This window comes from Trematomus bernacchii, unplaced genomic scaffold (assembly GCF_902827165.1).
Source record: "Trematomus bernacchii unplaced genomic scaffold, fTreBer1.1, whole genome shotgun sequence".
Classification (NCBI taxonomy): Eukaryota; Metazoa; Chordata; class Actinopteri; order Perciformes; family Nototheniidae; genus Trematomus; species Trematomus bernacchii.
The window spans coordinates 2,341,186-2,566,518 of record NW_022987698.1 but is presented as its reverse complement, the minus strand read 5'-3'; the positions used below and the strand labels follow the sequence as shown (position 1 = coordinate 2,566,518).

Sequence of the window (225,333 nt, the reverse complement as noted above, 5' to 3'; positions counted from 1 at the left end):
GCTACCACTGTACTCTGCATCACTCAAATAAACCCTTTATTTAACATAAGTAATAATCAGTATCACACCACTTAAAGTAAATGCAACATCTAAATCCATCTAAATGTTGCACTAGGCAGGGCTAAAATGATTATAATAATTGTTTTTTATATATATATATATATGGTATTTCTTCACTGCAAGATGATCAGCAGTCTATTTACCAGCTGGATGTGTGTTTATTCCCCAACCTGGGTTATGGCAAAACTGTGGGATTAAAATCAACCATTCTCCAAAGGGGACCAAACATATCCCATCATTCTATTATTCTATTATTATTATTATTATTATTATTGTTATTATTATAATAATTATTATCAATTTTGTTTTAACTTGCATTGACTACTCCGTTTGACTGTCAAGTGATGCATTACAATTTCTAATTTCAAGGTACAACTTGTATCATCCAGGAAATGCTCAACAATATACCATCTGTGTTTTCATTTGAACCTAGAAGTTAAGAATCATTTCCCTCTCTGGTCAAATCACATCTCATTGACAATTATCATCGGCCCTTGAGAAGCTACTTTATTGTCCCTGTCATAAATGACTGGTTTTCCAAGATATGCGTGCGGTAAACTCAGGCTTACTTGTGACTCGTTGAAGCTAACTTGTCTGTTGACGTGCTGATTGAAACTGCCTTGTCTGGAGAGTTGGGGACCGAAACCCTCGTCCGGATGCTCGAAGCTGCTCGCACTGTACAGACGCTGCCTCATTTCACTGTGGCGTTTCCCAGAAGCACTCCTGGTTGGATATCTCTGACCTGTCTTGTACCAGCCTGTCTCTTTGAAGACGAACCAAATATTGCCAACCCAGAGGACGACATTTACGAAACCAAAAACCTGGAGGAAGAAGGGACTGAAGTGAGTTTCTTATTTGACCCTTTTGTATGTTTCAGTGCACAATTAGATGACTGAACACCCACCACAGATGTGTTAGGTCGTGACCAGAGAGGCTCCTGGGTGGCCGTGCATTTGTTCTCATGAGCTCTGCAGGCTGAGATGAGCAGAAGCACCTGTGTTGGGTTTGTGGCTGTCTTAATATCAGAAAGAGATTTGGCCCAACAGCAACTGCTCACGAGCCACATGAAGGAGAAGATGGATGTAACAACGAAATCCTGCTCAGGAGTGGATAGAAAACATGAATGAATAGGATGGTAAATGTAATGTCTTTCATGTTATACAAACACAACAGTATCACACTATAACTTATATCTAATTCAGGTATTATTATATGAATGTTTGTTAAAGATATCAGCTCACTGACCACAAGCGGGCCTCTGTTGTTCTTCAGGTAGTTGTTTTGGTAGAAGACGTAGACAATGGTTGCCAGCAGAGAGTACAGGAAAGCAAAAACACCCACAGTCAGGAAAAACTGAGAGGCGGAGGAAAAGTCGCCATCCAGGAAAATAATCTCTTCCCTCTTTGCCTCACACAAGGGAGCCTTAAAATGCACATCTATTAATCTGCAAGACAGAAAGGAGGTTTACAGTTAATGATACAAACATGTGAGGAGATTCAGTCGGTGGGAAAGGCATCACTTTGGCCTTCACTGGCACTCTGAGAACTCTTTCTTTAGCAAATGTGTGGCTAGAAAAGGAAGGTTCAGGCTAAATATACACAAGTGAGAAACTATTTGATGTGGCATACAAAGGGACACGATATTCATGAAAACGCTGCCTGGGAGAAAAGCAGTTATTTTCTATGTGACAAAAGGAAGTATAGCAACATCCTAAAGTTGTACAGTTTCCAAATTCACTTTCAAAATGGAGATACATTCACATTTTATGAAAAGCTTTGCGGACCATTCAAATAAATGTGTTTAAATATTTATTTTTGGAAACTGCTGCACAACAATTTCCCTCTGGATACATACAGTTCTGTGTTATCTTGTTTTATAAATAAATGAGAAAAACACAAAGATGTAAGTAAACAAAACAATATAATGTGGCAAAGGAGATTTGTTTGCTGTTTCTTAAGCAAAGATTGTACTGTACTCATATTTAGCATCTTTCTAGTGTACAGGCAGAGTCCAAATGAAGTCTTATTCAGATTTGTGCCTACTGAAAACATGAAAACCTCTTTCAGAAATAGCATAACATTTCAAAGACATTTCTAAAATTCTGTAGCAGTTAGAGTTACTGTTACATTTATACATGACAGTGAACTAACACACAGACACCAGTGTCAAGTCAGCTGAGCTGTTAATGAGACGACTAATTAACAGTTCTGTTGGCCATCACTGAAGAAGCATGGAGTTAGGGGTCGGTCCACCACAAGGCATGAGAGTTCACATCCACAGACCCACCATCCAATCATCAAATGAAATGTTAATGGTGGCCAGTCGCTCTCAAGACATGCTGAAGTCATTCAATTAACAAAATGGCTTCATAGTTTACTCAAAATAACAATGAGGATGACAAATTCAACTCTTTGTGGTGTTGAAACAAGCAGATGTCCCAAAAAATCCCACCTGAGGTTAAGTCTTAGCTGAGATTTTTTTTAATGCTGCAGTGAAAAATGTTGGACCTAAATTGGGCCAGTTTCCTGTTTTTAAATTGGCCGACCTTTAAGATGGGTCAGGTCCCCTCTGCCGAGCCTGACTACATGATGGATTGAAGGATTTTTCTTTTGTCTGGATGACCATTCTTCTGAAATAGACGATTGTCTGGCCATGTCCGGTAAGTCTGAATGCATCTATTTGAGCATCCAGTAAAATTAACTTGTTAATTAGTCGGTCAATTGACAATTTGATTTACAGCACAACATGTTAATAGATTAATTGTCAAATATCAAATGATTGAACTAAATAGAAAAACCGGAAAGTACGACAAGAAATATGGGTCTTTGTGTATTCATAGATGAATCACCTAATTAGATGAAAATACTTTTGGAAAGGAACATAATCAACCACTTTACCTGAAAGGATATCCAAAATCAATGTCGATGCTGAGGTTACTCGGCCTCCTGCCTGCACAGTCCACTTTAACCTGGAGATGCCCATAGTATCCTCCACATGTTGCAAAAGCACAGATGGCAAAAATCTGGGGAAACAAAAGTAAAGCCATAAAATGTTCACCATTTGTTGATAATAATTCAGACATTTCATTCATTCAATATCAGATCTGAGTGCAGCACACTGCATAATGTACACACATCAATAAATTACTGATTATGAAGATTTATAATTGGTTTGAAAACACTACCTGCATAATTTAAAGGTCGGAAGACAACTCACAGAGCTGCTTACTGTGCGCTGGAGGGTGGCCACAGCAGTACAGTACAGATTTTATTTTAGGTCTGACATCTCTGATACATTTGATCTTTAGAGTTCATACGCAGCATACTCATATTAAGATTGAGAAATGAACGTTGGGTAAACTACTTTGAATAGATTTTTCTCTGTTTCTACGCGACACGTCACATCGACAAAAAGCACCGACCTGACAATATGACAGATTTTTCACCAATCAGCTAATCAATAAATCAAGATCACACTTGACAATATCAGTCATATAATGTTTCAAGCAGTGAATTGAAACAGATTGAACTTTAACCAAAAACTACAAAATAACAAGACAAGAGAGCTTAAACTTACCGGAGCAAATATAACCATACACATTTATAAATCACAGATCTCCAGTACGACGCGTGTCGATAGCTTTTGTCATCAGGGTTGAAACGCCACTGATGGAGAGAGGGAAAGAGAGAGTGACTCTTCCAGCGGAGAGGAGGGCTGACAGGAGCTATCTCCCCCAGGGAGGAGTCTGAGATGTTACTGTTCCTCCACAATTTGTTCACAAACACTGCAATAAACTATAAATACCTTTATTGAGTGAATTTGTGCGAATAGAGGGCTTGTGTTTTTTGTAAGACCATAAGGGCAATGCTCTCAAAATATCTTTTTCTAAATAAAGCATCATCAGACATTTCTCCTGCATCACTTTGTTCTTTCAATGAAAACCTAATAGGTGTATCTCCACATGTATTCATTTAGAAGTATTCAGGTAAAAAGACAACAGTTACTCATGCTTGATCAATTATATGTATTAATGAAAACCATTAGATGATCAGAAAAAGACACTATAGCTGAATCAGGCATGTTTGGTTTTGAAGTAACATGAGACAGCAAAGGTTTAAGCATGTTTAGTTTTTTCCTGTACTTGGACTTTTGTTACATTCTCACCATTTATATCAGATGGGAGCTTAGATTATTTTGATCATTGGCATTCTTATTTAAAAATAAGATAACACATAACTATCTGGTTAAAGACATGCTCTCATATACCTGTACCTCATACAATTGGTAGATATTAGCTGCGTCACTATAAACTAAAAAATATACTTGTGACTTATTTAAAGGTCCGATGAATAATCAGACTGCCGTGTTTCAAACTTTGCTTGTGTTGGAATATAATAATAGGTAACAATATCTCTAATGTATATGGCATTGAGTGACATTGAAATTGATCTGTTGACTTGCCTAATGTAATCTTTATTTTCTATTTTCAACCAACCATGAATGATTGAATGGGCTATTTTCATTGTAATAAAAAGGATTCTGCTGACCTCTTTTGGCGACACACGCGTATTACAGGATGAATTTAGAACTGTGCACATAAGTGAGTGAAATGAATAATGTACTTCAATGCAACCTGGATTTATATAATAGGATATATCAAGTGTTATCTCAAACTGGGCACTGCAAAATAATCCTTACTTTATGATTAGTGATATACATTTTTCAGAGTGGCTTTCTCAATTCAGGGGTAACATATATTTGAAGTCTCAGAAACTCCACATTTGAGATCCAATGTATTTCTTATTTACAAAACACACTACCAAACACGTAGGCATTTCAGAAACTAATTAATGCCCAGAACATGATTGCCACAGAAGAAAATGAATAATCGAGGACCGAGGATAATCTAACTTTAATTCAGTCAGACAACTCACGTGTTTCTTTAACATGTTTATTAGAAGCAGCATATAGTTGAGTTTGGCGTCTAGGCTCGGGCCTCATCACTCCACAGATATACATAGCACGATGAGTGATGATTAAATAACTAACCCCCCGAGCCTACAGGTGGAAGCTGGGGTGGAAGCTGGGGTGGTGGTGGGGCAGGCAAGCAGCAGCGACGTGGAGGGGTAGCTGCAGCAATAGCAGCAGCAGCAAGCAATGCATAGAGAGATATCTGGCAGGTTAAATAGAGCGGCATATTAAGGAGACTCTGTTTGGTTGGTTGTAGAGTGGCAAGGGGCGTTATGTATGAATGCAGCATAAGTGCTCGAGTTGACTGCCTGAACTAGCTTCGCAGGCTTCGCCCCATTTCTTTGAGCTAAACTTTTTGTATCTTGATTTTGGACTGGAATATTGTCTCCATTGTTTGGAGAAGTCACCTGATTTCCTCAAACTATTTTAACTTCTGCAACCACTAAACCCACAGTTGTTACCACACTAAAAGGAACACACATTACAATGATAGACATTGTCATAGAGAATTTATTTAAAAAAACAAGTGCTTTAAAAGACAAAGTAAAGCACGTACTCTAAAGACGTAACGGGGCTAATGATACCGGAAACTATACTTGTTAAAACATTCATAATAAAATAACAGGATAGTGGAGTTAGGTGAACGAGAAAAAAAGGTCTAACTTCCCAAAACTTTTTTAACAAACATTATGTATCCATGTAAGACCGTTCGATTTCAAACTACGGTGGATTTGACATTGAAATAAGTTATTGAAGTAAATGGGCCACTGGAGTCTTGAAAGTAATACAACCACAGCGGTAGCAGGATTAAAAACAAGATTGACAACAATGGAAAGTCATTAGCAGTATGCTTTGAGAGGTAATGTTTGTTTGATCATGTGACTTTGATTAACTAATTCCCTCAGGCAGGTTTTGTGATGTTTTTGGCAAAATGACTGGGGACATGTTCAGTCTACGTTGAAAAAAAGCCACAAGAATTTGGTAATAATGAATGACTTTCTGCTTTTTGGTTAATTTGAGGTGAAGGGATTGAAAGGCAGTAAAATGCCAGACTTAACACTGGATTAAGTAATCAATTCTGAAAGTGATAAATACCCGGTGCTGGAGGGTAAAGGCAGAAAAGTATTTTAAAACTCATTTCACAAGCTGGAGGCTGACAGGAACTTCAAACTGGGGTAAAAATAGGTTGATGCAGAGAACAGATGAAAAGCTAGCTGTCCAACTTGATCAGAGATAAACATTGTTTGATTTATCTAGTTCTCATCTGAAGGAAACAGGAGGACTACATTATAATTACAAAGTTATGTGAATGAGGTTGGTGGAACTGTGGAGATGCATGTGGATTCATTTTCAAATGTTCAGTGATGTTGTTGTTATTGACAGATTTTGCGTATATCATCCATCAAATCCAGTCGGGTTTGGATTTCCATCCCAAAAATAAACAAAATAAATGTAACATGTCTGAACTTTGCAAAGATTTTTTTACACTTTACTATACCTTTGTGTCCTGTAGTATGAAAGATGTTTTTGGTAAATGTTACATTTTGTGCACATGACTTGTAGAGAGGCGCTGTTTCAAAATCTAATTTAAAGAGCTATATATACAGAGTAAAACTACAAAGACAATCCTCCATTCAGTATCTTCCCTTTGTGAAAGCAACAGTTCAAGCATCAAAATATACTTACTAAAAGAAAACATATGATGGAGAATGGCCCATTTCAGAATAATGTATGTTATATATTTGGGGCTGAAATGATTGATGTATTAATAAAGTTACAACTTTATAGCCTAAAGGTCAGTAACCATAACATCATAATTAAAAAAAGCCTTATTTCACTCAGAAAACTTTGTACCTGACCTTTTATCTGAGTACATTTCACAGAATTCAACAGTAAAGTACTTTTACTTTAACTTCCGTAACACTTCTTTAAAGTAATGGCAATTTTTCTTGAGCAATTCTTTTCTCCATCCCTGCCCAACAGATAATATTTGTATTTGTTCAAATGGTAATTCCAGTCAACACACACACCAGATGAAACTAAGTGCTCTTTGACTATTTAGCCAACAGAGGGCAATACTTAGCTATACTGATTTAGAGGGAATCTGTGAAGCTGCAGTGATGATCTTTTCTGACTTTCTCATTGCATCTGATCTTTGTCCTCTGTCAAAAACACAGCTGACGATTGTGTCGATATGCACAAAAGGTTACAAACATCTGCCTCTTTCCCTGTTGTGTGCACAGATAGATAGATGAGAGGATTGAGCCGGAGCTATAGGGTTTTTCCGTCATGTTAAAGTGGTGAGGCTCTAGCTTCTCGCTGCATTATTAATGAGTCTTTTTCTGGCATCATCTCCCGTTCTCTCTACCCTGAGAACGGTGTGAGGAAAAGGCGAGCATTCATCTGGTGATCTTTATGAGGCCTCCACACCTGGAACTGTGCTGTCCAACACAATGATATAGTGCTTCTTCTTTCTCTCAGGGAGGACTACCTTTGGCCCGGAGCTAATCTGCAAAGATTTATCCCATTTCAAACCCAAATGTAATTGAATATAAAAAAAACATGATTCTAATTTAGTCGGAAAATATAAAAAAAGGAACCTTAAACAGTAAAAATAATCCATTAAATGAACTCATGTGCATTTTTTGCAGTAAGGACATTGTGCAAGGAAAACAAATAGTGTACAATACAGTTATACAGACAAGGAAGATACAACGATAAATGTAAGAAACTAAAACATATATTTTTATTTTTTCTAGACCTGCTTGGATGCCATTACAAATGCACTGCAAATGAATTACTCAGAGCAAACATGGAAATATCAGAATTCCCGTTCCTATTTTGCATTTGGGGGAAACAAACTGAAAACATGAAAGAGTGTGTTACGTAAAAGGCTTTATACAGTACCGATTGGTTGGGAATTTCTTCAGACACGGGCTTCTCCTTACTCCTGAAGTCCAATCACTACCCATCGCCACTACATTTCGCATTTTACTCCTCTGCAATCCATCACTTCAAAATTAAAAAAATCTAATAAACATAAAACCCATCTGTTAACTCACGCATATCTTAACATGCCAGTTCCCAGGATGTCCACACATTCTTGGTGAAAATGACAAGCTCCATCATACAGCATTTGCTGGGTGTGAAGCTCTCTATGAGACGGCTAAAGTAGCTGCATGCTGACACTGACCCTATTCCATCAATCTCACATTAAAACCGCTTCCAGCATTTAAATATTTCAAAAAGCTCCTCAGCTAACTCCAGAGAAGCTCTGAGCCTCTGTGTATGTGTGAAGATGTGTGTGTGTGCGTGTGCGTGTGTGTGTGTGTGTATAAGTCAGTCAATGTATCGCTTACAAACCTTTTTTTAAACAGATCTTCAGAGCTTAAAAGCGGTGACTATAGTCGTTTAATAGGAGAACAGATCTCAATGATACAAGCGTGGACTATATGAATTCTTTTTCTGCAAAAATTATCACAGTTTACACATCCTCTCATACACTCTGACACTCTTTCAGAATACATGCTGTGTACATGTAAAGTATAGGATGTTACGATATATAAATGATGAGAAGTGAGGGAGGGAAGTTATTAATATATCATTGTGCTGTTATTCTGCCATGTGTCACTGTGTGCCTCCTGTGTGTGTCAATTCTCCATAGACACACACATGACAGCGTGCAAAAGACACATGCAGTAACACACTCACAAATAAACACAAACCTTGTTGTTGTTTTCATTATGGTTTTGAATGAATGTTAAAGAACAACTGTTCAGATCATAGAGAAGATGTGAGAAGACAGTGAGGCTGGTTTCTTTAAAGCATGACTTTAATCAATAATTCATTTCTGATGAAGGGTCAACAGAGGTTCAGATATGATTCATCTCATGGAGTTAGATACGTATATACATGTCTTTTTTCTCCAGGTTGAACCTATTCAACAGAGATATGGCTTCTTCTTTTGGGTTCATTTTTAGTAGAATGTTGATATGTCTGAATGCACATGGCGTTGCTTTCGAGAGGTCATGTGACCACATATCAAATGACCCTTTTATTAAAGGGACATCACCATATTTAATGAACACAACAGTTCATTTTAATGTTGTATTGAGAACATAATGTCACCACAATGTATCCTTTAAAGGCTGACCTGGAGACAACACTCATACTATTTCACATAGATTGTTCCTATTTGTCATTTAATTGTATATATTCATATCTTTCACTCAAATCTGGAGAGCATTTTATTGTCTTTCAGCAGAAACAGCCCCTAGCTGGTAAACAGTAATGGGGACTTTAGCAGCTGAAGAGCCACATATCTTCCCTCAGGAGTTGGTGAAGACCAAACAGAGTGTAAAAAGAGTGAATATTGGGTTTATGTTTGTTTGGTGGACACAAACATGCCTCCAAATAAACGCTCATGGTGCTCCGTAGGTGCTGGCCTGGCTGTAAAAAGAGAACTGTTTAGTCCACAACTTCTTCCTACTGCTCTTAAGGGGCAAACAATCTGTAATTGCAGGTTTTAGAACCACTTTACTACGTTTAAATAAAAGCTATTTATTGACCTATGAAACAGCAGTGGATCTTCTTACAAAGTCTATTAAAAGCTGTCCTGGAGCATTTGAACATGTCACATGACCTCCATCTTAATCATCATGTGGAGATGAGTGATAAACAGCTGTTAACTGGACATGGTGGTGAGATTGTCTTCTTAACTTCCTGAACACTAGTCTGATGATGGACATTTACTACAGTGTAAATCCTCTCCTTAAAACACAAACAAACACAATTCCAGCTGCAAAGTTAAATGTATATATTTTTCCACACTGGCCTTTTTTGTTGTACTACCTTGAAGGACATCAACATTTAATGTGTACACACTCTGGTTGGAGTAGAAGAGCGGAGAACTTCAGTCAATTATTAATGTTTAAAAGGTTTGGAGAGTAACATTGCATGAGGTTAGTGCTAGACCTCTCCGAGGGATCTCAAGAGTGTGCAGTGCCACAAAACTGAGGGGTCTCACCCGTCAGGAGCTGGCAGTGGCCTGCTGGGAACCCAATGAGCTAAGTACTATGGGGAACAAAGGCAAACCTCATGCTGAGAATCCACACGGGCAAACTGTGTGAGTAAAAACCAAAACAGGACTTTTGAATGCAGAGTCAGGGCAACAGGAGATACTCTAAAGCAAAGCTGGAGATGGGAGTCCTTGAAAGCATAGTAACAGACAGGGAATTGTGGGTCAGACGCATAAAGAACATCTGGAATAGCAGCTAGTCAGTCCAACTGTCAGATTGCATTTAATCTCGTAGTTGAAGCTTATCGTGTGTGCATGCTGAGTTTACAGTCTAAAGGCTGACATGGGATTGCTAGGACTGTAAGTACCAGGGGGGGGGGGGGGGGGGGGGGGGGGGGGGGGGGGGGGGTGGGGGAGGAGAACACAATGAGGGTCAGAGGAATTACTAGATGGCTTTACCTCTAAAAAACAAATCAAAGATAATATAATATGTGGGGGGAATATATATATATATTGATTGAACAGCTCCCAACTGTTGAACATATGCGACCCCTAACAAAGAGTCATAAGCAAATATTGCTTTCATTTTAAAAGTTGATAAACCAAAAAGGTATAAAAGGAAAGGAGATAGTAGAGTAGAGGTAAATCCAGTCAGAGGCAGGACCGGGCGATCAGAGCAGCTCCAAAAGCTCTCACTTAAACAATCTCATCAGCAGGGGGAGATAATCATCAACAGATTAACTCCAGTGTGTGGCTTTAGTCCTTTTTTATAATGTGTCATTATTATGAAAATGTGGTTTTCAAGGTGAAACTGTTAGGGGATCGCTTAGATGATCATTTCTATCCCTATACAAATAATAACAGTATTTGTTTAGTAGAAACATCTGTCGTAGTGTCTCTCATAATTCATAGACCAACCGTGATTTGTGTTGGTTTAATTATGGGAATATGGCCCCTGGTTAGGTGTCCCACAGTAACTGCTGTGCTAATGTGTCATATTATTTTCTTTAAAAAAAGAGCTGTTGTCTTTGAATCAAAATGTCAAAATAGTCTGCATTTTCTCTTTCATGCTGACGAATGCTATCTCTATCTGCCACCTCGGTGCTTTGGAAAGTGATGTCAACGCATAAAAAAACCATGCCAGGTTATTTTACATGTATTAAGGGCCAAGGTAAAAATACTGGTCATCAAAGCGTTCCTTGTTCTTTAAAGAAATTGAAAAGAGTGAAACCAGTTGCCAGCATTTGTCTTCAAAAGCTTATCCACAAAATGAGTATTGCAAACCATGTGTGAATGTAGTCAGTTTGCCCCTGTAGCATTGTAGTGTTGGAAGGCCATGAATGTGACGTGATGACTTGATTACACAGTGCGTCAAATCACACTTTGTTATCATAAAGTATTGCAAAACTGTCATATAGTTTCATAGTGTATCTTTACATATAATATAATTCAACCAAGTCACAGACTTTGCTTTTAGATATTACTTTAGTAAATATTAACACTGTAAATTGAATATCTGTATTTGGTCAGAAACTATGAGATTAAGTTGAACACCTGATTTCTCTACCTTCAACCATACATCTCTGAACGCATGTGACTGCAGCGTAATTCAAGAAATGCCTACCAACGCACACTGCAACAATCAATTTCTCCATCAGAAGCCAACAGACATAGAGCATGGAGGTTCAGCCTTCATGGCTACCCCACCCTTCACCAGCACACGGCATGGGACGGCTCAGGAGGAGACACGTTTTACACCAACTGCTCTGCACATACACTGAATTATGTTCCCCATTTCAGTGACAATATCAGAGAAATCCTGTGGCAGCCATCTTAGGTGTAGCACTGCAGAGCGTTAGGATGGGATTAAGGACGAGTCGCGCATCCTTCACTCTCTGTTCTTATTATTCTGTGTTCAGGACCACGGACAGCTCCCCGCGCCTGCGTCCCCGCCTGGCAGGCAGGGAGAGGCCATCGCCCGCTTTCACCGAGAAAAAAAAAAGCCGCTCTCCTTTCCCTCAGCTGTACACTACACTCTCCCTGCCCCTCCCCTCCGCTCCCTTCTCACCTCCCCCTCTCACATCCGCAGCAGTGACTGGCCAATAAAATACAGAAAATACGTAAGCATCGACGAGTGCTCGGCGCAGGCGGAGAAAGCTGAGTGTGGAGCAGAGTCGACCTCCTCCAGCTCCACTCGTACTGCTGACATCCCTCAGCGCGCGAGTACAATCCGGGCCTATCCCTGTCTTGACTCCGGGCATATTCTTCATGAAATATCAGCACGGATAAGACAACGGCACAGACATCATCTGAAGGATATCGAAACACCTTATTTAGTAGGTTAGGATATCTGTAGGGACTCATCACCTCTAGAGCAAGATGTTAGATCCGTCGTCCAGCGAGGAGGAATCTGATGGGATAGTGGAGGAGGAAAGCAAAGAGGCGATGGCACCCCAGGCCGGATCCCGCATCTCTCCAAGCAGGACAAGCGAGAGCGCGGGCGGGCTGGCTCCCAGCAGCAGCCGCAGCAGCAGCAGTGCCCGTCCGACCAGCCCGAGCCCGTCCGCCGCCAGCGAGGAGAAAGAGGATCTGGAGAAGATGCATAGGGAAGAAGAAGACCGTAAAAAGAAGCTGCAGTTGTATGTTTTTGTGATGCGATGCGTCGCTTACCCCTTCAATGCAAAACAGCCCACAGATATGGCAAGGCGACAGCAGAAGGTAAGGGCCCTCGGTGCAAAGGCATCATTTATAACCACATGCTGACGAAATGCCTGCTTTCACATCGCAGATGTTGTCATTGATGACCTACATAAGGTAGAGAACAGAGGGGTTTTTGGCCACTAGGCCTATCCGGTAGCGCACGGATGAAGCACAGTCCCAGTGAAGCCACTGTTTGTTATTTTGACGCAAAATCTTGAAATCCTCGGAGCATAACAAGAGCACAAGCGCTCCGAGCTCCGGATAGTGAAAGGACACATGGTACTGCATAGCTGCTGACTGAGTGCAGTTCCTCCTTACACAAGCTCATAAGTGAGATCAATCTCAGAGCCCATTCATTGAAAGGGCGTTCAAGAGATGGTGGGTGGCTATTAAAAACGTGATTTACCTTGTTATACTAAATCTCACTGGAATCCTTATTTCCTTTACATATGCAGCTGTATGTATCTCTATGTCCTGCCTTCCTGGCGGATGCCCAATTTCACCCCGTTTGCGCCATACTTATCCCGTCAATTTGGCCTCCCAAGGTGACTTTTAGGCACAGACCTCTTGAGGGGGTTTGCCTATAAGCCTTTCTCCTCTGAAGATGAGCGTGGCTCCTCTTGATGGGTTGAAGTTAATTAATTTCATTATACAAAATTAAGGTCCATGCATTTATTAAAAAAATAAAAAAATAAAAAATTCTACAGGAGGTCCAGTCCATGACATTTATAATAGTTACTGGAAGGGACCAGGCCCATATCCTGGTTTCACATTGCTGCTGTGAGGCTCCATTCATGTTGGAGGCAGTTTTGGGTCATGGTGTCCTTACTGTCAAAGTCACCATGCACAGGCTCTACTGTACTAAAGGAAGGTTGAACTGATTGTTAATCAGGACAATGGCCCCCGTTTATTGTCCTTGATTTCTGCATTTATCTGTCACACCAGAAATAGGCCACCTGCTGTTTGTACTCCAAGGCTCTAATTTCAATTTGATTTAATGTAAAAATGCAATTATGAATGCAGGTGATCAACACATTTGTGGTGCATTGTGAAAACACTGACAATCACATGGCTCTACACCACTGTATTAGTTTCTTGCAGCTTTCCTCACCAGGCAGAAGATTCCTTCAGCTCAGTTAATCTATGGCTGATCATGCATCACTCATACAACTAAACTCTGTAAACAGTATTATGGAAATTAAGCTTCTGTCTGTTGTTTTTGTTTAACCTGCAACAATTCCTCTTCTTTTGGACACAGTTTAAGCCATATGGTCTGAATTATTTTCTGCTGACTCATGCACAAGTGCATGTGGGAGGCATAAACCAGAATGTCCCCATCTATTTGTTTGTTTGGAGTCTCGCTCAGCGTAGGTTACTGATAGTCTAATGCATGCTTATGCACTTTCATATCTGGGAGCTTAGACCGCCACAATCATTTTGCAGTGGGTGAATGAATATCAAACAAACAATCCAATGCCTGCTGTCAGAGCAGGAACTCAAAGTTTGTCTGTCTGCCTACAGTCTGTCTAGATGTTGATCTGGTCCAAATTTGCTTTGGTTTAAAACAATCACCTCAGAAGAACTATAGAGCTTATGCAGAATGAAATGACTCTCTATAGTCTTTTCTTTAACACATTTAATTGGTTTGATGTGAATGACCCTGAAAGGCGAAAATTAATTATGCAGAAACATTAGACAAGACAGAGCAAGTCTGAAAGTTATGTGGATATACGGTGTCATGGCTTTGTTTATTAGTCATTTCTCTATCATTTAAATATAGTTCTGCGGTTATTAAGACTATAGTTCTCATGAAATACACTACCAAAGAAAGAAGATACAACAATATTTTCTTCACAGATTTCATTACCATGCACCTCTCTTGAATGTGGGTTAACAATAGTTTATTACGGAAAATCTTTAAGGCGTTGGCCAATCTAATATGTAGCCACATACAATTTAAGGCTATTATAGATTAGTCACAGAAATGTGATGAAACAATTTCTCTAATGAAAAGACTTAAAGGCCTCAGCGAAACATGTGGAGCAGCTCCATGATAATCCGTTATTAGAAGCTCTGGCACACAAACAGTGATGGGCTATCACAGAGAAACAGGCCAGGTTGCAGAGGCTGCAAGCTCCACTGCTTCTTAAAATGCATTGCTCTAACCTTCTGAAAGGGTAACAGAGTAGTTATTTTGAGGGGCGAGGGAAACATTTTCTCTCTCGGTCTGAAAGATATCTTAAGGCAACATTGTGAAGGCTGTTGTCTTATTGTCGGGTGAATGTATCAGCATTGGCTTTCGACACACGTGGTTCGCATGCAAGTCTTTTTCTCCTCAGAAGAAATGACACTGTTGCCTCCTCCTTGTATGTATATTATTGATGTTATTGCAGATATACATTTTATTGGTGTAATTCATGAAATGATAGCTTAATTGTTCATTGTCCTGGGGCAAAATCGTTCGTTGCAATACGATGCCGGGCCTGGAGGAATAACAACATAAAGAATCATTAAGAAGGCAAGGGCATGATTTGTGATATGACAAAGCACGCGTGTGATTAAAGGGTTCCGTTATAGGGCATTTATTAATTTAACAATATTTTGTTACATTTTTCTATCGATGTAATGACCATCTGCGTATTGTTTTCGGTCGGTGTGTTGGTCATAGGTCATATAGAAAAGCATCCCATCAAGTTGTAGAAGAGCACCATGAAAACAAAGTTTAATGAGCGGCAGTTGGAAAATGATACCAAAGTTAATTTAGATAGTGGTCAATAACAACTATTCAGTAGACAAGAAAAACACATAGTTCATACTTGTTTAAAACTCAAAACTATAAGTTTAGAACTTGATGTGGGACTTTTCAGTCTTGACTTGCTACAAAGACTTGATAATGCATGGACTTACAAAATAATGAATTGTGCAACCTCTGACTTAAGTATAGCCTTACAAAGTAGCTTAAGTGGATTTAGACTCAGTCTTTTTAGGTATGAGTACAGATGAACACAATACTGAAGAAGCTCTGATGTTTCTGTTTAATGCAGACTTCTATCATAGAGGATATTCGACATTAGTAATATATACTGAATACGAAATCTGACAAATCAAACCCATATGCCTCTGTAGATCACAATCAATGTGTATTTTAGAATGGAAAAATCTCCTGGGCTCAAGATTTTTCAATTAGAAAGTGTGATGCCCAGACGCTTATCTGACCCAATCAACTCATCTGCCAGCAGGACTTTAATAGAGTGCCTCTTGGCTCAGCAGTTTACTATACAGTATGTCCGTTGATACTACTGAGAGAGACGAGCTATGAATTGTGCAGCAGGCTCTGTGATATGAATGTGAAATAGACTGAGATGCAAATCAGTGATACTTGGATTATGTTTTTTACTTTGGTGTTTAGTTCTGAGCCATTGTGGATTGGACACCTTTACACCATGCCTTCCAAATGCGGTTGTTCTTACTGACAACACACTGTATAAGAAACACACCATAACAATACAGCTCCTATAAGATTTGAGTAGGCTAGAACCACTAACAAAGTCTTCAAGGACACATGGTGGTAGGAGAAGGATATAAGTATAAATTGTAAATATACATCTAGATATAATTACAAGTGTATGTTTAAGTTATCATAAGTCCTGAAAGCTTTCTGTGCGTTATTTAAGACCAGGAAAGGAGATACACTAACAAATATATTTCCATAGCCTATCACAGTGTGGCATAATAATCATATGGACATAGTTATTACATTTTTCCTGACCTTTCTACAAATGTATTTACTGAACGAACATGGTGATGCAATATATGAAATTAAGATATGAGGACGAAACTAGAAGATACTGATAGGTGGATTTATCTGACATCATTAGAAGAGGCATGGTTAGAATTAGAAAAAAATATAACATGAACAAGAATTCGCTCAAAGGGGGTGAACAAACTGTAAGGTTTTTTCACCAGCGGTTATCATTTAAAGTGGACCTATCATGCTATATTTGAATAATATAGTGTAGGACCATACGGCATATTTATACTTTTTTTTTTTCAAAATACCAAACAGATCATGCATTTTAGCCATGCCTCATTTCGCTCAAATTGCACTTTTTTACCCCTGTTTTTGCAAGGGCTGATTCTGTGAGAACAGCACCATCTAGAGGCCTGGCATATGTACTACAGCGTCTCAGGCGCTCCTGACGTCAGGACAGTGTTCAAATCTGGATCAGTTTTTATCAGATCCGTTGCAGCCCCTTTTTTAGAGATTTGGGTATGGAGGAAAATAGAGAGGGTTGTGTTTTCTGACACTTGGTGAGTTCCCTGGAACACCGGGGACACATATTCATGTATAAAAGACGTACACAAGTGCATTTTGCATGATAGGTCCCCTTTAAGTGCACTGAATGGTTTTAAAAATGATAATGTGTATACAGTAGACGGCATCTCTTAGGTCGCATCACTGTCTCCCTACAAAGCCAGAGATCATTTCATGCAAGGTTATACGTGAACAACGGACATACAAATACTGATAGCTCAAGTGAAAGAGCCTGAGCTCATTATGCTCACCAAACATAGAGTCGTGTTGACAAAAAGAGTGCGGCAGTAAATGGGGGGCTCAAGTAGGCCATTGAAATCATTTGCATTATTATATAAGATCTCAAAATCGTGTTCTGCCTGAAAAACAGCACCATCCTTTCACCATTAAAAGAAGCTCTGCAGCGAGGGTCAAAGTCAAGCTTTGAGTGAACATGTCAATCATAAAGCTGCTGATAAAGAACGTTAGTCTTTCCTGTTAAGTAGCTGCGGTTTGAATGTGTTCATGCAACACTATAAAGTAACTAATATGTCCATCAACGCTGGAATGAAAGCAGATTCAAAAAGGGTGACAGCTGAAAAGCAGCAGGCGAAATACCCCCTCACCTACAATGTGTGCAGCCACGTGTAACAAATCACAGCTTCTCAAATTAAACATTCCCTCTCTCTGCATATAACCAGGAGGGAAGGCTACAATCTTATCTGTTCAAATACTGACGTCTTTTCCCAACGGTGTGTCTACTTTGAAGGCAGCACTGTCAGCATCAAACCGACTCATCTTTGCCTTGTGCCTGAAATAATCCGCACGTGTGACCTGATGTTTGTACACAGAGCAATCATGTACTGACAAAATAGCTGCAAAAAAATGCAAATGTTACGCCACAGAGGGTTTGCACACGGCATCATGTAAGGCATTACTCCATAGGAGTCGAACATGTATCTTTCCTCTGGCTTGATTATATTCTCTTTTTTTAGAATATAGTGTACTTTTAGAATGTAATCGTAATCTATTTGCCCTATGTTCATGTGTCTGGTGTCCAAAGTGGCATCTTATTTTACGTAGACAAATGTTTATCTTTGCTCAACCTTAACCTTAAAGTGGACCTATCATGCTATATTTGAATAATATAGTGTAGGACCATACCTATATAAGGCATATTTATACTTTTTTTTTTTCAAAATACCAAACAGATCATGCATTTTAGCCATGCCTCATTTCGCTCAAATTGCACTTTTTTACCCCTGTTTTTGCAAGGGCTGATTCTGTGAGAACAGCACCACCTACAGGCCTGGCATATTTACTACAGCGTCTCCAGCGCTCCTGACGTCAGGACAGTGTTCAAATCTGGATCAGTTTTTATCAGATCCGTTGCAGCCCCTTTTTTAGAGATTTGGGTATGGAGGAAAATAGAGAGGGTTGTGTTTTCTGACACTTGGTGAGTTCCCTGGAACACCGGGGACACATATTCATGTATAAAAGACGTACAAAAGTGCATTTTGCATGATAGGTCCCCTTTAAGGTGGTACCTCACACAAACCATGTTTTTTAAGGAAAAAGACCCTGGAAATGTTTGAGAGTTGTTCATATGTCCTCGTGTTGTATGCATGGGTTGAGACAAATTAATCTACAGGGCTCTTGTCAATCTTTCATCGTTGCTAGATAATCCCTGCACATTAATCCCACCCTGGTGAAAAGTCGGAAAATGAAAGCTGGTTTTAAAAATGGACAGTGGACATCAGCAGCCCTGGTTGGCCATGCAACTGAGAGACACATCTATATTTAACAGATCCTTTAATACGAGTTTGATCCAAATTAAAATCAGCTAGTCTTCATGTTCCTGTTTTCTCAAACTGTTTTAATCACATACCTTTTCCTTCAGTGTAATTGTGAATCTTTCTTCCCCATAATGATGAGATAGAATCTCATAATTACAACAATACTAAGTCATAATTATGAAGGATGCAAGTTATAATCACTGCACATAAAAACTTCTGTGACATTCTTTTTGATGAACACAATGAGCGGCAGTGCATCATCACACTGTGGGACGTTAGGCTTGCAAGTGAAATAGAGGCAGGTGGCTGTTGGTGGTCGGATGTGTTTGTGCAACTGTGAGCTGTTATATGTTGGACCGTATTAAGCGTTGTTTCATAGGGAGATTACTTTGACTGGAATAAGATGAAGAGCAGCGAGATGGAGCGAGAGATTAGAGAAGGCTTTCCACATTAAAGTAAGGAGATGGAGTTAAGAGCTGCAGCTTCATTACTGCAGTCCTCTCTTCCCCTCTTATGACTCTCATGCATGCATCACATACACAAACAGCAGCCTAGAGCAGCCATGATGCTGTATGTCAGGTAGACACTCACACTAGGTTTATTTCCTGTGTTTTTATGAGTGTCATATTTTCTTGCCTCAACGTCTTTCATTTCCCTTCTGAATATTATTCTATAAAGCATTGCTTCAACAGCTGTCACTAATTTAAAATGACAGAAGCATTATCTATACACCAATAAAAGACAACATTAGTAATCACAATAGATTCATGTGTCAACAAAGGAAAACTAAATGGATCAACCTCATTAGAAACCTTTCCTTTCTGTCTACAAGCTTTAAAAGTGTTACTGACCTCTCAGGTAAAGACTATGGTTGAGAAAAATGTGATCGATGTAATACGTATGATGTATTTGTGCTACATCTTGAAGCGTTTGCCATTGAAGAATACTATCTATGCAAACCGTACCGAGCATCTCATAAGAACAACAGATTGGTACAAAGGAAACGATATCGGAGATAAAAGCGTAAGAGCGAGGGAGATTTACTATACAGAGACGAGAGGGAAAAAGACAGTAAGTGATTTGTGATGGGAGGGTGGAAGGAAAGGATTTATGTCTTAGGTTTGAAGAGAGTATTGCACCAGCATAAGAGATACCAACCCACGGTTAGCTTTGTATTCTACAACATAATATAGTGTTGTCACACCGTAATATCGCATGACTGAGATAATAGCAAAAATAAATAACTAAAACTGAATCAAAAGAAATCCTCTTATTATAAGACATACATTTTGATCAGATTATAACAGAGCTATTCAGAAGCGTGGCCTTGTAGCGGTTTGAACGTTTTAACCTCCAGACAGTAAAAGGCTTCTCTGTGCTAATACAACGCGATAGCATTTCAAACATAATATATATTTTTGTCGATTTTGAGAGATAAATAAATAATGTTACTGCTTTGTACCAGATCTGCAATGAACACTTCTTTTATAATAGATTCATATTTTGATAATTTTTCTGTCAATGAATGATATATTTTAAGAAAACTCAGCAAATAGTGAAATGTCTATCACAAGCTGTGAGGGAAAAGCTGAAGTGGTGTAAATCCAGCAGTACAAAATGCTCTGCTGGATTCTGTATGAGCACAAATAGCATTTAGGGTAACACTATATAAAATAGGTCCTTGTCAAGTGTAATCGTAAACATCGATTCATCTATTTATAAGTCGCCGAGTCAATATAATCAAAATCAGGCAGAACAAATAACTCCTACCTCAGTTTTTCAGTAAGTGAACCATATGACGCCTGGAATGCAATGGGATAAAAAGACAATTGATTTTACTGGTTGGGCCAAATTAATGCAAATTGTCTTATTGATTCTATCCCCTCTATATGGACGTTAAGGCGTCCATACCATTTATGTTAGATTAGGCTAAGGGCTTATCTTCTGCTCCTTCACTGAACGGACATAATAAGGAACCAGCGGCGCTGTGCGGCTGCTGCCAGTGATGGTGTTGGTGGTGTGATACTCGATGACTGACTGTTACAAGAAGGGGCTTATAGCGGGTTGGGAACACTGTGTTCTCCTGTATATATCAGTAGTGCTGCAGCTGAATATGACAACAGTGTGGAGACTGGTAAAACAGAGCCAGAGCTCCCTGTTTCGTCCCTGTTTGCCGTGTGTCAAGCTCTGTCTGACCCTGCAGAGTATACACCTGGCTGTTGACTAACCCAGCAGAGTGGTATTTACTCACACAATGCTGCGTGTGTGTGTGTGTGTGTGTGTGTGTGTGTGTGTGTGTGTGTGTGTGTGCCTTAACAACAAATCTACGAGAGCATGTCTGGTTGGAGATAATAGTTTGTGCATCTGTCTTTGTATAATTGTAGTTTGTGACCACAGTCACACAATGCTGGTGTTCTTTGTTTGATGTGGCCGGTTGCTGGTAGATTTCGTGCAGCTGTCATGCAGTGCTCGCTCCCGTACTCGTGTTTGCTGTTTACTCAGATGTGGGCTGGGGGTGTCATCTGCAACATGACGGAAATATTCTTTGTCTGGCAAGAGGATTCAATATGCCCCGTTTGCTAAAACCCAACAGCGTTATTGGTTGGCAGCTCTTCCCTGAGCAAACAGATATAAACTCAATAAAAACATCTAGTTTGACATCCTTTAATCATCCGTTTGCTGTTTTGATCTCATGAAAGGAAAGTTATTCCTCATTTCTAGGTAGACCTTTACATTTTGATGTTTGGAATCTATTTAATAGGATTTTTGCATGTTTAGCTTGAGCTTGTTGGCCTTTTCCTTAACATTACATGTCACTTGTTAGACGCTTTTTTCCAAAGCGACTTACATACATTCAGTACTGTGGACAATCCCCACAGGAGCAATTTGGGGTCTTGCCCAGGGACACAACGACATGCTGACTGCAGTGGGACTCGAACTTGCTACCCCCTGATTCGAAGACCAGCACTCTATCCACTGAGCCACAGCCGACCCTTAACATTAAAATGCATCTTTTAGGAGTTATTTTTATAAACCAAACTTGTATGATTTTGTTATACCTTTTATGACTCAATTACTGCTGTAGCGGGCCACCCTCTGAAAACTACCCAGCTACTATATTCTGGAGCCATTTCATTTTGGAAACCACCTTAATTTAACGTAATGTAACTTCTAAAGACGCTAAAGAGTGAGTCAGATTTATGATGCTGAACGAGCTACAGTATATACTGTGTACTGCATTCAATTAGCTAATTACTTCACTTATCACAGTACTGCAAGGGCAGGGATGCAGTATGTTGTAAACCTTCCAAGACAGGTTGAATGAAAAACTCAAAGAAATAGCATACTAAATAAAAATAGAATCTGATTCATTAAATATAATTACAGTACAATATTACAGTTGTTATTCAACTGCTATTATTATGCTTTATTTACACATTTTAGCTACCTGATACTTCTGTCATGTTGAATATGACTGCAATACTAAAAATACTCCACAGATATTGACAAAGCAGTAAGTTGAAATATCCTTTCTCGGTTCTCTGAAGAATCACCAAAGACAGCTTTCTACAGATTTCTACAAGATATTTGCCTGAGGGGGCTTCAAACTATGAACCAGATTTAGGGCTCAATGGCCTTACATATTCTATACATACTTAAAATTATGTTTATTTGTGACTTTATGTATATGCTGTGATACATGGAAAATTACCATTTTGAGTAGTTATGTAAACATGTAAGGACCTCAACTACAAAACAAATTCATAATTAAAAAATCGAACTAGTTTTTAATTAATTAAATTAATTCAATCGTTTATTTGAACCGGGACAATGCACATTAATGAACATTTTAAACAAAATAATGCTTTCAAATGTAAATGAGCCGGATTTTAGCTTTGAGTTTCCATCCGCAGTCCCGTCACATACAACATTTATGAACATAACATTTATATACATGGCAAACAGAAATACATGATATGCAGAAAGAGCATGAGCAGCATAGCATTTACCACAAGGCAGTGCAATGTAGCAGCAACGACATATAAAGTGCAGGAGGAGATAAAAGAGCTACATAAAGTGCAAAAAAAGAGCTACCTAAAGTGCAAGAGGAGATACCCCTGTATCAAAGTGCATTTAGCGGTGATTGCACGTCTGTTTGTTGCTCAACCATTCTTTGAGTTGACCTTTGAAGCTATTGAGAGTGGGACAATCCCGTAACTCAGTTGGGAGGCTATTCCAGAATGAGCTGCCTTTAATGGAGAGGACATTTTGTCCAACAGTGGTCCGTCTGCGGTGGACTTCACAGTCTCCTCTGGTTTATGACCTAGTGCAGCGTCCAGTGTGCTTTCTGTGGATGAATTCCCCTAAGGGAGGGGGGGCCAGTCCATGTAAACATTTATAAATAAAACACATACTTTTAAAAGACTTAAAATTGTCAAAACTCAAGAAATTGTGTTTTTCAAGGATGGTACAGTGGTGGTATGAATAAGGCTTTCTGTCAAACACCTTGACCATAAATTAAAAGTTATTTTGTCGTTAAATGTTTGAAAGTGACTCAGATATCGAATCAGCCACAACTGTAGTGTATCGACCAATAAACTCAAATCCATAGTCATTCTGAACTGTAATAAAGTTACCGTACATCAAGCCAATGCAACGTGCATATCCCCTCTATTGATATGTGAAGGGTGATTAATGTCACTGCCCACTTCATTGGAAGCCAATGAATCACAATGCAACCCTGCAATCTTGATAAGAGCCACAGAGAGAGAATCAATAAGTGCAAAGCAGGAAAAGTATGTCTTGAGAGTCTGGAAATACTGATGAAAATGGAGGCATTTTCTCTCACCCATCAATTTGGTTACTATTCAGCACAGTTCTCCAATCAGCAATGAAATAAAGAGTATGCTGATCTGAAAGTCATAAATACTTTATGCGACTGAGCTATTCTTTCAGTGGAGTGGACACATTCTGCTTACTGCTGTCTACTTCGGTGTCTCACACACACGCACGCACACACGCACCCACCCACGCACGCACACACACAGCTTGCTGGGTTGTCACATAAAGTCGGATCGGCCGAGAGAAACTGTCAGCAGAAGCAAAAGTATTATTAGCTTTGACCTTTTGTGGTAAAATGTTCAGGTACAACACAAATGTGTTCTGCCGGTGTTTGGCTGACTGCCAATACCCAATCTCCTAGTTTATTATAATATCTTTGTAATACTTCTATAGCTTTATGTGAAAAGGGAATGAGAAGTTAATGTGTGAGGTTAATACAGGCCACTTGGATTACGGTCAGGGCTGCAACAAAGGATACTTTTTATTGCCGATTAATGTGGAAGTTATTTTCTAGATAAAACATTTAATCTAAAATAGTGAAAACATTTCCAAAGAAATGTCCCAGATCTCATGAAAGTTTCTTCAAAGTATGCGTTTCATTCTCAAAACCCAAAGATAATTAGAATAGTCAAATCCTCACCTTTAATTGAAATGGCTGATCAATTATCAAAATAATGACAAATGATTGTCTGTCAATCATCAACAGAGTCTAATTAGAGCTCCTAACAAAATGCAATACAACCTATCAATGATTTAGTATGAACAGCATATAGTCCGATTGCTTTTGGGGGGTTTAAACAGCAATGCTGTCGGTATATGTACCAGAGTGTGTGTTCAAGAAAGCTACAATGACCTCAGGTTCAGAAGTGGAAGTGCTAGCATCGCTCTAAAACATTTCAGTCCGTTTGGTTCAATTCTGCTGTTGTACCTTCACCTCGAAGCCCAGCAGCTCGTAAACAGAACCATCTCATGTCATACCTTAGCATACAGCACAATCCATTTGTTTACAATGCTTTCTTGGTGTAGCCTTCCCTGTTGGTGAATTAATCATCACTTAGCAAACCTACAATTCAGCCTGAGCATGTATGCATATATCTTTTCCTTTTATTTAAAATGTTTAACCTAAAAGGACTCCTGCTGAGAAAACCGTAGCCCTATTTCTCGCCGTCCAGGGAGTCCCTCCTCAGCTGCTTTTCTTTAAAAAAGTGTTTTCATTATCCAAAGTAAAGGTTTAAGAATAGAGAGTGCCGTACACTTTGCAGATATTAAGCCCCTTCAGGCTTTTATTTGATTGGGCTTTATAAATACAATGTACCTGACTTCTTCGGAATTAATAGGAAACATGTTCTTAAAAGAAAAGAAAAGGAAAGTATTGTTAGTGCATTATTCTCATCATTCTATCAGTATAATGAACATTATGAGGAAAGGCCATACACAGTCAAAACGGTGGTGTATTTATCTTTACCCTTTCACTATTTTAAAACGGACAAGAAACCAAGGACAGGTATATAGACTTCAGCCTCGGAGAGTCTCCACAGACTGAACTGATTTGCATACTGGTGTTATTATTAACATTTCTTGCCTCAAGCTGTTCCTGGAACACCTTGCTCTATTAAAACATGACAGGGATGGTCCACTGTTTGTTTTTTATCTCACATCTACAGAAGCTATATTGCAAAGATGAATACACCCGAAACCTTAAAGCAGAAGCACGAGTATTGATCTCTGATGTTGTTGACGTGCTGTTAAGTGCATCTTTTACATTTGGACATTAAGTGGTATATCATCCTGAGATCCACTCTTCTGCAGCTATCGTAAATTGGATCAAGTAGGAGTGGAGGTTTTTGTGAAATGATTTGTGAGGCTCTCCGTTTTTTTTTTTATAGGCAGTGATGGAGAGGTCATGTCCTTGAAAACCTGCAGTGTTTGATATTATTATATGTGTTTATTTGTTTATAGGCACCTTTGTAAATCTTTCCTATAGGCTGAGGGTTAACTTTGGCTTTGCTTATGTTACATGATACGCATGTTCTGAACATTACTTAAGGGGGGGGGGTTGGATGGTGAGATGGACACGCAGATGGTGTTGAGATTGCCTCAAAGGCATGATACAGTATGTGGTACTTTTCCATCTCACTCCTACACCAAAGTCTGTCACTCGCAATGTGCGGCTGAATGCATGCAAACACGTTAGCGGGTCCTTGTTTGATACACATCAACTGTAGACTGGAAGCATTTGTCAGGAGGAGAATGTCAGTCTATTGATGGTTAGGTCAGTGACTCAGGAACTATGTGTGAGATGTATTCAAGGACATCTAGACCCGAGGGAGGAATCGAAAGAAAGAGAAAGAGGATAGATGGAGAAAACATCATAACATGTGCAACATAATGCATGCATTAATAATCGTTTTATATTTAGTAGGTTAAATATGATCTTACCCATAAACTAAAGCTGAGCCTAATCGGACTGTGACTTTACGTTTTTGATTATGAACCACATTTTTGGACAAACTAAAAATGTAACCGGATGATTACGCTAGATGAAAAATCTGAATTTTGCGAAGGTTCTGAGGGGGACGTGAATGCCTGTGCCAGATTCAATGTCAATCCATCCAATAGATGTGGAGACTAAACAAACACAAACGTGGACCTCATGGTGGCTCTAAAGACATAAAAATGAGGGGATGATCAAAGCCAGTAGGATTCCTTCTCTGGGGGCCGTGCATGTTGTGCCAAAGTATGGATCAATTGCAGCTCAGTGTGATGCAGTCATGTTTGGTGGATTGCTCTTGTCAGGTTAGGAAGCGGGAATATCTTAGTAAAAGTATTCCGGTATCTTTGGGTTTCATTCATGAGCGATGGAAAAAAAGGATACTAAGATTAGCTTTTAACCATTGTTTGAGGGCACTGGCTGCAGCACTGTAGGCTTGGTATCACACTGTAAGTAGTAATAATAGATTTGTATTTGAGATGCAGCTCCTTTACTGTGACAGGAGACAGTTAATGTTGTTTGCGGCACTTGGTCAGGGCATAATTGTGTGAAAAAGAATCAGAGGAACATATGGAAAGCTACAGGGAATAGATGTCCTAAAGTGGCCTGGGAGTGCTTAGTGTTCCCCAGGAGTTTGGAGAAGCATCCTGGGAAAAGGATGTTTTTGCTGCTCTGCTTGCACAGAATCGGTCGGTCAAAAATAGATAAAGAAATATTTTGTTTCAGCTGGAAATTAAATAAACTATTGTCGGTTTGTTTTAATACATTTCCGTATGGCTTTAACACGGACATGTCCTCTGTTTGCCCTTGCTCCCACAGATAACCGAGCAGCAGCTTCGGCAGACCAAGGACCGTTTCCAGGCCTTCCTCAACGGAGACACACAGATTGTGGCTGATGAGGCATTCATCAACGCTGTGCAGAGCTACAATGAGGTACCAACACACAACAGCCCTAGCATTACTTTCACATTGAAAAAACAATTTGTTTTCCAAATGCAGGGATTTGATGCCTTGAAATGAAGGCCTAATTTTTCAAATGTAAAAATCCAGCTGACTTTTTATTATCTTTTCTACATTTGAAACAATCTTTGACATATGTGATGAACAATATGTGTTATTGTATGTGCGTCACATCCTCTGGATTGCTTTAGCAGCAAATTTAAAACCAGAAATGACCAGCTTTCAGTCTAAATGTGTCGAAAAAGCACAGTCCTCCTGTTATTTCATGTCAAAATGCTTGCATTCAGACGGCTGAGTGGTAAAATGGTGGCTGAAGCTTTTCAGCGCACAGATTATGAGTCAGAGCACGTGGCTTACCATTCATACAGTACACAAGGCATTACAGATAGTGGGAAATGTTAAAGACCAAATCCATAAAAGGAAAAACAAGCATTAGCCATTATGAAAAAATAAATGATGTGGTGGGAACCATCCGAAAACATATAGACTGCCATGGAGGTTAATTACAGGACGACCTGTGGGTGACAGCTTTTTTTAAATATATTTTATTTATATATATATTTAAGGTTAATGGGAAAGAGACTATATTGTATAGCTTAATACCAACAATGATTATGGGTTAAAGCTTGAAAAGGTTCCAAATTAGAATTGCAATCCCTTGTTGTTTAAAGATGATTTTTTACTCTGCTTTTGGAAAGCATAATAGTGTAAATACAGTATAAGTATTAGTTTTTTCGCTCTGGTTATTTGTGGCAGTAAGCCGTTTTTTTTTACTTTATTTATTTTAATTAACTCATCATCTTTAAGTGGCATCGTTATCGTACTGTAGCAACCAGGGATACTAATTACTTAAATGATGAGGATCACAGGTTGCTGTGTGTTCTGTCTATGGCAAATATATGCTCCCTAATGCTCTGGTCTGCAAAACTAGAAGCCAACATCCTATTTATATCACCCTTCAAACCTTTATTATACCCTACATACACCAAATGACAAGCGTAATGGATAACTGTACTGTAATCTCTCAGTACAGTTGTTGCTGTTTTTCGCCATAAAGGATTCTGAGAACAAAATGTGACTGTCAAGAGTGACAAAGCAGTCAGCTCTGTTGGTTACTTCGCTTGATGCTGTGACAATATAGCCTCGCCTGTCTCTGTCCCTGTTAGGCTGTCATGAGCAGGAGACAGAATGTAGCTTTGGCCGTGTTGAGTCACAGCTTTACATACATGCCTCTGATTTTTCAATTCTAATGTAATAGGAACAGTTTCCTTTGGCTGATGAAGACAGACATTTTGTGTTTGAGACAGAAAAGAATGTGACAGGAAAGCTATGCCATGTTCTCTACTATAAAGGGAGTGTTGGATGTCTTGCAAATGATAATAAATCATTTGAAATAAAAACACTTCTGTTTACCTCTTACAAAACTGCATTTAATGACATCTGGTCTCTCACGATGTAGGTGTTCCTAAAGAGTGACCGTGTGGCTAAGATGGTCCAGAGCGGCGGCTTCTCGGCCAATGATTTCAGGGAAGTGTTCAAGAGGCACATCGAGAAGCGCGTACGCAGCCTTCCAGAGATCGACGGTCTGAGCAAGGAGACCGTGCTCAGCTCCTGGATGGCCAAGTTCGACACCATCTACCGCGGTGACGAGGATCCACGCAAGGCGCAGCAACGCATGACTGCCAGCGCGGCCTCTGAGCTGATCCTCAGCAAGGACCAGCTGTACGAGATGTTCCAGAATATCCTCGGCATCAAAAAGTTTGAGCACCAGCTTCTCTATCAAGCCTGTCAGGTAAGATCTGAGTGCTGGTTCAGAAGTGTTTGAGTTTTTTTTAAATATGGTGGTTGGTGAAAGGAGGAAACATTATCATCATTATTTGCAAAGTAAATAAAATGGTTCTTAGCTGAAAATGACAGTACACATCATAATTTCTCTTGCAAATATCTATCTCAAAACAGCCTCCTCCTCTCTGTCACAAATGAGACAGTAATGGTTTAGTTCAGGTAGTAAGTGGATGGGTTACGAGCTAAAATGATTAGTCGATGAATCACTTAATCGTTCAACAGATAATTATTCTTTATAACAATTTTGATAGTGAATTAGTCATTTAACATGTTTAATTAAAGCAAACATTTTCATAAATGTCTAGCTCAAGCTATTTGGAGGAAAAGGTGTGTTGCTTTTTTTCTCTTTTTTATATAATAGCAATTTGAATATCTATAAGTCTTGGGCTGCTTGTCAGAAAAGACAAAGACATGAGCTCCCAAGACCAATCTTTGAGTTGGACAACAAATGCACCAGATTATTGTGAAAATGTATTTCTCTTTCTAAAATAATCCCCCATATGAAAAACACAATATTTGGTCTATATGAATAAAACAACTGTGTGATGTCAGGATAATTGACATATAATCACCAGATAAGAAAAATATGTCAAAGTAATCCATGGAATTTGAGATTTAAAGGTGGGGTAGGTCATTTTGGAGAAACCAGCTCGAGTGCGCTAGAATTTGAAAATACACAGCCGGAACAAATCTGCCACTTCCTTACAGAGCCCCTCCTCCAACACACACAAACGCGGACATGACCAATGAGGGCACGAGGTAAGTTTGTGCACAGATGGAAGGCTGACAGGCAGGTAGGCCATCCAGTTATTTTAGCCGGGCCGGCTCAGATGATTGGTCGTGCTTTTTACAGTACTACGGCTTCCACAGATGACATTTTTTTATGGATTTTTTGTCAAAGCACTTAAAGCTCCCATGTCATGCTTTTCCGGTTATTACCCGTCCTCTTGTGTGTTATGAAGGTTTTTATGCATGTAAACGGTGTGCAGAGTCAAAACCCTCAAAGTACACCCTGTAGCGAGTAAAACTCTAACACAGAAAATACCTCCACAAAACGCCTCGTTGGAGATACGTCACTGCCCATTTGAGTCTTCCATTTCGTTCCGGGTACGGCATGATGTCAAGCGGTACCCGGAACGAAATGGACCAATCCCGAAGAGCCGTTACATTACGTCCGCGGAGCCGTTACGTTAAGCCCCCGCTGATTGGTCCAAATTGACCGATCCACGGACTTCCTCACACACACATCTGTGTGCAGGGAGCAGGCAGCTCAGCTGATTTCTCCTCCCTGGCTGCAGGCTGATAACAGACAGTTGGAATCGCGGCAAAATTCTCTCTGCAGACCCATTCTCACAGCGTTTATCAACCTTTTTCTTACTCAATATCAAGCCACACTTATTGTTTTTACTTTGGCTGTGAGTTTGTGTGTGCTCAGGATGAATTTGGCTGTGTTTCGCTATGTATCGCTAACAAGGAAACAACACCTCCACGGAGCTCAGCGCGATTCACAACGTCCCGACCAATCAGAGCACACTGTGCTCACAGGGAGGGTGGGGGCTGGAGCTTTTGGAGCTACAACGAGCCGTTAAAGGCAGATAGTGAAATTCAGTGAATACAAGTAGTTTACAGAGATGCTGTATGAGAAACCAATGTGAGTTTGGAAAAATGCACCGTATAAATCTATTTTAGTAGACCTCAACAATGGAATTATGATCAGTGGAAATGGCCATGACACCTCTCCTTTAAGATATTCATTGCTAACGGGATGTTAAGAGCATTCCATGGAATATAACAAAAAGTGTATCTCGAGCCGGTTTCTCAAACTTACCTACCTCACCTTTAACCAAAATGCTTTTCAATAATCATCCTTTTCTTATTTAGTTTAATGATTAGATTTCTGAAAAAAATGTTTTATTGACTCTGGATGCATGTTTATTTATTGTTTTTTGCCGTGGACATCATGTTGTTGTTGTGTCGTTGAATAGGCATTGCTTAATAGTTAGATATATCTTGTGATACCAGAAGCCAGCAATACTTCATTGTAGTGGAGATATGTTGAGATTGCAGGTGGATAATAGTGGCCACTGGGGGCTTGAGCCAGACATAACTCTCCTTCCCTGGCTGTCTTTACTGCTTTACAGCTCTCTAAGGGAATGCTGAAAGCAGCACCGATGTATTCTTTCTACAGAAGCTTGATTAAAAGTCTCAACACGACAGGCTTTGGAGGAGGACGCTGACACATTTACATCTGCTCATAATTTAATGCATAAAAAGACATAGCTCTCCATTTCATTAAGATCTAATGGACCCACCTCTTGGAAGCCAGTGAGTTTTAAAATGCTGAATATCTTTGGACCGGGTGTCATCCCTCTTCAACAGTTGCAAGTGTATTGGCACAGATGGCATGAGGTGCTGTTAAACAAATTAGATTGTTGTATTCTTCAAATGTCTCTGGGAAAGATCAATAGGGTCTCTGCAGAGTGTTCATTTGTTAGATGCTTCTAAAGCTGAGGTGCAATACATCGCCATAGCTTCCAAATCCACTGTGCATTTTTCTTCCCAAGCCTTTGAAGATGCTTAACCTAGTTTTTCTTAATGTGCTGCCAGCAGAGCTGTAAGATCTGGTCAGAAATCTGCATGCAGAACAAAATACCATTTCCCTGAACAGATCCCACTCTGAACAATACTGAGCTACTGGAGAACATTCAACGATTCACGAACATAGCGTATGCTGCAGAAATGCTTGTGTGCACAGCTTCGTACTGCCATGAAATACTGCTATCTGACAGTTATGGATAGGTAGAAATGGCACATTTACGCAGGACATTGATGTGCAAAGGGAGAGATTGGTTTTAAATTGATCATACCTGCATGAAAGCAAAGAGTATCTCATTAGCAAAACATCAATTTAAAATATCTGTTTTAGTCCAGCTGCTTTCCCTTTTTGGAATGTTTTGCCATTCATTTGCTCTTATCATGAATACATCTGACTGTACTGATGTTGACTTTGAGCATCTTGTCAGTAAGTCCCAGCAGCCTTTTATTGCACTCTAAAACATGATATCACCAAAAACGATATGCAGCAATCTAGTCAGCATGGGCTCTGGCTGCTGGGAGTTGATGAAAGGTTTTCATGAGATTCAGCCAATTTAGATGGACTACGACTATAGTCTTCTCTCAATTACGCATTATTCTCTCTTGGCCAAAAGGGGGCAGAAGTACTCCATAAACAAGATAGAGTTGAAAAAAAACAGCGGCCAGCTTGCTAGACGAGTTTGCGTAATGCCCTAATCATTCCGAGGAGACAAGGAGCAACATCAACATTTATTTAAAGTCAAACGCATGGCTATCTGAAGAATGTAAGTCCGATATTAACTATTCTTTAACCTCTGCTTTGGTCTCCAGCAACTGCGAGAAAAACACTTGCGTAACGTTATCTGCATACGTAATTCGGTTAGACAGCGTACTCTACGCAAACCTTTGGGAAAACAATACACGCTAGAGTTTTTTTTACCTGGGGGGGGGGTCCACAATCGCATAGCATCTTCGACTGTATTTTGAGTTCTCACAGATGTTTACTGTCTGCTCGGCACTACATTGTTTGCCCGGGGCAAAACGGGCGAAGCCGACGTTCAAATCAAACATTTCCACAGTATTCCGTGCGCCGCCCGCGCTTCACCGGAAATGCTGTACTCTATTCCTGGGCAGGCACACTGTCATCTGGATCACAATAACGCTACTTTAACTAAGGCCTGCTGCAGAAAAACGGATTAAAATACGTCACGTTTTATTTCCTCTCAAAGATTTGCAAATGTTTCCTTATGACGCAACGTATTGAGTTCACTGCTCCAGTTCCGGTTTCCTGATGTTTGGAGAATGAATGTACTTGTTTGGTTGATAAGAGGGGTTCAGTGCAGTAAGTAAAAACAAAACAATTACCTTAAGAAGCTAAGAAGCTTTGCAGGACTGCATTTGTGGAGCAAGTTCTTTTGCAATATGACTATGAGCTAGCATTAACTTTTCATATTCAGTCCAGTGTGTGTTCATATCAATTTGTTATAGAAAATGCAAATGTCAGAAGGGAAGTTGCCAAATATAGCAGTCCATAACTCAAATATACCCAAGTTATTATGGATAACAAAGAACAAACATCTCATTCTTAAAAAAAACATGTGAATGTTTGGTGTTGTTGCTTACAAAATAACAGAAACAATTATTATCAACTAGTTTATTTTCTGTCTATAGCCTATGCTTATCTGTGTCTGCTGAAGTTAAGTTTATTGCTGGAGGTGTTTTAATCATTGATATTTATTCACACCAGTGGATTTACAATTTTTCACTAATCTCAAATGGATGATTAAATTACTAAAGCCTTAGAGGCAAAAGCACATGAGAATTCCCACCCCTATGATCTATAAATCATGCACTCCCCCTAACTAACAGACTTTTCTTCTTTAAATGTCTCGTCAGCAACTGTTATTTGGGAATTGAGTCCTGAGCTCTTCCTGGTTCAGCCTGGCTGTAGCTGATATAATTGCGTAATGGAACACATGGACGCACCCACATGGACTTGGTTTGAAAGACAATGATTTCTGTAAGGTAAAATGAAAAGATTAGATTTTTCCCTATGAGTGACTCCTTCACCTTACACCTGCTAATCTAATTGATCAATACGATCAAAGGACCAAATAAACCAAATCTCTCCACTAGACTGAAGACATTTTCTCTGAGTAGATTAAGATGTTAGATGCCACGTTGGAAAATGATTGACAATGTCCACTCATTAGCACATTTCCTAATTAGCATGCCTATACAAGAAAAGCTTTCTTTCCCACTGCACACTTTTTCACACGCATACAGACACATAGTCACACACAGCAAGTCTAAATATAGACCAGCTGCTTCAACTCCTCCACGTCCCATCCAGCTCCAATGTAGCCCTGTCCGCCCAGCCTTTGTTCTCTACAAGAAACCGCCCCCTGGCTGGTTGTGCTATCTGCTGCTAATATCCCAGCATCCACCTGGGGATCTGTCATCAGCTGGGCTGTTAACTACCCGCCTGCTTCTGCTCCGTCACCTTTGAACTTCTGTCAGTTTGGCTAACACTGAGGCGTTGTCACCTTTATTTAGCTGCCGTACTGCTGTCAGCTTCAGTAACATAGAGAGAAACTTACCTTTTAGCCAGCCTCATTTTATATGGGATTGCCTGTCCACCTATATCGAGCCTGTGGGCCATTGACAACAGTGACCTTTCAGTAGTTGTAGGCTTGATAAGATTGGGGTGCTGAGGGGCTCAGTAGGGGGTGGCTTTTGGTTCACACAGACACTGACCTCCAGCTCTACTTCCTCCCACTGCCAAGGCTGTCTTTGCCTTTCACTGCTGCAAAGAGAGATGGGACTAACAGAAGAAACTGGCCCCATCCCCCCCTTCACATTACATGCTTCAGAGTGACTCCTCTCATGTTAGCCGACATTTTGCAGACAAGCTCGAATCGACACATAGTCACAATGACCAATATGATCTGCTGCTGCAGTAGTATGCAGGTTTTGCAGTGTGTAACATTGCCTGGACATATGGATTTAGGCCCGTTGTGTTTTGTGGGATGGCGAGGCTCAACGATGAGACAATACAAATGCAGTGTCAAACACAGACAAGCCAAGCTGCTGGATTTCCAGGCATGGCAGTGACAGTTCTTTTGGGATTGCGCAAGTCAGATGTCGCTGGCACCGCAGTCCGAATAGTGCCCAGAGCTGTTGAGTGTTTTGACAGGCTGCACAGATCGCCAGCAGCAGGGGGGAAAGGTTATGCTCAGGCACGGCTCAGGCAGGAAGGAAGGCAATCTGTACCAGTCACAGTAATGGATGCGGGTGAATCTGGTTTCTGCTGTTTGGACATGGCAATGAAAAGGGGAAACCTTGTGCGTGTGAGACTTCCTACAGCAGGATGCTTACCACTGTTTAAGTGTCCCTGTGTGGCAGAATAGTACTGACTACTACTGTGCTGCAAGTGCAGACATTCTGCTGCAGCTGGTGGCAAGTCTGATTATGTGCTCTACTAAACAGGAACTCTGGGTTATGTACTGTAGCAGGGTGGCTGTTTAGTGGCTAGCACTGGTAACTACTAGACTTGACGGTTCACACTGGCTGTCCTCTAGTTAAGAGGCCATGTGGGTGACATCATTTCATAATGTACACCTCAGTGAGCAAAATCAATTACAGACATATGTAAGGCAGGACAAATCCATACCAGCAAATCATCTAGATTTACAAAAGCTAAGCATTCTGCATGAAGAAAATGCTCTACCACGTGCATGACCTAGATGCCCATAGTACTGTTTTGAAGTGTGTTTTCACCACTCTGTGTGGTTATTTATTTTTATCATCCATGTTTTGTGTGTTAGTTGATCTCAGTCGTAGCTGTGCTTTTAACGGCTCCACCATGACTTCGGCTCATTCCCTCTTTAAAAGGATTGCATGACGGGGCAGATAATCAATATAGTAAAGCCTGAAAGACACGGCCTGTTAACGTAATAATAGTGGGTGAAATATCATAAGGCACCAAGAGGTGAGCTCTGGCATGCGTGCAGAAGGAGACTAGAAGAGTTTAAGGCATTGTATCACAAAGACCAGGGATACCGTTGGAGTGGAGAAACCATACAGCTGTGCAGGGATGACTCTCTCACATTATGCTCATTCTTAGAAGTCTTTTGGCTAGCTCTCCTTCGTTGGGGTAATATCTCATGTTGTTTCTTTGTAAAAGTTGATCTCTTATTTGACTTGCACAGTACTATTAATACTAAATGTACAAAACTAAAAGGTTTCAGGTAGTTGTTTTGCCAAAAAACTATGGTAACTCCTTGTGTGAAGACAGACATTTATAAAAAAGATATACATTTTTATGGAAAACAACCCTTTTCTCCTGAAAATGTAACATTTACCTGTTGCATTGAGTCAACAGTGTGTTTTGCTCACATTGAAACTCACCCTGGTTCCGCTCCTTGCTGTTTGGAATTTTTTCTGATTAAGAAAAGTTATAGAATTGAAGCAGATATAAACTCATAAATAATAAAAAGTGGATGACTTTTCTAAGTAAAATTGTCAAACAGATTAAGGCTCATGTTGCCATATTTCTACTGCACATTTTCACTTTTTCATGCGTCCACTATAAAAAACCCAACTGGAATATATCCTTTATGAAAACTAAAGCAATATATTTTTTCCCCCAGTGTTAAAATACATGTTGTGTGTAAACTTCATGGATTTTGCAATGTATTATCACCCGAGTGAGAGCACATTTTCATTTTTCACTCAAAACTTTCACAACAACCCTGTGTGGAAAGGTTTGTGACTCCCAAGGTACAACTGTGCTGCAGATACTCTGTCTCAATTAGGCTCCTGTCCTCAGAGGAAATGGTGGTGACTAGTGAGTCACAACATCACATTTGACAAGAATGAGCCATTTTGGCTGAGAGAATAACTGGAGACGTGAAGCATATAGAAGCAGAGAGCAGGAGAGAGATGTCAACCCTCTCTTTCATTTCCTTGTGTCAGCTAATATAAAACTCTCGTTCATTATTGATGTGAGAGAGCTGTGAATTTCTCTGCATTTCATTACTCCAGGGCAAAAACTAGGCTAACAGATGTCAGACATCTTCGCCCAGTTATTGTCCAATGAAGGCCGTTTTTCAAACATTTTCAAGAAATTACATTACCACTGGTTTTGTCTCAAAAGTGCCAACACAGTGTGGAATGACTCATTCAAGTCAAAGCTCTTCCTTAGCCCCGAGAACACATTTAATTTGTATAAATTCTTTCACTGCCCCTCTCTCAGATCGACCTTTTCAGAAGGTTAACATTTCTTCTTCTGATTAAAATCAAGATGGAAATGAAACATTTCCAAACACTTTTTTTAAATACCTCTCTGCAAGCAGTGTTCCATTCAGGGTCTCTATGGTGATGGCAGCAGCATGGTTCCTATGAGTGATTGATGAATTACCTTTTGATTTTGCTCTATTCATGTGTGCTGCCACACCATGCTGCTATGATTGCAGCCCACTATACCATTATTCATCTATACCAAATAAAAGGATCACCAATGGTCACATGTTAGCTTATATACTGTACAGGTAATTCAAATACTGCTTTAGTTCACAGGAAGTATTAATGGGGAACTTTATGGATTTTACACTTGACTACTTCACATTTATAAAGCTATGTGTGGCTCCAGAGTGAGCCAAGCTAAGTCTGATCATGTGCCTCATATGATGTCCATTGAGGCGACATCAATTGAGGCTATAGGTGTGAAGTTAGAATAAATGAGCTTTTAAAACCTCTGAACCCGGCTCCTTTTCTCTGCCCAAGGTAATTGGTTGGCTATTGTCACTTGATTGCACACCTTCCTGAAAACATTGCGCTATAGAGGCTCCAGCTGTCAGTAACTTCACAGGGGGGATCTTGATTCAATATGTATGCAACACATTTCTTTGTGTCCACCACTCGCTTTTTTAACATCTTGCTGTTAAAGCAGAAACCTATGATTCCACGTATGTCTCTTAAGCGGAACATGTCCACAACAAACATGAGTTGACAAATGTTGTGATACTTGGTAATGGAGGTAACTAGTCATCACAATGTGCATCGTTCCATTATTTAGATTTAAGCTATACAGGCTCATTTATGTGCAGGTCACAAGAGGCAGTTATCTCAGCATCCACTGAGTGAATTATCAGGAAATCATTTAATTTTATAATTAAATTGCATTAATAAAATACATACTCAAAAACCCTGAACATGCATTGTCTCATGTTATCAGTTGTGTATGTACATTGCATTATGTGTTTTAATTGAGGATTTCTTGAAGGTTTCATCTGTCATGGTCAGATAATGAAGCTGGGAGCTGTTGACCTTTGACACTGACCCTTGTTTGGTACTTAAGTATATCTTGGCCCTTGATGCGACCTCATTGACCTGCTTCTCTCTTTGTATCAATAGTTGGACAACCTGGATGAGCAGGCTGCCCAGATCAGAAGAGAGCTGGATGGTCGTCTTCAGATGGCAGACCAGATTGCCAGGGTGAGTCAGACTCTACGGGGGACTGTTTAATATGCTTTGTTATATAGTTAACATGTCAACACTGTGGTGTAAACATCACTGTGGGAGCTTCCACCAACAGCTTCAAAGATTGTACATTTTCAAAGAATGCATATTTGCAAATTGTACTATACTTCTGTCATACGAGGAAGGGAGACACCTACTGTGATGTTTTCAGCATTTTGGATTCTCCTATGTTTACCTAATTGTTAATTGTCATCAAGAGTGTGATTTGTATTCCTGAGCGTTTTTCTGTTTTTTTTCCCAACAGGGTGGAAAGTTCCCCAAATTTGTGTCTAAAGAAATGGAAGCCATGTTCATTGAGGAGCTTAAGTCCTCAGTGAACCAGCTGATGGCTAATCTGGAGAGCATGCCAGTGTCCAAGGGAGGGGAGTTCAAACTCCAGAAGACGAAACGGGGACACAATACCTCCATCATCGACATGGGCCAGGAGGACGAGAACACACTGTCCAAGTCTGATGTGGTTCTGTCCTTCACTTTGGAGGTAAAGTGCATTGGGAATCTGTCTAGAATGTCAAGTGAAATGTGAAAAGTTGCAAAGTTTTGATAATTATGACGTAGTATTTCTAAATATAGCAAGATAGAGCAAACATTATTTCATCAGAATATCTAAACTTAATGAAACTACAGCTGGCTATACAAGATCTCATAAATCAGAGCTGTCATCGACTACTTGTCTGCTCGAGACTAAGTATAGAAACAGACAGCAGACCTGTTCGAAGGGCGGAACAGACGCTATGTGAAGAACAAACTCACACACACACACACACACACACACACACACACACACACACACACACACACACACACACACACACACACACACACACACACACACACACACACACACACACACACACACACAAACCCTTTTACCTGCTCCTTAATGAGGAATGTGAGTCATCTTGTTATCAGCTTGTCTGAGATGAGCTAACACAGAACGGGGAGCAGTCGCACCTCATTTCTTATGATGCATTGCTATTTCAGATTCAGTCAGTATTTCATGTGCAAATAATGTGACACCGTTTTTTCTGTTCTATCACACATTAGTGGGCACACATTATATAAATATATATAAATGCTGAAATTATTTGCACAATATAGCGGCAATTTGCTATTAGTGAGATGTGATAGTTTTTCCTTTTAAATAGGTAAATAGCTATTTCTCAAGTCTGTTTATTTTGTAATCGGTTCAGCTACAACTTGGACTTTTTTTGAGAACCACGTTGAAATAATCTCGAGTACAGTCTTTAAGCCCCCATAAAACAGACAGACACAGTCAGACAGAGATTCCTCGCCTTATAATTTGATGTATTGGCAACCAGACAAAGACATTAGTGGATGTGGTGGATGTTTTGATTCAAAGTGGATGCCTTTCTCTGACAGCACATATTTCTGCCTTTGGGTTTCCCACTTAGAATGTACTGCTACAATATGAGAGTGACCCCTGGCACTGTTAGTATTATATTGTATTCAATGAGCGATTAAAGACGTGTAAGAGTATGCCCACAAGCAGATTGAGCATTGAGACTCGTTTCTACAGAAGGGACGGCCATAATTCTTATGGGCTGTTCCAGTAGAAAGTCGGCTAAAATCTACATTTTATTAATATCAGGGCAATGGCAGAAAGTGTAAATTGTAATTGTGGCTGGCAAAGTATTTCTTACATTTCTGTCAAACGGAAGGATTTGCCGCCTTCACATCCTTTGTCGACTTGTTGCTCTATGGCCTGTTTCAAAAGATGAGTCATTCTCGTCTGCAAACTTCACTGAGGTGTTTTTGGTGTTTTCTAGGTGGTGATCATGGAAGTGGTGGGGCTGAAGTCTCTGGCTCCGAACAGGATTGTCTACTGCACCATGGAGGTGGAGGGAGGCGAGAAACTCCAGACCGACCAGGCAGAGGCATCCAAGCCAACGTAAGGCCCTGAACAATTTTGTTTTATAAAAATATAAAAATCAAAAGAATCAGATGATGCTGAGTCTGCTTTCCCCATATAGATAGCTAATAGCTGTTTCAGTTATTGTGGTGAGGAATATGTAGATATAGATTCTCACTGAAAACTTCAGAGAAACACCTCCCAAATGTATCCAGCACATTGTTTGATGGTGAGTTTATCCATTTATGTTTTCATTTGGCAGCCAAAGCTAAACACGTGAGCCAGTTAAGACTCCAAATAATTATGCCAGAATAAAATAAATAGGGCTTTTTTATTTGTACAAATGGTAAATATGGTATAATAGGAAAACAGGCATTATCAACCGAGTGTTTCCATCAGCACTGCTTCAGTTGAGTCTCTGGTATCAGGTAGGAGTTTTTAATTATTTTTTGCAGCCACAATTTGACCTTTTGAGTGTCAGAATATTTTTGTATATATTTTTACATTTCCTAATTATTTCATTTCCTAACCTTCTTTCATTTCTTTCATCTTATCCACATTCAGTTATTCCACTACTGCCGGTAATTTACAGGCTTTTTTTGATTATTAATTTCATCCAAAGGGACATTTTTATTTTTATGAATAATTGTTAATATCCCTCCATATTTTAAAACTGTTTATTTAAAACATGCACTGATAAGAGTTTGCACCATTCATTTAATGATCCTTTGTGCCTCCTGTGAAAACCTTCAAATGCCCTTGCTGAAATCCATTTGCAAGAAAATAGTGTTAACCTATACCAAACTGCATCTCAGTGGGTTTTTGATTGTGGTGCTCACATTGGTTTCTCTGATGCGTCATTCACTCTCAAAGGCACTTTTCTTTTGATGCACTGTATTTAAAGATAAATGGGACTGTGCAGCCGTGCTAAACATACATTTTCCTTTTTTCCAATTTTTCTATTTCAAACATATTTATTATTGGGACCAGAGTTCTTGCAGTTAGAATACACCTAACTTGTATCTGCACTTCATCTAAAATCTAGTTTTAATACAGACTTTGTGTAGTACTATGATTGGCCCTGATCACAGACCCTATACTGTACCTGTGGGAAAGCAAAAACCTTTCCTATCTCTGTTTTCCTTGACACATTCATGATACACAGCTGAAACCAAAACCCTTTTTTTTACTGAATAATTTCAATTTCAGCTGACCAAGTTGTGATAATTCATGTGTAATCCCACAGTATGTCGAGCATGAAAGGGAATAACATAGTTTGTAAATTCCCTTCGTTTCTTTGAGAGTCCCAGCAGTTTCCACATATCCTAAAATACTTCACTCCCTGTTATTCTAGACTAAATCCATAACAATGATGGTGTCCTGGTGTGGTCGAATATAACTTCTGCTAAATATATCTACCTTTTTTCCTCATCTAATTAATCAGTATTGCATAGCACAAGATACAAGAGAAGAGGTCCATGAAACATTCATGCAAATACAAGCTATTTTAAGGACCAAACGTCTTCCTCTGATCTCCTTCATTCAAGAGCCATTTTATGAAGAGAGTATGAGAGAGAGGGAAGGACATGAATGCGAGAGAGGATTAGAGGAGAACAAGGCGAGAGTAATATGTATGTGTGTGGGTACGTACACACAGTCAAAACACACAGAAACACACATGAAATACATGTATTGATGTACATACTACCACAGGTTTTTTGCATACCATAAATGCTTATGCTCTCTAACTCTGTGCTCAGACATTACACTTACTGTTGTGATTTTATACTTAACTTTAATAAATGAATAAAGGGGTTGTTTTTCTTGACATCGCCTCAATAATTATTACCTCTTATTCTTTTGTGATTCTGACTTTCATTTTCTTATTTGACCCAGTTGAGCACACAGAGAGCTTCATGTATTTGAACAGTTGTAGGAGCACAACACTGTTACATCCATTAATAGACCTCAGATTGATCCACAAGGTCACCTTCATGCCAGGACAATGCTTCCATTAAAAATGAACACAGCGCACTACCAGCTCCTCGCTGACAGTCAGCAGCTTCTCTGCTCTGCACATGTCAGAACTGCAGTCTCTTTGAGTGCATTAAGTAGCAATTAATTATAAATGTTTGAAACGGTTACAAGAAAAACAGCTTTCCAAGGCTGGAAATTGACACCACGTCTTCCATACATCACTATAGAAAAGGAATTCAGACGTTTATATTATGTTTGCTTCGGCTGCAAAAGGCAGAATGTTGGTCGTCCCAAATGGCAGCCTGAAGAAAAGAGAGCCAATATATGTTGTGTAACATTACAGTAAACAGCATTTACTGGCGTTTTTGGTGAGATTGACATTGAGTATGTATTAACGGTTTGCTCTTAAAAGATAGGGTCACCTTTTTTTTTTTAAATCAATCATAAACCAAAGACTGTGACACAGATATATACATGTAAGTAGATATGTGAAAAGTAAAAAGGGATCCTATCCTTTCAGCTTGACTCCTCTTGGGGTCATGCTGACCTCTATTTCTTAGCTGCCTGTGGCAATGAATTACACAATGCAACCTAATCACTTTGTTCACGTTATGACACTTGATAATGCATTACAAATATTCTCAGTTTATTTTAACTTGATTTACCTCTGTGTATAACATATGTTCTACTCAGCGTCTTGCTTTTGAGGCAAGTCTCGGATACAGGGTTAAAATACAATACACTTGACAGCAGAAGTTAATTTGAGCTCGTCTGTGGCATCTCTCTTTTGCAGACGCACAAAGTCATGCTGGCTGATAACGCGGGCATTTTGTTATATAAATATATTGCCAAGTGCAGCTTTAAAGATGTCTGGTATATAAATAACAGGAATGCATTTCAACCAAGTGTGAAAGCAAGACGGAAGAGAGAGAGAGTGTGTGTGTGTGTGTGTGTGTGTGTGTGTGTGTGTGTGTGTGTGTGTGTGTGTGTGTGTGTGTGTGTGTGTGTGGTGTGTGTGTGTGTGTGTGTGTGTGTGTGTGTGTGTGTGTGTGTGTGTGTGTGTGTGTGTGTGTGTGTGTGTGTGTGTGTGTGTGTGTGTGTGTGTGTGTGTGTGTGTGTGTGTGTGTGTGTGTGTGTGTGTGTGTGTGTGTGTGTGTGTGTGGGTGGGTGGGTTCTTCTTCTGTGGTTTTGTCCAGACTTCATTATACTGTAACTCAGTGTTTCTCTTTTATTTCCAGTCTGTCACTTATATCACCTTTCTTCTGTGATAAAACATATACTGTGGTTTGTGCGTCTGTGCGTCTGTGTGTGTATAAACAATGTAATGCTCCCTCTGTTGTAGACTGCAATCCCTGTGGTTGGAAAACTGTCAACCGCTATTTTGTGGATTTGTTTTGTTGTCAAAACTGAGATTTTATTTCTTTGATTATTATTTGTTTTGTTTACTGACTGTTTTAATGGTATTTCAGTTGAATAACTAACTCACACTTTTATGACGAGTAAAAGAGATTTGATGATTGCAGGAGATGAAGTCATTGTGTTTGTGAACTCTGTGCTACCACGCTGCCATGGAAGCTAACCTCTGGAGTGTCTTTGTTGTGTGTTTCAGCTGGGGCACCCAAGGGGACTTCACCACCACACACCCTCTGCCTGGTGTCAAGGTGAAACTGTTTACCGAGAGCACCGGGGTGCTGGCATTGGAGGACAAAGAATTGGGAAGGGTAACACATCTATTTGTTTCGTTTTACTCACACAAAAAATACTCTGATTTCCACACAGTCCCAACAATGCTGTATTAAGACTCACATGTCAAATACATTAACACCACACTAAGCAATTAAACCTCTTTGCTTTTAAAAATACATAAACAATCAATCTCACAAGCATTATATCCACAAAGCTATGTCAAAAAAAGTCAGGTTGAAGCCATTATAATTCTATAACAGAGGGAACAAAATGCTCTGGTTTGTTTATTTTTCTTAAAACCAATCAATATCATCTGCTAGTGCCCTTGCCAAATAAATAGCGCAGGCAGCGATTATGAGGAGAGTGGAAAAAGGCGGCCAATGGCAGGCTACATCAGTCTACATCACACTGTATAGCGTTCAGACAAAATGAATTGACATTCGGATATTAATAAGCTCACCTTAGTCTCCAGTGTACTAACACTTGAATCTGATTCAGACATAACCTTTCATATTTAATATTTTTGCATGTTCAATAAGAGGTTGTCAAAATGTATTTTGCAAAAAAAAAACAACAGAGCTCTAGTCCCGGGGCATTTTATCAGTTTTGATTTCTTGCGAGTACTGTCAGATGGAGCAACACATTCTGGTGTGCTTGTGCTTCCAACAAACACTTCTGATTCACTTTTTGATTCTTTCACATAACGCTTGTGTTGGAATGATGTGAGAGAACGATGCAGCAGAACTTCTCTAATGAGAAAAGAAGAAGCCTGAACAAATGTTTTTAATATCATGTTTACGATCTTAGAGTTATTAAATCTTTTGCTCCTCCAACTCAGAGAGAGCATAAACAGTTCTTCACGCACACTTCCCTGAGGTGTGAATATGTAAGGTTACTGTGATAAATGGTTAAGGATGGTGGTTTTGCTGGTTTGGGCAGAAACGCCTCAGACGTCCCTGTAGTGGCAGTGACCTTGGCTGTGACAAGGCTCTTTGATCTCCCACTGCATTAGCGTTGGCAGGCAAGCAGGCTTCCTCAAAGCTCTTTAACTCGGCAAAGAGAGATTAGGCCCCCTCTTCGGGGAGCCAGAGCAAAGTGCTGTTCTGTTTCTTTACCCTGACTCGCTTTTGTCTTTCTCTTAAAAAAAAAAGAAAAGAAACATAATCACATGCCCTTGCACACACACTGACCAAAGATTCACCTCCTAGATACAGTATGAATGTTCTGGATTATGGAGTCTCACTTAATCCTGTCCATTTCATTTGAGTGCAGGTCGTCCTCCACCCGACTCCTAACAGCCCTAAGCAGTCAGAGCTCCACAAGATGACTGTGACCAAGGCATGCCCCGACCAAGATCTGAGGATCAAACTGGCCATACGTATGGACAAACCTCAGAACATGAAACACTGCGGGTAAGAGATGCGCTGCCAAGTAAGCTTTGTAGTGACGTTCCTGTGTGCCTTTTATTTTCCATGTTTTTCTTAAGAACTCCAGCCCCTCTCAGCTCCTTGGCCTCATTTCTAGTCACGTACCATGGAAAAATACTGTGAAGTGCACTACTCCCCCTGGTGGATGCCAGTGTGTAGTTTCAATATTTCTTTTAAATGAGAGGTGGCTGAAAGAAACTTAAAATATTCAAGACAACATTAATCATATTTAATTCATGAAGCTTTTTCATATAAATAATTTGGTTTAACTTTTTCTCTTTTCTTTAGCAAAGTGTCTGTGCCCTAGTTATGCCGAAAAATTACCTTAATTTTTGTTGTGACATGCAGACTGCGTTGTGTCTCCTTGTTTGTGCACAATGTGTTGACAGGTATCTTTGGGCTTTTGGAAAGAATGTTTGGAAGCGCTGGAAGAAGCGTTTCTTTGTCCTTGTGCAGGTGGGTACAAAATAAGAGTGGTTAGTGTTGAGGTTGTTTCTGTTCTTCCTTGTTGCATACTTAGTAACCATTTTGAATGTATGAAATTAATACATTTATGTACTGCCTGACCTGGTACTGTTTATATTATACTATGCAGGATATGCAAAAGGCATCTATTGAAATGTGTTGATTTTGAAATGTTTTGACAATTTTCTAGTACATCTTCATGAATCTTCATTCAATCATACGTTACTGCAGTACATAACAGCTTTTCCATGGCTGGTTGAATTGATCACTAATCCTTTGGGTTGTAGGTGAGTCAGTACACGTTTGCCATGTGCAGCTACAGAGAGAAAAAGTCAGAACCCCAAGAGTTGCTCCAGCTGGACGGGTATACTGTGGACTACAGTGACCCCCAGCCAGGTAAGACAGGACACCTAGACTTGCTGTTACTATACGTCCATGTACACACACATACTGTGAAACGCTAACTACTTGCTCTTTATTATCCTGTTGTCTCAGGCTTGGATGGTGGCAGGGCTTTCTTCAATGCAGTGAAGGAAGGCGACACTGTGATCTTCGCCAGCGACGATGAGCAGGACCGCATCCTGTGGGTCCAGGCCATGTACCGAGCCACCGGCCAGTCCCACAAGCCTGTCCCACCCACTCAGGTCCAGAAACTTAACTCCAAAGGGGGTGCCTCGGCCCAAATGGATGCTCCCATTTCTCAGTTCTGTGAGTAGCCCGTAACACAAAACGGTCACTTTGGCAAGAGCAGTTTTCATCCACAATGCAGTATAAGCTCTAACCCATAAATGTCTCACGCCATGCTCTCCACACTGCAGTCACAAAACGTGCTGGTAGAACTAACACACAAGCACGCACACACATGCCTTGGTCTCTCACAGATCCCTCCAGCATCTTATGGACTTCCACTCATTGTCACCACTCTCACACTGTTTAAAGGTGCAATCCCATGCTATTCCATCAGTCTGTTCACAAGGAACGAACAAGCCGAAAAATACTCGTGCAGCAGCAGGATATGGCGTGCAAACTTTGTATAAACTAAATAGGTCACCACACATAAGATTTGAACATTCAAGCCTGCTGGGGTTGAATTCAGACTGACAGTGCCAGGGAGTGCTGCTCTTGTCCTAACCATAGGCCTGTTTTAATCCAGTCGTAGCTGTAGAGGGCAGCGGTGAAGACAGTCGGGATTCTGAGACAGTTTCTCAGATGGTCCCCCTGTCACTGAATGACGTCCAAGCCAGACAACATGTCTGAAGTTTTAACCAATCTGTCACTGTACTTGCACCAGAGTTCAGGTAGCAAAGTGAAGGTAAGACTGTCTGCAGTAGTGTTGCATCTGTACCAACTTTTGTTGCAACCGTCTGTTGTGTCCCCCCTCATTAAAGGAGGGTTAAATGTTTTACTTTGTAAGTATCACCATAGAAACGGCCAGCACCATTTTTTTTTCTCACACAATCTATACAATACTCGAGTTGGGTATGACCTTTGCTGGTAGTAATTTTCTTATTTTTTCAGAAATTTGAATATTGTTGCCCTTAACAACACTAACATAGACCTTTCTGGCCTACTGCCTTAAGTCACATACTATTTACACAAAAATAGATCCTGCTATTCAGAAACAAGCATGACTGTGTGCATCTTTTGATTCCATAGTTTAAGAATGATTTATTCACCAGCTCTAAAGAGCAAGATTTGTATTTTTTCTTAGATGAACCGAGAAAAAAGAAATTGGCATTACTCATTAATACTAAATATGGAAATCCAGGGTTATAATGATAGTTTTATAATACTTTTCAAAAGCCCCACGTTTATTTTACTCTTTGTAAATACTTTAATTGGAGTAAAACTATAAAGACATGAATTGGATCAGTACTCAGAATCTTATCACATGAATTCTATGTTGTTTCTCCATTGGTTTCTTTGTCCAGTATGTGATCGTTCTTGTGGTTAGTTGACTCCTCTGATGCCAGCTGTTGCCATTCAAAGCCTCCTCACAGTGGCACAGACTTCCTACCCCCTCCCTGAAACATTGTGGCACACCACGCGTACATGTTTCACCCCCTAGTGGTCTTGAATGGCACTGGGACCATAACATACACAGCCCTCCTGACTCTGCTGCAGTGGACTGATCAGAGACGAGAGTCCTATGAAGGTTCTGAGCGGCGTACACACATTCTCTTTTCTTCCCAATTGACATGCTAGTGGCTTAGTGAACGTCACATTTTTTGAGTAGAATATACTGTACAGAAAGAACAAAACATGTATATCATATATGAGGAGTTCATAGACAGCTTAAAGGGGTACTCCAACAATTACATTTGCAATTATATAATATTAGAGTACATGTGAGAGACATACTTAATATTTAAGAGGGTGATTTATCCTGTCTTTCAGGCCCCTAGAATGGGTACAAGCAAAAAACGTATAATCCTAAAAGCACCGACATATACAAAATGCCACACCTGTAGTTAGCGTAGCACACTATCTATTTAAACATGGTCGTATTCAAACAGTTGACCCTGATGACATCACAATGACGTCATCAGGGTTATTTTCTAAATGTTCTTCATCAAGGTTTCAAAAGACAATACACTAGTACATGAAGCTGACCTTGCTACACAGAATTGGATTAGCATTTAAGGTGTTTTTCTGTTGATATATTGGTTCTCAAATAGCTTCATGCGTTAACACATTTAGATCAGTTTAACTAACACAATTTGGTCTAATTTCACGCTGAGCTGATTAAAGCCATAAAAGAAAACATCCAGTCTAACGGAGTTCCCTCTCTCTGCAAAATGCATTATGCTGTTCTCACAGGTTCTACTAACCATGACCAGTAGAAGGATCTTTTCCAAAAGCAGTGGAGTGCCCCTTCCAAGCATGTTCAATTGTACTGCTGAAATAAGTGGCAATGTTTAATCTCTTGCAAACAGTAATATGGTCACAACCTTTTCAGGACCTTCATAGTCTCTTTCCTTTAAAAAAGACACAGGCAGCTTTTGCACATCAAACTGACTTTTCTTCATCTTGGTAGGTGTATGTGTTTGCCAATGTCTCCTTTTAAAAGTAAGCCTTATGTTTGATCTCCAGTCTTTACGAGTGACAGTACTTAATGTGTAGCTCTTAAGTACTCGTCCATAAACCAGAAAAAAAAACTGCAGTAGAGTGATGAGGATCGTACAGTCTTCTCTTCCTCCCTCTATTTCTGACACAATCTTTTTCTCTACCTCTCTCTCAGTCTCCATCTTTTTCTGACTCTGTCTCTCTGCCTCTCTCTTTCTCTCTAATGTGCCTCAACATCTGTTGTCAAGTTCACATGTACTCACATGTACTCACACACCACCGCCCACACACTCTCATGTTGGTATGGGTTGTTGTTTTTCAGTTGTGTTTTCTTCTTCATGCTTTGCCTGTACCCTTCTTGAGTATTGCAGCTGCTAGGTCAGGGTCTCGTGATTGCTCTCCTCCAGCCTTGTTGCTAGTCTTTATGTTATTCTGGTTTGTCCCTTCTTACCCTGCTGTCTTCTAGCTGGACTCAAGGGTAAGTGCTTCCCTGTAGCCGGCACAGCTCAGATAATCCCCGCCGATTATCTGACAAATGCAACGTTCTTTCTCTCTTCTTTCCCTCTTCTCCTTTTTTCACGTCTCGCCTCATGTCTTAGATATTAGTTGATAATTTTTTTTTTTTTTTTGACGACCTCAACTTGAGGATCAAAGTATAAGCATCCATTCGTGCCAATATAGGATGCATGTATTTTATTCTAAGAACTTTTTATTTGACTCAGCAATGGTTAGTTGATATTATAGTTGTTGCATAATTGCCTTCTCTCTTTATTCTTATTGGTGACTGGATCCCTCCGAGTAAAGCAATATGATGACAAAATGTGACATACTAGAAAACAAATAGAAAATTACATGTGACATGAGAAAGATTTAATCTTTACATTTATTATCGATAAATGTGAAGATCTGAAAACAAGCTAGTGATTATTTTATTACAGTTAGATAAAACCTCAGATGTTAAATATGAACAATTGTAAATTAAGTGTGAATGATGATGGCAGTCTGTGATGCAGTTCTTTTTTTAAATTATATTTCATGCATGATTGAAATTTAGTTTTGACACTTTAACGTGTTGATCATGCTTTACTTCAGAGGGCTCAAATGCTTTTAGTTATTTTCCTTGGAACTTTTTCTCCATGAGAGTTGGCAAATATGTATGCGGAGTATTCTGAATGCCAAAGAAAAGGAGTAGCTAATGCCGCCCCTTCTTACGATAAAATACTCCAGACCCCCCCCTCCTCCAGTAGATGGGCCTGTAGATAGAAGCTAGACCCGTGCTAAACCTCCAGAAAGAAAATATTCATTTTGATTTATTTTGACTGCCCTTTTTTTGCCTGAATAGGAGAACACCTGTGTCATGTGTCCATACTTCTGTACAAATACAGGAGTTTTCATTCATTTCCCCCATCTCCCAGAGAATGACACAGTTTTGCCTCTGTCGGCTTCATGCTATTTACCCATGTACTTGCACCAAATTGTATTGCTACCCTATTAGAGTTCTCCGGTAGTGGTATGCCTGTTAGTGTGCTCTGTAGAAATCATGAATACACTGCAACATATTCAAGTATTGTCAACTTGCAAATGCGTAGAGAAAAAAAAAGGAATGCCAAAAAAATATAAAAATGCAAATTTGAAAGTGGGTCTGCAAATGTGCATGACATTTAAAATCTCAATGAAAGGTCACACTGTTATCCAGCATGTGATAATTTATATATGTATGCAAAAGTACCCGCCTATTCACTTTGGGTATTTGGTCATTTTATTGATGGTTGAAGTCATTATCATTATTGTAAGTTATGATAATGTTACTGGAGTATTGAGTGTATCCTGCACTTACACTTCCTCATTTACTCAAAGCAGACAAAGCCCACTCACTGTCTGTCAGCCCCAGGCACCTTCTCTTCACTCTTTGGATGTAACTTGAGAGAACCTTCTTGCGGTCATCAATTTCATTAAGCACCTGTCCCATCACTGTCTTATTGTCCCATTAAAATGTTGATTTACCCACAAAATCTTTTTACATCCTGTCTCGTCATCCAGCCTTTGGGCCTCTCTGTAGCCATTACCCGTCTTCTCTCCGTGTTTCAAAGCCTCACATGTTAACCGTTCTACTCTTTTTACATTATTGACCTACATTACCTGTCTTGTCCCTCGTCCTCAAACACTCTGTTATTTCCATCATTTACATTTTACTTGTTGTCTCACAGGTTTACCTTCTAAGATTGGAGTACAAAAGCAAATTTCTTGAACTGTAACCCTTTGTTAGGCTCTTTTTTCTTATAGAACATTTCAATGAATGTTTAGCACCAGTATCACACTCTTTTCCCTTCCCTCTCACTGACCTGGTGGTTGACAGATGTCAGTTCTGCCCTATACGTTGCTCCGGCTCTGCCCAGCTAAGATCAGGCCTCCACACCTCCCACCCACACTCCCAAATCATCATCAATCATGTCAGTGTCTCATGGACATGACACCTGTCACTCACACTGAGGACTGCATCTCTTATCTATTTCGAATGGTCCTCATCCCCATCATTTTGTCTCTGACAGATATGATTTAAAGAGCCAGTTTAGTTAGTAGATGTTTTCTTCTGTGGTTTAGAGAATTAAATAAACATTTTCCACCGTGTTTTCATCCCCCATTGCATTATTTTTTTTACACAGTTTGATGTTACTAATGTTCTTTCCTTTATTGAATTTCACAGCTCAATTTAGGGTTTAAAAGTCTGATAGTCCTCTTGATGGCAAAAGTTATGAAGCAAGACAAACAATAACAATTCTGAAAGGATATGACTTCCGAGGATCCATAACGGGAGAAAAATCTACAAAACTCAGTTTGATTTTTACAACATTTCCCCTAAATAAGCACTTTAAACTGTATCTCTACAGTGTGTTCTGGTAAATTATTATTTTGCCATATTTCTGTCTTTTTTTTATTAGCACACATCCCAATATTTGTCAGGACCAGAGTGACATTCAACAATCGAGAATGGCAGAATCTATTGAATACATTAAGAAGAATGCATCTAATTCGATCTAACCAGCACTTTTTCAAACATGGTTTGGATCTCTCCTGCTCTCATCAGGGAAAGTGACATACAGATGCCTGCATGCACATACAATAGAAGCACCCTTGCCTCTGAGCTTCACTTCAGATCAATAGAATCTCATCCACCAATACATAAAATATCTTTACGCTGCGTGATACAATGCAAGTTGACAATGTACGCTGTAAGTGTTTATAATTTGCCCTTAGAAGTAGCAAAAAAAACAATCCCTGTTGTTTCTGTGTTTAAAAAAACAATAGCTTTTTGCCTGTTCCTCACTGATGTGTTCTCCTCTGAACCGTGTTCTCTCCCCTGTGCCGTTGGCTGGATAGATGCTGACAGAGCTCAGAAACATGGCATGGATGAGTTTATCTCCGCTAACCCCTGTAGCTTTGACCACGCCTCGCTTTTCGAGATGGTGCAGCGGCTCACGTTGGACCACAGGCTCAATGACACCTTCTGCTGCTTGGTGGGTGACCCTCTGCCTGTTATAACATCACCACATGATACATTTATGGCAGTGGGCTGCTTTTGTTAGCCGATACACAGTAATACAATCCCCATCTGTGTTTGTTTTGTGCAGGGTTGGTTTAGTCCAGGCCAGGTGTTTGTCTTGGACGAGTACTGTGCCAGGAATGGAGTTCGAGGTTGTCACAGACATCTGTGTTACCTGCGTGATCTACTGGAAAGAGCAGAGAGTGGGGCTATTATTGACCCCACTCTTCTTCACTACAGCTTCGCTTTTTGTGCCTCTCATGTCCATGGGAACAGGTGTGCCCTTATCTCTTTCTTAAAATATTGTGCTTTGGAAGTGACATTGCTAAACAGGATTTGAAAGCCCATCCAATATAAATGTTATTTCTTTAGTCGATCTGAAAGCAGGTGAGCACACTAGATTTCCATAAACATTGCACTACAACAGAATAGAGAAGTCAGCTGCAAACAACCTAGGCATTTTTTGTCTTCCATTTATTTAATTTTGCCATGTTTATTTATTTTTTGTTTGTTAAATTTGTTCTGCTTTTTGTGTTACATGTTGCATTATGTTGTTAATCAATTGTATATCTCCACATATTTCTTTGTTTTCTACCATTTTTCTTTGCTTTCCTTTCTCTCTGTCCTTTATTACCATAGTCTCTTACTGTCCATATTATTCATCCTCCCATGCGTGCGTTAAAGTCAGAGAGGGCAGCAATTACTGGGGGCCGCTGGGCTATGAGACCCACATGTCACCAAAGAGCTCCCAGAGCCCAGATCCTCCCACTGTCTCTAAACAAGCACGCATATTCAAGTTTAGAAAGAGAAAGGATTCCAAAATACCACTCTTTCAAGGGCAAAAAAGGTGAGACATTGTCATTTTTTTTGTATGTGTAACGAACTCTGATCTTGAACAAATCTTACACATTTTGTAGTCAGTACCTTGGGAGTACTACGCTTTCTGCCAGCATTTTTTATATTCTTGCTCCTGTCAGACTCAGATGAGTGGTTGCATAACGTGAACCACTGCAGGGTTTCAGCTGGGTAAAAGTGTGTGGGTGTGATCCTCATAGGCCGGACGGGCTGACCACAGTGAAAGTGGACGAGAAGGAGCGCTTTGAAGACATCAAGGAGCGGTTGCGTGTGATTTTGGAAAACCAGATTGTAAATTTCAGGTGACAGCCGACTCCCCAGTTTCAAAACATTTAGCCTATGTATACTTTTCCACTGAAATGACATTTTCTGTATATATCTTCCATTGCAGATATTGCTTCCCCTTCGGCCGTCCAGAGGGAGCACTGAAGGCCACATTATCTCTGCTGGAGAGGGTTTGTTCATATATTTGAAAAAGTATTTAATACTTTAAGATACGACAACTGTAATGAATACAACTTACATACATTGTCTTAAATGTTGCCTCTAGGTCCTGATGAAGGACATTGTGACCCCAGTCCCACCAGAAGAAGTCAAAGGAGTGATCCGCAAATGTTTGGAGCAGGCCGCTCAGCTCAACTACGAGCGGATTCAAGAATATGCTACAATCGAAGGTAACCAGAAACACACAAGCCAACATGACATAATGAATCTGGAGCGAATGTGTTAATGATTTAATTTTTTTAAGAAAATCCTATACCATAACGGTCATTATAATGTGTGCAATGCAGTCATATCATTTAACATGTATGGTTTCAGATTGAAATGCTCAGCGAGTGGTTGTGTGTGGAATAAAATAGGAAAAGACTACACATTTTTTCTCAGATGTCCTTTTTCTTATTCCAGTATGAGATTAATCTTGTCATTGTTATTTATTTACACATGGTGAATTCACTTGGTATATGGTATATTTGTGTCCATATCCCAAATGATCTGTGGCATCCCCGATTATTTGTGACAGTTTGTCGGTCACTTTCTGTCTCAGTCCAATAACTCTCTCCTTTGTTTCAGGCCTGCATTAGCTCTGTGCTGTTCTGTAGGTCAAGTTGGCTTTTGTGTAGAGGTGTGTGAGTAAAAATGCATTCAAATCCAAAGCCCTGAAATCTGTTGATGTGCTGATCTCTCATTATGCCTTGACTATTCAAGCTGTGTATAGTAGCCCGGCCTCTGACATTTAATGATTGGACTGTGAGTTCAGCTTAACTGAATGTCCTCTCTGACTCCCTCTTACCTCCTCCAGCTGACTCTGCCCGCCCCCCTTTACTCCCCTGCCTTGAAATACCAGCAGCTCTCTTTCACCTCTATCTTCTTGCTGAAGACCACTATCTTCCTCTCCCTTCCTGCTCTCTGCTCTGCTTCTTTATCTTTCCCCACAGTTGTGGGCTTTGTCACCATTATCACTTTATTAGACCACTTGGACTAAGTGATAACTGGCTTTTGACCAAAGGGATGCTGGGATTGAACACCTACAAACCAGCATCAGCCACCTGCATGTGCTTTGAGACATAACAACATGGCCTTTCTTTATTGGCATGGATTACAGACCAAAAATGACATCAGTGACAAGACATTTTATAATGTCTTTCTCTCCTGCTTCGTCCTCTCTACCTGTACACCCATTAATAGCATTGAATGATGTTGTGTATGCCTTGAAATAAATCTCCCAGGGTGCTAAAGATACTAAGGAATCAAACCTTACTATCTTGCCATGCTGTTTGAATTTACTTTCCACTGTCCTTGTGAGGCGCCTGTCTTAAAATCAATCAAACATTTGACTTTGCCTCCTGGCTAACAGAATGTCGTTTTCACCTGGACAGCCCTCTTCCCATCAACCTTAACCTTTAGCATTCCCACCTCTGACCCCATCCTCTTGCATGCACCAATCCTTTTTTGTAGGAAAAAAGAGGGAAATGTTTGAGCACCCTGTCTTCTGCTTGGCGTCTCAAGTGATGGATTTAACCATCCGTGAGTACCTTCATCATCCTCTCCCCAGTCTCTCTCCTATTCCCTCTTTTTATCACCTCACCCTCCCTTCTGCTGCTTCTCTTCCTTCAGGTGTGTTGCTCCTGCCATGTTTGCTTTTATCTGTGCCTTTTGTCTGTGAGAGTGAGTGGGGAGCGCACCAGTCGAGCGATCTGAGCAGCATCGCACTGAAACAGTCGGGGTCCGTTTTTTAGTACCATCTGTTTGTGATGGACATGAATGAGCCGTCTGGTCTGTAAGCTTCTTTCTTTTGGTTGGATTCCTTTGACTTGAATGCATTTTTACATTGCTTACATTGTTATCTCCTCCAGTCATTTGGTCTGATCATGTGTCAGTGGTGTGCTGTGCCGAGCAGGTAGGCTTTCCTTTCACCGCGACACCACAGTTAGTGAAGGAGCACAACCACAGAGCTACGTATGGGGAGGACAGAGCAGGGTGTAGGGCGTACGGATTTACCAGCTCCTGTCTGTGTATCAAGTCACTCAGTGTGTCCTGTCTATGATCCTGCCAGCTATTTGTGTGTCTTACCTGTTTACGATAGTCTGAGCTTTGTCTGTTTGTTAACAAACATCTTGTCACTCTTTTTAATTTCCAGTTTTCCACAGGCTAATATTTCCGTTTGTCTCTTTTTTATTGTATGTCTGTGATGTTTGTCTGTTGCCAAGAAACCTCACTCATTGGAGCTGAAATTGTCCCAGCAGATTCTTTGAAAGGGTCACATGGTGAAGAATAACAACTCTGAGCTTCCCCCCCCCCCTGTAACGTGAAAATAACCCAAGAACCGTGCTAATTCTAAACAACTCCTCTCTTATCTCTTCTCTCCCTTTTTCTCGCTGAAGTTGAGAAAGGTCAAAAGGATCAAAAGGATCCAGGTGAACCCATGTTTAGCTTGTGGTTTAGCCACAGTGCACACACACACACACACACACACACACACACACACACCACACACACACACACACACACACACACACACACACACACACACACACACACACACACACACACAACCACACACACACACACACACACACACACACACACACACACACACACAGACCTAACCCCCCCAACCCTCCACACACATGTATTTTGTGAAAAGATGCAGAACATATGCATGTATGCACATAACTTGTACCTGTAGCACATCTTCCATACAGTATATTACACACCCTTGTAATAGACATTTGAAAACTCATTCAAGTTTTCAAATGTCTTGGCATGTTTTAAGCATCTCTTTATAAAGTAAATACTTGGAGATTGTAATACTTTATATCATTTCAGATGTGGCTCAAGACTGTATACTCTGTTCTGGGAGTTTTTCTTTCCATTACATTTAGCTTATATATATGTTCAGTTATGTGGTAAGGAGGTTGTACATAGGGAGCTGAAAAACACATTATTCCCACATTGTTGTACAAAGTATTGTAGAGTAATACAATCTCTTACAAAAACCAATATGTCACATATTTACATAAATGTTAAAGTCAGAGGGAAAAGAAGAACAAAAGCAACATTGCATAACACACATGAGCAAATGTTCCTCTAAATATTATAATTGTTATAATGGGATTGTATATATTACCTTATGATCATACATTTAAATCAAATTTCGTAATCTTTTCTAGATACAAAAAGTCAAACAAAAATGTGTCCTGCATTTTGTTGTATACCCATGCCGATAGTTTTGATTCAAACTTACACTTCAACTGCATCTTAACTTTATTGTCATTAAAGGGAATTTGTCTTGCAGTAGGAATGAAACATAGAACACACACAGATATTAGCATATATTACATAAGTCAACATATTTGACAACATAGTGAACATACCATATTTGTCTTAACGATTTGAATGCATTCACGATGCCGATGAAGCCATAAAGCTCACTTAGCTTTTCTTTTAGACCAAACAGAGATAAAAGCTTCTTTTCAGATCTGCTCCCACCGCTCCCCTCCACATTACAGATAGATATATAGTTACTGATATACAAATCCATGTCACCCAAACCTATTAGTGTCAACCTTAATGCCCCTAAAGACAATGACTGAATTATTATCTCAGCTTTTGATCTCAGATTTCCCTACCATGATAACATTTGCATGACAATTAAACTGACAGATTAGTGTTTCTTGTTACTACTTTCCAACCGAAACCAGAAAATAGATAAATGTTTGGCTTTTGCAGAAATATCTGAGGAATATTTCTTAAAATAATGCGAACTCATAAAATAGTAGTGTAAGCAATAAAGGACCCCCAGTGTAAAGACCACTGCTGTTCAATGTAGAGTTTTGTTTCAATGTGCTTTTGATTTGTGTAGCCCTTCAGTTCCATGTTCAAATGATGCACATATCATCCAACATAGTCTTACAGTTTAAACAATCCCATTTCATTATGTTTATCTGTTTTACGCATTATTCTGTAAGCAAAGGTACAAGCAAGTGATTTGGAGCTTTTGCAACTTATAAACCAACGATGATGTGTGAAAGACGGCCAAAATCAGTGTTTAGTGCTCAAAACGTGAGTTGATGGCTCATCCAACAGCGTCATACTGTGGAAATATTTAGTAAAACAAAACTGAAGTCATTAATTCAAAAGATTTGTTATCAGTTTTTTTATTAACTATTGAGATAATAGCTGATTTTATAGAGAAGCACAATCCAAAAACCAATGAACCAAAAACCAATGAACCAAAAACCAATGAACCAAAAACATGACGCATTTTCCTGTGTTTTGAGTGTCTTGAAACACTCTCTATAACCTGCTTCAAGAAAGTAATTTTGTTTGTTAATAGATTCAATTAAATGTAATTTACAAATGCATAACAAATGGTTTAAAGTATTACATTTCTTAAAAATGGCCTTAAATTAAAGTAAAATACATGTATACATGTGTTTGCTTAAACATATATAAATATATGCACAGGCATTGATACAATTATTAGTTTATTTTCCTCCGACCGCTATAGCATCACAAGTACTGAGTAAAGTAATAAGCTTGATTCTAGCCTGTAAGATAGTATTAGACCTGTATTTGATATAAAATATTTGTATTTAGGAAGCTAAAATCTGAAAGTTATTTAATAAAACATTTACACTGAATGAACAAATACTTTTTTACAATAGGCCTATGTTCTCATTGAGTGTTTTCTTTATTTTAACCATGTGACAGCTCCTTACACAGATGGGTTATTCAGTAGCGCTTCACAATAAGCATGTTCTTGATGCCACATTGCACCTCCATCCCAACGCCACTGTTCTCGTGCCTGATACTCTTTCCAACATACGTCTGTCTTTCCTACAAACACCTTAGTTATATGTCATGCAGCCCAAAATGCATATAAATAAGAACACATTTAACTTGTTATGCTAGATAAAATATCACAGTGTAAGCGCTGTGTGTAGTCTTATATTAAATGGTCCAAACATATAGAAAGGAAACAAAATCTTCATAAAATCCCCCTGGAGTCCTCTTTGCTTGACTAACCACTCATCCCTCATCCTCATCCTTTTGTCTCAGAGAACGTAGGCCGCTTAGTCACGCCTGCCAAAAAGCTGGAGGAAACAATTCGCCTGGCGGAGTTAGTCATAGAGGTCCTCCAGCAGAACCAGGAACACCATGCGGAGGTGAGTGAGAACCCTCTCCTCCTCAAAACACTTTTCCTCTTTACTCTCACTCTTATCTCACTCCGCCCCTCAGCAGGGAGTTAGTCTTATTATCAGCCTTCTATAAATAAAGCTGCTTTCATCTACGGGTAACTAAGAAAAAAAAGATATTTCAAAGATGAATTTAATTCAGGAGAGCTCTAATTGCTGTTCAGCAGACCATGACTACATGGAATCAGAGCGGCGTGTTTGAGCAGAGACTATAAATTAGACATAAAATGATATCATGTGTGCAGTTTTTTCCTCTGATCATAGTAGCTCTCCGTTGCAATGTTACATAAGCCTTTGATCTATTTTCAGAATTTACAAGCAGAAACATTTCAAACCACCTGTTTAATCTATAAGACTATATTGTATTGGATAAACTTATCATAGGCTCCGACTGTATTACAACTTTATCTGAAAAGTTACTGTAGCCCCATGTAATGCAGTAGGGGTTATATATTCCCCTCTGAATGTAGTGTAGTAATATATACCAGTATTTCCACCACTGAAAATAGTTAATTTATTGCACCCTGTATGCTGCTATAAACACTGAGCTTGTAGGAAAGCATGTTGAACATGTTGTGTAGTTCTGAAGCTGATCCAATGTGATCGTAGAATATACAGTTAAAGCAGATTTATTGTATCTCTCTGAATATGCTTGACAGGCGGCAGTCACAAGTTCTGGAGATCAATCGGTACAGTATTTTTATTTATTTTTCCTCTTCAGTCCCCATCACGACCTCCCTGTATGGCATGTGCGCCACTATGGCAAGAGGCACCTTTTTAGGCAGAGAATGATCTCATAGACACTGTAGCAATGGGTGGGTTTTTAGGCATAAAAGTGGAGCAAACATGTTTGAAAATGAAAAGGCACTGTAGCTTGCACAACATAATTGTGATCATAAAGCATGTTCATCGGGCCATACAAAGGTTTCCTTCCTTTCCAAGCATGCTGAACCAGTACAATTCCCAAAGTATGCTCCATGTTAACCTTTTGAAGTTTGATCCACCATAAACATTTGTTTCCCCTCCATCCAACAATTAATTTCACAGTCCGCACTTTTGCAAGCATTACTTCCCCAGCTTCTCCTCTTCCATCCTTCTCTGCTTTCTATACTTAGTTAAAAAGAAAAAAATACTTCTAAAGGCAAATGCCTCAAGAAAACGTTATTGTCCTGTACATCTTACTGTGTTCTCACTGTTATGTGATTGGTGACTGTCCCTGCAGGGAAAAGAGGTATGTAGTCAATTTGAATGAGAAACACCCATAATGCTTTGTGCATGTCCAGTAGATGATGCCACGTTTCCTTCCCCCTCAGCATTAGTACACTCCCTCAAAATTGATCCCTTACACAGTTGCATTGTGACAGCACTAGAGTCTGTCTGGCTGAACACTGGGTCTGCCTCAGAGCTTTCAGGGTCCTGAATGTGTCCCTTTGCCTCGATCAAAGGTTGGAAGCCAACCTTTGAGTGTTGTCCCTTCCTCCATCTGTTTACATTACGTTTACAGTCCTCCCCTTTGATCCCTCCCTGTACGCAATAAGAGTATCTCTCCTTGAATGTGATGGAGAACAGCTTTGTTTGCTGCTTGTTGCTCTATCTCTAGAACTGTTGAGAATATTTTAAATGTTTGGACGTGGGCAGGTAAGTAGCCAGGTAAGTCAGGTTATGACTGCCACTAAAGCCAAACGGAAAATAACGAAACTAATTAGTAAACAAAAAAAGAAAGCATGCAGCATTAAGTTTGCACTTAATTTATTGAACTTGGCAACATGTTGGTTTGAATGAAGCCAAGCCAAGACTGCCAGCAAAGCAACTAATGTACTCCTGCTATCAAAGGGCAAGGAAATCCTGACTGTGCTAGAAATCGGTCAGCTGAATCTCGGAGACGTACTTTACTAATTGGAACGGACACACTCCAACACTAGAGATGCTGTGTGCTGCAGTCTTTGGTATGCCTACTCCAAGATGTGCATGAGTCACATTCGCATCTAGCGCTATGGGTTTGTCAGTGATGTGAATGGTGGACCCCCTCATCTCTTAGCTTGAGAGAAAAGCATGCAGAGAGCTCCACATTTGCATGAGAAAAAGCACCTTTTCCTCAAATGTATAGATGCTGTCATAAATATAACAAGGCACGACGATGAAACTCTACTGTGTGATACTTTTGCAAACACATAAACTTAGGTAATTACAATGAATCCACCTTTAAGTCCTTATCAATATAAGCAGTGGATCTCATATGTCTATCTATCTCGTATGTGATTGGAAACAACTACACACACACAAACACACACACTCAGGAAAACTGTAGAGACAGTTACTCAGTGTTCATGAACATAATGTAATATAATGCATAATTCAATTACCAATTTTGACACTTTAAGATAAACACACTTTAGATAAGAGCTAGATGAGAAGATAAATACAAATGTTATCTATTAGTTATACAAAAAGCAGTAACCTATAGCCAAAAAACTGGTCAGCTCAACGGAAAGACTGGGAGCAAGGGGAACCTGCTGGCTCTCTCTTAAAGGAAAACAAATCCACATAAAAGCACCACTAAAGCTCACTACTTACGTTATTTCGGGTCTGTTTATTGTTATGCTAGCTTATTGGTTAGACCGTTTCGTGGACGTCCTGGCTAAATGGTGACTCACCAAAGTCAGTCAGCATGTAACCCTTCATAAAACCACAATGTGTTATTTCACCCATTGGTTTTTAACAGGTTTAAAACTATGACCTGATTTTTAATGAGCTTAAGAGGTAGGGATAGGTGGACTCTTTCCAAACTTAGGTGGAAACAGCTAGCCTGGCTGTGAGCTGTTTTAAATTGTAATGCTAAGCTAAGCTAATCAGGGGTAGTTTGCCGCTTTCAGTTCCTCAGAGGGAAAATAACTTTAAGCGCATTCTACAACATTAAGGACCTACTGATTTACTCTTTCCAAATGTAAGTCAACGGGAAAAGTTTATCTGGGCCCAATAAAATCAAGGACAGACAGAGAATTTGTAGTACCACCATTTAGCCACTACAAAAATGTGCTTTCACATCCGACTCACTTCCTGGTGGAATTTAACAGGAGAGAGTTATAACTATTGACACCTAACTCTTGGAAAGGTAGCAAATAAACATGATTCCCAAAATGTTGAACTAGTCCTTTGACATACATTAAAACACATACAAAAATAATTCCTTTCAAGAACTGATGAGCTCCAGTTGTGTGTAGTGTTCCCTTCTTCCCTGTTATTTTTCTGTTAACTGGAGCCATTGTTCACCTCTTCGCTTCCCCTCCTGCTGTGTCTCTAGGCGTTTGCATGGTGGACAGACCTCATGGTGGAGCATGCAGAAAACTTCCTGGCCCTCTATGCCATTGATATGGATGCCGCTCTGGAGATCCAGTCCCCTGAGAGCTGGGACAGCTTCCCCCTCTTCCAACTGCTCAACGACTTCCTCCGGAATGATTGTAAGCTCCCACATTTCTTTTATAGACCCTTCAAGTATTTTTATACTCAAACAAAGACGCTAACGTTTTTCTGTCACTGCCTCTATTTTTTACACAGATCATCTGTGCAATGGAAAGTTCCACAAACACCTCCAGGATCTGTATGCTCCTCTGGTGGTTAGATATGTGGATCTGATGGAGTCCTCCATTGCACAGTCAATTCACAAGGGATTTGACCGAGAGTCCTGGGAGCCTGTTAAGTAAGGAACCTCCGTATTTAGCTAGACTGTAGGATGGCTGGAGATGCAAGGCTTTTATATTCAGATGACAGACTGACTACATGGACGCTCAACAATCTTGGAGGGCAGCTATAATGGTCACCCAGACCTCCTGAGGGTTCACTTTAAAGAATGAGCCAAGAGTGGGCTGAATAACCCATTTATTCTCTGGAAAAATCGGTTATAAGTCTTTGACTTATTTATGTCTTTCTATTTCTATTCTCCGACACAATAAGGTCAGGGCAACATGTCTCTGTTGTTTTGTTTTGTGAACTAACCTCCATAATGTGTGCTTTGACATGTTGCCAGAAACAAAAGGCATTCACTCTGTTATGTTGCTGTTATAATTTATATGTTGTGGCTTTCACACTTTTGCTTTTGTATTGAAAATATCATATTTAAGATTTGTAAGGTAAAACGTTATTAGTTTTTATTGTTATCAGTATTATTAAGTTGCTTTTCCTTGTCATTGCATTTAATACAGTATATATGTGCATCATGAGCTCTCTTTACTCTGTAGGTCTTTGTATAATGTGCATCTTTGACAATTACTGTTGGTCTTGTTTATGTGTGCAACTCTACGTTCCTGTCTTCACCTAATTTGAGATTTTACGTTACTTTTATGATGAGTGTTACATGGCTTTCTGCAGCTTCCACATCACTGTTATAGATTCTTTTTTTCTTTTTGTCTGTCTTTTCTGCAGGAGTTTAACAAGTAATCTGCCCAATGTGAATCTACCAAATGTGAACCTCCAAATTCCCAAAGTACCAAATCTGCCAGTGCCAGTAGCAGGACTATCAGTTAACCTTCCACAAATGCCTAGCTTTTCTACCCCGTCATGGATGGCTGCTATATATGACTCTGAGTGTGTATTCAATTAGTTTACTTAAACATATTAAACAACCTGAGACTGCCTTGGTATGAAGATGTCCTCAGCAAAAAACAATCAAATTCTTTGTTCTTTGAAGTACAGCAAAAATATTTTCTAGATATCTCTAACTGGAGATTCAATGTTAAACAAAAATCAATTGTATTTGGTTTTTCCCTTGTGTGAATATTCCATTACGATTTCCATGTTCATGCCAAGAGCTCTCTGAAAGGTGTTAGAGGAGATGGGGTTCTGCTTTCTAAAATGAGACACGCTCTCATTTGTCTCAACATGCATGCTGTTGAGCTGAGGTGTGGAGATACAGGCCAAAAGCAATGAAATACTACATGTATATATTAATACAATATATCGCTCCAAGGCTATTTGGAACCATTTGCAAGTCAAGTTATCTATTCCACAAAAAATGTATCTCCCCAGAGTTGTTTTCCACAGACATTTGCTTTAGTGATTTCTAGTGCACTGTAGATCGTAAGTGGCCTCAGATTCATCTCTGACCTTGAGCACCTGCCAGTGGTCTGATTGGAAGGGCTTGGATTGGAGATGATAGCGTGGGGAGGCTGGGTAGCTCCCTGTCCGTTTTATCACCTTTCCTTGAGACTCCACATCTTCCCTGCAGCACTTTTCCAATGAGCTCTACTCAGGATGCCCTTAAAGGTCTGCATGATTTGTTCAGTAATTATTCCAGGGGCTCCACCAGCCTGGGGGCATGGATGTTGAGAGAGGGCCTGTGATGAAGGGAAATCAATTTGCACAGTTTTTGGGTGGAAACAGACTCAGTCCGTACATCCCATTCTTACATGCCCTCTCTCACTTCCCCATTCTCCACTCTTTTGTCTTGACACAATTTGATTAGCTGCCGTATCTGCAGTGACTTTACCTGCATGTGGCCACTTCACATCCCAGTCAATAATCATACTCTACAGCAAGGGTGTCAAACTCAATTTCATCGCGGGCCACATTAGCATTATGGTTGCACTCAAAGGGCCGGTTGTAACTATATAAATATATAATATATATATAAAATAATGTATTATATTACATCATTGCCTCTGAATTTGATTATTATCGGATATGGGTAATAATTAACTACGTCTGAAAGCAGAAGTCCAGGGCAAATAATTGCAAGTCTCTTCAGTGCGCATGTCACAAAACGAGATGCATTGTGGGACATCTAGTTTATGGGCAACCTGCTTCTGTAAAGTGGCATGTAACCGTATAATAAACGTATTATATTCTTTGCAAGCTCTTGCGGGCCACATGAAATGAAGTTGCGGGCCGGATTTGGCCCCCAGGCCTTGAGTTTGAAACCCCTGCTCTACAGCATGGTTATTGATTTGTTACAGTAAACCCTGCTCGCTCCTTTTCTCCCATACACTGACTGTTCAGAAACACTGATATTGAGACAGACATTCGGATGAACCAGTCAGTATATGGTCAGAGTATAATTTGACTGTCTTTAGGTGTGGAGGAACAGCATCCTCCTCTGCACCTGCCACAACCCCCACTCCCCAACCCCCTCTCTGCAGCAGGTGACCGCCCGCTGTCTTCTAACATGTGTGTGTGTGTTTGGGTCAATGGCAGTAATGGCTCCGGGACGTCGGAGGATCTCTTCTGGAAGCTGGATGCCCTGCAGACCTTCATCAGGGACCTGCACTGGCCTGAGGATGAGTTTGCCAAACACCTCGAGAGTCGCATCCAGCTCATGTCGAGCAACATGATCGAGAACTGTGTCAAGCGGTGCGTGTGTGGTCGCATGAGAAGAGAGACTGACAGAAACTGCACACACTTAGGGGCACCAAATGTTGAGATTCAACAAACTGAAAGTTATGTTATAGTGCATTAAAATATTTCACTTTCATTGCAGCACTAAGATGGCATTTGAGTCCAAGCTGACAAAGAGCAGCAAGTCCACAGATTTCCGCATTTCTCCAACATTATGCACCATGTTCAACGTGATGGTGGATGCCAAGGACCAATCAGCTAAATTGTGTGCAATGGAGATGGGCCAAGAGGTAACTTCCACCTCACAGGGACTGCATGTTGATCATTGACACTTAGTTTAGGTAGTTTTCTTTTTTGTTATCTGTTGAGTTGATGTTTTGTTAAAAACTTCTAACCTTTTTTTTGCAGAAACAGTACCACACCACAATAGACGAGCTGATTGAGGAAAGTGTGAAAGATATGATCCTGTTTCTGGTTGCAAAGGTGAGACTATATCAATTTTCACAATATAACAATATATCATTTGTTATTATTTATTCATTCTTAATACTGATGATACATTTTAATTTTCATAAAGTTCTTATTTATTCTGTAAAATAACAAAACATTTACTGGACATGGCACTTAATTGTGTACATATATTCAAGGTTTACAAATGATGAATCCTCTTATTTATCCTCTCAGGATACATTGCAATCAGGCTGAAGACTTTTCTTTTTGCCGCTGATTTTAATTGAGCTATTCATATCTTAAACTGCACTGTAACTTTTATTCATGTCTTTTTTATTTTAATGTTTATTTTACTATCTTTGCTTTTTAAAGACTGTTTTTAAATAAAAAATGTTCTTAATGTTTTTCATTTTTTGTGAAGCACTTTGAATTACCCTGTGTTGAAAGGTGCTATATAAATAAACTTGCCTTGCCTAATCACTTTATGTTCCTCACTTTTCATCTGGTGCCATCATCAGGTCAAAATAAAAAAATCTCAAATATTTTTAGTTTATTCCTAAATACATGCAAAACTAATGACATTCTCAGCTGTAATTTAAGTTAGTTGCAAAAAGCAGATTCTTAATTTAAGGTATTTAAAGGTAGGGTAGGTAAGTTTGAGAAACCGGCTCAAGATACACTTTTTGCTATATTCCATGGAATGCTCTTAACATCCCGATAGCAATGAATATCTTAAGTGCTTTGACAAAAAATCCATAACAAAATGTCATCTGTGGAAGCCGTAGTACTGTAAAAAGCACGACCAATCATTTTAGCCGGGCCGGCTAAAATGACTGGATGGCCTACCTGCCTGTCAGCCTTCCATCTGTGCACACACTTATCTCGTGCCCTCATTGGTCATGTGCGCGTTCGTGTGTGTTGGAGGAGGGGCTCTATAAGGAAGTGGCAGATTTTCTCCGGTTGTGTATTTTCAAATTCTAGCGATCTCGAGCCGGTTTCTCCAAAATTACCTACCCTACCTTTAACATGGTAAACACAATATTCCTGCTTAATATCAGCATGTTAGCACTGTAACACTTAATGCTGTTTCTCTCTTGTTTCGCAGTTTGTTGCCATTCTGGAGGGCGTGTTGGCCAAGATTTCCAGATACGATGAAGGCACTCTCTTCTCTTCATTCCTCTCATTCACGGTGAGATGAAGTTTCTTTATTTAGATCCTCACTCAATGGGCACATTAGTCATATTTAGGGCTGGTTATCGAACCTCAATACTCTTTATGACCTAAAGCTTGGATTAAATGCTTGCCTTAGCTCTGTGCTTGTCTATCCTTTCAACTGATCAGTGATCTGTTTATCTTGAAATATTCTCAATTTTGATTGTATTATACTTTTAAAAAGGGATCTATAGGAAAAAAAACATGTTGTATCTGTCAAAGTAAGCTATTGTCAAATTATTGCTTTGGAGTCAAAACTCAAGAAACATATTTGCAATACAATGGAAACATGTAAAATGATACCCAGCCCTAAAGGTACAGTAATGATAGAAATTCAAATGTTTTTCAATAAACTTTCAGCCTGTGTTTGACAATTTTGTTTTCTGATTTCAGGTGAAAGCTGCCTCTAAATATGTGGATGTACCTGTAAGTGCAATAACGCCCTACCACTTCACCACTGTGTGTTCGTTGTTTGTTTTAACCTGATGCAGCTGAGCAAGCTTAATTTAGTTTTTTATCATCAACAGTGTTTCTCCTGTGTTTGCTTATTCTTCTCCTGAGCCCCGACCCTGCTCTGTTTCTGTTTTACAGAAGCCTGGGATGGACGTGGCCGACGGCTACGTGACCTTTGTGCGCCATTCTCAGGATATGCTCCGTGATAAGGTCAATGAGGAGGTGTATATAGAAAGGTTATTTGATGTAAGTAAGATGCCGTCTCCTCCTCACAAAAAGGGAGGGGCCTACCAAAATGTGGCAAAACAACAGGGCAGGGAGGGATAAGTCCCATTTTGAGAGCAGCAAATGTATTTTAGCCTGGCAGAAAAGGTTTTTCTGATCCTCTACCCTTCTAGACTTTTCTCTTTCTTTCTGTCTCTCTTCTCTTAAAGCCTTAGCAGCTGCCCTCTGCATTCTGGTGTGCATTGCCACACTGCTTTTGGGTCTTTGTGTATTAAAAAAAAGAAACTTTTATTTACAAAGAGTCCATAAAAGCATCCTCAAAAAAGGATTATTTGAAGCAGTGCTCTCTGGAAAGAACATAAACCAGCACACCACCAACTTGTACTTTTGTTTAGCTCACCACTGTGCTTTTGGATACTTTCCACATAAAGCATGTCAGCCTTCTGAATAAATGGCACTCAGCACTCTTGGCCTCAGTCCACAGTGTAGCACCCACACGTTTCTCTGAGCTGAACATGCTGGGTGAAGGATGCACTGCTGGATGGGCCAGGGTCAAAATGATGTCAAACTCTGAGGCTGACATGTCGAATACCCTTGGTCTGTTAGAGCGGTGGTTCCCAACCTGAAGGTCAAGACCCTTCTAACATAAATCTGAAAGGTCATGTGATGACTTACAGGATAGGAAAATAATAAAAACATTTCTGTTGCTATAAATAATGTGAATAGCTTCTGACTTCCCCTTAAATTTGAGCTATATATTGTAAAATATTTTCAGCAACCTGTGTCACCAGGTCAAAAATAACTGCTACACTGTAACTCAATAGATTAGTACTAAACGTTCTACTTTGTATAGTTGCACCATCTGAACGTACAGTAGTGTAACCATAATGAACGTATTCTAGCAGATATGGATGTATTATTATTATTATAGGGAATCTATCTGATAAAATGGAAGAGAGATGAATAAGTAGTGGCAGAACATAGGAGACCAAAACCAGATAAGAGAATAAGGTAAATGTGTGAATTTGCATTATATATGATACATATTTTAAGTACATCTTTCCAATTAACAATTTAAAAAAAAAAGGAAAAATCCCCTTCAAAACAAAATAATCCTTCAGTACTAATCAAAGAGCGACACACCAGCTCGGGGGAAGGTCATATTTTCCTCAAAGTTCTATATCTTTGGTGCTAAATAAAATAAAATAAAATAAAAATAAATTATGCTAGGTTATCAATAGACATGACATGGCTATAAAAGGTTGGGAACCAGTGTGACAGGGTGAAGAGAGCACTGTCTTACAAAAGCATAATCCTAATGGGATACATTGACAGAATGTGTCCTCCATGTGTGATTTGAACAACACATATTTCTGTGATGTGTGTGCTTCATGTCATTCAGAAACTATTTGTACAGACCTGCGTCTCTACAGGTGTTGATGGCTTTGTGTGTTTGACAAATTCCCAGTTCTGTGAGACAGTGACGTAACGTTTTATTTGTCTGAGAGATCCTCAGAATGCTCCCTTTGGTTTCCTAATGGATGTGTTTGGCTGTAGAAGCAGGAGTCTCGTGCCAAATAACTATGATTTATTGTATTTGTTTGTTTGTTTTGGAGTGAGGAGTGATGCTGTTGTGAAGTGGGTCTGCTTTTGTCTTTGAGGTTCACACTAGCTCCCTCGTCTCCGTCTGTGTTCTGTCACTTTTTTCTAGTGTGGAGTTTTACCCCTCGTGTCCTCTGTGTGGCCCCAAAGTGCACCAAAATCCTACTCAGCACTGTCATGATAAACCCTTCTGAAGATTTCACAAGCTGTGAATCTTTCAGTTATTAGCATTTTAAACTCTGCTTTAGTTCAAGGATGTATATGTTTTTCTCTTTCATCTGAATGCATTTCCATCCATCCATTTGCATGCATGTGAAAAAACCTAGATGTTGCTTAGGCTCTACTTTATCTCTCTTTCTTTCACTAATTAATTTCAATCCTTTTTATCTCCTCTTTTCTGATTAACACCATTCCTGCTGCCTCCTCTATTCAAAAAGTGGCACTTATCTCTGGTGTTGCGTTGCGTTGTTTTATCACATTATGTTGGTTGGCATGATTTTAGAGTCAAATAATCTTCCTGTGTACATCTTCTAGCATGACCCTCCTCCTCAGAGTTCTGCCTCATTTGCACATAGAGCAGTTTTCCTTAGCACGTAATCTGCCACCCACCCACCTGCGAGGTCTGCATGCACTGCACGCTCAACTCGACTGTGAAGTGGACAGGCATCTGCATATCGAGCCACAAGTTCAAACCTTTCAACCATTCACCTAATCTTGTTGAAAACTAAACCAAGGCTCAAACGTAACTCAACAACCAAGCAATTATATTATCCCACTTCTAATTGAAGCTTTTGTTTCTGCGTTCCTGCCTACTCACATGTTCCAAGTTGACTTCTATTTTTTGAAGTTGCAGGTCTGAAAGCTGTTTCTATTAGACTTGGGTGCTGTTCTCTTGTCACTTTTAACTTTATACAGTCTGGGACACCGATACCCAAAGTAAAGTAGCGACAAGGTACAAGACAATAGCACCGCTGCTCCCTGCCTGCTAACCATTTACTCACTCTCATTCTATTTTTCATTTGCTAATGAATTGCGTCAAAACTTTAATTTAAACTCCCTATACAGTAGTCATTTTCTATACTCCGTATATTTAAATGCAGCTCGGCATCTACTCGAATACATTATTAATAAAGGCTAAGCAATTGCCTTCAATAATTAATGGGCCATGCAGCTTAAATATTGACTCAGAGAATAATTTGTAGTTATTAAAAGGTAATTACAGTTTGAGACTGATACATCTGTCAATGGTTGATGATGTAGCAGTTGTATCAATGCTTCGGGTTTTACTTTAAATTGCACCTTTCAGTGCTAAAAATGCAGTCTGTGTGTGGATGTCACATTGTGTGTGTGTGTGTGTGTGTATGGGGGTTCTGTTGTGCGTGTGGGTGTGCATGTGTCTTTGTGTGTGTCTTGGCAACACATAAACACACACACACATTTTGAGTTTAGTCTCCTCAATCTGCTTGTTACTATGATGCGGCATACATTTAGAAATAGTTTGACATTTTGGGAAAGATGGACACCCATCTCATGTCTGCTCAAAATGAAAGCTTGAACCGGGAGCAGCTAGCTGTCCTTAACACAAAGACTGGAAAACACCTAGCCTGATGTCCAATTGTAACCTATTCTACCAGCATCTCTAAAGTTGACTTTTTAAGATATTAGATCTTGTTTCTTTAATTTATACAAAATATGATGTGCTGCAGTATACAGTATACCTGGGTGCAGTACGTTCATGGACTCTCATACCCTAGTTTGTACAAATTAACCAAACAAGTTGAGTGCAAATCGGCTATCTTTGGAGGTGCTTGTTGGCAGAGAGAGAAAAGAGCCAGGCTATCAGTTTCATATTCTTCCAGGTTTTATGCTCAACTAAGCAAACTGGTGAAAAAGTGTATTTCCCAAAATAACAAACTTTTTTAGTTTTCTTGTTTGTTTGTTTGTAGCCTTTATTTAATCAGGTGAAAAATCCCATTGAGATCAACGATCTCTTTTTCAAGGGAGACCTGCGGTACATTGGTTACACATAAGTACATTGGTTACACATAACTGCATAACCTAGAACAAGATATTGCTGTATTTTAAAACACCCACTTATAACTTGGTAACTTATAACCAACTTAAATGAGTGTCTAAAGATCCCGAAGGATTTGGGTTTTCTAAGCTTTTGAATTTGGCAAGTCATTTATATTTAAAGTTATACAAACAGAGTTTTCAGGGGCTTTACATATTCTATGAGGACAGAAGGCAATGAAAGTAAAGAACGTTCTTTTTTACCTTAGATTTGAAATACATGACACAAAGAAACAAACCCACTTTACTGTAGCTTCTTATTCTTTGTAGCTTTTATGATTTGTTTATTTTGAACATTACTTTAATCTTACATTAACGTGCAATGTTTGCGGATTCTGAGTAGAGAACAGCAGGGATGTCTTTCTTGTGAAGTGGGATGGAGACTCCACCTTAATCCTCACTAACTTGATACACTGTGCACCTGGGTGAAAGGAAAAGTATCCTCACGTGTCTTCTAGCTTCTAGCCGGTTTTATTGAAGTGATGCTACACACACGAGGATGCTTGAAAGTTCATGTTATTGTCGTACTCTGTGTTTAGATGTTCTTTATGTGCGTCATAAAAGGTTAGTTTTATGTTACAATGTCTTGAGTATGTGTGTGAGTGTGTGTTTTGCTGGAGAGTGTTGTGTTTATGTGTTTCAGCAATGGTACACTGCCACCATGAACCTGCTGGGGACCTGGCTCACTGAACGCATGGAGCAGCAGCTCCACGTCTACCAGCTGAAAATCCTCATCAGGATCACAAAGGTAATAATAATAATAATAATAATAAAGCTTTATTTATATAGCACTTTTCATTCAACTCATGCAGCTCAAAGTGCTTTACAAAATGACACAAGTTAAAAACAAACTAAGAAATTCCCCTCAGATTATTTGTTAAGAACTTTAAAAGGTACATGCAGCAAAATGTAACACTTTATCAGATAGACACAAGGAGGTAAAAGGTATGATAATAAAACATCTCTCAGATAAGACACAAGACAACTGAGTCGATGCAACAATATCAATGATAAAACCCCATAAAACAAAGTGAACATTTAGGTACAACAGAAATACAAATAATAAGATTAAGAGCTATAGGTAGCACAGGAACCACTCGTCAGGTTCAGTACACTTCCCAAATACACAGTGCTGATTTACCTCTGTCCTTCTGTAGAAAAAGTACCGGGACTTCCGCCTGCAGGGGGTCCTCGACTCCACCCTGAACAGTAAGATGTACGACACGGTGCGCAACAGGCTGACGCTGGAGGAGGCCACGGCTTCAGTGAGGGAAGGAGGCATGCAGGGCATCTCCATGAAGGACAGCGATGAGGAGGACGAAGACGATGACTAGAGCCTGTACACTGACACTCCCGCCATCTCCCCTGAGCCCCCTCACCCCGACCCCCTTTCACACTTTTGACTTTAGCCTGGTTACCGATGCATGTACCAACTCAGATAGCCACTCTAGGACCTCTTTGTCAGCTCGAAATGCCTATGAAGGAACTATTAACTATAAAAATAGTACTTATACTGAGGAAAATACAAATAAAAATGTAAAAAAAATAACCATGATTGGCAGTTTAGCTGTGTCATGATAAAGATAGCACCTATCTTTGATTCATTCGTTTCAAAATTCATTTCTATGTGTTACTAAGCAATATGGAGAACCATTTGTTTGACGATGTTGAGTGAGATTATTAGGTGTGTCCCTGTCCAATGCAAACCTATATGGCGCTTCTTTGTCGTATTCTACATTCATTAATGGTACATTGTCGTGATGATGAGTGTGTGAACCCTTTTATTTGTCTTGTCTGTTTTTAAGTGAATGCCAACTGCTTCAAACTGAAAAATAAACCTCTGTATTTGTTTACGGCTGTTACAGATACATTGTTGTCTACTCACTGTTATTAACATCAACAGTTTATCTAGACCTGCATTTCTATCATGTGTCAATGCTATGTGATCTTATCTCAATTACTAATTAGACACGATTCAACAGGAATCATGAACTTCAACGAGTGGGTATTCTAGAGATGCAATATTCTCATAGCTCCATTTTGATAACTTGGGAGATTCTATTTTTATTTCAACATTAAAAGGCCTTGAAACAGGTTCTATTTTAATTGAGTTGCACTTTTACAGTACAGAGAAAAGAGCAGAAATATTTTTTTTTTATTAAAAAAGAAAAGTTGGTCCGTCTTTGTTCTGTAATTGTGTAGAATGAGATGTCTGGCATTTGTTTGGGTCTCACTGTTGTTTTGTATATATTATATAAATATATATATAAATATAAAATGCTGTACATTGCATTCTGAGCCATCGCTGCATGCCTGTGGGTTCCCACCCTCCCCAAACGCTTTCTGTTTTCTGTGTGAATTAGCTGGTGGATTCATTTTGCTTTTGCCTTATGAAAGCCAACAGTTGTAATATGCAAGAGCTGTGGCTTCTAAATAAAAATTACTGTACATGTGCATCTGCTGTCATGTTTACTGGGTGCATTTACACCGGAGACACAATTATAGGTACACTGAGCTGTGTAAGTGGTGGTATGGCGGTGTTGGAAAGGAACATTAACTCAAATAGGCGACTGTACTTCAGCTACTTCCTCTCTGAGTCTCATTCAGACAGACATGATGGGAATATTTTTAGATACACTATCACCATACACTTTGTAAGGATATTCCATTTTGAAGAAAGTAAAATGATATGATGCTCTTATAACACCAAAACTTGCATAATATTGTCACATTTGAGGTTTTCTCCAGTATTAACTTAATCCATGAGTAGTGGTCAGTTCAACCTGTGATAGATTGCAACAGGAACTGCTAATAGCTATTTCAGTACTACATTGTGTCAAGTTCCCAAAGAGCCGACATATAGGCCTTAAAAAAGAGGCTCAGGTTGTAGCCCACAGCTAGTGTAACTCAACTCATGTTAGTCTTACATTTCCTGCCACCATATACTACAATGTTATTGTACTTTTTAATTCCCTACATTTATTTAATATCCAGTTTCTACAATACAGATTACGATTTATAGACTACAACACCTGTGGTCATATACTGTATAATGTATACACTTAAATGCTATATGATAGAATAGTGTATTAAATAATGTGAAATAGCTCCACCTTAACAAGCTACATTATTATCATGCTGCCTATAAGTCCATTTTGATGCTAATACTTCTAGTTAGTTACATTTTTGAGTATGTTGTATCGGAGCAAAGCATCTTCCACCACTGTTGTTTGGTGACAGACTGCCAGCAGGGGGCGACAGTATAACAAGGTTGCTTATTTGCTTTTTCATGCCATTAAACTCCTCCATCTGTAGTTCCATGTACAAGGATGCTGTGCACCCAAACCCAAACTTTATTTCATAAATAGCAATACAATGTACCTATTAAATGACACTATTACACTATAATATGGTATATGACAGCATCATAGAAATATATGGCTATGACACATCATATAAACATGTGATATGATGGACAAAACCATTTTATTCGAATTTAACGTTACAAAATAGACGTCACTACCAACCTAGGAGAACTATACTGAACTCACACACTGGATCCCTGGACCGTTCAGCAAATGTCAGGAAATATCTGCTTCAAATATCAGCGTGGACCTCGAAGGGGCCGGTATGACTGCGGGGGGTTTTCTGTGGAGATTTGGATAATACATTTCCCACAAAACTGTTTCATGGCCACTATACAAACCAAATATTTGTATGAAAATATAAACCTCTATGATCACAAAGATTATATAAGACATTTTTTTTCCTTTTTTTTTTAGTTAATGTGTTTTGCCACAGTACACATCAAGCGTAGAAATATCAAACAGAGAGGCGATTGGTATTCATAAGAAACATCTAGGATATGTTTTGTTGCAGTTAAGTGATCAGCAATCTGGACTTTTCTCCAAATGTTGGAGAGTTTGAACTGATTTTAGCAATCTCCCCTTTGTCAGAGAAGAGGGTGTTATTAAATAGTAAAACGATACACATAAATCAATCAAGAGAGAGGGAGGTTCAGGGTTTAAAAGGGCTTATAATTAGGTCACAAAATAGTGCCTTGACACAATATCGACCCAAATAAAATACGTTTTACAGTCTCAATTTAAAAATATTGTACTCTGAGGTTTACTGTAAGATAAGTTCCCAAGGCTGGAACAGAAACATGCTTAACCTCTGACAACGATAATCTGCACTTCAAGGTTCAACAATCTTGATATTAAATGGACTAAATAGATCTCAGGACAAAACCACCTACATGTTGCAAACTGGAACCACATCTTTGGTTACAAATAAGCCCCCCACCCTCCCTTACAAGAATATACAGTGACTTTTAACACATATTCACCTCCTTTGGATCTTTTCACGTTTTATTTATTTACAAGTTTGTATCACAGTGGATGTAATAAGGATAATTTTTACACTTGTAAAAGAAAAAGTCTCAATTGATTCACAGTTGTAAATTAGGTAAATGTAAAATAAAACTCATATTCACCCTCACTATGAGATTGAATATCTCACCGGTGCAGCCAGTTTGTTTCAAGTCGAATAGAGACTGCTGAGTGTAATCACGCTGTGACACATTTTCTTAGGTTAAATATTTCTGGAAACCATAGCTATTAAGTACATTTCCAGGCAAAAACTGCACCATGAAAACAAACATATACTTAAAGAAAATAGGTTTACAGATGTAATCAATTAGGGGGAAGGAATAACAATTCCAAGGCACTGGAGATTCCACATACAATTATAGAAAATTAAAAAGCAGTATGGCCCAGCTCTTAAAAATTAATTGTGGTGAAATGAAGGGCAAGATCATTAGCGAGCCTTTTTGTGAGCCAAACACATCGGCTAAAACATACCGTCCTCATCAGGAGGCCTGTTAAGGATACTTCTCTGCAACAGGCCCCTTCAAGGCTTAAGAAGAAGTAGACGGTAATATTGATGCAGTAAAATATAAAGAAGTCCTGGAGGAAACTCTGGTTCTTTACGTGGGAAACTGCAGAATTAATTTTTTCATCAAACCAAGGACAGCAAATATGAAGCCACAGCTAAACAGCAATGTCGTCTCTTAAGAACCTGTTAAAGTCTGTCAGTGGCCAGGTCAGAACCTCAATTCAGTCCAGGATCAGTGGCAGGATTAGAAATGTTGCTATCGCTTTGTAAAATGGAGTTTGACAGGGCAACGTGATAAGCTGCAAACGTGTCAAGATGTCCAAAGCTATCCACATACTCTTTTTGCAATGAAATAAGATCAAACATGTGTTGACTTTTGTTTTCACTTGACATAGTTTTGTCTACTGATTTTCATCCACTGTGATTTGATGTTGTAAAACAATAAAACATGGAAGTTCGTGTGGGGTGAATACTTCTTGTAGACCTTGTACTGTTTCAATACAGATACCCATTACATGTGTTAACTGTTGAGTTTTGACAGTTGTGGGTAAAGAAGCTGTGAAAAATGATGAAAAAAATTGAGCTTTGTAGATTATTCATGGCAGTCTCATAAAAACATGAATCTACATCAAGGCCAGTCAACAAATAGGCAAAAGCACTAAAAAAAAGAAAAACATTGGTTGGCTATTAAGGATATAATATATATATATATATATATATTACAAAACAATATAACAATATAAATCCCTGTAAAAAGCAATACATGTTCACATTAGATGTTGTAACACAATTTAACAAAATAAGCCGTAAGTACATTATACAAGACAGCAGTGAGATACTTGGACAATATATGAATATTAAGCAGGTAATAGTCTCTTAATATGTGATAAAGAGTTTCAACCAGATGGAGCGGAGCCTCAAAACGGTTCGAGGTGACAAAGTGACATAATGCGTGCTGGGCTACTTTGTGTTGTAATGTTTTGTTTGGAGACATTTTTAGAAGCAGATCGCATTAATTCATCCTGGCCTTCACGCTTCAGGTTTGTCTTATGTGATCCAAAGATCCTGGTCATGTGATGATGCCAGGATTTAACTGTTAAACGTCTTCATTCACTTGATTTAGGCAGTAACACTGATAGTATAGTGCAAACTGGACAGAGCTGCTTTTCCCTCACGTCAACTTAAACAGGTGCAAACGCTCAGCAGGATAACATTTAAGACAAGAAAAAAAGGACGAAAACATAAATATCAAAAGACTTTTATCAGTATAAAAAGTAATAAGATTATTCATTTAATCAATAGTCTGGCAAAAAAGGCCTCCGAAAAGTTCTCGAGTTTTTACAAATTAAGTGCCTGTGAGGACGTCCTCAGACGAGCGACTCCATGCTCTCCGCGGGGTCCGACTCGTCTGCGATCACCACCACCCCATTAGTGTCCATGTGCATGGGGCTCAGGCCGTCCTCTCTGTTACCCACCAGGCTGAGCATGGCTTTGTAAAGGTACTCGTACTGCTCCTGTGCACATGAACACAAACACACAACACTTAAGATCACATCTTACAATATGCTACAGAGCTATGCATTTAAGCTCTTCCCACCAACTCCTGAAGGTAAAAATCCATCTTGTTAGCTACTAAATGTTCATCCCCTTTCTACAGCTAGTTGCTAACTGGGTCTGTCTGAAGGTATTTCAATATTATGTTTCAAATTTGAAACTGCTGACCAGAGAAATCCCTCTGGTTTGTATTTGACATAAAAGTGAACTTACTATATCTGTGAAGACGCCTGGTCTCATGATGTTGATCATCTTCGCCACCTGATAGATGTCGACGACGCCCTCGTTCTCCAGCTGTTGGGACAGTGTGGTGAGGGCGCAGAGCATGCCCGCTGACACGGCTCCATACCTATGAGGAAATGTTCAAAATCAGCTATACTCAGTCTAAATCAGTCTGGACTTACTGTCCAGGTGCTCTTAAACAATGTTACATTACACTTCATAAATCCTTAGTTAAACTCCATTATAAAATGACAATGTCTTGGGCTGTAATGTGTCGTGTGTGAGTCGTGTGTGAAATGTAATTGTTTAGATCTCATCACCATTAACTTCTTCACACATCGGCAGTTACTTGTTTGCAGAGAATATAATGTTAATAACTTGCCAGTCTGCAGTTAAGCAACTAAGTCCTTACAGATTGTTAGCAATTAGCATCCCATCACATTAGCCTCTGGTGTAAGTAGTCGGGGAGACGGAGTGGCCTGAAGTCTGAGACAACAACAGCTACAGCTTTAGGTAAATGAGGGATGAAGTGTGATTAATTATCAGGACCTTCGGTGGCGGAGAGTATTCAATTAGCTGATGTTTTCACTAACAGCAGCCGAGGTGCTGAAGGCACAAAGGTCTGTCGGAAAGACATCAGCTGGGAACTGTTGTGAAAGTTGTTATGGTTGCCTGGTTACTGAGAGACTTCAGAATGGCACTTTTGTTTATCTTGGTAGTCGCCTGTAGATTGTCAGCGCTAGCATTAACAAGAGGACACTCAAACCCCGAGCTATGGAGAGCACTTCACATTTAGTGGCTTGTATTTCATCCTTGTAGTGCAAGTACTACAGTTTAATAAGGACAAGTAAAAGGCAATTAAACATCAAGGGATTCATGGACCACGTCTGAACTGTCTGAGTCCAAGTTCAACAGTGTGTATTACAAATATAATTAATATTAATTAATCTATAGAGTCCTGGATTATTCTATCACTGAATCTTAGGTAGACGTGTACTGTCCCTGTGCTGACTGAAAACAACTTGGAGGTAAACGTACTCATCGTGCACGATGGTAGGGCCATCTCTAGTCATGGCCTCCTCCTTGATGACATTGATGAGCTCGAAGGTGCTGCTGAGAGGAGCATCAGGGTTGGGCCATTTAGGGCACTGAAAGTGTCTCACCTCCAGAACGTAGTCATCCTGTCCACAGAAAAGCAATGTCACTCGTAGGACACACATGACAGAAGATGATGTGATATTTAATTGGGACTCTACAAATGAAGTCATCAAACACAGAGAATCACATTCATCTAAGGACGGTGCATGTGGGCCCCGGGTACCTGAGTGGCCTCCAGGATGAAGTCATGGATGATGATCTGCTCCTCGTTGGAGAGGCACAGTCTGTCCTTACTGATGAGTGTGACAGTGAAGGCGATGCAGTTCATGGACTCCTCCCGACTCGGCCAATAAACAAATTCATCCTCAGCCTGCAGAGAAACAACATAGCAACCTTCATTTATTCGCTATTTGTTTTTATTTTGGTTAAGCTGTCATTATGCTTTCTGTTGGTTTGCAGACTAGATTTCAGTGTTTCCTTATATGAGAATTATAGCTATATAAGGCAAATCAAACAACAGATTAAGACCATTATTGTGTTACTTACCAGGCCATGGTTGTCAGGCAACATGACAATTATTTGAGCGTTGTGGTCCCAAATCATCCTCCAGAAGTCTGTGGTGGTGTGGGGCAAGGGATGCTGGGTAACGATGAACTCATTACTCCTGAAGTAACCCTGAAGTGACAGATGGGAGCTGTTAGCCTTTCAGAAGCTCACAGCACTCAAACTGATGGATGTCTTTGACAGACTGCTGATCATTTTCTCAGAAACTGTCATCCAAACTGTCAGACCTGTCAATAAATGTCCACACACACACAGTGAGCAGTGAAAGAGAAGCTGGGCTAACACACTGTACCATTACGTAGGATGCATTAATGTAATCTGTTCCTTTCATTCCAGGCAGAGTGGCGAGTCCGACCCTTGCTCGCTCCGCTGAAGAGAGGAGAAAAAAGAAAAGTATTAAATTGCAGGTCTCTATATTACACTGGCTGATAATGCACACATTCATTACATGCCCTAGCTGTTACTATAGCAACAAGTAAGTCATTTTCCCTGCCAGGGTGCAGAGAAAGCATAGAAAGATTCATTTATAGCATTATGGAAATATAATCTAATTTTGGAGCAGAATTGTCTTTAATAATTTACGGAGTGGAAAACAGGAAAATGTAGAAAACTACGAGACTGAGTAGTATTTTATTCCATTTCTGAAATGAAAGAGGCACTCTTATGCTTTTTGGGGTCTTCTTGTTCCTGTAGTATGTTATACAGTATAGGCTTTTTGCGTGTCAAAGGTCTGCAAAGGCTAAAAATGTCTCTCCCAAACCCCTTCAAATGTAACCATATCGTTGCAACCACTATACCTTACTTGTAAACCCACTATCACCAGATCTGAGTGCAGATTCCTGAAGCTTTACTCTACATGTTAGACATGACCTTGGTTCTCCAAAACCTCAGCTCTATCACAAGTGTGCTGTGGTATTACAGATAAGATACTTACAGGGAACCACTGAGGAGTTGCGGTTCTTCTCCTTGTTGCAATCTTTGTGGGCACTGAAGCACTCCACAAAGCGCGCGTTGCACTGAGTCAACAGCTGGTGAGACAGAACCAAAAGACCACAAGTTACAAAAAGTCAGCTTTTCAGAGTCACTGTGCCATGGAATCATACATTTAAAAAAAAAAAACATTAATAACGTGCATCTGGAGCCCTGGAGGAAGGGACATTATTGGCGAGCAATTCGTTTCCCTCTACTGATGTTGACTGAGCAGGAGCTTGATGAAACATTCATCAAGCTTTGCATAAGGCAGCAGGGGTGACAGACATGACTTTATTGCAGCTACATCAGAGACGCCTTCAATCTATTCCTGTCTGGGAGTGGAAAGCCACCGTGCACGTTGCTAACAAGCTTCTGATCCAAAAACAGCCTTGATTTCAGCTGACGGTGCCTCTGCAGACGGTGACAGCTCGTCTAAACGGACCAGTCAGACTCGGATAAACTTTACTCACCCTAAACTGCTTCTCCAGCATGGTGCGGCCTGCCGAGTTGGGGGTGAGGATGCTATTGACGTAACTGTGCAGCTGCCAGGCAGGCACCTCTGTGTCTCTGCTCATAATGAGCTCCATCAGAGCGTCGTGGATGAAAACATACTGCTCCTAAAGGGGAGAGCAAAAGAGCACAAAACTATGAAATAGATCAATATTATAACGATGTGAAAGAATGTTGAATGTACCAAAAGTTACAACTCATTTCAGAATCATATATATTATATAAATGAATAACAACTCTGGATGCCTTAATGTGTACGCATTACTTTAATACTGAAGCTGGTAAAAGGACAGGGCCATCTTGTAATACTTTATATACTTATATGTTGATCATTATGTATTAGTGAATTATATTCTGTATTAATCATTTGAACCTGCAAACATAAGTCCTCACTTGTATCTGATTTAACAGATAACCAAGAATAAAGAAACGAAAGTTAGTTTGAGCCTGAATTGAGCCAAAACATACAACATCAGAAGGTGTGCAGACAGAAAAAAGTGAAGGTGGGAGGACACAGAAATAACCTCAAACATCCATCAGTTAAAGAATCAAAGACATGGCTGTGGCCTGAGGACAGCCAGTGCACACATTCCTCTGTATCGTGGTGAGTGTATATTACTTTGTACTGAGCGTTGAAATGAAATTGCAGCAGGTATGTGACCTTTACCTGAGCCCAGAGTATCAAACTGAAAACATTTCATTACTCCCTCTCCATCTTTAAATCATAGATGACCTTTTTGATGTGAACAAATTATAGTTTCACAACATAAGGTAGAAATTCGGGCTTCTTACCTCAGTCTGAACTAGGTAGTTACGTTGTGTGCGGATATGTTTGAGAAAATCCAGGACGCTGACTGTGCTTTTGTCCTTCATCTGTTGTAGCATGCTGTCAATGACAATGTACGTTCCTGTGCGCCCAACCCCTGCACTGAGAAGCAAAGCACAGAGCAACATGAGCATGATGACAGGCCCATAGAGGGAGCTGTTAACCAAATCAGGGATTATGAGACTTTAGCACTTGCACAGTAATTAACAGTCATTTAGCCTGAGTACTACAGTAAGCAGCGTACCTGCAGTGCACCAGGACCGGGCCCATGTCTGCAGTGCGAGCTGCTGACGAGCGGTTGATGAAGGTGAGGACAGGGAGGGTGTACTCCGGTACTCCCATGTCAGGCCACTGAGTGTAGTGAAACTGCACAATGATGCGTTCATTTAGCTTCCCCTTTGGGTTCCCCTTTTGACCCTAAAACATGAGAGCAGACTTGTGACCCATTGCAGAATCTTTGTCATTCGCACAGGGAGGACACTATCATGGGCTGGCTGTATCAGCTGTTAGTTGTTTTAAGAACAAACTTAGCAAACACAATGTTATAACTAGCCTAAGTGGTAATATAATGCAACACTATTTCAGCAACACTCAAATAGGGATGCATAATTTAAGCTTTTATAATGATATTACCAGAACAACTTTTTTAAAAAATAGCTTGTTAATAGGTTACCAGTTAAAATGTGACTGCTTCACAATGATGTAAACCAGGAAGATATGAATTACATACCACAAAAACAACCCAATTGACCTACGTAATATACAAATGTTATGCCACTAACCAAAAAAATACTGTGAAAACTGGAAATGGTATGCACTAAAGTTTAATTTATGGCTTGGTCCTTAAAACTGTTATTTTGGACCAACTTACAGCTGGTTTTAAAATCTTTACAATTAGCTGGTTCAAACTGATCCAGGTTTAAAAAAAGTTCAATATTATTCAAACAAAACAGATTAAAACAAGTTTGACGTTAAATTACCTTTTTTACTTTAGTATTCCTTATAAGGAAACGCCGCAGTGTGTAGCAGGCGTGTACTTTGGTGCTTTTCAGCGTCACTACAATATTCCCATACTGCTCGCTGTTCTCTGTCGGCCAATACTGGTCACATTTTCTCTACAGGACACAAAAGACAGAAAGAATTATATAAAAACAATGAAATACAGCAAGGGCTTTTCTGAGCATTTTTACTTTTAAATAAAGTGAACCTACTCGTCCTTTCTCCACCAAGTTGGTGATCATTATGATGATTCCTGTGTTCTGCTCCCACACCATTCTCCAAAAGTCCTCGAAGGTAGACTTGAGAGGACCCTGGGCAGCTATATAAGCTCTCGGCCGGTTGTAGCCCTGAAACAGGAGAGTGGGAGAATATAGATGCCATCAATATTTTATATTATACCCACCGCTGATATAGCCGATATGGCTGGATTACTGACAAAGGTAGGTCATGAAATCCACTCCTTCAGCTGACATTCTGAATATTTATACATCAATCAATGTTCTTGAAATCAATCTTTTTCCTCTGTCTGTCGGTGTTATGATTTGATACTTTAATGTATATTTGCCTTGCTGGTGAATTTCAACACAAAAAAGAAAACCACACCAGGACCTGCATTAGGAAAACTAATAAGCGGTTTGTAATACTCACATCCACGTAGTTGGCATTGATGTAATCCGAATGTTTGGCATCTTTCCCCGCCAGAGCTCGTAATTTCACCCTGTTGTGGTCGTCTAGGGAGAGCATTGATATATATTTGTTCGGATTATTAAACGGATGAAAACGCGTTATAAAATCATAACTGGATTGCGCAGCAGTAGACGTCATAATCAGATTTTACAGCTGACTCACAGGCCACAATGTTGATGTATCTGTTCTTGTGCTTGTTGTCAGGATGATTGGAGTGTTCTGATGTGATTTTCAGGTCTGCCGTGGAGCGCTGGACCTCCTGGAGAGAGGAAAATAGACAGAGATGGATATTATTAAATAAGTATAAAAAATGCGTTGGAATTCACCATTTAACTGTTAACATGATTTTTCTAAAGAAACTGTAATTATTTCATGACAAGTACATCTTTCCCTTTCCTTCTGTTATCTTTACAAGGAAACTTTTCTTTCTTTTTCCAAACTAGGTCTCATCCGTCAGGAGCTCAGGATAAACTCTACAGTAGAACCTTTCAGAAGAGATTCAGTGTCTCGGTCAAGGACACTTGAAAAGAGCAGATGCTTACTGCCACAGGGTCTTGAACCCAGGCCTCCAGTAAGACAGCCATCATCTCCTCTTCTTCACTTCACCCTGCTGCACCCACCCGCCCCTAAAATACAACTAGAATTTCCAACACGGCTTCATTGTGATGCATTAAAAAAATTACGCACACAGACTTCACATCAAATGACCCCAATTAGGAGGAATCCTCTGGGGTCAGAGCTTTTCCTCGTTTCTTAACCTGGTTACACAGAGAATGTGTTCCCGTCCAGTCAACCAGCAGACAGACCTTCTCTAATTAACCTCCGTCTCTCCTGATCTTTTACTCCGTCTTTCTCTCAACCATCTGCTCAATACCCTGCTCACGGACACATGCATTAAATAATCTCTAACCACTGTTCAGACCCAGGCCCAGTTGCAGACAACATCTGCAGAGTACAGGGGGAGAAATCAGTGCTAAATCATTCATCTGCTGACAGTGAACTGTCCAGCCAATAAGGATTGAGTGAAATGTACGACATGAACAAACCAAAAACACTATTAATGAAAAGGCTAATTATCAGGACATTTTTAAGATCTTTTGAAACAGCAGAGGACACAAACAAATAATTAAGGCAATGCCATGACCACACTGCAGATGATGCAGATGACAGCTGCCAAAACCGTCCAATCAAAGAGTTACCTGTCAGTCAATATGACTCTTTGTTTACTTCTCATTGTTGGTTTATAATCAGTCAATGTGAGCCGAGCAGAACTAAAAGGCAAACATGTACCTGTTTATTCCCTTCGTACAGACCAACTAAACACAACTTCAATTTAAAACCACCTTTAGTTTTATATTCAAGGTTAAGTAGGCTTTACAAATAATCAGTATTTAAGTGGTGTTGAAAGTGTACCTCAAACTCCTCAGAAAAACCTTGCAGGTTGTTCTTGTAGAGCTCCATGATGTGTTTAATAAACAGCTTAACGGGGATGGCCTCCATGTCATCTGCAGGAAAAAGACAGAACCGTTAGCAAAGTGCATGTTACTGTGTGTGGGAATCTAGTGCATTATTAGGGTTTGTTTTAGTCACCATGTATACTGAGATTGTGTGTGCGTGTACATTGTGTGAGTGTTTTGTCTGTTGGAAACCAAACATGGAAACCAATGTATATCATATTTTTTTTCTTTTCCGAAATGTTATTTATTTAAGTACAAAAGAAAAGACTAGATCATCCATATTGCGCCACTTTAAGAGACTGAACGTTATTACAAATATCTAGATTTGGTATTTTGAGCATTTACAGGAGGTAGCATCTGTCTCATCGGAGTCAAATCAGCCCCACATCACACAAGAGGGATCTTTTGATAAGGCTGGTCACCATCACACTGGAACAATAGGGCAGGGCACCCAGCTGTCATTGCTTATGATAATAGCGAATGTCTTAACTAACACACCCCCGCAGCTGGGGCTTTAAGAGCTCTCACTTGCCTCAGTGGTTTCGGCATTAAGGTGGATTCTTGATTGTTAATCTGTTCATTTATCAAAAATGCCATCCCCCGTTTTAGAGTCAAGAGTCACTTATCAGTCTAATCAGTTCTTCTGAATGGTTCTCTGTGAATTGTGGCTTTAGGAGCTAGACATTTAAATGAAGTGAGGGTGATTGGGTCCATTTTTTACTTGACTGGAGATGAAAACTGTGCAGAGATATGTTCCCATCATCACTGTGAGCAATATAATACTTAACAGCAATCTCATTTTAAAATGTTCTATTTTAAACATGTTAATGTATACACACATCAATGAGAGATACATTATGCAAATGATTAGCACTTAAAGCGTTACATTTAATTATCTTGCACATTTTCAACATCAGGCACATGGTTAGTCATTCAGAATATATGTACTGCTAGAACATGTCCATAGTTTCTAAGAGAGAAAAAGAAAAAGACAGAAAGAAAGGAAGAAAAGAAGCAGACGGGGATATAGAAGGGAAAAAACCTAATTAATGTGTAGTCAATACTGGCATCAACTGTGCTCTTTTACTGTGGTATCAAAGCCTTGAAATGTCCCTGAGCTTTAAGCCACAGTGAAAGTAAAGTCTGATATCGACTATCTGCCACTGCGCTGTTGCCTGGGACATTAAAGGCAACAAAAAGACAGTCACAAAGTTCTTACAGAGGTTTTCACCAGAGCCATTTCACATGTAAATGGACTGAAACTGTGCAGCCATAAAGGAAATCACATTGACAACGGTTAATAGGTGCTTGTAGATGTGTGATGTAGTTCAAGAATACTTTTGGCCCTCAGTTTCAGTCCGAGAAGTCTATTATATTTAAGGGTAAATAACGTTTGTTTTTGTGTTTACATTTACCCCCCAAGTCCAGTCAAATAAACTCAAGTGAACCCTCCTTAACACCAACATCATTTCAACCATTTCTCCATTAGTTTAAGCTTAACTTTCTACCTGTTAATTTCTTTGGTTTAGGCTAACTTTTTTTGTTTGAGTAAACAATTTTACCAAGTTTAGCCAATTGTTTTAGTTTTTACGTTTAGCTATCTATTTTAACCACATATTAATAACTTTAGCTAACCTTTTAAACTGAATAACCACTACTGTACATATAGGCAGCTGAGTTAGCCATTCATTGCATCAATTTATCATTTATATAAATGATAGTTTCTATTTTTTGCCAACTTATTTAGCTACTCCATAACTTTTACACCAATCAACCAAGTACCATATACAAGTAACCTTGGTTGAGAATAGCTAATCTACAAAACTTGCAACAAACTGTTTCTCTTATTATACTTTTACAAACAATTATGGACATATGAACAGCACATATTCTTATATAATGAGCCTTACCTGGTATAGGGATGATTGGTATATTCTCATTGGCCACCACCCGTGGAGAGCTGCTCTCCTCCACATAGAAGTGAGCTGTCTGGAAAAATCTCCTACAGGGACACAGAGAGAGAAGAACAGTGAGATGCCACAGCGAAGTCTATTAGGGAGTCGTTATCCTATTGTTCTCAGATCTGGTCTGTCAACATCAGCAGCTAAAAGTTGAATAAAGTGACACGAGAACAGCAGAAAACTGCTAATGAAAGCCCCAGAGTGAGCGGGACACAGCTGATCGCACACAGAGTCGTTGACGCTGAGTTGCTCCTGGAAACATATTCTGAGCCGACTACAGGGAACAGGTAAACAACTCGCAGCTTCACACAGTGCAGCGCAATATTTAGCTCTCTACTCAAACTCAAGACAACTAATCCAAACACAGATTCTCTCTTCGGGGCAAAACACATCACTTTCAGGAGATCCCACTCCAGTTTGAGGACAACAAAATCCACTCAAGCTGCTTCTTAAGGGGAACATGTGTGATATTGTGGCCAGCAGCTTCTACTCAATGATGATCATATGGAAAGGATAAAGTTATTAATCGAAACCAGACAAAAATGTTGATGTTCATTATTTTTCCATACACAATTCATGTTTCTTTCAAAAGCAAATCTTTTTTTGCCTTCAAATGAATAAATCCTCCCTACACAGCTCAAGGTTTACAGACCTAACAAAATCAACATTCTAACATTAGTGAGATGTCTTTTCTCCATATAATACATTTACAAATATTGCTCTTTTGAGAAACTGTCTGCAGGTGAGGGACCTTTCACATCCTTCCCACCCTCTTTACACACACACAATACAAATGAATTCATTCCTTTAAAAAAAATCATGTTTTATCTCATTGCTGGCATTTCAAAGGTTTAATCCTACCTGTACTTGATGCAGAGGAGGGAGCAGATGCTTGTCATTCTTTAAGGTAAATAAAGCAAAGCATAGAGAGAAGAAAAAAAAGGATAAACTGTAAAACAAAAATAAAAATAAAAAGATAAAGAAAGAGAGAGGAAGAGAGAGAGAGAGAAAGACTGAGAGAGGAGGGTGAAAAACAAAAAGAAAGGAGGGCTCTCTCCTGGCTTGCGTCACAGCCTCGCAATCCAATTACTCCCTGTGGGTGCAGATGTGGCGCCGCTAACTAACCAGCAGAGTCGACACCTCCTCCCTGAATCGCTCCCATGATCTCAGAAGAATAGTTTGCTTTGGGGGAAAATAATCTAGGATGAAACAGGCTTTCAGACTGGATGTCAGGGGAGAGAGGCATCCCATTCAACACAGGCATCAGCAGCACTGAGTCGCTAATGTTTTTCTTTCCTCAGTTGAACATCTGTGAGTGTCTAACTCATATCTCAAGCCTCAGAGGCACCCAGATGTGTTCTGTAAACCCAGCAATTAATTCCATTGTAGACATCATCTAAGACCTACTTTGAAAATGAACAAGCTAAAACTAAGACAACGGTATTAAACTTCAAAACATGGCCCATTAATTACATATTTTTTAAGTAAACATTAGATATTAAATAGATTGTGATGCTGATCAAAACATCTGTTAGTTTTTATAGCGACCACCAGAGAGACTATGCAGAGCATAATGAGTGAAGAGACTGCGAAGGGGCTGGTCTCCTCTCTCATTATTGTCTTTTCCCCAGGGGAAGCAGGCATTGTCTGTGAACTGTCGGCATTGTAGCAACAACAGCTGTGTTGCTCATGTCTAACATTAAAACTGCCCCTGCTCTACTATTCAAATAGCACAACTTTCAGTAATGCACCGACTGAATTCGCTACAGTCGTCTTTCTCTCAACGGTCTGTTCTCTGTGGAGCTCATAAGCAGGCTGTTATTTATACCACACTCTTATATTATATGACACCACAAAAAGGCACATTAAGGTGTTGTTGGCCCATAAAAATTGCTGCAGCAATCTCACACCTAGGAAAATGTCCTTGTCCTTATAAAATGCATTTAACACATTTCATGTATTTACACAAATTAATCTCAGGCAGTAAATAAACAAAATGCTACCAAACTAAAAGCAGACAGTAAATATTCATGGGACCAGCTGAGGAGATGGTCCACAGTGCTATTTGTAACTCATTAACCATCCCACATGTGCCAGTGGCCTGGCCTGTGTAATTACTGGGGCTCCAATAGAGTGGCTGGAAATGAGCCCAGCAGATGAAGACACAGCTGGGACCCCTGCTGGCTGTGCCGGGCCTCCAGCTCTCCTGACCCTCAGCCAGGTGGGTGATGGGCCTGATGTACGACATGCAGGCATTAAAGCAGTCTTGCTACCAGACTGTTTAAGATTGATGCATTCACATACAAAGATGTGCAAAATACAGACGCAATCAAACCAGACAGGTCTGAATGTGGAGCAGACTGACTGGGAAATCCAGACATGCATGCAGGCGTGTCAATTAACCTGAAATGTGAGATTTATGGGTGGGGGTCAGTGTGGGTGAGGGGCAGCTAGTTTTCCATACCCCCAAGGGAGGTCTCAGTGATACCCTTGAATCAAGCAGAGGATTTTCTGTATGCATTACCACTTTATGCAAAGCTGTTTATGGTTCCAGCAAACTTTATTTTAGATGTATACATGTTTATAAAAAGGTAAATTGAACTCACCTCCAGTAGATCATCACGATCAGCAGCATTATGAGGCAGAGCAGTGTGAGAGCGGACACCACCACCAAGGGGACAATCCACACCATCCTCCCCATCCCTGGGTGAGGGACCCGGGTCACATTGGACAACATGGTTGTGTCTGGAAAGTAACACATGCACGTAAATACATGCACCAATCATACTAAATGACATTTCATTTACAAACTTGTAAGTGTCCATGTGTTTACAGCAGTTTTAAAATTAAGTTTTTGTTTGAAAAAAACATCTTGCTCTTAGCCCTTTATTCCATGTCTGCACGACTGATAAAGGAGAAGAGGGGTGTATTAGCATGCAAATGTGCCTGCTTAAGTGTCTTTTTTGATGCCACCACTGGGCGTCGCCAAATTTAAAGGTGTTTTAAAGTACTTTTCATTTTATATGTCAACCTGAGCTAAATATTTAGCGTAGTTAAAATACACCTATACAAAATAATAAACCATATGATCATTGTGGTTAAAAACATGCGACACCTTTAACAGCAGAAAAAAAAGACTGTTCATGATAAAAGGGTAACAATTCTGGCGAAATATCTTCCGATAACCTCAAACTCTTTTAAAAAACGCTTCAAGGGATTACTGAAGGCAGAACCCTGTGGCAGATGACTTATTTCTGCCTTCAGGCCTCTGCGTGGTAGTGAAACAAAAGCCTGGAGCATTATCTTTGACTGCAATTGTAACCAGTGTAGTCACTGTCTTAAATCAATGTGTTTGTTATTCTACAATGGGCTCTGTAACTGTTGGTAGTTATTTTAAAATTCTGCTTTGGAGAAAAGCCCTGTCTTGTATGATAGCTGACAACAGGAGGCAAAGCTTTGCAGTGAATTCAAAAGGGCTGAGCCTGTTTGTGAAGGGACATCAAACAATACTGAGTGGGAGAGAGGTTTTCTCACCAGTGTGTACGGAGAAAGGCCAGATACTCCTACCATCACTACTGATTTTTGGGGACAGTGTGGAGCTCTGTGGAATCTGCATCTCTGCAGTGTCATTACGAGGCTCCTGAGTGGGGGCTGCATTTACATCAGTGAGATTTGTCTCTACGTTGACCAGCTCATCGCCACCGGTGCACACGGGCGCTGCAGTGCCTTTGACTGTAGGCTTCCCTTCTCCTTTCTCTTTGGCTGTGGATGCGGGGGTGGGGATTAAAGGCTCTTTGGCCACAGTGCTGTTCGCCTGCTTCTTCTCATTATCAGGTGCAGGCTTGTTCTTCTTCTTCTTCTCATCTTCTTCTTCATCTTGCTCTCCTTCTCTCTCCCCCTCCTCCTCCTCCTCGCCCTCACTTGCAGCCTGCTTCTCCTCAGACTGGGTGTCTTTATCAGGGCCCGGGGCCGCCGCCTGCTCGGTGCTCGACTTGGCAGGCGGGGTGGAAGGACGAGTGGGATTCTGCGTTGCCGGGGGCGTCTGTGTGGGCCAAACAGAGCTGGGCAAAGAAGAGATGACCCCTCCGCCTACGCCCAAGCCTGCCAGCAAGGTGCTCGTCACCACCGATGCCACCGTGGCCTGGCTGCCACTAGAGGAGGGGCCCATCCCCGTTGCCATGGAGACAATGGAAAAGTGGATGCCAGAGGACGTCCAAGTGGATGAACCAGAGCTGATGGGAGCCATGTCTGCTGAGGACGCTGGAGAAATCGTGGGCTGACGGAGACAGGCAGAGGGAAAGTGAGCAACAGAACAACATGACTGGTACTTACATACAAAAAATGTGCACTGCCATCTTCTGGTCAACTCACCATGCCAGTCTTCACAATCCGAGACCCTTCAAATATTCTTGTTGTATTAGCTGAGAAACAAAAAAGCAAGCAAGCATTTTAAAATCCATTTCATGTGTCTGACATGGGAAATGAGTTCTTCTTTAAGAAGACATTTTGACTAGATGGCTGGAGGGTTTTGGTCAGGTACCTCTGAACAGCAATGTTTGGCTGAAATCACTGCGCAGGTCATGCTGACACACTGCCTGCACTCTGAACAGGTACAGCACCTCAGGGGACACATTAGTGATGATGGCTCTCTGCAAGAGAAAATACGCACATAAAAACACTTGAAACCAATTGAAAACATGTTGAAATAATGTGTGGATGAAAATACTTTGGAGACATCATGGTGTCTGAAATGGAAATACTAGCTGCTGTCAGCAGTGTATGACCCAAAACTTTGATTCAGTTGACACCTCATTTGTTGCCTAATTTAATTGTGTGCACTTTGCAGATGGCTTTACTTATATTTAAATGGCCTTCAGAACATGGGTGATTGCGTCTGGTGTTGGAGAGCAAGCAGCTCTCAAAAAACAATTCTGTAAAAGATTCAGATAAAAAAAGTGTCCAGAGATAGAAAGTGAAAATAGAATTGGGAATGAAGTGGGCAAAATAAGACAGAGTGAGATGTGGAGAGAATACAGTCGGTAAAGAGCCTGATATAGCGCTTGTATTAATGGAGTGTAGCCACATATACTGTAGCACTTCATGGACACATCAATCATTCCTTCAGTCAGCCATCTACCATAAATGTAGAAAAACAACATCATTTACACATCTCTCAACAGAAGAACTTTTTTAGTTATGACCAAACAAAGAAATTGTTGATAATAAACTCAATCTGATAATTGTTAAAGACAGCAAGTAACCAAATAAGACTAATTACTGGTCAATGCATGGGTTGAAGTATATAGGTTTAATGAACACGTTTTGAAGCCTCAAGCAAGTTCAAACCCAGTATAGAGGATCTCATGTCAAACTCACAGAATATGGGAAATTGAAGGCTTTGGCTGCGGTGAGATGACGGCTCTGCTAGAGGACCTCGAGGAGCAGTAAGGCTGATGAGGGGTAAAGGTGTGTAAATGTAGCTGAAGGATGCTGAGCGTAGCATGTAACCAGTACAGGGGGGAATTGCAATTCCCCACTTCTAAGACGTTAAATGAAATAAATACATGTTCATTTATCTCTAGCTGAGGATAGCATTGGTTCATTTTAGTGAGGGAGTTTTAGACTGCAGGAAGCCTGATTGATTATTAATTCCAACCTGCATGTACATTGCTCATCCAATGCTTTGGTAATTAGTTTGTAAGCTATACATTCCTCTTTAGGCAGGTTTAAGAGGTAAAGATTAACTCATAATCATTTGTTTGAGATTTATTTTTGAATAATATAAACTCCTCCTTTCAGTAAGACTATACATCATGAATATGTAATGATGTTTAAATATGAAACTGCTTAACACAAGGTGTTCACTAAAAGGTCCATCCTCAGTGTGGTGTGAGCTGCATTTTGGAGAATCAACATGAATACACCTCACTACCACAGTCTTGTTGGTTTTTGGTTCATATCAGTTCTGAGTTAAACAGTTTGATTAAAAGGCATTTGATGTGATACAATAAATCACATTGTGACAACTTATGGGATGTCAAACCAGTTTAATTTCTGTGGTTCAATGTCACAAGAGAGGACAGGAATTAATTTTTTAGACAATGATATTTCAGACCTAAAAACCAATAACCGTAATAAATGTAAGTAGTTTTTATGAACCAGGTAATATCGTTTTAATTCAATTTGAGTTTAATAAAAGAACAAATCTTATTTATTAGTTTCAGTTTACAAAAAGTATCACTGCTTATTTGACTTAAATGTATGATATTAACCCTGCTCCAAACGACCAGTGGAAGTCAGAAGTGCAGCAACTCCCTCACCAGCTTCCCACTCATGATGATGAGAACTGTATTTACTGGAACGCGTGCTGGAAGTACAGGAGTACTGCCACAAGGGAACTGATCCCAAGTCTCTGAACCAGTGGGGGGGGGGAGCACTGCACAGTTTATATCTAAAGAGGCAGTCATGCAGCTGGGGGTCAGTGGGCTTTAAAGGAGTTGCACAGCTGGGTGTCGGATTTTCCTCAAATGGAAGAATTTGTGACCAGGGTGAAGAGTGTGCGTGGAAAAAGAACAGCCCTGTAGGTGTAACCTCCTGCAGATGGGAGGATATATTTCTGCCAGGCAGTGAATGTGCTGTTTGATAGATACAGAAATAAATGAAGTGGTAACTGAAGGCACACAACAGAAGTGTGAGTGGTGTCAAAAACTTGACAAACACTGAGATCTAAAGAATTACACAAGCACAGTTGCCTGCGTAGGTTGCTAAAAGACGACAGTTTGTGTTCAAAGAGCAGCCTTTCAATGCCTGAAACAGATCTTATTTTTTTCAAATGATAAGAAGTTTCCAAGATGTTAAAGTAAAAAAATTAATATTTGATTTATGTTGTTCTTGTCTGATTTACTTTTTGCTGTAAGTTCTGTTTGAGCCTATAATGTACTGACCTGAATCTCAGAGTAAAATATAAATAGATGGAAAAAGATTTAACTGAGACAAGGCCACTGTGGCATTGTCAACACATTACATATGTATCAGTTAGACTTGTCATCGTGTGCGACAGTCCTGTGTGTCTATTCTTAGACAGGTAAGTGACAGAGACAGTACAGGCCCTCATTTCATGCAACAGCCCTGAGCAGAGGACATCACAACCTGTCACCTCCTATATACACTGGGCTGATCCAGCCTCATACATCAGATACTGTGAAAACCAATCAGGTGATAATAATACACACCATACTCTGGTCCCCAGTGTTGGTGAAGGTCATTTCGTTAGCAACTTCACGTTTCACCCAGCTGTAGGAGACCATGTAACTGGTGATGGGGGGGTGGTAGAGGGTCAGAGGGCGCGCCCAGGTCACCATCAGCGCAGTCTGGTTGAGCGGCTGGATCTTCATGTTCACCGGGGCACTGCTGCACACTGTAAGTCCAGAAATTAGAAGGGAGTGGGATGAAGAAGCAGCAAAAAACAGTCACTTTCCACAATCTTCTGAAAGGCTGTTTCAGGAGTACTGCTTGACCATATGTATTTGTGCCCATTTGTGGTTGCCTTTTTACAAGCCTATTATTACTGTCTGCTGCTGACTTGACTGAAAGCCATCACTTGAGGAACCTCTACAAGTGCACAATAATATAGTAACTCATTGTAAAAAAATGACTCCTGGAGGTTTAACTTGGGTCACGTACAAAACGAGTGTCGGTGCAGATTGTCATTATGGACATTTGTGTCATTTTCATGCCACAGCACGGCAAGAGATTCCAGTTAGAATACTAAACAGCTGGGTGTAGTGCTAAACATGTGGTAGAGATAATAGTCCAACTTCCTGTCCATATGTAATTTGCAAGTTCCTGTCTGTGCAACATTAAACAGGATGCACAAAGGGATGAATATAAAAATTAAGTAAGTCAGCCTCAAGGTGGCAGTGTAGACTGCAGATTGGATATTTACACATGGATCAGTCAGTATGAGTAAGGGACAATCTGGACATGCTATTCAGCACATCAGGGCAACAGCAATCAGGAACCAGTGTCAGCTGATTATATGCGTACAGGGTTTCTGTCAAATTGAAATTGTCACCACAGTTTTTTCCATTTACAAAGTGAAGCTATGGTGCAAATTATGCACCATGACATGTGAAAGGGAGACAGTGTGGGAGGAAATCAGTCAGAGGTACACAGGGGAAAACACACACACACAATAGCAAAAATATCTTGGGGTGTTGATGAGGTGTGACAGGTGTGAAATGCATTATAACCCGTCGGATGTTCGTTGTCAACTTCACTAGCTCAAAAACAGATATTTTAATGACAGCTGAAGACATCATCATGGTTCTACTGCCTGCATCATTACCGTCATGTCAGCTACCATCCTTTTCACAATCAACACTAGAGCACCGGCAACGATAATATCGACAGTAGGCGTGGATCTAAAGTACAAGATAAATATCTTATCAACACATATGGGGCAGCCTGAAATAGAACACGGCTGTGATTCTTGTTTGTATTTGTATTTTGTTTAACCTCTTTTGTTCGCAATAATTGGGGCAACTTTTTTACATTTGGTTTACTGGTGAGCAAACACGAAATGCTGTATTAATGAAAAAATCATTGATCTAAGGTAAGTGTTCATTTTATGAAAACCTTTTCATAAAATGGCAGTTTGGCTGCGAAATGAATAGGTGCTCGTGTTAATCTGCTCAAAGAAATTGTATGCAAATGGATTGGTCCTTTTATCTCAGATTCAACTGAAAAGAAAAACTTCAACTGAGACACAGTGCGATTTGAATGAATAGTTACTAATGTTTCATCACTGGCGCAATTACTTAACATGGTCCCTACTGAAAAATCCTAGGAGTTTTCAGTGAATAGACTCACTGTAACATCCAAAAACCAGCCTGATATTGGTTTCTCAGTCCACAATGGCACTCAGACAGAACACACATCTTCGACAGATCCTACATTAAAGTTGTCCACAAACAGCAGTAAAACTGATAACCCAAAAAACAAACATTTAATTGAAGAAACTGATAAAGCCGATTTGAACATTCATTATTTTTTTTACAGGAAATGTTAATTATGTATGTCATCTGAGGGCTTAATAACAACACTACCCACAGTACTTGCAATTAATATTGTATCATAATGTGTGACTTGCTACAGCTACTGCCAAACTTTAACAGCTGAGAGAAATAAACTGGCAAACAGTAAGATAACTCATTGCTTTATGATTTGTTTACACATATATACTCTTTTATAAATGTGTAAATCCACTGGTATTGGTAAAGCATGATATGGTTTTCAATGTACTCAGTAAAAAGAGAGCAGGTTCAAGGCTTTTTCACTGTTTACTGAAAGGTTTTAGATACAACACTCTTTCAGCTGGTCAAAATAAAGGTCTGTTGCAGCCCTATGGACCATATCTCCACTGACTAAATATCACAGTGCTAGAGTAATAAAGCAAACACTGTCCTTTATACCACGGTAATATTACTTACCTATATGATGCGTCAGAGCTATGCATCGCTAACAGCTCAACAACTTTGATGGCTGTAAAAACCAAATTGATGGAACATTCAGTCAAGGTATGGCCCTGGCCCTCAGAACATTTATAAGCAAAGCCATCCTTTACTGTGCACAGATAAATATCCAACCTTACACAACCTTGACAGAAGCCACCCCTGAAGATAGGACTGACAGTGTTGACTCCCAGCACCTCCTATAAAGTATGGATTCTTACATTTCAGTACAGTCAAGTAGAAATGCACACAAAGAAAAGGAGCAAGGGGAGGGGGAAGTGAAACAAAATGGAGAGACACTGGTCCACATTCATTCTGCCTCCTGACATAATGCCACAAAAGCAATTTCACAACTTAATTTGTATGGGTCTATTTTAGCTGTGCCACATATTAATGATGATTGCTGATCGGCCTTGTGAGAGTGCTCCAACTTCATCACAAGCATTCCCAATCAATTCTCCCCACCAGACACCAACAACACCACTTTAAGGCGCAGCAGCCTTTCTCATTAGTCTCCATATTTCTTGTACTGTTCGGTTAAAGCAAGCGCCGCAAGACGCACACATAAAAGAGAGAAGAACAAAAATACACTAATCATGCCCTGCATGAGGTCTGAGCTTTGTACTAACATGTTCTTTGATATAACAATGACTTGTAACAATGATAAATGACATGTGTATTATGATGATAGACCAATCTTTTTCTAAAACCACAACAAATGTTCAACTATTGATGTGGTGATTTTAAGAAATGTGATCCTTAATGTCATTTACGTAGAGATTGCAGATTTATATGGGACATGAGAAAATAAACAATTTCTGTGACAAATCCCACAAGGACTCAATATGCCCAATTTACTAGTCCTATGCAATTCAGACTGTACACCCAGGGGCCTTGTGATAATCCTTTCATTCTTCATTAGTAAGGAGACATTACTTGACAACTTTGGCAACAGTTTGACTAATTCAGTAGTCCTTTCCTCAAACAGTGATATAGTAGGAGTTACAGCATAAATGGCCATTTAAAGGGTTAGTTTAGTTCTAAAAAACAAGCAAATACGTGGAAAAGGAATGGATTAAAAAAGGTTGATTTGCTTGAACTAGCAGATGCAAGCATGTCAGGCTGACTAGCTTACCAAATGCAAGTACCATAGCCCTTCCTAGGCCAAGAGTCAGCATATCCTTTTTCTTTATCATACTAATAACACTAGGACTAACTCCCACTTCTGTTAAATGCAGAGGTCAAATTTCACTGTATGTGCTGTGTGCATGTATGTGTGACAATTAAAGAGGGTTTCATCATCCAATTCTATTTCATCCTCCAATTCTATATTTATTTCCCTTTCCTATGCACGTACCATTAACTGGTCAGGATGCTGTGTTTTGCATGAAACATGCTAAAGCCTCAGCCTCTATATCACATCTATATTAAACACCCCCTTGAGGGTTGTCATTTTAATACCAGTCAGCTGGAAACCTCAAAAAGACAGGCAAAATGTTCAACTGCCTCATGAAGCTAATGTTACTATACAGCTAACAAACTCTTCCAGGGACAGTTGACATTTCAATCAAGAAAATCAATGTGCAATCGGCTAGAACTGAGTCTGCTTTTGTTTGCCAATGTTTAAAATCCAGGACACATCGTTTAGAAAACAATAACAAAACAAAAAAAGGGTTACTCTAACACCATTATCATTGTAAACTACATATCTGCTTTGTGCAACATGAAAGGCATGTGGAACAGGATTCAGGGTACAAGTTTGCAAATTGCAAAATAAAATAATCAGGTAGCTACTGTATGGCCTGTATGGATTTTGGGAAGCTTTTGAATGGGATTTGACATAAGCGGATCTCTGATACAGTATAACTGCAGTTTACACAGTAATGAACTAATACTAACCGCTTACCTTAACAAAAAATGTAGGCAATTTGTTGTCTAGGAAGAAATTCACAGGATTGTAATCATTGGTAAAATCAGTGGTGCTGTGGTTAAAAAAACAGAGGGAATGTGATACAATGGAGGACAAAGCTTACCTCTTGAAGCCTCAGTGCTGTGAGGACTACTCAGGACATCAGTTAAATCTCTCTGCCATGCGTCCTTTACAGCCGACTTAAAGACTTTCCTATCATCCAGGCCCTGCAGGGGCCGGAAGTTGTTCCTCAGGTACTCGACAGACTTGACGTGGTCCTGTTGCTCTGTTGTAAAGATGGAGTAAAAGGCCTCCAGCTAGAGGGAAAGAAACAGAGAATAGCTATTCAAGCAACATTTAAGTGATAGTGTTACTATGAGTGTGTGTGTATGTGTATGTGTATGTGTATGTGTATGTGTATGTGTATGTGTATGTGTATGTGTATGTGTGTGTGTGTGTGTATGTGTATGTGTATGTGTATGTGTATGTGTATGTGTATGTGTGTGTGTGTGTGTGTGCGTGATGAATAAAATATATATCATGCAGGACTGCATTTTTAGCCACTTGCCAGCAGCTGACTGTTCACAACTGCTGCAGAGTATTTGCAAGAAACATCCACACCACAGGCAGCAGCAAGCACAGAGCTCAATCATCATCCTGGCTACCTACTGGGCTGTAACTTCTCAATGGGGCAAATTTGTGGCCATTGATTGCCATGAATGATCTCCTGCCGCGCGCTGTAATGACTACATATTACAGATACTGGGGAATCAATGTGTCCTATGCGTGCTTGGTGAAATAAATTACAGGTTCATAAAAGACTATCTGTAAGCGTCACAAACATTGTGGCGCTGGTCAATATTCTTGCAGCAGATGTCATTTTTGAACAAAAGATTTGTCCTCTTGCAAGTTAATAGAAATTCCACTGAGCCCTGCAAATTTCTACCGCACAGAACGCTCTAGAGAATGCGCAGCTGAGTTACCCAAGAATTGTATGTATAAAAGATGCAGCAATGTACTGTGTATGGGATCAGCAAAAAGCATGGGGCATGATTTGGCATATATTATCTCTCAAAATCACAAATCGCAAACCCAGGTGGAGTTAAACTGCTGTAAAGCATATAGCCGAGTCCTGTAAAATGCTTCATTTTGCACTCAACATATGTAAAAAATGTACTGCACTAATTTAAATTAATGAACATTTCTGTACTTGACCAATTTTAATTGTGTTATTAGCAGCCTCCGTGTGCAGCAGTATTATATTTAAGACGCTATAGTCTCAGACCAACAGCATAGTATATGCATGCAAGTGATCACACACTATCATTCCAAGGCGAGTAATTGGCTCGCCGTCCCTGCTTACTCATCCACTATATGAGCAGTTATGGTTTCATATGCAGAGGAGTTGGGGAGGAACGAGGGAAAACGGGAAGAAGGAGGAGAGGTAGATGAGGGGAAAAATTGCTTGTGCGGTGAAAACTTGGTACAGCAAGTGATCCAGTGACTGTGTGCAAATGAAGAATGTCTTGGCATGTATGTGTGGGGAGTTACCACACCTGTGAGTGGGACAGATACACAGGCCTGGAGAAGATGATCCACTCCACCACCTTGATGCAGGGCGGGGTGGTCAGAGAGCCGGTGTATCGGTAGTAATTGTCCACGGACGACGGCAGCAGATCCCTCAGGATGAACGACCTGAGGTTTGTTTCCTTTTCTGGGTAGAGCATGGGATCAAAATGTGTCAGGGTACAAAAATATAACATTCTTACCATCCTTAATAACTTTACTGAAAACTCTGCATATCTACAGTTACATTTAGTCCAATGTTAACATATATTTATTTATTTCATTTCGCCCCCATGCTTTCCTGAACCCCCACTAGTGGAATTATGGTGACAGCAGTTGTCACTTATTATCACTCTGGCCTTTACATATCTTTACACAAATATCTCCCTTTGGTCCTCCGTAGAAAGGAGCAACGGGAGAGGAGTCAGATAAAGTGGCCTGCTCTGACAGCTGATCCGTGGCTGGGTGGTTGCCTACTCTACGTGTAACAACTGTCACATGGGCTGCAGGGATTAAGACTGATCCAAATGATTACCGGCTCAGTTCTGTCCTCCGTGATCAGAACCACGGAAAGCTGTGTAAAGAAAAACAAAACAGAACAGCAGGAAGATCCCTTTATCCCCTGCAATTACGCTGTGTGGGTTATGCTAGTGGGCTTGTTTTTCGCTTGAATTATGACATGAAAAACACAAATAAAGCGGAATTGATGTCAAATACAATCTCTCACAGCTCATGAACTTGTCTAAAACAGCAGAAGCTCGGGGTGATAGGACTGATAGGACTACAGAGGCACTGGAAGCCTCGCCCCCATGCCTCATCTGTACTCAAAGTCAAATTCAGTATTCACAGCCTTTCTTCTCCCCGTCTTCAGACAGTGTACGTGCCCTATCGCTCATGGGCCGCCGAGATGCTGATGGATGGATGACTGTGGGATAACGAGCTAGCGGAAAACCAACCAACCTAACAGGGGAGGAGGCGAGGAGCATTTAGCAGCCAGCAGGAAGACAATCCAAAAACCACCACACCCACACTGAGCTCTCTCTCAGCCGGAAAATGAGATACTGTGGTATTAGCACGAACATCTGTGAAAGGGTTAGCCACTTTACAAGGCTGATGGAGATTCATGAAATGACTTTATACAATTAAGTGTTTTGGCAACCTGTCTTAATCAAGGTTGTGTAGCAAAAAACAGCATACATACCCGTATGGAAAGGAAACTAGAGGTAAAATGGTCTCCCAGCTGATAATAGAGCAACCAGAAAATAAGCCATTTTCCTTACTGCAATTACTTCAATGGAATTTTGAGTGCAAAGAATTCACTGAAAAAAGCGACACATTTTCAGATTCTGGAGCCAATTCACAAGCTTTTAAAAAAACTCTACAGTGGTCTCTAAGTGAGCTTCCCCCCCCCCCGCGACATGTTTTTTTCTTTTCCTGCTCAGTCAGAAGGTTTTTTTGCTCAACGCAAAAGTCAAAACCGAACCCATCAAATACCAAATAACATCAAATACCCATCTCCAGGAAGGTACAGAGTGTGAAATTGAAATTAAAAACGACTCATGAAGCCCAGCACTAGTGTGAAAACAGCAATAACTCTATGCTCCTATATATCTTCATCCAGTTACATGTCCTTGTCACTGTGTGCTTATGCTCACATAAAGACCATCAGGGGCAGGTTGTAAAAGAAGCCATACGTGTCTGTGTAAACAGAGTTGCTGTGTCCTAAGAGGCAGTGAAGGATTACAAAGTCACATGAAAACATCTGTTTATGGTCTGCATAAGTCACGCATGCAGTAAAAGCAGCATAGCAGCCAGAGATTTAAGAAAAAATGCCATGAACAGACATTAACAGTGTAAGTGTGAGTTTTAGCCTACGCAGGAGCCAGGGCCCACGATCCATAAACATGTATGTCTGAGTCGGAATAAGAGTGTTGTATAGTTGAGGCTCAGAGGTAATTTAACTGCTCTTTCTCTGCAAGTGAAGCTCCTCGGAGGTCTCCTGCTGTGGAGCTGTACTACCAAGGGAGAGGCGGTATCTTGCAAATGTTTCTTCCTTTTGAAGTTAAACTCTCCTCATATCTTGTGTTTAGATTCCAATGTGTTTGTTTGTTTTTCTGATGAAGACCAATGCTTAAAGGAAGAGCATTAATGTTTTTTCTAAAAGGTAAAGGGAGGAGCACAATGTCTTCACTATCACTGGGAATGTACCTCTAGGATCAAGCAAAACAGCAAAGTCAGAGGGATTTTGTAAGGATAATAGCTTTTGCAAATACCAAATTAATCAAATGTTCTAAGTTGTGTTTCATGTGGAGGAGAAAAACAATCAGTGTACAGCAAATGAACAAAAAACTCAAACATCTCCATTCCTTACCGTGATGCACTACTCCTTTCAATCCCTGGATGATGGGTTCTACAGCTGGATTGTCTTTTTGCCCCAGCTGCAGGAAATGGCCAGAGACAAGAGATTACAAAAGGGATTACAAGATCCAAACAATAATCTCACATAATGACTAAAGACAATCAATGTGAACAAAATACAGGGAGTGGACACAATGAGGGCAACATCTCTACAAACAAGATATAAGCCAGCAGCATCTAATGCCATCTATTGGTATTGTGAAGGCTATGACGTTCATTTTAGTACGATTTTGAAAGTGCACGTCAAAGATGATTGTTGTTTCTGGGGTTGTACTCACGACTATACAGTACTGTATTGCGTAACTTATAAATGGTATTTACAACCAAACCTTGATTATCAATATTAATGGTTCTTTTGGGGGGAAAGTGTGATTCAATTTTTCATTATATATATATTTTTTATTACATTACATTTTTGTGAGCACATTTTCTCATTTTATGAGCTTTGAAAGATATCCTTTAGCAGGAGGTATTCAGTAACCGTATGAGGCCGTTTGGCCCTAAGCTTTAGCGTCTCCAGAGAACCAACACCAGTGTTGATTCCCTCCTTATCTATTAGGCCTACAGCTAATTCTTTGAAATGATTGAAGACTGGCAAATGTTGTTCAGCCCCACATTCTGCAATATTCCCAGACGTCCTAGTTAAGAGAGAGGACTGGGCAAAACAGTGTTGGGATGAGGGGACCAATCTTCTCTTGCTCAACATTAATTCAGGTCAGTCAGAGGAGAATAATTGTGTGCAACTGAATGCTGAATGTGGATAATATGCACACCTCAGAGGCCATTAATAGGCCTTTGGGGAGACAAGGAAGAACTTTGCTCATTGATTAGAAATGGTGAATCTGAGCCAATGTGTGTGTGTCCGCTTTAAAAACTCTTGCACTGTAAACTGCTGTTCAGCGGATTGTGTATGGTGGTGCTAATTGCAGTAAGCAATAGGACTGTCAGGACCCAGCGGAGGCATTTAGGTCCTCGTACACACACGGTTTATCAGTGTCTGAGAGTAGACCTACATTACAAACACCTGTGTCCCCATTCCAGCCTCACTCTTCCTGAGAGCTGACCCTTGTCTATATACTATTAAGCTGAAAGTTAGCCTGCATTGATCGCCTGCCATCAATCGTAAAGATACTGCTAATAGAAACTAAGAGCACAACATGTGCTGCTGGTCTATGCTTTTTCACGGTTCATAAATCTTTGAAGTGTTTTAACTGTTAACAGAAATTAGGACCATTCTTGTCCATTAAGAGCTTATGTGTGCAGACCTTCAGGGGACAATTTGTAGTATCTGGGTTAGCAATCTGCAATGTGCTACAGTAAATAGAAAAATAATCGGCTACTCGGTGAAGATAAACTCTCCTATCCCAACACAGGTGCCTAAAAAACAATACTAATGATTAGATAAAATGTATTGACCTCCAAAGCGAATTACCAACTCAGTCCTTTACGTAATTGGAATTATACAGGTACAACTATCCCCCTTGAGTCAAAATTGCCTCATCAAATATTTTTCCATCTTTCTTTTGACAATAACTCTTATTTTCTTAGCACAATTCCCACGGCTGCATTTCTGTTTTCTTTCATTTTGTGATATTTATTTAACCATCCACTTGGTTTCTATTGTTCATAGTTTAAAGTAATCACAATTTATGCAAGTAACGCAAATAAATGCTTTTGAGAAAACTAATATTGATATAAAGGATACATCTTTACAAATAGGCAAAGTGAGTCTTCAGCAACGCAGGCTGCTCTGTAAGGCTGTACTTAGGCACAACTTACAACAATACTGCTAACATGCTGATATTAGGCATGTTCTCTCTCTTAGTTTAGCATGTTGGCATGCTAACATTTACAAATAAACAAGAAAAACAAGTAGAGCTGAGGCTGATGGGAATGTCATTTGTTGTGCAGGTTTTGTTTGAATGATGGTGGCGCTAGAAGAAAAAGTCAGCGGATAACCAAAGTAAATTCATTCTAAAGGCGGCATGGATGTGTGTACCACATTTATAGTAAACCATGTAGCTAGCTAGCATAGCCACATAGATATTTCTGGCAGGATCAAAGAAGTGGGCTGACCAACAGACTGACCCTCGTCATCCCTAGAAACATGCCACTAGCATTGATCAAAATGTCTCTGTTCAAGTGAACTACAAGTGCAACCGTGTAGTCTCAGTTTTCTTCAGATTACATTTGTCTTGACCTTCAGAGCTGGTGATTCCTTACCTCAAAGAAGACGGACATGGCAGCAATGATGCGTCTTTCCTTGATGGCAGCGCTGAGGCTGTCAAAGTCATCCGAATTGTAAAGGTAAATCTGCATCTAGGATGGGAAAGACAGAGCATATACAGCTTGAGGAGTGGACAAGGAGAACCAACACTGCTCTCATCCATCACTTGGACACACTGTGAGGAGCTGATGAAAAGCTGTTTTGAGGGGCATAAAAGAGCGTGTATTCATCAGTCCCATAAATCTCCCATAATCTGTGTCATTCCTTTTTGTGTTCTGCCACTCCTGGGGATGCTCGGGAAATACAGCATCCCATTCCTCAGGGCGACTGTCCTCACAGAGACAAGTCACAAGCTGAGAGGAAGAACTGGAGGAATATGAGCTTTTCTTGTGTGCTGAGATCTAACAGAATGGTATGCTTATAATCATTGACTCAAATTACTTTAAATCACCCACAACATTGATTCTGATTCCACAACAAAGCTTAAGTTGTGAGAATATAACGCAAAAACATCATGCAGAGAATACATTATATACCTTTGATGACTGTGGTTTCCAATAAAAAAATGTTTTCAGTCCTTTCATTTCAAAGCAGACATATTATGGTAGTGCTGATCAAAATCAGCAAATTATTCTAAAAGTAGCAATTGGAGCTGCCCATCATCTCGCTTTCCCGAGTCTCTTTAAAATGAAAACCCTTTCATGTAACTGAACCAAGTTAATTGGCAATAAAAAAAGGTCCTAGATGTTGATTTAATTAAAGGGTATGCTTTCCTTTTTTCATCTTTCAAAAGGGATATTACATGGAAAATAAGCAGCCACCATTGACTGTGCTAAAAACAGATATACAAATAAGGATACATAAACAAGCTTATAAATAAGGACACATCCAGTAATGTGTACCAATAGCCTGAAAATGACTGAATCCAGATAGTTTAAGTTAATCCGTTTTCTTCGGACTTCCTTTAACTGCGGCTTTTAATGGAACTCATTTGTTGTGTGAGAACTCTGCAAGAAAGAGCTCTGGCCATTCATCACCCTTCAGATGTTATTAACTACATTACCCAATTAAGCTGACCCCCTTAGGCTCACTGACACTGGCTCACGTGACCTGCTCTTATTAACAGCACACTGGAAAACGTGATATTGTCAAACACTTGCATAGCAGGCAGCCAATAAAAATAAATGTTGCCGTAAGCGATTTGAATCACTTGATTGCACGCTTCGTTTCTCTGTACGTCTTCGGGCTCTGGCACAAAACCCCCTTGTTGGAGTAGACTTGATTCACATACACAGATATTGTTGGGAATTGTTGATTTTAAGCAGGACAGACAGGTGGTCTGACCGACATTTAAGCTCACTGAAGACAACACAGAAACATTCATACATGTTTGTTTTTGTCAGTACAATATTTACTGGACTGTTGTACAGAGAAATATGTTAAGACAAATCTGAACGAGGTAAGTCCAAATAACCAACAGCTGGCAAGAAACCAGAGGCAACCGGAGACTGAAATGATAAACAAAACATTATTTGAGCTTTATGATTCACCTCCAGTTTTCTCTGTAGAGCAGATGGTCCACAAAGTTAGCGCAAACACAAGCTCTGAAAACAGCTCTGCATTCTCAAGTACTAGTTAACCACAAACAGGTGAAACAATGAGTCATCATTTGCATGATGACCAAAACAGTGAGATGCTGAGGCAAGACAAGCAAACAACAAATTAATGTTACTGCTGTTATGTTGGCTGTTGCGATTAAGACACTTTAAACACTAGGGATGAGAATTGGTATGATTTCATTGATAGAAATTAATTATCTATACCTCTTATCGATACAAGCCTTATTCAATTATTCAAGTCACCAAGTGTTGCTAGGTAAAAGGCACACATGTTAATCAGTGCCATGCTTCGGAGCTATTTTTCTCTCTCTGCAATGCAATGGTGACCTGAAATGTGTAAGCTGTTAGGTCATTGCACATTTGGAAATGTAAGAAAGCATCAATAAGAGGAATCGATTAGTCACTGAGGCGTGCTATTCCAGGGAATTTGACAACTTCATACTCAACGGGAAAGGTTCTTGATTACTATCCTTAAAAATACATACATCACTCTTTTATTGAGTATTGCTACAGTGACAGAGTTGAATGCAACTGCAACCTAAAAAATAGACACCAGCAGATACATATTTACTATGTAAGATTACATGATTCAGATATGTTATCTAAGATATTTGCTTAACACCTAGCGTTTTATTCCACTGTTAACTCGTTTTCCAACAACACAGATGGGTTGTTAGCGTCAGTCACTCCATGCATCACTAACCATGGCAGTTGTGTATTTTTCACTCGCATTCAATTTATGTATTTTGTACTGTTTACTGTGTTCCATCTACTTAGTATTTGTGTTGAGCTCTCAGGGTCACCACATCCACCCCCATTAGTCTAGAATGCAGATATGCTTTCAGTGCCAATGGAGCTTTTTCCTACTCAAATATACAGTACTGTACACCCACCCCGTACATTTCATACATCCGCAGTAGCGAGTGGGTACCTTTGCAAGGTGTGATTTGTAATCCATGTATAATTAATCTAACCTTGGTGACACCCTAATATATTATTAGAAAAGATCTCCTTATAGTACCCTAAGGCGGAAAAAAAATCCACGGTTTCATTTTTCATTGTGCTGTTTGAGCAAACAGGTGGTCCATCTATCGATTTCCCCGCTTCACTCCCATGAAAAGACCCTGGTTAGATTAATGTCAAGCTGAGGAGCCACAGGCCGAGCAGCCATGTTTATTTCTCCGTTGTTGTTTTTTTACATAACCATGTTACAAAAGGCAGAGCAGCTCTATAATGCAGCTTTTTGAATTTCTCTTTCCACCCCCTGTATCAAAGTGTGAACTATATTTGTGTGGGTTTTCAAGCTTCTGGGCAAGTGGAATAAACACTTTGGAGTTTTCCCCCTCTACTAAAATAGTAAATGCTTTATGCAGTGTGGTACAAACAACTACTGTAAGGGGTAAATGTGACTCATATGAAGTGGAGACATAATTAGACAGCAGATTGGAAAGCAGTCTCTGTTTAGCAGAGACAAATCAGCCCTGGAGCTCAACCTCCAAGGTCATACTGCTCAATTCTCGAAGAACGAAACAAATATATAAACAAACAAACAAAAGCCATCCTCCGCTGTTAAAGATCATCGGGAAAGTCAAACAAGGGTGTTGGATGTTATATTATCTCAAATATATCAAACTGTCAAAGTTTAAATACGAAATATGAAAATGCCACATCTTACAGGAGGAAGCAGATAAATAGCCAAAGGCCAGATCCTGCATTACCATGTTCACCTTCAACCATTCATCATTTGATTTTCCTCTTTCACCTTTTGATTCAGAGAGTGAAATAATGCATCATGTTTGAAACATGCAGGCTGAATTATTGATTTAGAGAATAATTACATTTTAAAAAGACCTCCCACTCTGTGTTGTTTCTGCGTATATGATGTATGTTTGTCCAATATGTAGTAAACAGGAAACATCTTTGCAGATATGTGTATGGAGTATTTCTTTCTTACGTACTTCCTGTAGAAAAGACTACTGCATTTCCCATAAGGATAATGTAAGGTCGTTATGAGTGGCAATCATTTGGCCATATTTTTTCTAAAGCAGTCATTTATATGAACATGTTTTTGTTGTGCAACTTACGAAGAACCTTGGAACCTTTCCAATCATATTGTATGTAGGCAATCCTATCAGGGCTGCATGCTCTTGACATGCGTGTTGGCAGAATAAATATTTGAGAAGAGGGTCACTCATCCTTTCAGTTATGAAAGATATTCTGAGTTCCTTTGCATCAAAAGAGCTTTCCAGCGGCTTAAAGTGCCAGTACATTGGCAACAAAATACACAGTTGCCATGCATAAGCATAAATACTCCAGAGAAACCATTTTGGTCTATGTTCCCAAATGATTTCTTTTTAAATAGGTTGTTTAAATGATGGTTATTCATCCAGAATAAAAGGTATGATAAAAGGGAAAACTATAAATGAAGCAACATAAAGTACATATTGCTTGAGTGTGTTTTTAGAACTCGAGAAAATGCCTTTTCTGTAACATGCTCATCAGCTGTCACCTATCATTAGTACTAAAATTAACTGCACCAACGATTTATGGCTTGACACTATAATACATTACTGTTTGAGCTGCCAGAGTAGAACACGGCGAGTAAAGATAAGTGAAGTGAGCTGCCAGTGAGATTACAAAAAACTGAAAGAGAAATGAAGGGCTGCAACCAGTGCGTAAAGGGAAAGGAAAAAGGTGGAAAATGCGTTGTTAGACCTTACGCTGACATCTATGGAGAACATTATAAAGGTTCTGGTGGATGTAGATATAGCAAAAGTGCAGCTGTAAATTATAGGTCAAGGTGTAGTAGCCCCCAATCATTTGAATGAAGATTTAAATGTATGTACACTACTGAGAGATAAGAGAAGGAAGACATATTCAGCAGAGTAATGTTACAAAAGACTACAGAAAGAGAAATGTATACTGAAATGCAGGCCTTACATCTGAAGAAACAGCTATCAGAGATGTGGAAACTAAAACACAAACTCAGAAAGAGTGAAAATAGTTGTATGGCAAGACTAAGAGTAGGCATAAGTGAAAGATCCAAGTGAAGGGGGTTCAACAAACTGTCAGCAGGGAGAAAGCAAGCTGTTATCAATTCTCTGTCCAGAGAGTCATCTTTTGCTCAGAAAAAATACACCATTACCAAAATAAACGAACAATACAAAGAACAGTTCTAACAAAGCCAATAGATGCACAATATCAAACAAAGGTGGAACAGCATCTCTTCATGTCTCACAGACAGTTTGCCAGAAGACAGGCTTTTTATATCAAAGAGCCTGAGACCAGGGATAGAGATACATGTGCATGTGTGGAACACGAGCATTTCAAGCTATTGGGTAACACCTCGTGGAGAGAGGGCTGTTGACAACCAGCGTCTCAGAGTAAGTATGATTGTGTGTGAATCTTAAGACAAAGCAGGCATGGATCAAATATGAAGTGCTGCTTTGACAAAGTTGAATTCTCTGAGACAAAGTGTACTGAGTATCCAGGTAACAATGGGAGAGGGTTACTTAAACAACTTAGAGATAGCCTATGTGAATGTTTAAAACAAACCTGCAAAGGGACAATCCAGGAATTAAAAACTAAAGATAAAACCTTTAGCCATGAATATATTCAACTGGGTCCACCAGAGGCCTGAACAAAATCTCACTGAATCTGAACTTATTAATTTTTCAGAAAACTATGCCTGCAAGATGCGAACAGAAGGACAAGCTTATCATTTTGAAGGCAGCCCAAAGAAGGTCACAATACACACAGAGGCCTTTACACAGTCCATTGGCAGACAGTATCCGCCCTGATGAGCCAACCCAGTCTCACGGCATTTCGTGTTATTAGTCACGAAATTAATTGAATCTATTGATTCGTGTTCACCAACACGATTTTCACCTTTTTTTCGTGTCACACAGAACGATTTTAAATGCAATGTATTTCTATTGGTAGTATGTTTCGTGCCTGCAACACGTCTTTTTGTCCGGTCGGGTCTTGGAAGACCAGAAGCTGTGTGGTTCATAAAAACATGTTCTTACTCAATATCTTACCCTAAGCCTAACCCTATCCCTTTTATTTTAAATTGTATAATGTCTGAGTTTTTGTTGCCGTCAGTGAGGAACAGAAATGGGGCTCAGAGCCTCAGAAAACTGAAATCTGTATTTTATGTCATCTTTTTTTCCTTCTAATTTGTTATTATTTGGTGCAGGCACGAAACATACTACCAATATAAATACATTGCTTCTAAAATCGTTCTGTGTCAGAATACTTAAATCTGTATTTTTTTAAATGTCTTTTTCCTTCTAATTTGTTATTATTTACATTGCTTTTAAAATCGTTCTGTGTGACACGAAAAAAATGGCGAAATCGTGTTGGTGAACACGAATCAATAGATTAATTTCGTGACTATAACACGAAATGCCGTGAGACTGTGTTGGATGAGCAGGCAGTGTGGTACACCTGGAGCAAATTAAAGCTGTGGGCAACTTGGCCACAGATGACTTTTCTACGTGTGATAAGTAATGGACCTGTTACAAAGTACAAGACCAAAGCAATCATTTAGCTCCTTAGTACTGCCCCTTTCCTTTCTGGGTTTAAGCATGAACATATTCAGTGAAGTCCCATGAAAAGGGAGCCCAGGATTGCTTTGGTGGTGCTGTAAAGATGGGGTGCAGGTGTTCAAAAAGGAGGTGAGCTGCCGACTCCCCTGGACTTAAAGTTGAGATGCTGGCCAAACAAATCAGGGCCAACTAGTACTCACCACTGGGTAAGCTAAGAGAGCATTCAGAAACATGATGAGCAGTTAAAGTTGCAATTAAAAAAGGCAAAGCAGAACATTTCATTGGTGAAAGATTTTAAAAAATCTCAACAACCCAAGGCTGTTTTGAAAGACTATTAAATCTTCATCTGGAAATAAAAATGGTTACTTCAAGTCAAGGACTCTCAAAACATCTCTGACAAAACCATAGAGCTTGATTGCTTAAATAAGCACTTCATTGCCTCTGGTTCCCTCTAGCACCACCTGCAAGGGAAACCCTGTTTTGCTTTATGCCAGTTTATATCATAGAGGTGTAATAGGCCCTTAAACTTTTAGACAACCTCAAATCGCCAGGTCTAAATAACAGATAACAATATGTGTTATTGTTAGCTGCTGATTATATTGCACCATCTTAAAATTACCTAAATCTCTCCTTAATCTGAAATCAAATTCCTCCTATATGGATGTCTTCCTTTATTTCTCCCTTTTTACATGGAGCAGAAGCTTTACTTTAAAATTAATATAGCACTCTAACATCCCTTTCATCAATTGAAAGTGATTTAAAATCCTAACAACATAAAACTAATGATGTTTACAAACTCAAGGAAAAAGCCATTCATCCATCTATTCTTACGTTTGAGGGTCATTGAGTCTGTATCTGCATAGACATATATGAGATTCTTAATTGCCAATTCACTCTCTTATAAGCTTCTAGATTCAGATCAACTTGTTAAATAACTTATAACTGAGTCTGGGTTTTCATTTCAGAAATATGATTTGCTTTCTTCAATGCAAAAAGGAGACTTGTTACTACTTGAATGTCTGTGATATACTATGATGATGTTTTACATCTTTTCAATGCCTTTACTCCTTAGATACTGTATCCCATGGAGCACCGGCATTAATTAAAAATCTTAAGGCCCCACTCATCATTGCTGCCTGCTTTGTTGGGTTGGCTGTCCAACAATACACTCAATCCCTGGCATGTCCTTATTTGAAAAGGCAGTTCTTAACTGGCTTCCTAAAAAAGATCTTCGTAAATGTATCCTTATGAAAGATGATATCTATTGATCTGTCTGCCCCTATTACCCGTCTTGAAATGAGTAAAAGGGCTTTTAAGTGCACTGCTCCTGCGTCTTGGAATATGTTGCAGGGGAAACTGGTCTCTGTAAGAGTTTTCAAAAGTAGAAGTGCCCCTCTATAATCCAGGATATGATTACCTGGGTCTTATTTCCATATACTGTGATCTAAAACGTTATGGTCCGTAACAGTTATAGTAGGTCTGAAGCTTCGTTTCAATTTGCTGATCTTGGATTGTATAGAAGATGGTCATCTCAATGAGGCTTTGCTTGGTTAAATACATTTTAAATGAAACAAATGATTGATGTTAAAATCTGGGTCTACACACAAAGACATGATAAGCTACAAATCTATGTTTTCCAACTATATAATATACCTGGAAGGCATAATGTTCATCTCCTTGCTCAGCGTTTTTCTAACGGCTGCCTAAATTGGCCATTAAAGTCAATTCCATCGTCTTATTTAGAAGCATGCCATCAAAGGAGCCCTACGCACAACAGCTTTATAATGGCTGTATATAATCCAGTGCCCTTTAACACTACATTGAACACAAAGTGATGTGGCAAAAATAAATCTAATTACTCAGCCATTCAGCATCAAGAGCTGTGCCTGCAGAGAGGGCTCCAAAGAACAGGGCCAAGAAACAAACACAGAAGGACTCGAGCTGCGTGTTTGGAGATAGGAGGGAGAGGCTCACTAACAGCCTTTTCCTGTTGTTTTTCACTGTAATATTAACAATAATTATAACCATTTGACAGTACAAGGGGTAAAAGTATAACCCCACAAAATGTACGACACATTGGCACATTCATCCTAGAAAATTCATGGAAATTGAAATGGTAAAACATAAACCCTAATTAGGGTAAGGCACTAATAAAAAACACTGTGCACCACATGAAAAGTGGGATTTCTGCAAATAATACCAAAAGGTTTTAGAATGAATACCTTTTATATCAGTGCTACACGAGTGGGTGATGTTTTGCTTGCCTTTATTACTTGCAGTATGTTCTCCCTTTGTTTCTATTTGTCTTTTGGCAACACTGGCATTGAGAAATGTGTTGTGACCTTGTGCAACTAACACTATAAAAGCAAGACAAGTACACAATTCTGCCTGAATGTTTATCTCATTTAACTCTCAGACAAAACTAAATGTTCCTTTTCACTCTGCCTTTCATTGATGCGATAGTTTAGTCAATATTGTTCCATTACTGCACAAAAACATTCAGCTTTAAAAAACAGATGTAAAAACAAGCTTTATTCTAAATGTTTCTTTCTTATATTATGTCTCTTACCGCTTGCACCAAAACATTAAAGGTGGGTAAGTTTGAGAAACCGGCTCGAGATACACTTTTTGTTATATTCCATGGAATGCTCTTAACATCCCATTAGCAATAAATATCTTAAGTGCTTTGACAAAAAATCCATAACAAAATGTTCATCTGTGGAAGCCGTAGTACTGTAAAAAGCACGACCAATCATTTTAGCCAGCCCGGCTAAAATAACTGGATGGCCTACCTGCCTGTCAGCCTTCCATCTGTGCACAAACTTATCTCGTGCCCTCATTGGTCATGTGCGCGTTCGTGTGTGTTGGAGGAGGGGCTCTGTAAGGAAGTAGCAGATTTTCTCCGGTTGTGTATTTTCAAATTCTAGCGCACTTGAGCTGGTTTCTCCAAAATTATCTACCCCACCTTTAAGCTACATTTGTGCAAACCTTGGCAAATGAAATATGTCTATTTTTTTATTGGGATATTGAAAGAAATAGAACTTGGAAGATGTGATTTCTCACTGCTCAGGGTTGATGTTTTAATAGACTGACTTGTATGTATAAAAGCTGTGTAATTCCCACAGACAGTCAAGTTGTCTCTCAGTTTAAAATATTCCTCTAAAACTATAAGCAATACAATGATTAGACATTTACTATAGTACATTTAAGACATATTTAAAAAAAGGGGGTATTATATGATTAAGAAAGGTTTTTTTTGCCTAGTTTTTCTTTTAAGTTGGGTTTATTTAAAATCATTTCGAGGCCAGAGTTTACCTAAGAAATATCTTTTGTCCACAGTGAATTTATCTTTCTTCAATAATCCTAAACCCTCAACCTAGTGGGGTTTCTTGAAGTTGAAGTAAAACTAGATTTTAGCGTCTGTGTTCGGCCTGAATTCTATACCAGGCTCCAATATTCAATATGGACCCTCAAGGCCTCGTATTGCACATTTGTCAAAGTGTAATGTAGTGACAGGATGCTTTACCTCTACAGGAAACCTTCTGCCATTGATGCTGTGTTCTGAGCCTGCTGATCCATTACTATGGCCCCAGTGAAACTCAATCTTCTCAGCCTTAAAACGCCCTGGCAGTCCAGCACCTCTTACGAAGTAGTCATCCTTCAGGAGAACAGCAACTGTAGAAAAAGTAAAAATTAAATATGGAATCAAACAAAGAAAGAAAATGGAGTACACTGATGCAAAGGCAGATAGATGAGTAGTCTTCATAAACTTAAGCTGACTGCCTCAATTTAGATTGAAATTATTGTAGAGAAAAGAAAAAGTATTTTTAATTGGAGCTCAACAAGCTTTCACCATCTAATTAAATGCCATTTAAAGGGCTACTCGGCCACCAAGGGTCTGAAAGGGTCTGCCTCTGTATGCCACTGTGTTAGGGATCATCATGACTAGATACAGAGTCAGTTGTGTGCACATTCACAATGACGCTACTGAGGTGCCCTTAAGTAAGAGCAGACAGCCCCCTCTTACAGTGTCCTTGACATCCTATTGGTTCAGTGGTAGGAAGCTTCAGACAAAGCCACTCTCTCTCTTAAACCTCTTGCATGGTTTGCGAGGAAGACGTAATTCTCTGCGTTGTGATCTTCCTCTCCCTGCTAGCATTTTTTGCAAGGATGTAAGGCTGTTGCTTCAACTGTGGTAAAGCAAGCATTTTAAATTGTCCTCTCATGCAAGGTTATTACCAGTTTCTGCACTGCTGAAGGTTTGACATTTTTGTAGGGAAGATCTTGTAATGCGAGTCTTTTTTTGTGCTGTGACACTCACACACAGCATAAAGACGTCAGTTATGGAAATGAATGTTCTATGAAATCCTAGTATTAGCATTTTTTACATAGTTTTATTAGCATTCACACAAAAATATGACTTTCTTAACATTCATTTTTCGAGAATTTGGTGCAATAGGGATAGGGATGTCTGAAATATCGTTTTTGGGGCTTTTAAGCTTCTGATAGAGATTACAAAAAATTCACATTGCGGGACACATACACAGCACCTCTTCACACAATAAACAGTGCTATCCATTTGAGAATGAAATATCATAATAATGTTGATGACCCTTAACGCTCATATTTTTTCTTGTGAGCTTGCTTTTCATTTCAGGTTATTCACACATGATTTTCTGTTTAATTACATCCAATATTCTCCTATTATTAAAAAGTCTGAGATTCGGGAATGAAGCACTATGAAAACCATTCAACAGCATGAAAAATATGTTTTGCAGAATTGGGCGCTGGAGATAAACTGACAATTAACCTCATAACCTTAAATATTACAACATTTGCAGTGATATTGTTGTTGCTGACCATATCAAGCAGAATAATCACAGAGGCTTTGCATGTGCTTGCTTCCTGCGAACAAAAGATCCAGTAACTCGAAAAAGTCTATTTTCAGTATATAACATATAATTGTTAGTAGCCTGAGCAATTTTGAAGTCCTGCAGTAGCTTCGGAGAGGGTTTTTAAGGGTCATAACATTTTCACAATTTGTAGTAGGCCATTTAATCCTCTTCCTGAGGTTAAAACACAGACATTACTGCGGTTATGAGGTTTTTACATGACAACGGCAATTCAAATTCTCCTTAAAAGTGCAGGCTGTCTGCGATTCCTGAAAGCCAACATTTTTAAATGTTGTCAGTGGTGTCATGTAAGGGTGAACTAACTGCACTAGATCTAGTATTCCATTTAGCATTTCATGACATCCAAAATGCCATCATGACAAGGCATATCACCATCATTCTGCTGTCCTGGCAGAGGTTACATTTTTATGTTTCTACAACCCTTTACCACGTCTACATTTGACATCATTAGCCAGATTAGACGCAGTGTTCTGTCGGCTGATCCCACCCGGTTACAGGGGGATTTAGTCAGTCTCTCCGGATAAGGACAGCCCACTTTTAATCATATCACACAAAGCAATCCAAGAGAATGAGCATGTGTATAAGCAAACACAGCCTGTCAGTAAACACAGATGACATGATGAACAAGCTGTGCAGAGGGAATGCATGACATTAAGGTAAGTGAAACAGATCACCATGGGGTGATTTCAACAGGCAGAATCGTGACGAGCGTGAGATCCAGAGAAAAGGAATGGAGAGACAAGAAGATCTGAAGAGGAGAACCTTGTGTGATGAGGGATGAGTTGAGCCCTTGTCGCGAGGCAAGAAAGAATCTGCCAGCAGTATTAATGTGCCAATGCTGCTTAAGCTGATGGCCCACAGTAAGATGGAAAAAGCTCTTAGATGGAGGAAATTTCCAAGAGCGAAAGCGTCAGGTCAAAGTGTAAATCAGTCTGCCGAGGAATAAACTAACCATATCATGATTATAATTGCTGCTAACTCTTTCACAAACACATACATAATTACAAGGATGGCAATAAATCCCCTGTTCTGCTGTTGTTAGTGTAATCCCGTTTGAAACAAAAGGAAAGTCAAGGAAAGGGGATACTGGCCGGTCATGGGAGTTTCATTAAAAATGCGGCCCTGGGTGTGTTTGAACCCTCAAACAGCAAAGTAGGAATTAGAAGCTAAGCCAAAAAGACCTTGAATCACAGCCAGTGTGAGAAGGGGAGTGTGTGTGAAAGTAAATCCTTGATCAATGCAAATGTCTCTTGGGCCTTCCGTTTCCTCATGAATTTAGTTGAGAGTTGTTTGAAATTTAACTGAGAAATGTTTTGTTGAGGAACGCTGCTTGAATAGCGGCCAATCAGCTCGATCTCAAAGCGGGTCAAGGCACGAGGGAACACTGTGAAATCAATCTCAATGAACTTTTAAGACCTATTCACTCAGCTCTTAATTACAACATTCACTATTAAATAGTATCAATGATGTTCAAGCCCATTTGAACTTTTGAATCTTAACATCCCCTAGTGGCACAAAAAAAGACTATTAAAAAAGCAACGCGGGCAAATTTATTAATGAATAAGGAGTATAAGGGAACATGCTTAGATGACCTTGTATTGGCAAATGTAGTTTGAACCAGATATCTAGAATATTTGTAGATGATATATAACTAAATCAATGACATTGGTAAAAGCATTGGTTACTGCTCACGTGTACATGAAAAAGCCTGAATTTACGTTTGAGAATAAACATTTTGGAAAAGAAGAAGTCCATGTAAACAAATAACGGAGGAAGCCATAGACAAAAAGTGGCCCTAGTCTCATGGCAATATACTGTAATGTATATGAATGGACACCTACTGTTAGTCATTGGTGAAGCGTCAGGGCCTTCAAGGTATTCAGAGAATACCCTGAAACTCTCAGATAAAACAAACAAAAAATCAATTTAATTGTATAAATACAATTTTATAAAATGTAAATAAAATGAAATGAAAAGAATCGTATCTGTGTTGTTGATCTGTAATATTACAGTGTTACGTTGATTGGTTTGTCCTTCTCGGTCCATGCACTATGCATTTCAGTGGTTTTGTGTTAGAAAAGAAATGCAACCAATCAGATCTTGTTCTGGGTCTCTGGGTAGAATATCCTTCAACCAAGGTATTCTATAGCCTTGATAGAATGCCCTGGCCCTTACACTGAATGAGAGCGTACGTTTGGATTGACAGTTTGATCAACCAATCATATATTGATTTGTAGCCAATGGGCGTATTCTTTCAGAGCTTCCCTCGGTTCCAGGGTATTCTAGAAGGCCCGGTAGTTCACTGGAGAGAGACAGAGGATCTAGATCAGGGATGGGCAAATGGCGGCCCGGGGTAGTACTGATACCGTCCACTAGACTCCTAGTTACGTCACGAGCTGCGTACATGATTTCGTTCGGCAGCCAAATACCGCAAAATAATCTGTGACGCGTTTGTGTGTATTCTGTTTGTGTCCCGGGGAAACACTCACAAGAAACACCGGCTGTTGTTATGCCTGCCCTGCTGTGACGTTAAGTTACCGCTTGTAATTATGCCTTTACAAGCTTCAAAGTTGTATTTATCATCTGAATTTGGCGAAACAAGTTTAATATTCTAAAAACCAAGAAATCAGATGAAAACAAACTGTCAAGGACCCTGCCGTGTTATCTATGATTACTATACGCTGTTCATTCATAATTTCAGCGGGAGGGAGGGGGAGCGGCGCTGAGGAACAGCAGAGTGCGGGTTGACAGGTGTCTGTGTTGACATTCGCCTTATTGTGGAATAAGGGGAATGCAGAGACAGGCTACAAGTGTCTTAGGTTCAAGTTAGACAACTAATGTCTGGGTTAGTGTTCATGACTTCATGTTTATGTCATCTTAATGGTTAATCTTAATGCACATACATTTTCCGTGCTTTCCAATAGTTTAAAATAGTGTTATTCCTCTGTTAAATAACCTGTTCAATACAAACATGCCACTTGTAAAAATTAAACAACATTTCTGTGAACTGATATTTGTTTAGTGAGCTTATAAGAGGATGTTCCCTGAAAGATTGTAAAATGTCAATGAAGATGTCAGACTTTGTATATTTGTTAATAATTACATACAATACATGGAGTGTGTGTGTGTTCCAAGTGAATCTGCGGCCCCCTGGTGGCCAGTACATAAATGATGTGGCCCCCACCACCATCCAAGTTGCCCATCCCTGATCTAGATGAATGCGACGTAGCAATTCATTTGCCGTTTTATTGTATTTAACGTTGAAATGGCAACAGGTGAGGTAGATGTTGTTGCGGAATTGTTGTCAGGACGACAATTCAGTGAAAAGACGGACATTATAGCCGCCGGGGGGAGGGGGCGGGTGTGTGTGTCTGTTCAGCTCCTGATGTCCGCTGTGACAACCAAACAATGACAACAATGGGCTTGGAAACACTTGGCCATGTTTGACATCATTTTTAACAACTTCAGTACAATTAAACAAGAAAAGATTGTCAAGGATGGCACATGACAAAAGATTGCAGACTTGGCAACTGCAATTTATCAAGGATGGCTCCGAAAGGCCAAAGATTGTTTGAGAACACACATCACATTCAAAACTTTTTAACTGTCTTCCATGAACAGCAAGGACAAATATCTCCTCAGATCAATAACTTAACACTTAACAATGTAGTTCATGAAAACATTCATCCACATTTCAACAGACAAAGACTAGCAAATGCAGCCAAAGATGTTGGAATGTAAAAATTGTACCCACTAGCTTTTAATCTAATCTCAACCTTGTAGGCTTTTACAGTGAGAAGTGTCAGCTGACCAATAATATACAAGAGAGACGATCAAGAAATATGTCATGACTTGCTCAAGGGCATTTCATCTTGTTCATGTAATATTTCCTCCTCTATTCTATCAAAAATGTGATGCTTCAGTGAGGAATGAAATGTACCTGTCATATCATGGCTGTTCAAAAGAGTGGTTGTAATGGCAAACTATGGTTAAAGAAAAAAAGCTTCATCATTTAGGGCAAAAGAATGTAAAATTAATTTCAAATATTGTGGGGTGAAGCTGCTATATTTTAAATTGACCTCTTCTAAAAAGCGTTTGCATGATTACATTTTCTGTTAATATTGTTCAATTTTCCTGATTTTCACAGTGCTTAGCCGTCTAAAATTTCCTTTGTACGGTTTGTGCACAAAATTACAGCCAACCGTGTTATTTCTATCGTCGTAAATAAGCAGCCCCCAGCATTGCTTGGCTGTCCCAGCGGTCTTGGTTGTCATGGAGGCTAACAACTCTCATTACGATCAAACGCAAAAGATGAAGCTCCTCTCTGAGAGAAATAGTGCCAGGAGCAGAGGAGATCAATTAAGGTCAGAGTTTCACACAAAAAGTCCGGATTAGCTGTTTGAAATAAATATATAGCAATGGTTTGAAGAAGCAGTTAATAAAGTGAGTTTTAAAATGTTTTTCATAAACAAGGCGTGAACGCTTTAACAAAGAGGAGAGGGAGCGATACAAGGAGATCAGGGGGCAGTGCAATGAAGGCAATGATAAAATAAAAAATAAAATCACCGATAGATTTACAAGAATCATGACTATTACGTGATGGTTAGGTCCTTTACTGAAACGTAAGAGCTATTTATTGTATTTAAAAACATGGATATGTGATTAAGATAACGTTTTTTATCGATGTATTCCTACAGTGTATTTTTGTTACATTGTCATTATACTATGTATAGTGGAATAAATGTCATTATCACATTATGTCTAGTTTGATTAGTCCTTCCTTCCAAGCACACAGTATTCCTCACACTTATCACTGCGAGGATCAAACCTATAAGAAGCAGTGTGAAATGTGAAGGTGGAGATGTGAACGTGCAAAAAGCTCATTTACAGCATGAGTTTCTTCAGTCCGTATGGCAAATCAAATGTATGAACACACTATGGTATAATATTCATAATGTTGTTTTATGGCTTCTTCTCACATCCTCCATTGCCTACTTTGACATTGTCTAAATATATTCATTGTTTAATAAAAAAATGTAATAGAGAAAAAATAATATCAGTCATATTCCATTGTTTAAAGGTCCCCTATTATACAGTTTTTCATCAATATATTATAGGTCTCAGATATATACAAAACATGTCTCTGAAACACCAAACAGATCATGCATTGCAGCATCCCATAATCCCCTCTGTTTCAGCCCTGTTTCAAAAGTGCTGATTCTCTGTCTGTTACTTTAGATGAAAATAAGGAGCCACTCCCCACCCCCCTCTGAGAGATATTTGGTTAAAAAGAACACTATGGTGCTCTCGGAGGAGATTTAGGTGATAAGGTGGGGGGGGGTGTGTTACCTTGATTGGTTATTGGCTAATGGTTACACAAGCCAAAAAAACGTTATGACATCATAAAGTGGCCAAAATCTGATCAGCTCATTTTCAGACAGGTTTTTATATATAAATGGATCAGGACAAAAAGTGAGCGAATCTTTTTTCCTGAAACTTTCAGAATCTCTTTACACAGAGGGGACACATGGTTATGTATAAAATACATGGAAAAGTGGATTTTGCATAATAGGTCCCCTTTAAGGGTTTTTGCTGTGGTATAATTTTAGTATTGGTACCAAAATACTTTCGACAGGGATCGTATTGCAGTCATAATTTTGGTATTGAGACAATACTAGATGCCGACCTGTCTTTCCAGTGTTTTTCATGGTGGTCTGGTTGGAGGACTCAGTGTTGAACTTGTCAAACACCAGCTCCTGGTACTCCTCCGAAACCAAAGCTCGCTCATCTGTAATGTCCACAGGTGATTGGTTCTTCGCAGAACATTCTGGGTATGCGGCTGCCCATCCTCGAGGTCCATGGTTTCCTGCATTAACAGAAGAAACACCATTTTATAAAGATGCAGATAGAATACAATTTTGTCTAAGGATTTTATATAACACACACCATTTTGAAAACACTGTGACAATATTTCTGCTATAGCAGCGTCCAGTTTTCAATATGACCTTAACGGAAATTGAGGGAAGGGAGACAGAGATTCTTCATATTCATTCAGCTGCAGTGCCCTCTAAACCCCTCCAACAGCTGGGAAAACATGTAAACACAATGAAAATTCATCATCTGGCTACAGGCAATTCCAGCGTTAATTAGTCCATAAAGTCCATATAGGATATAAATATCCAAATGAGGCAGATCCTTCAGTGCTGCACAAACTGAAAGCCTGGAATGGGTACAGAGTTAATGGGGGTCTATTCCTTGGCTCAAATAGGTTTTAAAAAAACAAAAAAAACATTAAACCAAATACGCTATTCAATAGAAAACAGTCCGCTTTAACAATTATTGTGCAGTGTGTGCTCCAAACGAACTTCCTGTAGAATCCCTATTCACTGTCTGCTCTTTTAATCCTCTATCCCCTACAGTGGCGCTTCTACAAAGGAATAATCCACAACCGACAGGGGTCCCCCTTGATCTCTTCTCGGGTACAATGGGCCAATGCAATAACAAAAGCTGAGGGATCAGGGGAACAAGGAAGCATGCATGGATTTTAACTTTTCTGGGTTAACACAATATTCATGATCCCATTCCCTAAAGATATAGGACAACTTGGCTGCTCGTTCGTGAAAAAATACGAGAACCCCACTGTACTAAAACAGGCTGGATCAAGAGTGGCTTTATGTCGTAATGTATAAACACCTTGCAGCCAAAACTAAAGGATTATTTTGAAATGAACACGTCAGCCAAGGAAGGAACATAAAGATGCATGTTGGAGAGCGCAGACACATCAACAGGAATCCCTACATTCATCCCTCCAATGAGAATGCCACGAAGTTAGGAGAAGACATTAAACATGGTGAAGTCCTCAGTGTCTTGGTTCTTATATTTCTTGGATTTGTCCAGTGACTTCAACTAAGATAAATTGCCTTGTAAATACAACCTCAAAGAATATGAGCTGGTGAGGTCTGGATTGCATTTAAATGTTGGTTGAGCTGCATTTCGAATAATGACTCAGTGTTTCCCCTACCATTGTCTTGGAGGGGCGCTGCGCCCCGCCAACGGAGCCCCGCGCCCCCCCTGAAATTCAAGATGTTTAAAAAAAAAAATTATAATTTCTTCTTTTTTTTTTTTTAAATATATATAAATATATATATATAGCACCAAATTGCAACTAATCTATATCTACTGTCACTTTTCACATTGAACATGCGCTCTTTTATTAAATAAACTAAACGCTTTCATTTTAAGTTGTGAGTTTAGTGTTTTTGACCCTAAGAAACACTGATGCATTAATCAATAACAATAATCCACAGCTCCTCTCTCTGCTCCAGAGGATTCAAAATAAATATATCCCAATGCCCCCCCGCTCAGGCAGCACCCCCCCAAAGCAGTAAACCTAGGGGAAACACTGTGACTGCATTAGGAGGTAGGATTATATTTGTCAATCATAGCTTTAGACTTGCGAATATCTCACCAACTAATATGTTATACAATGTCACCTAGCCCATTATGTATGTAATACTATTATTATTATGAGGATAGAAAAGGCTGCATGAGACATAGAAAGCATTTTCTATATATTTGAGCAAATGCTTAGCGTATTCAAATACAAATGTTCTATATAAGAAATCTTCTTAAATGAAATAGAAATAATATATGTGAATACAATACATTTCCTTCAATTATATTTGATCTGTGCTTGCTGAAAAGCTTTCTATACATGTAACCTTGCCATCCACATGGACGTTTTAAGAAGAAATTCAAATCAATTAGGTCTATTAACCAATTGATTAAAGGTTAAAGCGCTGTGAAGTATATAATATATATCAACACCGAATCAAATGACTCCCTGTGATGTAAAAGCTTTGCTACCAAGGCCAGTCTTACTGAGAATCGACAACACAATCAATATAGGAGGTCTAGAGTAAAGAATGGGACATCTAGCAACCTGAATAGAGGCACACATTAGTCTTAGCGGTTGATAGATCAAACTGTAAAGAAATGTTCTGCTCTGTTTCTGTTTAATGTTAAAAAAACAAACAAAGTTATTCTGTTTGGCTTGTGCAGCTCATTTAAATGCCATATCCTACATGAAAAGGGATAATAATTCATTATTTCTGGCCCCGATTCATTGCCATATAATGACATGTTTGGTCCCCTGAACCCATAGAGCTGAAACCGATAAACTCATATCTGTTTTTTGCAGATGAATTGGTGGTGGCCACTGAGTAACAAGAAAAGGCAGAGCTGCAGAAGTATATTAGAGGGAAATATTGTGGAAACATCAATCAATCACAGTTGATACAGTTTGTACAGAATATCAGTATGACAATACGACACCCTCTGTCCTTAGACCCTCACATCGTACAAGGAAAAACTTCCAGAGAAAAACCCCACAGTTTAAAGGGGAAAATGGGAGAAACCTCAGGGAGAGCAACAGAGAAGGGATCCCTCTCCCAAGACGGACAGACATGCAATAGCTGCCGTGTGTAAATCGAAAAGATAATACATTTACAACATAGGTAGACCAAATGTTTGGAAATGCATGTGTCTATAATAAGAAGATGAATCCACGAGGATGTCAACAATCCTGTGGGAGCCATCAGGGAAGTAGTATGATGAGAGTCAGGCAGGACCACAGTGATAGGTTCAGGCACGACTCGAAATCCAGGACTCAGATCATTGTCACCATTACATAGATAATTCACAAGAGAGCACAGACAAGAATCAATCTATCCAATTGTTGCTTATATAATGTGTTTACATATATTTTAAAACATTTACTCTGGACTGGATATGATACTTTTGCAACCTCCCAAATATCAGTATTGATCTCTAGTATCTGTCTGCCACCAATATGAATCAATCATGGCACTTGTATCCCCACACAGTTCCATTACATTTCTCTGTATGTCTCTGAATGTTTCTTTGAAAAACAATAAGAGCTCAGAATGTGCAGGGCTAGCTGATGTGTATGTATACAGTTAAAGTAATACACACCGGAGGCAGTTGTGCAATTGGTTATGACTTACTTCCGTCCCATTTGTGTTCACAGAAAAATTCCTTTTGGCAGAGCTGTCTGAGACACAATGCCTCCAGTTGCTTTGAACATTTACCACTCCCCTAACAGACAGAGTTTGCTATGTGGGCTACCAGCAATAAAAAACACTGAGAACTATTCAGGTTCTCCAGTGGGCAGTTTCAACCCCAGTTTCTTGTTTTCTTCTTTCTTCTCTTAAGTGAATTGCGGCAAACTACAAAAAAACTTTTGAGAAGTTAAGGGGACATAAACGGGCTTCATAGAGTTAACACTATTCATAGTGAAATAAATGGAGTGTACTGAAACCACTAAAATGTTTCAAAGGCTTGTTTTATTCAAATTGTAACTAGAGGAAATTGTAATCTTTAGCTAATTTTCCATTAAAACACACATTACAACCCATTTACTGCTGGAGAGATAATTCTGCCTTTCAAGAACATAAAGGGAGGAGCAGCTCTAAAATCAGATAAGTGAGGGTTGCACAGCAGTCGATTAATCTGTCTCATTGCCATCCATCAGAATGACTATAATCCTAGTGGTAAAGCCTTTCACATAGCAGCCATGCCACTCTATACGGCTGAGGTGAACAAATAAAAAAATAAGTACAGGTTTAAAAGTGTTGATTGATTTATCAAAGACATTATCCTCCACATTTGCAGCTACATTCAGCATAGGGCTTGGAGAGAACGGCTCACACACACACACACAGGTCTTCACAGCACACTTATTCTGATGAAAATCTTTATAGGTGTTATTGGGTAATTCACACGCTATGATGATCGTTTTATATACCTATATATTAAGTAAAGAACTATAAACTAAACTATATTTATTGACATAGATGAGCGAGTTGCACTGATCTCACCTCACATTCAAGGAGTAAACAATATCGAGCTGAATTAAGCTGTACCTATTGTTGCTCAGGAAACTGTTGAATCTGAGCAATAAAATCGCCCTGCACCAAATCCTACCTCTGTGAAGCTTGTTCTATATATTGAGACAGTGGCTGCTAACTGCAATATTGTTGTAATAAGTGCGTCATTTGTAATCTCTGGTGTAAAGGATTCACAAAACGTGCCATTTTCACTGTGTGGAAAAATAACTATATACTGTAGGTATCAATATTATAAGTCAAATTTGATCAGATGTTACAGCATCAAAACAGGCATCAGTACAAATACAACAATATCCTCAGTAAGAGATCTTCATTAGGTTTGATAGTCAAATGCCTAAAACCTAAATGTACATCCTGTCTTTACAAAATGCTTAGTCTTCACCGCTTCACTGCTTTTATCAGTTTCAGTAATGCTCTGCATGCTTTAGAGTGTTTTGATCAATACCAGCAAGGGTTAAGTGACAAACGTCACATTTACATCAATATTTTTGACAAAAGCACAAATGTCTTCATTTTGTAATTTATGATCTATGCTGGAAGTAAGAGGAGTGACATTTACCAAGTCCATACTGTTCGTGAATCCGACCTGTTCTGGTTCACTTCTGTGAGATGCGACAGCACTCTTGTTTTAAGTAAAACAGGCACATGTTTCTCTCAATCTGCCACTTTCAGTTCCAGGCGTCATCCCATTAACCTTGGGATAAACAGCCGTGCCTGTGCTACCATGGCAATGCTGACAGAATGGCAATTGCCTTGTCATTTCCGTTTTGTCCCTCTGAGAGAAAGCATCCATGCTGTATGCCGCCTGGCAGAACTCCCAGAATTGGCACACTAGCCAAATCTACGCTGATCAGTCCATATGTATGAGTGGCACTGACAACATAACATGGACAGCAGATATAAGACACCGTCTGCAGCACTGAGAGGGGTCATAATAGTTGTGGCAGTTGGAGCGGTGGAAAATGAGATCAAAGCTGTGTATGCTGCAGAATCCATTCAGTGAATGCAGGAGCATTGGATTACATTTTGAACAACATTCCTGCTGTCAGTTTCAATATGCTGATAACACTCCAGATGGTGGAGACACAGGCATTGAAGCACTCGGGAGTATTAAATGTCCAGGTTAGACAACTGATGAGCTGAGGGCTTGTACAATGTAGGCACGGGCCAGGAAAGTCAACCAAGACTGTAATCAGTCTTCTGATGACCAGCAGAGATATTATTTTTCTTATGTTGGCCAGGAACACCTACTGTGAGGGGTATCTTAAATCTTTAAAATCATTTTATAATAATACTCGATAACCGACTTCAGGAAAATTGCTAAGATCCAAGAGTCAGATGAGAAGAAGTGTTGAGATGATTACAGAGGTTAAAAAAAATACACTTAGGTAGCTACATTATTTGGCAGAAGAAGAAATAAAGCAGGCCAACAATGTAGCATCTAATATCAGCTTACAGCCAGACCCCTGGTTCAACTTTGACATTTTATATATACTTTTTTCCACTCTCAAGGGAAATTAAGCATCATTGATGGTGTGCTTCATTTTGGTTTTATCGAAATGTCAAATGGTAGCTTATCTGGTAAAGCTGATAGCTTGTTTACAACCTGTATGATCATTTGCTCCCATTTGTTGTCCTGTTGGACCAATCTTTAGCGACGTCACCGCATTAGGGGGGGACCTGTGGCTACTTTGGTGACCATGTTATCATAACTGATATAAACAGAACCAAGCTTGTGCCGTCATAAAACATGTTGTTTTTACTTTTTTAAAGAAGGTAATAACAAACTCAGATCAATTGGAAAGTGTATCTTTGGATTTATCTGATCTCTTCGGTCAAGATGAGAACCTTCTACTGTATATCATCAGCGCGTGTACCAGCCATGGGATATTTGGGGCTGAAAAAGATTACAATACATTATGTTTAATCTCCATTTTACCAGATTGACACTGAGATATTTCTGCTGGACCAAAAGTTGAGGACTGACCTAACAGACGGACGGAAATTGCCACCCTCATAGTCATGCTGCTGGCACAGTGCGAGCTTTGTCATTTTTTCTCAGATAAGCAAGAAATTCATAAGCATTGTGCCTCAAACCTTTTTACAATAAAATACTCCTGATAAATGTTTATACACCTACCCACAGCAGTACAGAATAATTAAATATGGACTTTGCACATTGTGTGGAGCCATTACTGTATATGTGGATAGCATTCAAAATGAACTCTTAGGCATGGTAATTCCACGGTACCAACACAAGCAAATTTCAGTTCTATCCTATCTGTTGTAAACTGCAATACCAGAGCCCCTTTGCACAAAACAAACCGACAGACTTTGTCCCTTCCTCCAGTATCACTTCGTTCCACTGTCACTGTGTCCCACAGATCTCTTTACATGCTTCCTGGCAGCTCTGTGACCTAATGGCTGGAAAGTGTTGAGGGAACGGGAGAGAGCTCAGTGCACATCTGAATCGACTGCGAGAAGAAAAGAGAGACTACTGATGCAGTCTACTGAATGATGCCGAGTGTGAGCGTTAAACAATAAAGGTACAGACTCCATACTGCACCAGGTATATCAAGCAAGCAGTGATGGATATGGTTTGAGTCACGAGCTCAGCATTTTAATGTTTCATAATATCTTTGCTTCACTAACTCCTAGAGTGGGGCACAGTCTAGCACTTTTATTTTCTGTCACGTGTTGGGTTCTGGGTATCATTTTTAGATGCACCACAGTAAGAGACTGAATGTAACTAGAATCAAAGTGAGGAAAATAATTGCGGCAAAATTGGTTGAATGACTGTTTCAGAGGTCATGCTGCTAAAACTACAAACTGTTACACCAGAGTGAAATATGTGACTCAACGCCAGTTCAACCAAGAAAAGAGTATTTTGGTGCTGCAATTACTGTAGCATTCAAAAAATGGTGTTCTGTGAACATTCAACATATCCACAGAAATGATACTGAGATGCAAACAAATGAAAAAAAGCTTATTACAATAAATCACCAATGGCAACAATTAGCCCTTTATCTCCTGTGTGTGTGATTTTGTATTTATAGGAACTGTACGGATTTTCTTTTTAGTTTTCTGTAATGGCCGGTCTGCACAAGACGACTCAATTACCAGTGAACCATGCAGTTAAAAAAACACAATACCTTCAGTGTGGGTGTTGGTAGGCTTCAAAGACAAGTGATGGACTATGCTACAGTGAATAATTGTTACCAGGGATTATAAACATTTAAGTAATTTGCAGAGACTGCTCTGGTGCATTTGAAAGCTTTTTCTTAACATTGTTTAACATCCACTTCTCAGAATAGATGTGAAGGACCAGGGACGTAAATGTATCAAGGCAGTTTGCAGGATTGAAAAAAGGCATTGGGTCACTGTGGGGGCCACAGAGGGTGATGCATGAGTGAGTCTTCAGTCACACTTCACCAAATGAAAGGTGTGTTTACTTGACCTTGTCAGTTCTGACGTGTACAAAGAGACAAATGCAAGAGGCAAGCAAGTAAGCACACCATCAAATAAGATATTCTTTATTTGTAGAGATTGGCAATACAATTAGAAAGTTGAGAAAAATAAAAAAAATGTGGTCTGTTGAAAATCGGAGAAGAATAATCTGCCCCAACAAGAAGATAGCCATGTTTCTTGAATATTGATTGAAATGATAAGTCATTAATACAAATCATTTGACTTTTCCGAAGAATAAAAAGTAATTTAATAGATAGCAAATGCTGCATTAAAGCACGTGTGGCCTGGCCAGGGAGGTAGTCTATAACGAAAATACCATGAGTCTCTCTACAGTATGATAATAAAAGAGTGCAACAGCAAAAAATGCAATCTATAATTGATCAAAAAATGTACACTGCATTTCTCGACAGACTTTATCCTTTTATCTGCCAAACCGTTCAACCTTTATCCTTTGTAGCCTTTTCAAAACACTTTAATATCTGGTAATAAACATGATAAATACTTCCCCCGTACAGAAATGATAACTTTCCATCATTGTATCCAGAACCACTACAACATCAGCATCCTTAAAGTTACCACAGACACCAACTGTGACAGGTGATTAACGGCCTAGCTGTTCTGGGAGATCTGAGAGCTCGCAGGAGGTTCAGATAAGGCAACTACTTTCAGCCAGCGTGTGACGCTAAAGCAAAAGTGACACAAAAGCAGACAAGATCCAATGGATCATCAATAATCCTCTGCTATCTCAAACATCAAAATGAAACTCCACAAGAGTCATTTTGAAGTTGCACTCCTTTTTGCTGATGCTGCGGGTCACTTACTGAACCCTGTTATACGAGTTCAAATTGTTTTTTTTTACATACCATTACATTACATGTCACTTGTTAGACGCTTTTATCCAAAGCGACTTACATACATTCAGTACTGTGGACAATCCCCACAGGAGCAGTTTGGGGTGAAGTGTCTCAGGGACACAACGACATGCTGACTGCAGTGGGACTCAAACTTGCTACCCCCTGATTCGAAGTCCAGCACACTATCCACTGAGCTACAGCCGCCCCCAGGGAGTCAGTGGGCTTACATGTTGTTGATGGCGGACATGATAATGCACAAGTTTTGTGTCCTTTTGAATTATGAGTCAGATTTCAGGGCCTCAAACTGCTTCCAGGGGTGGTCCGAAGCGGTACTTCACTTAGACATTTATCTGCTTTATTAGTCCAGAAGATATGCATTTAAGCAGAAATTGATATGAACTCCCACAACGTAGCCACAAAGGATCAGACTGATCACAGTGCTCATTTCAATAGAGGCGATAAAGCAAACCAGTGTCAGGAAAAATCTTTTCTACTTCTAGCAGTTTCTCTCCAGCATTTCATGGCAATCTAATGGCCAATTAGCAGGATTGAAGCCAAATGTTGTAAAGAAAGAAGTGGAGGTTAAATGTCTTATCTCCCGGGGAGTTAATAATCACTCTCTAAGAGTGTGATGAGGCCGTAACATGGAGTTATGATGGGACGAAGCTTAGCGAAAGCAAGTTCATAAGCCAAGTCAATGTGTTTTTTGAGAAATATCTGTGGGACAGGGACATAAAAAAAAGGTTTGAACCCTATCACCCGCACATACTGTACACTACAATGTTTACTACAGTAATTAACTAAAATAACTGCGTTGTAAGGGAATGTTAATGCCAAACTGTGGCTGTGAAATTATTTATATTTACGCTCCCAACGATTATGAAAGCAAGATAATAAATATAAAACAATTATTGTGTCGCGTATGTTTTGTAAAGATGCTCTTGTGTTATGATATATACAATGCACTACTGACATGTAGATCACACAATGTTCTTCCATATTTCAAAGCCAAGGAGTAATCCTGTAAAATCTTCCCATCATTGACCAAAATAATCTTGATTTTTCCCATAATCAAGCTGCTATGTGCCATACCCTTTTAAATGCAGTAAATAGCTATAAAAGATAACACAGATAAAGGACTCTGTACTCACAAGACTACAAAGTGAGTTTCAGGTTGCAAGTGTGCAGTATAAAGATAGTTTGGATGTGTAAACATTTGTCAAACAAAGATGAGTAAATACTGATTTAACTTGGTTTCTTTGACTGACTGGGTGTATTACAGCACTTTCCAGAAGGAGATTGAGGCCCCGCTCACACGGGACCGTTTGCGTTTATGCACAGTATGCGTATTCAAAAAAAGTCTTCCGTTCACATGCATTTGTTTCATTTAACGTGTCTGTTCAAACGAGGCCGCTGGAAACGCTGTAGTACATATGCTGGGACTGTAAGTGGCGCTGTAACTTCCGCCAAAATACACCAAAAGCCGCGAAGAAGAGCAACCGAGCAGCCCGCTGCAATGTTGCCATGGCTACCCTTCTGTTTAAGCCCCGAAACTGAAACTGCACCTAAATGTAAGCAAAAACGGTAGACATTTGAAAATAATGAGAAAATGTTTGAATAGTAAATAATTACCACAACTTGAAAAGGACATTACTAATCAGCGTCTTTTAGTATAAATCCAGTTATAGTGAGAATATTTAAAAGGGAGATTATTATTGAAAAGATGGTAACAAGTTAAATAACTTGATAAACACATTCTGTACTTGACCACCAGTGGACTTTTAATTCAAACTCAAAGTAATGTCTTAAATAAGTATCCTCAGAATTTGTGAGAGTCTGAAGAAATTGGATGTCATCATTTACTTATATTGAGGGACACATTTTCATATTTGGTTGCAAATCATTCTGCAATCCATGTCTGAAAACTCCAACTCATTAACAAAAGCAGACCTGGTGATACTCTGCCAGACTTCTACTACTACAGACATTTTCACTTCTTCCTTGTTTCAGTAGCGTTTGACTAGTCTTTTCAACAGCTAGTTAAAAGGCATGCTCATTTGGACTGAGGTCAAATAACTTGGCCAGTCAATAGCACTCTACTGTTTGACCATAAAAAGAATAGTTGCCGCTCTGGTCTTTTAGGACCATTGTTAGGCTCCACGGTCCTTTTGAAGGGTAATTTAAACAAAGGGCTACCAAGTCCTACACTGTTCATCCAACATGTACAAACCATAAAGAATCCTTTAAGCTGAAAGTTACTGCTAGTTTTTAAACCCAATGTACTGGAGAGCACAGCCAAAACTAATTGTAAACTGTCCTGATACTGTCTGACTGCACTGCACATTTTCATAAAATATAAGTCAGTTCCAATTGTTAGGTTACATAACGGTCTCTTTGAGGCGTTATCTTAACCCAGACATGTTTCATTATGCAATTAACAGTGTGACCTCATACCCCTCACTCCACCCGCCCATTCAAGATCCGGTCTTTGCTTCCAGCCCATGTCTGCAAGAGAGGGTGGAGGAAAAGACAAACAATCCATCCGTTATATACAATGTGCCTCAGCAAATGCTTTAAAAGACAAAGGGCCCTTAATAGTTAGCTACTGACCCTTAAATATACTGCCATTTCCAAGCTGACTAACATTAAACAGTAATGGCAAGCAAGCTTTGATATCTTTAAAACATGAATGCATCAAGCATTGCAAAGACATTAAATATTGAGTAGTTGATTAGGCGCTTATATGAGACCTTTGGGAAAACTGTGCATTCCTGCAAGTACAGGAAGTACCAGAATCATATTAATTTAAAAATATTTAAAATATATGTATTCATTAGTTATATACATTTAAAATAACGTTTCAATATGCTCTATGTATGTAGGTGTGGCTAACCATAAGCATTGATTTCAGGTGGTCTTGCCGAGTTCTGAGAAGTAGGCAACTGATAAGGATGGCGCCACAGCCGTCTCAGAGCCTGAGCTCAATCTTTAATCAGGGGTCATTGTGTTCCACAAAGTGGCCCCAAACACATAAAAGCAGGTAGAGGAAATGGTAAATCATACAGGCATTGGGGTCTAATTGGCCACCAGAATGAGCTCCAGCCAAAATATTGTTTTCCCTTGGCGCTATCTGCTTCCATCTCGTGGACTTTCATAGAAACTGTGGCTTCCTGTTCTTGGGTGTTGGCCGCTGCATAAGTACAACATCCCCCTAGTCTGTAAAAATAATCTCCAGGACCTTGTTTAAAGAAAACGAGGGACAGAAATACATTCTGTCCCCATGAGGAAGAGCTTCCCCTACAATTCAAAAACGTTAACAGTTTCCTCTTCAATATGGCAAGGAGCCAAGATGCATACAAATGCTAAACACTTCTGTAAGGATCTCTGAATACTTAACACACAATAAGCCACAAAGACAATATATTACAATGTAAAATGAATTCTTATGAACTTGCATCACCCACGTACTGTGATACACAGAGCTACAGAATGGTGCATGTGTGAGAAGCACATAAAGCAAGACTAGAAACTAAAACTAAAAACAATCAGCAATTTAACATTCATATTTGATGCCCTAACTTGACTTGACCCCTCGGTGCGTTTGTGAAAGCAGGTCCGAATAAGACCCCTCAGGCTCAGTCAGACTCACTCTGAGCTGCACATCTTTACTCCTGAATACAATGGGTGTTACACAAGTAACAATATGAAGCATGCTGGAGGAAGACGGGATGATGCAGGTCACCGGCATCCCTCCACATATCCCTGTTTGTCTGTTCTGCCTCACAGCACAGCTGCTGTTCTGGGGCAGGTGATTGTAGAAGAGGCAGCAGGTGGCCAGCTCGCTCCCTCAGATCAAACAGCTGCACCCTGCAGTATCTTTTAAACAAAATGTCCTAAGAACCAATTAGCTTAAGTTCGATTTAAACTATGAGCAAAATAGACTTGGGTGTGACCTATGTGTTTAAACTTCACTGTTTAGACTAGATCTAGTGTTTTGATTGATTTTGAAGATCCTATATGGCGAAAGTGAGGTATTTGTCTGGTGTTAAGGGCGGGGTTACAGTGAAGCAGGTTTATCCGACAGTTCTAGCTTCTCTGTCATGTGCCTCTATCATTGTACAAACATGAATGATGATTAGATATCAAAATAAATACCTGCTAACCACTGTTTGCTCCACTCGGCTCTGATACCAACCAGTGAACCAAACCCATTCACTTAGGCTGCTTGCTGTTTTACCATTCCCCCCCTGTTAGTCTTAAAATATTTATCATCAAGGAGTTCCAGTGAGCAGACAGCTCAAACCTCTCACCCCCTGATAATGTAGATTTTCTAAGCTCATTTTCCCCCCAAAAAATCAACAAAAAAACAGCAAGACCAAGGTCTTTCCATTTATTTTTGCTGCATGAAAACAAGCATTTTTAGGGTACAGCCCAGTTTGTTGATCCAGGGTTAGGCTATAAACGCCCAACATGTTTAGTCTCTTATAGTATATTTCCTGCAGTAACTATTGCAGAATTATTATATGTTTGGTATATTGTTTAATAGTAACAGGATGCAATTTTGAGTGATGACAATTTCAACGTATTCACTTTATGTGATTTCAACTCAGTTTTAGTCAATGGAAAACGTAAGCATCATATTTTTTGATGGAAAAGAGTGCAACTTGTTTAAAACAAGGCGTGAAGAGACACAAACTGATCATAGAGTCTTTGTTGGTATGAGTTCTTTGAAGAAGGCCCAGTACAACAGGACCCTTAGTTGTGGATTAAATCTGATTAAATTGTGTAGCACTCTCAATTTAAACACTGAACATTGGTTATAAAAGCGGTAGTGTTTTAAGTTAACAGATCTGTTCATTATTTTTGTGCATCCACTGTGTCAAAAGATAACCTCCATACAAATAAGCATCTCCAACAGGCTACAAAGCCCCCATAACAAAGATTCATGTATGTAATCAAACAATCATCTGTTGCAGTGAAAAACTGACCAGTAACTGCAATTTGGCCTAAAAAAAGACACTGAATAAATAATGCATGACTCCTAGGGGGAACTACACAGGATGGAGTGATACTATTCTAAACTTCTGGGTATTTACAAATCCATTTACACATGTAAAGTGTCAATGATGGAAGTTGTCTGATGTTGTAATGAAATGGTGTCTTATACCATCAGTATGCAGTAGATGAATGAAACTAAAAACAGTCCCATTGAATTCGCTGTAACGCTTAAATTATTGGTATGTTTAGCTTTGTTTTTTGTATTCTTTGTAATTGTATAATCCTGAATAGCTTTAGGCTGTGTCTTAATGTATTATCAGTTGTTGTAACATTTCTGTATTCCTGTTATTACATCAATTATCAAAACAGTAGCAAAATAAAAATAAAAGCAATTTCTAATAATAATAATAATAATAATATCAAGCAGAATAAACGAGGCAAAACAGAAGAAATGTAACTTTGTTTGAAGGATAAAAAAGGTAAGGACGATTTTTACCTTACCTGTAACAACTGTTTCAGTAACAGTATCTTAGGCAAACGTAACTTTGTTTAACAAATCATCTCGTCGAGCTCCACTGAGTTTGGATTCAAAAGTACTATATTTGTTATAGAAGATAAAACACTACACTTTCCTCCCATTTCAATTAGGATTGAAAACCGCATGCGTGTTTGGCTAATGACAGAGGAGAAGAGGTTCTGCATAATTGGAGTAAATACAGTAAGTAAATACATCCTTTTTCAATTAAACATCATAGTTGCTTTTCCACACATTTAAAAGTAGTTTTTCCTCCAAAGCATAAAAGAGCTTTGGGGTTTTGCCCTATTTGTGTATCAGTGCACATTGACGCCAATCCAACACCGCATCAGTGCAAGGAAACCTCTTGCTAATTGTAAACAGGAGGGAGAGGTGAGCACTCTGCCGAGCAGAACACAGATCTCTCCTCTGTAGAGCCGCAAAGTGAAACACTGATTAGTGACGCTACATTACTCCGCTTTGTCCAAGGGCAACTGTTTCATATCAGCTAACTGTCGGAAGCACAGACGCTAACCTCAGCAGTCATAAATGTCCTGCAGCTGGTCGTGTGATGGACGTTTTAATATAAGAAATAGCAATTGTATTCAAATCACAGTCAATATTGTATTAAGGAATAATTAGTGGGTACTTCCGCAGTTATTAAAATGGGAGATAGGATATTGCCATGTGTGATGAAATCTTTACAATATGTATTTATTTATTTGTTACTCAGAGGAAACAACAAATATGTTGCTTTAAAATGAACCAATAAGGCCCCTTGAGACTGTGCACGCACACACACACACCAAAAGTATAACATAATCCACCTTTAATTTGACACATCTCTCTTTCCATCTAGTTCTATTGTTACGCTTCTCTTCAGTTCGCAGTGCACCTTATCTCACTCTCAGCCATCACCTCTTCCTGAGCTCCCTTACCCTCATGCATTTAAGCAGCTACATCAATTGGTTTAATTATCTCTTCGGCTCTAGAAAATTCGACTAAGCTATGAACTTCCATACCTGACTATAAGAGAAAGCACACTCTTTCTCAGCTCACTGGTGAGAGTCATTAAATCATTTAAGCCCAATTCGGTTTAAGCGCAAACCTTAGTGTCTAGAAGATTTTCTCTTCGTCTTGTGTCAATCTTATCTATGCATTTAGCTTTAGTAGAGGGAAATGCATATCATGATCATGATATTATGTTTTAGTTCAAAAAGGCATATTTTTTTTCATGGTCCAAATCTCTGCTTGCTACTTTACTTTATTCAAGCCGAATGACAAACCTGACTATTGCTTACTGCCCTGTTTCCTACAGATCTGAAGGGATGTACTTGCACACTAGAGCTTTGAAGTAACTGCTAACATCAGCCTGCTAAAATCCCAATGTTAAGCAGGTATAATATTTACCATATTTACCATCTGAGCTAAATACAAATAATGGATTATGACAATGGAGTTGGAATTTGTCTGTGTGGTTTTAGAGGAAAAGTAAAGCAATCACCACCGTATCCCAACGGAAATGTGTATACTGACTTTCATGGCTAACCAACAGATGTGGAGACATTTTACTTGGAGGGAAAATCAGGGGATCACAAAAGCATGCAGGAGTCGTCCTCATGCCACCATGGACATGTGTATGACATTTCATGGCAATCCATCCATGAGATATTTCAGTCTGGACCACAGTGGTGAAACAGCAGGCAGTCACGCAGGGCCATCCCCATAGTCGTGCAGCTAGCATGGCTAAAATGCCAAACACATCCCAAACATGACAGAACCAATCGAGTCCCCATTGTTGCATAAAGCAGCTGGACAGCAGACAGGGAGGGCAGAGTGAGCGGCATTAGATGCCTGCCAGAGGGCACTCGTCCCCTTTACTGAGGGACGACGGAAGGCATGAGGATGAGTTGACTGTGGGTCACTGCAGAGCAATAAACCAGGACAGGCATACGGGGACAGGCAGGCTGCTGTCTCCTGGGGGACAGAGGTTGAGAGACACACAGGGGCCTCTCACTTACCTGCCTGTCACAGCGTCAGGATGGCCTCCCAGCATGAGGTCACCACAAAGCAGACCATTAGCCACAGTCAGCAGGTAGAGGTGAAAGATCTCCACCCACACTGTGAACCCTCAGATGACATGTTATCTGGTATTTTATTTTGCCAGCCTGTACATGTTATTTTGCAAAAGCTGCTATTTCGATTGTTTGGACCTACGGTGCCAATTTTACACTGCAAGTGTGAAAACCGGCAAGTGTCTCAATAATCCTCCCTAAATTGCCCATGTTATAACAGCTTATCTCCTCTCACGGTAGTTAAATTTATACTGTGCAATACAAACAACATGTCTTCTTCACGATATGTGTGGAGAACACAGGTTGTGTCTAATATTAGTTATCATTTTCAATATTGGATTCAGATTGACATTGAGAGGGGAGGAGTATGCGATGTAAATTCAGATTTTCATCTTTCATCAAAGTGGAGATCAGCGCTGCAAATCACATGTACACAAGCTGTCTGGGACTGATACGGAGCTCCATGCGCGGCCCTGACATTGTAATTATCTTCCAAAGGCTTATGAGCTATTCTATTCCTCTATTAGTTGAAACAGAAATACACAAATGTGCACAACACAGGTTAACACAGTAGAACAGAGACTGAATAAGAAAATATGTAAAACTGACAATTAAATAAAAAATCTTCCAATAGCTTTTCCTAGAAGAACTACTTAAAGCAAAGTATTTTCACTCGGTGAAGGATAAGATTGATGAAAATAGAGTAAGGTGTTGAAGGCTTAGCAAACTCCCATTGAACCAAGTGAAAAGTCCTCATCGTCTCCTTAATTCACCATTACTTCTTAATCACAGTTCAGCTGTGTCATTGGCTAGATGACACAGCTGAACGGTTGTCTATAGCAAAAGTTTGGATGATGGTGGTGGCTATATAGCCAAGGTCAGAAAGTCTCCACATTTAATATGTGCCTTCCTCTTTGTTGAATGAACTCTCTGCAGTGAGATCGCGACTGAATACAGAAAAGTCCAAGTCAATCCAGCCATTAGTGTGAGATACGCTGGCAACAGACTAAAACAGAAAGTCAGAGGCCATCTTAACTTCACTTATTTTTCGAAGCACGTAAGCATCAACTGTAGCTGCATTATCTTTCCATTTCGCACCTGTGCACTCTAACTTAAGGTTTGACTAAGCAGACATTATTAAATGGACTGTATTGAGAGGCGAATATCTGCACAGCTAAACCGGCTGTCTATTCCCTGCGTGGTGTCACAGTCATCCTTTGCTTGCATTTTCTGCAGCTTGAGAGTGGGAGTGTGTGTGCATATGTGGGTACATGTGTCAGTCAGTAGACACACAGAGGCAAGAAAGTGGAAGACATTCAAACTGAGTGCACTGGAGAGAAGATCTGTGCAGGTTTCTTTCTAGCCTCGGGTACCCCAAAACCACTAATTAGGCCACAAATCACAAGATAGCACATGACCACATCCCCCAGATGAGTGTTGAGCTAAGCACAGCAAGCAGCCATTTTAAATCCAGACTTAATCCACTCTTGTGTCTCACCCTCCCCACTACCCCCATAGCATCCACATGCATACCCCTGCTCAGAATTGAGATGCGGCCAGCATTAGGAAAGACAGAAGACGAGGGAAATTAAAGGATAGAAAGGAGGAGGGAGCTTGCATAGAGGAAACAAATTGACTCCAGAGGAGAGGTGAATGCTGGGTAAGATCGGTATATTCAATTCATAATTAACGATCCTGTGGGCATGTCTCTGCTGGGTATGGACATATAAATAAAAAAGGTAAAAAGTGCAAATCTGGACTCTCAATTCCCTTTCCCTGATACCCTTTGTTTGCATGTTCACTACGCATTAGACACATGCTAGGAATCAGAAAGCCGAGCTACTGTCTGTGCCACCTAAATGAAATACATATATGGGCTTGTTGTTACCACAGCTGCTAGCTAATGGCATCGCAGAGGAAGTACACTTGGAAAACTGACAAAATGGTCATTTGCCCTCTGGCTTCAAAGTCTCCCTCTGCTGCTTGGGGCGTAAAATGTAATTAAAAGGAAGTAACAAGAAAATGGCTCCATTTATATATATTTCAGAAAGCTGGACACAACATGTTTCCAACATCAGGATTATTTCTACTCAGTAAATCAAAAGGTCCATTTGTATGTCCTGCCGACTTTTCAGCTTTCAGTTTTAGAAACAGAATACATAAACTGAAAATCTGTGAGGGTGTTTTTATTTCAAAATGTATGATTGCCTAAAACTTATTTTGCAAATACACAAAGAGCAGCTTACACCAATACTTTTTGATGCATCTAAATTATTTATTAGCCCTTACAGGTACAGTATGAGCTCCCACTTAAGTGTGTCATGAGATTATACAAAACAAAGAGTGGCAAAAAGATATTCTTTCTGCCTGATGCTGTTACAATATGAAGCTGGATAGCCCTAAATTAACATAAATGTCTGAGTTTGCAGTAAGATTTTATTGTGTTGATATATGGGCTGGGTTTTTATGTGCATAGTTTAAGCAACCCCAAGTTATAGACCTAATATTCAGGCAATTACAAAAGTATACCATATGTTTGGATAACTGTCTTTTCTTCCCTCCCAAACCATATCACCCACTCCACAGGCCCCATTAACCCACAAAACAACACAGTAGAAAAATAAGGCTTGTACCACTTTGAGCTATTGCCCTCTCTAAGCTCAGCTCACTCTCTCAGCAGCCATTACTCTTCTATGTAGCAGTTGTTCTGCAAGCTAAGCAGGGACAACAATGGCTTCATGTTTACACAGCAAGTGTCCTTATAATTTAGAATCCAGACAGGAATCAATAGTTAGCAGTGTAATTCAGTAAACTAGAGATAGTAACACAAGGATAAATGATCTAAGAAGCCTGGAAACGTCAGTGATCGAGAAGTGATGCAGTACTAAAACGCATCAATTGCTTCTATACAGTTACTTCTCAGGTTTAAGTGCCATTTTCAGACCTCTCAGCATTCCACCATATGATTGTCAAACAAAGCATTGCAGTGTTTCCAACATTGTGCCATCATGCCACCGTTCTGGCTTTTCCCCCTGTAGTTAACTACTCACCTCTGGGGGGGGTATGTACTCATTACAAAGTAAGTCATCATAATTATGAGTTTAAAAATGTGCTGAGCTGCTAGCTAGCTCATTTCGGCTCATCAACATAACCACATTAGAGGGGAAACATGTGGGCTGGCAATCTCACACTTCTTCAATATTGCAATCCCAGCAGGCCAAGCTTGTCCACATCCATTATGTTGGACCCGAGCCACCAACTAGGCCTAATATGCTGCCACGAGGCACACCAACGCCATGTGACACCTGGAATGAAATTAATTAGGTTTACACAACAAACCTGTCGGCCCAATACATCAATCTAACCTAAACTGGGAAACCAGAAGATTTGACTATATTTATCCTAGTTGGGCTTTAGCATTGTGGATCCTGGCGGCACCGGCCCAAGACTCAGTTCTCCTGACATGCCAATGTGACAATACAAACAATCATCTCCAACAATACCTCACCGATACAGTATTAGCTCAGGGCACAGGAAGCCCTAATTTATTTCCATCCTTAATATATTTACCTCATCTAGAGAAAGGAAACAGGTTGGCAGAAGCAGTGGGAAGTAAGATGATTTGGAGCTCAATTCTGCTAAATTGGTTGCTGCCAGCGTGATACATCATGGAGAATTAAGATGCCTCTCCCCCAGCACAGAACTTGGGCAGCCATATTGGCACATCTGTCAAGGGCCCGCCCCTGACAGAGACAAATGGACCAATTCTGGCACACGAAGGCTGATCCAAACTGCTAGCAATAACCAAGATGAATAATGAGTCATCTTGGGCACCGGCAAAATTCATTTTTAATAATTAGTGTTCCTGCACCTCTCATTTTCTCAGAAAATGAGTGCAGGTACAACTACAGGTTGCTACAACACGTTGGCAGGACTGGAGGAATATAGATGATGTTGTGCTCAGCTTCCATCATCACAGAGAATGGCTGTGACTATAAATGCAGGGTGTAAGATAGATGAATCCATCTCTGTTCTGCCAGGAGGAGTACATTAATCAAGTCCAGAAGTGGCTATCGGAGGCAGTAGAGCAGTGTTGCTGGATGGGCACATGGAGTTCAAAAGTTCTGAAGAATTGAACTGTAAACGAATGAATTGCCTATTCTCAAAATTAAAGGAATAAAGGAGACAATTGCAACAAAAACTTGTAAAAGATATCACTGTAGTTAGTGTACGTTAAGTCAATGGTATTTATACACTTTATCACAAATGTGCCTCCAGGGGATTAAAGAAGCGGAGGTGAGAATCCAGGGGTTGATTGTGACAGCTGCTTTTGTAAACACCTGTCACGTGTCAACTGGTAATGATGTTTGTTATTTTACCGGGAGTGTGCAGCAGGCTTGAAAAAAAACAATTGTTGAAGGTGTTTTGACGCTTATCATACCCCGTCAGAGTTTGTTGCCCTCAAATCCTGAGAAGATTTGCACTCAATTTAGTATATTATAGCATTTCGCCAAATACTAATCACAGTACTTTGAGTTAACTATTGTGTCATAGAAAAAATGCTCAACCATTCCAAACATTATTTCAGCTGCCAAACATCTGTCATTAAAAATAGCACATCAGAAAAACAGCAATCTGTCTGTGTGATTGAAAAGAAAAAAGAAAATCTATTGCTTCAAAGGCTTGACTACATTTTTCGCAGAATGAGGTTGGGGGGGTAGGGCCAAAGCTTTACAGGCTTGGTGCATCAGTTAGGGAAGCAAGAATCAATGCAAGGTTTGAAAAGATTGACATTTAATGTGAAAGGATTGTGGTTGGTGTGCACAATGATGAGTGATAGCAAATGTTCGCCTAAGAAGCGTCATATGTATACGTTTTGCACATGGTAATGCAAAACTGCTGGAAAAAAGACCCCCTTCTGAGATTGATATTTCTTACTGCCACTTTGGAAAATTGCAGGGCATATGGTCTAGTTCCTGCTGATGTCAATGGTCTGCATGATAATTGGAAATGTAATTGAACTGTGATTTTCAGCTGCCATTCAAGAATCTCATTCTGGACGAAATCTGAGTGAACAATTGCTTTGTGTTCATTTTGAAAACAAAAATGGTTTATCATGATTTATCACAATAGCTTTAATAGTCATTATGTGATTGTCTCCGAACAATCGCGAGCAAACATAATTACTTAAAAAAAAAAATCTGATTTCATTAATAGGAGCATGTTAAGATCTTTGGAGCTATCACTTTTCTTTCCCATCAGAAAAACTCGCAGGGAAACAGTTGTTAGGGCTGGCATTTGTATCTTCATCCCTGATGAGCACGTCTCTGTATCCGTGTATAATATGCCCCATACTTTAGCCTGCGTGCATACCCCCTGCACAGCCTTATAGTCAGGGAGCTTTGCTTTAAAGTCAAGTGCTTCTCAAACATGTAGGTCTACCGGGAGCAATCCTCCTCACGATTCATTATACCTCCAGGAGGCTGAGCTCCTTCTGTCGGGCACCATGACAACATGGCATTGCTCTTTTCCCTCTAGTCTTTGTAAGGGGGGTGTCAAGTCGCAAGAGACAAAGTGCACTGCCTTCAAAAGGCACCGAGCCAATTTAAACCTTCTACGACATGTAAGGTTTACCATGCTAAAACAAACTAATCAAAGTCACATTTTGAAATCAACCTTAAAACTTGGTCTAAACAACTGAGGCTCTTTAAAGTGTATATTAATAGGATGAATTGTCAACTAAATCAACAAATCAATTTTAGCTAGTCTTTTTACCAAAAATAGAAAGAGCATAATGTGAAGCCACAGAAAGAGGGTGCCGCAGTAGAATAGAAGGTTAATTCAAAGCCAAAACAAACAGCCCTGACAATCAAGAACAGTGAGTTACCTAATCTTGTTATGTATCCTCTAACGTACTAATTAAGTTGGATCAACATAGCAATTGATTGAAAATGACACTTCATTCACTTCATTATGTGAGACATGAGTGGAAAGATTGGTAATGATCACGGGAAACCTCAGTGAAGTGGAATAAAACAGTCAGGCTGAGGGGAAATATAATCCACACGTATCAGACAATCGCAGGCTCTTTCAGCGGCTACAACAGCTTGTCAGGATGGCTTCCATCCAAACAGCCATGACTGCTGCAGGAGGAGCGCTATCAATACAAAGCACAGAGCTCGGATTTATTAATGTGAAAAATCACTGGAGGTGTAGAGCTTTTAATTGCTAGATTATTCATTTGTGGATGTAGAATACCATGCTCTTTACTGCATTTTTAATTTCCCCTATTACACACAGTTGGCATTTTTCTAACAAATCATTAGTTCTCGCAGTGAGCACCGCAAGAACATCAATCTTTCAGAAGGACTAATTGCTTCATCTCTGTCTGGAAGGACATGCAAGTTAATTCAGGGACTTAAGGAAATCTCATAATGCAGCGAAAACTAAAATCAAGTGTAGATTATCTCCAGAGTACTAATCAATATTTTTATACATCTTATGCCATTATTTTTGTGCTTCCTTTTATTCGTCCTTTTTTTCTCTTTTTCAATCTACACACAGAGGGGATCAAGCATAATGCTTCTGCAAAAGCACATTAAGGTACTCCAACTGTTGTGCTGTAATTAAACGAGAACAATAAATCAACAAGAGTGCAATCAAAAGCAACCTACTGCTTATATTGGCCAGAAATATAAAACAACCTCTAAAGGAAGCCTGAGGAACCAACAGAGAAGATGAGAAAACCTGCAGAGATATAAAAAGGGGGAAAATGATGCATAGCCCTGTTCCTGTGGGAGTCTAACGGTTAGCATGATATCATCCCTCTTGTGAAAAATGCCTCTATACGCGCACCGACACACGCACACACACCATGCCTTAAATAACTTTTAATCAAATTTCAGGGTGTAGGTTTCGAGGCTACTTACAATACGGTTCATACCAAAGCAAACAGGATAGTGACATGTCATGAAATGATGAGAGCTCCCATTGCATTTGGCCCAATTCCTCAATGCTCCGGACTAATGTGCAAAATACAAGGGCAACCTCTCTCCCCATGAAAACTATGGAATGTACTTATATACTGATTCGGACATAAGTATATCATTACATCATGTAAAAACTCCAAACCATTATGTCATATATCAACAAACATTTAAAGCATTATGTAAACTTAGCAATCATTGTAAGTGGGTGCACAGTTAAACCTTTAAATCTAATAACAACAAATAAGGATCAAGAAATGTTCTAAATTGGTGGACCTTCTATATTGTATCTGCTACTGCACCAGTTTCTGACGCTAATATTGTTCCACATTCTTCAAAAGCTCTCCCCACCAGAAGTTAGTAGACTGTAGGATACACAGAGAAGGGCGTGGAGTCTGGCTGAAACAATGGTTTATAAGCTGTATGTTATGTACTCTATATGTGTCTAGCTCATACAGCTTTTGCCAGTCTTGCACCAGTACCCTCTAGCTTTAGTCTGACCCTACTGTGTGCATTTCTTTTACACTCACTTGCACGAAGCAAATGCCCTTAATAACCATTTAGCTGCTAAGGCACGCTTGTCTGCCCCCCATTCACAGCCTTAGCCACTAATTACCTTTCCAAAGCAATGGACATTTCTGTGTTCCCTCAATGCTTCCCCTTTTCTCAGTACAATCAGCCAGCTGCCTTCGCTGGTAGGAATGTGTGCTCTGCACAGCTTGAAATGAATGTCCAAAATCAACCCAAGTCAGCCAATTCCCTAACCCGATGTTCATTTCTGTCCAGCCGCCTGATATACAAATCTTAAACATTAAAAGATCTGATCGCCTCCAAATTACCAGCTTCCCTCTTCCTTCAAACAACTCTGCGCACGAAGACTAAACTTCATATTTTCCCAATGGGCTCGAAAATATTAGTAGGTGTTAAAACAGCCTGCAGCTCTGACTATTTACATAATTATACACAGCATTCTGTCAAATATCATACAAACAGCCCTAGAATGTCACTGAGCAAAACAAATGAAGTAAGAATAAAGCCAGATGTCTCAAAAGCAAAGCAGAACAAAATAAAGAGTCCCACTGGAGATTTGGTCATTTTTAAGCAATCGCTCACTAAAGTCAAAGATCTTCACAAAAGAAAAGTTATTTTGTACAATGAGGATATATTGTAGTGTAAAACAGCTATGGGTTTTTTTATCACAGTGTTCTATAGCAGTGTTAAAACACCGACCAATAATATGATGAAAAAATGTATGTACTCTTTGGAAAAAAACTAAAACCATAAACATTTCACCGTTCTCTGCACTCTTTTTGTATTTGCATTTACTTGCCTAAAACCATGAGAACAGCAAAGACAAAATATTCCATCAGTATAATAATTTCCAGAGCTGTGATTCATTCCAAGCAGAGGGACCAAGTTAGTTATTTGCTGGTGGGTGTTTTTGGACCTTGAAACCTGTAAATATAATTTTACCGACTGCTCCTCCCTTCCTGAGCTCTTCCAGCAAGTTGCCCTCGATCAAAGCACATAACCCCTATTTCCCACTGGAGCTGCTCAATGGCCAACTGAGGGCTGTGTTTGCACTGTTTAAATGTGTATAGCTGAATGTGAAGCAGTGCTCTTAAAGAACATTAATGTATGTTTGTCAGAACTGTTCCCGGTCAAAAACTGCATCAGGATGTCGACACATACCTGGCACAAAGCATCATACTATACAAAAGATACAAGAATGTGTAATGCAGAAGGAGCTTTTTTCTAAACAACCTTTAAGTATTGTTGATACAAAACTATTTTATAGAAAAATACTGATTGTTGGTAGCAAATAGAGTGTTAGACTGAACAGTTTATTAAGATCATTTCTGTATATACAAAATGCTATGTACATTTAAAATATACAAAATGAAGCTTCTCACATCAAAAATGTTTTCACAACCATTTGACTAAATTGATTTTGAAAACACCTTCTTAAGCGTATAATTCAGCTGCTCCTAAATAGTTATTATTAATATTAGAGTCGAGTTTCAAAAGAGCTATAGTTAGGCTTTAACAGCTTGGTATAAACTTTATTTTAATCAAAATTAAGGTCTGTAAGTAAATGTGACATAAAGGTCATAATCGTCTTCTATGCCTCCTGTTTGACTCTTGTACTTGTTACCATTTCATTTAGAATCAGAGAAAGGTTCACGACTAATTGCAGGGTTTTAATTAAATGACATGCTATTTCAATGATCGTCATGCAATTCCATCCACAAAACGGTTTGCTTTATCCACACAAGATAAAAAATAAATACATTTTAAACAACTCTCCATTTGTGGATAATCGCAATTGGCTACAACATCAACTCACTTTGCATCTTGCAGTTTCTTTTCTTTCCAGTGCATTAGCTAAGAGGTAATAATGAAAGAAAACGTACACTGAGGTATATTATTAAATACATATAAAACTAGGGTTTTCCAGAAAAATACTAGACACAAATAGGAGTATTATGGGCAAGATTCAGCAGAGGTGAACATGTCAAAGAAATGCATTTCCCCTCCTACTGAGGGCTCTGCTCAGCGCACAAATGAGACTCACCTGAATAGGACCAGTAGGGGTCACCTGCTGCCCTCCTCTCCCTCATTATGCCCGTGCTCCCATGGTGCTCGTCTCCAGCAAGGTGAGGTTGGCCACCAGATTCAACTGTGGAGGGCAGACAAAAGAACAGTTTCAATTATAGTTGGAGAAAATACTTTGTCAACGTTTCCAACCATCTATTAAACATGTATGATAAAACCAAAATGGCCACAGAGTGAGAGATTTATAAAGAAAATAACAAGCCAGCCTCCCTGGAAATTCTGCAGCACATGTTAGATTTACAATGTTTGGTGCCAATGCAGAAGAAAGTGTACCAGCAATGCAGCTGCACAAAATACTGAGAGCAGGAAGGTCGAGGTGATGGATGGATGTGTAATGAGTCTAACTTGGACACTGCCCTATCTGCTAGGACTTGACAATGACTCAATATTATCTTTTGCCAACTTTCAGCAGTACTGTGATGATGTCAAAACACTGTTATCAGTTTTGAAATGTCTGACCTTTACCATACTGTAGTTATCAATTGCCGGCTCTGTAGTTTTTATATAAAGGGATTGATTTGTGAAATGGCATTAATATTGTCGTTATGTAAAATAATTGAGGCTTTTTCAGTCATCCAAGTTCAAGATCAATAGGCTATAAATGCAACAACACTTACCTAAAAGTGAGTCCTTTAAAAAACTATACGCAGTATCCCCCAAATTGTAGATTCAGCGAAAGTACCTCTTCACTTCAGTTTAATAGAAACATTCAGTGAAATTGCCTCAAATCTCCTGGCAAATTGCAGCTGTTGCCGCTACTCTCTGGAGGGACTGTAACACCCAGTGCTGACAAGAGACTGAAACATACTTTAATAACTTTTACCTAGTATTTTGGCCTGGCTATTATGACTAATTTAGTTTTTTGGATCTTCTTAGGTGCTGTTTACACGGGAACTAAACGGGTTGTATCTGCTACTTTTCTCTTTCGTATAGCCCGCTCGTTCACACGAGGCCGTAACGGAACCGCGGAAACGGACCCCTAAAACGATAACGGGTCCCAATGTGGATAGATCTGCGGACGGAACGCTCTGGGGGGCCAAACTGCTCCGTATGTATGTCCTATACGATCATTATCCTGATAACGATGAAGCCATAGCCTCGCCTCTCCCCACCTCTGCTGCTACAGATGTTAGTGCAAAATCTACAGCTCCTCTACCACAACCATCAGCAACAAGTGGACATGGAGAACTAAATGAACTACATGTTGCTAAATCCACCATGGAGAATAAACAGAAGGGCAACCAGGCAACCATGCTCGGGGGGTCTTCTTCGCTGCTTTTGGTGTATTTTGTGGCGGAAGTACGCCACTTACAGGCCCGGCATATGTACTACAGCGTCTCCAGCGGGTCGAGCGGTCTCGTGTGAACGGACACGTTTATTGAGCCGTATCCGTGTGAACGGAAGACTTTTTTGATATCGAATTCGGTTCGTTTGCGTTCCCGTGTAAATGGGGCCTCAGTCTCCCAAACTGAAAACTGAAGCACGAGCAACAGTGGTGACAATGTGCTCCAAAAAACCAAGAACAAAGCCCTTGTTTTGAGTCCAGGTGCCATCAATTGACACAATGCCTTAATGGTTAGTAATGATCATCACCATCTGCAGAAAACAGGAAAAGCCTTGTGGAGGTAATATTATACTGCGAATAAAGCCTTCTTCAAGTCAAGAGATTGTCTTTGAGTGTTTGTGTAATAAAAGCATTATGCAGGAAGGATTCAACACAAATACACAGTGCATGCACAAGGCAATAGTCTGATAGGGCTGAATGAACACTGCTGTGGTGGCGTGTCCCTTTATTTTTAGTCAACCACGCTCAACTAGACGTATCACAGTAAACTAAACCTAACAAAAACTAGTATCAACCAGCTGCAGAGAGGTCAGGTTTCAGTCAGCCGTTGAAAGATAATTTTTTCATCACGACAGTGAAAACCATCTCTATAGATAGAAGGAAATTAAGAAAAGCAGAAATAGTCATGAGCGAGAAGAAATGAATAATTATTTTGTGTTAAGGTCCAGCTTAAGACCATCAGTAAGTTCATATTTTTCTAAGCACATTTTTAAGTTACATGATGTACATTTCCGATTAAAGTCTCTCCTTCAGTACCTATGATGTGTCTTGCTCTCTCACAGCTACAATCAATACAATTATTTAAAAGCCTAGGAAGAAAAATAATTAAATAGACTGGATGGTCAATATGTTCCCAATAATCGCAGGGATATAATAATGACACAATAACTTCCTTGTAAAGCTCCTATGTGCATACCTCACTCAGTAAAATGCAGACAGCCTATGTAATGTAACCAGGAGTGCAGACAATCAGTAATACATGTCTTCTGGGCACAAATGTCTCTTGAGCTTCTTAAGGCAAATTGCCCGAAAGAAATCAAACATTGTCAACAGAATTACAGTGAATGCTAGAGGCAACAATTGTCCTTAAGCATACACAGTCCCTAGTCCCAGACTTGCAATAATCAATTGGAGAATGTGCTCTACAACGGATGCAGTCTGTGCCAGTAGAGACGAAAATGTCTAGCTATAGCCATTGTCAAGCAGGTGCTCAAGCAAAACAGAGTGTTTTGTGTTGCTTCAAGCACTCACAATCCACTGTGGCATTCAAAACTAGGAGATGTAATGGCTAATATTAGTTGCCTGTTGCTAGGAGGATGCAAACAAATGTGTAGGCAGATTGTTTCTGTCTAAAGGGAACAGCAGGGAGAACTAAAATAAATCAGTGAGCTGGCTCAAAATAAAGCAGAAATCTAAACATGCCGAAATACAGTTTTTGGACACTTTGTTGTTAACAATTTATGTTTGTCCATCTAGTTACAAATTGCACTTTTGAGATTTTTAAATAAAGCTCTGAATATCTATCATCATATTTTAAGATGTCATCATCCTAGAAATAAAAAGTAATTCAAACAAAATCTTTATTGTCTGCGATTTTCTGATTAAATAAGTCAGTCTCATTTAATTACATCAACTTTCTTCTTCTTCAACCTCGGTGCAGCAAGCATGAGAGCAAACTGATTTTTTAATACTAATTATATTAGTGTCAAATTGTTATCTTTAACTGCACTCTCACTGTATCTATACACATGTAGCATTCGTATGTCCCTTAAGAAAAGTAAAAATGGATCTTCAAACTATTTATTACAGCACTAAATATTTCAACACGACATAATATTGTCTACCAAAACATCTACATATTATGCTTGATTTAAGAGTTTTCCCAACAATCTTAACCAAAAAAATCTCAGTTTTCGGTCTAAACATCTGGCGGGAGTTCACTTCTCTTAATTGTGTAAATACATGCCATGCATCATGACTCTGTAACCATGACAACTGTAATGTATGTTACACTACAGTATCATGAGGTTAAAGGTTACTACAGCAACAACCGCAGAACTCTTCGGACTCCTGAAGCTAAACTACCTCCCGATAGTGAGTTATAGATACACACACACATATACACACACACACACACACTCACACAAACACGTCTCCAGCTACTTAAAGACGAGCACAGCTCTTACTAATAGTTGCATCATTACTGGGATTAATTCAACTAAGCATTACATCAAGCCAAGTCTCTCCCTGCACTTAAAGTCGACGCATTGCTGTCTCCAAAAATGGTTTCCACTATGGCATGAGCCTTAGTGAGTGTTTTCCAAATCAAATCCATTACTTGGAGGGAGGTCACGCAGGCGAAATTGGTGGGGTCATAAATTACTAATATAATGAAATGCTTTTTTTATCATCAGATGTATGAATTCACTCTGGGGGAAAATCAGAGGTTAACACAAAGTGTGAAACAGAGATGGAGGGTGTCTCCGTGGCAGACACTTGGAGCATATTTGAAGACAGGTTGTGAAACAGTAGGGCTGGACTGTCTTTGATCACAGAGCATAGGAGACAGCACCATGTCAACAGTTTACTCTCATCCATGTCAGCCGTCCCCTGTGGGCAAAGGATTAAAGCCACAGCATCTCTGACAGAACAGAGCAGACAACGCAGTCGGAGCTGGGCCTGGAGGAAGCTGAGGCACAGCACTCAAACAACATTCATAAATCCAGAAAGCACATGTGACTGGCAATTATATAGATTAACCAGTACTTAAAAGGAGATGCTCTATAAAGAGATTTAGTCTAAAAGGTATTTTTACATTGAGACAATGTGAAACGTTGCCTGATTTTACATCAGAGTATGTTCACAGGAAGCACAAAGGTAATACAAGCCTCGAAACACCTACAGAATAACACCTTGTACAACGTTGAGGCGTACAAAATCATTTTCCTTTTTTCATTGCCCCGAGGGCAGTTAAATCATCTACATCACCATTAAGCCCTGCTATTTGTTCCATAATATCGCACTCAACAACAAGCCAAGAACCCCTGAGAGCCCTTGAAAAACAGCAGCCTAACAACAACCACAGGAGCGTTTAACTTCCATTAGTCATTGGAGGCTCGAGTTAAAATATCAATCTTAAGATAATGTTAGCATCAGTTATGTGAAGGACAGCCTTGCTGGCACGTCCAAGTCACCAGAAGGATAATTATGGGATGCATAAGCTATCAAATGCATCCTTATTTACAATTACCATGTCATTTACACATGAAATGCTGCTGTTTAGGTGCTTAAAGTCACAAATCTTCAAGCCTCATGCAGCTAAGAGCACACTCAAGTTATGGATGGTGGACATTTTTATTTTGAGATTGTTTTCCACTGATTGCTTAATCACTTAATATAGCCGATTCCAGAGTCATTAACCAGGACGTTGGGACCAAAATACAACTTGTTTAAATTGCCTTGCTAATTATGTGGCAAAACTTGTGAAAAAAATGCTTTTGTGCATACAAGAATGCAAAATCAACACCCTTACTTGGCCTATTATGAGTTCAGGAAACAGAGTCAGATATGATTAACATTTGATTCTACCCTACGCACAAATGCGTAATGTGATAATTACAACATTAATTGAGTGCATCATATGTTAAAAGGTAAAAAGAATAGAACACTAGTAATAAAAAAGCCTAAAAGCCCTGGTCTAAAAATAGAGCACTAGGCCTGTTTTTGTTAGAATAATATCTACTTCTTATTTTGAATCACTAGCATAGCGACATATTCAGAGACTGTCATATCTCAGGCTCTTATGCTGCTTGTGAGTTCATCACCACTTTCAAGCATCCCCTGGATGGTTAAAATGCCTTATAATGAATATAAATAAATGATATATCATTATTAAGAATAAATATAGGCTCATTAGGCTTATTCAAAAGGAGTAATCAGTGAATATATTATATTTACCCATCCTCAGTGACAGGATAAAGTCGCTGTTATACTCCAGATCAACACATCCCATGAAACGACCAACACCAACAATACATTAGTCTATCAATTAAATTGCACTTCCTCTACAGAAGACAGATTTATGTGTTGTATATTTTCCAATAAATCCAGAATATACACTTTACTACACAAACTAAAATAAAATAAAAACTAGTTCCTCAAACAGCTGGGCCCTGTAGTATTTAGCAAACATTACTCAACAGTAGTAGAGAGTGCATTTGTTAGGGACTATTTTCAGCCGCATGTGTGTGTGTGTGTGTGTGTGTGTGTGTGTGTGTGTGTGTGTGTGTGTGTGTGTGTGTGTGTGTGTGTGTGTGTGTGTGTGTGTGTGTGTGTGTGTGTGTGTGTGTGTGTGTGTGTGTGTGTGTGTGTGTGTGTGTAATTACTGAAGCAGGATGGGGTATGTGGGATTGCCTCAAAATAAACTGCAGCGCCCGTGTTAATGGTAATGAAGGAACATGTCACAGAGGAACAATATTGTGGCTCATTGATTTTGTTTTTATTCTTTTTTTGAATATGGCACCAAGGAATAAGCTATATCAGGCTTTGGCAACTGCAGACAACACTTGTTAGAAGGATCCATTCATTGTTGGTTTTGCTGTTGGCACTTATTGACCCTGAGAAAAATATCAAATGTCAAAAGACTTTAAGGGCAGGAGAATGATCATAGTATTCTGCAGTGTTTTATACTCTACACGCTATGCAAACCTCCTTAATCTTAACGTGGGACGGAAAAGTGAGGTTTATTTAAGCTTAATAATCAAGGAGAGCTGAGGTGACTTCTCTTCACAAGTTAACAATGTTCTAAAAATGTATTAAGTGTTTCACCAAAATGTATGTTTGAATAAAATCAATTATTCTCCGACAAGTCAGCCAGCGCTGTTATCTTTGACATTCTCCTCCAGCATCAGCCTGCTTTACATTCATACGGCTACATACAGACATTTTGACAGTAGTTATTGAGGGAAGCACGGCTCCTTCACGTCACCCAGCCCCGTTTTCTCAGCTTGTCCGTTAATTAGAGGCAGAAAGAAGGCATATCATTACATTTACTAATTAGACAAACTGCAGTCTCAACAACTTTTACATTATTCTCTCTGAATTTGTACTAAACAGAAGAGAGCCGTGTTTTTCCCAGGCATCGAGAGGGCATAAAGGGCACACTCGTGATTCAAAATTGCTATGTATATGAGGAAGTGTGCATACTGAGGAGACAGCTGCTGTCTCCACAATCTCATCTGCAATGCATGGGGTCTGTCATATGTGAGAACATCTGCTTGGCTTTCTGTTTGGACGAATTACTAACATGTACTTATGGAAAATACACCTACATTTCAAATGTGTTCATCTAACTAAAGTGGTGTCGGGCGCGAAGTTGTTTGGATGAGTGTCTTTTGTTGCAAGCAATCAGTAAACACCAGCACTGCATTCGTTTTGTTTCAAACACCTGACTCAATCCGCTGTGTGTGGAGGTTTACCAGTACAAGACCCCCAACAGTGGAAAAACACTGTTGGGGGTCGAGCTAAGAAAGGGGATAAGTGGAGCTTGATCTTGAGAGTGCATGTATTTCTGATTCCTCGGGAAGTGGGCGATGTGGCTCTATATCTCCGGAAGTGTTTGAGTCACACCAAGGACCTCAGGAACACGAGAACTGCCAAGATCAGCCAAAGATACGGAACAGCAAGAGCCGAACCTTAAGGCTTAATCATCAAGCTCAGAAATAATAACACAACAAGTCAAATCCCAATGCCGATATTTAGGCCTACACAGCTAAAAGAGCAAACAAGCTGTTTCAGCAAAGAGGACATCAGCATCCTAGGGCTAAAGAAATGCAGCCATATTAAGTGATATTGAGCCCATCAGTCGTCTAGAGTTGAATTTGTTCCTTAAGTAACTCATTGGAAATAGTATGCAAACATTTAGTAACAAAATCCAAAACATAATATTATAATTTTCCTCTACGCCTTGTCTTAAGTGAATTGACAGGAAGTGATCCTGCACGTTCAACAGACATGAGCTAAGATATATTTGGCAATGCCATGCAGGGTGCAGAAAACCCTAAAATACTACTTCATAGAGACAAGAAGAAATAACACACACACACACACACACACACACACACACACACACACACACACACACACACACACACACACACACACACACACACACACACACACACACACACACACACACACACACACACACACACACACACACACACACACACACACACACACACCACACACACACACACACACACACACACACACACACACACACACACACACACACACACCACACACACACACACACACACACACACACACACACACACACACACACACACACACACACACACACACACACACACACACACACACACACACACACACACACACACACACACACACACACACACACACACACACACACAGTGTATTACAGCCTTGGACTTCTTACCGAACAGAAAACATTCTTGTTTGTATTTCAAAAACGCAAGCCGAATAGGAGGATGGTCAGAGGAGGACTGTTCAACTTTCTCATTATGCCACACTTGCTCTGCAGTTTTTTTTTCTCCAGCTGTATCCTTGAGAAAAGAGATAAGACCATTTAATGATGTTATCAAATCCCAATGTTTCACCAACTCTCAGTTCAGAAAGCTGCATTTCCTGCGTTTGCAACCGTCTAGGTGCAAGTATATTGTGATGATTCATATTAGAAGAGCTATAATACTAGAGAAGTCAAGAGGTGATGAGGCCTGAACAGAGCAATGTGTCATGTGTTACACTGTTCTTCAACCTTTGACTACTGGGAATATGAGAACACAGGGTGTCAAAAGACTTTTATAGAGAATGTGGGCGAAAAGGTCTAGATGAAAGTCTCTTGAGTATACGGCCTTCCTTCAAAAAAAAGAAAGGAAAGAAAAAAATATAACATCCTGGCATTTTTTCATAAAAGCTGGAAAAGCGCTATTGTTCTATTGTTCGGTTAAAACAAACGGGCTCTTTTATTAATTGAAACGGCATGACTTCCTGAGGAGAAGTCAACGTTTAACATAGCCACTCACATACAGGCTGAACACAATGGATGGCTACACCTCAGATATGGTGAAATTATATAGAAAATTTGAATTGCGCCAATCTGCTTTTGAGCGTGCTTCTATGGTAATGCTGGTACAGTGAAGTAAGTGTATTAAATAGCTGATTGAGTGCATCAGGGGCTCTGATGGAAACCATTAACAAGATTAAACAAATTCAGGCCTAGTGACCTCTTTGATAGACCAGCTATAGCTTGTTCCTTTCGCAGACTACAATAAACAATCCCCAAATGTGTCGCCATACACAGTGTCAAGTCTGTACATAAAAGCTCTGACAATGTCAAGAAAATGTACTGTGTAAAGTGTGGTTTTCAATTTTCAATATGTGGCAATTGGATTGCCTAAGTGCCAAGAGCTTATGAGGTCATTTCTGAGGACAAGGTGTGCAGCCCAGCATGAATTGTCTAGTTATTGATTCTGAAATAAATGCAGCTGCCTCTGGTGGATACATTACACTTCTCAAGCATTACTAGTGTTCATGAATGGTGATGGTTGATAACTGGCAATGTAAATGGGTCCATCGAACGCAACAGGTAGAGCGTGACATCGATTGTGCCGAGTCGGGAGATTTGATCTGGGGACACGGGAGCTGAAATTGTAGGTTGCTGTGGCTACAGTAAAGCGATTTCAGTTATAAATACTTCTATAATAGAGCTTATTAAAGAATAAGAATTAAAGAACATAGGTGAAATCAAAAAGGTTTAAAAATGTGCTTTTGAGGAAAAGGCTCACTGGGCAAATGACTCAATGTTAGCCATAAATAATACCACTGCTGCACTAGGACTGCATGAATCACTCTCAAACCCGCTCTTCATACCTGCCCGTGGCCATACAAGCCGTCAGACCTCCTCCCTTCCTCTTCAAGTGCTTTTTGATGTTGGACTCTAATCAATACTTGAAGGCTGGATTTAGAAACGATTTAAAAAATCATGAAGAAGAGGAATGTTCTTGATTCCAATTTAGCAGCCTGACTAGTATGTCATGTTTACTGTAGAAGTTCATCATGTATTTCTCAAGAACATTACAAGGACCAGGTTGTCAATATAATTCTGTTTGAGAAATGTAAGACACAACCACACAGGTTTGCTTGGAAGGGTCCAACATACATTTAATACTGTATGATTAGTATTAAGCCCCTCAAATATACTCTTCTATGTTTTATATCGTAGTAAACTGGATGTCTTTGAATTTTGGGTCTGACAAATCATCACCTTGGACTTGGAGAAACTGGGATGGAAATGTTTATATGTTCTAGATGAATCAATTGATAAAGAAAATAGATGTGTCGAAGTATGATTTTTGGTGTGGTATACCAACTTTACACACAGAGGTTGAAAGCTGTGGTCCAAATAATGACAGCATGCTACTGCTGATCTATTTCGATGAAGAAAATCGATTGTCATGTAAAAATAAGATTATCACTAGTTGGCCAAAACGTAACACCTATCATCCATTCCAACATATAACTTGTGACAAGTGAGAACATTTGCTCGGACCAAGTTTCTCTTTTTTTTAATATACCTGTATTGTATTGCCTTGATACATGGCTGCCTGATTTGTATATGAAAGTGTATCCATTCTTGGTAAAAATGACAAAAGACCTTCAGCAGACAACCATACAATCTCACATCAAATGTAAGGAAGCCACATTGGCACCGATTTCATCACCTACATGTAGTCAAACTTGCAGAAAAACGAATTCAAGGCTAATAAGCATTAGATCAAAGCACACAGGAGCAAACAAAGGCTAGAAAACAGCATTCAATTGAGCTTTACTTGGCTTAGACTGAAGGTAATGATTCTAATCAAGCAGGAACACCAAGGCCGCGGTGCCAGTGCACGAAGCTGCAGTTCTTCTTATGGTGAAACTGATTGTGTTTATCTTGAATAAAGTAGAGTTTAGTCCAGAAAACTATGCTTTCAAAATGTAGCTTCAGTTCTGGTGTATGTGAGGTGGATTTTAATAATGTTTGTTGCATTGACGGGGTATCATGAAGGCCATTATTATCAATACATTCAACCATGGTGCTTCTGCTCTGTCCCTCTCAGCTCTACCATGGCTCTGTCTTTCTTTGTGGAAATGCGGTGGGATTACTCTAACTTATCAAGATTAGACTAGAGCTGAAAACAATAAATCAATTATTCAATAGTCAAATCCAGCAACTGTTTTGATAATCAGCTGTTTGTCATTTATCAAGCAAACCCACTAACAGCCTCTGATTCAAGAGTGTTCAAATGTGAGGATATATTATTCTCTTCATTTTTATAACATCGAATACCGAAACAGGGGTATCTTCTCTAGCACTTTATGTATCTCTTGTATCTTCTCTTGCACTTTACATGTCGTTGCTGCTATATTCAGGGTTCTTACACCTTTTCCAAAGTCAAAGTCAAGCACATTTCAAGCATTTTCAAGGTGCATTTTCAAGCTTTTCAAGCATCTTACAGCTGTTGTAAATTACATATTTATATACACATACTTATACTCAAATGATTATTTCCCTACCTCACATTAAATCAGATGTTCTTTATGCTATAAACAACCAAATGTGTGTTTCATAATAGCATTCTACATGAGGATGAAAAATTAAAAATGTTAGAAAAGAAAACTAAGTTTAATATTTCAAAATGTGTGACCCATCTGTACGTAGACTGGGCATCCCATATAACCTGGCTGAGCCAATATAAAACAATCAGCCAAATAACTTTTCAATATATTATTGATTACTATTTTTGAGGTACTTTTAGGTTGGCAGTAAACACAAGTCAGAGGTAAATGGTGTACTTTGACTCCACTACATGTATTTAATACCTTTAGTTACTTTACAGATGTGAAATATAATCAAGTGTTAAATCAGACTTTAGTTCCACCTGGAGTAAATTCACAAGCTACTCTGTAGTATACAAAGTCATTCAAACTAGCTGCAACTTTACCAGCTTTGATAACACTTTCATGATCAATCATTATAAAACATATCATATACAATTATTAGGGATGCTCCGATCGCCAATTTTGGAGCCGATCGCCGGAATCAGTATCGGCCGATACCGATATCGCTCTCTTTTCCTCTCTCTCTCTCCTGACAGCCCGTCAGTATCTCCTGCAGCTCACTGATCCAGTAATGAGCGACCCGACAGTGAAGAATAAATATATTTATAACTAGTTTAGCTTGTTCCAGAGGTAGATAAAAAAGCCAAGTGTGTTAGGTCTAACTCTTAATGTGTGTTCTGCTCCGCTCACCGGTCCGTCACAGCGGGTGGAGCTGCAGGATTTCTGCTTCACACACACGTTGCATACCGCTATTTTATTGTCATTTTCGGACACTTAAAATACTGCCAGACTAGTGAAGCCATTTTGGCGAGCTTGTTTTGCCGCGCACAGAGAAAAGTGTCATGTATTTTACATGCAACGATAGCCTAATCTAAAATGCTCTACTCTGGCGTACCTTTCGTGTGGTGTGTGGCTCGTCAGCGCAGACTCTCGCATCGTTATTGTTGCACACTTTGCAGGAGGCTACTCTTGGGCTTCGCTTGACCCTCGTCTTAGCCATGGCTTGTATTTGTCTTCTGCTAGCCAACGCTCGTTGAAACGGCAACCTCCTGGCATACTGTCATCTATCACTCTCATCAGAATGCCCAGGTCACACGCGTAACAAAAACACTTGCCGGTCACGCGCATTGCGCGGGAAGGCCGGAGCGGAGCTGTTTTATGTAAAAGCGAAGCAATTAAGCGCGCTCCGACTTCTTTATTTTCTTTTAATCTAAAAAGCGAGGTAAAGCATTTACAATTTCAAGCACTTTATCCCAAATTCAAGCACCATTCCCTAAATTCAAGCACTTTTCAAACCTTGAAAACACCTCGTACAATTTCAAGCATTTTCAAGGATTTCCAGCACCCGTACGCACCCTGTATATTGTATTGCCATGTGATAAATACTTGTGTATGCTGCTCTTGCTCTTTTTGCATATCATGTATTTGTTTTTGCTACGTGTATAATTGTCATGTTCTTAAATGTTTTATGTGAGGGACTGCGGATGGAAAGTAGCTCAAAGCTAAATCTGGCATATTTACGCTTGACGCATTTTTTTTTTTTAAGTGTTCATTTATGTGCAATGTCCCTGCCAAATAAACATTAATACAATTAATTTGTGTGTTTCTTTTTATATTTTTCTTAGTTTCTAGGCCTAACAATTAGTTGGAAAAGTATTATATCAACAATATACAATCAGTAATTGAAACCTGACAGTAAACCCAAACCCTGGTTCTAATACATTTCTTACTAAACCTATGGGTGAAGTCACCAGTGCTACGCCCATGATTTCCTACAGTCTGTGATTCTACTGCAAGGCAGAATTGTATTATTTATTCATTTTAACATTAATTAAATTCAAGCCATATCCAGTTGCTTTTAAGATTCCAGAGCTGTCTTCATTATCTCAGAGAAGCACCACTTTTCATCTTGGGTATGAAAAAAAGATTAGCAAGCGGAGCTGTTTTATCAGGTATTAAAAGATCAAAGAAGTATTCACACTGGCCCCTCAAAAATGAGTCGCTGATATTCAGTCAATACCTTCCTACGTTCTACTACATTTATTGATTTTAATTTAAAGTACAGTACAGTTTTTAATTTCCTAGAAAACACAGATGTGCTTTACCGTTTGCAGCAGCAGAAGGGAATGGACTTCCATTGTTGGTAATCTGTTCATTTATATTCATTCATGCCATGAAAACAAATACAACTGACACCTAGAACATGCATCAACACACTCTTTGGAAAGGCTTTCTTCCCATGCGCTTCAAGTGGTCCTATCATAAACAAGTGTCTTTTTCACCTGTTAACATGTAGTTCTTGTAGATCACAGGTTATTTTAAAACTCTGCAACGAAAGCACACAACATCTACGTATTGAATGAGTTGTTGCTGCTCTACACAAATCAGTCGGGCTATACAGAATAAACTGACACCTTTATATATATATATGAAGAGGTTAAGTGCTGCCACTGCTAAGATGAAAATTATTAATACTCTGAATCCTCTTTGCCGAACAAAAAAAAACGCTTCAATCTATCTATTGACAGGACAATTATAATATAGGCTTGAAAACAAGATTAACCTTTTTTTTTTATCTGAAACGAACCACTTCTATGTTATCAAGATGGCCCTCAGTAATGTCATTTGTGCCATGAAGCCTTTTCAAAGCCTATCATTCTAAACCTTACAGCAAAGCAGATGATGAGGCTGTTGAGGCAGAGTGGTTGCTAGTTTCCATTTTCCCTGCGCAGGCTACTAAGTGTTGGGACCCCTGAGTGATTAGTGGTTACCTGGGAATAGGTTTCCTTGGCTGTGGTAAACACTTGTGTTGTGAGGTTTAAATTAGCAGTGACAATAACATACAGCAGCTGTAACACCTTCAGCTCACACCAAAGTGTAACGGTTAAAACAAAATACATTTATAAGACAGAGCAGCACAAATTACATGAGACACTGGAAGGTGTTTTTTTAATAATTGTTAAATTTGAACTTTTAACAAATTAATCCGTTGACCGTGTCTTCTTTTCGCTGTCTGATAAAGACAACAGTTGTATTTTTTTGAACAAACGTTAAACAATGCCTTTTTTGAATTATTAAAAATGTCAAGGGAAAAGGCCATGGTATTCAAATCCCGAGTTAATTAGGGTTCCACTACCAGGAGGGTTTCAATGTTTTTTGTTGAATAACAGAAACATTTGCATTCCCCAAAGGGGAGCATTTCAACTGGATCGATAGGGTAGTCTCTAAAATCCTGTTCTGCCTCCAAAAACTACACAACTCAGCACATCTTCTCCCTTGGAAGCCTCTGAAATGAACCAACACCAAATGTTCCACACTGGCTGCCTCTGTCATTTTTACAATACTTTGCATTTCTCCCACCAAATTCACTTTGTGAAACAGATCAACATTCCAAAGTGAGCTTTCAGGAACAATGTATTAAGCACAAGGAAAATACCTAACATCACTTGAAATGCTTTGCCGTCTTTTGAGTAACATGGTTAAATACCAATGACCCCCCTCCATTGTTGTTTTAGAGCCTTCTCTGGAAATAGAGAAAGCTCCCAGGGAGACAGTCGAAGTGTGTGAGAGAAACAAACAGAACATCAATCTCATTCGAAACCCAAAGGAAAGAGCCTGGGGACTGATCTCTCAGGGTGTTAACTTAGGGAGGGGAGAAAATGCTTTCAAACAGGAATTAATGAAGTGGGTTTAGTGCTGGAGTAGAAGAGTGGATATCAACTCATGGTAACACTCAACTATTCCACTTTATTTACCCCTTATGTCACATGCCCATGATTAATGACCCCTAATAAGTCATTTTTTCCATATTCGAATCTGATAACTAAAGTCAAATTTCAATCTGTAAAATGGTGTGTATATGTCAAAATAAACAATACTTAATCAAAGTATGATGCGATATGTCAAAGCAACCTTCTTATCATATATCCTCGATAAAGAAGACATTTAAGTTCCAAGTGCCAACATTTTTCAATGCTTCAGTCATTTTTCTGATTTTCATTTTTTTATTTTCTAGCGCAGCTCTAATTTCGGTGATTTGAAGCTTCTTAAATCATCGGAGAGAAAAAACACCCATTTGGAAAGATGGCAACATTTAAAGATACCTTTTGGGTATAGAGAGGCGAAGTCCCTCCCTTTCCGGTGGACCTCCATGGGACCTTATTTCGGAAAAATTTGAAAAGTTATCTTTAGATCCCGTTTGAATTGTGCCACGAATTACGATGTTTGTCAATTTAAAAGATAATTTTGCAAGTAAAAAAAAAAATGTTTTGCTGTAAAACTTTGAACTTTTGTGTGAAACCGCTCAATGAACTACATCTCTGGTCTCGCACAACAACACACGTCACCAAGATGGCCGTCACTACTGTCTTGCCAAACAAGGGATTGACTACCCTCACTATCACCACAATGAAACACGTCCAGAAGAATGTCATGCAAAGCTGCCTGCCTGCCTGCCTTCGATTCTCCCTGAACTGCCTGATCTTTTTAATGTTCAATGTTAACCATTTGTGCAGATAGCATGAAGTAGAAAAGATCGCCGATGCTAATGTAGCGTTAGCATTTCTCCCCCGGGCTTAAATTGTGTATTATAGAATGATCACACCGGTGTGACAGTACTCTTCAAAGGGTTCACGAAATATGACTACTACTCTTACTGTTTAACATTTTGTGTTACTTAATGTTACTTCATGTTAAGGCTAATAAAAATGACAAGGCTAAGGCTGTAATGCTAACTAACGTGCTCACTTACGCGACTAGTCTTTCTAGTTGCGTATTTTTCATAGTCTTATATTTCAGTTTTACGACAAACTGTGACTTTTTTGACATGGAAATTATTTTTTAAGATTGACAAACATCATATGGCACAATTCAAACGGGATCGAAAGATAAGTTTTCTCTCCCCATTGACTTCAATACATAATTTTTCCGAAATAAGGTCCCATGGGTCATAATATGGCATATGACATTATTTTTTTGTAAACATTAGAGATCTGCTGGTTGAACAGCAACTAACCCCTAAAACTTAGAAAGGGTGAGTTTTAGTTAACCAATATACACTATCAGAAAATAATGGTCACTATTTATATCTTGGTCACGTGTCCTTAATAACTTAAATGACAGGGGTGGTAATACAAAAACGTCAGTATTAAAATGCACTTCTATGAGAAAGGAAATAAAGCCTCAGCAGATACAATGACGTCAGATTTGTTATAATATCCCATAATAATCCAATATCTGCCCGCATGTAAAACCATAAAGAAATATGTCAAATTAAATCTTTTACACAATTTCAAAAAGAATCAATATGTTTAAAACACAGCTAAAGCTTCAGTTGCACAAACTAATACCCTCTGGTGTTTTCTTACTGAAACAGCCTATGCCAAAGAACTAAGGACTGTCAGGTTTGCATGGCGTCATTTCAATTTCATTTAAGCATTATGTTGCTGTTCCTTTCAAACAAAACACTTGTCTGTTCCGACAGTGATAACTACTATACACAGTGACTGCTGTTGAGGTTCAAGAGCTGTGTAAAGACTCAAGTTTTATATAAAGAGACTGAAATGACTGCATTTTTAACTCCAACTGAGATGCATGCATAGTGACAAAAAGGTATACACAGGTTTATTTAAGGCATCTTCTACAAAAATATAATTTATGCAAAGGTTAAAATTAAATTCATCAAATGCAACTTGACTCTCATTCAACAAGCTTATTTTGCATTCTGCAGAGCACCTTGGGCTTGATAAAACATGCACAGCCTAATCCCATATCTTCAGTGATTGTCGCCATAACTCACTACAGGGAGAATGAGCCTTGTGGATAGGATAGCCTACTTTTGAATTGGCTTTTCCTCGCCTCTGAAAAAGACAATCTTGAATGTAGCCCGAAAAAAGAAAAGAGCACAAAGCAAACACATTCTTATTCGACCCACAATAGCACAATGCAGGAAAAAGGGGGAAAAGGGGGAAAAGGGAGCCTGAAGGTCCCATTGTGTCCACTCTCCACAGGGCAGCTGTACATAAAGCTGACACAGTAACACATAGCGGAAAGATTGTTTAAGGGGAAAGAGGACGTGCTGACTGAAGGACACAGGACATTTATTGATATGGCCAAGTCCTTGAGTGCAGCAGTATACGTCCTTCATTGACGCTGCCTTATTGCTTGGACATTAATCACTATTGTCATGAAGAACAGGAAATAAGTGCACTAGTTTCCCCAAAAGCATTTATCCTCCCTCATTTCAACCAGCCTCGTCAAATACGTTGTGTGTATGTGTGTCTGTGCGCGTGTATTTTGCGCTGCAAGTTGCTAGGCGAGATGAAATGATTCGCAGTGAGGGGCTGTGAGTCATTCTAAATGATTAAAATGCTACTGTGACCAGCTTGGAGTATATTGGCTGAAAGGCCGAGTGAAGTCAACTGTACACACCAAGTAATGAAGTGATGACTGATTGCCTTGATTAACATAAGTTATACAAATAAACAGTTTAATTACAATTGATGTCAAATTACTATAATTACCCTTTAAACAAAGCATCGTTCTCATAATGTTGGGCTCGTAATAACTGAAAAAGTCAGTTTGAATATGAATGCCAACGTCTCGAGACAGCATGACCTCCCTAGTTATGTTTGCTAATCGCTCAGTTCAGTTGCAGCTCCTGGAAATGGTACGCCAAGTATTGATTCTCTTCTCATTTAATTATAATACTATAATGTAACTGTACATCCACCCTGCTGGGGATCAGTCTTCGTTAAAAAAAAGGATAACCTGTTGATTTATGATTCACTAGTAACGCAATTGAAATACATTTCAGTGTGCATGTGGCATCCTGGTGTGGGTGACTTTCACAGTATTTTACTGATAAATAGCAATGTGCAACAAAGGCAGAGAGAAAAGGAAGACTGAATCCAGATGTATCCAGTGCGGGGTATAAAAAAAATGTTTCTGCTCTGCAAATATGTTATGAGGATGAAAACATCTCCAACTTATTTGTTAGACTTCAAGGATATACACTTCTGATTAAAAAAAAAAACACTGAATGTAACCATAACTTTTTTTTGTTTACAAGGAAACGCTACAGGAGCAGCACAGACTCTAACCTCCAACTCATCATTTGCAGGTAGCAATTCATATGAATAGATGCACAGTTTCTATTCATTTGATTTATTCGGGCTTAAGGTGACTCTTTGGGGTCCGAGCAACATTATATCTAGTAGGGGAATAAGAGCAAATATATCCTTTTTCTTTTTTAAACCGAAAAACATGACCAAATATTTTGAAACGACTGTTCTCACAGCCCAAGGTCCGGCATGAAATATGTTTTGAGAAAGTGATTGAATGAATCATAAATGATTAAACTAATACAAGGTTGAAAATGTTTACTCACACTTGCCCTGGCTACACCAGGGAAATTATAACCAATTTTTCAAACAGCATTTCCCATCAATGAGGACATTCTGCAACAGTAACTCTGAACCCGAAAGAAATAATTTACACTCTACTTCAAGAAATCCTTTTAAACTTTAAATTATTCTGCTAAGGTTTGTGAAAGTTAGTCTCATGTTTTATGTCCACCTTCTCTGACCTAAAAAAAAATACTGTTGTTTCTCAGCTTTAGGGTACTAGGAGTGTCATTCGACACAACCCGTTTTGTTAAGTGTTGTATCATGAACAACACTGGTTTTGTGTTATCAGTCACCACAATTATGGAGGAAAAGGTGGAATATTTTAAATGTAGCTTATTTTACAGCAAATTAAATATGTTTTCCACAGCCGATTTGTGTGGCAAAAGCCTGCTGGGTTACTTCTCCTATACCACAGTGGTTACTGCTTAACCACAATTATACAATATGAGCACCACATTAAGTCCAAACTGTTCTTAATAATATAATTGCATTTATAAATGTGCAAACAAAATTAAAAGCAATAACCAACGATAATGATCTGCACCAGTAAAAAGTGATTAGAGTTGCAGTGTGCCCCTTTGGACCGTTTAGTAGGTGGCACAGGCAGCTGGTGGAGAGACAACAGATAACCGTGAGCTGAGCCCGTCCACGATCCAGGCTGAGCATATGTTACTGGGGCTATTTTAAAACTGCAGAAAGTTACTTTTGAGATGTTCTGTCAGTACTGTACATATTGAACCAATTATCGAGAAAAGCTAGAGGAGGACCTTGATGATAATGATGCCGTTGCCAACATCAGTGACGTCCAGACAGCTGGCATCCTGCTGGCACAGCAGTACATCAGGACCTCATTAATAATCTTAATAACATGCTTGGTCACAAATATATAATTTGCTTTGGACAGTGATGGTGTTATTTGAAAAGGACATTCATAATATACAGTACTCACAAGCGAAAAAGGCCATTTTGTCTGTCAAAAAGCAGTAATTGTTTATTTAAATACCACAAACCTAGAGCATTAAGGTTCTATACTCTATGTTACCAATTATTCCACAGCTGTATCACAAAGGCGTTATGTCTTCATCCATTTGTGAACAACTGTATTCACATAACATGCTATAATTTCCTCATTACTTAAGTGATGAAATCAGGAGATCTTTCATATTTAATTACAAGCTATGCTTCTCATAACGAATGCTAAGCAGAATGTCTACCAAACTAAATGTAAAACAACCATAACTGCATTTTCACCAAATCACAACTCCTGATATTTCTGACATATTTTTCCATTTATTTTAGGGAACTCGTGACATTTTAGTGAAAAACACCCTAAGACGTTTGTGTTACTGATAAGACGTGAAAGACTGCTTTTTTAAACAGGGTTGAAAATGACGTGTGTTGTACAATTCGGAAAGATTTCATTGACAGCTATGTCTTTAAATCCAGTATGCATTGTATTAGGGAAGAAAATAATCCCCCTCCGTTTCAAATCTTTTATTTTCATGATAACTTAAGCACCACTTATGCAATGCGGTCTATGATGTAAACTCTAAATTTATATTATAAAGATTTAGGTCACCCAGCCTAGACGGTAGATGAATACGGTTACGTGACAGTGTACAAGTAGTTAAATTGGATTTATCCTCCACCACCTCCGAGCTGGTCTGCCCATCAGCCTGTGTAGCCTGCTGCAAGTCAGAGGTCTGGTGAGACATGCCGTATGAGAAACTCAGATGTGTTAGGGGCCTATAAGGCTACAAGTCAATAAAGCTGCAAACTCAGGACGTGGAAGCAGGGAACGGGGGGATTTGGGGGCAGATGGGGGGTGACTCAGAGAGAAACCATTCTCCTGTGTTACATCACTGCAACTTCACTATGGGGGGGAATTGATGCCACATAATCGAGACATCCAATATGCGTGGTATGTTAGAAGTATCTGCAGTTGCTACAATGTTAAAATGCTATTTAACATATATCCAATTAAATTACAAATGTTGTGATAATAAAACCAGACTGTTAAACTATTACCGGCCTGTATTAGAGGCGTGTGGTGCAGTGGGTTGAGCGTTGGTGTTCAGATCAGGGGGTCACAGGTTCAAACCCCACTGCAGTCAGCATGTCAATGTGTCCCTGGGCAAGACACTTCACCCCAAATTGCTTCTGTGGGGATTGCCCACAGTATTGAGTATGTAAGTCGCTTTGGATAAAAGCGTCTAACAAGTGACATGTAATGTAATGTATTAGTTAATAGGATATAAGCTTGTATATTGGTTGACAAGTAAACACTTGCGGTGCAAAAATGCCCAACATGCGTGTAGTTATATTACATATTATGTCATCTAGAGAGCAATGACAAGATTATCTTTGAAGTGTAAAAGGTCTTGTTCTGTATTTTTTTGGGTTGAAACAAATAGAAATATACTGATCATTAACAGATATCTTAGGTTTACATTCAGATGTCTACAATATGAAAAATCAAGTAGGCATTATTATAAAATGTATTCTATTCCAATACATACAATTGGGACTTTAGATTACCAGTCAAAAATGATATGAAGACGTATTAGACCATACAGTCACAGAGGCATTATTCTGAGCTCTTGTTAAAGGCGTCTGTCTTCCATTGTCATTAGTCCCCATCTGACTGACTTTGGACTTCGTAAAGGTTTACATATTCTGATTTGTCTTTTTTTAACCTTTTAAAGCAGTATTGACGTCACAGTGTGCGTTTAATAACACAATATTGGCTCTTACACTTGGCCCTACACCAGTCATCAGTGTGAGGTTAACCATGGCATTATATTAATGTTTATCTTTGGGACACACTATTTGAAGGGGAAAATTGCCCTGTATTGCACCATCTTCTTTGACCTCCTGGAAATTGTAGGCTACATATTTTTCGACACTTTTTACACTATGTTGTACACCATTATCGATGTTGGCAGTGATGGTAACACCTGTGAAAATATGACCTTTTCTAAAAACCAGAGGGAGAGTCACACATTTGGATAGCTGGTGCCCACCAATTTTAAATTATGGCTATACACTACTAATACTTGTTAATGTTCAACCAACTCATCAATATGTTACAGTTCAATATCTGTAGCACTATATCTGATAGGTCGCAAATGTGAGTTTAACAACAATCCTGATATTGAGGCAGATATTCCGGGACTATCTGTGCTCCCGTGGCATTAATCGCCCCTCATACTTGCACATCCATCCACGAGCCAACAGCGCTAACTATCGCCCTCATCCTCGTTTCTACCTACGCACATGACAGCAAGCAGACACTTATGATTTTATCTCTATGTAAACCAAGACCACAACTACAGAAAGCCTATAATAACACTTGGGGACTCCTTGTAAATACCACAACAAAACTACAGGTTTAAGCAGATAGAGACATGTTGCTAATTCCACATGGTATAAAGTCATTCAATCACATGTGAACACTGGCAGGAATGTTATAAATTAGCTACATTTCCTGAGATGGTTTAATTATTGAGACACCATGTTGTGTGAATAAACAGTGTGTTGTGGCTAACATGTAAACCTCAGAGTCAAAGCGGAGTTGTTTAGCAGAACTGTGTTTAGCCTATAAGCAGAGGATAGTTTGCGCCATAGTCCAGCTGCCTAATCAATAACATGCACACAAATCACGGAGGCTAAACGACTCCGCCGTAACGTAACTCAGCTCGGCCTTATAACCGTACTGCCACTGAAAAATGCATTTAGTCGACAACCAAAAGTCGCGTTTACCCTTCATTATTACAGCAGACAAATTCAACACGGTGGACTCTCAGTAGTTAGGCTACATACATGAAAGCTAACCCGTGGTGCATGTACTTACCAGGATGACAGTCTTTGTGTTTGGGCAAGGTTAAAAGCATTAAGGATAAAATCCACCAGTAACTTGGTTCCCGTATTCTCCGCATGTTAGACTACTCATCGAGAGCAACAAGAAGGCAACGGGTGACAAAGTTTTTGAGTTTTTTCTGTTCTTCAAGAAAAGAAAAAAATCACACACACACAGCCAAAGCAGAAACGAAGTTGGCACAGCAGCCACGAAGGCAGAGCATCAAAGTAATTGTTAGCGCTTCGTCTGCAATCACTGCTTTCTTTAAAAAGACAAATTTATTCGCCTCCAGTTCGAGCAGATGCTGTTTTTAGCTTCGAGGAACACAACGGAAAGCACACTACGCCCGTGCATAAACAGTTCAAAATGTGTCGGACTCCACCGTGCCTGTAGCGGGATTACAGATAGCGACATTCCCGTAGTGTGGAGGGGTCAATCGGCGATCGATCGCTGTCTTAAACTACAGAAAAAAGTGGTCGAATAATATCGATTACACGTGATCATTATTAAGTGATTATCCGCGGCGTCAGCGTGACGAAGGGCAATGCACAATACGACGAAAAGTGGAGCTGGAAATGTCCCATTCTTCCATCCAGGAAGTGAACTAGCGGTCAGGCATGCATGGATATCTGGCTGCTGGTCCCATCCTACAGGACAGGCTGCGTGTGAGAGGGAGCCAGCGGGGCGGGGGCAGCGGAGGGAGGGGAGGCGGTTCTTGGATTTGCTGAATGCAAAATGAGTCAGAACGGACCCAGAGTCTGGTTTCTGTAGTGTCTATAGATAAGGAAGACTCCAGAAATCAGTGGCTCGTGTCAGATTGTGAAGTCACCAAAGTCCAGATCTGGATTGTGCTGGCTCTTTTAAATGTTGCATCAAACGTGTTGCATCAAACATGATGAAAAAACTGTCAATGCCATTTCAGAATCTGCAGGGGATTGAAGCCTGTTTCAAAAGGAGAAAAGAGAAAAATTGTCTCCCTGCTAAATCCACTGATTCCAACCCCCATCCAGTCATCACGTTGTTTTGTTGCTTCCTCCCAGGCCCCATTATTAAAACGACCCTCCTGTGGCCACTGTGATGTCCCTTTGCCTCCTGCTGGCAGAACTGTGAATGGAATACTTTAGCAGTAATCATCACCTGGAATATCATCGAGTATGAGTGTGTGCTGATTGGAGAATTATGCATCCACCGGTGACACTCCCTTAGGTAAATGTGTAGTCAGTGGTGTTCTTGCAGAACTATCCAGCTGGACATTTAATTTGAGGAATCTGATTAAATTTCTCATTTAATTACCCAGTTCTCTGCAGGGCCATTGAAGACAGTCACAAGGGCCCTTTGCTTTTAATGTGGGCCATCTGCTTCCTCTCCAAAAAGCCTACCTTGTCAAAGCCCTCACATCCTCATGGGCATCATTGCACGGTCCTCCAGACTGCACTACCTCCATACACACTGCAAAACATTTGCATGGTTGACAATGCTCCAGACCTGACTGTATTCTGACTGATCACATGCAATTAACCTTAACACTAGTTTCTGAATCCTTTTCACTTTTGTTTTCTGCCTTGGTCTGTCAGGTAACATGACAAGGCGGCCCTTTGGTTAATCATGCAGACTCCAAATAATGTTTCTGTGATACCCTTATGTGTAGAGATACAATAATATGTCACCAATATGAACATCACACATAATGCAATTCACCACATACAGTTATCATATTAGTTCTAATGTACCAATATAGTAGAGCATAAATCAGTCTTACAATGCTTTAATCCTATTTCATTTTGACATTATAACCATTATTTAAACTCGACTTGCTTGTTTTTAGTCGATGGACAGAGAATCTATCTGCAACTATGTGAAGATCAATTAATTGTTTACCCTTAGATGCACGAGTGACTGGACCCTACACTCTTCCATAAGTGGGTCAAAAAGGACCCGTATTAGAATAATATGTGTTTTAATGCAATTTTTGTCATTTTGGTTAAGAAAAATCACTTGCATAATATTTAGCATTATATTTTGGTTCACACTAGAAATATTTTATATTTAATTTTTTTTTACATTTTGAAAAAAAACGTTTTGAACATATTGATGCAAAGATCTTCGCTATTCTGAGACCCTCACAGTATTCCAGTCCCTTTTCAAAACTCATCTCTTCTCCTCTTGTCTACTCATAGCCCACCCCCCATCAATCCATGCCGGTTGATCAAGTTTGATAGCTGGAATATGAAATGATAAAAAAATGTAATTACAAAGATACTCTAAGAAAACCACCTCACCGGGTCAAAAAATACCCACTTATGCATCCAAGGGTTAAGTATTGTTCCACGTAAAATGCTAAACATCATGTGGTTCCAGCGGCTCAGTTGTGAGGATTTGCTGCTCTTATAGTACATTTAGTAACTTTGGGGTTTGGACTGTTTGGGAAAAAAATGAACAAGCAATTTAAAGATGTCACCTTACTGTTACCGCAAATTACTTTATGGCAGTAGAATTAGGCGTCCTCAAAAAAAGCGGACAAACAGCACTCAGTGTAAACTGAAGTAATAGACAGTCTTAATCTAAAAAGCCATGGTAGCATTTGTGGTCATAATTCAAGCAATAAGGCACAAGGCTCTGTGATGTGTCCAAACATTTCCCTGCAGCTGATTTGATATCACCCATGACAGGATCCAGGCTTGTAGCTTTAATAAAAAGGATGTAAGTGTTCCTCAATGTTTTATTTCCAATAAATTACATTAAAAAAACAATAAACCAGATGCGTGACATACTCTACATGACAAATTATCTTGAGAACATTAAAAATTCAAAGATCTTCATCAGATGAGTGTTTGCACTTGGAATCTCATTGTACGGCTGCATCTCAGCCCCTGTTGAAACTCAATTTACTGAACAGGGACACTTCATGAGCCTCCATGCATGCAGTGCGCTGTGGGTTGTATAAAATAAGGGAACATAAACATTATAAATACAGCAGTAAGTTGCATTCATTGCAACCAAAACAGGGAATCTAATAAATGCACTAGGTGATACTGTGTTCATTTGGTCTGAGTCATGCAGAGCCGCAGCTTTTCTCTCTCTGATAGTTGCCAATACATAAAAGCTATAACATTTGTAGGGAAAATGAGTCAAGACCATTATTTCTTTCTGTCTTAAAATCCTCATGCAGAGCTTCATGCCAAGACCCTAAAACACAACCAGTTCTCCGTAGTGTTTCTAGTAGTTTCATGAGACATTTGTAAAGTGTGCTGTGACATTTGACATTCTAATCTTTTATCACCCTTTGGGGGTTAAGACCCTGAGGGCATTCTAACACTTCCTCTGACAGTTAAATTGTGTTTCAGATTAAAAAAGAAAAGAAAAGCTGCAATATACATGATTTATGCGAGTTCAGCCATGACACCAGCATTGTCCCCAAGGGCATCTCCTTCCTCTTTGCCCTTAAGTGGTTTAAGAATCACACTTGTATTATTTTTTCAAACACATTTCACATGTTGACAGTTGCTACATAATGTACGACTCTGTGCATCAATTATGTAATGCAATTCAGGCTATGACCATATATAATTTATTTGATTCTCAATCTCTTACATAATTTAATCAAAAGCTATTTTTAACCATTATTACTCTATCCATTTAGTTTTATCCTTTGTTGGTCCGTCCTGTATTCTTCACATCAATGTGTCATGTTTCTGCAGTGAATCCACTCTGCCTTAATGCCTTAGGACAGTGACACAAGTGTCTGTCAGCCAGGTGCAGGACAAGCATTAAAGAGGGAGCACTCTGAAGGATGTTCAATAGCCTCCAGCAGGTCAATACCAGCTTTTGTTTTTCCTTTTTTTTTAGTTGCCCCGAAAAATGCCAGAGAAATAGAATGCACTCTGCGTACAAAATTATGATTTTCCTTAACAACGTTGTTCTGTATTTTCTTTTATGTTTAACAATTGATGAAAAATGTAGGTCAGGATATATTGGAATAAAATAACGCTTCTCCTTTTCTGAAGTTGTTTTTGAAGCCAACTCAAAGCAATAATAGGCTCAAGGTCTGAAAAGGCACTTTATGATGAATTCATATAGCCAAATTGATCAAATCTATGGCAACTCCTGGGTTTTGATTCAGAGATTAAGGGGACTATCCCTGCTTTTAGCTGATATACTGAAATCAAAAATATTTGGGATTGCTGCCATCCATTTTGTATGTGTTTTTGTTGGCGAACACTTGTTCCATTTCATTTCTTTATGGTATTACTGACGACCTAATCCATTACAAAAAGCATTACATCTCATTTTATTTGCCTAAGTTATGTTAGTGTGATGCATGGATTGATCTAAAAAAAAGTCTGCCTGCCTGTGTGATGCATTCATGTGCTGTGGGAAGTCGACTGCCAAAAAGGATTGCATTCAAGATTTATGCTGATAGAGGGTGGGAAGACAATCAGTGAGAAAATAGTAGACGTTGCAAAGTATTGTGAGTTTTGTCGCAGCCAAGTAAGTCTTGGATATTGAATGTGCTCATAATTTGACTCAGGGATTCAGGGTTTGAATTTGACTTCTGGAATTGTGCATCAAAACAAATGTTCCCCTGAGAACTGAAAGGTGTCAATAGCAATAATATTCAATCCAACACGATTCCGCTAGAGCAGATGGGAACCTCTGCAGTTCCTGGAAACAGGAGGAAACATCTCCTGAGGTGCAAATGCTAGACCTCATATTGATTATTGATGGTAATATATTTGTCATGTCTCCCCACGTGTAAAGACTTACTCTGGCAGTCAGTGTTAAAATAAATTACACAGAAATGCACATTGCCTGTACTGTGGGTGTCAACTGAAGCAATGCGATTCTAATTTTTTCATATAGTTTATTAATCATTATAAGATCATACAGTTGTTTCACATGTGCAAATGACTTCATTCATCAAAGTAATAGAGGGGCTCGATAGAGGCTTTGCCATGATGTAATATGTTGGTGCAGTTGACCTAATTTGGGAGGATGGAGAATCATTTTCTGTAATGCCGAGATAATGAGAGAAACATGGCATGTTTTGATTCGGGTGGTCAGTACTGGATAAACAACATTTTAGCAAAATAAAAAAGAGTTTGGCAGAGAGAAAAAAAGAGAGAAATTACTTGAACAATTTGAGGCGGTAGTAGTTACTATTTGAAACCAGTAGAGGGTGTCTGCAAAATTCATGTTGCCATTAATCACTGCAGTTCTTCAAACCACCTAGGACTGTCGGTGACGCTACCACAGAAAATAATAGATTAATTTGTCACAGTAGGGCAACGAATCCCAGCAAAGGACTTGGAGTGATGATTTAATAGCCAAGAAATCTAGAATATAGAGTTAGAGTGTCAACATGTTTAATATGGTGTATTGAAGCCGCTATAATTTACTTGATGTCAGTGTATAGAGGACAAGGCCGTGCATAGTGTGCGTTTGTGTAAATGTCTTCCCTGATGACCAATGGTAAGCACTTTGCTAAGAATGTGGACACTTCACTCTACGTGTGCAGTGTTACAAGGAGAAAGAAATAGAGAGAGGCCGCCTCCGCATTGACAGGTAAAAAATAAGAAAAACATGATATTAAGTTTCCATTGTGATTTAAAACATCAAGCAGCGAGACACCAATTTACTTTTGTTTTTGTGTGTTCTCCAAACATAGCAACTGTTGTTTTGCAAATATCAACTGCAGTCTTTTTTTTTCTTCAGTCAAGGAAAAAAAATCATCGCAGAATATTCTGTAAAAAGCATAGTGAAACATCAATGAAAGTTATTTTTTTATTTAACAGGAAAAGCAAAGCTCAGAGATATATTTCCATTTCACTTCCAAAAACATGTGCTAATTTGCATGTCATAGAGAATTGTTGAAAGGTATAAAGAAATGTGCATATATGCATATATCATATCTTGATCTTCGGTTGAATTAATTCCAATGCTAACCAGAGTGGATACAAAATGGCTATATAGGATAATGAAATACAGAGGAAAATATACTCCAATATTTTCTTGTTATATGATGTCATTTCTCACTGATTGTAAGTGATGGCTCCTGCATCTTGGTCCTCCACTACAGTCAACCCAGCTTTGTGTCTCATCATTAGGCCATGTTTCACTTGCTTTGGGATCCCTGATGTTTCAAAAATAGATTTGAGTTAGCTCATTGTTAAATAAGAGGATGCTTTTATGTCCTTGCTTTGATTGAAAAGAGCAATGACAATCCTCAAATTCCCCTCATGTCCAAAGTCGTTAAAATTAAGATACCTCTGACTACCTTCAATAATTCAGAAGTTGCTTCATTCATCTCCCTCCTGGCTCTAGCTGGCGTCTTTTAGGCACAGAGTTACTCCAGGAGCTGGCAGATGTTAGGACACATGGCCGCACAAAAGAAGCTGTCACAGTAATGCATCCCGATAAAGGAAATCAACTTGTCAGCACCACGGCAGAGAGCTGCATCCCCTGTGTCTTATACCACATCCATAACATGATTTGAGCATGATATCCCACATTAGTGTTTCAGCTCATGGATCTGCTTAAGTCTTTTGTGTTAGTTAACAACTGTGCACATTAAGTGTGACGCTCCTCAGAGCTTTCTCGTTTTACTTGAGTTCCTCTACAGCCTCCCACAAACATCAGGTATCCCAGGGTCTTCTTGCCACAACTAATCATTTAAATGAGTCTCTGCTCTCTTGCATAATTACCAATATAAAATACCAAACGCAAGCTTGACTGTATTCCACATAGACAATTTATTCCATGACTTAACCTGCTGAGGTGGGGTGTGTTGCAGAATTGTATTATACTAAACAAGGACAGATTTTTAACCTTTCAAGAAGGCATAGCAGTGAAACATTTAATTTATCTTAATGTTCTGCTTGCTTGCAATGCTAAATCAGTACTCTTTTAAGATTATGAGAAGTTGCTTTTCCCATGCTGCATGAAATAAATATTTTCTGATTAATTGGGAACTTCAAAAACATCTCTGGTCCAATCGAACAGGGCAACACCAGGTGAGGGACAAACATTTGTAGTAAGTAGGTACATACTCTGTTACATGTTCTTCCCAGAAAATAAGCCATGGAGCTTTATAATGAAGAACACTTTTAAAGTATATATCTTTTCCTATAAGTGATAAGGAATTGAGACCCCACAAAAAACACATAAAGGTTAGTCTATACCATACATGTCTGTTTCTTTACATAAAGACACAGCAACACAATTAGAGACATCTCACCCAGGAGACACTACAAAGGTTGCAGAATTTGAAGCCAATTACAGAGTAACAGATGAAAGTGCTATAACATTAATAATATCTGTAAAAGTATGTGACTGTATGCACAGCTGATAATGAGATGTAATTTATGCGTAGATGAGAGATGAATATTTTACTAAGGCAAGAATCAGATAAAAAAAGCCTGGTACACTGTTAAAAGCTCCCAGCTATTTTTAATTGAGCAAAGTTTCGATCTAACACAGGTCTTTGTCAGGCATTGTCAAATATGTTTCGGTGTTCTTACCCTACAACCTGTTTATGAATGTTTAACCAGCCTGCATTTTATGTGTGAAAAATCAAATCACTATCCAGAGTCTGAAGGCATCTTAAGGGAGGACCTAAAGCAATAGCAGCCAAATAGTGCTTCTGGGCAGGTGCCTGGAGTTCCATTTGAGGAATGCAATTATCAAAATTGAAGTTATGCAGATGAACAAAAGCATTGCTTCTGGGAAATGTACAACTATATCCTCTATTCTTGTCATGCACAGTTAGAAAAAGAAAAATAGCGGAGTGTATTTGGTAGAAACTGTACTGTGTGGAACAGCCGTTACTTGTTTCTTATGTGTCCATAGTGTTATTGACCCAACAGTTTAAAGAAAATAAAAATGGATTCCAGGAAGAAGCAATGCTTTGCAGTGCTGAGCAATAAAAACAGCCAAGCTGCAAGGTCATACTGCTCACCACACTTAGTCTGAATTAGGTTTCTTTACTTTTGTAATGGTACAATCTATCTTTTATCCCACTGTTGTTTTAAATGAAAGTAAACTGTTAAATGTCTGAACACCAAATAGCTTCTTTACTGTCTGTATTTATTTTCATTTGCGCATTCAACCCACAGGTAGGACATACACTCTATCCAGTTTCAATACCTTGGTTGGTGATTGGCTAATGGTTACACAACCCAAAAAATCATTATGAAATCATAAAGTGGCCAAAATCTGATCAGTTCATTTTCAGACAGGTTTTTATATAAATGGATCAGGACAAAAAGTGAGCGAATATTTTTTCCTGAAACGTTCAGAATCTCTTTACACAGAGGGGACACATGTTTATGTATAAAAGACATTTCGCATAATAGGTGACCTTTAATAAATCATCTTTATAATGGACATATCAACAAAATCCAGCTCCTCTTGAATCACTTCGTATCCACCTTCTTAAACTCGAACATACAGACGAGAAGTGCAAATGTCTTTTATTTATATTTTGTATAGATATTGCAATATTATTATTATTGTGAATTATTTCCGCTACCATAATCATGTAGGGAAAATCTGACATGCTGACAGCCCTAATTTGCATGTTTACAAAAAATGTACCCATGCTGTTGCCGTGTTAATATTGCCTTTATATACCCTGTAATGATATAAACAAGGTACACAGATATATCAGATTGACAACATGTGGAACAAGATCAGAAACAGATGAAAGCTCTGCAGCTAAGCTTGTTGAGTTGAACCATTAAATGTCTATTTGCCCTGCTAGTGAATACATGTTTTTCTTTGTGGAATAGCTATGCATGGCCCTGGGTTTATACAGTATATCTTTTCTTGTTTTTCATATTATTCTTCCTAAGCATGATCATGTTAGGCCATCTTTATCTTCTCTCAGTTCAATATGCCACCTGGAGTAAAGTCATCCTGCAGGCATTTTACTGCACACAGGTGAAGGATAACTTGATAACACCATGCACTCAAGTGAGATTACAGACTATTGTGGCATTCCTATATATAGGAGATGTGATATCACATGGAGATGGAAGGACAAAAATCAATTTTAACATCAATGTACCCTTGCAGTCCTCCTTTATGTGCATTGAAAGGTTATGTACTGTTGTATCTCTGTAATGCTCTGGTTATAATAATGAACTTGAATTGAAATATTTCTGTGTGACCTATATGCAATCTATACTTTACTGTCCTCTATGCAAGATTGGTGGGATTTATTATTTTAGTAGTAAGTTGGATATGTGTTAAATATAAAAACAAATATTACATTTAATCATAAAGCTTATTTGACCATAAACTGATATCCTTCCAGTGCTATGCATAAAGCAAAAATCCAGACACCTTAATTTGTTTGTTTTGCAATGAGACGAGCTCCATTCAGGCTCCCCACCTGAATCATTGCCGTATTGATGCATGCTGAAGATCATTTTCTGAGCTACTCGTCTGTGGAGTGGCTCCCATCCAGCACATGCTTTGTTTTAGGTCCCAGAGAAAAAGATGGATCCAAATCCAAGAGCAGACAAATAGGAGCGTTCACTACCTGGATGCCAGGATTCTGCCTCGAATCAGATTAAACTACATTACCGAATGCACAGAGCAGCCTGAAAATAAATCAAGCTTTATTGTGTGGAGGAGATAGAAACATGTCCCGAGGGAGAACATCCAGCTGAAAACACATGCATTTTAAATTAAAGGAAGTACACTAAAAGTGCTGCAGTTTTCAACAGCCACAAATGAATCATGTGTCTCTAAATGATGTTGTCCAGGTGTCTTGCATTTGTAAACCTAAAAATCCTGAAGTCTGAATATATTTGTGATAAGAAAGACTGACAAACACATTTCATCTAGTTTTTAGGTCACTTTCATAGCAGAAAAAATGCATTGAATTTCTTCACCGCACAGCTTCAACAAAAATAGCGGCTTACTCTGCAGATACATGATCCAGGTCTGCATACAAAGTGCAGATTCAATATAAACGTGTGTTGGCAGGACTGACAGTTGAAAAAACAATACACTCCTGACACTCCCCAAGCCTTTGTTTTATCGACCAACCTCCCTCCGCAGTCATTGTGGAGTCTATAATAAAAATGCATCAGATGCATCTCCCTGTCCTCAGCAGAACGTCACTCAGGGGACGGCATGTAGACCTTTATGAGAGCTAATGACCCACGGCTTTTAGAGTCCCACAACCATCAGCATAATCAGGTTCAATGTCTGCACTCAACCTTTCGTTTATGTACCCTTGAAAGCAAAAACGGCAAGTGATATTGACAAACGAACAGAGGGATCTAAGCAGGGCAGGGATTGTATATTTACAGGTGATGTTGCCAAAATATTTCACACTTATCACCCCATAATTAGCCTTGATAAGTTTGAAAGACTTAAAACATTCTTTATAATACACAATAATAGTTATACGCAGGTTAAAGGACACCTTTAAAGTGTTACTTCATGTATTTGTCAACCTTTAAAGTTCCCCTTTTGGGCATCTACTGATTGTGTTGTTTATGATGTTTATGATATGTTGAAAACACATATATCAAGATATTGTGACCTTTAAGGTTCACATGTGACCTTGGATATAAAGGTGAGATACTAAGAAGCAACAAAACAAACACAAAAAGTATCTTCAATCAAAATTAGATTAAAAACATATCATTTAAAAATATAACACATCTGTCAACAAAAAATGTTTAGTACTAAAAAACATTGTTATATATAAGTGTTATATTATATGTATACATCAGCAATGGATGTTTCAAAGTAGGGGCTATAATTTGTAGTGTCCCGTCAAATATGTTAGTTTGTCATGTTTGTGATTGTCATGTTCATGTTTCATGTTAGTTTAGTTTATGTTCCACTTCCTGTTTTATTTTGTACTCACCCCATGTCTCATTCCAGGTCCCTTTACTTCCTGCCATGGTTCTTTTTCCCGCCATCGTCAGCGTCTGCCCCGCCCCTGATTGTTTCCACCTGTGCCCACTTACCTCATGTATAAATTGTCCTGTCTCCCCTTGTCAGTTGCCAGTTCGTCTTGTTCGTTGTTCCAAGAAGCCAGATCCAAGCCATCGTTTAAGAGACTCAGTGTTTTGCCTTTTTTCCTCCATGTGAGCGCTTTACTTTTGACATTTTGTTATATCCTCTGAAAGAGTGATTTTGTTTTTTCAAATAAAGATTATTTTCTTCAAACCTTTTTTGTCTCTGGGTTGTGCATTTGAGTCCTCATACTATTGAGTCAAGGTTCCTAACATAATTATTCACATCCTTAATCAACCGTAAGAAATTATAATGCAGTAATAAATAAAACGTATTTTTAGTGCTGAGTGAAATAAAGCGTTACCAAATTGAAGTTTTATCCATATTGTAGATCACACTTACTGTACAGCATATGGCTTGTAAAGAAATTACAGAGAGACATTTTAAGACATATTTCCAAATGAAAAAGTAATAAACTGAGGTGTTGCAGGACTTTCTCATTATCAGGTTGGTATTAAAACACATCAAATAGTTAATATAGTCAAAGTCAAGAGTCTTATCATAGTGTGTGTACTCATCTCCATGTTCAAAGTCATATTATCTAGAAACTATGGAAACGATGCTCCTTAAACACGTTTTAATGTTTATAATTCTGTAATTGGTGCTGTATTTGCAAATATTGCACAAACTGTTATGCTGCCACCTTCATAAAGGTATTTGTCTCCTCTTTTTGATCTAAGTTTATAGGTAAAGTAATGAATTATGGATGTGATCCCTCGTGAATAGTTATACCTCCCCCTAACAAGACGCATATGTAACAACAATTAGCTCCTCATACTAATCTGGGAGTTGCAAAATGGAAATGAAGCAAACAGTAATGATTATGTTTAATCTGTTTCACTTACTTCTCCCTTTCATTTGGTGTTTTGTTCTAAACGTCTTTTGTTCGCAGCAAAGCAGTGATGTTGAATATAAAATGTTTTTTTATTCAATATAGTGCTTAGGTTCAACGATTCATTTTGTTCAGTCATGTTCATTTTATCTTTAAATCAGATTAAATTGTATATTTTTCTTATTTTCTTCACACTCGTGACTTACCAGCTTGTTATCTCTTGTTTAATGATATTGATCCTTTTTCAAAGAGAAAACTATTTGACCTCTTCATCCACCAAGTTAGACACTTTTTTCAAATGAGTCCGACTGACCAACACTTTTGAATCACATGCAGCATAATATAAGAAATATCATCCGACCCATAATACATGATGACAGTTGTTATAGCTAAGCTGAGCCACAGCAAATCATTCATTAGATGTCCAATAAGCATCCAGAGAAAATTCATATTGACAGTTTATTTGTAATTATCCTCAATGGAATCACAGATGAAAGACCGCAGGTACCTTAGAAATATGTGCAGTATTGAACAAGCCCTCCATCAAATCCATTGAAAACAGTAATGCAGTGATGCAATGAAAAGCTACTAACAACTAACAATAGACAGAGATTGCTGATTGTAATTTGTGTTCTAGTAACAAACATCTTTTCATTTTGAAATTGTGAGGGTAGTGTGTTGATGTTATATTCTCTCCTGTCAGTACTGCAAAAGCATACTGTGGATGGTGACATAATGAGATTTCTTTTCGGCAAATTCTGGACTCTGAAAGTCAAAGCAATTGAGCCATAACTGAAAGGATCTCACTGCCCAAACATAAATGAGAATAAAGGTTAAGTAGCCTCACATTACATTTATTTCAAACAATATTTTTGTTTTTTTTTTGTTAGAAAATCGTATTTACAGTAACCCTGATTTCCCTCTTGTTTCCCTCTTGTTGTCGACTAGTTTTTGATCTTTCGTAATGAATGTTATCCTCACAAATGCATGTTTAACGTCCATTTTTACAACTGCTGTGTAAGTGGTTTGCAGTCAGAAACTCAATACAATACGAAGGGGCTTTATTGGCATGACCACATGTTAAACATAGTATTGCCAAAGCATTACAAACATTATTACAAACTCACTAAATCACAAAAATACCAAATACCACATAAGATTTTTCATCCTGAGATAATTGCCATGAAGTAAAAATGCTGTATGTTGTTTTCACAAACATGCTGAACAAGTTGTCTTGGATGAGTTTTACTAATCAGCTCACATTTCCCCAAGATATCTCTCTGTAGCTGAGAGCAAGAATGATGCAAAGGTTATTGGACTTTCATCTTGCAGGATGTGATGTGATTGCACAGAGTTTTCCTACCAAAGTACTAAGAAGGTCAAATGGTACCTTCATGTATTAATATCAGTCGTAACGTTTAAGCAGATCTTAATCATATCCTCTTTCTTGCACTAGTTGTTATGAGTTGGGAATTTGAAAATAAGGATGGTTGTATTTTGAAACTTTACAGAAGTGACAGCCGATGCTGCCAGTGTCTGGGTAATCACGTTCCCTCCGCCAAATTTGTCTTCCAACCCTCCAATTTCTTTCTTTTCCAGCACAAATGAGTGCACACACAGGAAGAGCTTGGCTTCTCAAGCACCATTTTCACACTGAATATTACAAACAAGAGGCGGTGCCTTAGGTTACTTATGGTGGCACCGCTAGTTCCCTTGAACGCAATCCAAGTGAATATCCACAACATGATGAATGCATATAATACGTTTAAGAATAAAGAATAATTACTGCCTGGTACAGAAATAAAAAAATGAATGGGTCATTCTTCCCTTGGCTGGCATGTGTTGATCACAGTGAGGCTCAAACCTTCTTAATGAGCAGAGTTAATGCTTGCCACAGCCATTGAGACTGCGATCACTAAATGAAGCTATTACCATGTCTAATGAGGGCGATTTGGCTTTTACGGGATTCTATAATATTCTATTTCAAGCTGTTATTATTTCTATAGAATAGTAAAAATTACATTCACAGTTTTAAAAGCTATAAAGCTTGTTACGTGGAATTTAGAGAGCCGGATTCCTCCTGCTTGCGTGCTGAAGGGTCTAAAAGCTATTCCGATGTTGACTATCCCCCAATGAGAGCTGGCAATACTCAACTTGAAGATCATTTGCAATAGAATCCCATTAGATTGATAGTCCCTTCTTTCTGGTGCATGTTTCATTTCCCTGTTGTTTGCCAGTAACAGGAAGGCTACATCATGTTGTAATTTCCCTGTGCATAGACAATGTTTTGCAAGTCTAATTTCTGCCCTTGAATTGAATTACAAAAAAGCGACCGCATCCATACAGTGTATTTGCATCTGGATCATTTAATAATTCACTGTCAAGGGTCGTTAATCTTGCTCTTGTTTCGTATACAACTTGTACAATACTGTGGAGGGATGGGTACGAAGAAATATAAATCACAAGGGCTATTTTAATCAGCAAGAAAAACTGAAAAAGGAAGCGATTCACCCTCCTGCAAAAAATCCTGTGGCAGGTCAATTCAAACTAGAGACACAAACCCTTTCATGTTTTATTTTATGCTTTAGATAATCACACACTGTGCAAAGATTACAGCACCATGCAGCCTTACAGTACATTCAGACCCTTTAGCCAGCTCATTTAGTTCCACACAACACCCACCGCTTAATTAGCTCTGTCAGTATCATTTGCTATTCTGAATGTTTTCACAGCATCTTTTTGATGCTTGGCTGAAAGACACATTTTCCCTGTAATTTTGTCAGCTAGCAATGTAATCATTACTATATCTTGGGAGTGTTTTCTCACTTTATCGGGCAGTTAGCTGTGATTTGACGTCCTACATAAAAGCCTATGGTGTGACTCCACAACAGTAAGTGTGTGTACATGTGTGATGCTCTAATTATAATGATGATTAATGGATGTTTGATTAATGCGCAAGGGCACATCTTGTCTTTCATTTAGAATGATCCTGCGGAAATAGTTGCTGAACCAAAGCGCTTCCAGCTTTTCTTTGTTGGGATAATAGACACAATGATCTCTTTGTATCTATAACCTCATATTAAGGCTCATCAAAGAAGGCATACATTTTCCTATTTGGTTGATATCGTAAACGATTAATCAAATACAACTCTTATTTGTGCAGTTTTAGCTATCATTTTGTTATGATTGTCGTCTTCCCAAGTGAATTGCTCATGTCCGTAACCCAGTGATATCTCGACAATGCAAGGAACAAATGATCAGATGATCATACAGGACACATCCCAAGGTTAAACACATGTATTACAAAGAGAAAATGAAGACCAAAGGTAAGAATATTAAACAAATATGTTATGATCTACTATGCTTGATGTGGTTGTGCACACAAACCGTTTTGCTGTGCCGTGTGGGATACCGCTAAACTTTCAGATTCACCTCCAAATAATGTTGTTTAGATGATTTGTATCCATAGATAGATAATATGCTTATCTGGCAGATCAACCTAAATTCAGTTCTGCTCTCATCATGTGAGCTGCAAGATATTGTGTGAAAAACGGCTGTTGATACCCTACTATTTCCCAAATGTTCCTACCATAAACACTTTTTGATGTGGAAGGCCTTTAATGTGAAACTGCAAATGTTGAAAATGTCTTTCCCAGTTACAGTAGGTAATGCTCACACCTAACTCATTCTCTAACTAGCAGAGAGCAGTGGACAGACACAAACGCAGATAAAAGCTGTGGAGGCAGTAGGAACGATGACATTATTTGATCAACTAAAAGCTTATAGGCTAGAATACAAGAATACAAGCTGGAAACTGCAGGTAAGTTCACAGGAAACGGGTATCGGAACTACATAAAAGAGATGATGAGAGATGAAAAAGAACACAGCACCTGGGCAGGAGACGGGCGGAGGTGCAGAGTGAGCAAAGGTGAGCAGGATGTGGTAGCAGCAGGTCAAATAAGGCACGTTTGAAACTAATAAGGCCAGGGCAGACAATCAAACCTGGCAGGAAACACTAAAGCAGGAAGCGGGAACAGGAAATGACATAAAACGGGAGCAAACTTCCGAAATAAAACAGGAAGCTTAACAACCGAAAAGCCAGGATCAAGTTCCTAACGGAGATTATATTCATTTTCTGCACTTTCTGTTTCTCGGTTGTTTTGAAACTTTATGTTTTAATGCAGTTGTAACAAAAACTTTATAAGCTAGAAAGGCTCAGGAACAATGATCTCGTCATTTTTTTTCTCTACGGAAAAATGGCTTCACAAGATGTAGAGGACCATGTCATTGCTCTAAGACCCCTGTCTTGTGTGGACATCAGAGGACGGAGAAGCCCCCCCCTCTGACTTAATTTGAGCTATTCCTAGATATGTTTAATTGAAGCTATACAAATAAGCCTTGTAATAAACTTGGTTATTTTTCTCATTTGGTCTTCCTGTGAAAGCGGGATTATTTAAATAAAAAATGGAGAATTATAAAAAAAGACCCACTAAATTGAGGCCAAGCTATTCTTACTGTATAAGCTGTTTTCCTAAGCTTTTATTAAGAAAATTGTGTTTACGTGCCCAGGTAAATCCTTTATAATCTTTCCAGCTCTGTCACAGTCTACCTGTTTCTTTGTAGCACTGGCGGATTTGTTTTAGTATTTATTTGTTATATGCTAATAATGTATTGTATTTTTTCTCAGCATTTGATTATGCACACTGGAAACATTCCCAGGCTCATTAGCTGGTTGAGATAAATCGTCTCCACCATGTTTTGGTATTAATGTGATTCTCAATTGCTTTATCTCACATCAAAGCTGAGGAATTGGCCTGATGATAAAAGGTTTCTCCGAAGAAACTTATTCTATTGATTAAAAAAAAAAAAGATAAGTGTCTCTCTGGAAAATTAAACATAATTATTAAACACTAATGAGTCTATTGTTCAAGCCAACAACAGAGATGAGGTTAAGGTGTGTGTCCATTAACTGGATATAACACATGTATGCTAATAAAGCCTTAGAAAGTAAGACAATGAACAAGTATCAAGCTCGAAACCACCTTGACAAATGAATAGTTGAAAAAGGTTAAACCACAAAGGTTTTACAATACTTGACATGAAACACCGTGAAAATAAGTGAAACATTTTAAGCATTTCACTTTTCTTTACTGAATCACATGATGACTACCATTTGTTTGGTGTACTGCATGACTACATATGCATTAGACATACTCTCTTATATAGACCTCCGCATCACGACAGATTTTGCCGGTAACTGTCAAACTTTACAACAACATCAACATTAAAAAAGGTAGTTTATCATTGGCAAGAATACTGTGCCATAATCCTGTCAATCTCGTATGACATCGGGTAGATTCAATACCTAATCAGTTTGCTTGAATGAGAAAAACAAATCAACAACTTGAAAAATCACAACAGAACAAAACAAATGACTAGAGATCATTACTGACTGAACTCTCTGGTGTTTTCTCTGAGTGGGAGTTTAACATGGTTTTCTTATTGTAAACTGGCACTTTGTAAAACTGATTTAATTATGAAAAGGTTTCCTTGACTGAGCTGGATTTCCTCCCTTCGTTATGATGGCTGTCTGAAACTAAATGGTAATTTATCCACTTATTTTAGCTTGCATGTTGTTGTTGCTAGGGGAACGATTATATATAAATACCCCTGTTTAGAGTATCAGACCAGGTTAACACCAGAGGAAAGCTGGTGCAGGAGAAACACACTCCAATTAGATTTTTTTTTCTGCCCTCAGACTGCCTGAGTCCACTGCCAGGTTGTATTGGCTAAGTTTCTAAATTTCCATATATTTTAAACATTGAAGAAATCACAGCATTTCCATAGTTGCAGAAACACTTACACCAATGTTATGGTGGTATGATATCTGCTTTAAATGGAAGCTTTCAAAGTCATGCCTTCTATTATTTTTCATCCATGGGGAGAGAGTGTCGGAATTGCAAAAAAAAATAATCTGATGTTACTTGGATCTGTCATCTGTCTGAAGAAAGTATCCCCTAATTGGCGCAAATCTACAAAAAGACATGACAGAAATCACCTGAGACAGACTTCTGTCACCAGTAACTCACCAGAGGCCCTGCTCGCCCTGAGGATGCAAGGGATCAAATGACAACACAAACAGTTGGATTTACTGGTTTGCTCCTCAGTGCTTCAAAAATAATCACACACTGTACTGTATGAGGAAAAAGAGCAGCCTTTTATTTAAACACTTTACTGTGCTCGTTTAGCAACACACAACACCCATAGCTTAATTAGCTCTGTCAGCATTATCTGCATTTCTGAATGTTTTCACTGGAGTCTGTATCTTATTTAATATTTGATGCAGCCCCTTGCTGTTTCTTCCATTTCACTGTCCACTGAAGACCCGGCCGCGGCTGTCTACATGATGGCCTAATGCCCAAAGCACTGCAGGAAAAGAAGAAGCCTAAGTTGAACAGACCTTCTTTTACAGAATACCTTTTAACTAGGGAAACACAGGTAAAATATCATTTATTATGGCATTTCATGGCAGTAACTACCAAAACGTAATTATTATTGTACTTATTATGACAGGTCAACTGTCTGTTGTGAAAAGGGGATCAATGAATGTAATCAATTTGGGAACAATGAGGAACAAGAGAGCTATGATTCTATATTGAGATTCAGGCTAATGTGAAAAGGCTTGTTTTGTTGTGATTAACCTACAGAGAATTATCACCTGAATCCTTCCTGAGGCTTTTCCGAGCTTAATTGCGAGTTTCAGCTCATTGATTCCCTGTCCGACACAACTTTCTGATGGTTCACTCTCAAAGAACGCAGGTTTTGTAGGCAGTTGTTTTCAGTAAAACAACCTCAGATAGATCAACTGTCAATACCTGCATAAATAGTAAGAGTAGCTGATGAACAAAGTCGATTCCCTTAGGAGCTGGTGGAGACCAAAACAGAGCTGAAGAGAAGGAATAATAGACTCACATTCATACGATGACTAGAAACACGACCCACAATAAATATATTTAGCTTTTGTAACTGCTTGTAACTATTGTTCCTTTGATGTCCATTTTGTCCCGTCTGTCACGGGCTAAAAGCGTTGTTGTGCGTTCGACCCAAACATCTAACCAGCTTTTTGTTGGTGTTGATATCTTAACCAACTCCTAATTTTACTGAAACTACTAAACTCTATGATACTGTACCAGAACCTAAGTAAAACCTAACCTTAATCTAAGGCCTGACACAAATCAAAGTGGGTATGGGAAACATCCAATACTACTCAACTAAAAGTAAAAGTAAACTAAAAAGAGCATATTATAGTTCTTAAGTAAAAGGAGATACTATTCTGTAGGCAGAACACTTTAAGTTGGACTCTCTACGCCTACTGCCTGAATTTGCTTTATAGTTATCACTTTCTTTAGTTCATTTTTTCTTTTTTTCTGTGAGCCCACTCATTTTGAGCTTAACTGTATTAATTGAACTAAAACGGAGCATTTTCTGTTTGCTCAGATTGTATTTACTAATGCATAATCCAAAAGTAAAGGAACTAATCAAGTAGCATTACTTTTATGATATTTAAATTAGTTTACTGATTACGTTTTTTTACAAGTAAATTGTATTTTTAATTGATTACATTTTTTAAGTTACCCTCCCAACACTTTCTATTTATGGAGATTACATTTTAATACTAGCCGTAATTGCAATGTTAAGTTGTCTTAGGAAGCCTAAATGAAGATTCCCACAGAAACCAACCCATGATACAGATACAATAAATGCATCCAAAATGATGGATTTTCAGATCAATATACAATCTGACAGAACCAAAGATATTTTATACAAACTGGACACCTCAGAAATGGCGCTAATTACATTCAAGTAAAAACTGCTGGCTCGGCAAATAAGACTAAATATTCTTTCATTGGGATGATTTCTCAAACTTGTTTAGGCTCTGTAAAACTTCAGTGGAGCCTCCATAGTTGAACAATTCACATTATTAAGAGTTTTAATTGAAACAATGTGTCCTGTACACAGTCCTACATGCATTTTTTAACAAAAAAAAACTAACTTTTCGGGAAAAGGCTATACAGGTCTAAATTGAAATGTTCTTTGCAGTCCCACAGCTCTGGATACAGACCGTAGGCGAAACCTTCAAATAAATAAATAAATAGTGTTTGGCTAATGTTTTGAGAAATTGCTCTGAATCCATTAAACACCTGACTCTAAAACAACCTCTAGATAAAAGCTGTTGGACAGATGTTTTTTTAATGTTCTGCCTTCGTCTCATGCAGCTTATTTTCTTCGTTTAGCCTCAGTAAGGGTTGATAAAATAATCCTTACGTCACTTGAAGTGGTTTATTAGAAAAGATAGCAATTATGTGTAATAGTAGGCAGAATGAAGATAAAACTGTTGCCACATATTGTTGTTTTCCACAGGAAGATAAAGATGACAGATGAGATCATGTTTACGGGGTCAATTGAGGTATTAGTGATTGCTGCTGCGAATAGCTTCCAAACTTGATGTAAATGTCAAACTGTCATCATGTTGGTCAATCAATTTTCAATTGCATGCTCACTGGGTGCTGATACTTCAACCCTACACTTAAGTGTGTGTCCATAAGAACACAGCAGGAGGAAATAGCAAAAAGTTTGTTGCTAACGAATCTAAATGACAAATTACTTTCCTCAAAGGTCACACTCGCTTAGAATCACAGTACCATGAAGGAGTAGAGCAATTTTCATTGGTAAACTTACCGTAGACTATAACATTCAGCGGAGGCAGCAGGAAGCTAATTTATAATATTTTGCAAGCTGCCGAGAGGAGCTAGTCTGTCTAACAGTAACAGGTGTCTGAGTTAGATGTGTTGAGCTGAAAACAGCTTGTGTTCGTTTCCTGAAGCAGCAGATGGAGAGTGGTTTTCTCAGAATGTGCCCGGTCATATGCAGGCATGATTATACCGACGACAGTTGGGAAGCGGAGGATGGGTGGAAACTGTTTTAAGCTCATTTTATATAAACATGTCAGTATTTATCGGCTGGCTTTGAACATTAAAATCTGGTCACGGATACAATGAGTCATAGAGGAGAAGCTGTAAGTGCAGCTGGCAGATTTAGATCATTACTTTAAGTTATGGCATGGTGCAGTAGTGGTAATTGCACTATAATGGGCCATCAATGTAAATTTGGATGTTGGTAATTGTAGCTATCTGGCAGAAAATGCATGACAAGAAAGTAAGTTATTTTTCTACTAATGGCAATACTTAATTTAGTTGATTTTTTCAGTGGATGATATTCTGTAACTTAAATAATAAAACGTTTACAATGAAAATGCATTATTGAAATTCTATACTGTAAACAGTTGTGCCAACAATTTCAGGAATTAATATTACATGAACAGATCATCAGACATCAGGAAATCATGTCAACAGTTTCAAGGTAGGCATTTCAAGGTGATTATATGTTTAGGATTCATTAGGACGGGTCACTATTTTCAGCCCAGTCTACGTAGGACCAAACAGTCCATTTATATGAGCATCAACACGACCAGTATGAGAAATAATTTAACACCGCAAGTAATGTTCTGCTTGAGTGAAAGGGCACCGCAGGGCCCCCATTACTATCTGATTAGTATGCATAAAATAAGATATGGGCCTGCCAGTATTCTCTTCTTCACCTTAGCATTAATTGTTAGCTACAATAATGACTTTGACCTTCACTAGTGAGTTGTTTAAGAATATTATGTACTCCCCGTCCACAGTTCTGCAGCAGGCACTGCTTGTCGCACTTTAGGCATAATGAATAATATAAACAGCAAGGTTTCCTTCATTGAGTGTCCTAATTCTTAACTTTTTGAAAAACTATTTTCAAAGTTACAAAGTAGGGCTGGATTTTCCAAACATAACAACTATAAAAAGAGAAAGCTGGCACAGAATTCATGCTCAGATACTTTCAAAGTTTTTATTTGAAACAACTCTAATTTATCGAGCCAAATTGGCTATACAGCTGCCTTTGCCTGGACAGGATTTAATATGTGAGAAGATTGCCTTTTTTGTCAAATCAAATTAGGTTTTGTTGAGAAACATCTTCAGCAAGCAGTTTCTGCCACTATGCATATTAATTGTGTTAAATTGTTAACCATTTCCCCCATTTTAAATGGCAACCGACTATTTGGCTACATGATGAGATTGAGTGTGGGAGGATAGCTGCAACCGGTAATTGGCTAAATGGAAACATTTTGGCATCTTTCACTCTAGCAGGGCACACAACCCCAACACTATGCTGTGGTTAAATTAAACAGAACCACATCAGTATGTACACTGTATGTTTACTGGTTCAAATGACAATCCATCGTAGGACTCATGATATGCATCTAATTTATTCTCTTTTGTGTTGAAATGCTAATTGGTAAACATTTACTCAATATGCATGTGTATATCTGTGCAGGAGGGAAATGGAGAGAGTTTGCATAACATCAGCAAGTTATTTGCTTTGTTGTACAGGTGTCTGGTTTGGAATGAAAATGTAATGCTCATTTGCAAACATAATTCAATGTCAGGTACGGGAATGCTTTTAGAGAAGTTATATAACTCCTAAGTGAATAAGCCAGTCTGGATCAGCAGGATTTTCTACAACAAATTGCTTATTCGCCAAATCATCACATAAACGGCTTTGCCTGCTATGTATGACCATTCTATGAGAAAATAACAATTTGCCACCAATGTTTTTTCACCCTTGGCTGAATTAACAATCCTCTTACATTGCAGGATGTGAGATTGGGTTTTCTATCATGTTGCATTCAAAGCCGCAGCAGTATGGTGACGGGGAGAGTTTGTCACCCCTGGAGCAGATAACAATCATCAGCTATCACAACTCATTCAGGCCCTGCACCAATGTCAGAAGCAGCCTTTTCAAGATGTTAGTGATTAGCATGGGTTGGCCTCGTCGCTAATGACATTTCAGAGTGTATTCCAATGACAATGCTTCTTTTCTGCAGTCATTAGCATTTCAGTTGCACTGGGCCGGGTCAAAGGTAGCAGGCAGGATGTCTGACAGCATGCCAAAAGCAGCACACCTGTCCACTTTGCTGAAGACCACCAATGCCGCTGTGGTGCATGGATGGGCACGTTACTGCTGACTCACCCAATGCATACAGTGGCCACAAAAAGACTGTGATAAATGAAGAGCAAGTCAGCTGGCAGGTCCCTTCTTCCATTTGAGTTATTTCCTCTGCAGACACAGAAGCAGAATATGTGACGGGGGAAAGAAGAGACATAAGTGGAAGGTGCGGAACAGAGTGTGGGCAGCAGGAGAAAAGCATTATGAAGCTCTTAAATGTACTTTTTTCCTGGTGCAACTGCTCTCTGAAAAACAAGACATGAATGGAACATGAGAGAGAAGCTGAGTCCAGTTGAGTCCAAGAAAAATGGAGCATTTCCTTTGATGTAAGAACGCAAGGAGTAAAGCAAAGGAAAATAGGCGGGGAATGACACATTTAAAGACTGCTAGCCAGCCTTCTTTTTTTATTATCTTCCTGTCATATCGTGTCGTAAAATGTTTTTGTTAAAAAAAAATGTTGTTTGTGGGAAATAATGACATAAAAATAATTGCTGTATAATAACAGATGCTGACAGGTAAGTTGACAGATGGCTTTTTAAAGTCCACTGAGCTCAGAATTTTTTATTTTATGAAATAAATAATAGTATATACTGCATGGTGTTTGAGAGTAGATGGTACTGTTTCCATCACCATCATGTGAGCAAAAACCATTAGCATTTATTTTCAGCTGCACTGAGAAGGAAAAGCCTGCTGGCTATGTGCCCAGCAGTTTGGCATTTAACCCCAAACAGGTGTCGTTGATGCTGATTTTTGATGTTGAGTACTGAGTCAGAAAGATGATCTCTGACACACAGATAGACATAAACAAAGGCTTTACTCTCTTCTGTTTTACAAAATAAAACAGAAAACTCGTCCTTTAAAAATGACCTTCAGTGTGTTGTAGTCTGCATTTCTCTGTGTGTGTATGTGTGAGAGTGGGTGGGGTAGTGGGCAGATGATTGAAAGGGGGGCTGATACTCAAAATGGTAATCACATATCTCATTGCATGTATAATGAATCACTGAGAGTGAAATGGGCAATTTAAACAGCAGTCACATTTTAACTTTTACAGGTTGTGTGGGGGGAAAACATGATTGTCTGTTTACACATGTACAAAGGATTCAGGCTTTTATCAGGCTTTTTAGTAAATGGATTACCACAAGATGATGTGTGGATAATTTATCAATTGACATCAATTTCAAAAGATAATGAAAATCTAAGAAAAAGAACAACCCATTGTGCTTTTGATTTGACCCATTTTAATTGCTCCGTGGAAGAGAGATGACCTAAATCAAACCAGAAATACAGTTTATTATCATTTATTTAATTCCTTATTTCATTTGACAGTCCGAATATTAAAGTTTTCAGTTTACACGACAAAGACAAACACCAAAACCTCACATTTTGGTGGCTAGATGCAGCAAATATGTGGCATTTATGCTTGAAAAATGGTAGAAAATATTTAACCATTACCAAAATAGTGTCTGGTTAATTTTTGTCACGTGATAAATCATGTGAGTTCTTGCAGAGTCCTAACTTATAATATAAAGCTGGTCCTTTCAAACTCAAGCCAACAATTCATCAGTTTACATTGAATTATATATTGCATATTGCATCTTTTAAATGTGACTAAATTATGCAGTATTAGGATTAATGCGTTAAGACTTTATAATTAACTTTCAGTTTTCTTTGATAATGCAACAACATAAGACACAATAAAAATACAAGACATAGATGAAACATACAAAAAGAATAACATCAAGAGACATGTAAAATAGAAATGACCTCAAATTGAATGACTCATATGCAAAGCTGTGGATGCTGTCGAGAAGAATAGCGGCAGCAATTATAGGAAGTGTAGTAAGTCTAAGATATCAGTTTCACTAGAAATACGTGACTTTTTGTAAATATTCTTCTTTGCCTAAGGCATCCCCGAGGGCACGCATTCAAACGACGCACGGGGGGGAAAGTGGTTCTTTCAAACCGTCTGGGCTCTTCTTTTAGTCCTGATAGTGAACAAACCCCCAGCTGATTCTGTGGTTTCCCAGTGATTTTACTGAATGTGCAACCACTCTAGTTAAAGTGTTTCTGCATTCAAACCACGATGTCCGTAGCAAGATGTTAGATTGTAGAGTGTATCTGAAATGAAGCTTTTAACGCAGGCTGAAGCAGAAAGGCAATTATCATTATAATTCATCATAATCCTTTCAGTTCCACCTCTCAGTGATTTCACTAGGATTTGTTCACAGGCTTTTTTTCTGTCATCCAATGTTCCTCTGAGGTGAGCAAATATATTTCACATATCCAAGAAATACTATTTGCAGCTAAATCCTACTTGGCAATACACATATTTCTGATTCCGTTCTATTTATATGAAATATGAATTTTTCTGTATACAGGTGCAAACATGCGAAAAATGTCTTATTGTTTTAGGATCATTCAATCTTTTACCTGCAGTTGATTAATGCAACAGCCAATGGCATTAGGCCTGAAACAAACATAAAACTCCAAGCTGTACAAGTGTGGCTGTCAGACAAACCCACAGGTATAACACCTTCATAATCTGCAGCGGGACTTTGCTTGGGGATCAATGGCCTGACGCCCACTGGCAGAAAAACTCACACAAGCTACAACTTGAACTGCTCTCACCAACAGAAGCTACAGTTTGCCACATAATAACACCGGCTCACCAACCAACACTGACACCTTCTTGGATAATTGGGTAGTGTATGCCCTGTCGTCCCTGTCAGTGGTCTCCTCATGAACAAATGCTCCACAACAAAGTGAGCAACACAAAACCTTATTAAAATATGACTGTGGTTGTAATATGAATCATGCATTTAAAGCTAAATTCGCCAGTTCTGTTTACAATCTACATGTACTGTATTAGATTCTGTCAACCTTTGAATTTATTATGGCTTATAAAATACCTTCCAAAAGTTCAGAAGATCTTTCTCAACAACGCCTGTAAGTACAGTAAGAGGCATGGCCATCACTTCATTGGGATGTAAACTAAGGCATTAACTGGAGGAGATATTCACCACTCAAATGGTGCTGCTACTAGAAGAAGCCAGTAGCCATGTTTGATATTGTTTTCTGTGTCTTATAGTTTTCTTAGTTTTCTTCGTTCTCTCGTGAGAAGCTCATGTAGAGAATCTGTTGTCATGTATTTTTTAAATTTGTATTGTGAAGCCCTTGGAGGATGTTACTCTGATTAAGGAGCAAAAATAAACATTACTTGATTCAAAAGCATGTGCACATTTGACTGTGGAACAAAGATCTTTGATAAAGTCCAACGTTTGTTTAGCAAAATCTTGTTTTCTTCTAATGATCATAGTATATTTATGTACTTAATACCGAGATCATCAAGCTGAGCAGCAGTACTATCTAATGGAAAGAGATGTTTGGGAGTGTTGCTTCATTTTTGTCTTTGACTTGTTCAGTCCTAAAGTCTCATTGTGAAAAGCCCCATGGCCATGAGATGCTGTACGCAGTAGGATGCTTGTGAGTCATTTTCATACTGAATACTGATTAATATATGCATTATTAAGAAGTGGGTGTAATATGATCGTAAATGTGTGTGTTTTCTACTTATTGCGGATTTTGATCTCACTGTCAAATACTTTCAAACTGTTTATTCAGTTCTTGAGGGACATTATCTACCCATTTGATATGCAATACTTTCTCTGTTTTGTAAATGCTCATTAAAACTTCCCCTTAGGTTATATACACCGGTACATCTACAGATGTGGCTCATCACATGCTGTGTGTGTAAAGTCACTTTGCACCTCTGAACAGAGACTCTGCATGACACATTCTGAAAGAATATCCAGTTATAGAAACCCCAAGCAAGGTCTTTGATGTTAAAATGTACAACTATGATAATATCAAGAGTATAATGATAGTTCAAGTTCCAAATGAGGTCCAATATAAAAAAATATTGAATATGAGAAAAAGAAAAATAATGTCAGCAAGGACAATTATTTTATATTTGTAGTCACATAAAAAAAGGAACAAAATAAATGAGGTGGAGTTCAAATAGAAAGTGCCTTTCAGATTGCCTCTGTTTTTTTTTATGAAGGTCGAAAAATTGCAAAGATTATAAAACACCCTTTGATTTTAACCTTGGCTTTGAAATCTCAAAGTCTGAATGAAAGGTGCTTTAATATGGTTTAATATGGTGGGTTAAATATTGATAAATGCCAATCCCTATGGACGCAGCTATTCCTTTAATGTCATTAATATAATAGTGTATGTTACCAAATGGCTTAAAAAAATTAAGACAATTGACCCCATGGAAATCAAATTAAATTGAAAGTTTCAATCATGTCCATTTTGGCATGAAGGCACTCTGTATGAAACACACAATTATAATTGAGTGCTTTGGGACTTGTCAGTCTCATGTCAAATACCCTCTTTAATCGCTTCTGAAGCATGTAGTTGGAAATTGTTCTTTGAGTGATCACGAGTTCACGAACAAACCTGTTTTAATGAGTTATTATGCTTAAAACTCCACAGGGGCTCACAAGTGATGCTGGATCTCTGCAAACAACTCAAACCGCCATAAGTGTCAAAATCACAGCTAATTCCAATTCTCACATTTTCCCTTGTCTAATTTTCCCCCCTTCCATGTGTGAACACTGTCTGTCCATTACAAACCTGCTACATGCCCTGCAGTAACCCCTGAGCCCCCCCCCCCCCCTATTATCCATCACCTGATCCGCCCCCGCACACCTGCACACCTGTTCCACTCTTCTCATCAACCCTCTGGTACTTCTGCCCACTTTCTTTCATCCCAATCACATTGTTTATTGTGCATCCATTTCCTCCTGGCCTGTTGGGACCCCCGGCTTGCCTACTGCTCTCTATCCTGATCTGCTATTGAGGGGTGTCAAACATGCGGCCCCAAGACCAGTTTCCGGCCCTCTAAAGGTGCAGACCGTCCCCGTGGATGACTTTGAGAGGTGGGAAAATTGCAGAGAATTCATTAGTGCCATTTTTTTTATTACAAGTACATTCAAGGACAACTGAGAGCAGAGAAGATATATTTGTTTGAATAAGCAGCAGTCTGTTTTTAGTCGTAGCAGAGAGATGAGCGAGACACCTAAGGCTGTTTATCATCTCTTTTGTTAATGCATACTTCAATCAATCTGAATGTTTACATTTTGTCATGGTACTTAGAGGTTTTTGTTATTATTGTGCAATTGTTTTACCACATAAAATCAAATTTGGTTTTGTGTTCCATGTACTAAAATTAGATGAACACCCTTGTCCTGTTGGATACGTTTGTCTCACCTCCCACTACCGGCCTATATTAAATCTTGAACAAACATGATTTTTATTTAATCGCCTTTAGGTTGAAGTTGTTTTTTACCCAGCCTTTACAAGAAGAATGTTTGGTCAAACTATACAAGAAAACCAAACTGACACATGTTAAGTGAACATATATTTAAAATGAGATCTAGACATTACTGAGCCAAAAGGAGCTACATTCTGGCAAGTTAGACATATTTGTGTGCCAAGTTACAGGGAATATATGTAAAGAACTGATATTTGACATCGCAGCTCGGCCTTCATCCCACTCATTTAAGCATACGTCAAGCTCAACTGTGAAGATATTGGAGTGACAGTAATAACCCCATTAAATACTGCATTTACTGGAATGTTATGTCAGCAGCAGTAGTAGTAATAACTACAAATGTTTGCAACAGCTTTACAGAAGCCACTGGCCTCACCTCAGACAACGGAGGAAATATACTATCTAATGAGCACCCTCAATGTGCTGTCTGAGCACCAGATGCTGTGGTATTATTATTGTTTTGAGTGCAAGAATACAACTGTGGTGAAACCTTTGGACAGAACTGTCAATTAACAATGATAGCTCAAATTAGCATTTCAGCTTTGTAAGGCTGTAATTACACACAGCAGTAGTTTGATTTAACCATGCTAACATACGCACAATGATAATAGTCATAGTGTGGAATTTCTTTCTCCGGTATAATGTTTATTCTTATTTGATTTGTGCCATGTTGTTTGCTGTGTTAGCATGCTAACATTTGCTAATTAACAATGTTCCCCAGCTGTAAGGAAATTAAATGTAATAGGATCAAAACATTAAACCTGAATATCCAGTAAGGGTCGAGAGGCTAATGCTGGACAAAGAGGGAAGGGCAATTTTCAATAGCAATAACCAATATTTAAATTATCAAAAGATAGCTCTTACCGCAACAAAGTTATCATAGAGGCTAGGCTTTGCAAACTTAACATTTATATGTAAAATGTGGCTATACCTGAACACTAATTCTGTATCGTGCTTCGAGACGGCTCTGTTCCTTTACCTGAGAAAGAGGATGAAATAGAGGCAGAAAGCAGATCAGAGGAAGATGGGGGTGAAGAGAGCTAATATAGTGCAGATGTGGAAGTGGAGGAAAGAGTAGAAACACTAAAGGAGTCAGTTGAATCCTTGCCAGACAAGTAGCCTAAGCCTTTCTCAATATTAGGTTTACGAAATAAGATGCCCATTTCTTTACTTTATGGATTCTGTCATTGGCCAACCTGTCAACCTCCTTGTGGGGCTAGAGGAAATATCAAGGAATCATTAATAATATGTGGGAACCATGAACATCTGAGCAACATTTCTTCACCAGCAAGTGCGTCAGCAGCCTCATATATTCTTAAACACACAAGCACCAACTGCACAGAGACAATAAATGAACTTGCACGTCAGCACCAGTCTATGGTCTGCAACAGAAAAATAAAGATTCAGTTTCCAGTTGTTTATGGTTAACACGCTTAAATGAATGTGGTCTAATAAGGATACATTCTACCATCATGAATGGGGTGTGCATTTTCACAAGTTATGTAGAAATGCATGTGCAGCACCTCTTCATTTTAGTGTAACCCACAAAAGGTTGGTTTAGTGTTCCTTCTACTGGCTTCAGTAAATAGTGCCGTGATTTATTTGCACTCAAACCTAATTCTTCAAAGAGATTTTTTTTTATTATTCAGTGTATTGTTTTCGCAGAAACTCAATTTTATAGTGACATCAGATTTATGAGTTCAGGGAACTACGCACTAGTTAAATTGAAAGAAAGAACATCCACAGTGCAGTTTTGATCATTTTTCTTTGCAGTTTGTTACTGAGATGTCTGTGGGACTGTGAGGCAGCACGAGGGGATACAGCTCATTTGTTCGATGCTAATGTGATGGAAAAAAGATGAGGTCAGCAAGGCATCGGAGTCACCAAAGTGGGATTGATTCTAGGTCAGATCTCACTTACATGAGAAACATGGGTGAAAACGTATTGATTATGAGTGCTCAGGAATCCTCAGTGCCTCTGGCTAGATTAATGTCCTTCTCTTCTCCTCCTGTCCTTCTCTGACAACATCGTGATTATCAGGGATCTGACTCTGTCAGCCTTTCCCACCGTTGGCTTCACGGCGTTAACAACTGGTCAGCATAACTTTACTGGAAATCACACTTTGCAAAGGTGTTTAATTAATAGCTACAAATTCCATTTGCAGGAATATTCCCCCGGTATCAAAAAATCACAAGGCATGAACATAGAACACGTAAATACAAATGAAGCTTGATTCTTTTTGTTATTTACATGAAAACAATCGATTAAATCATTTGCTATTCAAACATAGCACACAAGCTTATGGGCCTTTTGCCAGAATGATTCTTAAGATGTCTCTCTTTGCCCTTGTGTTTTTTGTGAATTTAGCAGCAATTCAAAGCTTCAACAGCAAAACTGCTTCTGTACAAATATCTAATCATTCACAAGGTGACACATGTTGACCTCAGAGGAGGCCCTCCTTCACAAGTCTCAATGATAATCTGCACTTACTTAAGTCGCTGATTATGTGTGTGGAAAAGAGAGTCCACTGGGCATTCACTCCTGCTATTGCACAGAGACAGAGAAACACGAAACAAACAAGATTACTAATAGCCTGCGGTGCTCATCCCTGGGGCCAAGCAGCTAACAACTCTTGACAAAACAGGTTTTAGAACGGCAGATGGATTGTCTGTAGAAATGAGGGGAATGTGCACAGGGAGTGTAATGAAGAGAGAGAGCTGGGTCCCTTTGAACGAGACCGTGGAAATGAAATCAGCCTGTGACAGTTCCCATCGACAGTTTCCACCTAGGGACAGTGACCACAGACATGAATGTACAATAATCAGCCTTTGTTTTACCCAAAGAAAAAGCATGCTTTTAGTAATTACAAACAATGCTCTTGAGGTTCAATAAAAGACAACCAGTCCTTGGGAGAGTTACACCGGGGCCAACACTGAACTGAACACAGGCATCAAAATGTTTTACTGTGACAAGAAACGTGAGATGCATCTATTTGTGAAAAGGGTAAAGCCAGTGAAGCATGTTTGGTTTAGGAAATTTCAATTTCCTGATTCTCTTCATCGAAGCTTTCAAGCACCTTCATTTTAATTAAGACTCTGCTCCTTGGTTGCTGATACCGGATACGACTTTGGATACAATTGGAGTCTGTGAAGACAACTACTTGGCATTTTATCACTGTGCTGTAGAAAAACATAATAATATGTTAAAAGAGAATTCTGGATGGCCAAACTGTCTGCTGTTCATATCCATGATAGTTTACAGTCTGACCTCCTCAACTCTGACCCTTTTGTACTTGAATGTGCAGAACATGTTCACAATGAGGTTTTATTGCCAGCATTGACCGTGTGCTCACTCTCTGTGAGACATGTAGAGAAGTAGATTCACAAAGAATGGATACTGATAGCACCATGTATTGATACGTGTCATGAAGACATTGTGTTGATTATATTACCATGAAAAACAGCCATAATGTTTTGCAGCTGAGTGAAATGTGCCCTTTTTTTGCCTTTCATTGCACCAACTGCTTGTGCTTCCTCACAGTAGGACAAACCAAATGTAGACAATGACCTACAGTTCACAACCGAAGAGGTGAAGAGGCTTTTCTCAAAACGTCTGTTAAGGAAGTTAAACATGCAGAATAGAATCCATATTTGTGATTTATTATCCCAACCTCTCAGTATAAATGCGCTTTGGTTACTACAACTCTATTAAGACGCTAATAATTTCCCTTTTATTGTGTGTAGCCATTATGCTTATCTCTGTAAATGTGACTTTTTCTGCGGTGAAGCACATTAATAGAAAGGTGACAATTTTGAGTCAAACTACAGCATATCTCCTTATTTAAATATTTGCAAATATCACAGAAGCAACATGACCCTCTTTTGTTGGCAGCATTTCACCTCTGTTCTGCTTTGAGTATAAATACTTTTTTTTTTTTAAATCCTGTTTCTGCAGTTTTAATAGCCAAAAAAGCCACGCAATACTTTTGTGAATTTGCCCGTGAATCTTTAGCAGGGACGCCCATCCAGACTCTGAACAACACACCTGGGCCTGTTGAATGAGACAGGTACGGGTTAGCTTTAATCATGGTGTAGAACTGATAATGTTGTTCTCCTGTCTGTAAAAAACAAGGATCACAGATCAAATCCAAAGGCTGTCAGGAAACTACACCCACCGGAAGCCCTCAGGCAGCTGGCTTCACCGCAGTGATGTGAAGACCAACTACTACCTGACACATTTAATCAAGCGAGGGGGTCCACATTTAGACAGGCATGGTCCACAGGGAGCGTGCAGGAGGGCCTCGCAGAAAAAGGAAGAGAAAGGGAGGAAAAGACCATCTCATCTGATTGATTCTCTCAATACTTGATTGAAATCTGTCCACTAATACGTGACTAGAAAAAGAGATTGGGTTTGAGTACTCAAACATCGAACCCTTAAATGTAATTGTTTATGATGATTGTCTTTTATTTGGAAATTAAACTAAAACAAACATGTATGATTAATTAAAAACATTTAGGATTCTCTTTTTCAGTCAATTGCCTGGATGTCAAGCATTGAACAACATTTGTTTAATATTTAAATATCTATGAACATTAAACATGAGTTGGGGCACTGATATTTTTTAGTCAGGTGGAACACTTTTCTTTTGACATATAATGATCCTTAAGGTCTGAATTGTGCCTGTTTAGAAGAGAATAAAGGAATACAGTACTTATACACATGCCGCATCTCCAAATTACCAGGTTTTGGACTTTGAAAGTGAATGTCAGAATACTGTCATCAGTAGACAGGTCTTGGTCTCTTTCCAACAAAACTTTGAGTCTACAGGTTTATTTTTAGATCTTGACATTCAACTGTTTTTAGTTTCATGTTGGCCTTCGATGAATTAGCAATAGCATATGTTAAGGACTTGCATTACTGCTGCAGGTCGCCCTTGAAAAAGAGATCGTTTGATCTCAATGGGATTTCACCTGGTGAAGGCTACAAACAAACAAACAAACTGAAGACCCATTTTGATTTGATTTTAATATCAAGGTTTTTGGAAATGATTTTAATTCTCATGGGTTGCATGCATCATTTTGAATGCAATGAGAGCAAGAACTTGCAGACGCACCAAGGTCTTCTTTTTATCTATAAATGACACCATGTAGTGGGACATTCTGTATGTTGCAGGTTTATAAGATCCTCCCAGAAGACAATTACTTTAAATCAATAAAATCTGTCAATCCATTGGTCACTGTGAAAGTGCCATGATGCCCTCTACTGCTGGAATTCAATACATCCTTGACCTTAGAGCAGATGCACAGGGAGAGATATTACCATACCATGAGGAGCAACAACAGGTGGCAGGAAGTGGATCATTAGGAGAAAATGAAGGGATTTTACATGTTCTTGTCCATCTTATTCTATTTACATGTATATAGACTCCTGCATTTACTTGGTCACTTACAACATTCTCTGCCACACTTAGCTTATTGTATTTAGTTTACTTCACCTGCATTACTTGCACATTGGTCCTACAACATAATCTGCACAATTGTATTCTACTTTGTTTCTTCTTGCACTATTTGTATTTTATTTATTGATTTAGTCATATTTTAGTTGTATTGTTGTATGTCCTACAGTATATAGATTATGTTGCTTTGTTGGAGGAGCTTGGGACTTAAGTTTTCCATTGCCATATCTACACTGTAGGTACTGTGCTTATGACAGTAAGGCCGTTGAATCTTTGAGAGCATAAAGGGTTTAACAGTGGACCAACAAGGTCCCAGTTTATCTTTTATTAGCATTGGTAACTAAGGTAAGCTTTGGTCAATCATTAAATAATAATAATACAAATAATAACTTGGATTTATATAGCGCCTTTCAAGAAACCCAAGGACGCTTTATAATAGGACGAGGGGCCGTGGGGGTGACAAAAAACAGCTATCTCGATCTTCCAGGCTAATGTTCTTGTCGCCTGCGTCTGGTCTGAGATCAGTTGCCAGAACACATGTCTTTGACTCAGATTCAATACTAATGAAGCACAGTGTTAGCTCAGGCACTGAAGGCGCACTGTTTATAATGTGCTTTACGATCTCATTCACAAGCTGGGTGGCAATGTAATAATTTAGCCTGAGACTTATTACTGTTATTCTGCTGATTATGCCAACACTGCCTGCTGCCCAGCTCCCTCCAACGCCCCTTCACCTCCTCCTTATGGGGCCTTGATTTAATTAAGATGTATGTTCACTAATGTGTTTATTAAAGGGGTTTAGCTCTCTCAGCAGAATCAACGTCGCTGCTCGTATTCCACGAAGGGCAGCTACATATAACTGTATAACAATTCGCTATAAAAGTGTCTCTGACTAAATTGGTTTTATTGAATCCGCTGTTTCCAGAGTTGAGAGAAAAACAAACTTTTTCCATTAAGTTATGTTATTAAGGTAAAGTTTGGTTTTCACTGTTAATTGATACTGCCACTTTTCAAATCTCATTGACAAGATGCTTTGAGCAGGAAATAGGTTCCGCAAGGTTCAGCAACAGTATGTTAAATCAGCGTCAACTGGTGTCTTTGGTTTGTGGTTACAGTTTTGAAGCCTTGAGTTTAGAATTTTGGATGTTGTCATATTGGTTTATTGCCATCTCTATCTTGTTTTTTGGAAACAGGAGTAACAACTAGAGCAGAGCTAAGTGCAACCAACTGCTTAACAAGACCTTTTTGGTGGAAAATAAATGTTGCAGTTACTTTTACCAAAAGGTTGTAAAAGAAAACCATTAGAGAAAACGCAAACTGACTGAAGAAACTAGGTATTCACTTGTCAATCACAAGGTAGCCACGCCCTAAAATGTGCGCTGCTTCTTAGTCTATTTTAACCTGACTGTAATTTACAAAATGAAAACATGCTGTATTAAAGAAAACTAGTGATCGAGACAACACATTTCCTATTGAAGAGAATGCAAGTTTAAGGGAGGATGTGGCGCAGTGGACTAGTGCGTTGGTGTTCGGATCAGGGGAGCACAGGTTCAAACCCCACTGCAGTCAGCATGTCGTTGAGTCCCTGGGCAAGACACTTCACCCCAAATTGCTCCTGTGGGGATTGCCCACAGTACTGAGTATGTAAGTCGCTTTGGATAAAAACGTCTAACAAGTAACATGTAATGTAATGTAATGTAATGTAATGTAAGCTACTCTCAAACTGATACCCTTACAGGGGTTTCCGCTTGGTTGCCATTCACATGGTGGTGGCAGATTATTCCTCCAACTCGTTTGGGCGGAGGCCAATCACCGACTGGATGAGTCCCCAGCATGTTGTTTAGTGGGGGTTATGTGGCAACAGGGTGCCGTTTCAGGCATCATGTGTGACTGGAGAGTAGTTAGTGACTCAAATGAGGGGCTGCACAGCTTTAAGTAGGTAAATTAACAGCTGAATAAACAGTGCTTACATATACTATTCATAATACCCTCTATTCCTCACAGTGTGGCTCCACACACACCTGAGCACACACAACACAGACCATGGACTGATTTGTTTAATTGATTTCCTTCAACAGAGAGCTCAGTGTGACTGTGTTTTGTTTTTTAATTCTTGTTCTATAAAAACCAACGGAGACAGACTTGTCACAAAAATACATATACATCTCTTTAAACAATAGAAAATGTAAAAAATATGTAAAAATCATTACATTTTGCTGCACCCCCGCATTTGCAGTATATAGACATCTATTGTTTTCGCTATCAAACACACGCATCTACTGTATGTTGTGTTCTTTTACAATACCAGTGTTTCTTTCAGTAAATCATTTAAGAAATATTACATTCTGCTGCCCTGAGGGTGAAGCTTCATAAATTAGAGCGAGAGCAGCATATTTTTCAATCTTATCAGGTCATTGTCATTATTCAAACAAACAGACGCTGGCACAGTTTTCTCACAAGTTTTATAGTTTCCCTGAAACCAATTATAAAAGTTGCATCAAGAATAACATAGGCCCCACAGTTAATGCTGTTTAGTTTATACACAGTTGAAACTGGATGAGGGCAACACAGGCCATGCATGGTACAAAAACAATTGCGTAAAATGGCACGGATTAAAAATGATTGATTTGTGTTTTTCCTTGTTTTGGAGAGAACACATTCTTATTTACCTTCAGTGAGTAGATAGGGTAAAACTGCATTTTCCATATGATGTTTCAACCTCTATTACACGTGTTTTCATGGAAAAGTCCATGTTTTATTCTCAACACAGAATCCTTCATACTGACAGTGCTGCACGCCTGTGTTTTCTTGTAATGAGGCATTGACAACGTTCACCAGTGATGGGATGTTTCATCACTCAAGTGACTGCATAATGCTGGAAATCATTTAGCTGAACATATGGAGAGTGCTATCAAGGTCTCTTCAGTGGTTTTCAGCAGAGACACATCTCATCTGCCATTGCTAGTTGCAACACAAATGGGAATCTGTATTAAAAAGTACTTTCCTACAAACACTGGCAGATATATCACTGCGGTGACTTTCATCTAGGCAGAAAGAGGCAGGTGAAGGAATTCAAGATTTAAAAATGTAAATAGCTCTTTATCCATTCCAGTAATTGTAATATCCTGTGTTGTTTTCAAAAAGAGTGTGTTATCAACAGTTATTTCATTAGCAGAAGTCCTCACAAAATGGATGCATAATTCACCCTGCAACTTCAATTAGTGATTTGTGTTATTTGTTTCTGGCTTGTGATTCCATTATGTCATGATGAAAACCAACGACTTGCACCCTTTATCTTGACCTCAGCAGCTGAATAATGATGTTTGTTTTTGTTTTAGTTTTGTATCTGTTTGTCTGTTAGATTGCAACACACCTCATAAGCTTATTTCAATACATTCCAAATACAGATGTCTTGTGTTTATGATTGTATTATTGCTTTCCAAATACAAATATCCAAGACAGATAGTGGAAAAGAAAATGAGATCCATCAGAATTAAAGTATCAACACATTTTAAAGGACTAGACTTGTGGAATTAAATATAATAAAATTGAATTATATAGAAATACAAAATTAAATGGAACGTTTATGTTTACAGGTCTGACTTAAAATGTACATGAGGAATGTACTGTAATAGAAACTTAATATTTTGATCATTATATATTATATGACTTATTTTAACAACATCATTGTTAATATATGATGACAATGAAAGTGTATGACTACACAGTAACCACCCCTCCCTGTTCATACATTACTTAACCACAGTGTAGTTGACCCCACACAACAACTTGAATTCAATCAAGCGTTCAATGCACATTTCCATTCAAAAATAATTAGACATAAAGTTTAAATGAATAACTGTCAACAAAAGATAGAACATACACATTGGAACAAGTACCCACCCCACTAAGTGTTCACTTGTTTAGTCATTAATTCACAGATGATCAGACATTTTTGCGGCTCAGACTTTTAGTCAGCACTTAAACAACCCGGCTAGACAGTGTTTTTTGTGAATCGGGCATAGTGTAGAATGGCCCCGGGGATCACTTAAAATGGTGCATGAGCTCCAAGTGTGTCTACAGAAGGCCCAGGAATGACCTTACCTTCCCTGAAAGAAAAACATCCTTGAAGTAAAAGAACTGTGATGCTCTGGGGCACAGGAGAAATCTCTATCCCCAGAGGAGACTTTGGAACAGGCAGACCTGCTTTGGAAGGGGAGCGTCGGAGGGCCCCGCGGGGTGATGAGTCACTTTGAGGCAGATCTGAGAACACCGTTATGGCTGCAGGGGCTGGAGAATCGTCAACCACGCGGTTTTAAATCTGAAGAGCTGCAGGAAGGACTTTCTCCCTCACTTCCTCAATAATATTAAATGACAATGAATTAATCATTTGTATTATAGTTCACATAATTCAGGACACAACTTATTGAACTATTGAAAACATTCTTGAGGTAGACGCTCTAAAACACAAAACTCAAAGGTGTGTTCTCTTAACAGCGCCAATGACAATATGCAAGGAACAATTGTCTCTAAACTCACAGATATAAAAGCAAAGATTTAGCCTTAAGTTCAAAATGCCATGCAGCAGAATATTATGGAATTCAGGTCTTATCTGTCAGAGTATAAGAAATTACTTTTTTATCTTAAGAAGTCTGTAGGAACTGATGAACAGTGCACAAGGTGTCCTTTAAGCAGAGCCAAAGATTAGCTTACTCTATTATACAGTAATTTGAAAGTGAGGTAAAGGTTAATGATGAAAGGAGGGCCACTGTCTGTGGCCAAAGGGGCCACACAGGCAGACAGCAGATTACTCACGAAGTCTAACAGAAATGACTCGACATGATGAGTTAATCAAATGCATTCAATTGTTTTTCTTTTTAAGCGAGTATGTTCCGTTTTTCCTGGTGATTATCTGTCTTGCTAGGTAGATATTTTCATTCCTCAAGCAACCTATCCAGATTAGTTATGTTTATAATCAGCTGCAATTTAAAACCAGGTGTTATCTTTTATACGCATTATTCTGTCATTTGATGATTTACACACATGAACCCTTTTGAGGAGTTACATTTCAGAAAGTAGAGTCAGTAGAGTGTGTCAAACATGCTTTTTGTTATTGAAAATTAAGTTTAAGGTGGTTCTCTAAAAGAGTACTCTGCCCTATTAAAGACAAAGTGTTAATAAATATAATGTTAATGTGAAATAATGTTTCCAAGTTGCAAGCCTCTTTCTGTGTGAATTGCATGTCGTATAAGAAAAATGCATATCAACAAATTACATTTGAGTCTTTATCTCAAAATGTCTCTCTTTTCCGCTCCTAAAATTACTTTAAATATTTTTCATCTTTCAATCAAATGTAATTGTGGGGGTCTATAACACCATTTGAAAACGTTAAGTACATCAGCATGATAGTTGTAATTGCATAGGAATATCAAAATGTGTGGTTAAGTCATTTGTTTATGGATATCTTTTTAATAAAAAAAACTGTTTTTAAATGTGCCCGAATTCAACTGAATTAATTTCTTTCTCCTCTTCTGCACATCTGTTATTTCTAAACCTTAAATTCACCTTTACTGCTGCTTCTTGCTAACAAACAGATTTAGTTGGATTTCTATTTTTTTCGGAACCACCCAAGTTTGAGGTCAAGCCCTCTGAGAAACATGTTGTCAGTTTGAGTTCAAGAAATAATCCCAATGCATAAACATCTCAGTTTCTTCTATCTGTGTGTGTATGTGTGTTAAAGCAGAAAACACCCTTTTCTCTCTTGAAAAAAAAGGCAATTTCCACCAAATATATACATTAGTAAACACAGGATGTGTTTCTATGGTAAACAAATATAAATGAAGGCCACATTAATAATACAAACGCGTTGACCTCAGGACCAGAAAATACGAGAGGCGGAGGTAACTATGGCAACATGGAACAATGATAGCAGAGGCTTGCAACAAACAGCATGTTTGAATGAGATATAAGACAAAGAGTCCCAGCATCATTCAACACAAGAAAAGATTATTTGCGCTGAATACTAAGTATCAATTAATGGCAATAGGGCATGTTTTTCACTGTGTGTGTGTGTGTGTGTGTGTGTGTGTGTGTGTGTGTGTGTGTGTGTGTGTGTGTGTGTGTGTGTGTGTGTGTATGTGCGTGTGTGTGTGTGTGTGTGTGTGTGTGTGTGTGTGTGTGTGTGTGTGTGTGTGTGTGTGTGTGTGTGTGTGTGTGTGTGTGTTGTGTGTGTGTGGGTGTGAGGCAACATGCTCTTTAATGTTAGAAGTTACACAGTACTAAACTCTAAAACACAAACAGTGGTACCACCGAAGCTAACTTTTGTTCACTAAACCCAGTTTTTTACATTGTGTTGTTATTGAAATGCAGACAGCATTTAAATATGCTTAAGAACGACTTGCTTGTAAGTTTTGCATTGAAAAATCCAGCCAAATAGGAAGGTGCCGTCTGAATTTCCTTATCAAGACTTCTTGGTAGGTCTGCAAGAGGCAATTCTCTCAGGTCTAACAAGCAGATTACTGACCTGCCAATCACACAAAAAGCATATCCAGAGCAGGATTCTGTATTCTGAGAGTTTCATGTCTCAGAAGAAACAATGTGCCACGGCTCACTGCTATTGTTGAACAAAGAAAATGAGATGATAAAATTAGAGAAATTCAATTTCTAGGAGTCATTGGGAAGTCCACTAACACCATGAATTTTTGAATTTCATTAAACATTTAAAAACAAGTTTCTTCATAATACTGATATTATTGAAGTTTCTTGCAGCCAGTTTCCTTTCTGGGCCAGTCTTCCCCCTCCATTATGTAAAAAAGAAAAGCAGCTATAATTCATTTGATTCTCATAAAGTTGCTAACAAACCTGGATTTGTAACCATGGAAACATGCAAAACATGGAATTACTTACTTTTTGCTATAACCTTACACCTCGGTTCAAGTTGTTTCACAAAAGCACATGAAGTACTATTTAATTGTTTGTTTGCCCATGAGTCATACTAAATGCTTCTTTGTGTTCATATATTGTGTTTAAACTTTAAAACAACCAGCAGACTCTGCACTGTGTTGTGTGTCATGGATTATTTCTTACTTACACAAGTTTACACCACTTAGGAATAACTATTACATTAGACAATCTTAGCTTGTGGCAATGCAAGCATATCAGGTGAATAAATTCCCCCTGTGGACTGGACATTATTATGTGCAGGCATGGGTTCAAAATATAGCTTGCTTCAGCAAATGCCTCAGCAGCAAATTAAATTACAATGGCCAATGGGGATACAAAATAGCATGAGCCAAGTAAAAAAAAAAGGTTTTTGGCACTAATGAGAACAACCCATGTGTCATGTTTTGATTAACATGTCATTTGCGTTCAGTGAGTCAGAGTTCATGAAAACATGACAGCAGTTACGGTCTCGTGAAGGGGTTAAAACCAAGGTGTGAGAAGCATTTTTTGGCATCTCCTCATTAAAAGTGAGTAAAAACCTAGTAGCTAGCACAATCCAGTCTTCTCATCATTTCGCCAACAAAATACCCTGATTCCCTCCCTCCAGCTTTTTTATTAACTTTTAATATACTTAGAATAAAAGTATACTAATCTTAAATTATGGCTCAGAACATACGTACATGTAAACAATAGGCGTCATGCAAAATAAAACCAGAATGTGTGTTTTTTTGCCCATATTTTTTAGAAACTCTGAATGTTTGTAACATATTCATAATGGACAACAGGGAAGTAAATTATTCAGCGAATGGCTTGAGAAAGCTCTATGAGAATTTCTTTCAGCAGTCCACAGCTGCTGCACATTACTACAAGGACACATTTTGTGTGAAATATTGCTTGATTCACACATCTTGTTATTTCCATGCAGTGACATTTTCTCCAACCAGGATTTACTCTAAATCCACTTAATCTTTAGCAACATTGAGCCTCAGATAATAAAACTAGTTGTATTATCTGTAACTGCTGCACACAAGTGACTTAGGTTAGTGCCTCTATAATGTTACATGTTTTATACACAATCTCTATATTGTGATTGCTTTTGCTCGTATACAATTAGGTTTATTAAAAAATAACATTGCAAACAAATAAACTCACAAACCAAATTGCTTGCAATGCAAATGCATGATTTCTTTTCTGCTGATATGACTTACCTCATATCAGCAGAAAACCTGCAGGAAGCTTCTATCAACCACAACATTGTCACACTGCCAAGCCCACCTCCAGGGCGCTATACGTAAACACACACACACACACACACACACACACACACACACACACACACACACACACACACACACACACACACACACACACACGCACGCACACACACACACACACACACACACACACACACACACACACACACCACACACACACACACACACACACACACACCACACACACACACACACCACACACACACACACACCACACACACACACACACACACACACACACACACACACACACACACACACACACACAAGCTGGCATCTGTGAGAGAGATCAAGTCCATAAGGCTGCCTCCAGTCTAAATCAAAAACTACTGTAGGCCTATATATAGACCAAAAACAAAGTGACAGGGCAAAGGTAACACTGTGATCAGTTCACAATGACAGAGCAGTGTTTATTGGCAGGTAGAGTGGCTGTATACGGGATGTGAGGTGTGCAGCTGTCAGTGCTGCTGAGACATTGCAGGGTTTAACAAAACCTCCACTGAGCTCTCAATAATACTGTGCCAAGTAACACACAAAATAACCAATTCTGTCTGTCTGTCTTTCCCTCCCTCCAACTGATGCACGTGTACACACACAAACACACACACACATACAAAACTGTAATTTTCCCAAAGGAGGGTCGATAGACCAGTCTTGAATCTATTCACAGCTGTCCAACAACATGAAAATAATTGAGCTGGTTAAAAAGATGTCTCTTTCCTCCAACAGTTGTCTTGACTGTCCAGTAGCAGCCTGCCTCTTATTAAATGAGCACAACACCTCCTTATTGTGACAGCTTGAGAATACTTTTTGCTTGAGTAAATTAAGAAAATATCAATAATATCAATATGATGAGCATCCTACTATTTCCATTTTTTAAATACCCCTGTGCGCACAGACTCCAGCGCTATCTGGACTTGATGTTGAATTCTTGCGATAAGACTTGGGTCGACTTGAGAACAACTATTTTGTATGACCGGCTCCACCACTGGGTTGAAAACGGAGCTCTAATGTGCCATTTTAAAGTAGATATTATATTGAACCAATGCCCATATCCAAAGTTTTTATATTGTTGTTGTGTGTTGTACTAAAAACACCATCATCATCATCATCATCATCACTGCACTGAGCAGCAATGCTGTTCTGTTTGTGAATGTGCAGTTTACTAGACCAGTGGGCATAAATATAATGCTTAACTTTTCCTGTATTGTTTTGTTTATTACATATTGACAGACAAGTAAACAGCTATCATTCAGAAACAAATGAATAGTCATTACATTTTCAATTTTTGATTAAACTTAACTGATTAACTCAATACATTTGAAGTGTGTACAAAGAGCAGCAATCAAATGATTCAGATTCAAGGATTTCAGCAAAAACAACCAATATTTTTAATCAGAGGGGGAATTAATGAGGCCTGTAAATCTCCTATTTTTTCACTCACCACTCCTTACCTTGCCAAAGCATTAGTAGAACCTGATGAGAATGAGCTATTAGCTTTGCCAGCGTACAAGTTTTGTGTTGCCAGCTCTTGTCCTGTGGAGGGAGATTTTGCAATAATTGCCCTGAAAATACTCCAGCTATCTCTCCATTTTTTGGACACCTAAATGATGTAAGACAGGATACATTTTCATTCCTAGGTAAGATACTCTGTGGTCCCTGCTTGGATTGTGTGGGATGCTTTAACTTGTAATAACGCCTACAGGTATATTAGTGCAAAGCATTCAACATCATTTACATTAAATCAAATCCTTATTTAAAAGCAAAAACGTCTAATGTGGATGAGTAGACATTCTAAAGTCTGTATCCTTTGCATAAATGTGCATATGCATGTATGACAGGTAGCATACATGAACACAGATCTGACAGCAAAGGTTAGAATTCAGATTTTATATATTTAATTTACCTTGTGTGACTTTTTGACAGGTTATGTTTAAGGAGCAGAGAGACAGAGAGAGAGGGTGAAAGAGTAAACATGTCCTATTTTCTACCCTGAGAAGCATTCACCTTGTCAACATTGGATGCATGAACTTTATAAGAAGTTTTGTATCAAAAGCAGTCAGGCGGATTTGAATCAAGAGCAGTGATACGTTAGTACCGCTCTCCCCCATCCATAGGGAAATGAGTGACAAAGAGGCAAGAGACATCTTCTGAAATGCAAGTTTCAATTTGTGGTTGCAGAGGTTTAGAATAGCAAATTGGCCAGACAAATATGATATTACAACAGACTGTAGTCCTGGCCCTTGTTGGAATTGAGGTCCTGTGCGTGCATGGTAACTGACTGTGTGGCTCATGCTGCAACATTTTCCTCTTCCTAGGTAGAACATAACATTAGACTGGAGGTTAGTTGAGCATGGGTGACTTAATGTGGCATAGTTCATATGTCATCATTTCCTCGTCGCAGCAAAGCCACCGTTACCTGCTGCAGAGCTCTCAAGTTATCTCCACAAAGATCACAAAGGCAATGTATTTTCATCATGTTCCTCGTTGTCTTAGCCAATTTAAAGATCACGAGCTTAGTGTCGACATTTTACAGACACACACTCATCAATTTCTGCTGCAGCAAAGCTTTGTCACAGGGCACAGTTGTGTTAAAGATGAAACACATAGAGGCACTACTGATACTGCTGTGTGTGTTCTGTACCTTTATCTGCTACCCTGCAGCCGAGCAATAAACCCATGTCACGACTGACATAATTATCCAAATTCAGGCCCCTAAATACTGAAGGCAGACTGTTTCTCTGCAACTATGCTAGTGAATGATTGTCCATCATAGAGGTGACCCCTTGTTTCAGAGTAGCAAGGAAATGTAATTTGGAAACCTCATACTTTGACAAATTAATCAACACTCTCCCTCGTGTCAGATACTTTACTGACTTTGGCAGATATGCCTCAGGCTAATTTGACTGAATATCAGTGACTTGATCATTATCTGCTCAGCTCACTTTCCAGTGCAGGTGCTCCCTTCTAGGGTGATCTTGAATAAGATAGGTTGTAATCTAAAATAGCAACGAAGTGGAAGAAGATAAAATAAAACCCTTTGTAGAGAATTGAAGATATATAATTTCATAGCTCATCATTTCAAGTGGGAAATTAAGGCATGATGAATATAATATAATATAACCACTTTAGAGTTTTAGTTACAACTTTTATTCTAGCAGAGGGATTGTGTATTGGAGTTTATAAACGTTTTATTTGTACGAATGGAGTCTGATTCTCCAGGTAACTGCATATATAATTTATATGACTTTATTATTTACAAATGATCTTAAATTAAGCATACGTCCATTGAATCCTATTAAAGAATTGACTAGTAAGGTGACACTGCCCTGTTAAATCTGACACAGTTTATATACAACGTAGTGGAAAGTAATTCAACATATGTGAAAAGTAACCAAATGAACCCCAAAAAGGGATAAAGATTGAATGAAAATTATAGTCAACATTAACAATAAACCCACATAGTAAAAATGCACTTTTGGAAGAATTTGAGCAGCTTTAGAATTGACTCGGATATTTTCTGTTTTATAGTTATAATTATGGCTTTGTGGAATACAAAAAGAGGTCATAGTGGGAGATAATGTGTCCCACTTACTACCAGCAAGAGCAGGGAGTGAGAATATGAAGGATGGTAATGACCCTGATTACTGACTCCACACGTTGTTCGTTTGTCTTAGTGATCTTACCCTTTTACAGGTACAGAGGCACTGCTACAAAAACGGTTCATAGTATGTATGTTGTCGACTTAAAACACAGTTCAAAATAAGTAAAATTATGTTTGCTTCACTCTCATTGATTTGTAGGCATTCAACAAAATTGTGAAAGTATTTAACATAACAACAGTTAAAAAAATCATGACATGTTAAAGTCAGACAAACTGCATCGCTAATAGAAAAAACCATGGCGGATTTGACGGAACAATAAGGGGCTGACAAATGCTGCAACAATATAATATGTCGCCACTGCTTTATTTGTTAGTTTGCAACGGTGATTGAAAACAACCTTACAGATAGATGCTTGAAACACACATGAAGCTTATTTTCCGTTTTTTTCTTATGCAATTAAAGGATAGAAATTATATTTTTATCATCATAGTGAAAATATACTTGGCTAAATGTTGACAAGTATGAAATGCACCTGCTAACCAAACATGTTTTAGCTATGGATGTAAGTGGCTTTTCTAATAATACACAGTATGGCCTCTTAGTACAGTGGATAAGCTCTCATATTATAACAATTGTGCATTTTATGAGAAAAGCATGACATTTCTAGCATAGTTAGTGCATAGCATAAGGTTTATTTTCAGATGTGGAGGGAAGTCAGATTTGACCTGTGAGGACCGTGAGAGGTCAAATCCAAGATGGCCGCCAGTCTCTCGGGTCAAATGTTCAAACACGCTTAATTTTGGAACCAAACATTGTAGAAAAACATTTAAGGTCTCATATCCAACTAAATTATGGATGCCCAATCATTTGGTGATACTTTTGAGATCACCAGAATTCAAGAAAATGCATTTAGGTGAAGATAAAGGTAGAAATTGACCAAAAATAAGCTGTCAATCAGTTGAAATTTGCAAATGTGTGTGTGTGTGTGTGTGTGTGTGTGTGTGTGTGTGTGTGTGTGTGTGTGTGTGTGTGTGTGTGTCTGTGCGTGTGTGTGTGTGTGTGTGTGTGTGTGTGTGTGTGTGTGTGTGTGTGTGTGTGTGTGTGTGTGTGTGTGTGTGTGTGTGTGTGTGTGTATGTGCGTGTGTGTGTGTGTGTGTGTGTGTGTGTGTGTGTGTGTGTGTGTGTGTGTGTGTGTGTGTGTGTGTGTGTGTGTGTGTGTGTGTGTGTGGTTGTGTGTGTGTGGGTGTGAGGCAACATGCTCTTTAATGTTAGAAGTTACACAGTACTAAACTCTAAAACACAAACAGTGGTACCACCGAAGCTAACTTTTGTTCACTAAACCCAGTTTTTTTACATTGTGTTGTTATTGAAATGCAGACAGCATTTAAATATGCTTAAGAACGACTTGCTTGTAAGTTTTGCATTGAAAAATCCAGCCAAATAGGAAGGTGCCGTCTGAATTTCCTTATCAAGACTTCTTGGTAGGTCTGCAAGAGGCAATTCTCTCAGGTCTAACAAGCAGATTACTGACCTGCCAATCACACAAAAAGCATATCCAGAGCAGGATTCTGTATTCTGAGAGTTTCATGTCTCAGAAGAAACAATGTGCCACGGCTCACTGCTATTGTTGAACAAAGAAAATGAGATGATAAAATTAGAGAAATTCAATTTCTAGGAGTCATTGGGAAGTCCACTAACACCATGAATTTTTGAATTTCATTAAACATTTAAAAACAAGTTTCTTCATAATACTGATATTATTGAAGTTTCTTGCAGCCAGTTTCCTTTCTGGGCCAGTCTTCCCCCTCCATTATGTAAAAAAGAAAAGCAGCTATAATTCATTTGATTCTCATAAAGTTGCTAACAAACCTGGATTTGTAACCATGGAAACATGCAAAACATGGAATTACTTACTTTTTGCTATAACCTTACACCTCGGTTCAAGTTGTTTCACAAAAGCACATGAAGTACTATTTAATTGTTTGTTTGCCCATGAGTCATACTAAATGCTTCTTTGTGTTCATATATTGTGTTTAAACTTTAAAACAACCAGCAGACTCTGCACTGTGTTGTGTGTCATGGATTATTTCTTACTTACACAAGTTTACACCACTTAGGAATAACTATTACATTAGACAATCTTAGCTTGTGGCAATGCAAGCATATCAGGTGAATAAATTCCCCCTGTGGACTGGACATTATTATGTGCAGGCATGGGTTCAAAATATAGCTTGCTTCAGCAAATGCCTCAGCAGCAAATTAAATTACAATGGCCAATGGGGATACAAAATAGCATGAGCCAAGTAAAAAAAAAAGGTTTTTGGCACTAATGAGAACAACCCATGTGTCATGTTTTGATTAACATGTCATTTGCGTTCAGTGAGTCAGAGTTCATGAAAACATGACAGCAGTTACGGTCTCGTGAAGGGGTTAAAACCAAGGTGTGAGAAGCATTTTTTGGCATCTCCTCATTAAAAGTGAGTAAAAACCTAGTAGCTAGCACAATCCAGTCTTCTCATCATTTCGCCAACAAAATACCCTGATTCCCTCCCTCCAGCTTTTTTATTAACTTTTAATATACTTAGAATAAAAGTATACTAATCTTAAATTATGGCTCAGAACATACGTACATGTAAACAATAGGCGTCATGCAAAATAAAACCAGAATGTGTGTTTTTTTGCCCATATTTTTTAGAAACTCTGAATGTTTGTAACATATTCATAATGGACAACAGGGAAGTAAATTATTCAGCGAATGGCTTGAGAAAGCTCTATGAGAATTTCTTTCAGCAGTCCACAGCTGCTGCACATTACTACAAGGACACATTTTGTGTGAAATATTGCTTGATTCACACATCTTGTTATTTCCATGCAGTGACATTTTCTCCAACCAGGATTTACTCTAAATCCACTTAATCTTTAGCAACATTGAGCCTCAGATAATAAAACTAGTTGTATTATCTGTAACTGCTGCACACAAGTGACTTAGGTTAGTGCCTCTATAATGTTACATGTTTTATACACAATCTCTATATTGTGATTGCTTTTGCTCGTATACAATTAGGTTTATTAAAAAATAACATTGCAAACAAATAAACTCACAAACCAAATTGCTTGCAATGCAAATGCATGATTTCTTTTCTGCTGATATGACTTACCTCATATCAGCAGAAAACCTGCAGGAAGCTTCTATCAACCACAACATTGTCACACTGCCAAGCCCACCTCCAGGGCGCTATACGTAAACACACACACACACACACACACACACACACACACACACACACACACACACACACACACACACACACACACACACACGCACGCACACACACACACACACACACACACACACACACACACACACACACCACACACACACACACACACACACACACACCACACACACACACACACCACACACACACACACACCACACACACACACACACACACACACACACACACACACACACACACACACACACACACACAAGCTGGCATCTGTGAGAGAGATCAAGTCCATAAGGCTGCCTCCAGTCTAAATCAAAAACTACTGTAGGCCTATATATAGACCAAAAACAAAGTGACAGGGCAAAGGTAACACTGTGATCAGTTCACAATGACAGAGCAGTGTTTATTGGCAGGTAGAGTGGCTGTATACGGGATGTGAGGTGTGCAGCTGTCAGTGCTGCTGAGACATTGCAGGGTTTAACAAAACCTCCACTGAGCTCTCAATAATACTGTGCCAAGTAACACACAAAATAACCAATTCTGTCTGTCTGTCTTTCCCTCCCTCCAACTGATGCACGTGTACACACACAAACACACACACACATACAAAACTGTAATTTTCCCAAAGGAGGGTCGATAGACCAGTCTTGAATCTATTCACAGCTGTCCAACAACATGAAAATAATTGAGCTGGTTAAAAAGATGTCTCTTTCCTCCAACAGTTGTCTTGACTGTCCAGTAGCAGCCTGCCTCTTATTAAATGAGCACAACACCTCCTTATTGTGACAGCTTGAGAATACTTTTTGCTTGAGTAAATTAAGAAAATATCAATAATATCAATATGATGAGCATCCTACTATTTCCATTTTTTAAATACCCCTGTGCGCACAGACTCCAGCGCTATCTGGACTTGATGTTGAATTCTTGCGATAAGACTTGGGTCGACTTGAGAAAAACTATTTTGTATGACCGGCTCCACCACTGGGTTGAAAACGGAGCTCTAATGTGCCATTTTAAAGTAGATATTATATTGAACCAATGCCCATATCCAAAGTTTTTATATTGTTGTTGTGTGTTGTACTAAAAACACCATCATCATCATCATCATCATCATCACTGCACTGAGCAGCAATGCTGTTCTGTTTGTGAATGTGCAGTTTACTAGACCAGTGGGCATAAATATAATGCTTAACTTTTCCTGTATTGTTTTGTTTATTACATATTGACAGACAAGTAAACAGCTATCATTCAGAAACAAATGAATAGTCATTACATTTTCAATTTTTGATTAAACTTAACTGATTAACTCAATACATTTGAAGTGTGTACAAAGAGCAGCAATCAAATGATTCAGATTCAAGGATTTCAGCAAAAACAACCAATATTTTTAATCAGAGGGGGAATTAATGAGGCCTGTAAATCTCCTATTTTTTCACTCACCACTCCTTACCTTGCCAAAGCATTAGTAGAACCTGATGAGAATGAGCTATTAGCTTTGCCAGCGTACAAGTTTTGTGTTGCCAGCTCTTGTCCTGTGGAGGGAGATTTTGCAATAATTGCCCTGAAAATACTCCAGCTATCTCTCCATTTTTTGGACACCTAAATGATGTAAGACAGGATACATTTTCATTCCTAGGTAAGATACTCTGTGGTCCCTGCTTGGATTGTGTGGGATGCTTTAACTTGTAATAACGCCTACAGGTATATTAGTGCAAAGCATTCAACATCATTTACATTAAATCAAATCCTTATTTAAAAGCAAAAACGTCTAATGTGGATGAGTAGACATTCTAAAGTCTGTATCCTTTGCATAAATGTGCATATGCATGTATGACAGGTAGCATACATGAACACAGATCTGACAGCAAAGGTTAGAATTCAGATTTTATATATTTAATTTACCTTGTGTGACTTTTTGACAGGTTATGTTTAAGGAGCAGAGAGACAGAGAGAGAGGGTGAAAGAGTAAACATGTCCTATTTTCTACCCTGAGAAGCATTCACCTTGTCAACATTGGATGCATGAACTTTATAAGAAGTTTTGTATCAAAAGCAGTCAGGCGGATTTGAATCAAGAGCAGTGATACGTTAGTACCGCTCTCCCCCATCCATAGGGAAATGAGTGACAAAGAGGCAAGAGACATCTTCTGAAATGCAAGTTTCAATTTGTGGTTGCAGAGGTTTAGAATAGCAAATTGGCCAGACAAATATGATATTACAACAGACTGTAGTCCTGGCCCTTGTTGGAATTGAGGTCCTGTGCGTGCATGGTAACTGACTGTGTGGCTCATGCTGCAACATTTTCCTCTTCCTAGGTAGAACATAACATTAGACTGGAGGTTAGTTGAGCATGGGTGACTTAATGTGGCATAGTTCATATGTCATCATTTCCTCGTCGCAGCAAAGCCACCGTTACCTGCTGCAGAGCTCTCAAGTTATCTCCACAAAGATCACAAAGGCAATGTATTTTCATCATGTTCCTCGTTGTCTTAGCCAATTTAAAGATCACGAGCTTAGTGTCGACATTTTACAGACACACACTCATCAATTTCTGCTGCAGCAAAGCTTTGTCACAGGGCACAGTTGTGTTAAAGATGAAACACATAGAGGCACTACTGATACTGCTGTGTGTGTTCTGTACCTTTATCTGCTACCCTGCAGCCGAGCAATAAACCCATGTCACGACTGACATAATTATCCAAATTCAGGCCCCTAAATACTGAAGGCAGACTGTTTCTCTGCAACTATGCTAGTGAATGATTGTCCATCATAGAGGTGACCCCTTGTTTCAGAGTAGCAAGGAAATGTAATTTGGAAACCTCATACTTTGACAAATTAATCAACACTCTCCCTCGTGTCAGATACTTTACTGACTTTGGCAGATATGCCTCAGGCTAATTTGACTGAATATCAGTGACTTGATCATTATCTGCTCAGCTCACTTTCCAGTGCAGGTGCTCCCTTCTAGGGTGATCTTGAATAAGATAGGTTGTAATCTAAAATAGCAACGAAGTGGAAGAAGATAAAATAAAACCCTTTGTAGAGAATTGAAGATATATAATTTCATAGCTCATCATTTCAAGTGGGAAATTAAGGCATGATGAATATAATATAATATAACCACTTTAGAGTTTTAGTTACAACTTTTATTCTAGCAGAGGGATTGTGTATTGGAGTTTATAAACGTTTTATTTGTACGAATGGAGTCTGATTCTCCAGGTAACTGCATATATAATTTATATGACTTTATTATTTACAAATGATCTTAAATTAAGCATACGTCCATTGAATCCTATTAAAGAATTGACTAGTAAGGTGACACTGCCCTGTTAAATCTGACACAGTTTATATACAACGTAGTGGAAAGTAATTCAACATATGTGAAAAGTAACCAAATGAACCCCAAAAAGGGATAAAGATTGAATGAAAATTATAGTCAACATTAACAATAAACCCACATAGTAAAAATGCACTTTTGGAAGAATTTGAGCAGCTTTAGAATTGACTCGGATATTTTCTGTTTTATAGTTATAATTATGGCTTTGTGGAATACAAAAAGAGGTCATAGTGGGAGATAATGTGTCCCACTTACTACCAGCAAGAGCAGGGAGTGAGAATATGAAGGATGGTAATGACCCTGATTACTGACTCCACACGTTGTTCGTTTGTCTTAGTGATCTTACCCTTTTACAGGTACAGAGGCACTGCTACAAAAACGGTTCATAGTATGTATGTTGTCGACTTAAAACACAGTTCAAAATAAGTAAAATTATGTTTGCTTCACTCTCATTGATTTGTAGGCATTCAACAAAATTGTGAAAGTATTTAACATAACAACAGTTAAAAAAATCATGACATGTTAAAGTCAGACAAACTGCATCGCTAATAGAAAAAACCATGGCGGATTTGACGGAACAATAAGGGGCTGACAAATGCTGCAACAATATAATATGTCGCCACTGCTTTATTTGTTAGTTTGCAACGGTGATTGAAAACAACCTTACAGATAGATGCTTGAAACACACATGAAGCTTATTTTCCGTTTTTTTCTTATGCAATTAAAGGATAGAAATTATATTTTTATCATCATAGTGAAAATATACTTGGCTAAATGTTGACAAGTATGAAATGCACCTGCTAACCAAACATGTTTTAGCTATGGATGTAAGTGGCTTTTCTAATAATACACAGTATGGCCTCTTAGTACAGTGGATAAGCTCTCATATTATAACAATTGTGCATTTTATGAGAAAAGCATGACATTTCTAGCATAGTTAGTGCATAGCATAAGGTTTATTTTCAGATGTGGAGGGAAGTCAGATTTGACCTGTGAGGACCGTGAGAGGTCAAATCCAAGATGGCCGCCAGTCTCTCGGGTCAAATGTTCAAACACGCTTAATTTTGGAACCAAACATTGTAGAAAAACATTTAAGGTCTCATATCCAACTAAATTATGGATGCCCAATCATTTGGTGATACTTTTGAGATCACCAGAATTCAAGAAAATGCATTTAGGTGAAGATAAAGGTAGAAATTGACCAAAAATAAGCTGTCAATCAGTTGAAATTTGCAAAATGTGTGTGTGTGTGTGTGTGTGTGTGTGTGTGTGTGTGTGTGTGTGTGTGTGTGTGTGTGTGTGTGTGTGTGTGTCTGTGTGTGTGCGTGTGTGTGTGTGTGTGTGTGTGTGTGTGTGTGTGTGTGTGTGTGATGTGGTATAGTATATTCCAGTGGATTTATGGTCACCCAGCGCTAGCATTAATACAGAGACTGGAGGAATATGGCTTTACTTGGCACAGTCTGCATGCTGAAGAAAACATTTGTTTTTGGGTTTTTTTGTCTTCAAATACATACTTACATGATTGTGACGAGCATAATATTTGTTCTCCGCCCAACTCTCTAAGTCTAAGTGCTTGAACTCCGTGACAGGAGGATGAAGTATAAATGGATGGAACTATCAACAAAACAGCGTTTTATTCCCCAATGTCATATTTAATAGAAAAATAATGATGCACCTCTTATTGGAGGAAGAAGAATGAGGAACAGAAAGGTTTAGAGAGGGACAAAATGCTGAAAGAATGTAGACCAAAGAGGGAGTTGGAAAACAGTTCCATGTAGAGCACAAACAGCTCTCTTAACCCTCGCTGTTATAACAAAGGGCTGCACTCAACTATAAGGTTCACTGCTGTCCCTTTCCACTTATAGAGGGTTGGGGTTCGATTCCCTGCCTGTCCACCTATAAAACGCCCAAGGTAGCGCAGCTTTTTTTCTGTTCTTTAGTGGCTCACATGGACACTTAGAGGTCATGCAAAGAAAGGGTTATGTATGTTGTGTGTGTGACAGAGAGTGCAGAGAGAACATTGGCAAAGGGGATTTGTTTGTCCAAGCATGGCTGTACAAATACAAAGGTTTACCCATTTAGACTCCATGGTATGGAGAAAAAAACTAATTTTAAATCTTTATCTACACTATTTTGTAAGGATTACATTTTTTACTTCAAAAGAAGCTTATGCTTCAATTATGATTAGCATAAGAAAGAGAAACACAGACTGGTTCAATACAAATAGGTTTATAGTTTAAGGCAGCTGATGCGTGATTTTCGATGAGATGCATTTTGGTCTGGCAACTAATCTGTGTGGGTCACTCCCTTCTTCCCTTAGTCCCTTTTTCCCCAAGAAAAAAGCTCTTTTAAGGAAAGCTGGAACCAAGTATTATTTGAATGCAACGCTAGTTATCGGTTGAGGTATACAGTAAGGGTGATTTTAATTCTGGACGCCTTAATTGCATTCATACTTTTATTATGAACATAATCGTTTGGGAAAACAGCTTTATGTTACTGTCACTAGTCTAAATTATATCAAAACTAACATTGTCAATACTAATTGTTGTGTTTTGACTGATGCAAATGAATAGATTATTTTCAAAATAATGACTGAATAATTAGTCATAATTAAGTATGCTAACAAGCACTGATTTATTAACTGATTTCTCCATACCGGCTTCGTCAGTGTTCACTGCATGCCAGGCTTTATTTTAATGATACTGTCTGTCCCAATCAGTGTCAAGCCTTTCCTGTAGAGAAAAAAAAGTTAATTATGAAACTTTCTCCGTGCCATGCTCTGTTGATGCTCTTTCTATCTAACACATTTCTGCATTGAGTGTCATAATAAAGCAGTAATAAGGAGGGGATACTCTGCACAGTGATTATAAGCCCTGGGGTGATGCAGCTAAAGGAATTACTAGTAGAAGTACTTTACCTAAGTGCTCTTCATTACTCTTAATAATTAATCATGGTTACAGTAAGTGTATCAAGAGCCAGTGATTACGTTTTGGGGGTACATTTATACATCCATTGTACAGAAGTATAATTTCACATGTGGAAATGACAGGTATGATGATACTAATAGACTTCACTTTTTCAGTAAAGCAAGATATAAGAAATAAGCTCATGCATTTAAAATTCATTGAATGTCAAACTTGTGTAAGGAGAATCAGCCAAAAAACCCTCAAACTATTCATCTGAATAAAACAAACTATCTAACATGAATAATATTTGGGAGTTGACACTTTCTTGATACAGGTATATCATATAAAACAAATGTGCTCCATTTGACCTATCTGTTACATATTCCTTTATGTTTTAGTTGTTTGAGACAAACAGCAAAGGTTGAGACAGGATGGCCAACTCATGGAAATGTTGTAAGACTTGGCATCCAATTCCTTTTTCTATGATGCATTCTCGATATTCATTCGGAAATTGTTTTAAGAACTGTTTAGTATTTGCTAATACATCAGAAGATTTTTTTTGGGCGTCTGCAAGCCTGAACTCAAAGAAATCCATGAAAATGCAAATGAAGACAGTTATATTAAATGGTTGTAGTGTGACTTCTTCAAAAACAATAAAACTCACAGTATTCATAGCGGTGATGGGACAGATTTCTTTTTTTGCAGTGTCTTTTGTTCTATATCCATAAATAACTGAGACCACCTTGTGTTTGAAGTCAGAGATGTGCAAAAATGTTAATAAGCAGTACCATACCGATGTACTTCCGGATGTGGTCTCCCTCAGTAGCTAATTAAAAAGACATCTTTTTGATCTCATAATAGCCTTGCTGCCAGGGTAAACAAAGCAGGCGACAATGACACAATAATGGATTTTAGCATTCTAACAGAAGATACTTAAATACAGGTTCATTATTTATCCGTTTTTTGCAACATCTTTGGGTATGATATTAATCAAAACATCCCAAGCCCTCTATGAACCTATAGTGATTGTTCGGTATGAGAAACTATTTTTCGTCCTTGAGGAGTCCAGTGATTGGAGAGTGAAGTTAAGAGA

The 225,333-nt window shown here is 39.0% G+C and overlaps 3 protein-coding genes across 12 annotated transcripts; 1 reads left to right on the top strand and 2 right to left on the bottom strand.

Moving 5' to 3' along the window:
* Window positions 1-524: 524 nt before the first annotated feature.
* On the bottom strand, window positions 525-3,660 carry LOC117489879 (synaptoporin). The gene is made up of 5 exons (XM_034139437.1): window positions 3,637-3,660; window positions 2,958-3,082; window positions 1,306-1,504; window positions 965-1,156; window positions 525-881 (listed from the first exon to the last, which is right to left on the bottom strand). The coding sequence occupies exons 1-5, from the start codon at window positions 3,658-3,660 to the stop codon at window positions 525-527; spliced, it is 897 nt and encodes a 298-aa protein (XP_033995328.1).
* An 8,614-nt stretch (window positions 3,661-12,274) lies between these two features.
* On the top strand, window positions 12,275-73,475 carry cadpsb (Ca2+-dependent activator protein for secretion b). Of its 10 annotated transcripts, none has more exons than XM_034139457.1 (32): window positions 12,275-12,766; window positions 26,991-27,104; window positions 28,591-28,923; window positions 37,968-38,048; window positions 38,338-38,571; window positions 39,881-40,002; window positions 43,550-43,661; window positions 44,899-45,038; window positions 45,443-45,509; window positions 45,806-45,914; window positions 46,014-46,226; window positions 49,051-49,062; window positions 51,963-52,099; window positions 52,214-52,401; window positions 53,181-53,282; window positions 53,372-53,435; window positions 53,531-53,654; window positions 54,937-55,005; window positions 58,543-58,649; window positions 59,339-59,368; window positions 59,902-59,910; window positions 61,981-62,137; window positions 62,235-62,376; window positions 63,099-63,260; window positions 64,866-65,021; window positions 65,149-65,296; window positions 65,415-65,489; window positions 66,562-66,645; window positions 67,062-67,094; window positions 67,260-67,367; window positions 71,665-71,769; window positions 72,179-73,475. In XM_034139457.1, exons 1-32 carry the CDS (start codon window positions 12,428-12,430, stop codon window positions 72,353-72,355), a joined length of 4,053 nt encoding a protein of 1,350 aa, XP_033995348.1. In that variant the 5' UTR covers window positions 12,275-12,427; the 3' UTR covers window positions 72,356-73,475. The 10 variants fall into 10 exon arrangements, with proteins under 10 accessions (XP_033995348.1, XP_033995349.1, XP_033995353.1 ...); XM_034139459.1 differs by lacking the exon at window positions 54,937-55,005 and adding an exon at window positions 55,863-55,895 and having other exon boundaries at window positions 12,428-12,766; XM_034139458.1 differs by lacking the exon at window positions 49,051-49,062.
* An 856-nt stretch (window positions 73,476-74,331) lies between these two features.
* Window positions 74,332-169,829, bottom strand: ca16b (carbonic anhydrase XVI b). Its single transcript, XM_034138920.1, has 29 exons — window positions 169,177-169,829; window positions 146,881-146,985; window positions 121,168-121,347; window positions 114,095-114,243; window positions 104,396-104,491; window positions 102,126-102,192; window positions 99,745-99,902; window positions 98,313-98,505; window positions 94,000-94,184; window positions 91,308-91,416; window positions 91,139-91,188; window positions 90,302-91,043; window positions 89,374-89,512; window positions 86,717-86,808; window positions 84,763-84,854; window positions 83,512-83,608; window positions 83,311-83,393; window positions 82,875-83,009; window positions 82,644-82,778; window positions 81,908-82,080; window positions 81,630-81,765; window positions 80,798-80,944; window positions 80,290-80,383; window positions 79,648-79,724; window positions 79,338-79,466; window positions 79,015-79,161; window positions 78,732-78,874; window positions 77,685-77,820; window positions 74,332-77,431 (listed from the first exon to the last, which is right to left on the bottom strand). Exons 1-29 carry the CDS (start codon window positions 169,259-169,261, stop codon window positions 77,285-77,287), a joined length of 4,221 nt encoding a protein of 1,406 aa, XP_033994811.1. The 5' UTR covers window positions 169,262-169,829; the 3' UTR covers window positions 74,332-77,284.
* Between the last annotated feature and the right edge of the window lie 55,504 nt (window positions 169,830-225,333).

What these genes read in the sequence shown, in the direction of transcription:
- LOC117489879 (XM_034139437.1), bottom strand. Translation starts at nt 3,660, where the DNA reads ATGTGTATGGTTATATTTGCTCCG. An exon ending in GATTTTGGATATCCTTTCAG is followed by an intron (nt 1,505 to 2,957) that starts GTAAAGTGGTTG and finishes TCTGTCTTGCAG; the next exon opens with ATTAATAGATGTGCATTTTA. An exon ending in CACGACCTAACACATCTGTG is followed by an intron (nt 882 to 964) that starts GTGGGTGTTCAG and finishes TTCTTCCTCCAG; the next exon opens with GTTTTTGGTTTCGTAAATGT.
- cadpsb (XM_034139457.1), top strand. Translation starts at nt 12,428, where the DNA reads ATGTTAGATCCGTCGTCCAGCGAGGAGGAATCTGATGGGATAGTGGAG. An exon ending in CAGAACATGAAACACTGCGG is followed by an intron (nt 45,039 to 45,442) that starts GTAAGAGATGCG and finishes ATGTGTTGACAG; the next exon opens with GTATCTTTGGGCTTTTGGAA. An exon ending in CGACTTCCTCCGGAATGATT is followed by an intron (nt 62,138 to 62,234) that starts GTAAGCTCCCAC and finishes TTTTTTACACAG; the next exon opens with ATCATCTGTGCAATGGAAAG.
- ca16b (XM_034138920.1), bottom strand. Translation starts at nt 169,261, where the DNA reads ATGCGGAGAATACGGGAACCAAGTTACTGGTGGATTTTATCCTTAATG. An exon ending in GTTTTTCTGAGGAGTTTGAG is followed by an intron (nt 83,609 to 84,762) that starts GTACACTTTCAA and finishes TCCTCTCTCCAG; the next exon opens with GAGGTCCAGCGCTCCACGGC. An exon ending in ACTACCTAGTTCAGACTGAG is followed by an intron (nt 80,945 to 81,629) that starts GTAAGAAGCCCG and finishes TCTCCCCTTTAG; the next exon opens with GAGCAGTATGTTTTCATCCA.